At 39.8% G+C, this 232,512-nt stretch overlaps 3 protein-coding genes, 1 long non-coding RNA gene and 1 pseudogene across 11 annotated transcripts; 1 reads left to right on the top strand and 4 right to left on the bottom strand.

Moving 5' to 3' along the window:
• Positions 1–6,068: 6,068 nt before the first annotated feature.
• Positions 6,069–22,383, bottom strand: LOC125137893 (uncharacterized). The gene is made up of 4 exons (XR_007137528.1): positions 22,205–22,383; positions 18,167–18,295; positions 17,802–17,881; positions 6,069–7,030 (listed from the first exon to the last, which is right to left on the bottom strand). It is a non-coding gene; the product is annotated as an uncharacterized LOC125137893 (long non-coding RNA).
• A 160-nt stretch (positions 22,384–22,543) lies between these two features.
• On the bottom strand, positions 22,544–150,167 carry ALPK1 (alpha kinase 1). Of its 5 annotated transcripts, XM_047798597.1 has the most exons (14): positions 149,970–150,167; positions 88,959–89,190; positions 83,538–83,692; positions 54,035–54,233; positions 50,028–50,087; positions 47,108–47,194; positions 46,272–46,348; positions 42,674–42,769; positions 40,740–40,844; positions 37,855–39,979; positions 34,670–34,823; positions 26,699–26,861; positions 24,606–24,792; positions 22,544–23,217 (listed from the first exon to the last, which is right to left on the bottom strand). In XM_047798597.1, the coding sequence occupies exons 2-14, from the start codon at positions 89,077–89,079 to the stop codon at positions 23,018–23,020; spliced, it is 3,729 nt and encodes a 1,242-aa protein (XP_047654553.1). In that variant the 5' UTR covers positions 89,080–89,190; positions 149,970–150,167; the 3' UTR covers positions 22,544–23,017. The 5 variants fall into 5 exon arrangements, 4 of the variants coding, with proteins under 4 accessions (XP_047654553.1, XP_047654554.1, XP_047654555.1 ...); XM_047798598.1 differs by lacking the exons at positions 83,538–83,692; positions 149,970–150,167 and having other exon boundaries at positions 88,959–89,150; XR_007137474.1 differs by lacking the exons at positions 22,544–23,217; positions 24,606–24,792; positions 26,699–26,861 and adding an exon at positions 35,440–35,625 and having other exon boundaries at positions 34,762–34,823.
• A 7,896-nt stretch (positions 150,168–158,063) lies between these two features.
• LOC125138010 (translationally-controlled tumor protein-like) lies at positions 158,064–158,571 on the bottom strand (annotated as a pseudogene).
• A 1,972-nt stretch (positions 158,572–160,543) lies between these two features.
• TIFA (TRAF interacting protein with forkhead associated domain) lies at positions 160,544–168,143 on the top strand. Of its 2 annotated transcripts, none has more exons than XM_047798550.1 (2): positions 160,544–160,914; positions 166,900–168,143. In XM_047798550.1, exon 2 carries the CDS (start codon positions 166,924–166,926, stop codon positions 167,476–167,478), a length of 555 nt encoding a protein of 184 aa, XP_047654506.1. In that variant the 5' UTR covers positions 160,544–160,914; positions 166,900–166,923; the 3' UTR covers positions 167,479–168,143. The 2 variants fall into 2 exon arrangements, with proteins under 2 accessions (XP_047654506.1, XP_047654507.1); XM_047798551.1 differs by lacking the exon at positions 160,544–160,914 and adding an exon at positions 160,926–161,079.
• Positions 168,144–169,372: 1,229 nt separating this feature from the next.
• AP1AR (adaptor related protein complex 1 associated regulatory protein) lies at positions 169,373–203,309 on the bottom strand. 3 transcript variants are annotated; one of them, XM_047798546.1, is made up of 10 exons: positions 202,878–203,309; positions 187,264–187,312; positions 185,651–185,677; positions 182,540–182,565; positions 179,590–179,686; positions 178,041–178,139; positions 175,456–175,514; positions 174,420–174,493; positions 173,412–173,540; positions 169,373–171,219 (listed from the first exon to the last, which is right to left on the bottom strand). In XM_047798546.1, the coding sequence occupies exons 1-10, from the start codon at positions 202,958–202,960 to the stop codon at positions 170,954–170,956; spliced, it is 909 nt and encodes a 302-aa protein (XP_047654502.1). In that variant the 5' UTR covers positions 202,961–203,309; the 3' UTR covers positions 169,373–170,953. The 3 variants fall into 3 exon arrangements, with proteins under 3 accessions (XP_047654502.1, XP_047654504.1, XP_047654505.1); XM_047798548.1 differs by lacking the exon at positions 178,041–178,139 and having other exon boundaries at positions 202,878–203,097; XM_047798549.1 differs by lacking the exon at positions 173,412–173,540 and having other exon boundaries at positions 202,878–203,097.
• Between the last annotated feature and the right edge of the window lie 29,203 nt (positions 203,310–232,512).

Raw genomic sequence — 232,512 nt, forward strand, 5'->3', positions numbered from 1 at the left:
GTACCAATATACATATTAAATATGATTGAGATGTTCCATCAAGGTGCATATTTGGTACTTGCCAGACTGGAGTATGACTCCCTTCTTTAAAACAGGCCTTATTTTGCTTTTACAATAAACAAAGAAGCAACAATTGCCAGATGACAGTAAACCTGGGGACCAGTCAAGGAATAATCTCGCTGCCCCTTGATTCCTTGCTTCTTAATTTTAGATTAATTCTATCAGCTTCAGCTCCATCCTAGGGAAATTTCTTCCTTTTCCATCTAAGCGAATATAGACTTTCCAGTAGGATTTGCCCTTAACTTGGGCATCTGCTTCAAAGTCACCTTAAAGCCACTGTTGGGGCAAACAGGACTTGGCAGTGAGAACCTCCAAACCCAACTTCTTTTCTCATTTGAGTCAGGGTAAATGGAAAGTCAACTCCCTCTTCTTTGGCTACAACATTAAATAAACAGAAAGCTGTGTGTGTGTGTGTGTGTGTTCTTGTGATTTTTTTGTTACTATTTTTTAAGATTCCACATGTAAGTGAGATCATATGGTATCTGTCTTTCTCTGATGTATTTCACTAAATAAACATAATGCCCTCAAGGTCCGTCCACATTGTTGCATATGGCAAGAATTCATTTACTTTATGGCTGAATAATATTCTATTGTGTATATATGTAACATATTTTCTTTATTTCATATTTCATTTATCTGTGGGTGCTTAGGTTGCTTCCCTGTATCAGCTATTGTAAATAATGTTGCAATAATCATGGAAGTATGTATACCTCTTCAAATCAGTGTTTTCATCTCAGAAGTGGAATTGCTGAATCATATAGGTTCTATTTTGAATTTTTAAAGAAATCTCCATACTGTTTTCCATAGCCGCTGCACAGCCTTTCTGAACTCTTGACTCTGGACTTGTAAGCTGTATCTCCTTATCAGAAGATATTTAGACTATTTCAAGTTTTTTTCTAGTTTACCTGGTACTATAATAAATGGTCTTGTAGCTAAACTTTGCACTCACATTTAGTTCCTTACAATGGAAGAGTACACAGGAATAAGAAATCATGCATATTTCTTATTCACATGAAAGCATGTTCCCAATATATTGTTAACTTAAAAATAGCAGATTACCATAATGTACATAAAACAGGCTGATATTCTTTTTTTTTTTTTTTTGCTTTTTAGTGCCACACCTGTGGCATATGGAGGTTTCCAGGCTAGGGGTTGAATCAGAGATATAGCTGCCAGCCTACACCAGAGCCACAGCAACGCAGAATCCGAGTCACGTCTGTGACCTACACCACAGTTCATGGCAATGCCAGATCCTTAACCCACTGAGCGAGACCAGGGATCGAATGCACAACTTCATGGTTCCTAGTTGGATTCGTTTCCTCTGCGCCACAAAGGGAACTCCAAGGCTGATATTCTTCTTGTGCTCACCTTATGCAAGGGCCACTGCTATGTCTTTAACATTGATTATTGTATAAAAACCTCACAATGACCCTTTGAGTGTTAATAATAATAGGCACGATTATTTCTATTTAACAGATGAAGACACAAACTTTAAATATTATTAATAATAATCAGTTTGGTTAGATTATGGATACTTAAGAATTTAAAATTTTTGTTTAATATTACTATTTTTAAACATGAAAACATTACTTTTTTGTTGCTGTAAAGTATGATTAACATAAAATTATTGACCATTTTAACCACTTTTACGTACAACTGATGGCAATAAATACATTCACAATGTTGTGCAGTCACCACTATCCACTTCCAGAAAGTTCATTATCCAAAACAGAAACTCTATACCCACTAAACAACTTCTTATTCCCCAAACTCCCAGTCCCAGGCAACCTCAATTCTCTTTTTTGTCTTTATGAATTTGTCTATATGAGGTACCTTGTGTAGGTGAAATAATATTTTTTCTTTTGTGTCTGATTTACTTAGCATAATATTTTCAATATTTTCAAGGTTCTCAATGAAACTAGAACAAACCCTCATACCATGCACAAAAATAAACTCAAAATGGCTTAAAGACTTAAACATAAGACATGACATCATAAAAACTTCTAGAAGAGAACACAGGCAAAACATCCTCTGACTCACCTGTACAAATGTTTTTTTAGGTCAGTCTCCCAAGAAATAAAAACAAAAATGAACCAATGGGACCTAATCAAACTTATAAGCTTTTTGTACAGCAGAGAAAACAATTAAAAAAACCCGAAAAGACAACCTGCAGAATGAGAGAAAATAGTTGCAAACGATGAAACCCACAAGGGCTTAATATCCAAAATATACAAACAACTCATACAACTCAACAACAACAAAACAAACAGCCTAATCAAAAAATGGATAGAAGACCCACTCCTGGGCTTCTATCTGAAGAAAACCATGACTTGAAAAGATACATGTGCCCCAGTGTTCACTGCAGCATTATATACAACAGCCAAGACATGGAAACAACCTAAATGTCCACTGACAGAGGAGTGGATAAAGAAGATGTAGTATATATATACAATAGAATATTACTCAGCCATAAAAAAGAATGAAATAATGGCATTTGCAGCAACATGGATGGACCTAGAAATTATCACACTAAGTGAGGTCAGACAGTGAGACATAAACATCATATGCTATCACTTACAAGTGGAATCTGAAAAAAAGGATACAATGAACTTATTTGCAGAACAGAAACAGACTCACAGATTTTGAAAAAGGTTTGGTTACCAAAGGAAATAGGCTGTAGGGGGAGGGATGGACTGCAGGTTTGGGATGCAAATGTTCTAAAATTAGGTTGTGATGATGATTGAACAACTGTAAACATAATAAAATTCATTGAATTGGGAAAAAAAGAAGAAAAATGGGCAGATGACCTAAATAGACATTTCTCCAAAGAAGACATATGGATGGCCAGTAGGTGCATGAAAAGATGCTCAACATCACTAATTATTAGAGAAATGCAAATCAAAACTGTAATAAATCCCCTCGCACCAGCCAGGATGGCAATTTTTAGCAAGTCCACAAATAATAAATGCTAGAGAAGGTGTGGAGAAAAGGAAACCCTCCTACACTGTTGGTGGGAATGTACATTGATAAAACCACTATGGAAAACAGTATAGAGCTTCCTCAGAAACCTAAATGTAGAACTACTGTATGCTCCAGCAATCCCACTCCTAGGCATGTATCTGGACAAAACTACAATTCAAAAAGATACATGCACCTGTATGTTCATAACACCACTACTCACAACAGCCAAGACATGGAAGCAACCTAAATGCCCATCAAGCTATGAATGGATAATATAGATGTGGTACATATATACAATGAAATACTACTCAGCCATTAAAATGAACAAAATAATGCCATCTGCAGCAACATGAATGCAACTGGAGATTCTCATCCTAAGTGAAATAAGTCAGAAAGAGAAAGACAAACACCATATGATATCACTTATATGTGCAATCTAAAATATGGCACAAATTAACCTATCTACAAAACAGAAAGACTTACAGACATATTTTCAATAATCATTTCTCTTAATTTAGTTAAAACTTTGTGTTTTAAATTTTTTTTTTGTCTTTTTGCCATTTTCTTGGGCCGCTCTCGTGGCATATGGAGGTTCCCAGGCTAGGGGTTGAATCAGAGCTGTAGCCACCAGCCTATGCCAGAGCCACAGCAATGCTGGATCCGAGCCGCATCTGCAACCTACACCACAGCTCACGGCAAGGCCGGATCGTTAACCCACTGAGCAAGGGCAGGGACCGAACCCGCAACTTCATGGTTCCTAGTGGGGTTCGTTAACCACTGCGTCATGACGGGAACTCCCCAGTGTGTTTTAAATATTTAAAGAAAACCCAGAAAGACACAATTTCTAATTCCTTGAAGGCTGGTGGAGGAGGTATGTTGTATATGAATCACACCAGAAAAATGACTGTTTTCCTCTCTGTATTCAACTCTCTGTCCATTAAAGAAATTGAGCACGTATTAAAAATATCTTCCTATAAAAAAAGAAACAAAATAAAACCACAAGCACAGCTTATTTTTACTCAGGAGTTCTTTCAAGCATTTAAGGAACAACAACAACAACAAAAAAACAATACCAAATCTACACAAATCTACCCAGAAAATAAACGAGACTGAAATACTTCCCAACTTATTCTATTAGACCAGGATTACCCCACTAACAAAATCAAAGACATTACAATGAAAGAAACTTATTAAATAGCTTTTTTAAGGGCGTTTTCTTGTGGCTCAGTGAGTTAAGGATCTGGCATTGGCACTGCAGTGGCTGGAGTCACTGCTGTGCCATGAGTTCAGTCCCTGGCCTGGAAATTTCTCAATGTTGTGGGTGTGGCCAAAAAATAGGTTTTTAATACCTTATTAGATACTTAACTATTTATTTTATTAAATACATAAATAAAACAGATGACAAATATCCCCTGATGGATATTGACATAAAACGGCCTAACAAAATTTTAGTAAATTGAATTCATCAATTTTTTTTTTCTTTTCTAGGGCCACACCAGAGGCATATGGAGGTTCCCAGGCTAGGGGTCTAATCAGAGCTATAGCTGCCAGCCTACGCCAGAGCCATAGCAATGCCAGATCCGAGCATGTCTTCGACCTACACCACAGCTCACGGCAACACTGGATCCTTAACCCACTGAGCAAGGCCAGGGATCGAACCTGCAACCTCATGGTTCCTAGTTGGAGTCGTTAACTACTGAGCCACGACCGGAACTCCCAAATTCAATTATTTATGGAGTTCCTGTTGTCGCTCAGTGGAAATGAATTTGGCTAGTATCCATGAGGATGCAGGTTTGATCCCCGCTCTTGCTCAGTGGGTTGAGGATCCAGCATAGCTGTAGCTCTGATTGAACCCCTAGCCTGTGAACTTTCATATGCCATGGGTGCAGCTCTAAAAAGCAAAAACAAACAAACAAACAAACAAAAAAACCAAAAAAAAACCCTCTAAAAAACCCCAACTTATTTAGAAAATACATTAAGACCAAATAGTGATAACCCCAAGACTGCAAAGTTGGTTCAATATTTGAGTTTTTACCAATAGAATTCATCATAAGACAGAAAAAGAAAATCCATGTTATTATTAATATATGCAGAAAAAGCATTTGACAAAATTTAACATCAACTCACCATAAATATTCCCAGACAACTAGGAATAAAAAGAAGTTATTCTGGCAACCTGATAAAGGACCTCAACAAAAACAGTTATTATAGACTAGGTTTTCCCCCTAAGCCTGGGAACTAAGCAGGGATATTTACTCTTTCCCTTTTGTATTCAGTGTTCTACTGGAATTCCTAGCCAGTGTTGGATGGCAAGAACTATAAATACGAGGTCTAGAGATTGCAAGGGAAGAAGGAGAACTGTCATTATTCACTGACAACATAATCATCTACGTATAAAACAAAGTCTTTGGAATTTTGATAGAGATTGCATTAAATTTGTAGATTGCTTCGGGTAGTACAGACATTTTGACAAAATTCTTCCAATTCATGAACATAGGGTGTCTTTGCATTTATTTGTCTCTCCTCCAATTCTTTCAACAAGTTAAGGTTTTCAGTGTATAGATATTTTACTTCCTTGGTTAAATTTATTCCTAGGTATTTTGCTGTTTTTGATGCTGTTGTGAATGGGACTGCTTTTTTTGGGGGGGGGGGCTTTTTAGGGCCACACGCATGGCATATGGAAGTTCCCAGGCCAGGGGTCAAATCGGAGCTACAGCTGCTGGCCTATGCCACGGCCACAGCAATGCATCTGCAACCTATACCACAGCTCACGGCAATGTGGGATCCCTGACTCACTAGTCAAGGACAGGGGATTGAGCCTGAGTCCTTATGGATACTAATCAGATTTGTTTCCACTGTGCCACAATGGGAACGCCGGGATCGCTTTCTTAATTTCTCTTTCAGAGAGCTTCCATCTCTCTGTTGAAATTCTCAGTTTTGTTCATAACATTCTTTCATTGTTTATCAAATTGTCTACTTGTGCACTCACGGTATTATACACACTGAGTGTCCTTAAAACAATTATTCTGAATTCTTTATCAGGCAATTTAGAGATTTCCATTTCTTTGGTGTCAGTTTTTAGAAAAGTATTGTGTTCCTTTGGTGATATCATGTTTCCTTGATTTTTCATGTTCCTGGCTTGATGTCTAACTACTGTTTTCACTTCGGAAGAAGCAGTCACATCCAGGCTTTACTGACTGGCTTTGGGAGAGAGATTCCTTCACCCAATACCCAGCTAGAGATTCTGATGCTTTTCAGACCTTTTGTATGGGTGTGCCTGCTGCACACTTTTTGTTCCTTTGTAGGGAAATTCCTAAGAGTGTATGCCTCCTCTCAATCCTGCAAGGCCTGGCCAGATGCCGAGAGCCTCCTGTTTTCCCTAAGGAAGTGCTCTGAAATGCTCCAGTTGGTGAGACTTCACCCCATCTCTGAGCAGTAGGCTGGCTGACTGTGCTTGCTTGCTAGTCGTGTGCAAGTCCTCATGCTCACCAACCATAGGAGTTGGCTATGTGAGGATGGGGACAGTTAGGCACTGGGGACATCGGGGGTGCATGCGAGTGGTCTTGGGGAGATCTGCATGGGAGGCATCTGTGGTTTTTCACTGATGGGCTTTCTGACAGCCTGTGAATCAGTTGGTAGGCAGAACAATGGGCAGTTAATAGCATCTCTTTGATGAATTCTCAACCACTCAAGCTTGTAGATCACGTCAGTAATCTGGGTGAGGTGAGGAAGAGGTGAATGTCTTGGGTAGCATTCTGCCTGGCTGGGGAACCCTGGCACTCACTCACATGCTCTCGGTTTTCCCTATGAAAGAAATCATGGCTGTGGGGGTCTTTCCTACCACTGAGCCTTCAGAGAAGAGGGATGTGGGCAAAGTGAAACTGTTCCTCTTACTTTCTTCAATGTGTCTATTCGTGGATTCTTCTGCTCCAACGGCATGGTGGAGTTTCTCTGCTGGACTCCTGGACAAGGGTACTCTTATCCGTGGGTGACTGCAAAAATCAATGTACTGTGGGAGGATGAAAGCAGAGAGCTCTTATTCTGTCATCCTGCTGATGTCAATTCAATTATATGTACTAGTAAAGAACTAGAAATTTAAACAAGAAAATAAGACGATGTACAGTGCAAAGACTATGCATAGCACCAAAATATAAGCTACTTAGGAAACATTTAACGAAATAGGGACAAAATGTCCATGTTGTAAACTAGAAAGCATTCATGAGAAACATTAAAGAAGACTTAAACGGAGAGATGCATGGTACTCATGGATCAGATGATGCCACATTGTTCAAATGTCAATTTCCCCCTACTGTGGTCAGCCTACAGATGCACAAGGGATCCTCTGCTGCATCCACAATTTGGATGTCAAGACTGATGATGCCAGACAGGCATCAAAAGGGTATAAGAGATTATTGCGCACATAATAGGGCTTTCTGGAAGATCAAGCCAGCCTTCCAAAGGAGTATAAAATGGTTTGAAAGAATGGGCTTAGAGTTTTATGGTGTTTAGAGCATGGGGCTGGTGTGAGAGTTCTTTTCCCAAGCTGGAGTTTACATGCTCTTAACTTCCTGCTGGTGCCACAGGAGAGAGCACCTGGGCTTTCTGATCAGCTTGTCCAGATGTGGGGCAGAGAAGTGAGGGTGAGCAGTGGGGCCTCATAGCTGTCAATCATCTAACATCAAGAGTAGAGTCAGCTACTTTGTTAGAGTCCCAATTTGATCAATTTGACCAACAGACTCAATACTGTCCCCAATTAAAATCCCTCTTTATCCTTGATAATAATTTTTTTCTGATGTCACTTTGCTTTAGTTTTACAGTGTACCCTTAATCTCATTAATGCTTATCCCAATAATGCTCTGGAACCACCAATTCATGAGATTTGAAAAAATAGCCTTCTGGATGCACTTTAAAACACTTGGCTTCTGAGCCGAGACCAATAAATTAGGGCTACTTTATCGCTTACTTCGAAAATATTCAGTGCTTTATTTGAAGCACATTATGTAATAATACATATAATGAGGGTTAGCAACATTTATGGATCACCCTAACAATTAGATTACTAATTTTGGCCACATAGTAGAATACTCCTAGCAGTAATGATGTCTTATCACTAGAATCCAAGAGCAGATGGTAATCAATCTCTCCAGAGTTACATGATTGGCAGATATATAAAATGATAAAAATTAGCATTACTATTACCCTGAAAACCATTACTTTTACCAATTTTAATTCATGTACCAAAAATAGTTTAATTTTAAAAATTAAATTAATAAGCACAAAAATCAAAATCTTGGAACACTCAAGCATTTCTACTTTTTCACCCAGACAAAAAAGCAAAAACAAATAACAAACAAACCAAAAAAAACCCCTGTCCACCCAAGAGCTAATCCATTTTCCACACTCATTATCATTCAGATGAGTCCTTTGTAAGACAAAGATGTCGGCATAGCTTTTTTCAGTGTCTGAGAACGCCTTTCTTATTTGGATTGTACAAATAAAGAGGACCCTCTGGATCTAATTAAGAGATTTTTCACCTGCCATCATTCATTCATTCAGCTCACAAACATTTATGGAACACGTGCAACGTGCACGGCACAATGTTAAATACTGTATTACACTAGGAGTTATGCCACAGTGGGTCAATCATAAAACTACCCTCTTAATTAATCTTGTGATTTTTAATGATTTAGTTCTTTCATTCAACAAGGCCTTAGTAACGATCAAGTGCTAGGCTAGGCATTGGGGCTGACAAAATGAACTCACAAGTCTCCACTTTCACGTGCTCATAATCTAATGGGGAAGGCAGATACATAAACAAGTAATTACTGTGCAATTGAGGTCTCACCATTAAGGTTTGTGACAGTGTAATAGAGGCTTGAGTGTGTGTGTGTGCCTGAGTGTGTGTTTGTGTGCACGTGTAACTAGACAGAAGTAGGAGGAAAGTCAGAGAAAGTCTCTCTGAGGAGGAGACACTTGAGCTGGCTCTGGAAGGACAGAGTTTGCAGGGGAGGTAGAGGAGGATACTGGAGGCATGGGGAAGAGCCTGGGGAAACAGTTGTGGGGGGGCGGTCAGGTGAGGCTGGGAGGATGTGGGGCTACCTGGAGATGAGGTTGGACAGAAGTGGGATGAGAGGATCATGTTGAGTATTGTTCAGGCAGAGCCATATGAACTAGCCTTATGAAAGACTATTTTGGCATAAAAAACAGTAATTTGATGTGGTTTAAACCTATCTCAAAGTGACATGATAATGATGAATAAATATTAGCAAATAACTGCATGAATGGAAACTGTTATTGCTGCTGTTTTTGTTATTTGCATTTCTATGTCACACCCTGATTAGAACTGACTTCTCCTAAATATGTGCAAACAATGTGACTGACAAGGGCTTAATTTCTAAAATACACGAACAGCTCACAACTCAACAACAAGAAAAGAAACAACCTAATCAAAAAAATATGCAGAAGACCTAAATAGACATGTCTACAAAGAAGGTATAGACACGGCCAGTAGGCACATGCAAAGATGCTTAACATTGCTAATTATTAGAGAAAGGCAAATCAAAACTACCATGAGGTACCACCTCACACAGGTCAGAATGGATAACATTAAAAGGTCTGCAAATAACAAATGCTGGGGAGGGTGTGGAGAAAAGAGAACCCTCCCACACTGTTGGTGGGAATGCAAATTGGTGCAGTCACTATGGAGAACAGTATGAAGGTTCCTTAAAAAACTAAAAACAGAGCTCTCATATGATACAATCCCACTCCTGGGCATATATCTAGAGAAAACTGTAATTCAAAAAGATATATGCACCCCAATGTTCATTGCAGCCCTAATTATAATAACTAAGACATGGAAGCAACCTAAATGTCCATCGACAGATGAATGGATAAAGAAAATGTGGTGTATATATACAAAGGAATATTACTCAGCCATAAAAAGAATGAAATAATGCCATTTGCAGCAACACCAATGAACCTGAGTTTATCATGCTAAGTAAAGTAAGTCAGAAAGAGAAAGCCAAATACACACGTATCACTTATATGTGGAATCTAAAATATGACACACCAGAGTTCCCACTGTGGTGCAGTGGAAACAAATTCGACTAGGAGCCATGAGGTTGTGGGTTCGATCCCTGGCCTTGCTCAGTGGGTTAAGGATCCAGCGTTGCCGTGAGCTGTGGTGTAGGCTGGCAGCTATAACTCCGATTGGACCCTTAGCCTGGGAACCTCCATATGCCGTGGGTACAGCCCTAAAAAGACAGAAGACAAAAAATTAAAAAAAATAATAATAAAATAAAATAAAGTATGACACAAATGCACTTATTTATAAAACAGAAACAGACTCACAGACATAGAAAACAAATTTATGATTAGCAAAGAGGAAAGGGGTGGGGGAGGGATAAATTAGGAGTTTGAGATTAGCAGATACAAACTACTATATACAAAACAAACAACAAGGGCTTACTGTGTGTGTGCGTATGTGTGTATGTGTGTCTGTGTATGTGTGTGTGTCTGTGTATGTGTGTGTGTGTGTGTATGGAACTACATTCAATATCCTGTAATAAACCATAATGGAAAAGAATATGAAAAAGAATATAGGAGTTCCTGTTGTGGCACAGTGGAAACAAATCTGACTAGGAACCATGAGGTTGCGGGTTTGATCCCTGGCCTCACTCAGTGAGCTAAGGATCTGGAATTGTCATGAGCTGTGGTGTAGGTCACAGTTGCATCTCAGATCCTGCGTTGCTGTGGCTCTGGCGTAGGCCGGCAGCTACAGCTCTGATTTGACCCCTAGCCTGGGAACCTCCATCTGCCCTGGGTGTGGCCCTAAAAAGCAAAAGCAAAAAAACAAAACAAAACAAAAGAACGAGAGAAAAAAAGAATATATACACATATATATACACATATATACACACACACACACACAATACATATATACATATTTATAAATAACCGAATCACTTTGCTGTACACCAGAAACACAACACTGTAAATCAACTATACTTCAATAACAAATTTTAAAAAATGAAATGCCTTTTTTTTTGGTCTTTTTGTCTTTTTGCCATTTCTTGGGCCGCTCCTGCAGCATATGGAGGTTCCCAGGCTAGGGGTCAAATCGGAGCTGTAGCCACCGGCCTATACCACAGCCACAGCAATGTGGGATCCGAGCCAAGTCTGTGACCCACACCACAGCTCACGGCAACGCCGGATCCTTAACCCACTGAGCAAGGCCAGGGATTGAACCTGCAACCTCATGGCTCCTAGTCGGATTCGTTAACCACTGAGCCACGATGGGAACTCTTTGAAATGCATTTTTAAAACTAAGACTATTCCCTGTGTCTGGGAGAGAGTTCAAAGTTACATGTAGTTAAGTGGTCTTGGACACCAAACTCAGTGAGAGTGGGGCTGGGAAAAGGAATTCAGCAGGGCTGCAAAGGGAAAGAATTTGGATAATAATGATAATAAAATCCTATCCTCTATTGAACACTAAAGTGTGCCAGCTACTGGGCTAAGTCCTTCACATGAATTACCTCCAGTCCTCACAAGGACCTCAGAAGGCCACAAGCATGTCTTTTTATGCTCATTTTAGGGGAATTCTAAGGCTCTGAGAGGCTAGGTGTCACTCTTTTAGTAAGTGGTAGAGCCAGAGTGCATTCCTGTGTTCTCACCAGACTCTGCCCTTCAAGGAGGCCTAACGAGAGGGACTGCGGGTAGAACCAGAAGTGACCTGCCCACCTGCTGATGTTTAAAAAGTATTTCTCAGAAGAGGAGAGACCAGAAAATGGGTGGAGTCTCATGAATCAATTCAGTGCCAGAAGTTCTCAATTTTTCACTTTAACGTTTTTGGACGTAGAGCCATCGGAAGGGAGAAAGAGGAGAGGGTGCAGGAGATGAGGAGAGGGGGCTATAAGAAGCAGTGGGGTAACGTTGGAAGAAAAGGGAAGGCTGGATGCTCTTTCCTCTCCAGCCTCCCTGACAAGCAACCATCTGGCCCTGTAATTTAAATTTCTGTGCACTGTGGCAAGGGCAAACACCTTATGCTGAGTGAAGTCCTTCCCCACGACCGTAGCAGGGGGAAAAAACTACGGGGCCATCATACGATGAAAACATTTCCCTTGATTTATTCTCCCAAAAATGTGCAAAGAAAGGACTATGTAATCAAGGAAATAATAACATTAAAAAATTGAAACATGTCATTGAAGGAGTGTTCTCAGCTGGGAAACTCCAGACAACATTTTCATCACTTCGGGATGGTGATCCAGTGGAGATGCTGCAGTTTTCCGTGGCCTTGTAATCTCGAAGCCCCCCAGCACACTCTCACCCACAGTGGGAACAACGCCTCAGGAGCCCATGGGGTCCACGAGCACAGTGTCTCATCTAGTATCCAATGGCCTATTCTAGAAACCATCTTCGGGGTGTGTCTTTTCATTTGTTTCTTCTGTCCCACATGCTGAGGATGAGTGATGGCAAAGGCCATTTCTAGTTAATGTTGAGGACAGTGCATTTATTTTTTTAAATTTATTTTTAATTAATTAATTTATTTATATTGTCTTTTTGCCTTTTCTAGAGCCGCTCCCTCGGCATATGGAGGTTCCCAGGCTGGGGGTCTAATCGGAGCTGTAGCTGCTGGCCTACACACAGCCAGAACAACGCCAGATCCGAGCCGCATCTACAACCTACACCACAGCTCACGGCAACGCCGGATCCTTAACCCACTGAGCAAAGCCAGGTATCGAACCCACAACCTCATGGTTCCTAGTTGGATTCGTTAACCACTGAGCCACAGTGGGAACTTCAGGACAGTGTATTTAAAAGGACCTTTCCAACTGAGAAGGAACCATTAACAGTCTGGGTTTTTAAACAGTTTTCTCAAAAAAAAAGTGGGTGTGTTCCCTGAGAAGGCATCATACTTTTTTTTAAGTGCCATACTTGTGGCATATAGAAGTTCCCAGGCTAGGGGTTGGATGGGAGCTGTAGCTGCTGGCCTGTACCACAGCCACAGCAACTCGGGATCTGAGCCATGTCTTTGACTTATGCCAAAGCCATGCTAGATCCTTAACCCCCTGAGCAAGGCCAGGGATGGAACCTGCGTCCTCATGGATACTAGTTGGATTTGTTACTGCTGAGCCACAACGGGAACTTCTGAAAGGTCATATTTTTGAATTTAGACTTAGATGACAATGGCTCTGAGTCTAAGTTCTTTTCATAAGAAACATCGTGTTGTTAGCATAATATTTGAAAGAGAAAATAAGTCTAGGGTTCTTTTACAGGGCAAAAGGGAAGCCATTTTCAGCAGAATGGAATATATACAATTAGTCTTTCCAATGGAAAACCCTGCAATAAATACACAAGCCACTTGGTAGGGTCTCTTCTCTCTTCTCTCATTTGCATGAGTCAGCTGTGCCGAACTATAAAATGCTTCCTGAAAACAATATTTTCTTGATAACTGTACTGATTTTTAAAATTTACAAAATGTGAACTTCCTCAAATCCCTTTTTCAGTTCACCGTTTTAGCATTTGAGATGCACTCTGCTTGGTACATGTTCTGAGTGAGGTATTTTTGGCTCATCTTCAAAAATTACCAAGGAAGTAAAACAGTTGACATATACCAAGTGACCAAAGCACTTAATTCATGTTGATCTGTCTTTTAATTTTTAAGTTGCTGATGACAAAATCTGACATCCCTTGACATCGAGGGCAATTTCAAGCGCTCTGTCTCCCAGTAATCAGTTACTACGTTAGCCAGTGAACAGCAACAACATGTTATTGGCCTATATACGTACGATGGGTTTAAACAACAGCTTCTTTTTGATTGTTTGCATTTTTCCCTTTTCCACTCTCAGCAAGAGTTGAATGTCATCAAAGCTGATACCTCGCAAGGCAGAGTTCTAGAGATGCCAGATTTAATTTGCCTTCATATGTGATCATGTTGTCTCAAGATGCTTAGGAATAATTTTTGTGTGTTGAGGGTGTGTCCTTGCTCAGCTCAGATAGGACAGAGGCCGTGCTGCTGGGATGGAGGGATGAGAGGAGGCAGGAGGGGAGGAGCTCAGGTTTATTTGCTGTGGGTTGTCAAGCTCATGCACATTTGTGGAGCTCTGGCTAATATCTGGCTCAATTTCGAGTCATCTTCCTTGGTGCGTGTCTGAAAGTCCTAGTACTTTGATATTTTAAACTGCCTTTGTCAGTACAATGTATGGCTTTAAGTCTTTGCACAAGGCATGTTTCAAGGGCCCTGGGCCTTTATCTATACCCACTGAAAGATCTCGCTAGCAGCCCCATGGTGGGGTAAAGAGGCCAGCCACTCAGATGCATGCCTGCGTGCTGGTCTGGGCTGGCTTGGCTCTGTACGAACATGCCCTGAAGGCTGGGGAAGGATACAGCTGGCCAGAGGCTCCTGTCTCTCACATACCATCTTCTCCGATGCAGGTGGCCCAGCGACTGCTGTCCAGCCCAAGGGAACGTGGCACATGATCCAGGTGCTCAGCCCAAAGAGAATGTTCCCTATTGAAAACACGTTGGGAACAGGGCCCTTCAAAGCCAGTCGTTGTGGGTCCTTCTGTTATTTGGAAAAGACCATGTCAAATGTCTAACAAAAGTGTCTAAACAGCCCCTCTTCTTTTTGGTGATTTGTGTAGGAAAAGGTTAGCTCTGGTGTCTGTCCTTAGCAGAGAAAAATTACATATGCCAGTTCTGCCGCTTATTCTTACGGAACATGTAGAACATATAGATTGTTACAGATAAATAATGTTTGAAAGTTTAGTTAAAAGTAACAAATTAGGGCATTCTTTGATCTGAAATCCCATTGACTTTCTAGAAAGATGCTCTGTACTTTCAGAAAGAATTTGGTGTGGCAAAGTATGGGCAAAATGTAAATAACGAAGACATCTCCAACAACGGTGTTGCCTAAAATTTACGAGGACTTAAAAGAGAATTCTTTCTCTTTAACCTATGTCATTCTTAGTGTGAGGGCTAAATGGCAAAACATAAACTTTACTATAAAGTTAAAAATTTAATAAGAAAGACATGATTTTTTTCTTATGTTAACTTTAATATACTTACTTAATCTAAAATTAACAGTTTGATACTTTTGCCTTCTTCCTTTTGAAAATTACTTTAAAAATATAACAGTTACAGAGTCAGTTATTTAAAAAATACTCTTTTCTGTAATACGATAAATATTGGTCTCAGCTTGGTGAATTAAAGGCTGTCATCCCCGCCTTCCATTGTAGACTCAGTTCTGTATGAGATTCATTTAAAATTTTATTACTGTGTAGATCACACAATGGAATAACAGTGTTAATAACTTGATACTGTAGCTGCAGGATTTGCAACCTACTCTTATGAAGCTAACTGCCCTAGGGCCAGTGGCTGCTCATTTATTTCACCATATTTAAATCAATTGCTAAGGCAGTCAGACAATAAATTGTGTGTCCATCTCCGGTAATAAAATTGGCACCTCAAGCAGCAGAGGCTTGTACAAAGAATTAATAGCTCCCCCTTTCGGGATGGATTTTTCTTTGTACCATCATCATTTGCGAGAAAAACGTGTAGATCTAAACTAATAGTCTTTTTCTGTCTTTATGTTAAATTCTCTGTTTTACCACTGTATAGTTGAGCCCAATTTTTTCAGTTTCGGTAAAGCTCCCACTTACTGCTTGAGGGGAATTCTTTTGTCTGAGCAGCAGAACAAGATAACTGACTTAATCTTCCTAGTAACACGTGAGTCGCCATGTATCATTTTAATCTGCAAAACACTAGGGCTGAGTAGTGTCACATGCTGATTTTACTTTTCTATGAGAAAGTGACTCCCTGGTTCAATGATGGATTGCTTGTTCTCTTTAAACAACAGTCAAGATGGTGAATGCCCTGGGGTGATAGACAGAGTGTGCAATGGGAACGGGGGCCAATCCGATGGCCCGGTTCAAGTTCACCTGACAAAGCTGGAGCAGTCTGCAAGCAGCATTCGAGAAAGGATTATTCACACTGGCATTATAGTTTTGAATGCATTTTCTCCTCGTGCAGCTGCAAAGCTCCCTCACACTGAAGGTTTATGCACCATAATAAAGAGATTTATTTTTTTTTCTCTCACTCTCTTGATTCTTACACTTCACACCTAGTTTCTACTGAACTGTTTAGGCAGAGGACATCTGTATATCCAAACTGCACAGAACAAGCATCATCTTCAAAACAATAGCAGTGCTGAAAGACAGTAACAAAAGCCTGACATTTCTGATGTGTGAAGGGACAGAAATTAAGTCTCCTTAAATTGAACTCAATTCTTGAAACTTAGCTTTAAAAAGGTTGTCATTCACACCTCTACACACAAAAGATTAAAATGAAAATCAATCATTTCGTTTAAGTTCAAAAAAATGATAAGGATAATTACTTGAAAATTTCTTAATATCAATTTTCCTATGAGAAATTAAAGAACAGAGGGAGGAAGTCAGAAGAATGTAAACACAATGAAGCAAAATAATTTTCCTTATAAGTATAGTGGTGGGACTGAGGGGAATTATGTGTTTCTTTCCTTCTAACTTTGCATCCTTCTGTCCATCCACTTATCTACCCACACCCCATCTTATTGCAGAATGGTTTTCTGAAGTCTGGCGAGCTCAGACATTCTTTTCTTCTGCAATTAAGACAAATTATTATTGCCTCTTGCCTTATTGTAGCAAGAGATGCTTAGCTAATAAACACTTATTGAGCATATCATACATAGAATTACCACTGAGGTCTCATTCATTTACTCACTTATTTAAGCAAAAATGACCCAAGTGCTAACGGTTACACAGACACCATAACAACAAGTGCGGAGTTGGGGATACAAAGGGTCCCCAGGCTCAGTTTAGGCTAGTGAGATAGTGTCACCTTCAATGGCCTCTGATGACCCCTGCCTGTTGCCATTCATGCCCTTTTGATCTCCTCCCACACGGTACCAGGGTTGGTCTGCGTAACTAATAAAATACAGAAGTGATGGTATTGCTTCTGAAGCTGGGTTATAAAAGATGCTGTGCCTTCTGCCTCTCCTGACCTTGGATTTCTTACTCTGGTTGAAGCCACTGCCATGTGGTCATGTGGACGTGCCCACATAGTCAAGAACTGAGGCCTCTGACCAGCAGGCATGTGAGGAAGCATGGACGCAGACCCTCTAGTCCCAGCCAAGCTTTCAGATGGCTGCGGTCACACTAACACTTTGACAGCAAAGAGTCTCAAGAGAGACTCTGAGTCACCACTACAGCAAAGCCACACCCCCATTTCTTTTTCCTTCTTTCTTTCTTTTTTTTTTTTGTCTTTTTGCCATTTCTTGGGCCGCTCCTGCGGCATATGGAGGTTCCCAGGCTAGGGGTCGAATCGGAGCTGTAGCCACTAGCCTACACCAAGCCACAGCAACGTGGGATCCGAGCCGCGTCTGCGACCTACACCACAGCTCACGGCAACACCGGGTCCTTAACCCACTGAGCAAGGGCAGGGATCGAACCCGCAACCTCATGGTTCCTAGTCGGATTCGTTAACCACTGCGCCACGATGGGAACTCCGCACACCCCCATTTCTGATCTAGCTGCACTCCAATAACTTCAAGATGATATATAAATGCTGTTCTCAGCTTCTAAGTTTTGGAGTAATTTGTCATGTAGCTATACATAAATAACACAACAGATAATTATAATTCACCTGAAGTGTAGCTCATATGACACAAGCGTACATTAGCTTCCAAGCTAACTGTGCAGTGAGAGTTGCACAGGTATTTGGAGATCACAGGAGGGGTGACTTACCTAGGTTGTGGAGGAGGAGGGAATGAGAATACAGCATTATCAGGGAGGATTTTCTGAAGGAGGTGCTGGTCGAGGTGAGTCTTTAAGGAGAAGAAGATATAGGGGATAACTGTCCCTGTAGGCATAAGAAAAGCCTGAAAACATTTCTGGTTCCCTATTCCAGCAAAATGCATGGAGTGTTCTATACAGTTTTCCTCTCTTCCCTCCTAAACACTTGTGTGTGGATACACTCTAAAGTAACCCCCCATAAATTACACCTTTGAAGGATTCCTTTCCCTTAATGTGGGTGCAGTCTGTGAGTGGCTTCTGTCCATCAGAATAGATGCTTATTAAGTTATGCTACACAAAACTCCCTCTTAACCTACCAGAAAAGAGAGAGGTACTTTTCTGCTGGTCTTGAAGAAGCTCAGCTGATGAGAGGAGCTGTAAGAGGGTCTCCTGGTAAGAAGATGCAGATGCCCACCAGTAGCTGAGAGTGGTCCTCTGCCAACAGCCTGCCAAAAAGAAAAGGACCCAGTGCTATAACTGCAAAGACGTGATTCTGCAACCATTTGGTGAGCTTGGCAGCACTTTCTTCCCTTGTCAAACCTCCAGATGAGCACATAGTCCGGCCAACACCTTCATCACAGCCCAGGGAGACACTGAGTGGAGGAGCAGCTAAGCTGTAGCATGACTTCCGACCCATGGAACTGTGACATGATAAGTGTGTGCTGTTTTGAGCTTCTAAGTGGGTGGTGATAAGTTAGGCAGCAATAGAAGACCAATACAGTTTTCCAGTGAAGTTTTCACGCCCTGGCACTCAACTGCATTGCTCCTAACAAGATCCACAGGGAACTCCTCATTGCTAACTTCACAGTGAGTTCACAGTCCTCATCTTATCTTTCAGCAGCCTCGGACACGAGGCCCATGCTCTCCTTAATTCATTTCCTTCACTTGACCGAAGGGAGATCTTCTCCTTCTTCTTTTTTTCTCCTTCTAGAACCCCCACGAGGGATGTTAGATCTTCCCCTTCTTTCCTCCTCATCTCATATTCTTTTATATTTTCTACCCATTTATCTTTCTGCTGTATTTTGATTAAGTCACATTTTCCTTGCAGTTTAAGGATCCTTTCTTAAACTATGCCTAATCAGGTGTTTAACCTTTCTATAAAATTACACATACCAATGGCTGTATTCTACTCTTCTCCATCCCTCCCTCTCTTCTCTCCTCCCTCCCTTTCTTTCTTTCGGCCATGCCTGTGGCATATGGAATTTCCTGGGCCAGGGGTCGAATCCAAGCCACAGCTGCAACCTATGCCACAGCTGTAGCAATGCAATATCCTTACCCCACCACGCCATAGCAGGAACTCTAATTTTTAATTTTTTTGGCTGTACTCGTGACCTGCAGAAGTTCCTGGGCCAGGGATTGAAACTGTGCCACAGCAATAACCCGAGCCACAGCAGTGGCAGTGCTGTGTCCTTAACTAACAGGTCATGAAGGCACTCCTGTATTTTTACTTTTTAAGAAAGTCTGTTTGGCTCTTTTTAAATCCCAGTTTTTTTTTTTTTTGAGGGGGTTGGCATTTATACAAAGCTTAAAGGAATTAAAAAAAACCGAATACCGGATTTTTTATTGTTACTTTTATATAAAATATGAATGTAAAACATTAAATAAAACAACATTAAGGGAAATGATAACCCAGAATTTCTGGGCAGTGATTGCCTCTTGGGTGGAGGAGGAGGCAGAGATGAGGGAAGGACTCTCCTGCAGTATTCAACAGTAGTATTACATTGAATTTCTTCAGCCAGATATATGGGTGTTGGTGTAAATAAAGAGATTTTAAAAATATAGTTTTCTGCAAATTCCTTTCAATAGTTCTATTTCTGCCTTTTAAAATATGGAGATATGGAGTTCCCACTGTGGCTCAGCGGGTTAAGAATCCCCACTAGCATCCGTGAGGGTGTGAGTTTGATCCCTGGCCTAGCTCAATGGGTTGAGGATCTGGCATTGCCACAAGCTGCCGCTTAAGTCACAGATGTGGCTCAAATCTGGCACTGTTGTGGCTGTGGTGTAGCCTGGGAACTTTCAATTGCTGCAGGTGTGGCTGTAAAAAGAAAAATTAAAAAAAAAACCCTGAGATATGCATTGTTCCAAGACCTTTATTCTTTTCAAATTTCTGACTTTGCTAGTCTCATCTCACTTAGCAGGTATCCCAGCTTGTTGACCTCACAAAGAAAAATGTGTTCTGCCATATGCTAATAACTTCTTTCTCTATTAATAACCTTCAACTTCCAATTTCTTCACCCATTCTTGCCTCTTTTATGTTGGTAGAGATATCCTTATTTCTTTGTAATATGTAATCAACGGACTATATGTATTCAACCATGACCTTTTTTTTTCGGATTTCATCTTCTACAACAAGGACTGCCAAACGTTCTGGTAAAGAGCCAGATAAAAAATATTTTTTACTTTGCAGGACACACAGTCTCTGACACAACTGTTCAACTCTGCCACTGCATCACGAAATCGGCCCAGGATAATACGTAACTGAATGAGTGTAGCTGTGCTGCAGTAAAACTTTATTTACAAAACCAGATGGCGGCCTGGTCTGGCCCATGGGCCATAGCTTGCTGATTCCTATTCTACAACATCCAAAAGGTCACTCTGCTAATTAATGGCTTCTTTTTGCTGTCAGCAGTCTCTTTTCACTGTCCTCAGTCTCTCACTCAATACGTGATTCTATTTCTTCTTGATTTTTCTGCAGGGTTTTACATTGTTGAACACTCCTTATATTCATTTCTGATTAAGTTTTCATCTTCATCATCTCTATCTACCCAATTATTTGGATTTTTCTTGGTATTTTTTCCCTTTGTATGGCATTAAATTTAGAAAATTTCCTGTGGAGATTTAAAAACATATGCAAAAGGGGAAAGACTAGTATAATGAATCCCTTTGTATCCATCTCTGTGCTTCAACACTATCAATAAAGAGCCAAGCTTCTTTCACATACTCCTCCATTTTTTTTCTTTTTGGCTTTAGTATTTTTTAAAGGTGTCATATAGTTAACTTTATTTAACATTTAGCATACATTAAAAATCCTTAATTTTCCCCCAAATATTATTATTATTATTATTATTTTTTTTGGTCTTTTTGCCATTTCTTGGGCCGCTCCTGCGGCATATGGAGGTTCCCAGGCTAGGGGTCGAATCGGAGCTGCAGCCACCGACCCATGCCAGAGCCACAGCAATGCAGGATCCGAGCCACGTCTGCAACCTACACCACAGCTCACGGCAACGCCGGATCGTCAACCCACTGAGCAAGGTCAGGGACCGAACCCACAACCTCATGGTTCCTAGTTGGATTCGTTAACCACTGCGCCATGACGGGAACTCCCCAAATATTATTTTATTATTGATTTATTGTCCCACTTTTAGTGATGACTGAGGTGTAGGGAGCATTATCCCGATTCCTCCAATATAAAGTTTCCCCATCAGCTATTCTCCTAGTAGTCTTAGTAGCTATCTATGATTTTTGCCCAAGGCCATTGTTTTATTAAGGGATGCAATATGATGATTTCCTAGTTCTATCATTCCCTCTGTATTTGTTAGGTAGAATTCTTCTCAATGGTCTACAGGAAAAAATACTTGTGTTTCTATTCATGTGTATTACTACCACACTCACAACATTTCTGATACCAAATGTGTCATATTCCCCCCCTCCACCAACCAATTCTCTGACACCAGCTGGATGTCCTATGATTCAATTCCATTCTGACACTATCTACCTGCAATTAAGATCAGATCCCATAGATCAGGGGATCAGTCACACAAGACCAGTCCTACTTCAGATGCCAATTCCAAGTCCCATGTTATCACCTGTGCTTCTGACTGAATGGCTACAAATTAGGGTTCCCATGATCCCCCTTGGGTTGGATAATACTTTTTTTTTTTGGCTTTTTGGGACTGTACCCACAGCATATGGAGGTTCCCAGGCTAGGGGTCGAATCGGAGCTACAGCTGCCAGCCTGCGCCACAGCCACTTGGGATCTGAGCCGAGTCTGTGACCTACACCACAGCTCATGGCAATGCCGGATCCTTAACCCACTGAGCAAGGCAAGGAATCAAACCTGCGTCCTCATGGATGCTAGTCAGATTCGTTAACCACTGAGCCATGACAGGAACTCCTGGATAATATTCTAGAATGGCTCACAGAACTCAGGGAAATACTGACAGTTATCAGTTTGTTATATGAGGTTACGATGAAGGATAGAGATGAGCATCCAGACAGAAGTAACATCCAGACAGGGCAAGGGAAGGGAGGGAAGAGGCACCGATACAGAGCTTCCACGGCCTCTTTTGGGGTGCCACCCTCCCAGGACCTCCATGTACTCAGTATCCCAGAAGCTCTCCAAGCTCCGTACTTACGGAATTTTTATGGAGGCTTCATTATGTAGGCACACTCGGTCATTAACTCAATCTCCAGCCCTTCTTCCTGTCTCTGGGGGAAGCAGCAGATCTGTATGGTCTGTGGTGGCCATCAAAATGCACCATTCTTTCCTCATATCTCTACCAAGTGTGAATGCACCAGAAGAAAATATAGGAGGATTAAAAATAAAGAAATCCAGAGTAAGGAAAAGCCACATGTGACATGTAACTTTGAAGCCATAAAATAAAAACTACTGATGAATTCAACTATATAAAACAAATTCCGCATGGAAAAAGGTTTCATACAGGTCAAAAGACAAAAAACACACACACTGGAACTCATATCACAAAGGTCTGAATTCTTTAATATATGTGAAGAACTCCTAAATCAGTAAGAAAAAATACCAATAGTATCAGTCTTGATGGATAGCGACAAAAAGCTCCAAAATCTAAATGGTTTCACCCAGAAAAGTTTATGTCTTATATGTGCTTTGTGTTCATCATGGGTCAGTTGGGTCTCTTTCTCACGTTTTCCTCACTGTAGGACTTATGCTGATGAGCAGCTGTCTCTTGATGTATTTCTGGTAATTGCACAGAAGGAAAGAGACTCTGGAGGGTGTTACACTGGCAACTGAACATGGGCCTGAAAGTGATACTCATCAATTCCTCTCAACAGATCACTGGCCAGAACCAGTCCCACAGCCCCACCTAAACCCGACGGGACCAGGCTGTGCCGTAATCCATGGGCCTGGAAGGAGAGGAGTGCCTGGCACTGGTGGGCAGCACTAAGTCGTCCTTACCACTCCAGATTGTCTATGGCTTATTTGGCTTCTCAGTTGAAGGTCTTGTCAAAGAAAGACGATGGCATATTTCGTTACATTCCACATGCTGGTTATTAAAAAAGTAAAATATTCCTCTCTTTCCAAAATTGGTAGTGACATCTTTCTGATCAACTGAGTGAATCTGGGGATCTGTGAGGTAGATGAGACCTTTTCCATTACCAGTCACCCAACCTAAAAAAGAAATCAACATGTCTGGGAATTAAATCCTCTGCAAATATAAGCAAAGTGCTTTATATATATACACTTTAAGAACTGGGTCATCCTGTGGTTTATGATTACTGTATTTCTGTTAAGGGATTCAGTGTTGCATATTCCAATTATTGGCTTAAGAAGAAGAACTGGGAGTTCTCGTTGCAGTGCATCAGGTTAAAAACCTGACATAATGTCCATGAAGATGCAGGTTTGATCCCTGACTTCTCTCCGTGGGCTAAGGATCTGGCATTGCCACAAGCTGCACACAGGTTGCAGATGGGGCTCGGATCCAGTGGTGCTATGGCTGTGGCACAGGACAGCAGCTGCAGCTCTGATTCGAGCCCTAGCCTGGGAACTTCCATTTGCTGCAGGTGGGGCTGTAAAAAGAAAAAAAAAATAAAAAGAATAACTGAACATTGAATAGCTAAATTTGCCAAATATGATATACCCAAATCACCAAATTTCAAGGAATTAGAGAGCAATAACATGCATTTAGTATAATTACTAAATAACAATATTTTTCATGATTCAGAAGTTTCTTTAATGTCTTACTCATTCATTTATGTATTCCTCTGTTCATTTAACAAATATTTATTGAGTGTATATACTGTACAAAGCACTATTTTGGGCGCTGAAGATATAGCAGTGAACAGCCTAGCAAAAAAAAAAATCTCTGTACTCATTGATGTAACATTCTTGTGAAGGGGGACAGATTGATAAACAATATGCATAAGTATCATTTATAATATGAAAGATGATAAATGCCATGGAAGGGGGATAGAAAAGATCTTGGAGGATGCTCATAGAATCATTACTAGAAATAATTATAATAAAACTCACTTATCATTTAAATGAAGTATAGAATAATGGATAGTAATTCCGATAACTAAAACACCAAACTGAAACAAAATTAAAAAATTTTTTTTAAATTAAAATGTTAATACAGATTTTAAAGGAAGTCAGATTCAAGTACACACAACTTTCTGTTCCCTAATGATTCAAATTATGAAACTCAATATCACACCTGTAATAAAGGTAAAGGGCTGGTGGAAAGAAAGTGTGGAAAGATTAAAATATGCAATCAAATCCACTTGAGTGAAATTTAAAAAAAGGTTTCTCTAGAATTAAGCCCAATAGAATGTGAGCCAGATCTTCTCACTAATTATTTGACACCTTAGACACTTGTAGAAGCTTTATACATTTTTTTCAGGCATCATTTGCTACCTAACAGCAAAACTGATTAATTCTAAATAGTAGTCTAGGCACTGAACAATCTATTAAATAATGATTGGTAGAGCCAATTACAAAATCTCACATTTACATATAAATAATACTAAAAATAAAAGGTAATTTTGAGTTTCACATACCTTGTAAATCGACCACAACATCTCTATGATTGGAAAACTCATAAGAAAAGTGGCCATAAGCCAAGCCATATTCTGTGGCTTTGTACTCTGTTTTCACCACTTTTGTGTTATTTGATAACTTTACAAATTCTCCCAGTATGTAAGGTTCCACACTGATGCATCCTTTTATTGTCTTGCCCTCTAAAATCTGAAAAACCAGAAACAGGAGACAGTATAACATAATGGTGAAGGCTGTGGGCTTTGAGATCAGTAGATCTTGTGTTGAACCTGGGCTTTGCCATTTAGCTTTGTAAATTCTCTAGATTTCAGTTTCCTTAGTTGTAAAGTGGGTGTAATAATAGCTACCTTACAGGACTATTAAAAGGATTGTGGTTCAGTGGGTTAAGAACATGATATAGTGTCCATGAGGATGTGGGTTCGATCCCCAGCCTTGCTCACTGGGTTGAGGGTCTGGGATGCAGTGTAGGTCGCAGATGCTGCTAAGAACCTGCGTTGCTGTGGATTGTAAAAGATGATGCATGTAAAGTGCTTAACATGCATGTGGCATATAATAGAAGCTAAAATTTTTACTCTTTTTTAGTTAAAGTGTGCACATAAAAATTAGGCCATGAGGGGCACATGTGTAGATTATGCACTGGAACTCTGGGCTGGACTATCAGCTTAAGCATTTCTGTACAACACGATCTACTTTGTAGAATTGTTTCAAAGGTTAGAGTTAATGTTCATTTGTTAAATGCTCGGCATAGTGCTTCACATAAAGAAAGTGCAAAATAGAAGAGAGCTATTACTAAATAAGTAATAAAACATGAGTCTAAAAATATCTCTGGCCAAAGTAAAAAAAAAAAAATCTCTTAAGTGTGAATGAGCTAAATCCAACATCTTTGGGAAAGCAAGGTATTCTTTTTTTTTTTTTTTAAATTTAACTTTACTGATGTATAGTTGACTTGCAATGTTGTATTAGTTTCAGGTCTACAGTAAAGTCAATCAGTCATCCATATAAATATATCCATTCTTTTTTCCCATATAGGTTATTACACTGTCTTGAGGACATTTTCTTGTGCTATGCAGTAAATTCTTGTTGAAACAGCATATTCTTAATCCAAAGAAAAGTCAGTGGGGATGGTTGCCTTTACATATTTAAATAGATAGCCTAGTGAAGACAGATGGGTCTCAATGATCCCAGAAGGCAGAGCTATAATCCAGGCAGAAATTAGAAGACAAATTTGGGGCAACTTTCTTTCTTTCTTTCTTTTTTTCTTTTTCTTTTTGTCTTTCTAGGGCTGCACCCATGGCATATGGAGGTCCCCAGGCTAGGGGTCTAATCGGAGCTATAGCCACCAGCCTACACCACAGCCACAGCAACGTGAGAATCCAAGCCTCGACTGAGACCTACACCACAGCTCACGTCAATGCTGGATCCTTAACCCACTGAGTGAGGCCAGGGATCGAACCTGAAACCTCATGGTTCCTAGTCGGATTTGTTAACCACTGAGCCACGATGGGAACTCCTGGGGCAACTTTCTAACAATTAGAATTATTTGAAGATAAAAAAACAATTAACTTTTTTTTTTTCATACTGAATGTGTTTAAGCTACGGCTTAGTTATCATTTGATTCCAAGGGGTGGGGGTGGGGGTTCAATGGATATAAACCAGGATCTATATATCATGTTGAGAGAATAGCTGATATTGGATATGACCTTTAGGGTCCTTTCCCTCTCTCTAAAAGTACAAAGGCCACACACACAGGGAAAGTATGCTAAAAATGCTAACCTGACCTTGTGGAACCAGATACTGGGATCAATAGATATCTAAGTGTGACCTGGAGGACCCAAATGATGCTTTCAGGGTACAGAGGGTCATATTTACTACATATCTTATAAGCAGAAGAAGCTGATGAAGGAGGCTGGTAACTAAGCTTATTGAATTTTACCTGAAAGATGGTGGAGGTAGATGAATGGGAGGTTGGCATTAGAAAACTAACCTAATATATATTTATGGACCTATTTAATCAAATATATATTTAGGTTAGAAAACTAACCTAATATATATTTATGGACCTATTTAATCAAACCTTTGATTTCTTTAATCTTACCAGTAATATTGTAGATGGTATGTAGAATATCTGTGTATGAATCTTTTGCTCATAAAGTCTCTTGTTAAATTCTGTCACATAGTGCTGTGCTGTCATCTGCCTCTCCACATCGATGAAGTGGTGCCAGAGCCCCTTCTGCTCCTTATATTCTTTCCCAACATACCTAAGAATGGAGAAAAGCCACACAAAGAAATGCAAAGTGACGCTACTATAGAGTAACAGAGAAGAGATCAAGAGTGAGGTGCAAAAATGCTTGAAAGATGTTACCCTTTCTCTGTTGTAGACAGCATTAATTATCTTATCTTGTGACTCAAATAATTTTGTAACAGTCACCTGAACAATGGAACACTATTCATTCTAGCTGACTGAAGGTTAAGTTTATGTGTCATTTTTTTAATTACTCCAATGAATTTATCACATCTGTAGTTGTATAATGATCATAACAATCTGATTTCACAGGATTTCTATCCCACAGTCCAAGCCCATCCCCCCACCCCCCAAACTGTCTCCTCCGGAGACCATAAGTTTTTCAATGTCTGTGAGTCAGCATCTGTTCTCCAAAGAAGTTCATTGCGTCCTTTTTTCAGATTTCATATGTCAGTGAAAACATTTGATGTTGGTGTCTCATTGTCTGGCTGACTTCACTTAGCATGATAGTTTCTAGGTCCATCCATGTTGCAAAAAATGCTGGTATTTCGTTCCTTTTAATGGCTAAGTAATATTCCATTGTGTATATATACCATATCTTCTTGATCTACTCCTCTGTCGATGGACATTTAGGTTGTTTCCATGTCCTGGCTATTGTAAATAGTGCTACAATGAACATCGTAGTACATGCGTCTTTGCAAGTCATGGATTTCTCTGGGTAGATGCCCAGGAGTGGGATTGCTGGATTAAATGGTAGTTCTATGTATAGTTTTCTGAGGCATCTCCATACTGCTTTCCACAGTGGTTGCACCAATTTACAATCCCACCACCAGTGTATGAGGGTTCCCTTTGTTCCACACCATCTCTAGCACTTATTGTTTGTAGACTTTTGGATGATGGCCATTCTGGCTGGTGTAAGGTGGTACCTCATAGTGGTTTTGATTTGCATTTCTCTAAATAATGAGTGATGTTGAACATGTTTTCATGTGTTTTTTGGCCATCTGTATGTCTTCTTTGGAGAACTGTCTGTTTAGATCTTCTGCCCATTTTGTGATGGGGTTGTTTGTTTTTTTGGTATTGAGCAGTTGGAGGTGTTTATAAATTTTGGAGATGAATCCCTTGCAAAGATTTTCTCCCATTCTGTGGGTTGTCTTTTTGTATTGTTTAGGGTTTCCTTTGCTGTGCAGAAACTCTGAAGTTTGATTAGGTCCCATTTGTTTATTTTTGTTTTTGTTGTCAATGCTCTGAGAGGTGGATCTGAGAAGATGTTGCTGTCATTTATGTCAGAGAGTGTTTGGCCTATGTTTTCCTCTAAGAGTTTTATAGTGTCTGGTCTTATATCTAGGTCTTTAATCCATTTGGAGTTTATTTTTGTGTATGGTGTTAGGGAATGTTCTGATTTCATTCTTTTACATGTGGCTGTCCAGTTTTCCCAGCACCACTTATTGCAAAAGCTGTCCTTTCTCCATTGTATATTCTTGCCTCCATTGTCATAGATTAGTTGGCTGTAGGCACGTGGGTTTAATTCTGGGCTTTCTATCCTGTTCCACTGATCTATATTTCTGCTTTTGTGCCCGCACCATATGGTTTTGATGATTGTTGCTTTGTAGTATAGTCTGAAGTCCAGGAGCCTGATTCCTCCAGCTCCGTTTTTCTTTTTTAGGATGTCTTTGGCTCTTCTGGGTCTTTTGCGCTTCCAAACAAATGTTCAAATATTTTGTTCGAGTTCTGTGAAAAATGTCCTGGGTAGTTTGATAGGGATTGCATTGAATCTGTAGATTGCCTTAGGTAGTATAGTCATTTTGATAATATTAACTCTTCCAATACCAAAGCATGGTATATCTTTCCATCTATTTGTGTCATCTTTGATTTCTTTCATCAGTGGTTTATAGTTTTCAGAATACAGGTCTTTTGTTTCTTTAGGTAGGTTTACTCCAAGGTATTTTATTCTTTTGGATGCGATGGTAAATGGGATTGCTTCCCTAATTTCTTTTTCTGCTCTTTCATTGTTAGTTTATAGAAATGCCATCAATTTCTGTGTATTAATTTTGTATCCTGCGACTTTGCCAAATTCATGGATGGGCTCTAACAGTTTTCTGGTAGAGTCTTGAAGATTCTCTAGATATAGTATCATGTCATCTGCAAATAGGAATAGTTTTACTTCTTCCTTTCCAATTTGGATTCCTTTTATTTCTTTTACTTCTCTGATTGCTGTGGCTAGGACTTCCAGAACTATGTTGAACAGTAGTGGCAAGGGCAGACATCCTTGTCTTGTTCCTGATCTCAGTGGGAATTCTTTCAGCTTTTCACCATTGAGAATGATGTTCGCTGTGGGGTTGTCATATATGGCCTTTATCATGTTGAGGTAGGTTCCTGTTATGCCCACTTTCTGAAGGATTTTTAATCAGAAATGGGTGTTGGCTTTTGTCAAAGGCTATTTCCATGTCTATTGAGAGGATCATATGGTTTTTATTCTTCAGTTTGTTAATGTGGTGTATCACACTGATGGATTTGTGTATATTGAAGAACTCTTGCATCCCCGGGATAAATCTCACTTGATCATGATGTACAGTCCTTTTAATGTATTGTTGGATGCGGTTTGCTAGTATTTTGTTGAGGATTTTTGCATTGATGTTCATCAGTGAAATTGGTCTGTAGTTTTCTTTTTTTGTGGAATCTTTGTCTGGTTTTGGTACCAGGGTGATAGTGGCCTCATAGAATGAGTTTGGGAGTATCCCTCCCTCTGCAATTTTTTGAAATAGTTTCAGAAGGAGAGGTGTTAGCTCTTCTCTAAATGTTTGATAGAATTCGCCTGTGAAGCCATCTGGTCCTGGACTTTTGTTTGTTGGAAGTTTTTTAATCATAGTTTGAATTTCAGTTCTTGTGATTGGTCCATTCATCTTTTCTATTTCTTCTTGGTTTAGTCCTGGAAGATTGTATTTTTCTAAGAATTTGTCCATTTCTTCTAGGTTTTCCATTTTATTGGCATATAGTTGCATATAGTAGTCTCTTATGATCCTTTGTATTTCTGTGACGTCTGTTGTTACTTCTCCTTCTTCATTTCTAATTTTATTGATTTGAGTCCTCTCTCTTTTTTGCTTGATAAGTCTGGCTAGGGGGTTATCAATTTTGTTGATCTTTTCAAAGAACCAGCTTTTCATTTCATTGATCTTTTCTATGGTTTTCTTTGTTTCTATTTCACTGATTTCTGCTCTGATCTTTATGATTTCTTTCCTTCTACTAACTTTAGGTCTTGTCTGTTCTTCTCTCTCGAGCTGCTTTAGATGTAAAGTTGGCTTGTTTATTTGAGCTTTTTCTTGTTTCCTGAGGTGGGCTTGTGTTGCTATAAACTTTCCTCTTAAAATGGCTTTTGCTGCATCCCATAGGTTTTGGAGTGTCATATCTTTGTTGTCATTTGCTTCTAGGTATTTTTTAATTTCCTCTTTGATTTCTTCAGTGATCCATTGGTCTTAATCCCATCTCCATGAGTATAACTCTTAAATGTTTCTTGGAGTTAGGTGTCAGTAAATACAGAAAAACAAATGTGAAATATTTGAGAATAAATATTTCAGTGACAGGGAGTTCCCTTCTTGGCTCAGTGGTTAACAAACCTGACGAGGATTCATGAGGATGCGGGTTCAATCCCTGGCCTCACTCAGTGGGCCAAGAATCCCGTGGTGCCGTGAGCTGTGGTGTAGGCCATAGACTCGGCTCGGATCCCGTTTATGTGTCATTTTGATTTGGCCACAGGGTACCCAGATATTTGGTCGAACATTATTCTGGGTGTTTCTGTGGGCATGTGTCTGGATGTGTTCAATATTTAAACCAATGGACTGAGTACAGCAGATCTCCCTCTCTAGTGTGGATGAGTCTCATGCAATTAGTTGAAGGGCCAAATGGAACAAAAGGCTGAACTTCGTTCAAGTAAAGAGAGAATTTTTCTTGCCTGACTGCCTTTGAGCTGGGACATTGGTTTTTTTCCTGCTTTTGGACTTGAGCTGAAACATCATCTCCTCCTGGGTCTTGAAGCCTGCCGGCCTTTGGATGAGAACAACACCATCAGCTCTCTTGGGTCTCTAGCTTGCCAGCTGCAGATGCTGAGACTTGTCAGCCTCCATAATTATGTGAGTTAATTCTTAATAATAAGTCTCTGCCTATATGTACATACATCCTACTGGCTCTGTTTTTCTGGAGAATCCTAACATACTGACTCAGGATGATACTGTTATAAAGGGAAAATGTCCACTTTATGTAGCAGTTTACCAGACTTCTTTGGTAAGTTAAGGGAACCAGCTCGGATACTGGAAAGTGCATGATTCTGGAACTAGATCTTTTACCAACTGCAGCATGACCTTATACAGGTCACTTAATCAATCTGAAGCCTTCCTCTATCCCTTCCTTTTATGATTACTTCATCTCTACTAAAATTTGTTTTCAAATTTTGGCCCCTATTATACGCACAACATTGTGCTGGTTCTGATTGTTTTAAAGAAAGTGAGAGACATGATTTGTACAGTTCAACAGCTTATGTATAGCTAGAGACAGAGGACGCAGACAGTAAATGATTATGTTGAAAGGAGTGAAACAGCAAGTACTACGTTTTACTGTAGTTTATGTTTGCTATAAACTGGGGTGAATTTCTGAGTGATTCACACATCCAGAATGACCACCAAAAATCAAAGGGAATTATTAGAGTCATAGACTTCAACCAGAGTCAATTCTCTCTAGAAGTTACTTTTTTTTTTTTTTTTTCCTTCCTGGCTGCACCTACAGCATGCAGAAATTCCGGGGCCAGGGACTGAACCCATGCCACAGTAGTGACCTGAGCCAGAGCAGTGACAATGCTGGATCCTGAACTTGCGGTGCCACCTGGGAACAACTCTCTCCAGAAATTTCTGAGTCCAAAGTGATAAAGGAATCCAAGCTGGCTGCAGTTTTGGCCGTTCGGTTTCCTGAGAATCAGAAAGGCAATCTGATGGTGGAGGCTGCAGAGCAGCACACATGGCAACAGAAGGCAGCCTGCAGAGGGGGGGTTGTCATAACAGGGGCATTCTGCTAGTGCTTCAGGCATTTATGGTATGGAGACACCTCTGCACCTGCAGAGGCTTTGGACAGGCTTAGAACTGTGGGCAAACTCTGTGGTGCTGGCACTGGAGCATTTCCTGAACATTTGGCCAGAGGCCCTCCAGCCCAACATAGAGAAGCATCAGTCTGGGAACAGAGACCCATTCCTTCCGGTATCTTAGACCATTTTTGAGGGGATCATTCTTCTTTAGTAAAGATTTGTTAGAAGTAAACTCTCTCTTTTTTTTTGCTTTTAAGACTGTTTCTTTGTCCTTGGTGTTCTGAAGTTTGTCACGTACCTGGAAGTAGACTTATGCTGCCTGTCTGCCTTCTTTCTTTGCTTCCTTTTTCTTTCCTTCTAGTTTCTTTTTTCTGCCCCTTTTTATTCTACTTGGGATTCATCGTGATTCTTGTATTTGAAGATGAATGTATTTTGGCAGTTCTGAAAAACTGTCAGAAATTATGTATTGAAACAGTTAATTCTTTTCTATTTGCTCTGTTATCTTTTTCTGATCAGGTGTATGTTAGACCTTTTCACTCCACCTTCCTTGTCTCTTCTTCTCTCTTTTACTGACCATCTAAGATCCTCCGATGATATATCCTGGTGTCTTAATTGCTTAGAACAACGATAACAAAGTGCCACAAACTAGGTGGCTTAAACAAGAGAAACACATTCCCTCACAGTTCTAGAGTCTCTAAGTCTGAGATAAAGGTGTCAGCAGAGCGATGCTCTCTTTGAAGGCACTAGGAAGGGTCTTTTCCAGGCTTCTCTCCTAGCTTCTGATAGTTCCTGCTTTGTGGCAGCATTAACGACAATTTTCACATGCATCTTGTGTCTGTGTCTATCTCCAAATTTCCTCTTTTCATAAAGATACCAGTCATGGTGGATTATGGGCTTACCCTACTCCAATATGATCTCTTCTTAATTAATTCTGCAGTGACTCCATTTCTAAAGATCACGGTCTGAGGTGCTTGGGGTTATAACTTCAACTTGAATTTGGGGTGGGGGACACAATTATACCCATAACCCCTGGCTCCACCACTTTGATGTGTGAAGTGGGGGAGGTTTCTTAACATCTCTTGGTTTCAGTTCCCTCATCTGTAAAACGGGGATAATAATAATATCTACCTCATAGGGTTTTGTAAGGATTAATTAAATTACTACATAAATGACTTAAAATAGGGCTTGTCGCAGAGTAAGAAATTTACGTTTACTATTATTATTATCAACAACCTTTTCAAGAAATGTACTTCGACTATTTAAGAGTTACCCAATTTCTCTCTTTTTCCTCGTCCTTTTTATTACTTATATTTTTTTGGAACAAGAACAAGGTCTACTTTAAATTAAAAATCTTGCCTTGTAGGCCCTTTAAAATACACATATGGGAGTTCCCGTTGTGGTGCAGCAGAAACGAGTCTGACTAGGAACCATGAGGTTGCGGGTTCGATCCCTGGCCTCGCTCAGTGGGTTAAGGATCTGGCATTGCTATGAGCTGTGGTGTAGGTTGCAGACGCAGCTTGGATCTGGCGCTGCTGTGGCTGTGGCACAGGCTGGCAGCTACAGCTCCGATTAGACCCCTAGCCTGGGAACCTCCATATGCCGTGGGTACGGCCCTTAAAAAATAAAATGAAATAAAATAAAATACACATATGGTGTAAAATTAGGCCTTAAACCCAATGAGAACCACCTATGATCACTAATTTTCTGGTGAGTTTTTGCTTAAAGTGGTCATCAGAAATCAAGGCCCAAAAAACTTTCCAGGTTATTTGCCTCAGTGGAGTGAGATTTTTTTTTTTTTTTTTAAATAACCTTTTTTGAGGATGTAGCCATTCCTGAGTCCCTGCTTTATATCGATGGTCTCTAAACTCATTCCCTTCCAGTTTTGTCACTGGTTGCTTCCTCACCCCTCCCTGGCCTAAAACTTTTATGGAAGGTGTCTTAAGGATTCAGTATTCACTCACATCCTGGATATGCTTCATCCCTGGCCTCAGATTTTTCTGCCTTTTTTACAGGCTCGCCCATTTATTCCGAAGTGTGGCTGTCATAGTTTAGCCTATTTTTTTTTTTTCCTCCTTTCTCATTTTAGGGCTGCACCTGCGGCACGTGGAAGTTCCCAGGCTAGTAAATGGAGCTACCGCTGCCAGCCTACGCCACAGCTACAGCAACGTGGGATCTGAGCAGCATCTGCGACCTACACCACAGCTCAAGGCAATGCCAGACCCTTAATCCACTGAGCAAGGCCAGGGATTGAACCTGCATCCTCATGGATGCTAGTGGTTCATTAACCATTGAGTCACGACAGGAACGCCAGTTTAGCCTTTTTTTTGGCCGGCATTTTTAATGAGAATGTTTAAGACTCTCTGGCTTGTCGTATGGCCAAGAAGTCTATTTTTCTTATCTGTATTGATGCTCCCTGGTGGGTTGAAAATCATGTACATAAAACACTCAGTCCAGGAGTTCCCTTGTGGCTCAGTGGGTTGAGGACCCAGTGTTGTTACTGTTGGTGTAGGTTTGTTCCCCAGCCTGGGAAATTCCACATGCTGTGAGTGTGGCCAAGCAAACAAACAAATCCAGTCCAATGGCTGATGTGATGTGGGTAACTGTTATGAATTAACTAATGAGGAGGAAAAAGGAGTTGAATTCTGAAAATACACTTTTTAGCCATTTTTTCCCAGCCCTTTCAAAATCTTATAGTTACTTCACAGAAGGGGAAAATTAGCCCATTTTACATGAGTAAAACAGATACTTTTAAGCAATACCTCCCCAGAGTTTCTTCTTGGTGAAGATGATGAACCCAAAATGCATTTCTTTGTCTGCCTTTCTTCTTCACATTGAGATAATCCCCCAAATACACCACAGTTTCCTGGGCTGTCCACAGTCCAGATTTCTTGGAATATTTTAACAAAAGAGCATCTGGAAAAAGAAGATGAATATTATTTTTCAAAAAGATCTTACAATTTAAGCACAAAATTGAAGTAACACAGTTCCCAATCCAGCTCATTTGAAATCTTCAACTTTTTAATGTATTTTCTCAAATTTTATCCTCTTCTATGACTTTTTACTGAAAGGTTACTCAAGTACAAGAAAAAGACAAATCTTGAGATATCACAGTGAAGAACAGCCTTTGGTTCACAAAATCTCTTCTTTTTGATGGCAAGATATTAAAGCCAGGGCTTCTGTATGAAAGTAATGGAAAATAAAAGGGCTTTTTAAACAGCAAAACCCCAGAGACCATCTTGGAATAAGGAATATGTATGTGCATCTTCTAATTATCTGGGGAACCTCAAACAATAGAGGCTGCGACGTATGTCTGATTACACTGATAGAAATAAATTGAGTAATTTTACCCTAGAGGTTCCTGGCAACTCCAGGGATCCTAGATTACACATGAAAGCAAATTCTATTTTTCTCTTACATATTTTAAGTTGGGAAAGTCCAAGAATTACTGAGAAAATACAGTTACTGTACAAAGACGTGAACTCAAATGAAACAGGAAAAGATAAGAGGAAAAGGTAAGGGTTGCTCCTACCTTAAAGAAAGGAAGACCAGTGCTAGCAAGAAAGCATCTCTTCTTTTTAGGAGGAAGACCAACATGAACCCTCACGGGGGAACATTTTGGGATCCCAGTTAAAATGAAGTGAATGAGGACCACCTGCGTCTAGGTTGTGATAACAAGTGCCTAGGTTGTGAGTCTGTTACGAGTCCTGTTAGGAGACTTGGGAGAGAAAATACTTAAAGTGAGATAAACCCACAGGTCTGGGTTCAGGGGAGGGAGATGACAGGCGTTGGGGGTGATGGTGATCAGGGTTGGGTGACTCCATCAGAGAAGTTGGGGAAGGAAATGGAAAGGGAATTGCTTGCACACACAAGTAGAAAGAGCACTGAACTGATGGCAGAAGCAAGGAGAGAATGCGTAACTTGGTCAGTTTCTTCAACTTTGGGCCTTGCTTCCTCCGATGTGTTTTTTTCGCCCATAAATTGACACACAAAGACAATAAAGAGCTACCTAACTCTCAGAGACGTGATTGTGAAACTGCACAATCTCACGGTAAGGAGGGAAACCCTCATAGTATTAGAAAGTGTGCTTCCTTTGGCAACAACCTGATCTGTCGGTGGCAGGCAAAACATTGAAGTGCTCTGGAGCAGAAGTTCTTAATGCTGGCTTTACCTAAGTCACTGGAGAGCTCTTAAAAATATGAATGCCTGGATCCACACCACAGACCCATCAGACTGGAATCTCTGGGGTGAGGCACTGGAAGTTTTCGAAAGCTAAAATGCCCCTCAAGGGATTCTCATGTGGTACCAGTGGTGAGAACTACTAATTTAGTATACAGCATTTAGCAATCCACAGTTTGTTTCCTCTGAAATGCATTTTTTTTGAAATAGTTTTTTTCTCATTCAAGTAATTCTTCAGTACTGTGGAGGGTATTATAATGTGATCCTCTGGGCTAAGAGAATATATTTTTGATCTTCTTTCCAGCTTCTCCAACCTTTTTTTTTTTTTTTTTTTGCTTTTTAGGGTGGCACCTGGGCATATGGAGGTTCCCAGGCTAGGGGTTGAATTGGAGCTACAGCTGCTGGCCTATATGGCACACTCACAGCAACACAGGATCTGAGCTGCATCTGTGACCTACACCAGAGTTCACAGCATTGCCGGATCTTTAATCCACTGAGCAAGGCCAGGGACTGAACCTGCAACTTCATGGTTCCTAGCAGATTTGTTGTCACTGCGCCACAACAGGAACTCCCATCCAGCTTCTCCGTCACTTCTAAACTGTGTTAGACACGCTGACTTATGAGTGGCCCCAGCCCAGACTCCCTGCTATGGGAAGAGACCTTGGACTGTTCCTTAAGCAGGGACAGCTGCTCATTGCAACAGTGGGCACCTGATCAATCCTTTGGCTAGCAAGAAACCACTTAGGTGGACAGGCATGAAAATCTCTGCCCACTGGAAGGATGTGCAACTGGGTCAAACTCTATCCCCCTAGGATCTGAATGAGAATAATAGAGAAAAGTCAGTGGGTAGGTAATAAGAAGACAGATGCTGCATTTATGTAGCATCTGGAGCTTTTTTTTAAAGATTTCAATTTTTTTTTTGTTTTTTTGCCTTTTCTAGGGCCGCTTCTGAGGCATATGGAGGTTCCCAGGCTAGGGGTCAAATTGGAGCTGTAGCCACCAGCCTATGCCAGAGCCACAGCAACGTGGGATCCGAGCCGCATCTGCGACCCACACCACAGCTCACGGCAATGCCGGATCCTTAACCCACTGAGCAATGCCAGGGATCGAATCTGCAACCTCATGGTTCCTAGTCGGATTCGTTAACCATTGTGCCATGACGGGAACTCCAAGATTTTAATTTTTTAAATGATAGTAGATTTACAATTTCTGTAAATTTCTGCTGTACAGCAAAGTAACCCAGCCATATATATATATATGTATAGATATAGATATACACACACACATTATTTTTGTTACATTATCCTCCATCGTGTTCCATCACAAGTGACCAGATATAGTTCCCTATGCTATAGAGCAGGATCTCATTGCTCATCCACTCCAAATGCAATAGTTTGCATCTACTAACCCCATTCCCAGTCTATCCCACTCCCTCCCCCTCCCCTTTGGCAACCACAAAGTCTGTTCCCGGAGCTGTTTTAAATCCTGACTGATGATTGCTCCTGAGTCCTGTAAGATTCTCCTTTACTGCCTGGTGTGTCTTTAGAGCAAACCTGACCCAACGCATGAGGTGGCTTGAGTGAGCCTCTATTCTCTGCAAACTTTAGAGTCCATCACACAAAGAGTAAAGGAGGCTCCTGATCTACCATTTCTCTATATATTCACAAGCATATCAAGGTGCTAGATCTTTCATGAGCTTTAAGTGATCTGTATAACAAGAGCTGCAGAGGGCCCCAACATACAGAGATGTGTACTGAAATGTACTTACTTTGTGCTCCGTGGAGTTGACTAGACTTAAAAACTCCAGTATTCTCCAGCCTCTGGAACAGCCAATCATGCCTCACCCCTGCCAAGAGTTTTTCAAAGTCATCAGGCTTCAGGGTGCGAGCCTCAAGGATCTCCTGCCTCATCATTCCTGGTAATGAAACAAAAGAACTTCCACTGGAATTCAGAAAGGACCATGGGTTTTCACCCTCAGAAGAACCACTGGAAATTGCAGGTGATTTCGACCACCATGCCAAGGATGAGCTGGAGCTCTGGCTGCAGTTTAGCAGCTTTCCAGGTTCATCTGCTTCCTCTGTGGTAGTGCAGTCCTTGATGAGGACAGGGGTGGAAATATTACAGCTTCCCGAGGAACTGGGGCTCTCGGCCTCCTGGCCACACAGCTGCCCCAAAGCACATGGTCTATGAGAGCCCCATGTGCTAGTGGTGTGAACGTCCCTGATGTCCAGCCGTTGGCTCTCCTCATCTACCGTGGAGGCATCAGGGTCAATGTCCCACTCTTTGACTGAGTGACTGCTTTTTCTTGAGTCAGGATTTTGAACAGGGCAATGAGGGGCAAACGAATTGTGTGTTATCATGAAACGTTTGCCCAAAGAATCATCCATGGCCATGTGGAAGTCTACAGGCATGTCTTCTGTTCTTTCTGCCGTTTCTCCTTCTGGGTCAACCCAGCACAGGCTATCATTAAATGCAGGGCCTGTGTCTTCTTTGATTTCCTCTCTCTTCTCTTCTTCATGCCTATTTTTGGCATCACAGCCAATTTCTGGAAACTTATCAATTATTTCAAAGGTTTCTTCTTCTTGGATCGAAGGATATGTGGCCATATCCTTGGGCCAACCAGAGACAGAAGACCAAGAAGCAGAACCAAATGAGGGTCTGGGATGAGCAGAAGTGTTTCCAGACCCCATAGTCTTGACTTCCTGAATACTTTCTGGAGCTCCTTTTAACCACCCTCCTCCGGAGGCCAACAATGGGCCTGTTGTGTTACGAGGAGAAAAGGTTGTCAAGGGTATGTCTTTGTGTAGTTGGCTTTGAGAACTGTCATCCTTGGACACCTGGAGAGAGAGACCCTGGAGCTCTGAAGACAATGGATGTACAGCTCTGCTTTCCTCATCAATCTCTAGCTCTTCCGATAGGGCAGTAGAACACCGAGTGTCCACAAGATGCTCTTTCTTGCTCGTCTCTCTTTTGGCTGACCTATCATCACCATGATAATTCAATTCTTCCCAGCTTGTAGATGAACTAAACGCCGATAACTTGCTCCAAGAACTGGAGCTCTGGCTGTCACTCAGAGACTTGTTCAAGACAGCTCCCGCTCCATGACTGTGCTCTGGTGACTCGGCCTCAGTCTCTGCATCTTCATCCAAAGAGACTCGAAATGCATCAGAATGGGCCCAGTTTCTCTTTCCTACCCTCCTGAGTTTCTCCAGACCACTCTTAGCCATTTGGGAGGAAGATACTATCATGCCTTTTTTAGAACGTGGTTTGTCTTCAATAATACTCACAGTATCTATATTTTTTGTTTCTGTTTTTAGATCGGTGATACAGACTCCTGTTTTGGTATCTTTCTGTTTATTTTTGTTGTATCCACAAGTGCTTTCAAATATTTCACACACCGAAGTGTGGTGCTGTGAATAGGTTTCAAGAAGTTTTTGGAAATCTATTTGTCCATGCATGATGAGTTTCTCCAACCCACACTTGAAACCCTCTGGAACATAAGACTTATCGTCTAACTTAAAGAAGCTTTGAACTTGTAAATGTTCCTTCACCCGGCTGATAACAGACATGATTTCCTGAGAGACAGCTTCTCTTTCCTGACTTTTGGAGGAAGTACTGAAAGTGTACAGCTTTCCCATCGCTTCACTACAGAGCTGACTGGCTGCAAGGACCGTCTCCTTCTCCCCATAAAGTCTTTGGTGCACTGTGGTGAGACCGAAAGCAGCTTTGAGAAAACTATGGAGTTCCTGTTTTCCAGTAACTGGTTCATCACATTTCTTGGTGAGGAGACCAATTTCAAAGGCTTCTTTGGCTTCACACAGATACAAATTTTTCATTTCTGGAGGACAGTCATTAGAACTACTATAGGACAACAGGCATGTGCCACGAATATTCTGGGGAAAATACCAAACGCAAAATCAGACACTAAATTAGAAGCTAGAGGTGAATCAGAAAAAACATTTCATTCCTGGAGGACATTAGGAATATCATTTTAAAAAATAAGCATGTTCTACGGGCATTCTAAAAAAAAAAAATACACATTGAGTCAAGGACCTGAGGTCTTTTTGATGACTCAAGAGAAGGGACTATGATATATGCAACTGGTTGGCATGAAGGGGTAAGGAATTAGTTTTAGCTACCATCCTACTGTAGCCCTGACACTTTTTGATCAAAGATGATAAGATTTGTTGTTGCTACTGTTAGTTTTTAGCAAACAAGGGATGTGGATCTGATAATTTTGCTACATACAAACACATTGTTTATGTACTAACAGTCAAAACATTAGTGGCTTCCAAACCCCTCTGTACATGTGAATCACACGGGCAGTATTTCATAATGGAAGATTTCTGGGTACGAATCCCAGGGATTTTGTGAATCTAAGGTAGAGCCCAGGAATATACAGTTTGAACGGGTTTTTAGGTAATTCTTTTGTGCTTGGGAACCGTTGTTCTAGAGCAGGTATCATATCCTCCAGCTGCATGAACTTAGCTCCCACCAGGATGTCCCCAATCTGCCTGGCAAAACCTTTCCATACGTGAAGTCTGATCACAATTACCTAAGATACACAAAGTCTATTTTAAGGTTGCATCCTTCCCTCCCACTGGTTAGGTCTATCCCTGGGCAGAGGAGCAGCGAGGGCTGCACTCTGTTTACCATAGCTGTGAGCACGAAGAGTGGCGTGTAAGAAGTGAAGGCAGCAGCCAGCTTGCAGGCTTCTGCGGCTGACAGCAAACGGTGGTCAGACTCCTTCAGCAAGCCCTGTGAGAAAACAGGAGGCCAAGTGTACTGATGACAATTATTTCTCCATTAGCCAAAGACAGGCTTGAAAATTCCTTTGCTTTTCTTCAAGATTCTGAGGGATGCCCTGTGCCTCATCACAACTATTCTGAACAGTGCCAACAAAGAGCAAGTGGGTCAAAAGACCCCAGGGCACTGAAATGTCCTTTCCCCCACACCATCCATTCCCACTCTTTCTGCAGAGAAAGTCTAGCATGTGCAAACATTCACAATACCTGCCTATGCAAAGCTATTCACATGTTTTTTTTGTTTTTTTTTTTTTTTGAGGATTGTGCAGCTCTTTGTTCACAGAACTCTGTACATTTTGCAGTCAGGTTCACCGATGATTTTTGCATTTTTCATGGCAAAGAACCCTTTAATATATGATTTCACAGCAATTAAGAGTCATTCATTCTAGAAATATGCACTGAGTATCTCCAAGGGCCAGCCACTGTTCTAGCCATGAAGAAGAGAGCACATAGTGAACCTACAAAGAACTTGTTTTCTGCTGAGGGGAGAAGATCAGTCAATACACAAAACATGTAAAATGGATAGTATCTGAGATGGTGGTTAAGTGTTCCAGAGAAAAATAAGGTAGGAAGGGGTCAAGGAGGTTCGGGGTGGAAGGACAGTTTGCAATATTAAACAGTCATCAGAGGCAATTTCACTCAACAAGGGACTTAACCCTTTTCCTGTGTTTTGCTTTGTCTGACAGCAAAAGCAGTATTTTGCCAAGATTCAGATGGCCAGCAGCAAGCTGGACGTGCTCTTATGCTGCACTAATTAAGTACAGTTACTACTGTTGCTTTGGTATTTTTAAAAAAGGCAATATTGATACTATTAAAACTCTCAACTTGCAGTACAGTGCAGGAGAGCAGTCAATGTCTGTACAAAGGCGCTGGACTGCTGAGAGACCTGGCTTCTGCTTCCAGTTCTCTTGCTCACTCATTGTGCAAACTGCAGAGGTCACTTAGTTTCTCTGGACCTTAGTTTATTTTTCTTTAAAATGGGAGTGATACATTTTGCTCTATCTACATCATAGGTAGTAGATGTGATATACGTGGATCATATACATCTATATACACACTTTTTGAGTCATAAGGCAATATGTAAATATTCATAATCATTATTATTATAGATAAGGGCCTGGACAGGTGACTGATGCTCTGATTTGAACAGATGGTAATTAAAGTTTTAAAATTGTTACACCTTTACTTGGTCACTGAGAGAGCCCAAGTGTGAAAATTGAATTTTGTGATAATTTGAAGGAAATCATGGGGTTCAAAGCATTTATCAATTTGATTTCATTTATTCATTCATTCCTACATCAGTCACTTTTTTCAGTACCCTCTGTAAGTCTGGTCTGTGGTAGGTGCTGGGATAGTAAAGTTAAACAGGACACTGGAGGAACTGTTCCCAGTTCCTACTTTACTCAAACAGAGGAAACACTGTGCTCTCTGATTCCTGGAGAGAGAATTAATTAAGCATCAAAAATAACACTGGCAGGAGTTCCCATTGTGGCTCATTGGGTTAAGGACCCAGTGTAGTCTCTGTGAGGATGTGGCTTCAATTCCTGGCTTCATTCAGTGGGTTAAGGATCTGGCATTGCTGCAAGCTGTGATGTAGGTCACATATGCAGCTTAAATTCCCTGTTGCCATGTCTGTAGCATAGGCCACAGCTGCAGCTCTGATTCGACCCCCTAGCCCAGGAACTTCCATATGCTGCACACTCGGTCATAAAAAGAAAAAAGGTGTTGACAGTTTTGTAGGTGATACCACGCTGCACCATGATTTTCATAAGTGACAATTACCAAGTTAATTTCAGGATTGTTTTTAAACTTTTCATAATCTTTCTTGCTCATGGAAACAAAGATATCTGCCAATATACCTAGTGATGTGGAAATGCCCTGTAAAAAAAATAAAAAACACAGATTAGGAACTCACAGTTGATTGCTGCTCTAATCTCAAGGCTTAGAGTTAATGATTAGCCCTCCTTATGAATTACTACTACTACTTATTATTATTGTTACTGTTATTATGGCCCCACAGATACATCTCAACTGGATGCCACTGGGCTTGTAAGACCATTGTACTGAGGACATGGGCATAACGTATATTCAGCTATTTCTTAGTTGGGCTTCACTGGACTGTCAACACTAACTTGTCCATAGTGCTAGGCGTGAAGAAGTGGCCCAAGCAAGAGTCCCTACTCCATTTGTGTGGTTAAAAGGATCGTAGGCAGCAGCACTGCTGACACAGCTCACGTAAATGTATAACCCAATGCTTTAGTTAAGGAGGAGAATATTCTCACAGAGTCACAGAGAATGAAAACATCAAGTAAACACTGCTTCTCAATTTCTTGAATCAAGACGTTATGTGAACAGTTAAAGTCTTTTCCCACTCAGCTCAAGGAAGGTGATTTTACATATAGGTAACTTGACCATCTCAATTTTGCTGAGGAATCAGGTAAAGGATAAATACATAATCAAACAGAAATAAATGGATTGGTAGAAATAAATATACAAATAGAGAGTTACAAATATGTATAGAAACACTCAATATATACCAGGGGTCTAGCTGTGAGTGGGAACAAGCAAGACACAGATGGAAGTTACCAAATGATCCTGGTCTTATGCCCATGTAGAATTACAGATGTGAAAATCTTCAGCAAAATACTAGCAAACCGCATCCAACAATACATTAAAAGGGCTGTACATCATGATCAAGTGAGATTTATCCCAGGGATGCAAGAGTTCTTCAATATACACAAATCCATCAGTGTGATACACCACATTAACAAACTGAAGAATAAAAACCATATATATGACCCTCTCAATAGACGCGGAAAAAGCCTTTGACAAAATCCAACACCCATTTCTGATTAAAAATCCTTCAGAAAGTGGGCATAACAGGAACCTACCTCAACATGATAAAGGCCATATATGACAACCCCACAGCGAACATCATTCTCAATGGTGAAAAGCTGAAAGAATTCCCACTGAGATCAGGAACAAGACAAGGATGTCCACTCTCACCACTACTCTTCAACATAGTTCTGGAAGTCCTAGCCACAGCAATCAGAGAAGTAAAAGAAATAAAAGGAATCCAAATTGGAAAGGAAGAAGTAAAACTATTCCTATTTGCAGATGACATGATACTATATCTAGAGAATCTTCAAGACTCTACCAGAAAACTGTTAGAGCCCATCCATGAATTTGGCAAAGTCACAGGATGCAAAATTAATACACAGAAATTGATGGCATTTCTATAAACTAACAATGAAAGAACAGAAAAAGAAATTAGGGAAGCAATCCCACTTACCATCACATCCAAAAGAATAAAATACCTTGGAGTAAACCTACCTAAAGAAACAAAAGACCTGTATTCTGAAAACTATAAGCCACTGATGAAAGAAATCAAAGATGACACAAATAGATGGAAAGATATACCATGCTTTGGTATTGGAAGAGTTAATATTATCAAAATGACTATACTACCTAAGGCAATCTACAGATTCAATGCAATCCCTATCAAACTACCCAGGACATTTTTCACAGAACTCGAACAAAATATTTGAACGTTTGTTTGGAAGCGCAAAAGACCCAGAAGAGCCAAAGACATTCTGAAAAAGAAAAACGGAGCTGGAGGAATCAGGCTCCTGGACTTCAGACTATACTACAAAGCAACAATCATCAAAACCATATGGTACTGGCACAAAGACAGAAATATAAATCAGTGGAACAGGATAGAAAGCCCAGAATTAAACCCACGTGCCTACAGCCAACTAATCTATGACAAAGGAGGCAAGAACATACAATGAAGAAAAGACAACCTGTTCAATAAGTGGTGCTGGGAAAACTGGACAGCCACATGTAAAAGAATGAAATCAGAACATTCCCTAACACCATACACAGAAATAAACTCCAAATGGATTAAAGACCTAGATATAAGACCAGGAATTCCTGTCGTGGCTCAGTGGTTAACAAATCCAACTAGGAACCATGAGGTTGTGGGTTTGATCCCTGGCCTTGCTCAGTGGGTTAAGGATCTGGCATTGCCATGAGCTGTGGTGTAGGTTGCAGACTTGGCTCAGATCCCGCATTCCTATGGCTCTGGCATAGGCTGGTGGCTACAGCTCCCATTCGACCCCTAGCCTGGAAACCTCCATATGCCACGGGAGTGGCCCAAAAAAATGGCAAAAAGACAAAAAAAAAATTCCTAGACATAAGACCAGACACTATAAAACTCTTAGAGGAAAACATAGGCCAAACTCTCTGACATAAACGACAGCAACATCTTCTCAGATCCACCTCTTAGAGTCATGACAGTAAAAACAAAAATAAATAAGTGGGACTTAATTAAACATAAAAGTTTATGCACAGCAAAAGAAACCCTAAACAAAATGAAAAGACAACCCACAGAATGGGAGAAAATCTTTGCAAGTGAATCGGTTGACAAGGGATTAATCTCCAAAATTTATAAACACCTCCAACTGCTCAATACCAAAAAAACAACCCCATCAAAAAATGGGCAGAAGATCTAAACAGACAGTTCTCCAAAGAAGACATACAGATGGCCAAAAAACACAAGAAAAGATGTTCAGCATCACTCATCATTAGAGAAATGCAAATCAAAACCACTATGAGGTACCACCTTACACCAGCCAGAATGGCCATCATCCAAAAGTCTACAAACAATAAGTGCTAGAGAGGGTGTGGAGCAAAGCAAAGGGAACCCTCATACACTGGTGGTGGGATTGTAAATTGGTGCAACCACTGTGGAAAACAGTATGGAGATGCCTCAGAAAACTAAAAATAGAACTACCATTTAATCCAGCAATCCCATGCCTGGGCATCTATCCAGAGAAAACCATGACTTACAAAGACTACGATGTTCATTGCAGCACTATTTTCAATAGCCAAGACATGGAAACAACCTAAATGTCCCTTGACAGAGAAGTGGGTGAAGAAGATGTGGTATATTTACACAATGGAATATTACTAAGCCATTAAAAGGAACGAAATACCAGCATTTTTTGCAACATGGAGGGACCTAGAAATTATCATGCTAAGTGAAGTCAGCCAGACAATGAGATATCAACATCAAATGCTACCACTGACACATGGAATCTGAAAAAAGGACACGATGAACTTCTTTGCAGACTTTGAAAAACGTATGGTTTCCAAAGGAGACAGTTTGGGGGGGGGGGGATGTGCTGGGGGTGTGGGATGGAAATCCTATAAAACTGGATTGTGATGATCATTGTACAACTATAAATGTAATAAATTCATTGAGTAATAAAAAATAAAAATAGGACCAATAAAATTGATAAATGTAAACTAACTATGGCATAAGGAAATAATTTTCCAAAGACAAATATAGGAAACAAGAAAATAAGCACAAGACAACCTTTTTATCTGGCTGAGGAAGTGTCAGATATCCTATGATTGATGCCCATATTAACTCTGCTGCTTCGTACCACATCCCTGAAAAAGAAGGGGAAATGGGACAAGCTGCCAGTATTGTGCTCTTGTGTCAGAAAGTACTTTTAAAAACTAATACAGAAAAAGATTTGTTGGACTTTGTTAAGAAAATTCATGACTAGATTAGATAGACAGCAATCAGTAGACAGCAATCTGCTGGAAAAATATTAATCTGTTTTTGTATAGATACTTTTTCCTTTTCACAGGGGAACAGTAAGAATCATAATATATTACATGTATACATATAAAATATATTAATATATAACAAATAACTCCACTATTTATAAGACAATTTCTATGCTCTGTTAAAAATTTTCAAATACATTAGTTTGCATTTTAAAGTATAATTAGGGCACTATAAACTTTGCTTGTAAAACTCAGGAATACCCTCCAAGGAACAACAAATGGGTAAGGTGTTAGGGTGGGGTTAGAATAAGGTGTCACTATATCACATGGAACCCTGCCGAACTGAGAGCCAGATGCCAGAAATAATACAGAGAACTCTGCCATTACGGTCACAATATACAACCGTAAATTTCTTTAACAAAACTCAATGGAAAAATATTTTGTTTTGTTAATAACAAAATATTTTATTGTGTTCATAACACTCCCGGGATCTTAAATGTCATTCTCGATGAGGAAACCAAGGGTAGTGAGGAACAACTATATCAACTAGAAACAATGAGAAAAGTCTGCAATAAAATCTGGTAGCAAGACTTGGTTAAATGAGCCTTGAGCAGAGCAAGTGCTTGACGACCATACCCAGCTTCTGCAGAATCTGTCCTCTGATCTGGATGCAGACCGACTGTACGAGGACCTTGTCACTTTCATTTCTGTACAGCCAGGTACCTACAATAAAAGGGGGAAAAAGAAAAGCATTTTTGGCCTTTAACTATTAAAAAGATAGTCTGCTGAAAAAAAACTTTTTTTCATAGAAGACTTCATGAACACATAGGATGCAGATCTGGGAGACAATCTCTTCTCTGTATTTAGAATAAGATCCCAACTCCTTGCTTTGGAACTTCACAAGGCTTCACAGGAACTGACTCCTGCCTGGTCTCCACCTCTCCCCCCTACCAGCTGGGCTCTGCCATGCAGCTTCATCTGTGTGCCTTATAACAGCAGCCGTCTCTTGCTTCATGGTATCTGCACTTGCCATTCTCTTTACCTGGGATCCACCTCCCTCTGGCTCCTACTTCAGGGTTCATCCTCAATGGTACTGCCTCCAAGGCTTCCCCAGGTTAATTAACTATTGGAAATGTCTGAAAGTTTCAAGGAGCTTGGGATCCTATATCCAATGATATTATATCCTTATATCCAAGCATATTGAGCTTAAAAGTCTATTGGGAATTGTGTTCAACTTATTGGGAACTTGTTGACTTAAGTACCCAGAAATTCAGATAAGATATCTGAGGTTAAATTATTTATTACCTACCTAGTAGGACTTGCTTCTTTTTATGTATGATCAAATATCAAAAGAAATCCATTTCAAACAAAATTTTGGGGGGTCTTTTTGTCTTTTTAGGGCCACACCTGCAGCCTATGGAAGTTCCCAGGCCGGGGGTCAAATCAGAGCTGCAGCTGCCAGCCTACACTACAGCCACAGAAGCACAGGATCTGAGCCATGTCTGCGACCTACACCACAGCTGATGGCAATGCTGGACCCTTAACCCACTGAGCAAGGTCAGGGATCAAACCCGCATCCTCACGAATGCTAGTCAGGTTCGCCATGAAGGGAATTCCCAAAATCTTTTTATTAAAGATTCTCAGTAGCAAAATAAAATCTATTTTCCAAGCCATTTAAATTTAAAGCCATAAGCGTATTCTTCTGAATTGTCAACTTCCATTCGCTAGACATTTCTCCAAAGAAGATATACAGATGCCCGACAAGCACATGAAAAAATGCTCGACATCACTGATTAGTAGAGAAATGCAAATCAAAACTACCATGAGGTACCACCTCACACCAGTCAGAATGGCCACAAATAACAAATGCTGGAGGGGGTGTGGAGAAAAGGGAACCTTCCTGCACTGTTGGTGGGAACGTAAATTGGTACAACCGCAATGGAGAACAGTACGGAGGTACCTCAGAAAACTATGCATAGAACTGCCATATGAACCAGCAATCCCACTCTTGGGCATCTATCCGGACAAAACTTTCCTTGAAAAAGACACATGCACCTGCATGTTCATTGCAACACTATTCACAATAGCCAAAACATGGAAACAACCTAAATGTCCATCGACAGATGATTGGATTAAGATGTCGTATGGAGTTCCTGTCGTGGCACAGTGGTTAACAAATCCGACTAGGAACCAGGAGGTTGCGGGTTCAATCCCTGGCCTTGCTCGGTGGGTTAAGGATCTAGCGTTGCTGTGAGCTGTGGTGTAGGTTGCAGACGCGGCTCGGATCCTGCGTTGCTATGGCTCTGGCGTAGGCTGGTGGCTACAACTCCGATTTGACCCCTAGCCTGGGAACCTCCATGTGCTGCGGGAGCAGCCCTAGAAAAGGCAAAAAGACCCCCCCCCAAAAAACCCCCCAAAAACCCAAATCCGACTAGGAACCATGAAGTTGCAGGTTTGATCCCTGGACTCACTCAGTGGGTTAAGGATCCGGCGTTGCCATGAGCTGTGGTGTAGGTCGAAGATGTGGCTCGGATCTGGCGTTGCTATGGTGATGGCATAGGATGGCAGCAACAGCTCTGTTTAGACTCCTAGCCTGGGAACCTCCATGTGCCACAGGTGCGGCCCTAAAAGGACAAAAGACAAAAAAAAAATATATATATATGGTATATATACACAATGGAATATTACTCAGCCACAAAAAAAAAACCAAAATAATGCCATTTGCAGCAACATGGACGGAACTAGAGACTCTCATACTAAGTGAAGTAGGTCAGAAAGAGAAAGACAAATACTATATGAATATCACTTATATCTGGAGTCTAATATAGGGCACAAATGAACCTTTCCACAGAAAAGAAAATCATGGACATGGAGAACAGACTTGTAGTTGCCAAGGGGGAGGAGGAGGGAGTGGGATGGATTGGCAATTTGGGGTTAATAGATGCAAACTATTGCCTTTGGAATGGACTTTGCCTTTGGAATGGACAAGCAATGAGATCCTGCTGCACAGCACTGGGAACTATGTCTGGTCACTTATGATGGAGCATGATAATGTGAGAAAAAAGAATATATATACATGTATGTGTAACTGGGTCACCATGCTGTACAGTAGAAAATCAACAGAACACTGTAAACCAGCTACAATGGAAAAAATAAAAATCATTATAAATGAAAAAATAAAATAAAATGGCCAAGTGTGGGAAAAAAATATTTCCATTCACGATTCTTTTCAAAGCTGTGGCTGAGCCCTTTCTGAGGCCCAGGATATTACTTATTTTCAGTTATTATTGATTAGATAACATGCTCTACAATAAAGCAGGGAAATATTAGAAGACTTGGGTGGGTTGCTCTGTTCTTGCTTTTTTCTTTAGAGAAAACGGAAACATACAGCAGTAAGCTGCTTGGCCAAACCACTTCATCAGTGGCAGAGCCAGTCCTAGGTGGTTTTGGGAATGTCTAGTGTGTGGTAACTATTAGGTCATTAAGTTGTTTTAAAACTAGACCTGTGGCAGGGAAGGAGGCTGAAGGTCATTGTGAAGACAGGAAAGCACCTTACCTGTTGCTCCACTGTTGCTTATGAGACTGCTCAGGATATACTCTGCTTTTAAAAGTTTCCCTGAAAAGAAGCAATGAAATGCCACATAATTGTTCTGAAGACATGCTTTAAATACTAGTGCTCTTCATGCTCTAAGGTTAACATGTTATAACAGTGGCCATAACCCCTCTTGAAAACATTCTGTTTTAAAATTTAAAATCGATAACCCCATCATATATAAAAGTAAAAAGGAAGAGGAAGTTTCAGAAATTGGTGAGAAGTTGCAGAGTATCTAAAACTGCAATTTGATTCATATATATATATATGTATATGTGTATATATATATATATATATACACACACATACTCATGCATTCATTCACATGAATGAATAATACATTCATAGAAAGTAAGGCTTGAGAAGTAAAGGAAAACCTCTCTCAAAAGTTGTGTCTCTTTCTGTGAAAACCACGCCTCCAGAAGTGGAGTAGAGTTGCCTGAGAATAGGACCATTTACCGAATTATCAGGAAGAGATTTTTTAGGTTGTGGGTAGGGAGGTTCACTTAATCTTGTTACTACCACCCAGGTGGGGACTAACCTGTGGACAACTGTTTTACTTTTAAGTAGGAAATGCAATCATTTAGCCTTTGATCCTTTTCTTCTAGGAGCTTCTATGCCCTATGTCCTGGCCCCTGGGACTTCTTTGACCCAATCTCTAGCATTCTTTTCCTCACCATCACTCCTACTTTGGTTCAGTGGCCTCCTGACTGTCCCTTGAACCTGTCAGGCTTGTTCCCATGTCAAAGTTGTTGTACTGAAAATTATTTCAGTCTGGAATTTATTTATCCCAGATATATCCAAAGCTTGCTCTCTTCTCCTTCAGATCTTTGCTCAAATGTCACTTCACTGTCTCATAAGGTCTTCCCTGACCACCCTATTTCAAAGCGCACACACAGACATATCCTGACTGTGGTAGACTGCGTTCCCACGGGAGGTCACAACAATGTCTTCCGTCCCATATGCTCTTCTGCAATGTGACCTTGCCATTCCTCCATCAAAAAGTGGAATCTAGAATTCTTCCCTTCTCCTTGTATCTGAACTGGCCCTGTGACCTGTTGTGACCAATGGCAGCGATAGAACTGACACGTGTACCTGTGTAGTCTGGGCATTAAGAGATGCTTCTGGAGTGTGGATGTTTCTCTAGACATAATTTAGTACGTCATCTTTTGCTAGGCCCCAGGAATTTCAGACCTGAATTAGTTTTTCTTAATTACTTGGTGGAGGATTCCCTCTCTTGCAGGTAAATTCAAACTCTTCATAGACATCTGGCATAGAATTGGGGTTATTTCTTTTGGGAGGTTTTTTGTTTGTTTGTTTGTTTTTGCCTCCTCCTCAGAGAGAAGCTTCCTCACCACTTTCTCTGGGTTGGTGGAGCTGTTTAGTCCCATTTCACAGGGGTGCAAACATTTCAGAATTCTAGCTTTATGCAAATATTTCACTCCACATAGGTCAAGGCCCTGTCTCTTGTTCCTACACCAGAAATAAAATGGCAGTTCTGGAGTTCCCATTGTGGATCAGTGGTTAGCGAATCCAACTAGGAACCATGAGGTTGTGGGTTCAATCCCTGGCCTTGCTCAGTGGGTTAAGGATCCGGCGTTGCCGTGAGCTGTGGTGTAGGTTGCAGACATGGCTCGGATTCCGCATTGCTGTGGCTCTGGCGTAGGACGGTGGCTACTGCTCCGATTAGACCCCTAGCCTGGGAACCTCCATATGCCTTGGGAGTGGCCCAAGACATGGCAAAAAGACAAAAAAAAAAAAAAAAAGGCAATTCCTTCTCTTAGGACCATATCTAAGTTTAAAACCCCTTTGGCTACAGTGTCAGGCACAGTAGTCTACTGTTCTGACTTTGAACATCTTTAAACATATTTTGGGCATTTAAAAATTTTTTTAATTCACCTTATTTATGTCATGGGAGAAGATTGTATGCTTGCTCAATCCTCCGTGTTGATGGAACTGGAAGTCTGGATCTTTATCTCTAACTGTGGCTTGAAAGGTTTTGTATCCTGATTTTCGGCAAGAGTGAGCTGGGCAGGCCCAGGGCATCCTTTCCTGTCTCTGAAATCCCAGGATACTGAATTCTTGGACCTTTGGAATGGGTTCTGGGTGGATGCCAGGAAGAGCTGGTCACAAGGGCAAGCCCAGAAGACTGTGCTGTCCCCTCGTATTATCCTTAATCCTTTTCCTTACCCCTCATAATTCATATCTGCCTCTCCTTTCTCCATCCCAGGAGATTCTCAAATGCTGAGGATCCAGACCCTGTTTCACTGTACCTTCTCTTTCTAGGACACCAGCCCTGCTCTAAGTCCCTTTTCTCTCTGAGAAACCCAGTGTCGGTAGAGGCTCAAAAATGTTTGGGGGCAGAAGTTTACAAATAAGCACTTAACTCTGAGGCTGTTTGTTGTCTTGTGACATTTCCGGTAACATCTTTGAGGCAAAGACAACCCCAACTGTTGGGGAATATGATCTATGACTTTCACTTCAGACATGAGATGTGCGGGCAAAGGAGCATGCTGCTCATGATGGTATCAAGGCTCAGTTGTCGTCAGGAGAAAAACTCTACCTTGGTTAGAGGCATGATAGAAACAACCAACCAAAGAAACAAGTGAAAAGATGATTTCACTTATTGCCTGCTTACCATCTGACCTTGATTCCCAAGTCACACTAGTAGCAAATCCGTTTATTGCAAACTTGCCTTGTTAACTCTATTCCAAGTTCTACATAAGAACCAACATTAGCACGCTCTCTGCGCATGCCCAGCCCCCCACAGGATGCTCTGCTCACACATCACTGCCACCTGATGCCGTCAGAAGGAATATTAGTGACTAGGTTTCTTTCATACACTAAACAATATAAACCCCCAACATTATAAAATGTCCCAAATCATGGACATTTGAAGAAAGAATTTTTTCTTAAGTTCAACTCTGTTGATGCAGTTACTCTAGAAAAATATAGAATAAAACGTGGGTACAATTTATGCACAGCTGCAAGAACCTGAGAGTGCATGAACTTGGGCTTTTGAAAAGTTAACCTCCACAAGCCCATTTCTCTCACACCCTTTTATCTCTGTCCCTCTCGGTATTCAGCCACTGTCCCATTCAGTGCAGTTTTAGTACAGTTCCTTTGCAAAGGAAATGAAGTAGTGAAAAGATATTTTAACCTCTTCGAGGCCAGAGTTATTAAAACAATAGCAATAGCTAAACCCAATTTAAAAAACGAGCCAGTCCTGTCTCTGGGAGAAGCAACTTGCCTTCTATTTTCATCCTTTGTTCTTTCTCTCTTGGAAATGAGAACAGTAGGCTACGGGTTTCTAAACCTCATGGTTATCAGTAATTTAAATAATTCAAGAATTCTATGGAAGTGAACTTCGCTGGAACACATAGCAGGCCCCTCTCCCCTCCAACCCCCCTCTACATTACAGGCTAAGTTAGAATGTTGGCCTCATTTTTCATTTCACTCAAAGTGACAGAGGGGGGAAAAAAAGATACTTTAAGGCCTAATCAGGTACTGTACCGGTGTTCCCAGCGATAGAAAAAAACCTCAAATTACTTCAGTGGGTTTGTCAGCTCCATTGTGAGCATAGTCAAGTGGCCCTACAGAAAGGAGACAGGAGAGCTACGAGAAAATAGGAGAATTCTAATCTGCTTTTTAAAGGCTCTTGGTCAGAAGTATAGCAATTCAGATACCCCTGTTTGAAAGCAGCAGGACAGATTTGTTAGACGACAAAAGCTCCAATTAGTATTTTCCACCCCCTTTCACAATTTTCTCTATTGCTTTTGGCTCTGAAACTCTTTATCCCAAGGCCTTTGTGCTGACAAGCGCGGGCTGGGCGGGAGCACCGGGCCGCTGCAAAAGAAGGCCTGCGGGCCCCTGTGCCCACTGTCCCCTGCAGAAGTCAAGGAGCTGGGAGGGAAGGCGAGCCCCAGCCGGGCCGACTCCAGGACGAGGAGGGCCAGCAGGAGAAAGCCTACCTGAGTGCATCGAGACTCGGGCTTGCCGAATAACCACCTGGGGGGCAATTGGCGTCGCCGGCTGCAGCTTGTGCAGCCCTTTGGCGACCCGCAGGAGCTCACTGGAGACATCAAGCCCGTATAGGAACCGGTCGCTCAGGAACACAATGGCAGAGGCGGTGGCGCAGTCCCGGACGAGGATGGAGGCTTTCAGGGATGCCTGGGGGAACATCAGTGGGACACTGAACTGGACAGAAAGAGCGCCCGGCAGAAAAGAAGGCAGTCTTGGGGCCAGGCTAGCCTTCTACACGTCTTTATCAAAACAAGAACAACAAAACCCAGAGCTGGAAGAAACAAGAGGCGACTGGACCAAAAGACAGTAATAACTGCTGTTGTTGTTATTTAATAAAGAAAAGTCTGATTCATTTGCGGAATAAAGTATTTCTTTCATTCCATTTCCCTGTTACATTCTGGCATTGTCACTGCTGTGGCTTGGGTTCCACCCCTGGCCCATGAACTTCAGCATGCTGGGGAGAGGCCAAAAAAAAGTGTCCCTTTGTTTTCCAACTCCTTACCTTATCTTTTTCCCTTCCTCCCATCAATTTCATTCTCATTCTTCCTGATGGTGGTTTCCCAGAGAGCCTTCTAGAACTTCCTCCACCCTTTTATGTATATTTACACATAACTGGTTACCTGGCTTGCCCTTCCTTTTCCCTCTCTTTCTCCTTCCCCTCTTTTTCCTTTTCTTCCTTCCTTTCTCTCTCCCTCCCTTTCTTCCTTCCATAAACAAGATCACACTTAGCCAAGTTGTTCTACATCAGTTCATAATACTCTCTGCCTCATTTATTGCCTACTTTTTTTTTTTTTTTTTTAAGGGCCACACCCATGGCATATAGAGGTTCCCAGGCTAGGGGTCAAATCGGAGCTGTGGCCACTGGTCTACACCACAGCCACAGCAGCCAGATCTGGGCCACGTCTGGGACCTATACTACAGCTCACGGCAATGCCAGATCCTTAACCCACTGAGTGAGGCCAGGGATCAAACCCGAGTCCTCATGGATTCTAGTCGGATTCATTTCCACTGAGCCACGACGGGAACGCCAATTGCATACATTTTAATTAAGAAATATAGAAATTCATATTTGATTTATCTGTTAAATAAAATGATTAGTAACATTCATATTTATGTTAGTTAATAAATGAAATAGTAATATTCATATTTGATTTATGTTAATTAAATAAAATGAATAGTTAATGAATAAAATAAGAAACAGACATTAAAGTATAACATAGAGAGAAGTAGAGATAAATGAGGCAAACTTTTATGGAAAAACATTATCTTTTGGTCTCTTAAGGTATCATATTAAAGACATTCAGGAGTTCCCGTCGTGGCACAGTGGTTAACGAATCCGACTAGGAACCATGAGGTTGAGGGTTTGATCCCAGGCCTTGCTCAGTGGGTTAAGGATCGGGTGTTGCCATGAACTGTGGTGTGGGTATCAGATGCGGCTCAGATCCCTCGTTGCTGTGGCTCTGGTGTAGGCCCGTGGCTACAGCTCTGATTAGACCCCTAGCCTGGGAATCTCCATATGCCACAGGAGCGGCTCAAGAAAAGGCAAAAAGATAAAAAAAAGAAAAACCAAAAATAAGGCATTCAAAGTCAGCAGCTGATAGCATAAATGAGCTTACCACCCAGTAGTATTTTCTCTATTTGCTAAACTAAATCAAGCAGAGTGTTTTCTGGGTGTGCTAACTCACACATGAAGCCTAGAAAGCATTGTAAGCACTGCCCATTTTCCTACCACAATCTTATCACACATACTTTCTTCATCACATTAAATACTAACACTTATTGGGTAAAACTAGGTACCAGACCCTTACAACAATCCTAAGAGGAAGATTCTATTTATTTAAAGGTCTAAACCTACATTCCAATAACATTTTTAAAAATTAAAAGAATTAGGGAGTTCCCGTCGTGGCGCCGCAGAAAAGAATCCCACTAGGAACCATGAGGTTTCTGGTTTGATCCCTGGCCTCACTCAGTGGATTAAGGATCCAGTGTTGCCGTGAACTGTGGTTTAGGTCACAGACAAAGCTGGGATCTGGCATTGCTGTGGCTGTGGCATAGGCCAGCAGCTGTAGCTCTGATTAGACCCCTAGCCTGGAAACCTCCATATGCCTCGGGTGCTGCCCTAAAAAGCATTAAAAAAAAAAAAAACAGAGAGAGAGAGAGAGAGAGAATTATACTACAAAAAAATAAAGGTCAAAAACCAATATTTTAATCATCTAGTTGAGGAATTCCTCTCATTCTGAGTCCTAGAATCCTATTTCTTTTCATGTACACCTTGCCTGCCAAGAACCAGAACAATAATCCTTCGCTTTTCATATTGACACTTTCTTAAGGCTTTAAAACTACCTATCACTGTTTTTTTAGTTTGAGATAATGTGCTCTCGTATTTATCCTTTTGTTCTGAGTTGGTCACTACTGAGACTGTGATACAGATGCCAATTATCAGGGGGAACGTTTCTTTCCATGGGAAGGGAGCTCAATTACTGCAGCACTCCTGGCCTCTCTGCTCCTTCACCCACTCTGCCCCAGGAGAGGTGGATGACTCTGGGAAATTTGGGAAGAAGAAACTGGGCATGCATGGCTTAGCTCCGCTCTTATTTTCTTGGGGAACAAGGTGTCTAAAGGAAACAGGGATTCTTCTCTGGTCTTCTCTTATGTCTTATCTAGAAAGCCACACTATATGGGGTTCTGCTTAGCTCAGTAATTTCTCTGACTACATGGGGGAAGTCAAAAGAATTCTGGGGTTCATCTAGCAGACCCCCATGCTCTAATATCAAGCTAGATATTCCAATGTAGTCTTTGTCAAAATTAAAGGTAATATATAATCTCTTGTCTTCCAAACTCTTTTGCTTCTTGGTTCGCTCAGAATCCAGAGGGGAAGAGAGGTATAATTTCTTGGATCCTCCCAAAACCCCAACATTAATCACTGCCTGACACACCATAATCTTTTTTTTTTTTTTTGGTCTTTTTGTCTTTTTGCCTTTTCTAGGGCCACTTCCTGCAGCATATGGAAGTTCCCAGGCTAGGGGTCCAATCGGAGCTGTAGCCGCCGGCCTACACCATCAGCCACAGCAACGCAGGATCCGAGCCATGTCTGCAACCTACACCACAGCTCATGACAACGTCAGATCCTTAACCCACTGAGCAAGGGCAGGGACCGAACCCGCAACCTCATGGTTCCTAGCCGGATTCATTAACCACTGCGCCACGACGGGAACTTCACCATAATCATTTCTAAGGAAACTGCTCTGCTCGCAGTCTCTGTTTTTGAGGCAGCAATGTATTCTGCTACTTGACCTTGATCCCCTCTCCCCATCTTACTACCACCAGCTCAAGGCTAACCCAAGAGTACCCACCTGATACCTGGCCCACGACTCTGTGGCCTGGTTTGAAAAATGAAATTATTAATCTGAACCATGAAACACAGAGTTTTCTAGTTGTTGCAAGACTGGAAGAAGCAGGGAGTAGACTGTAGCTAAACTACACTTATGGGCAGCACTAGAGGGAAGATCCAGACACATGACTCTGAATCTAAAGCCACCTTTTCACAAGTGCTGTTCTTAGAGTTACAGGTTTCCTTTATTATCCCATATGTATCTTTATAAAAATGTTTGTCTCGTTTTGTGAGTTTGCTTGTGTGAACCTGTTTCATCCCACCAAAAAAGCCTAACTAAAACTGAGATGCTCAAAACTTATTGAGGTTTGTCAAACCATCAATCTGAAAAACACAAGTTTTAAAATGAGAACAAGGAGTACCCGTTGTGGCACAGTGGTTAACGAATCCACTGCAAGGAACCATGAGGTTGTGGGTTCAATCCCTGGTCTTGCTCAGTGGGTTAAGGATCCGGCTTTGCCGTGAGCTGTGGTGTAGGTTGCAGATGCGGCTCGGGGATCCTGTGTTGCTGTGGTTCTGGCGTAGGCTGGTGGCTACAGCTCCGATTAGACCCTTAGCCTGGGAACCTCCATATGCCGCAGGAAGTGGCCCTAGAAAAGGCAAAAAGACAAAAAAAAAAAGAGAGAGAGAGAGAGAACAAGTTAGCCATTTGACATTCATAAAATGTAAATTTAAGAGTGGATGAAGAAACTGATGACTTCATGTGTGCACAGCTCCGTCTGATAAGGACAGTCTCTGGTCAAGAGTCCTTTCTATGGGGGAGTTCCTATCATGGCTCAGTGGCAACGAATCTGACTAGCATCCATGAGGATACAGGTTCGATCCCTAGCCTTGTTCAGTAGATTAAGGATCCGGTGTTGCCATGAGCTCCGGTGTATGTTGTAGAAGCAGCTTGGATCTGGTGTTGCTATTGCTGTGGTATAGGCCAGCAGCTACAGCTCTGATTCAACCCCTAGCCTGGGAACCTCCAAATCTGCAGGTGTGGCCTTAAAAAAAGAGTCCTTTCTATGCTAGGAACACAGAAATATAGTCCTTTGGTTTGCAACCTCAGATGCTATCTGCATAACTTGCAGCTTTTGCCACTGCCAGGCTCCTTTAAACTTTTGCTTTAAAATAGAGGCTCTACTCCTGACACCCTGCCCATGACTATGTACCTGTGGAGGGGACTCAGTAAGACACAGAGAGTCCCCTCTCTTTGAGGGGCACACTTAATGTTTAGTTCTGCTCTCCATTCTCAGAGGTGCCTCAATTCAGTTTTGGGGTAACTGAGTACCTACTTAGGATGCAATGTTTAGACAGATTTATTCTCCAGGGGTGATTCTCTACTCTTTCCTCCTTGATGGTTTCCACCTGTGTGGTACCATCTAGTTTATGAAAAATGTTTACACAAATGATCTCATTTAAATTTATAGTAACTATAAAATCTAAGTAAGACAAGGAAACCTGAGACGTTCCCTTGTAGCTTGGCGGGTTGCAGATCTGGCTTTGTCACTGCCGTGGCTTGGGTTTGATGCCTGGTCCTGGAACTTCCACATGCTGTGGGTGTGGCAAAAAAAAAAAAAAACAAAAGCAAAAAAACAAAAAAACAAAAAACAAAAAACCGCTGAGGCTGAGAGGTTGACTTTCCAAAGTTACTAAGTCAAAAGGGTCAGGGGCAGGTATGAACTCCAATCTCTTTTTTTTCTTCTTTTTTATCGTGGTAAAAAGCTCAGAACATAAATTTCACCATCTTAGCTTTTTTTAAAGTATGGTGTTCAGTAGTGTTAAATATATTCACATTGTTATGAATTAGATCTTCAGAACTTTTTTATCCTGCAAATACAAAACTCTATACCCACCAAACAACAAACCTGTCTTTCTCCCTTCTCCCTAGCCCCTGTTAACTACCATTTTACTTTCTGTTTCTATGAATTGGACTATCCTATATACCTCATGTAAGTGGAATCATACAGTTTTTGTCTTTTTGTGACTGGCTTATATGGCTTAGCATAAAGTTCTTGAGGTTCATCCATGTTGCAGCATGTGACAAAACTTCTCCTTTTTAAAGGGTGATATTCCACTGCATGTACAAATGTTGTTTATCCATTCATCTGTCAATTGACATTTGGATGGCTTCAACGGCTTGGCTATTGTGAACAGTGCTGCTATGAACATGGGTGTGCAAATATCTCTTTGAGGCCCTGCTTTCAATTCGTTTGGATATATAAATGCAGAAGGAGAATTGCTAGATTAAATGGTAGTTACAGTTTTAATTTTTTGAGGAACCTCTATACTATTTTCCATAGAGTTTACACCATTTTATAATACTACCAGCAGCGCACAGAGTTTTAGTTCTCCACATCCTCAGCTAACACTTGAGCAACTCAGGTCTCCTGAGTCTCAGTTTTCCTTCTGCTCTCCTCTGTGTCTGATCAAGGTGATTTTGAGAGGGGCCTAATCTGGGCATAGGAATTTGGCTCTTTGGAGTGAGGACTGAATTCACCACTCACTGAGTTCAAACAGTGGCTTTAACGAAACTGTACCCTTTATCATGATGAGAAAATACTAAGAAAAAAAAAAAAAAACAAACAGGGACAACTAAAAATAAATCCCAATTGCAAAGAGTGTCCTGATTATGTATTTAAAAATATGAGAAATAAAATTTTCTGGGACATGGCCTTTCATTTCAATAATGTGAAATTCTCAAGTGGAAGTTTGTGGCCATGAGAACAAATGCTAATTTGGTGATTACCTGGGGATAACTCCCACTGGGCATCTCTCGCACAGAGCTGAAAGGATGCTCTACAAGTCCAGTGGGTCCCTCCGTGAGCTGGTCTTCCTGAGTGGAGGAGACGGAGCTTCTAGAAGTCTACGGAGGCCAAGGTGGCCAGAGTTCACAAGGTGGAGTAACCAGAAGGAGAGAGCTGCACAAAGCATGAAATCCAGAGCTCTGCAGAGGGTCCCCGTGGAGTCTTCAGCAGAACACTACCGACCAGCTCATGTACAGAAAGACACCACCCAACACTGAGGAAAGAATCACCTGGAGCAGAGGAAGCAATCCCCAGGCTTCAGGCAGCTGTGTTTACACCAGCCAGAGTAGGCAATCAACTGTTGTTCACGGGGTATGGGACAGAGTATTTAGAAAGGTATTGCTTCAGTAGTGAGATGAAATGAACCTCAGAGGGAGAAGGCTCTTGGCCCACTCTGAAAGTTTAGGAGCAAGCCTGGAATACATCAAACTATTTCCTAACTTGGTGTTTCAGAACAAAGTTCAAGGATATTTATAGGCACAAAAATTGCCTGCCATCTTAAAAGGTGAAATTTATGTCTGTCATCCAGTCAAAAATTATGAGGCAGAAAGAAGCCCATACTAAAGAGAAAAAGAAATCAACAGAAATCGAACCCCAAATGACAGTTATTATTTCATAAGTTCAAGAAGGTAGGGTAAAACTCAGGTAGAATCGGGGACACTGGAGATATTAAAAATCATCCAAATCAAACATCTAGAGATTAAAGAAAAACGTCGGTGGAGTTCCCATCGTGGCACAGTGCAAAAGAATCCAACTAGGAACCATGAGGTTTCAGGTTCAATCCCTGGCCTCGCTCAGTGGGTTAAGGATCCGGTGTTGCCGTGAGCTGTGGTGTAGGTTGCAGACTCGGCTCAGATCTGGAGTTGCTGTGGCTGTGGTGTAGGCCAGCAGCTACAGCTCTGATTAGACCCCTAGCCTGGGAACCTCCATATGCTGTGGATGTGGCCCTAAAAGGACAAAAAGACAAAAACAAACATGGAAACAAAACTCTTACATTTGCTTGTCCCAAGTTACTTAATCTCTCCAAGACTCAATTTCCTCATCTGTGAAATATGGATAATACCTTTTTCAGTGCTGTTTTAGAGTTAGAAGAAAAGGTCAAATGCTCAGCACAGAGTTCCCACTGTGGCTCAGTGGTAACGAATCCGACTAGTATCCATGAGGATGCAGGTTTGATCTCAGGCTTCGCTCAGTGGGTTAAGGATCTGGCATTGCCTTGAACTGTGGTGTGGGTTGCAGACACAGATCGGATCTAGCACTGCTGTGGCTCTGGTGTAGGCTGGCAGCTGCAGCTCCGATTCTACCCCTAGCCTAGAACTTCCACAGGCCACATCTGCAGCCCTAAAAAGCAAACTAAAATAAACAAATAAGAAAAAAAAAAAACAACCCAACATAAATGCTCCGCACAGAGCCTGGTACATTGTGGGTGTTTAATAAATGAAGGGCAACACTATGGAAAAAATAGGAAAAAGAACTCAGTTCACGTGCTCCCATTCTCCTGTATGACAAAATCCCAACAACCAAAGAAGGCTCCCAAAATAGATGTCAGTGGAATAGTCAACAGAGTAAAAAGGAAATAACAGATCATGCACATAACATCTGGAAGGCTTATCTCAGAAAATGGCAAAGCATCTCATTGAACTTCTTTCTTCTCTTTGCCAAATCTAAGGAGCGATGTTCCTGGAAACTGAAAGGGTGGAAAAAAAAAAAAAGGGAAAATGAGCAGGCTCTATGGCAGTTGGTGAAGGAAAGCTGGTTCTTGAAAGGCAGCCTTCCCAGCATGCACGTGCGGGTTGCTTTCGGCTGTTGCCAATGGAGGAATCCCTCCCGAGCACCTGTAAACGGATGCTGCAAACACTCCATTCTGCATCACTCATGAGCACGCCGTATATTTGAGCAGAGAACATTGTCTCATCTATTTTTCCCCCTTCTACTCTTAATAGTTTGGAGCACAAAAGCCTGAGAGAGGGTGACCTGCCAGACAAAGGCCCTTTGAGTTCCTTGGAAAAGGAGACTTGGAGGAGGATGGAAGGAATCCAAGTGGCCCTATTATTTCCACTTGCACTAATTAGACATTTTTCTGTCAGCTATTGAGCACTGCTGAGAGGCCAAACTCACTGAATTCATTTCTAAAGTGTTTACAGAAGTTTGCATCTGTTTGTGTCTCTTCAGGAGGAAAATAAGCACTTCAATAGCATTGTGGAACATCTAAACGAAGCATCCTATTCTGGGGGACCTGGCATCCCTGCAGCCGCATAATTTAACTCTCTTCGGGGCCTGAACCTCTTGCATCTCTCTCCAAAACCTGACGACACAAAATGCGGAGAAGTCAACTCAGGAGAATCTGTTCTTTCTTGTCATTGTCTTTTCTCTCCCGCTTTTGAAACGGCGACACGCTGTGCATTACATACAGATTTGGGTGGGTCTCATTCTTGCGGCCCCGCTCTCGTGCTTCTACCAGCACTCTGAGAAATTAATACCCACTTTCATTTGCTGCCAAGGGAGGGGAGAGTAAATTCCTCAGCAGCAAAGCAGAATACATCACCACCCTGGGAATCTTCCCCCAAATGTACGCCGAGGGAGCGCTCTGACTTCAGAAGTAGAGGAATGAAAGGAGGCCCGAGTGTGTGGTAGGGAAGGACACGAAAGAGAAAGTTTCCCTACATGTGCCTGGGTTCGGCACAATTAGATTAACATGAAAGAGAGTCCCCTTCCCTCCCCCACTCCTCCAAAAAAGAAAGAAAAAGAAAACAACACAAAAACCCTAACCCTCGGACGACGTGGCAGCGCCTTTGAAATGCATATTGGTCTACAAGGAATTTGATTCAGGATGCTTTTTGTTTGGGTTTTTAGGCCCGCAACTGACCTGCCATCACAGAGGACTCGAAAATGCAATCTTTCTATATGGTGTCACAGTCACAGAATCTTAGGGATGGAGCTGACATAGGATAACTCGAGATAAAAAATAAACGGGAATTCTGTTCTTTAAATCTTTCCTCAGAGGCTGACTTAAGAGGAAGCTTGTCCAAACAGCCACCAAATTGTGTTTTTCTTGTTGAGAGAGCCTGTTTAAATAAAATTATATGGATGTAGATAAGGGAGTGTGCATGCTGGATTTCTAAAGAGACAGGCTCATAAATGCATGCACGTGAACACACACACACACCCTACAGTTCTTTCACATCTGTTTTCAGGATGGGAAATATGGGGTTCTAATTGAGTTTACAGCACAAAGGGAACTTCATGGCGAGGAGGCTGAGTCAGGTGGTAAAGGAATTAAATTCCACAATGAGATTTCAATACACCGATGATTGAGAAAATGCTAAAGAGCCTTTTCTAAGGGCTTTTGCTGAACAGCAGCAAGGAAAAGTGTGTGCTGTTTTCATGGTTCCGTGCATTAGCACTAGCCCCTCCCAATGCTGAGCAGCAAGTTTGGGTCCCAGCTACGGGTTCAAAGCCGCGATGTGTTCACAGCAATGACAATGGCAGCTGTTCTCAAGGGGGGCTGGGTGAGGGGACTCAGAACCGAAGCCATCTGGCATTGCAATTGGCAGGAGCAGCGTAAAGGGAAATTATTGCTGCATAGCAAATTGGGAGACAGGAAAAAGGCAGGGGAAAGGGAGGGGGGGGAAATGTCCCGAGGTGAGGAATTAGCAGAATAAACAAATGAAAAGTGATTGACGCCTGCATAGTTATGCATCCACAATAAAAGCAGCGTAAGAGTCAACTGATCCAACTGGACTACTCAAGGTCAAGGGGAGACCAGGCGCGGCATGCTCCATGTTTTTCCACCCACTGAAATGGGAGAAGGAGGAGGAGAGAAAAAAACTGAACTTCCTTACAGTTTATGCCCAGGGCCTGTTAACAGTGTATCAACCTTTCCTTGTTTTACCCGTGGAACATGAAGATTCAAGCCCTTTTTGGAAATAGCTATAATCGTCTCCTCGGTCTCCATACCTAAAGATAACATTTCAGATCATCTATCCCTGCTTTCTTTACACTCCCCCTGGCAAATCGACTGTGAATGGAGATGGCTGTCTGTTAAAAGAAAAAGCGAGCAGTATCAGAACAGACACCACTTAACCAAGATGATGGGGAATCTCACGGCCCCCAGGGACGGGGACCTTTGCGCCTTACCTCTCTTCTGGACTCTAGGTTGCTACAGCCACCAAGACTCCAGTTATCCTTCTTGGTGATTTCAACATCCACATTCACGATTCACCCAGCACACTGGTCTTTCTTGTCATGGCCTCTTTAGCTCCAATGATCCTGTTCTGCAGTCAACCTTAGTCACATACACCCGTGATCAGTCATACCCTAGAAACTGCCATTGTGGCAGCATCAGTCAGAAGGCGAACTCAAGCATTTGATTTTCTGATCTTCATCTCCTTTTCTCCCAGCTCCCAGCTCCAGTAATTCTGCAACCCTTCAAGACATCTACACTCTCTGCTGACCCTACTGCTTTTTTGTTATTTGTTTTTGGCTATACTATCAATCCGTCATGTCCTCACCTAACTCTTAAATTCCATGGTGCATCAATGAAACAGCTTTTTTTTTTTTTTTTAATAAGCATTCTCGATTCCTTTGCTGCTATTTCTATCATATTTGTCTGGCAATTCTAACCATGTTTCTTGTTAACAGAAAATGTTGGCCTTCTATTAGAATCACCTGGGGAAGCTTTTAAAAAGCCAGATGCCCAGAAGGCGCCCCAGCCCTGTTAAATCAGAATCTTTGGAAGTGTACCCAGGCATCAGTGACTCTTAACGATGCCCAGGTGAGACCAATGATCTCCAGGTAATTCCAATGATTTCAGAGTCTCCAGCCCCCCAGAGCCAGCCTGACCCCCACCTCTTCCCCCACCCCACACTCCCTCCTCCCTGCTGGAGGTGGAATGAGTTTTCTTTTCTTTTTTTGTCTTTTGTCTTTTCAGGGCCGCACTCATAGCATATGGAGGTTCCCAGACTAGGGGTCTAATTGAAGCTCTTGCTGCTTGCTGGTCTACACCACAGCCACAGCAATGCCAGATCCGAGCTTTATCTGCGACCTACACCACAGCTCAAGGCAACCCACTGAGCAGGGCCAGGGATCGAACCCACAACCCCATGGTTCCTAGGTGGATTTGTTTCCACTGCACCACAACGGGAATTCCTGGAATGAGTTTTCTGATAGAAATGGCATACCTGACTCAGATCTTCCTCTTACCTTTCTTCAAATCTTCCTCTCTGTTCTACTGTAAGGGAAGGGGCCTGCCAGCAACAAGATGACTCCGGAGGAGAGAATTTTCCAAACCGCTTGTCTGAAAACCTAACTGCACTCTCCTGTTTTAGAATAATAAAGGTTCTATTTTTTTTTTTTTTTTTAATGGCTGCACCCACAGCACATAGAAAGTTCCTGACCTGGGGATTGAGTCAGATCTGCAGCTGCTCCCTACGCCACAGCGGGAACTCCAAAGGCTGCTCTTTTGCATCTATCTTTCAGTTGGTTCTGAACACAGGAGGGGAAGATGAATACTATTGTCACTTCATGTTTTCAAAGTATATCTAATTCTCTGCCTAACCTGAGCTTCTACCCAAGCAAGTGAATGTGGCTGGAGAAAACACACAACCATAACACTCTACATTTATGATCCTAACCTGAAGTTGGCCCTCAGCATGGCCTGCCAATCCAGCTACACGTACACCTTTGCTTTCCGCTCAAGCTGTCACTGCCCTTTGAACCTCCTCGCACTCCACTGATGATGACCCGGCTTCTTATTTTACTAAGAAAATAATCAGCAACACAAGATCTTCCTTGCCCTCTTACCCAAATTTGCTAGCCCTCTTGTGCTGTAACCCATGTGTTCTGCCTGCTTCTCTATTGGCATGGATAAGACCAACCCCCACCTCCCCACTTAGATGCTCAATTCTATCCTGCCTTCTTTACCCTAGGACATTTTGCCATAAACACCTTCTTTCACTTCTGCATCATTAATTTCCTCATCTCTACTGGATCGTTCTCAGCAGCATACAAACATATCATAATACCTTCTATCTGAAAGCATCCTCTTTTAACCATGCATCTCTTAGTCCTCTGAGGCTGCCTTAACAAACATGCTATAAACTGGGTGGCTTAGAAGCAACAGAAAGTTCTCTCTAGGGGCTGGGAAGTCCAAGATGAAGGGATCTATAGACTTGACGTCTGGTGAGGGCCTGCTTCCCAGTTCACAGATGGCATCTTTTCTCTGCATCTCTCTGGCACCTCCCTTATAAGGGCAGGAATCCCATTCATGAGGACTCTGTCTTCAAGGCCTAATCACCTTATCTGCAAATGCCCTCTCCAAAGCCAGCACCTGGAAGGTGAGGATTTTAACATGAATTTGGGGGTTAGGGCACAAATTTTCCATCTACAGCATTCTTCCTTCCGCACCTGTCCCATTTCTCGGTCCCTCTTTACAGCCAATCTCAGAAGAGTTGTCCAAACCCACCGTCTTTGCTTCCTCACCTCCCACTCTTTCTTAAATCTATAGCTCTCATCTCCAACCCTCCGCTGAACTCACTCTTTTCAAGACAACCTCCAAATCCAATGACCATTTATTAATCTTCATCTTATTCAAACTCCTAGAAACATGTGGCTATGAAAATCACTTCCTCCTTTTTCATGCCGGGGACTTCCGGCATCTCACAATTTCTGGTTTTCTTGCTACTTCACTGGCTACTTTTCCTCACTCCACTATACTTCCTTTCCAGCCTCTAAATGTCGAAGGCCCTAGGGCTCTGTCCGAACACTGCTTCCCTTCTCTAGCTACACTGAGACTTGAGTGTAGCATCTTGAGTCTCTTTCCTTCACGGCTGCCTGGTGTACGAAATTGCCCAGACAATAAATAGTCCATTGTGGATGTCGGTTAGGTACCTCAAACCTAACGTGTTTAAAAGAAAACTTTTTATTTTCTCTTCTATACTTGCTTCTCCAATACAGTAATGATAACTTGTCCATTCATTTGCTGAGGACAAAACTTTAGAGGGTTTTGTTTTTTTTTAATTATTATTATTATTTTTTTGTCTTTTGTCTTTTTAGGGCTGCACCTGCGGCATATGGAGGTTCCCAGGCTAGGGGTCGAATTGGAGCTACAGCTGCCGGCCTAGGCCACAGCCACAGCAGTGCCGGATCCGAGCTGCATCTGCGACCTACACCACAGCTCACGGCAAGGCTGGATCCTTAACCCACTGAGCAAGGCCAGGGATCAAACCCGCAACCTCATGGTTACTAGTCGGGTTTGTCAACCACTGAGCCACGATGGGAACTCCAAAACTTTAGAGTTTTGACTCTCAGTTTGTGACTCTTATTTTCTCATAATCCACATCTAATCCATCTGCCAATGTTGTTGGCTCTACCTTTAAAATAGGCACAAGATCTGACCACGTTTCATCTCCTCTAGAGCAACCACTAGCTGCACCTATTATTGTAAACTTGCTTGGATACAAGCAACAGCTTCCTACCTAGAATCCCTCCATTTGCCATCCAAGTTCTCACTCTCTTCTCCCCACATTCCTCACACAGTGACCAGAGTGAAACTTTTAAAATGTAAATCAAAGAATAACGTTGATTCTTTACTCAGCGTCAACATGACTTCCCACGACACTTAAAATCAAATTTAAAACTGTTTTCTTGGTCAACAAGGCCCTATATGATAGTGCCTCTAGGTTCACTGACCTAGTTCCTCTCACTCGTATTACTTCTCAGTGTTCTGCAGCCTCCCTGCTCACCCTCCAAGTCAAGCATGTGCCTCTGGGCCTTTGCACTTCTCGTCCCCTCTGGAATGCTCTTCCCTCGGCTATCTGCAAGGCTCCCCCCATCAGATCTGGACCCCAGTTATCCTTTCAAAGTCGCGTCTCTGACCATTACTCTAAAATAACAGTATCTATATTTACTTGCCATCCTTTCCTTGAATCGGCTTTGTTTTCAAAGCACTTACCCTCCAATATTAAATTATATGTATTTTTATATTTAGCTGTATATTTCCTATCTTCCCACCAAAATGTAAGCTTTACATTTACATTGAATGTCAATCCCCGGGCACTTTGTCTTGCTTACTGCTGTAGACTCAGTGTCTTGAAAAGTGGCTCAGTAAGTAATTAGTTCATGGCTCTCTAGTTGTTTCCCTGATTCCTTTGTTTTTTATATGCATGCAGAGCTGCCTTAGTGCTACTTCAGATTTTAGATCATGATTTATTTGCTATATGAGGCATAAGTGAAAATATCGATAGAGCAAAGTTGGGTTTTTTTTCTCTTTTTTTTCAGGGAGTAAAACACCAAATAATTAGAGAAGATCAAAACATGCAAAAGGAATACAGAGAGGTTTTATTTTACAAGCTAGATGGCCTCAAAAATATACTTTTATCTCTGGGTATAAAGTCCTTTTTTTTTTCTTTTTTTTTTCTTCCCTTTTCTTTTTCTGCTACACCTGCAGCATATGGAAGTTCCCAGGCCAGGCCTCAAATCTGAGCTGCAGCTGAGACCTATACCATAGCTGCAGCAGTGCGGTGATCCTTAACCCACTGTGCCTGGCAATGCCACAGAGACAAGCTGGATCATTAACCCACTGTGCCACAATAGGAACTCCTGTAAAGTCCAGATTTTTATGAAAATATTTGTTGGTGATGCCAGTGTCATGATTATGTGCAGTGATAAAGAAACATTAGAGAAGCCTGAGAAATTGAGATTCTTCTTTCTTTTCTAACTATGAAAATGCCTATAAAACCACAGTAAAACTATACTCTCTCAAAGGGCCCTTTCACTAGAAATAACCATAAAATGAAAATCAGAATCACAAGTCCAAATTAGGTGACAGAACACTTTACTGTGGACAGAACTAAGTGATTTGGGGCCCCTGAACTTCATCTCAAAAAACGAGAGAAAACTCATCACTGCAATACGCTCTATTCATAGGGGAAAACTTTGCACCTGCAGCTTTATAGTGTAGAAAATGACTCTTGGCATATGGTTTAGGGGGGATTTATTTAGTCAACAAAATATTTATTGAGTATCTCATAGATGCATCTGAGAGACACTGGAAAAACAATAATGAGAAAGACAGACATGGTGTTAGCTGATCTGTAAATATTTCGAAGATGAAAATTCCTACTTAAGTGGATTGGGTGGGGTGACTTATAGAAAATATAGAACAAATGAATATCAGAATTGGAGATTAAAACTTAATATTTAGACTACAACTTAGGATTCTGAGTTAATGCATTAACTGCAAGCTCCCCAAAATAAGGGCCCCCAGAGGAAGAGTTATCTGATGAAAAGGAGGATGCATTCTTCTCCTAAACTACTGGGATTCTGGGGACATGCCCCTCCTCTCCGAAGAGTACAAGTCAGGTCAAATGTCAAAGTCTTTCTTAACTGAGATGGAATTGGAAGACCTTTGTATCTGATGGTGAGGTGGTACTTTGTTTCCTGGAACCATATACTAGAATAGCGGCAGGTACATAGTGCAAAGAGAATGGTTTAGACCCCACTGTCCCTAGGGCTTTTGACTTGTGCTTAAAGTAATAATTACCACTGAAAGGTTTGAGGGCTTAATTGTGCCTGTTGCAAATTTAACAGCTATGCATGAGTAGAGAAAGAAATAGACTGATTTGTCACTTTAGAATCCTATTATCCAAGAGAATCACATTTACATAAGCAAATCAGAAATAAATGTTTTAACAATAAGGGTTAGCCTTGCTTTAATAAAACCTCATTAATCTCAAACTATTAAACTAGGAAGTGTTAATTTAAGGAATGGTTATTCACTAAATCAGAATCTCTGGGTAGTAGGGCTTGTACATATGTATATATAAATCTATGCGTGTACATATATATGCATATGTGTGTGTGCATATATATATATATATACATATGTATATATACATTTATTTAGGGCCACAGCCATGGCATATGGAGGTTCCCAGGTTAGGGGTGGAATTGGAGCTGTGGCTGCTGGCCTACACCACAGCCACAGCAATGCCAGATCCAAGCTGCGTCTGTGACCTACACCACAGCTCACAGCAACACCAGATCCTTAACCCACTGAGCAAGGCCAGGGGTCAAACCTGCATCCTCATGGATACTAGTCAGATTCGTTTCCGCTGAGCCACACGGGAACTCCAGGAATACATACTTTTAAGGAGTCTTACTTTTCCCCAGTCTTCCTCTCCCACTCCAACTAATGTACATGCGTGTACACACACACACACACACACACACACACACACACACACACACATACCAGGTAATCCTGATTCAGTCCCCCCTGAGCAGTTTTTGGATTCTCAAACATAAATCATTAAAGTCATGAGCAAGACTAAATTACGTGCATGTTAAGTATACAGGGCAAAGATTTGGCCTTATACAAAGAGTGAGTAGAAGCTGCCGTAGTCTTCTATTCAAAGTAATAAAATGGGAGAGTTACTGAGAAAGAATGGTAGGAGTCTGATCCCCAAGCCCTTTTACCTTTCTACCTGGCAACGACTCCAGAGGCCCAGAGATTTCGATTTCATATACAATGACAGTGAAAATAATTTATGCCTACTATGATAGGAGGATTTCAATGCCAATGAAAGAAACTTATTTTGCTTTCCCTCTTTACATGGTGAAGAAATATAAAAAGTCCTAGAATTAAGTTAGTAATACTTTCAAAATGTGGTAGATTATACCTATGTATGGAAAAGAAGCCAATCTGTTTGAGACTATTATCAGGAGGAAGTGAGTCCAATTAGTTACTAGAGGGAGATACTGTGAGAAAGTGCAAAAAAAATGGGGCTCGAATTGCACTGAGGCGCTGCTTGATTAGGGGTAAGTTACTTAACTTTTAAATTTTAACTTCCTTATATTTAAAAATCAGTACCTGAGATACCAAAATATAAAGAAAAATTTAAAAGTTTCCACCAAAGTTTACCAACGAGAAAGAAATCAAGCTTTACTAACATTGAAAAAACTGGGCAGACCCCAGCCCCTTACTTTGCCTCTGTCAGATGGTGACTCATCACAGATGGTACACGAGGAATTCCTCATCTTGGAGGGGCTGATGATGAGGACGTGCCCATTGGACTGTTTTCAGCTTACTGTACCGCAGTTTATTTACACCAGGTTAAGTAGATTTATAGGTTATATTATCACAAATCATAGATACTTTAGAATAATTCATAACGAGAGGGAGAAAGACTACAAAGCTATCAAGGCGAAGTCCTTTAAAGAACAGTCAAATGTTAAAAAGAGTCTGGACATTTTTCTTTTATAAACAGACAAGTGCTAGTTTTGTGCTTTGGCAGTATCATAGCCAATAAGTTTTATCCAAGGTATGATTACTGCTAATTGAAACAGACAAGTGCTCCATATTTGCCAACCTTTTCTTTGGTGACAAGTAGCTGACAATAGTATGTTATATCCAAAAAGTATTCTGAAAATATTTTTCAGACGATGAGACTGGAAGTGTTTTCATCATTGAGATTTTCATACTAAAGCATCATGTATGAAAAAAACCCTTACACAAATGGGAAACTCAATCTGTTGAAAAATCTTCCACATGAAGAGTTTGAATGGGTTGTGACATCCTTTGCTAAGACAAAATGTCTTCTCATACAGATGGCCAAAAGGCACATGAAAAAGATGTTCAACATTGTTAATTATAGGAGAAATGCAAATAAAAACTACAATGAAGTATCATCTCACTGGTCAGAATGGATATCATTAAAAAATCTACAAATAATGAATGCTGGAGAGGGTGTAGAGAAAAAGGAACCCTGAGAATGTAAACTGGTACAGCCAATTTACATGAAGAATAGTACGGAGGTTCCTTAAAAAAACTAAAAATACAAGTTGCGTATGATCCTGCAATCCCACTCCTGGGCATCTATCTGGAGAAAACCATAATTCAAAAAGATAAACACACCCCCAACGTTCATTGCAGTGCTATTTACAATAGTCAAGACATTGAAACAACCTAAATGTCCATCAACAGACAAATGGATAAAGAAGATACAGTATATACATAAGAATACTACTCAGCCATAAAAAAGAATGAAATAATGCCATTTGCAGCAATATAGACAGTCCTAGAGATTATCATATTAAGTGAAGTAAGCCAGAGAAAGAAAAATATCATAGGGTATCACTTACATGTGGAATCTAAAAAGAAATGAAACAAATGAACTTATTTACAAAACAGAAATAGACCCACAGACATAGAAAACAACTTATGGTTACCAAAGGGGCAAGGGATAAATTAGGAGTTTAGGATTAACATATATACGATATTATGCATAACCAATATTTTATAATAATCTATACCCAATATTTTATAATAATCTATAAGGGAAAAGAATCTGAAAAAAAAGATACATCTGTATGCATTACTGAATCACTTTGAAACTCTGAAACTAATACAATACTGTAAATCAACTATACTTCAATAAAAATAAAATACAATAAATGTAACATCTGATTACCCTGCAGAAACACATAACTGACAGTAAGGAAAGTGGAAATTTGCTAGCTGAATTTCAAAAAATGATTTTTCATAATCAGTGGCTGGACTGAAATAGAAGTAGCATGAGTTAATCTCAGTCTACCTCTTTCATTTGGATCTACATTTCTTTGAGACAAAATTTTTTCAACTATTACAGTCATTTGAACTAAGTGCTGAAATAAACTGTGCTAGCCATATCTTCAAAGCACAGTGCTAAGCCAAGATTTTAAAACATAAACATATTCAACTACAATTTTAACAAAACAAGTTAAATGCAATAATGCAATTTTAAAAATTATTTTAAAAGATGCATTTAACCTTTGTTCTTAAATTTCTACCCTACAGAAATATATACATACAACATAGTAATGCATAACATACTTACAGATAAATAAATAAATACATGCATATCTGGGTACCTGCTCAAAAGTTTTTACTGATAAGCAATAAAAAATTAAAGACAACTGATTCAGAATTCATTATCAGTGGGATAACGAAAATCCTTCTTTTTTCTTTACAAACAGGTGATGAAAGAAAGAACCAATCCAAATATCTATGAATTTGTTGAACTTAAAAATGTTTGGTTTCTGCCCTCTGAGGCAAATTGTTTTAATAATCAGGACAGGTGTTTCTACATCATGGAAGGATGGTGGCAAGTAGAGAAGGTGGCACACAGGGGCAGCCTGGGGTCACATCCCAGTTTACCCACACCCCGTCGTGTGGATTGGGAACATTGCTCAAGCTCTCTGAGCCAATCACCTTTTCTGAAAAATGGGCACAATCAGTTCTTTTTTGCAGGCTTGTCGTCAAGATATATGTTAAGAGCATATTATAAGGAAGCATATGAAATTGTCAGTATTTAGTGTTCACTGACAACAGCACTGTGGTTCAGCTAATATAAAGTGTCAGATTTGTGTGTGTGTATATAGATATATAGATATATATATAGAGAGATTATTTAAGCTCCTTATTTACTTAACATGTAAAACATGGGAGTGATGCTCTTCTTACTTGATAAGACTTATTGAATAAGCGCATCCCCAGGATTGATCTTTTCTGCAGGTCATCTCTTTCTTCTTCCTGCCCAACACTTCAATCTGTTCATTTTCTGCATTTCAATTTGGAGCTGGGCTGCCCAGCCCACTTGCCTAAGTTTGAACAACTCTTCTGAGACTTGGCTTAGCTTTTGGGCCTCATTATGGTAAGACACGAAATCCATGCCACAGGGTTAGTCTTCATCAAAGGGATAACTCGCATGCCTGATTCTGTGGCAACCGAAGTTTCATTGGTAGAATTTTAAGGACAGGTCACCATTTTAATTTATCTTCCATTGAAACTTGAAAGTACTGTATTAAAAGGGGCAGTGTTTTGGCACAGTTTTAGAGCAGGGTTTAAATCCTTGGTGATTTTAATCATACTCTATCTTTAAGTCTGAATACACATAGGCCCTGGAGCTAATATTTATCCTCTGAAGGCTCCATTCTCTTGGTGTCTAATTTTTACTTATTAGATGCAGTTTGGTTTTGATGGATCTGAACCTTTTGTCTGGCTTCTTTTCAAAAGACATATAATGTTCAGCTAAGGAAACAAGTTTTAAATGTTGATAATTGGAAACTGCAAAATTTCTGTCTGCCTTAATTCTGCTCTGAGTTATAAACTCAAATCATATTAACAGCGCAGAGGGCAGGTTACAGGACAGCAAAAAAGACAGGAATGCACCAGAGAAAGGCTGCCCCGGTCCTACAACAGCCCTGTGTGAAGAATGGGGTTGTACAGACTCAGGGAGGACACCCCAGGCTCAGGCTAGGAAACCTAGGTGCTGCTGCTCCCACTGATGGGCTGTGCAACTTACAGCAAGTCACTTCTCATTCTCTCTGGCTCCCCCTCTATCAAATGATGGGCTTGAAATAGACAATCTCCAAATTTCCCTCCAGGTGTGGTTTTCTATCACTTGATACAGAAATAAATGAATAACTTGTATTCATGAATATCAATTATATAGATGTACATGTATGTATGTATATTCCATAGGTGTGTGTATGTGTGCGCACACGTGTGCGTTAAAATGATCTCCAAAATCTTAACAGGAGAATAATGATACTTAGCTAAGAGGAAGGTATCAAATGGAAAAAAAAAAAAGATTCAGCAACAAGACCACTGTGTTTTGAATCCTCACTTCATCAGTGAAAGATGCATGGTTAAAATCATTTGATTAATGACATTAGCTCCTCCATTAGCATATGAGCAGTTCAGTATTTGTCCTCGCTCTTAGAGAAGTGATGCTGCGTAACCTTACTATCCTCACTTAGGTTTTTGAACATTTGACCTATTTAGATTTAAGGGCAACTGAACAACAGATGCTCCTCTCTTTTTCTCAACCCTCTTCCTTTTTAAAAAATAAGGCTAAGAGATGTTTATTACAGAATCAAAGAACTATAAAGAATAAAAGCGACTTGTAATCCTACTACTTTAATAAAAATGCTCAAATTTATTTGGATATTTAAGAGGAAAATTAGTAGGGCTTGATAACCAATAAGATATGAGGGTTGAGGCGGAAGACAGAATTGAAGATGATTCCCAGGTCTCCATTTGGGTAACTGGGTGATTCATGATACCATTTAATGACACTATGATCACTGGAAGAGGACAAAGTGTGACTGGGGGAGGGGCAAGGAACTGGGAGATGATGAGTTCAGATTTGGACCCAATGGACTTGAGATGTTCTGGGACCCCCAAAGGGAGGTGTTTAGTGGGCTATGGTATCACAGCTCAAAAGTGAATAAAGTAGGAAGAGTGTTATGTTTTCTCCAATCTACTTTCTCTAGTTATGTGTACGGACAAACTAATACATTAGATACTAGAACCTGTAAGCAAGCAACCCTCAGAGAGCGACCTTTAGTGGTCCTGCTCAGCCACCAGTCAGCACTGCAGTGGGTCCTTCCCCCAAGCGACAGTGAGTGAGTGACTGCTGGCCCCTCCACTCCCCTTCCTCTTATAAAAGGAGCTGAACTTGGACTGAGGAAGATAGCTTTTTGAGACACTAGCCTGCCATCTTCTCCGTCTGCTAGCTTTCCCATTAAAGTCCTTGCCCCAACAACTCTTCTCTGAATCGACTGGCCTGTTGTGCAGTGAGAAGAGCAAACTTGGGTTTGGTATCAATTTGTTCTTTGGAACAAATTCTGTTCTTGACTGGACTTGGTTTAATTTGCCTTCCTCTCTGTAAGGGAATAGGACCACAAGAATCATTTGAGAGCTTTCTTGCTTATTCCACATGAGCATAATCCAGCTTTCACTTGGTGTTAGTTTCCTGTGGCTGACATAACGAAGTACCACAAATGGGGTGGCTGGAAACATAGAAAGATATTGTTTCAAAGTTCTGGAGGCTAGAAATCTGAAATCAAAGTGTCAGTAGGTCGTGCTCTCTTTAAGGTTCCATGCCATTCTCTTAGCTTCCAGTGTTGCCAGAAATTGCTGCTGTTCCTTGGCCCACAGCTGCGTGATTTCAGCCTCTATCACATGGCCTTCTCCTTGTGTCTTCACATGACCCTCTGCCTATAAGGACATCAGTCAGATTGGATTAAGGGTTCACCCTGCTTCAGTACGACCTCATCTTAACTAATGTCTGCAATGGTCCTATTTTCAAATAAAGTCACATTCTGAGGCACTGAGGGTTAGGACGTCAATGTATTTTGATGGGGGAACAAATCAATCCATAACACTTGGTAAAACTATGATAACCCCCAAATTGCAGTGCCTTTAATGACAGAGTTTTTGGTGGTTGTTCATATTTCACACTGGGTGCAGTTCAGCTGCAATTCTGAGGCTCTGCTCCATGTATGTTGCCCTTTCCAGGATCCAGGCTGGAATCTTATTCACGAGGCAAAAGAAAACTTCCAATTGCTGAACTATGCAATGGTTTATAAAGCTTCTGCTTGGGACTGACATGTGCCACTTCTAATCACCTTTCACTTGGTTGTGTGGCCAAGTCTGTAGGAATTAGAAAAGTTCCTATGTATTGAGTACCTGCCACATATGAGGTGGTCAAGAAGTGGAAGGAACCATTCGAATAAGCAGGCCTTTGACAAAGGGTTGTCCCAGCTCTTCATTTTGGTAGTTTTTCTGGAACATGAAGTAGGCCTTCTATTCCTCTTGCATTTCTCTCAGTGCTCCGTAACAAATGCCTGGCACAAGATAACACTCAATAGTTTTGCTGAATGAATGAATAAATACAGTTTGTACTCACTTTGCTTTTGCATCCTGATGAAAAAGATTTCAATTGTTAAAGCCCCAAAGGGCATACAGATGAAAACCTCATTTGAGAAAATCAGTTGCTGAACAAATGAAAATCCCCAAAGCATCTTTTTTTTTTTTTTTTTAAACAGCCAAACCTGTGGCATATGGAAGTTCCTGGGCCAGGGCTTGAATCACAGCTGCAGCTGAGGCCTACACCACAGTTCACGGCAACACCAGATCCTTGACCCACTGAGCAAGGCCAGGGATTGAACCCGCACCCTCATGAATACTAGTCGGATTCGTTTCCACTGTGCCACAATGGGAACTCCCCTCCCATCTTTCTTTGACCTGACATTTCATTTCCTGATAAATTCATGTTAGTTATCTTTTGCTAAAAGCTCTTTCCACCTCTCTGTCCCCAGGTTACTCGCATTAGACATTTAAAAATATTATTTGCCTGCGCTCTTGTAATAAGCAATTCTTATACTTATTAATTTTTTTGTTTAAATTCTTGACCCTTTAATATTTTAAGTAGTTCAAAAATAAAAATAACAGCAATTTAAAGGTACCTGGATTATCTAAAAGAGATATATTAGAAAAAATATTCTAAAAGCTAAATTTATCAAACTCCATTCATAAACATTTTAAAACATATTAGCATAAGAAAACAACAAATTATCCTTTCGCTATCTCTTGAAATCACTGCAAGTTAGCACAGGTACTCACCCAAAAGTATGCTGAATAAAGGTTATCAGCAGATTACTTTTTTTTTTTTTACTTTTTAGGGCTGCATTCTCAGCATATGGAAATTCCCAGGCTAGGGGTTGAATCGGAGCAGGCCAGGGATTGAACCTGCATCCTCACGGGTACTAGTTGGGTTCATAATCCACTGAGCCACAACAGAACTCCTAGATTACCTATTATCATGGCTGAAAAGTTAAAAAGGAAATGGGAAAAAAAATCTTCATTCTGAGTCTGCTTCATATCCTTGTACTATAGTTAGCCAACCTATAAAGATTACAGTATTATCTCTTTACAGAGGTACCACACAAATTCAGGTTTCTTGCCCCCTCATAAACAGGGTTGGGAGAGGCCAGTTCCTCCCAGCATCAGGACCCCTAAATCTGCAGGGAATGCTCAAAACCACTGTCTATGAAACAATTCTTGGCCTTGCAACCCTGTCTGCTACTGACATGCAAATTCAAACATGCCCTTTATCTCCCTTTCAAAAGTTCCCATTTTTTTTTTAATTTTTTTTATTTTCCCACTGTACAGCAAGGGGGTCAGGTTATCCTTACATGTGTACATTACAATTACATTTTTCCCCCACCCTTTCTTCTGTTGCAACATGAGTATCTAGACAAAGTTCTCAATGCTATTCAGCAGGATCTCCTTGTAAATCTATTCTAAGTTGTGTCTGATAAGCCCAAGCTCCCGATCCCTCCCACTCCCTCCCCCTCCCATCAGGCATTTTTTTTTCTCTTCCCTCCCTTCCCTCCCTCCTTTCTTTCTCTCCTTCCCTCCCTTCCTTCCTTCCTCCCTCCTTCCTTCTCAGCGGCACTCATGGAATATGGAAATTCCCGGGCCAGAGATCAAATTTGAGCTGCATCTGCGACCTACACCAGATCCTTAACCTACTGCTCCAGGCCTGGGGATTGAACTGGTAGTGCCACAGAGACAAGCCAGATCATTAACCCCCTGCACCACAGTGGGAAGTCCTCATATTTTCTTTTCATCATGTAGAAATCACACTTTTCAGGAGAGTGAAAGTTACTGAAGAAATCACAAAAGTTGGCAATCACACTGAGGCCAATGCCTTCGTGTCCACACCTCACAAGCAAGGACAATTTTACTGTTAGAACTCTACTGTGTCTGCCCCAAACCAAGCTAAACAGAAAGCTAACGCTAAACGCTTTCAATACTTTTTGAAAAATCCATCAAAGGTTTTGCTGAATGATATTTATAAGGGCCTTACTGTTCTCTTTCAAAACTGAAATGCCCTTCTCCCACACTTGAAAAAAATTGCTTGTGCTTTTCATCTTTCCCTCTCAGAGTGTAAACATTGTTTTGAGTGAAAAGAGCTCAAGGAGCGCTTACTTTCCCTTGAAATTTTATTTTTAAATAAGAGAGGGGGAAAATCCTTTTTCTGACTAATACTAATAATATGGGTCAAAGTGTCAGGCGATATACAATTAAATGGAAAACAAAAAAGTTCCCCCTCTTTTTCCCACAGTACAATGGCACTGGAATATAAATTACCGATGAAGATGAAATAATACTTCAAAGCTTGTAGGGCAGGGCAGGGCAGTGTTTACAAAGTATTTTCTACGGCACGCCGAGACTTTAAAGATGATGGTAACCCATGGACTTGAGGGTGTTGCTGAATAGTCTAAAACTAGCATGAGGCAGGATTTTAGGTCCCTATAGCCTGTGACCCCATGATACGCTTTGTTTCACAAGGGCAGCTGCAGTTATCAACAGATGTTTCAGCAATAAATAATTGGTATCATCTCGGAAAAGACTCATCTACCTGGGGAGAGGGCATAATACCAAAAACACTGCCCAGCTATTACAGCCACATTAATCTCCCATCTCTCCTGGTTTCTTGGGGAGCATACTGCAGGTGTTTTTTCTGGGAGAGAGCGGACAAACTCTCTCAAGTCAGCAAGCTTTGTGTGGAGTGTAAAGGAGGTTGGCCCCTGCCATAAATTTCTGTCTGTGGCCACACACCAAAAGAGAAAAGATTGGGGGGCGGGGGCAGGAGGGAAAGGAGGAGACGGAGAAAACGGGGGAGGCTGCGGAGAACAGAAAGCAAAGCACAAAACACGTATGATGTTTAGATTCAGCCTAAGAGAGTAACATTAGAAAGGACCCTTCATTTTACCAACTCAGGCACTCAGCACAATTCTGTGCTTGCATTTGCTCTGTTACGTGTGAAATTAACCTAAAGATAGTGTTTATACTGCAAGTATAATGCTAGTTTTTACAATGGAGGGGAACCTTTTTCATGGGAAGGATTCATTTTAAGGTGAAAAAAATCACGGAAATTTAAATTAGGAATAAGAAGAGATAACTGAAATGATAAACTCAACAGCCTTTAACTATTTTTATGTAAGGAGGGAATTTCACAGTTAATTGATTATTAAAACATGGCTATCCGGCTTCAGTAAAGTATGATACTGAAACCAATGGATAATGAAACAGAAACAACTCATGGAATTTCCTGACAAGCTCAGATATTAAAAGTAGCACGAGTTCACAGGAAGCTGTAGTTCTCTGTACTTATATAACACAGTGGTTTGCAATTGTGCACTTGGGGTCTGACACAATGGAAAAGTATCCCAAGAGTCTTTAGGAGGTGTGGTTGGTTAATTTATAGCTTGCTGGGAAAGCTAAAGAAAATGATGCTCAGAGTTCAAAAAGCTCCCAGGTTAAACACATTACAGGCTAAAGTAGCCTAATGCACTGATTCTTAGAGCTGCCTCTGAGTGATTTTGTGAGCTGGGCACAAACTTCTTAAATTCTCTATGCCTGTGCTTCCCCTCAACTGAGACATCTGTGACATACGAGGGAAAAATAGAAGGAATAATGAATAGGCTCCTGAAACAGTCTAAAAATTATGATCAGTTTGTCTCTCAACTCATCTTAACCCCCAAATGCAGCAAGGCCTGAAGTTTCTGTTGTTTTGTTCTTTGTCTTTTTAGGGCTGTACCAGCAGCAGCATATGGAGGTTCGCAGGCCACCGGCTGAATGAGAGCTACAGCTACCGGCCTAGGCCACAGCCACAGCAATGCAAGATCTGAGATGCAACTGCGACCTACACCACAGCTCACAGCAACGCCGGATCCTTAACCCACTGAGCGAGGCCAGGGATGGAACTCGAGTCCTCATGGATGCCAGTCGGGTTCATTCACCACTGAGCCACGATGGGAACTCCTTTTGCTGCTGTTGTTTTGTTTTTTAAGACCTGAAGTTTTTAAAACACCATTTTAAGTTTTTCAGCCTATGTCGCTATCAGCTTTGAATGCAGTGCGGGGGATCTAGTAAGTGAGGGATGAACTGAAAGGAGTGAAACCCTGGTTATAGTGACCGTGCTGCACCTCAGTTTCTCAGCCTATGGTGGAAATTCAGAGGAGCTTCTAAGCCCCAAAGGTCAAAGCAGGGGTCACTCTCTCTGTGAGGCCATCCTGCTCTCACCTTCCTTGGAAGCCATATAAAGCTCTTAGAAGCCACCAGCTGAATCACGCAGAGCTTTCCAAGCCCTTCTCCACATACATCCCTGTTCAGGCTCTCCACCTTTCCCCTTCAATCGCCACCCTAGGTTTTTTGCAACAGTGGTTCTCAAAATCTAACATGCATCAGAATCATCTGGAGGGCTTGTTTAATGCTAATTCCTAGGCTCTCACTCCCAGAGTTTTTGATTTCGGTAAAACTAATGTGGGGCCCAAAAACCCGAGTCAGTTTCCAGGTGATGCTAGTGCTATTGCTGGGAGGTCTAATGTTAAGCACCACTACTTTAGAGTTGAACTGGCCAATTAAATGGTAGCCCTAGCCACCTGTGACTATTTACATAGAAATGTATTTTATTTATTATTATTTTGGCCACACCTGCAGCATGTGGCAGTTTCCAGGCCAGGGATGGAACCCATGCCACAGTTCTGCACCATAGCTGCAGCAAAATGATTTTTTTTTTTTTTGGTCTTTTCTAGGGCCACACCCATGGCATATGGAGGTTCCCAGGCTAGGGGTTGAATGGGAGCTACAGCTGCTGGCCACAGCCACAGCAACGCGGGATCTGAGCCTTGTCTGCAACCTACATCACAGCTCACGACAATGTCGGATCCTTATCCCACTGAGCAAGACCAGGGATCGAACCTGCAACCTCATGGTTCCTAGTAGGACTCATTAACCACTGAGCCACAACAGGAACTCCAAAACTGGATCCTTAAGCTGAGGTGCCACAAGGAAACTTCCAGAAGTTCATTTTAACAATTCAGTGAAACTGAAATTCAGTTCTTCGGTCAATCTAGACACATTTTTAGGTACTTAAGAGCCATGTACATAGCCAGGGCCTAATGTCTTGGGCAACAGAGATAGAGAACATTTCCATCACTGCAGAAAGTTCTGCTGGACAGCCTACGGGTTGCATTAAACAAGTCTCAGGCTTCCACTTTCTCAAGTTCATCCCTTGGGGCTTCTAGAGGGAGAAGTGGAGCAGGATGGAGGAAGGGGCTGTGAGTCTTAGCTCCACCACTCACTGGTCTGTTCCCCTGGGCAAGTTAATCTCCCTGCACCTTAATTTTGTCATCTGCAAAATGGGGATTATGATGGCAATCGTCACTGAGGGCTATTTTGAAAATCAAATGAGACGATGCATGTGTGAGCATTTTGTAAACCCTTTAGTTTTTGTTCCATTCCACTTCTCCACTAATAACAAGCATGCTTATTTTAAACATGCTCTACACTGAATGTCTTCTAAGTCATCCCTTTCCTCCTGCCTATAGTCCCCAGTCTGCTTAACCTCAGTCTGTTTTTTTTTTTTTTTTTTGGAAGGTGGGAAAGATGTGGGAGGGATTACTATTTCTATTACGTCTCCAACGATGCTGTTATGTGTCTATAGATTTTTGTTTTGCTAGGTAAAGACAATGTCCCTGTAATTATTTGGAATGACCCCAAAGCATATTTCCATGTAAACCAATAAAATAAAATTTTTAGGATACTATCATTGGTTGTAATTCCTGGTCTCCAGACAAATGTATGTATTTTATGTGAGACAAATACAAGCTAATAGACTTTCTTCTTTGATAATTATCTAAGAGAATATGGGGCAGGGGAAGGGGGGCAACTACAAAAAGGAAAATGGCACATCCTAATAGCATCCCCAGTATCTCAAGCTGAAATCTGAGCTCAAATTTGAGTTCATGTGTTCTTCTTGAGGCGCTCTCCTATTTGGGGTGGAGGTATCTGTTTGCCTCATTTCCAATAACTGAGCTGAAGAATGGACATGTCAATGACTTTGGCCCCAAACCTACTTGAATAGCCTGAAGCATGAGGAGATAAGGGAGTGAATTTATCCTGGGTGGGGCTCAGGAAAGAGACCTGCCAGACCAACAGCTTATGACAGCAAGTCGCATGGATGGAATAGAGGTGAATTTATTTCTTTAAGCTACCCAACTTTTAGGAAAGTAGTATTTCAAAATAAAAATGCTATGAGGCATGGTAGAATCAAAACTACATGCTTCTGGTCCCACCAAGGATATGCAAATATTTTGGCAGGACAGGGTCTCATTGGGCCCACTAGCTACCCTTCACTTTTACTTGATGTGGCTTTCCAACAGAAGATCTTACAGGCAAGTGAAGCTTTTCTAAAAGCTTCCCCCCCTCGCCCCCCCCCCCCGCCTCCCGCAATAGTCAGTCTGGCAGAGCTGACCATAACGGTAGGGGCTGTCTTATGCTTCTAAGAAATTTAATCTATTGGCCCACTTAGAGGCTAAATGCCTCACTTGGGGCTGGGGTGTCAGAGGAACAGGTGGTGTGGTTCTTCCTACCAGTAACTGCTGCAACCCGGCGCCAATCACATCCTGCAGGTTTGTTTTGTCCTCTGGGCCCACGGCTTGTTTGTACTGCCACTTTTCAGGCACGAAGGGCCACTTCATTTCCTTTGCCTCCTGGATCAGGGTTCTTAACTCGCTGGGGAGTGAAGCTGAAAAGGTCAGAGTTCAGGTAAGGAAATTGCAGTCAAAGAAAAGGCTGTTGAGTTACCAGTGTTATGATGAAGCACCTTAGTGGCAAACTTCTTTTCTTCCCCCCTCTTGCTGGCTGGCCTAAGCTGGTGGTTCTGACTCAAAGAATAATAGCAAAAAGCTATCTGTCAGGGGTGGCCCTGGTGTACTTTGCCCTACAGGTAAACTGGGGTAGTCAGGCATTAAGAAAGGTTTTTAGCAGGAAGTGAAGCACTTCAGTGACTATCTCTGCATGAAGAATCAGAGAAAGGAATGAAGGAAATATTATTTTCTCTGTAAAGTGAGAAAGGGACTGAGATGGAATGGCCTTTGGGGCTTGTGGCAGCTGGGTAATGCAAAGAATCAGTTTGTACGACATCTTTCTTACTTCTCTGAGACCTCACCTCAACTCAGACTTTCACTGTGGACGACATTTGAATATAGACAATGAATACAAAAAATACCAATTTAATACGAAATGGCTTTGTTTCCCATTGGGGATATATTTAATCTCTTAATAGACATCAAACCTAATTAATTACAGGAGTCAACAATCTCCTGTACAAATTTGGGAAACCCAGAAAGCTCTGGAAACCAGAAGGTAGTTTTGTTTTGTTTAAGTTCAGTACCCAAACCAGACTTGACTTGACCAGAGGCTACTTATAATCCTACTTAGTGAGATTAGTTATTTTGCTCTGAAAATTTTAATGTTTGACTGTAGATTCTAGCCCAGCTTCTACTGGAGGGTTGATGTAACACAGTATATGCACTATACTACCCTTTCCAACTTTTGAAAAAAAATTCTCAATTGTGAAGCACAATTCTCAATTTTGAAAAAGATTCTCAGTTTTGGGAGTTCCTGTCGTGGCGCAGTGGTTAACGAATCCGACTAGGAACCATGAGGTTGCGGGTTCGGTCCCTGACCTTGCTCAGTGGGTTAAGGATCCAGCGTTGCTGTGAGCTATGGTGTAGGTTGCAGACGCGGCTCGGATCCCGCATGGCTGTGGCTCTGGCGTAGGCTGGCGGCTACAGCTCCGATTCGACCCCTGGCCTGGGAACCTCCATATGCCGCAGGAAGCGGCCCTAGAAAAGGAAAAAAGACTGGGAAAAAAAAAAAAAAAGCTTCTCAATTCTGAAGCACACGTGACCCCCCCCCCCCCAGGGCTCTGAATAAGGGATAATGGACTTGTATATGTGACTGCCAGCTCTAAATCTCTATGCGCTTGTCTTGCAGACATCTCAGACTCAACATATCTAAAACTAAACTCCTCACCTTTCCCTCCCTCTCTATTCTCTCTTTTGAGGAATGCTACTACCATTCACTGAGGTGCCCATGTCTGAAACCCAGAAGTTAGTATTTCTGTCCTCTGTTCCTCCCTGAATCTAACTGGTTATGAAATTCTGTGGATCCTAAGATAGATTTGCTCTTTTTTACTATCAGTAATTCTTGCCTGAATCACTTCATCTGTTTCATCTTTCCTACTGTCCATCCCCGCTTTGCTAAAAACAAGATGGACCAGGCCACTGCCCTGGAGAAAATTCTTGAATGCTTATGCACATCCTGTCCTCACTGTTTGCATTGCTCTCCCTCAATTATTTCATGACTAAGCTCAGGCCCACTGACCTCAATCAGCATTCAGTGCAAACATTGCCTACTTCTCATCAGCCCACCATGATCTCCTAGTGGAATAGAGCTGCCCTTCATAAGTGCTCCCAAACCCACCTTGCTCTCTAGCCACATCTGTCCTCTCTCTGGACAGTGGATCGTGAGCTCCCTGAAGACAGGCATCATGTCCTATCACTTCTATAAATTACACCATGATGGTTAAAAGAAAGATTACTCTTATGTTTAAATGAGACACGCTAAATAGGACAAAAGAGATACAACACAGAAAGGGGGGTGGGGGAGAAGAGGAAGAGAAAGAAGAACCCCTAACTCTGCCTTGGTTCATGATGTCCTTGCCACTGGCTGGGCAAATGTAAGGAAGTCTCTCGATGGGGAAGAACTGCTTGCTTTTAAGGGGATAACGCACTGGACCATGACAAGGGATGATTGATCTGGACCGGCTACTAAGGATGACTTACAAATATCACACTAAAACCACTGTTCCTCACCTCCTTCCCCATCCAGTAATCCAGAACTACTGAGCACCCACTGCGCAATGGAACTCCCCCAGGGAAAGCAAAACCACGAAGCTGGGGAACTATGTGGTCACAATCTCCTCCTACCACCACTGATATCAATTCAACCTCTGAAAATGTTTTTCAATATACATGTAGAGAAAATTTCTTTCTTTTTTTGGGGGGGGGTCTTTTTAGGGCCACACCTGTGGCATTTGGAAGTTCCTAGCTAGAGGTGGAATCAGAACTGCCAGCCCACACCACAGCCACTACAGGATCCAAGCCCCGTTTGTGACCTACACCACAGCTCATGGCAGTGCCAGATCTTTAACCCACTGAGCGAGGCCAGGGATTGAACCTGCATCCTCATGGATGCTAGTCGGGTTCATCACCAGTGGAGCCATGACGGGAATTCTGAGAAAATCTCTTAAACGATAGTTCTAAATAGTCATGAATAGGATGACTATACAGTTCTGTTTGCTTAGGACAGTCCTACGTAATCACAGAGTACTTCTTAGCAGCACCTGCTCACTGTCAGAAGTATTTCGGGTTGGGAGTTCCCATTGTGGTGCAGCGGAAATGAATCCCACTAGTATCCATGAGGATGCAGGCTCAATCCCTGACCTCACCCAGTGGGTTGGGGATCCAGCATTGTCGCAAGCTCTGGTGTTGCTGTGGCTCTGGCATAGGCTGGCGGCTACAGTTCCAAATTGACCCCTGGCCTGGGAATTTCCACAGGCCATGGGTGTGGCCCTTAAAGAAAAAGGGAAGTATTTCAATTTGACTGATAAATTATTTGGACACTCTGTCCATGAGCATTGAGCTCAGGCATCAAAGGAGCAGTTAAATGACAAGAGAAATGTCATTTTTGGATTCACAGAATTGCACTCTATTTTGGTACTAAATAGCTTTAAATATTTTCAACATTTCTTCATGAGGATAATCTTTTTTTTTTTTTTTTCTTTTTTGGCCATATCCATTGCATATGGACGTTCCTGGGCCAGGGATCAAATCTAAGCCACAGCTGCCACAACATGGATCCTTAACCCACTGAGCCAGGCTCAAACCCGTGCCTCAGCAGCAACCTGGGCCTCTATAGAGATGATGCTGGATCCTTAACTCACTGTGCCATAGCAGGAACTCTGAGCAAATCTATTTTTCACAAGTCATTTTTGCCTCCTCTTACCAGCCTTTCCCCACAGATCATGCCAAAACATGGACAGTCCAGCGGGACTACTGAAATAAAAGATGCCTCTGAAATATGTTTTTAAAATATATAAAATATATCTCATTTGGATTTCAGTTCTTTCTCTATCTCAGTGTGGTTGCTGGGGCTAGTCACTCATGCTGACTAGGACAATTTCGAAGGGAAAAGGATGCTGTTGAGAGGAAGAGGGAAAAGAATAAAACCCACAGTGTTCATGTTCGAGTCCGCCGGCTGGCCCTGTCGCCTGAAGTGACCCTGTACTAATGCCTTTCTCTGGGAGCACATGCGGGTGACGACATCAGTGGTGGTGGGGCAGCCTGACCCACGAGCTAAAGCTGCTCAGAAACCACCTGCCTAGGGACGGGCTCTGTGTTCAGACTGCAGCCAACCGTGTGGATGGTGCTCGGTGGACCCCGCAGCAGCAGTGGCCATCAGCAAATGCTGAGTTTGGCACAACTCGGCACACGGTCCATCCCCCCCACCCCCCCGCATTGGTTTATCAGATTCAACCCACCCCAGCGGTCAGCCCCTGACGGAGCAGTAGCCTGCCTCTCTGATCACTTACTTCCCCAAGCAGCTTCCCTGAAGGGCCATGGCTAATTGAGTGATTTTGCAGTCATGATGTGCCTTTTCTGGAATTAAAGTGATTTTTTCTTTTTCTCCTATTCTGAGGTACTTGGGAAGAAAAAGAAAAAGAAAATGTTTCCCAATTGGGGGCTCAGCATCTTCACTAGGAAGGTTAAAGGAATGTGGGCTGAAGAAACAAAGGACACGATGTAGTAAAAGGACAAGAGAAAAAAACTGAGGAGAAAGAACAGAACAGAACACACTGTCTCTGCGGAGAACTAGCACCAACCCTGCAGCAAGCCAAACCAGACACTGATGTATCTGGCGAGCTAAGGAAAGAGAACACAAACTAAGGTTGTGAAACAACTGGACACGAGGCATTTGATCTTGAAAAGAGCACGGATGACAGGTTACAAAAAAATCAGACTTCTAAAGGCACCTCAAACTCCCCTGTAAAAATGCATGTGCCTATACAGGAAAATATGGGGAAGAGATGCTTCTAGAACCTTTCCCCATTACATAATCAACAACAACAAGAGATGGGGAATTATGGGAATCTTATTTCTGTAAGGAAGAGCATATCACTAAAAAAAAGAAAACTATTAAAAGCAAAAAGGGACACAATTGACAGAAATGAAGGAAAATTTATGTGAATGCTAAAGAGAAATCCAAGGTAAGTAGGCTGCCTCTCCAAAACAGGATAAAGAAAAAATTAGAGTTGCTTTAACATTGTGATTGAAACGTCCCAAATAAAGACTCATCTAAAACTATGAATGGCATAAACTATGAATGAGCAGAAAAGCCAAATATGTAAATCCTGACAGATACAGTACATACTTAGTGTGAGTGGATTTATTTTACAAATGACATGTAAATAAAACAAGAGAAATGTATTGATGATCAAAAAAGGGAGATGGAACTTAAGAGATGACATATTTGTGGAAACTGTAGAAGTCTATGGAAACTGATGAGGCACAAAAGCCTAGTTTGAAAAAAAGTATGTGCCACCATTCAGAAGTTGCTTCAATTTTTTAATAAGTGAAATTTACGTGCATCAGCCCACTTGGACCCTTTGTTCTTCTTGAACTAAACTGTTTCTTGTAGCCTCATGTTTACTGAAGCTTAAAATTAGAACTGACAGCAATTCACTGCAACAAAGTGGGCTTCCTCCCCTGCCCGTCCACCCGCAGCCCATGTCCCATTCATGCCCTAGAAATCCACTCATCTCTCGGTGGTCATCTGCCAAGAGAAGAAAAATAGGGCAGAGATGAGAACGTGTCATTCAGGCAGGGGAAAGGAGAGCAAACCTGCTGCTCCCTCCTCCCCCCCAGCGCCTCCCATCAGGACCTCACCTCTGCACCGCTGGTCCTCCCTCTTGTCCTCCTCCGACACATCTGACGCCTCCAACAAGAGCTGGTCCAGCACTTGCTTGCACTCCTGCAGTAGCGCAGCTACAGCTTTTTGATTATTCATGATGATCACCCTCCCTCAATGATGAGTCGAGTGTCCCTGGGCCTACAGTGATCAATTACCCAGGAGAAGACATCGATCCTCGATCAAAGAGCCCCTTCAAGGCTGAGGTACCTGGTGAACAAAAGAGGGGGAAAGATGATTAACTGAAGCATCATCAATTATCTGTAAGACTCAAGCAGGGAGGGATAATAGAGCAAACACATGAAAATACATGACAGCCCCTGAGGACTTTATTAGGGGTGTGTGTGAAATTACTGCAGGGCCTGGTCTAGATGGGCAGCACCTCGAAGGCATCAGAGAACAGAAGGGAGAGGGTCCTGGTGCAGCCCCCAGTTACCCACCGTGAAGTCAGTGGAATCACACGGAGCCAAATGAAATGAATATAGCCTGTGATTTATGGATCTTCTGCACATGTACCATCGGTGCCTCTGGATCCCAATGGCACCACACTTTCTGCCTCTCTGGAAGTCTACAGGAAGCATCTGGCTAACAGCTCTAATATTCAGACGTCAGCACAGGGTAATATGAAGTTTACCACTCTCATAACCCACTGCTGATTTCCCCTGTGCAGTATTCTTTATGGTATTTAGGATCATATAATTTAGACCAAAATAAGCAATGACAGATGCCAAATTTAAAGCTCTTCACTGCCAGGCACATTGCCAAATAAAACCGGGAAATTAAATCTCAGAACACCCAATTTCCTAGACCCATCATATGGACGGATGGATCTACTTATATCCCATTTAACACACAGAGAGTTGAGAGATTTCTTATGTAAATATATCATAATGAGTTACTGCAGTCTAAGTAATTTCAAGAACAAAACAACTAGATGACAGTACAAAAAATCTGATAAATAAATACTAAAAAAAAATCACTTAATTAGCACCATTTTAAAATTTGAGAACAGCTGATTTACAATGCTGTGTTAGTTTCTGGTGTGCAGCAAAGTTCTTTTCCATTATGATTTCTTACAGGATACTGAATATAGTTCCCTGGGCTATACAGTAGGAACTATATATATGTTTATTTTATGTATAGTGCCCTAACAAATCTTTTTGTTTGTTCCCCTTTCATTAGTGAGTATACACTGTATACAAAACCAAGGAAGTTATTTTCTTTCTGGGTTTGCCAGAACAGACAGTAGAGCCGCTGTCTGCTGTCTGGCTTAGACACTCTTATATGGGATCAAAGAAAGAGAATGTGGAAAGGAAAAAAGTGCAACAGATATGTGGATGATGCCACTCCCTCTGTTGCCTAGCAAATCATGCAACACAATAATTTATTGCTTTAGTAATCATTAAGAATATTAAAATGTGAATTATTGTGTTGGTGTTCGGGAAAATGTACTCCACTACCCCATGGCTTCACTTTAAGAAGATGGTTTCAAAGTTGAAACAGCAAGAAAATATTTTTCTATCTTCTTTCTATTCTATGACTTTATAGGAACAAAAAAATGAGGGATGAGCTGTGTAATCTAAATTTTGTAATTTTCATTCTATCCTAACTAATATACTCTCCATGTTTTAGGTTTTAAAATATATACACACACACACCACAGACAGAATTGCCAAGGCAAAGTTTTAGGATGTGACAGACTTGTTTCACTGAAACAGTCATGTATTTGTTAATGAAGAACACGAGTTCTTCACACAACATTCTTGTTACTTGACAGAGCATCACATAAGTGAATCAAGAAATAAGTGAGGTCATGAAATTAGTTACTGGAAGTATTGAAACATAAATTTTTTTTTTGTCTTTTGTCTTTTTTTTGTGGGTGTCTTTTGCACCCACAGCATATGGAGGTTCCCAGGCTAGGGGTTGAATTGGAGCTGTAGCTGCCGGCCTACACCGCACCCACAGCAACTCAGGACCCGAGCCAGGTCTGCGACCCACGTCACAGCTCATGGCAACGATGGATCCTTAACCCACTGAGCAAGGCCAGGGATTGAATCTGCATCCTCATGGATACCAGTCAGGTTCGTTAACCACTGAGCCATGACGGGAACTCCCATAAATATAAATTTAATCTCTTCTGTTTAAAATGTTTCAGAAAATATTCCTGCATAGACTGGGTTGTTGGACTAAATGGTTTTCAATGTTCCCTTTAGCTCAAGTGTTTATAAGCCAATGTTTCATGGTATTAGCTGGCCATTAGCGCTCTTTTTATGAAAAGAACTAAACAGTAAAGCTGGTTAAAGAGTTAATTAGTAGGCTAGAGGGAACAAGAGGCTGTAGTAATGATATCCCCCATTCCCACCATTCTCTGAAAAAGGGAGATGGTGGTTATAAAAGGAGGTTAGTATGGAGTCTGAGAAATGCAGTTGGTGGATGAGAAGGTTAAGAACAAACTTTCCTTGGAATGAGTTATGGGTGAGTAGGGCACTTGACTTTCTTCAAGTCTTAAATTAAATCAAGAAGGGGGTTCTCTTTCCCAGGATCCTTTTTTAGGATTTTAGGAGTGCAATAAGAAAATATCAAGAGCTCATGCACAAGAAAATAAAACTGCACTATAATATAACTTCAATAGCATATCACCCCTTTGTCTAAAGGCTTCTAGGAATGTTTTACTGGCACTATATCATCCTCTTAGGATAGACAGTCTTCCACTAGATTAGCCAACTCAGATGAATTTAATTGCTTTGTTTCTATTAATATTTTAAGCAGAGAGGGTATGTATTAAAAAAAATAGGAGAACTAGTATACATGATGTTGTTCAATGACTAATTCCACCCCATTCTCTACCATTAACTATTTGTGAGACCTCTGAGAGTCACTTTTGAGATTCATTTTTCTCATCTGTATTTTGAGGTGATTGGTTGGGAACAACTGTTAAAAATCTTTCTAGGTCTTAAATTACAAACTTAGCAGGCGTCTAGACAGACCAGATTGTCTATTGCTAAAGAATATCTGATATTTATTTACTGAAAAGTTCCCAGCCCTTTTCAGAACCCTTAAGTATAATATTTTTATGTATACTTTTCTCTGTGGTTTAGAAGTATTGCCTTGAGTCTTAGAAGAGGATTATTAAATAGTCTTCTTTGCTTTTGTTTCCTCACTTGAAACCCTAATTCCTGATACACAGGATCATAAATCTCTTCCTTTTGTCTAAGTGCTACGAAAGAGAGATAAGATACATGGTTTTGTGATGGCAAACAACAGGACTTGACCCAATCATCGGGGTAAAGCTGGTTTAGGTCAGGGGGGGCTTCCTCGAGGATGTGATGCCTGAATTCAGCTCTGAAAGAGGATCTTAATGAAGTTAGAGGGTAGGGAACAGCCCTAACATAGAAGGAACTATGGAGGGAATGAAAGAAGGCCAGGTTGGCTGAACTAGACATAAAAGGAGAAAGTTGATACGAAGTGATGCTAAGAGAGGTAAGCAGGGACTGGGCAGGTAGGCCCTTGTGCACCAGGTAAGGAATTTTTGTTTACTCTAAGAATCACAGAAAATTACTGGTAGCAGTAGGAACACAACTGGATTTGCATTTGGAAAAGGTCATTCTGTTTTGACCATTGTCTATTAAGGTCAGGGAGGAAGAGGGTGACTGTAGGTAGATCAGTTAGGTACTTACTGCAATAATCCAGGTCAGAGATATATCAGGACTTTGGACCAGAGTGATGGTATCAGACATATAGAAAATTGGACAGATCCAAGACCTGTTTAGGGAGTAGATCCAGTACTGGTGTTGGATGGATATGAATGGTCTTAAGGATGAGTCCCAAATTTCTGCCTCACTGACTGGACAATATTACCATACTTTGAAACAGGGAGCATGGATGAGAAAAGACATAAATACATCTTCTATTTCTAATAATAAAGATAGTAAGGAAGATAAACCATACTGTCCAATATAAGCAATCAGATTTTAACCAAGAAAGAATCTCTAAAAAGGAATAAGAGATTTCCAAGATAATATTTATTACGTGTTACTTCCCAAAATGTACTGAAGATTTTCTTTATACTTTTTGAAAGTTATAGCATTTCCCCTTTCTTCTGTGGAATTCAGGAGAGACAATAGGAAGAAAATACTGTAACATGAGAAATACTTTGGAATCCAACCATCTGTCTAGGCTTGTATGGTTCATTGTTAGGCATAACAGAGGTTGGAGCCCAGGAACTTTTCCTTCAGGCAACAGTCCTGCTGGAAATTTTGGTCAACTTCATTTATAAAAGAATCGTTTTCAATTTAAACACATATTAATTTTGCCCCCCTGAACTCTGGTACTATGTGAGCTATACATTATTTCTGAATTGGAAAATGGATGGTTTCTAATATTTTTTTGTTATCTGTGGATTATTTTTTGTATTTTAATGTCACCCATATATTTTTCCTTCAAAATCAAACAGAAAGAGGCCATAAAAAGCAATCAAATATGCAAACAGATAATTCTAGAATAACACCAGATACCCAACAAAGTTAGAATCATACACCCTAAGTCACACACGCACACACATAACCAAAAGGTCATGTATTCATATATTCTGTGTTTGATTTTGGCATATAGGTAGATACTTTAGTTCTTTTGATGACTAATAATTTAGCTGAGTGGTTGAGTTATATTATAGAATAATTGGCAAGTCAGCCATCATTAAAAGATGCAAATCAGTGGATTAGTCAAAGCCCCACTTCTTTTGCAATTGTGTTTGAGTCTTTTCTGCTGCTCAATCAGTATCTTTCTTAGAGGATAAATTAAGGAAAATAAAAGAACTTCAAAGGTATTCCATGGTTTACTGGTTGCCACCTCCGTAATAATCCACCAGCAAGCTGGTGAGAATCCTTAGGTCTGAACATATGGGAAAGCATAAAGAAATAAAAAGGGATGATCTCTACAGTCAGGGAGTTTATAATATAATTAGAGGAATAAGACATAAATACATAAAAAATGAACTATACAAAGCATATCACACATGATTATATTCCCAATATGTAACGTAAATTATCTTTGTTGGAATTCAACTGATGGGTGGTTAAATTTATAAGTAAGCTAACAGAGCTCATTTAATTTATATGCACATGAATTATTATACTACAAATACTTTTTCATCTCCAAATTATTTATCGTATTGTTTTTAGGAGAAAATGTACTTTGGTTTCCAGCATAGAACAACAAGAATAAGTTTCTCCAATCAAGCACCAATAATGATAATCCAGCCTTTCCCACTCTTTCACTCTCTTCTGAGCAACCCCACACATCAACACTGACCATATTACCTCTCGTACTGATTAGCGGTGAAAATGCCTAAATAAAAGGAGAGAAAGAAATCTGATTGGATCACAACTGTGGGAGTTGGTTAGATATGTTTGTTTGCATTCTATTGTATTATTATTATTATTTTGCTTTTTTTTTTTTTTTTTTTTTTTTAGGGCCGCATCTGTGGCATATGAAAGTTCCCAGGCTAGGGGTTGAATTGGAGTTGCAGCTGCCAGCCTATACCACAACCACAGCAATGTGTGATCCGAGCTGTGTCTGAGACCTACACCACAGCTCACAACAATGCTGGATCCTTAACCCACTGAGTAAAGCCAGGGATCCAACTCACATCCTCATGGACACCAGACAGCTATTTAACCCTAGGAGCCACAACAGGAACTCCTGATATGTTAGCATTTTATTTTTCTATTTTTTTATTTTTTTTGGTCTTTTGTCTTTTTTGTTGTTGTTGTTGTTGTTATTGTTGCTATTTCTTGGGCCGCTCCCGCGGCATATGGAGGTTCCCAGGCTAGGGGTTGAATTGGAGCTGTAGCCACCGGCCTACGCCAGAGCCACAGCAACTCGGGATCCGAGCCATATCTGCGACCTACACCACAGCTCACGGCAACGCCAGATTGTTAGCCCACTGAGCAAGGGCAGGGACCGAACCCGCAACCTCATGGTTCCTAGTCGGATTCGTTAACCACTGCGCCACGACGGGAACTCCTTGATATGTTAGCATTTTAAAACTGCATAAAAAAGGAGAAGGCAACTTCTACGCCACTAAAAATCTAAAGAGTAGACTTTTATTTATGCTCTGACCAACATTCCTGCTGAAAACTAAAAATGCTAGAAAACCAAGTTAAAAAAATGGCAAGAAAGGAAGGACTACTCAGAAGACAAAAATCAAGTAAAAGCTGTAACCCAGAAAGTTATCATAGAAGCTAGTCTTTGCTTTGAGTGCATTTGCCAAACACTGAGCTGAAACTGGTTTTCACTGTCCTGGACCATGAAGGATAGGAAATAAAACCAAAAACCTACCCAAGTGGAAAGTATAAGAGAAAACTGCCCCCTGCATAAAACTGACATCCTAAGATGTTGCACCTTTAGGGTAAGGGTGAGCTAAATATACATTCTCATCTTCATCCCCTACTTCCCAGGAAAATTGTCTGTTGCAAAACATGCTCCTTCACGGAAAAGAACAAAAATTTTTCCTTTGAGAATTTGAAGCCACAGATCCACAAAACCTCTAGCTGATACTTATTTTTAAATAAGTTATATAAAAATGATCCTAGATTGGTGGTTTTCTCAGAGAAGGCAACTTCTGGAATGAAATATAATCTTCTCTAGAGGAATCTGATTTCAATCCAAGTTTCAAAGAATTCTCACCTATAAAATGCCAAGGAATACAAGCTCCTGGTCAAAGTTCACAAAATGCATAAAATAAAAAACAAACAATGACTGAAAGCAGAAACAACAGACAGTAAAATTAGACCCACAAAGACTTCAGAAAATAGAATTATCAGATAAGGACTACAAAATAAACGTTTAAAGAACTGAAAGAGTATGCTGAGTGTATGAGTAAAGAAGAAACTATAAAAAGGTACAAGCAGATTCAAAAAGCATCAAATAAAATTTCTAGAAACAATAATTAAAATTTTTAAACTCAATGAACTGGATATATTTGATAAAATAGTAGCTATGGCTGAAGATAGACTGTTTAACTGAATGATTCGCCAGAACATATCACCTAGATTACAACAGGAAAAGATAAAGGGATAGAAAATACAAGGTTAAGAAACACTTAGGATTGATGGAAAATCTGTAACATGTCTATTCAGAGTCCTAGATGGGAAGAAGCAGAAGAAGCAGAAGACATTTGGAGAGATAATGACTAACAACTTTTAGACCAGGAGAAAGAAAATAATCAAAATTTCCACAATTCTCAAGCAGACTAAATAAACAAAAATTCACACCTAGAAATATCACAGCAAAACTAGGTAACACAAAAGACATAGAGAAGATCTTTAAAATGGCCAGAGAGAAAAGACAGATATCTTCAAAGAAATCAAAATGAATTTATAGATACCTATCTAAAATCAACAATGAAAACTAGAAGACAGTGAAAGGATAGATTTAATATGCCAGGAAGCATATTAAAATATTTAAAAATAAACATCAACAGTTCCTTACCAAACATACCAATAGAGTATGTAGTTTAGATAGAAACAATGTGATCACATATGAAGGGCCTGAGATTCAATAATAAGCATAAAAGTGCTAAGTTATTGGCTAAGTACAAAGAAACATTGATTAAGTTTCTGTCATGGCTCAATGGTTAATGAACCTGACTAGTACCCAGGAGGACGAGGGTTCGATCGCTGGCCTCACTCAGTGGGTTAAGGATCCAGCGTTCCTGTGAGCTGCAGTGTATAGGCTGCAGAAGTGGCTCAGATCTGATGTTGCTGTGGCTGTGGTGTAGGCCAGCAGCTACAGCTCTGATTATACCCCTAGCCTGGGAAATTCCATATGCCTTGGGTGTGGCCCTCAAAAGACAAAAAAAAAAAAAGAAAGAAAGAAACACTGATTGTATAAAGCTACAACAACATCTTGTGGGTGAAAAAAATAGAAAAATACACATATAAACACAAATAGAATATATGTTAGGAAGAAAGTTTGTTCAGGAAGAGTGGAGACATTAACTTTAGACTCCGATTAAAACTACTAAGATAAACCCCCAAAGTTAAAATAAAACACAGGGAGTTCCCATTGTGGTTCAACGGTAACAAACTGACTAGTATCCTTGAGGATGTGAGTTTGATCCTGCATTGCTGCAGCTGTGGCATAGGCCAGCAGCTATAGCTCCAATTTGACTCCTAGCCTAGGTACTTTCATATGCCCCAAGTGCAGTCCTAAAAAGACAAATAAAATAAAACAAAACAAAACATATAACTTTGAAACTAGTAGAAGGAAAAAACGGAAAGAAAATCTAAAAGATGGTAAGAAATAAAGAAAATTAAGAAATATACTTCTAAATGACTCACAGGTCAAATAAGTCATTATTATGGAAATTAGAAATTATTATAATAGAATGATAAATACTACATAACAAACTGTGTGGAATTCAGTCAGAATGGGATGTAACCATGTCAATGCCTCCAATAAATATAAATGAACTAAACATTGCAGTAAAATGATAAACACATTTAGACTAGATTAAAAAATAGCTACATGGATTTAGTTAAAGCATAAGAATATAGAAATGTTAAAAGTAATAAGATGGGAAAAGATATACTAGAAAAATACTAACTAAAAGAAAGTTGATATACCTATAGTAATATCAGATAAAATAGACTTTAAGGCAAAAAGCATTAGTAGAGATAAAAAGGTCACTTCACAATGATACATAGTACAGTTCACAAGAAAGATATAACACTTCTAACCTTATACATATCCAGTACCAAAAGTTCAATATACATGAAATAAAAATTGAAAGAACATAAAGAAAAATATGCAAATACATAACCGATAGTGGGAAAATATAGCACACTTCTCTTAGAAACTAATATATTAAGCAGATGAAAGTCAGTGATGGTGTAACTAATTTGATTAACACAATTAACAACTGGTCTAATAGATATTTATGAAACAATATACCCAACAACAATAACAGAATACACATTATTTTGAAGCATATCTGGAACATTTACAAGAATTTAACACCTACTGCGTCGTAAAAGAAATCTCAACACATTTCAAAGGATTAATGTCATGCAGATGACCAAAATGCAATTAAGTTGGTAATCAATAACAAAAAGATGATGGAGTTCCCGTCGTGGCGCAGTGGTTAATGAATCCGACTAGGAACCATGAGGTTGCGGGTTCAGTCCCTGCCCTTGCTCAGTGGGTTAACGATCCAGCGTTGCCGTGAGCTGCGGTGTAGGTTGCAGACGCGGCTCGGATCCTGCGTTGCTGTGGCTCTGGTGTAGGCCAGGGGCTACAGTTCCAATTCGACCCCTAGCCTGGGAACCTTCATATGCCGCGGGATCGGCCCAAGAAATAGCAAAAAGACAAAAAAAAAAAAGCACAAAAAAAGATGATTAGATAAAACCTTTATATAGAAGAAAACTAAGAAATATGCTTCTAAATAACTCACATATGTCTAGATAAAAACCTTTATACAGATGAAAATTAGAAACATGCTTCTAAATAACTCGCAGTTTAAAGAAGCCACCATTATGAAAATTAGAAAATATTATAATGGAATGATAAACTCTTCAATCAAAATATGTGGCATTCAGTCAAAGTTGAATGTAGATGGAAATTATAGCCTAAATACTTATAATAGAAAAAAAAGAACTATGGAAAATTAAAGAGTTAAGCTTACATAACAAAAAAAAAAAAGGAAATGGATAGAAAAGATAATCTAAAAGAAAGTAGAAGAAAAAATATCAGAACAGAAATTAATGAAATAAAAAAAAATACCCATAGGAAATTCAACAAAATAGAATTATTTCAAAAGACTACTACTGGCAAACTTAATTGGACCAATAAATCTAATCTTATGCAAAGTATACTTTAAGTCAGCAAAAAATGGTTAGAAAAGGTAAATTAATAAAAATATACTATTTACAGAAGTTCCTTCTTGGCACAGCAGGTTAAGGATCTGGCATTGCCGCTGTAGCTGTGGCACAGGCTTGCAAGTGTGGTGTGGGTCCCTGGCCTAGGAACTTCCACAGGCTGTGTGTGTGGCCCCAAAAAATAAATAAATAGAAATACACCATTTACAATGACATAAAAATATGTAAGTTATAATAGAAATAATACATATGTGATGTATATAAAGTACCTAAGAATAATTCTAACAGTAAATATGCCAAGACTTTTAGAGAGAAATTATAAAACTTACTTCACTAAAAGACATTAATGAAAATCTAAACACATGAGGATATCCCATATTACTGATGTAGAAAACTCAATATTATCGACATCGATTTCAGCAAATTAATCTAAATATCTAAATGCCAATCAAAACAACTCTGTGTGTGTTTGTGTGCAACTTCACAAGATGGTTCTAAAATTTATGTGGGAGAACAAAGTTCAAGAATAATCAAGATACTCAATGAAAAATAACAAGGGAGGAGAGGGTGTGTCATACAGATGTCAATAACTAATATAAAATTATATTAAATGATACAAAAATTACTGGCAGTAGGACAAATTGATCTTCCAAATAAAATCGGAAGTCTGACAAAAGAACCACATGCATATGAAAACTTGATTTATCAAAGAGCTCAATACATCACACTGAGCTAACTGGTTTCTTAAATCAAGTCAGATTAAAGACCTAAATGGGAAAGACAAAACCAAGCAACCTCTAAAAGAAAATACCTAAAAGAGAAAATATCTTTATAACTGCTGCTTAGGAAAGAATTTCTTAAACACTTGCCAAAAAAAACAAATAATAAAGGAAAAGATAAGATACATTAATTTATTGGAAAGACGAACATCTGACTAGTAAAAAGACATCACATTGTAATGTATACATGTAAGGATAACCTGACCCCCTTGCTGTACAGTGGGAAAATAAAAAAAAAAATTGCTCAATAAATATTAACCGATAGGTGGATTAAAAAGAAAAAAAAAAAAGACATCACAAAGAAAGTGAAAAGACAAGGCACAAACTGGGAGAAAGTAATTATATTACAGGTAACTGACAAAGGATTTCCACCCAGAATACGTAAAGACTTCCCATAAATCAATGAGAAATGGACCAACCACATAGTATCAAAAGAATGAGCAAAAAAGCAACAGATACTTCACACAAGGAAACATGAATGGCCAATGAACTTATGAAAAAGCATGCAACTTCATTAGTAAGTAGGAAATATAAATTCCAAACTACAATGAAAAAACATTCACAACTCCTTGACTGGAAAAAAATGTAAGCTGAACATGAGTTGTTAGTTATTCCTATCCACCACTGTTTGATGTTATCCAGTAAAATCAAAGATGTACACACATTGTGACCCAATATTCCCTCTTAGTGTCCACTCGTTTAGGGAAGCTCTTGGACCTGTGTCTAGGAAACAGGTATAAGAATGTTCACAGTGACACAGTTTATAATAGCAGACAAACAAAGGAAACATATGTCCATCAACATAAGAATGAATTACAAAACTGAGGTATATTTATACACTGGAATGTAATAAGCAAATGAATGAATTACAGTTACAACATGCATGGGGCTTAGAAATATAAACAGGAAATCGCAGATGAATACACACAGAAAATGTATAAACACAGCGAAATAATGTATTAATATAGATACAAATATATAAGGAAAAATTACCAAAAAAAGCCAGCCAAAGAAGAAAAGTGATTTTTAGTAAACTAGAAATTCAGAACAGTGGATTTACTGAGGGGAGAGTGAAGGTGGGAAGTAAGTGTACAAACCCAGGCGATTTCAAAGTAACTGGTTCTTTTACTTAAATTGGTTGTTTCATCCATAGGTATTCATTGTGTTCTGTGTATATTGCACCTATTTTATAATTTTTGATACCTATTTGACCTTTAATGAAAAAGTTAAAAATAATAAAATGGAAATCCAAATCTAGGAAAATTGCATAGGCAATAAATCAGTTCCTGCCCTTAGGGTGGGAGCCAGTGTTTCCACTGAAAGACTGTAAAGACACAGCATTTCAGAGCAAGGAGGGGCACCTGCACGAGAATTTCTCAAGGGTAGGATTTGGAATAGCTAAAGACAGAAGAGAAGAAAAGAAATGTAGTGGGGGAATGAAATGAGCAGAAACTTCAGGGGAGGGATCCTCATCTTGGGTTGGGATGCCGCGAGTAAGCACAGGCTATTGAAATAACTGATGAGGCAGGCAGGTTGAACCACTAGTTTAACAAACACTGCGGTGCCAAGAAATTCAATTCATCTGTCATTCCATCTATAAAGAAAATGAGGGGTGTGCTGTGATTTTTTTTTTTTAAGAAGTAAGATAGATTTTAGAAAATTCTGTAAGTGGAAAATGAAGGTCTTTGCTATATGGCTCTTTTATAGCAAGATTTCTAGCCTGAGAGCCATACTTTCTTAAAATGGGAGACTAGAGGCCAAGGCTGCCTCTTCCTTCTTTCTCTCTTGCTCTTGTGCCCCACCTTCTCCAAGTTCCCTACAGCTGAATGAGTTTATCAAACTTGACTGTTCAGGAAAGTACAATAAGAGTGTTCCGGGTCACAAACTGGTTACCTGCCAGCCTCAGGAAGAAAGAAGAGGAAAAAGAAAAGGCCATTGTTGCAAGGTCTGCGGCTCATACTCTTGGGCTACAGTTACCCACTCCATCAGCCACAGTGACACCAGACTAACTATTAGCCTAGCCCCCACGGCTAGAAGAGCGACATTCCAGGTCAAGGTAAGTCAGGCCTGCCATCTGGTCCTGCTCAGGGCCCCTGTGCTTATGACTTCCAAATGGTCCTGCTAGGATAGTTTTCTTTGTATTTCTGCTCCCCAAATAAGAGAAGACCACTCCCCTATACTGATTCTGTGTCTTCCCAAATCCAGAGCTGCCACGATACTGGGAGCTATTCACAGAGTAGGAAGAATCATTTTATAAATTTTCAAGGGCCTTCAATCTGAGGTATATCCTCTAGGAAGCAGAAGATATTGTCTGCTCAAACTCTTGGTAAAGAATTTGATCCATGAGAGGGGTGAAGAGGCAGAAGGAAGTCAAGTAACTTGCCCAAAGGCCCAAGCAAAGATCAGCATAAGAATCTAGAAGGCTGACAGGTACATGAACAGATGCTCAATACAGTTAATTATTATAGAAATGCAAATCAAAACCACAATAAGGAATCACCTCACACCAGCCAGAATGGCTCCCTTAAAAAAGTCTATAAATTGGAATTCCTGCTGTGGTGCAGTGGGTTAATGATCCAGCTTGTTTCTGTGGCATTGCCAGTTCGATCCCTAGCCCAGAGCAGTGGGTTAAGGATCTGGTATTACCATAGCTGTGGCATAGGTTGCAGATGCAGTTCAGATTCGATCCCTGGCCCAGGGACTTACATATGCCATGGGTGTGGCTGAAAAAAGAAAAAAGTCTGTAAATAATAAATGTTGGAAAGGGTGTGGAGAAAAAGAATACCTCGTACACTGTTGGTGGGAATGTAAACTGGTACAACCACTATGGAAAACAGTATGGAGTTTCCTTAAAAAACTAAAAATAGGCGTTCCCATCTTGGCTCAGTGGGTTAAGAACCCACATAGTATCCATAAGGATGTGGGTTCGATCCCTGGCCTCACTCAGTGGGTTAATGATCAGCACTGCCACAAGCTGCAGCATAGGTTGCAGCTGTGGCTTGGATCTTGATGTGGCATAGGCTGGCAGCTGCAGCTCTGATTCAGCTCCTAGCCCGGGAACTTCCATATGCCACAGATGCAGCCCTAGAAAGAAAAAAAACCCAAAAATAAAGTTATCATATGATCCTATAGTCCCACTCCTGGGCATATATCTGGAAAAAACTCTAATTTGAAAAGATACATATACCTCAATGTTCACAGCAACACTATTCACAATAGCCAAGACATGGAAAAAACCCTAAATGTCCATCAACAGATGTATGGATAAAGACGTGGCATATATACACAATGCAATATTACTCAGCCATAAAAAGAGTGAAATAATGCCATTTGCAACAACACGGATGAACCTAGAGATTATCATACTAAGAGAAGTAGACCAAAGACAAATATCACACGATATTGCTTATAGGGGGAATCTAAAAAAAAATGATAAATGAACTTATTTACAAAACAAACAGCCCCGCAGACATAGAAAACAAATTTATGGTTAACAAAGGGGAAGGGGGGATAAATGAGATTAGGAGCTTGGGATTAACACATACACACAATTATATATAAAATAGGTAGACAACAATGACCTACCACATAGCACGGGAAACTATATTCGATGTCTTATCATAACCTATAATGGAAAAGACTGAAAAGTCATTTTGCTATAAACCTGAAACTAACACACATTGTAAATTAACTATCCTTTGATTAAAAAAATTTCAGGAGTTTTGGATTGTCTTCGAAACATACTTTGCCTCCCTTTAAAGAGATATTAGCGTTCTGGAGAAAAAAGAAGCAAATGTAATTTGCTAGAAGGGAAACAGTTCTCTTTTGAAAGAGAAATTTCCTTGAAAGAAGAAATGGAGTGTCTGCTGAGGTGAATGAGGCAACTGAAACGATCTGTTTACTCCTACAGCATCCGAATGGCAAAGTCTCCAGTGAAGGAACAGGTGCAAAGTCCAAGTGATGGTGTGGTATGCATGTGGAAATGGCATGAGGCAGGCTATGATATACCACTGCAAGGGCTGCGAAGCTTATATACTTTTAATGAGGCCAGCAAATACAGGGGTTAAGGTTAATCGTGCAACAAAGTATTTTCAAATCTGTGTAATTCTCATAGCCAAGAGAATTATTTTGCAAAGAACCATGTGGATTCTGAAGTTAGAGATAGCTCACAAAGGAGCAGTCTGTATTGAAGAAAAGAGATGAGGGGGCTCTGAAATTGTTGGAGCAGAAACATGAAGGTAATGAAATGAACTGCAGTTGCACTGCGTTAAGTCATCAAGAGGCAGCCAAGTGAAGCACTTGCACTTTGCAGTCAGGGTTCTTGGGTTTAAATTTCAGCTCTGCTACTTGCTAGCTAAGCAGCCTTAGGCAAATCATGTCTCAGTTTCCTCATCTCTGAAAACAGGGTAATAGCAGGCCAAACAATTGGGTTAACACATTGTAAAACACAAAGAACATCGCCTAGCACGTAACAAGTGCTTTGTTGGTTATCAGTCATCATTGTCCATAAAATTTCCAAGAAATAAAGTTTCATTTTTTGAAAAGGTCACCCAATTTCTCCTTACTTTACCTTTTCTTAGATTTGGTTTCCTTTTTGGCTTCATCAGCATTTATGGTTTTGAAATAGAAAATTGCTGTGACTATGCAAAGTCTTTAGGGTCTCGATATTTTTCCCAGTATAAAGCCACGTAACAATGGGATTATCCCCAAAATAATTTTCTTTCTTTTTTTTTTTTTGTCTTTTTGCTATTTCTTGGGCCGCTCCCGCGGCATATGGAGGTTCCCAGGCTAGGGGTTGAATCGGAGCTGTAGCCACCGGCCTACGCCAGAGCCACAGCAACGAGGGATCCGAGCCGCGTCTGCAACCTACACCGCAGCTCACGGCAACGCCGGATCGTTAACCCACTGAGCAAGGGCAGGGACCGAACCCGCAACCTCATGGTTCCTAGTCGGATTCGTTAACCACTGCGCCACGACGGGAACTCCCCCAAAATAATTTTCAAATCCATGTTCAATTACAAATAGAAATTCTGTTAGAGAACTGAAATGTTAAAGACCAGACATCTTTAGGAAGAAAGATACAAGTTTCATTTGCTTTAAAAAAAAAAAAAACCCCAAAACCCTAAACCCAGCCCACTTGGTTTAATCAGCTGTTTGCCTCCATCCCTGAACTGCTCCTCATTTTGGGGTGTCCAAAAAGTGAGTTCTGAAGTGGCTAAGGGAAAGAGTGTCCTTCAGATTACAGATCAGACAGAAACACTCCTAGCCCCTCATCTTCTTCTTCATTCTGACATATGCAAAGCTCTTTATTTTACACTTGAAACGTCAAAGGCGCCTGGGGGTGGGCCTCTGGACTGGAGATTGGTGGACCACACTCCTGGGCAGATATAAAAAAAGTCTACCATGCAGCTGCATGATTCACACAGCTTGTGCACATCACCAGCAACCAATGGGGCTTGGCAGAGAGCTTCCTACTGGCCTGGAAACAAGTATGGACTTGCATTTCCTCCAGTGGCAAGAGACTGGGATGGAAAACCACTCGGATATTCACACACTTTGAGGGCCCAAAGGCAAAAGCATTGCTCAGTGGAGCAAACATCCACAGGCCAAATACTTCCACACAGTGACAATCAAGCAGAGCCCAGAAGCAAGGGGGTCTGTAGGGCAAGGAGTTTACAGCAGGATTTTACTACTCTTGTGCGATGGTATAGGAAAAAGAAGTGTCTAAAAAGGAAAGACAGCATGTTTAATTTTTTTGTTTATTTGCCTCTTGTGGCAGGCATGCCACGGCATATGCAAAAGTTACACAGAGTCCTCAGCGTGGCTCATCTTAGCCAAAAAGGCGCAAGAAGAAAACCAGGCCTGCTCTGCTCTCTCTGCAGCTGCAGAGAACCCCTAGGCCCTCCCTTTATCAGACTGACTTGGAAAATGAGCACAGTCTTAGAATTTCAGGATTCTATGCTTTCTATAAGAGTTCTGCTACCAAGTAAAATGCAGCTCAGTCACAAAACAAATGTGCTCAGTGCGTCAATCACCTGATTTGGGGGGACAACTTGATTGTTTTTGAGCCACTCCACTCACTTTCTTTGGTAGCTCCTCAAGCGGAAGAACTCTCATTTTCTCTTTTCTCTCATAAAGAGGACAGAGATCTGAGAGTGTTCATTCTATTCTTTGCTTTTGGCTAATGAAGGAATATTTGCAAGTACAGAATTAATATTGATACAGAAAATTCTTTTAAAAATGAGTAAATCAAAGAAGGCAAGTGAAACGAAACACATCAGCTTTTTACATAATCTATTGCTGGCAAAAAAATTTTGTTTCCTACTGTTTCCTTAATGCTTGGTTTTAATAGCTAATTTAGAGGTTTAAAACATAAAATAATACACACTGACTGTACTTGCAAACTCCTTAATGGTAGTTAAACATTTATTGAGTATCCATTCTCTAATATACTTCAAATTTTTGCAGGTTACCAAGAAATAGAATAAACATTTCCAACCCTCAAAGACAACCTCATTGGGGAAGTAAAATGAATACATATAATTCAACTTATAAAAAATCCCAAAGCAATGTTCTGACCCACAGGATGTATTTACTTTAATTTAGACAAGTTGGAGAATTCTTTCTATCTTTCCCACTATTATGGAAGAAAAGGCATTTCATATTAAATCTTGACATAAGGAAAGAGAAGAATTGGGCTGATTATTTTACAAGATTACAAAGAGGTAGGTAACAAGTAACATGTGCCGGTCTGAAGATAAAGTCAGAAGTTCAGTGATTTGCCCAAGGTCTAGTGGCAACTCACTGGGATTATGTGCAGGAGTTAGACACAAACTTTTAAACATCCAATCCACTTTGCTCTTACATGAGACTACTCTGTGTCCTGGCTTTTGCGGGGAAGAAAACAATAAACATACTGAAAAAAGGGTGTATTATTTTGGTAGATTGTTGATTCTATGACCAATACATATAAGGCATTCTGTTTAAAGAAAGAGGCTTGATCCTTATATCGTAAAGCACTGACCTAACAACCGCTGTGTTTTTTCTTGGGAAAAAGTATTCTAATTTGGCCTTATTCAGAGAGTTATATAACTCCAAGGGGACCAATGAAGAGAAAGGAAAGAACTGATGAGGTCTAAGTGGTGACTGCATTTATAGATTAATCCTGACAGGGAGCAAATGCGTCTCCTCCCAGGAGGCCCCAATATAGCCAACTGAGAAGTGGGGCCATTATTTACAAGCACAGTGGATTTTCTGATTACAATAAACATTTTAATTACTTTAAGTGAAACTTAAAAATTAAGCACTTTTATTATCTTTTTTTTTTTTTGGTCATATTGGCTACACAGGCAATCCTCTCTTATTCTTTACACTGCTTCACATAGCAATTCATCTGCTCTGAAAACAAAATGGGAAAATGGTAATATATTTGTTTAAAAAAGCACTCATGTACCAAAACCTGCAAGATCCCACACTGGGAAAGAATGGGCCAAATGAGTGGTAAGCAGCATAGCCCCAGAGCAGTTTTATTTCCATTCATGTTCCGCAGTGAGTGGCCTTTCTCACATAATTTCGTTTGAAGTTAATAAATTTGGAAAATACTTACCCAAATGAATTAACGAAGGTGGGGTAGGAGTAGAATAATGATTCAATTTTTATTTTTCAATAAGATGATAAATGCTAGGAAGATACTACCACATACTGGAGAACACACCAACTACACATCCACAATGAAAGTCATTATGAAAGAGTATTCATGAAACCATGGTATCATAGAAACAAAACAACTAATTTGGAACATGAGAGCCAAATAATCAAATTCCTTTGGGGGGAGGTGTTTTCTGACTGGTAATATTGTCACAGTAAGTGATATTACAGAATTGGAATTAATTTTTAAGGTGAGACAATAGTACTGTGGTTGTGTTAAAAAAGAAGTTCATATCTTTTAAGGAAACACTCTGAAATATTTACAGATGAAGCTGTATGAAGTCTGAGATGGAGGGCACAGTATTTAAATTAGGCAAGGTGGGCTACAGGTTATTAAATGTTGAGGCAGAATCGAAGCACATCGGATTTCATATACTGTCCCCGCCACTTTGGTACACATTTGAAATTTTTCATAGTGAAATTTTTAAAACATTCTGTTTTGTGGAGTATAAGCAGGAAGGAATGATTCTGATGAACTCTGAGAAGCAGCAAAAGATCTTTCTGAAATTATCTTAATTCCTCCTAGACCCTGCTTTAGGAGCCAACAAAATTGGGCTTTAACCTCCTTAATGTGAAGTAAGGCTCTGTAAAGTGAGGCTAAAGTTTCATCCAATTCTATAATTAAGCCCAGACTGGGACTATGTACACTCGGAGTGTCTGCCTAATGAGTTACCAACAACACATTTGTTTTTTTGTTTTTTTTTTTATCAAGGCTCCATTCCACCTACACACCCATCATATAATATTTCTAGGATACTCTGTTGCATTTCCCTCTTAGTTTGTGCTTGGAAATCACACCTAAATTTTAATAGTATCTTAAGCAAAATATAAACAAAAAGTTAAATGTGGTGCAAAAATAATCATACCAAGTATTTCAAAGCCGTCAGCAGGGGTAAATGAGCTCTGTCTACAAAAACACAAGAAGCACGCCCCTTATTAACACTGTCTTGGGAAATCAGAGGCTACGAGACTATGAATGAGTAGAGAGGACATGCCTGCTTTTACCAAAACTAGGTGACACGCTTCTATTCAAAAATCAAAAAGTTACATAACTTAAAATAAAAACTTGCCGTTTTTTTTAAATATGAAAAATTAGTCTGATGATTCGACTGTTTAGAGTATTTGAACTAGTATTTTTTGTCCACAGTTTGCAGTCACAGATACCAGCAAAAGGCAGGGTGGAGAGGGAATTTTTCAATGGTTGAATCCTTTCTATACTTTAGGTACTGTGCACCTCAGACACAGATCCTTATGATGTAGGCTTTATTATTCCCACTTTAGAGATGAGAAAGGTGAGGGTCATGGAGGTTAAGTAATTTGCCCAAGGTCACATACTGAAGAAGGGGTATATTCAAACGTTCCAGAAGATTTTGACCCCAGGAGCATTTTAAAAACTATTTGCCTTCCAGCTTACTGACATAGTCCTGAATATTTCTAAATGTTTTCAGTACACAGAAAGATAGAATTAGTCTTTCTCAGGACTCTTATTAGACTTCCAATAAAATAATTCTATAAATCGATATGTCTATCACATGTGTATTCTTCATTTTACTAATGAATCAATCTCTACCCAGCCTGGTCCAAAGAAAGTTAATCTAATTCCACAATTTCCTCTAAACATCCTAGAGACAGCTGAAAAGCCAGAGGCTCATTCAACTGGTCACTCCTACTATTTTCACACTGGAAAGACAATTGCTTACAACTGAATTTGCTCTAGACTTCAACCAGCAGTAATTCAGGCCAGAACACGCTCTCCTGTCACACTCTATCTTCTCCAAGTCCAGGGAGTTTTGTCTCATAAAGATAATTAAAGACAGGGCAGTGTCATTTTCTAGGATTTCTCGCTTTCTCTTTTACCTATTATAAAAGAAGAAACTTTAAAGATTAGATTTTGCTTTTGCTTTTTCTAAAGCTGGGTATACCAACTGGCATGGGCTGTATTAAAATCAGGGAAACCTCAATCAAAAAGCCCCTCTAGGAAGGCAGGCTTTCTTGTTAATATGCACCAACATGAAAGGCTTTCTTTTCATCCTATACAACTACAGTGTGTGTAAATTGCAGGGGGCTCATTGGCATAAATCTCGGCTGCGACCTCTGAGGTAAACTGGATTTACATTACTTTCTGACAAGAATTAAATGAAGGCCTTGTGGATATATGAACAGCCTTCTAGGCTGCAACAGATGGGCATGAATGTGCTCCCTAGGAAAACTATCAGTGACATCTGTGTCCTCCAAATTCTGGTGGTCTCAGCCAATTAACAGGGGGGAAGAAAAGGTGGGGGTTGGGAGGCCACTGCACAGCCCCCAGCCAAAACCCAGGCAGAAGTGTTTGTGTTTGGAGATGGGATCAGGCTGGCCCGAAGCAGCGAGGTTAGCACTTTATTGTTATCATTCAAATGGAGAATGTGGCTTACAAGCTATTTGTATACCACAGTGAGGATAATATGATTTTTCTCATTTGACCGGAGGAGATGGCCCTCTCCTGCAGCCGATATCATATTTCAGTGCAATCTCTTTGAGATGGGTGTTTACTTTTGTCTCTTCTGAGGCAAGCTGATGGTCTTGCTGTCTGCCAGTTTATGCGGTGCGTTCACGTGTCACAAAGCAGGTGAACTCTAAGACAAAACAGAGATCTTTCCCCAAAACACTCTTCCTCAAGACCTATTTTTTTTTCTTCCTCCAAAGGAGCATTTATTGATTTCACAAGGAAGTCAAAATCAAGGTTTTCTGGTTAAAACAACGTCAAGAGAAATTACATGAGAGAACTTTAATGACGTGATTGAGGATTCCTTGAAAAGATAGCAAAATGAACCATGAAGGCTACTGTCTGGATTTATCAGCTTTTGGCATGCCAATCCCCCTGTGTTTAACATGCGGGTTAAAGAAAAAATGGGTGAACCCAGGCAGAGGATGTTTCCTCTTGCATACTCTCATCTCATTTCTTTGGATTGCATGGAGCCAATGACCAGGACTAAAGGGATGGCAGGGGAGATGAAAACGTAACTTATTCAAACTAGAAGGAATTAGGACACAATTATTTCGATATTCCAGGTCCTGTGTACTCTAGGCCCAAGCATTAAGAGCTCTGGACCCAAACTACCCACATCTGGCTCCATCACTTCCTGGATATGACCCAATGCGCAAGTTACTTTTGTGCCTCCGTTTCCTCATTTGTAAAATCAAGCTAATAATCATATCTGCCTCTTAATGAGGATAAAATAACCCAACACAAGGAAAATGCTTCTGATGTTGTTTGAGGGCTATTTTTATCCTCACTTTTCGGAGAATACTGAGGACCCATGGTAGAGTCCTGAACCTCTAAACTAGTTTTTCAGGAGTTCCCGTCGTGGCGCAGTGGTTAACGAATCCGACTAGGAACCATGAGGTTGCGGGTTCGGTCCCTGCCCTTGCTCAGTGGGTTAACGATCCGGCGTTGCCGTGAGCTGTGGTGTAGGTTGCAGACGCGGCTCGGATCCTGCGTTGCTGTGGCTCTGGCGTAGGCTGGCGGCCACAGCTCCGATTAGACCCCTAGCCTGGGAACCTCCATATTCCGCAGGAGCGGCCCAAGAAATAGCAAAAAGACAAAAAAAAAAAAAAAAAACTAGTTTTTCAAAATGAAAGGCATTATGTTCTACTTGTTTTTAGAAATTCCGAAAACTGACTTACCAAAAGAAACAATTTATATTGCTTTTAGAACTTAAGGTCATGCTTTAAAATTACACATTGCCTTTAGCGTATAAGATTTTGAAATTATGATTTTCTAAAATGAACTTACTAATTATCAATAGCATACAGATATTGCTAAATTATAAAATAGTTTGTCAAGAGGCTAATAAAATAATGTATTTCCCCCCCCCCCACAAATTTAAGCCATTTGTTTTAATTCTCTTTTCCTAGTTGTCGCAATGGAGGTGAGTAGTTTGTGCTGCCATAAATTGAGGTTATTGTAAGTGAAGTTTTAGAAGACAATAATGGTTGTGATAGTTTGGATTTAAATTATTTACCCCTTTATCATAGTGTTGCTCAATAATAATTCCAGGGAGTTCCCGTTGTGGTTCAGTGCTAACGAGTCCTACTAGTATCCAAGAGGACACAGGGTTTGATCCCTGGCCTCGCTCGGTGGGTTAAGGATCTGGCATTGCCATGAGCTGTGGTGAAGACTGCAGATATGGCTCAGATCTGGCGTTGCTGTGGCTGTGGCACAGGTCGGCAGCTGTAGCTCCAATGCAACCCCAAGCCTGGGAACTTCCCTATGCCACAGGTGCAGCCCTAAAAAAGACAAAAAAAAAAATTCCATATCATAATTATTAAGAACAGCAACAAAAAAAGGAGGGCACAAAGGGTAAGTGGACCTTCCAAACCACAATGTAGCTGCTCATAGTGCTGTGTTTCTATAGTAAATTTTCACTTGTGAATTCTTAGCCTCTTATTTTCTGCTCTGGATGACTTTCTAATTGATCCAGTTATGAGAATCTGAGCAAGTGAAGCCTCTCAGCATAATGTAGGGTTACTTTTAGCGGAAGCCAAATTATTGGTCCACAAAGAAGTTACTTGCTCTTTCTCCATTACTCATTTGCTGGCTTTCAAAACCCATGGACTCGATGGTGAGGATGAAGACAATTGTGGACACAATTTTTATACAAATTGAGAAGTTTCAAAAATCTTTATTAGGCTGCAATGCCAAAGATAAGTTTATTCTGTTGGTATAATATCTTCATGTTTATCTATAGACAGCAGAGGGGCCTTTGTCTGCAGAGAGATTCAGACGAGAATTGACACTAAACAAAAGCACCTGTTGTTTCGTTCTTATAATGGCCTCAGAAGTGACCAGTTGGCTACATTTTCCCTGCACTCCTCCTTAGGCTTTCCCCAACACTACCATCTCACACATCATTACTGGACGTAAAAGGAGAATAATTGAGGAGAAGATCAATAAATTTAAAAGCTCTTTAAGGAAAGACATAATGAATTTGGTACAGCACATATTTTTAGATCAAAGATGCCTTTGAAGTGACAAAACCCTAATCCATAAACTACTGAAGCACTTCCTTTCTCTCCCAAACTGCTTGTTGTCAAATAAAATGGAAGTTAAGGAAATTATCTTTATCTGAAAATGGCCAAAAGAAGCCATCACCTAATGACAGTCTTGTCACAAATGACAATTGGGGAAATTGTCAGGAAGGCAAGGCCTAACAAGCAGAGGAGTGGGCTTGCTGTTTGCACTAATCTGGCCATGCAGCCCCCCCACACAATCCCAGTCAGCTTGCTGTGTGAAACAGCTAAGGCTTTGTCAGTGGTGGCAAGGACTGGAAAGAGTGCTCTTTCATGAATATGTATTACCATCCCTCCATGTCTACAGAGACAAACCCTTCAAAACTGAGATATAAAACACACACACGCACCTCCCACCAACAAAAACCAAGAAAACCTAAGCTACTTGGTTGAGTGTAGTGAAATGCTAGTAACTAATGAAAGATCACGCCTTGGAAATCGAGCCACAGGCACTCAGTTCTATGTGTTTGCAGGATCTTTGTTTCCCAGCAATTGAGATGAAATCTTTTGGGGGCTTTCAATCTTTGGGAACCATGTGTATGGATTCCAAGATGCTACGCAGAGTTACATGGTTTGCAAATCATACGTCTTAAAATAAATTCACATTCCCAATGACAAATGTGTTCTGAAATTCTAAACATGTGAAAATAACTTTCATATTAATTGAGTACATGTGCTGTTTTAAGAAACCGATCAAATCTCACATTTACTTCCTATTAAGTAGTAGAAACACTACATGGCCAATTGTGATAAAGATACATTTCTCCAATATTAAGCAGAAAGATATTGTGCAGCAAAAAGTAAAAACGGCAAATGAGAAATTTAAAGTAAAATGGGGAAAGACCCACTCTGCAAGTCCTCTATGTTAAAATGTTTTTTAAAATTTAGATTATATGTATATCGTATATCTTTTTCTACAAGGGAATTATTTTGCATTCATCTCTGGACATAGATCTAGTAGTATGTTTTTGAGTGACTGAACACTGGTTTTTCTACTGACGTCAATTTAAATATGAATAAATATGAATATATATTTAAATTCACTTTTCATAGCAGCAGATGCATAAGGCAGAAAAGTATAAGGTTGTTTCTCTTTTACTTTTTCTTCTGATATGATAAAGTTTGGTTTCCCACTGTGCAAGAAACAAAGCTCAGTTTTGAAGGTTTTCAATATTACGCAATGTTTGCCATAGACATTTACATTTCATTAGCATATTCTACTCTACATGAAATCCAGTATTGAATGCTCCCAGCACACTAAAGCTAATCCTCTTTAAAGAGCTACAGGCTATATTACATGTGGCCACAGCAGCAGCCGTGCCATCGCTGCATCACTTTGAAGACGATGAACAGAGTTCTCTTGTGCGTCTGTCTGTACCCAGCCTCATAAACCACTGCTTTCTGTGCTGTGCAATCCCTCTGTTTTCATCAAGAAGAATTACAAGGAGGCCAAAATCCACGTTACCACTCTGAAAGCTGGACTGTACTTGAAGAGGAGAGAGTATGCTGATTTCACTTTTCCCTAAGTGTCTATCCACAATCTTTTCAAGTAAGATTAAAATGAACTATATCCAAGTATTTTTGGTCCTTTGATTAGGATCAAGTGCTAACCACCACATCTTCTATCTAGGGAATCTGATCCTGGAAAACCAGAGGAAAGAGACTCAGTGATGCCACAGGTTTTTGTGGGGTTTTTTTTACCCTTATTTTTAGAGGATAACATTAAAAATTTGCAGTAAATTGTAGTAGCCCACTTTCCTACAAAGATGAATTAGCTGGCATTATCTATGCAGCAGATAGAAAATCCAATATCCAATTTGAACAAATATAACAAATTAAAAATTGTACAATATTGCAGAAAATGTAATTTTTTTAGCTAAAAACTAAGTGAATATATACTTCTATTGGTGATATTCCCTTACTAATGCTTAGATTATGTTATAAATAAAATTGACCTTATTTATTATTTATTATAATTCATTTGTTTAAAAAGTGGTTTATAAATTATAATTTTGAAAATAATTATTTGGTAAAAATTGCCATTGAAGATGCCCATTATACTGCTTAATGTTATTTTACTTCATATCCCACATGGTAAATTCTCCTATGATTAAAACAGGAGACACTTCGATTTTCATGCAAAATCAAATGTCTTTTTATTAATTATGAGTATCTAAACCTCATCAGATTGTCCCTTTTCACCTTTACTCCCAGGAAACTCCAGTTTTGTGATCAGTTTCATGTTGTCCTTCACTTAGATAATCTTGTATAAACCATCTAACTCAGATCTTTTGCTACTTGGTTCCACACTCTTTACCACTTGCTTAGTAGTTCTATACATAGTATGTGTCTCTTTATAGGTAATAGCAAATATTTTTGAACATGTGTGCAAGTTAAGATACATTTCACAACAGTATTCCTTATTTAATTTGGCCATTTTCTTCATAAGCATTTGCCAGAAAGGCTTTATGGAACAAGAGAAAGAACTCAGCATTTGGAGTGAAACAGCCCTGAATTAGCTGTATATCTTCAAAGTGGCAGGAATTATTTGCTTGCTCTTCTGGGGTGACTGAACTGCGAGGTAGTTGACCAATTATTCCTCTTTCTGTGGGCAACTTTGGCACTAAAGAAAACTTTGCTATGAGTTTTCATGCTGTACCCCTCTTTAATCCTAGCAATACCTAAATTCAGACTGAAGTTTCATTTATAATTAGTATATTTCTTTGCTTATTCTTATATTCCAGAATATGACACGATTATATTGCAGTCTAGACATTTGCAAATACCTTTCCTAGGTGGGTGCCTCCTTCTGTGTCTGTACTACTTTATTTATTTTTATTTTTATTTATTTATTTTTTGTCTTTTTGCTATTTCTTTGGGCTGCTCCCGAGGCATATGGAGGTTCCTAGGCTAGGGGTCGAATCGGAGCTGTAGCCACCGGCCTACACCAGAGCCACAGCAATGCGGGATCTGAGCCACGTCTGCAACCTACACCACAGCTCACAGCAACGCCGGATCGTTAACCCACTGAGCAAGGCCAGGGACCGAACCCGCAACCTCATGGTTCCTAGTCGGATTCGTTAACCACTGCGCCACGACGGGAACTCCTGTACCACTTTAAAGTTCAAGGCATCTCTTCCCTGTGATTTTCCTATTCTCTCTTACATCTCTTCCTGAGTGTCACCATCTTCCAACACTTCTAATTTAGACAAGGGAGGAAAAGAAGTGGAAAACTGGGTATATTTAAAATTGTTTGATATTTCTTCAAAAACTACCTTCTTAGAAAAAAACACTAAGTATGAAAGCACTTAAAAATAAACAAAATGACAGGCATTCCCATCTTGGCTCAGTGGTTAACAAACCTGATTAGTATCCATGAAGATGCTGGTTCGATCCCTGGCCTTGCTCAGTGGGTTAAGGATCCAGCATTGCCATGAGGTTTGCTGTGGCTGTGGCATAGGCCAAGCAGCTGTAGCTCCTATTCAACCCCTAGCCTGGGAACCTCCATAAATCCATGGGTGCAGCCCTAAAAAGACAAAAGATAAAACAATAAAATAAATTTTAAAATGACATAAAATAGTTTATTAAAATGATTTAAAGAATGTAATAAACCCTTCCCTATTATTAAAATGTCTGTATTTAAATGTTATTGCTGAACATTTATAAAAATTGATAATATAGTAGGCTCAAAAAGAAACTTCATAAATCCCCAAAAGGAAAATTATATTTGACCACAATTCATAAAAGGTCTAAATTATTAACAAAAATTTAAATTTATAATTGGCTTACTTGGAAACTTCACAAGTCATCTCACTCTCATTTTCTGACACATTTTCAAACTCAAGGGATGCAACCAAAATTTACTCAAAATAAAGTCAATAGCTTGATAATCTTTTTTTTTTTTTTGTCTTTTGTTGTTGTTGCTGTTGTTGCTATTTCTTGGGCCGCTCCCACGGCATATGGAGGTTCCCAGGCTAGGGGTTGAATCGGAGCTGTAGCCACCGGCCTACGCCAGAGCCACAGCAACGTGGGATCCGAGCCGCGTCTGCAACCTACACCACAGCTCAGCTCAGGGCAACGCCGGATCGTTAACCCACTGAGCAAGGGCTGGGACCGAACCCGCAACCTCATGGTTCCTAGTCGGATTCATTAACCACTGCGCCACGACGGGAACTCCTTGATAATCTTTTATAATAAAAATGAAGAAACAAACTGTGTTTTCATCTTAAAGTAAAGGAATAACAAACGAAGCCTTAGGGAAGCAGGAGGAATGAACAAATATAAAATGTTTTAAAATAATTACACATAAGAGTAAGTGAATCAAAATAGTGGTAATTTGAAAAGCCAGTAAGTTGGCTTTCAGGAAAATCTAATGAAAAAAAGAAGAGAGAATCTTTTCAGATTGAGAAAAGCAGAACAAACTTTAGAAGTATATGAGACTATTATGTACAAATCCACTTAAAATACGTGAACATGTGCATACAGTATATATTTTCTAGGACAATTTTGATATGCTATTAAAAGAGAAAAAGATCCAAGATCTAATTAGGACTAATAATAAGTGAAAAAATCCTCTTACTTCCAAGAAAGGTGTCAGGTTCAGATGATATCAATTTCCACCAAATCTTTCAGATTTTATAAATGATTTCCAGCATATTTACATTATTACAGAGGACAGAAAAGTATAAAACACATTTCCAGTTCATTTCATGAGGCTGATTTAACACTTATCAACATCGGACCAATGCAATGAAAAAAAAAAAGATAACTATAGTAGACAAAGCTGTTGCCCATCTATATCTCCAAAATATAAACTGCCAAATGTAAATTTAATACGAAGTGCATTTGAGCCCTAAGAGGAAAGAAAGCTTTGCTGAGGTGAATAGAAGAACAACAACCAAGTAATATTTGAGGATTCAAAGCCTAGTATTTTAAAGGTGTCATTTTCTCCAAAATCATCTATACTTTTAATAATTTAAAAATCTTTAACAGGATAAATTTAGCAGTAAATATTTAACTGTTTTCACAGTTAACCAATTCTTTGGGGCACAGGGGGGGAATCCCTCTGATTTGTAGCATTTGCTGATCTCTATGGTGTAAATATTTTGACCATGGCTGATTTTATGCTCTCAATATGAGATCACTGAAAACAGAGTTGGGAAGAAATATGCAGTAGCTCACCTTTATGTAGTGTGTCCATCATGTAAGTGCAACAGACACAAGTGACCTCGAAAGCATAAATAACAGTAAAACGACAGGAAAATAACTAGGAAATACCTTTTGTCTTTAAGAAATTTATTAATTTTAAGTTTATAAGTTTAATTTGTAATGATGGTATGTTTAACAAATGGCTGATCAAATTTGTTAAAATTTAATAATTGGCTCTCTTGAGACAGTAGCATAAGACCTCCAGTAGGCCACTGAGAGGGATTATGAAAAGTTCTAATAGAAGAGGGCCTAAAAATATTGAGCTTTAGGAAGACTAATATGATGGCAGTGAATTAGTTTTTGCTTCTTTTCAAGTTTTATAAATCCATTCCAAAATTTTTTTACGACCCCAGTCATATCTTAGCTGTCAGCATTTTATTGGTGATGAAGCTGGTGTATATAAACACAAGTGATTGTTTTTTCTTCATAAAATTACTTCACTATAGTCAAGAAAGGCAGAAAATGACAAAATGTGTCAAGATACAGGAAAACGTATCCTTATAATATAAAGAAACGATAATTTCTTTAAAAATTAAACAAATTTAACATAAAAACCCGTAATTCAACTTACCCAAGAGAAATTAAAGGTATTTACCTAAGATAAATGAAAACACATCCACCTTAAGACTTGCCCACGAATATTCATAGCAGCATTACTCATAATAGCCAAAAAGTAGAAACAACCCCAATGTCCAATAGCTGATGAAAAGATAAACAAAATCTAGTATAACCATATGACAGAATATTATTCAGCAGTAAAAAGGAACTTGCTACAATATAGATGAACCTCAAAAATATACTACATGAAAGAAGTCAGACACAAAAGACCACATATTTTGTGATTCCACTTATAAGAAATTTTAAGAGAAGGCAAATCAAGAGATATAGAAAGCAAATTGATGGGGTAGAACAAGGGCTGGGGTGGGAACAAGGATTAAATGTATATGAGCATGAGGGATCTTATTTGGGTGATTAAAATGTTCTAAGACTGGATTTTAGTGATATTTGCATAACTTGTTAAATTTACTAAGAAAAATTTAAATGTACTGTTACAATGAGTAAATTGCATGGTATATACATTACGTCTCAATAAAAATGTTAAAAATTGCATTTAGCTAGGTTTCATTCATTAATTTTGGGTCAAGTCTAAAAAAGAGGCAAACGAGACTCAAGGAAATTAAGTAACTTGCTGGCTGTTAAAGCTTTTTGTTTCACACATTAGAATCCACACCTTAAATTGTAATTTTTGTCTGTCCTCCCCTGATTGAATGCCAGAAGACGTCTATCTGAACCTCATTCTACTCTATTAGTGAATCTATTGTCCATTATGCAGGGCACTTCCTTATCTATCCTCACTGTATGCTGGTTACACTGATCTATATATGTATTAAAATTATAAAATAAAGACCAAACTAAGGGTCAACTGTACTGTATGTTAAAAAATAAAACAAAAGAAAATAAAGTCAATTTAAGCTGTTTTCCAAAAGAAGTAGGAAAGGAAGGAAGGAAAAAGAAAAGAAAGGAAAGAGGAAGGGAACGGAAGGAAAAATAATGTTTTACCTTTTGAAACTGCAGGGCTTAACAGTATAGAGGTTCCTCTGAAAACTACAGAACTACTATATGACCCAACAATCCCACTCTTGGGCGTATATCTGGACAAAACTATAATTCAAAAAGATACGTGCACCCCTATGTTCATAGTATCACTATTCACAATAAGACACAGAAACAACCTAAATGTCCATTCACAGATAAATGAATTAAGAAGTTGTGGTATTTATATACAATGGAATACTACTCAGCCATAAAAAAGAAGGAAATGATGCCATTTGCAGTGACATGGATGCAACTAGAGATTCTCATCCTAAGTGAAGTCAGAAAGAGAAAGAGAAATACCGTATGATATCACTTATATGTGGAATCTAAAATATGGCACAAATGAACCTACCTACAAAACAGAAACAGACTCACAGACATGAAGAACAAACTTGTGGCTGCCCAGGGGGGTGGACAGTGGGTGAGGGATGGACTAGGAGTTTGGGGTTAGTGGATGCAAGCCATTACATTTAGAATGGATAAGCAATAATACCCTACTGTACAGCACAGGGAACTGTATCTAATCTCTTAGGATAGAACATGCTGGAATATGAGAAAAGGAAAAAAATATATTTCTGTACAGCAGAAATTGACACTTCATCATAAATCAACTAAAATTTTTTTAAAAAGAAATAAAAAAGAGACAGCAGAGCTGAGGAAAGACAGTCTGACCAAGTTACATCTGGAAGAGTGGGCTTACAAACCAAAAAAAAAAAAAAAAATTTGTATGATTTTTTTCTAATTTAATTCAGCAGAAACCAGGGGCATATGTGTGAAAATAAATTCTATCATGCTACACTAAGGATGAAGGAAGAAACATAGCTTTCTTGGGTCAAAATGTTAACATGGGTACATGTATCAGAGATTCCAGATTCACTGTGCTATTCCAAAAGGTGGGATTGGTTAGCACAACTTAGAAAGTAGAAAATACATGAGACACATATATAACTGAGGATAAGAGATAAATTCCATGAGAGTTCAGAGATCTACTAATTCACTGATGTTTCTGGAAGCCTAGGGATCTGGGATATACTGAGATATCCCTTCCAAACTAAAAGACAATTTATTGCACACTGTATCCAGTTGCACAAAGAGGCACACACATTTGGTGGGATGTTAGTATAAAAGAGGAAAAATAATATTACCTTGCTGTTGCTTCTTCCTACTTACTGAATAAACCATAAGGCTTTACTTAGGGAAGGCCCAAAGCAAAAAATATTCTTCAGCCAGTTCGGTTTTGTTTATTTGCTTTTTGCCACACTTAAGGCATATAGAAGTTACTGTGCCAGGGACGGAATCCAAGCTACAGCAGTGACAATGTGCCAGATCCTTAACTGTCAGGCTATCAGGGAATTTCCAGCCAGTTCAAAGAATAGCAACTCTTGCCCCTTGATCTTGTGATCCAGGAAATCTAATGTACACAACATTCTGGGGCAGATCATTGAGTCAATGGAATTTCCAGATAAGACAATAGTAGCACAGCCCCTGGAACTGAGAGCAGTACCTCCTTGACAAACAACACTTTCCTTGAGAAATATCTCCTGGTTTTTGCTGCTAGGTTCTGATAGAGACTGGCCATGGGAAATGAACTGATCATGAGTCCTGAGCTGTGCCTCCAAATTACATGCTTTTGGTGGACCTGCTGTTAAATTTGGATGTGCAAAGCAGCTCTCCATCATCAAGCTGAAGTGACATGTACAAGATCACATGCAACCAAGTTCAAGAGACACTGGAAACTTTCACCAGTAAGTGGCTCCAACTCTAATGGCACTGAATCCTGCCGCAATGCCACCTCTCCTTGGACCCACAGCTATAGGGGGTTTCCCCATGGACAGGGAAGAAATGGTTCAAGGCTAATTTACTAATGATTCTACATAACATACTGGCACCACCCATAAATAAATTGATGCAGCATTAGAGTTCTCCACACTGTGGGCCATGAAGGACAAGTAGGACGATAAATCTTCACAATAACCAGAACTTTGAGAAGTGCATCTAATCGCACATTTTGCTGAGAAAGGAAGATCACCACAGTGAAGATTTATACCTGGATCCTAAGGGTTTGTGTTGATGATGAGCAAGCTGGCAGGAACAAGACTGGATAACGAGGAGATTTAGGGTGGAGGTACTTGTATGGGCCTCTCAAAATAGGCTCATGGTGTGAGAGTACTGTGCCCCATGGGAATGCTCAGCAAAGGGCTCTCACTACAGAGGAGACTCAGTAATCAGAGGCTTGGGAAGATCAGTACTACAAATGTCAGCTGTCCTCCTTCTCCAGAATCACTGCTATTCCTCAGGAGGTTCAAAAACAAAGTGGCCATGGTGACAGAGATGGAGGTTATCCTTGGGCTCAACCATAAAACTCCTTAACAATACAGATCTGGCTACTACCAAAACTGAATATTTAAAATGCCAGCAGCAGAGACCCCTGCCAAGCCGTCCATGCAGCTCCAAGTGTGGGGAGCTGTTTACTGATCATACTGAACCTCTTTCACGGTGGGCTTGGTAGCACTTTTTCTCACTAGCATGGATAGATCTTCCACATACAGATTTCACTTCCCTGCTATGTTTTTATTAGCAATACCTTCTGTGGACTTACTGAAAGCTTATTTCACCCACAACAATCCATATTACATTGCTTCTGGCCAAGGACCTTACTGGATTCCCACGGGATTCATCGGTTTTACCATAACCCAGGAGCAGCTGGCCTTGTAGAGCAGTGCAACAGTCTGTTGAAGACTCAGTTGCAGAGCCAGCCGGAGGACATCTTATGAAGTGCGGGTACTGGTCTAGAGAAAATGGTCTATGCTCCAAGTCAATAACCAACATACAGTGTGTTTCAGTCCAGGACAGATCACCAGTGTCCAGAGATCATTGGGAAGAAGCTGCGGTAGAACCTCTGTCCACCCTCCTCCCCCACCCTCGCCTCCTTACTGAAACTACATTAAGGAAGTTATACACCCAGCCTCATAATCAGGTGCAAAAACAGGGGTGGGGTCAACATGTATATTTTCTTGCTTGGGTGGGAGCGTATATGTTCATAATTACTCTATTTTTCCCCCTCTCCTTTTCACATAGAGTATTGTGGTGGTGGTTACCTTTATAGATTAGTCCACAAATAACACGTGCGTAGCTTTTACAAAACTCATCAAACATCCTCTTCTTTCTCTTATTTAAGTGTCTACATAATAAATTATTTCTAGGATTAAGTTCTAAGAATGAGTTTGCACTTCCAGATGAATTTAAACACTTTCCTTTACTGGCTGATGAGAACTATACAGTCGAGCATGTTTCTCTTTTAAACTGGCTGTCTGAAAGCTCAGAGCTTCCTATAAGCTCCACTGCAATAATTCACTCATTTCAGGTTTCCAGACGTCGTGTCCTTCCTTTTTTCTAAATAGTTTCTGATCAGTGCTTTCACTTTAATTTTTCCTGCACTGGTATACACCCATTTTAATGCTGCATGTCACTTCAATTTTTTTCTTTATGTGTTTTTTTGGGTTTTTTTTTTTGCCATTTCTTGGGCTGCTCCAGCGGCATATGGAAGTTTCCAAGCTAGGGGTTGAATTGGAGCTGTAGCCGCCGGCCTACGCCAGAGCCACAGGGACGCGGGATCAGAGCTGCATCTGCAACCTACACCACAGCTCATGGTAATGCGGGATCCTCAACCCACTGAGCAAGGCCAGGGATTGAACCCACAACCTCATGGTTCCTAGTCAGATTCATTAACCACTGAGCCATGATGGGAACTCCCAATTCTTTTTTATGTTGTATATTTTTAATTTTTTTTGTCTTTTGTCTTTTAAGGGCCGCACCTGTGGCATATGGAGGTTCCCAGGCTAGGGGTGGAATTGGAGCTGTAGCTGCCAGCCTACACCACAGCCACAGAAACACAGGATCCAAGCTGTGTCTGCGACCCATACCACAGCTCATAGCACTGAGTGAGGCCAGGGATTGAACCCTCATCCTCATGGATGCTAGCTGGGTTCATTAACCACTGAGCCACAACAGGAACTCCCATCAATTCTTTTTTATATGTACTTAAGTAAAAACATAAGTAGATAAACCCTGTCTGCAGTTACCTCAGTAAAAGCTTGGCCACACAACAGCCTGTTCATCCAACTAGCATTTTCTGAGTGCTTACCATGTGCAGATGTGACAGTCCTATGCTTTCCACCACTGTGCATTGCCCTCATATGTCCTCGACTATCCCTATTATTTCATGTCAGATGCCCACTGTCAATTCCATGGGCAACACTTGGGTGATGAGTGGCTCCTTTTGTTTGGGCTGTCCTTCAGAGTCTATTTCTTTCTTTCTTCCTTTCTGCTTTTTAGGGTTGCAAATGCAGCATATGGATGTTCTCAGGCTAGGTGTTGAATCAGAGCTACAGCTGCAGCCTACGCCACAGCCACAGCAATGCCAGATCTGAGCTGCATCTGTGACCTACATCACAGTTCACGGCAGCACTGGATGCTTAACCTACTGAGTGAGGCCAGGGATTGAACTGCATCCTCATGGATACCAGTCAGGTTCATTAACCGCTGAGCCATGAAGGGAACAATCTGTTTGATTGTTCCTCACTCCCACTCTCTAAGGGTCTTTTACCAGTGGGTGCCTTTAGCTCCAATTCCACTCTTAGATAAGATCTTACGAGCCTGAATTTTCTTTCTCTTTTTTTTAAAGGACCACACTTGGAGGCACATGGAAGTTCCCAGGCTAGGGGCTGAACAGGAGCTGCTGCAGCTGCCGGCCTATGCCACAGCCACAGCAATGCCAGATCTGACCTGTGTTCTGTGATCTACACTGTAGCTCTGAGCAACACTGGATCCTTAACCCACTGAGCAGAACCAGGGATCAAACCTATGGCCTCAGAGTTACTAGCTAGGTTCGTTACTGCTGAGCCACAATGGGAACGCCTTATAAATCTGAATTTTCAGATAACTTCTCTATTTACCATGGCTTATATTAACTGCAACCTTTTAGAGCTTTCAGAAGCTACCTGAAAACCAGAATGGCCTCATCCTGAGACGGACTTTCTTCCTTTTGACATAAATGAAGATGTAAAATGACATCAAATTGGGACACAAACACTACAGTCTCTGGAGAGATGTGTTCTCCACTGGAAAGTGTGAACTGGGACATTAGCGTATAAGTCAATCTCTTGAGGGTTTGCTTAGTAAAAATAAATGGATTAGGCTGCATGCACTCTGCTGCTCTTTTCTCTTTTTCTATTCTTTAGAAATAATATTTGCCTAACATAGGTAAAATCCTCATGGGAAGGTGGTCTATTTCCCCCTCTAAATTGACCTTTCCTCCTCCTTGCCTCCTTGTTCCTCCCCCAGCACATATATTTATTCTTTAATTCATCTGAAATTTTCATAAGTACCTACTATGTGCCAGACACAAACTATTTAAGGATAAAGAGATGAATATGGTACGGTTTCTGGACTCCATATGAACATAGTTGTGCAGACAATAACGCAGCCTCATGATAAACGACAGGGCAGAGGCACACTACAGAAGTCTACAGCTGTCCTTTCACCTGACCCACAAGCTGAGAGGCGCTTTGGGGACAGTGACCCTGCTTTATAATGCAGAAAAATGTCATCCATCTGTCATGTTGGGTGAGTTGCTGAGCTTTTCACAACTGAACGAACCAACAAAACAGCTCAGGCCACGGCAGGAGCAGACAGTTTTGGAAAGTCACACTAATTTTCCCACAAACTAACATGTCACATATAGTTGTGATCTGGGAGAGTAAAACAGGTACCCTAAAGCAGAATTTTGAGGGGAATATAAACCCCAGGTTTCTCCAGCAGGAAGGGCCCATGGATTGTACAAAGCTACAGAGCTCCATGAGGAGTCCTGAAAGCCCAGCGTGGTACTCTAGAAATCTCCTTCGGCCAGTGAAATGATGTCAATAAAGGATGGTAATTGGTCCCTAAAGGACTGCCTTGGGGAGGGTACAAAACAAATGCCCGACAGTGGCAATAAACGGAGCAAGGGAGGATATCATTATTTATACAGATCAAAAGATATGGATACTTTGGACATGTACAGTGGGTTCAGATAATTAAATAGTGTTACATATGGATATTCTGAGAGGGTAGCATTTCTGTCCACCCTATTCATGCTCCCTCCTTGATACTCCTTTTCCTTGTATCAGTGACAAGCAACTGCATGAATATTCAACCAAAATATTTCTATCAGAAGCAAATGCAGTCTTGTCCTTCAACAGCACATATGACTGAGGGTGGACTCACCTTGACAGACAGACTGATGGTCCCCTTGGAAGAAGGAACCCAATGTGCCAGCAAAGGATGCTCTGGGCTCAGTTTCAGCTTACAGCCTTCACTAGTGTATCCACTTTACTTAGTCCTCCCTTCAGCAAAACAAAAACTACTGCTTTCTTTTCCAGTAGGCACTGCTTAAGATTCACCCTATCCAAGTTCGCCATCTACAGGTCATACAGTTTACAATTGCTTTTAGGATCTTGAGAAGATTGTATGTGAGGATTCTCATGTGCCTTCTGGGAGTGGGGGTAGTTTATACTGCTGTTGATTGACACCAAAACTGATGGCTACTTACTGCATAACTAGTGTGTTATCAGGTATTTCCTAGACCCTTACAACTGTCTACCACTCAAGGATTTATGTGAAAAAGCAACAATGGGAGTTCCTGTTGTGGCTCAGCAGTTATGAATCTGACTAGTAGTATCCACGAGGATGCGGGCTTGATCCCTGGCCTCGCTCAGTGGGTTAAGGAATTGGCATTGCCATGAGCTGTGGTGTAGGTCACAGATGCGGCTTGGATCCGGTGTTGCTGTGGCTGCGGCATAGACCAGCAGCTGCAGTTCCCATTTGACCCCTAGCCTGGGAACTCCCATAGGTTGCAAGTGCGGTCCTAAAATGCAAAAAAAAAAAAAAAGGTAACTATGAAATACATGTTCCAGTGTCATATTTCTCACCTTTAAAAAGAGAAATCTCCCTTGTGGGTAACATAAAAAGAGCACACTTTTCCTTAATGCTTATATCACAGAGCATAACAATCCTAATCATCCACGCCATCACTGACCACTTAGCTTGGTACTGCTGCCCTAGGAACTTACATTATCAAATTTAATACTTATGCATGTTTATGAAGTATTTCCATTCTCATTCTGTAGGTGAGAAATCTGAGGCTCTAAGAGGTTAGGCAGCTTAGCCAAAGACAAAGAGTTACTTAATAAGTTGGAGAATTGGTTTTGGATATCTGCCTCACTTCAAACCTGTGCCCTTGAAATACCCACCATATTGCCTCTAAGTATTTCCTTTTTCTATGGTTCAAGCCTACAATGATCGCCTATGAATTTTTCTTTTTCTTTTTTTTTTGTCTTTTTGCTTTTTCTAGGGCCACTCCCGCGGCATATGGAGGTTCCCAGGCTAGGGGTCGAATTGGAGCTGCAGCTGCCAGCCTGCACCAGAGCCACAGCAACACAGGATCCAAGCCACATCTGTAACCTACACCACAGCTCATGGCAACGCCGGATCCTTAACCCACTGATCAAGGCCAGGGATCGAACCTGCAACCTCGTGGTTCCTAGTCTGATTCGTTAACCACTGCACCATGACGGGAACTCCGCCTATGGATTTTTCAACTACTCCTCCATCTCTGAGGTTTACATGTGTCCTCCCAGGCAGGGAGCAGGAAAGAATAACTGTTTCCCTCAGCGTGTGGCAAAATAGCGAACAATACAACCAGAAACTGCAAAGCCTCCTGCATCACCACGTTAGTTCAGGAGCATTCTAGAAGCCTGGGGTGAAGCTCTGACCTCACTCTTCTTTCTCCTTCTAGGGTTGGTAAGCGTGTCCTGATCATGTCTGACCGTCCCCACTGACTTTATTTTTTTTTAATTTTTTTGTTTTTGTTTCAGGCCATGTCTGTGGCATGTGGAAGTTCCCAGGCCAGGTATCAAACCTATGCCACAGCAGTAACCTGAGCCACAGCAGCAACAACGCCAGATCCTTAACTTGCTGAGCCACCAGGGAACTCTCTCAGACCTCAAATAAAGTTGAAGTTCAGTCAACTTTCAATTGAACAATCAACTTTTCAATCAACAATGCCTAAGGCCTGACTCTCTCTCCAAAAGGATTCTCAACTTGGAGTTTCTGCCATATCTTTCTTCAGAAGTTGCCTTTTAAGAAGATCAACAAGCTTTATTTTGTAAGGTATTTTCTTTATTTTCAGTTGAATTTGGGTTTCTACTCTTTTCTGTCTCCAAAAGGTGAGGTTCACTTAGGCAAAGTGGAGGCATATCCACTCCTGGGATTCAGTTATTTCTGGACAGATCACTGAAATTTCTGGTTTGCATGAGGAACCACAGTTTCTTGGGAATGAGAAGACCTAAAGACTGAATGATGAGATTCTTAGGTTTAATTTAGCTGCAAGGAACAGAATACACCCAAACTAGCTATAATATTGAGGGGAAATTATTGGACATAGGGATATTTTATGGACATAAAGACAGAAAAATACAGATAGTCGGAGTTCCCGTCATTGCTCAGCAGTAATGAACCTGACTAGCATCCAAGAGGATGCATGTTGGATCCCTCACTCGGTGGGTTAAGGTTCTGGCGTTGCTGTGAGCTGTGGTGTAGGTCACAGATGTGGCTCAGATCCCGAGCTGCTGTGACTGTGGTGTACACTGGCAGCTGTAGCTCTGGTTCGACCCCTAGCCTGGCAACTTGCATATGCCATGGGTGTGGCCCTAAAAAGGCCAAAAGAAAAAAAAAATGCAGGTAGTCTTCATGAGGAATTAGAATCCGGAAATGGAAAGCTGTTGGGGGCAGACACAATCTCTCTCTCTTTTGCTCTCTCTGTCCCTTTCTCATGCTCCTACAGTCTTTTTTTTTTTTTTTTTTTTTTTCATTCCACCAAGACTTACTGAAAGCCCACTATGTCAGGCACCATTCTAGGTGGTAAGGGCACAGTGGTGAACAGAACGGACAAGGCCTGCTTTATTCCTCTCTGTAGTCCATCCTTTTTTTCCTTTTCTTTTTTGGCTGCACTCATGGCCTATGGAATTTCCCAGGCCAGGGATTGAATCCCAGCTGCAGCTGTGACCCAAGCTGCTCCAGAGACAATGAGAGATCTTTAACCCACTGTGCCACAGTGGGAACTCCTGTAGTCCATCCTTATCTGATGCAATTTCCCTGGCTTTGCAAGGCCTCCCGATTCAAGCCCTCAACAGAAACTGACTCAGTCTCAGCATCCTCAGGGCAAAGGCAAAATCTTAGTGCAACATGGCTTGTTACCTCTAGCATCAGCTGTCCACCCCTGGTCCAAACGGGGCAGAGCAACAACGACTTTGGTAGGGAGGGAGGGGGGTTGCATGGGACAATCTCAGCCGTCGGGGAAGAACAGAGCAAAGTGTGTGAAAGTGGGGGTGTTGCTAAGGAGGATATGCCTGGTGAAGGCAGTGATGACCATCTCTGCTGCAGAGATTTTCAAAGGCAAAAGGATGATGAAAATTTCTATCAACTTGAGGAAAGAAAAGGAAAGACTGAAAACTTGCCGTGAGGTATGGAAGGGTTCCCAGACATAGGGCCTGGGTGGTGACACAAGTTTGAGTTTGAGTGGAAGGCTCTGCGTGAAGAATGGGCTACTCAAAAGCTCTCTAACCCCACCTTAGGGGGAACCTGGGGACTTTCCTTGAGAGGGAAGAGGAAAGAGGAGGGGAATTACTGATCTTAAAAACAAGGCCTCCCTTGAAAAGTCTGAAAAACTGGTGGTTGCTTCGAAGTTCAAATTATCTAAGGTTGCCTGAAACATGTGTGAAGCCTGGAGGCAGGCAATCTCCAATTTTGAGAGCAGCAGATGGAGAAGAGGGACACTGCCACAGTAGCTTCTGAAGATTAGAAAGCAAACAAAATGGGGAGTGGGGAGGCTAAAAGTGGAAATATGCAAGAAGAAAAAAAAAAATTCTGTGACTGTAGCTGGAGTGTTTTAGTCACTGCAGACAATATGGCCTCAGGAAAGAAGTTAAAACCATCGGTGTAAACACAACTTCCCTCATACATCTGGTTGCCAGCTTGCATGTCTCAAGGACCTCACTTCTATATGCTGACAAGTATTTCCAGTTAATTCCTTTGCTTCAAGAGAATCTTGAGAGGACAATATAGTTCACTTGCTCAGCTACAAATTTCTGAGGAAGTATTTAAAGTCTGTTCAAACTTATTGGACTCCTCTACTTGGACCTGTAGTCAACTTACCGTTTTGAGAAAGTAAAAAATCATGTCTGGCGGATGTTCCCAAATGAGTAAAGTCTCTATACTAGTCCTTTAAATCTACTACTGAAATTCAGTGTATGGAAAAATGCTGCAGATGTAAAGAACTATAGTTGCTGCAATACTAACAGCAAGCTATAGATACTGCCTTAGTTTGTTGGGACTTAATCAATGGGTATTTTGTATATAAGCCATAGACTCACTTCCTATGAGGTAAGGTGTTTAGAAATTTTAATTATACAACCAGGTAGTTCTCAAAGCCTTAATCTCATTAGCCTCTGATTTTGTTCCTTCTAATCAGGTCTGAAATCTAGAGATGTTTTCTCAAAGGAGGTTCATTCGAAATAGGGCACTCTATTTGCTTTTCTTTTAGTTCCTTGGTGGTTCCCCTACTTCTCATTAATTTGATTCAACAAAATTTTATTAAGCCCTTCTGATGTGCCAGGATAACCACAATCTTTATTATCACAGAATGATCTGGGGAGAGGCAATCCACCATAGACTGTGGATACGTCAGCAAGTTCTGGCTGGGTATGTTAAGAACGCCAGACCAATTTCTCCTTGCCTGGGCTACTTCTCAGGATTGTTTTTGTAGCAGCCTTGAGGGATGAGGTAATGTCTCCCTCTGAACCAAAAAGTAGGCTTGCTACAAAATCAGTGGATTTCCCAAGCTCAATGTTCCTTGGCTGCTACACAAACCCACCTCCATGCACCTGATACTCAGTAATCACTGCTTTGGGACTAGGAGGACATGAGCAACTGATGTCAACATGATGCTTATGCTGCTTGCTGTGCTCTGACCGGTAAAGTCCTTTGTCTTTGACCCAAGAGTCTCATTTCTTCTGCTAGCATCCATGGAACAGTGGCAGGCTAACTTAGTAACTGTAGGGAGAATAAAATAAAATCCAAGACCCTGAAACATAATCTTAATTTCCAAGAATTTTATCATCCCTAAGTAAGCCTCTTGCAGGGTGAAATGCCCTAAAAATCTATCTTAACCTGACATAGGACAAAGGCCAAAATGTCAACTTTATTCAATATAAATTTGTTTTTATATTTCCTACATTCTCCCAAATTTGTAGCCTGCATATTACAAATTCCACGATCTTTAAAAACAATAATTCTTAAAATTTAAGATGTGTGGTACTTTTCTTCAAACAGTATAAATGAACCAAAATTTCTGGGGTTTCTGCTATGTGCCAGGGTCTGCGTGGGATATAAGGATGAATAAGACACAATCCCAGTTCTTTTAGGGGTCAGGGTTTAAGAGACACAGCAGACACAAATGTGGATCTCAAATACAAAACTGAGTATGATCAGATAGAGTCGAATTCTAAGCAAAGAATGGGGAAGAGGAAATTTACTTAAGTTATTGCTTATTATTATTATTTGGATGGCCAAACATGAGCTAAATACTGACAGATGGGGAATCCAAGGGGGAAACATGGGGATGGGGAAAGGTACAGGAAACAAGGGAAATGCTGTGAAGAGATGCAGTATAGACAGACGGCCTGAGATGCAGAACGGCAAGAGCAAAGGTGCAGAAGGATCTTGCAGATCATGACTGGAACCAGCAGGCAGTTCAGGGCGCGCTACACCTCTGAGAGATGACAGCTCCAGACCAGTTCTGTTTGCAGTGCCCATGAAACCTGGTATAGAAATGGAGCTCTCTACAAGAGGTGGGAAATATGAGTTAAACTCAGGAGAGAGATTAGAACAGGAGATGAATTTGGGAGTCATTCACATGCAATAACTGAAGCCACTACACAAGATTAAAGGAGGCAAAGGTAGGATATGAGGAAGACGTGGACATCTAGAGAATGCCTCTATCCAGGACCAAAGAGTGAAAGAGTGGCCTGCAAAGGGAGCAGATAGAAATGTAAGAACCAGGAGAGCGTGGAGACATGATACTGTGCAACAAGTTCAATAGGAAGCCTCGGGGTAACAACCAGGAAGAGGCCACTAGACTGGGTGATTGGGAAATTCTCATTGATCTTGCAAATGGATGTTTCAGATGAGGATGGACCAGAAGAAGCTGATGGATGAGTGTTAAACAAGGGAGTGAAAGGGTTAATATAGACTACTAGTTTGAGAAGCAATGCTGTTAAGGGAAGGAAAAAGATGGGCTAGCGTCTCAAGGGAAATGAATATTTCATAAGAATCATTAGATTTGAACATGTGTGTAGGCTAAGGAGATGTTAGAAAACAAAAAAAATTAAAATGAGATCAAAAAGGACTGTGAATAATGAGAAAAATCACAAAATAGGTAAAAAGATGTTGGTTTAAGACAACAGCAGTGGGAGTTCTCTGATGGTCTAGTGTTTAGGATTTGGGGTTGGAGCTTCATGCTGCGGCTGGGGTTCGATCCCCGGTCTGGGAACTGAGATCCCACATTAAGGTGCTGCCCACTGCAGCCAAAAAAAAAAAAAAAAAAAAAAAAGAAAACAGAAGAAGCAGGCCTGGATACAAAGTAGAATAGTGTTTTTTTCTGAGGCAGAACAGAAGTAGAAACCAGGGGCTAATGATTTAGAGACAATCTGAGAGTTCACCATTGATAACTGGTAACCTAAAAATATGTGGAAATCTGGCAGGAGTGAGTTCAGCTTGAAAAGAGAGACCCTGAATGGAGAGAAGTGCTGTGGAGAATTGGAAAGACAATCAATTAAGGATGGCTAAAAGAATCAGTGAGCATCTTTGAGAGCCCAGCTATGGCTCCTGGTAGTGAATCTCATTAGATCAGCTGGGGGATTGTCTTAGCTCTGGCCTAGAGAGCTGAGCCAACAGAGGTATGGGAAGCGCATACAATGGGGCTCCAAGAAACAAAACAGAAGCCTACAGTGCTTGTAAAAATATAAGATAACCTTTTTGGCCAAGGGGTCTAGACTCAGAGGTAAACTGGAAATTGGGGATGTGGACGATGCCAACGAAGATGAATGAAAAAGAGGAGAGAGAGGATTATGCCTACACACACATTTTTCAGGTTTGAGAGGGATTTGAGATTTAGAGTGGATCCAGCGAGGACCGATTCTCAGAGGCAGCTCAGGCCAGCCTGATGACCTGTGGAGCTAAATCTAAAGTTCATGTAGCCAGACAGGCACGGGGCATTTTACAGCACTTCAAATGGGCAACGTGTTCTATTGCTGCATGTCATCTACCCAAATACTTTCTTGTAACGCTATTTTCACAAACCTGTAAATTTTACCTTAGCCGTTGTATTTACTGTTAAAAGACATAAATAATATAAATGGGTATTAAGAACTTCAGACGAGTTGTTCTTGGATCCTTTTTAAAATGTCATTTAACTTCCAATTTGGGGGTTGAGCCCAAACTTATCTATCTAGGGCTCTGTGGTAGACTGCTTTCCTTTTTTTCTTTCGCTGTAACTAATGAATTAATTGTGAGGTTTTGTGTAAAGTCCATCTTCCCCACTGTAATATACACTCCAGTGGGGCAGGGAATGTGTCTGTTTTGCTTTGTTGTATAGCTTGGAATATTTAGCACCTGGAATAATTCCTAGCACATAAGAGATACACAAAGATATCTGTTGTTAAATATTTTTAAAAGGAGATACTGGCTAAATCTGGGCAACTTCTCTTAGCTGATGAGTCCTATGCATTACTTACTGCATATTTGATAAGTTGGAAATATTTATTTTTATTTCAGGGATATCTGTAATGTTCCCAGAAGATGCTTTTTATTGTCTCTATAAACTATTACATTCTCTACCTACCTACACTGTTGAAAAGAAACAACATGCTTTTAATTCAGCCTCCAATCTTCTTTCAAACTGGGTGTAAAATTCTCAGAACATTTCTTAGTACTGACCCACACTAATCCTAACAGTCATTTCCACAAATGTATTGCCTTACTGCATTGTAAGATCATCACCAGATTTTCTGAAAATTCTGTGACAATGTTTATGCCATAGTCTCTGGCTCAGAAAATGAGTCAGTTAATTAGGATGTCAGCCAGGACAAACGTTTTCATCATTCACATCATGGTCTTAATTGTCTTTGCAACTTAAGAGCCAGTAAATTTGTTCTTATAACACCTCACTGCCTCCCTCTTCTGGTGGCACGTAACACTACAGGCATATGAGACCACTTTTCAACTAGATGTATATTTTTACGTGTTAATGAAAACAAATGTGGCATTTCACAGAAAGAAAAAGACCTAAATAAATTACAAGCATTAGTAATGATGTAAGAAAAAGGAAAACTTTTTTTCTTGGGTGCACCCCGGCATGTGGAAGTTCCCAGGCCAGGGATTGAACCTGTACCACAGTAACAACCCTGAGCCACTCCAGCAACAACACGGGATTCTTAACATGCTGCACCACAAGGGAACTCTTGGAAAACTTTTTTTAAACATTAAAATAGTGATACATATTATTTAACCTTACCAATAGTCTTCTTTTAATTCCATTTCAGAAAAAAAAGTCATTAAACTTTCAGAATTTTATTACAGAAAAAACATTAATCCATTGTCTCAAAATCTATGATGTTTTAATATAATGACAATAAAAATTACACTTGTACTATGGAGAAAGAGTATGATAACCAAATTAACAGTGTAAAAGCATCGTAGGGCATGTTTACACCATCTGAGAGGAAAAAAAAAATTAAAACCTTAGAGTATTTTAGAATGACTAAATATATGAAAGAAACACGGATAACTCAAAAGAGCATTATCTACTTATGAAATGCTCCATAGGTCCTTCATGTGCCAAAAAAAAAAAAATTGCAGGTGTTCCGAATCTACACATGACCTGAAACCTTTGTTCATGCCGATCTGTTCACTCCCACCTTATCACTACGCATCCTACAGTCTACACAGCCTGCCAACTTCTCCTCATAAATATGGTCTCTGCTCTCGCAATCTCTCCTGCTGCTGCCTATACTGGGGCCTCTCCAGTTCAGACCGTTAGCCTTTATTGTAGTTTTCCTGCCACCTGTTTCTTTCCCTATCTGAGCACACTGCTCTTCATGCACTGCCAGATAACTTCTTAAAAACAGAACCAACTGTAGCCCTTATCTACTTAAAAACATCTGTTGGCTTGCTGTTGCCTATCAGATGAAGTCCAAGCCTCTGATCTTGGCATGGAGGGTCCAACCTGCCATGCTCAGCACCATCTATAATACAGCATAGTTTCTGCCACTGGGCACCTGTGCTTAGTACCTTGGAATAGCATCCCAGAGTACTCTGTTTTAGACCACGCAGCAGAGCGTGGCACAAGGCTTTGTCATGTATCAGTTCCTAACTGTCTCCCAAGAGACTGTGACTCCTGAGAGTAGCCAGTGTCTCACTGGTTCTCGTTCGAATCTCCAGCACACAGCTGGAGCTAGCTGTGTGACTAACACAGGGGAGAAGCTCAGTGCAGGTTTGTGAATAAAGTGAATGAATGAATGGATCAATGTTGCTCTCCCATCTTTACCTAATAAAATCCTCAGGTTTCAAGTCTTACATTACGATGACTCTTCTCTAAAGCCCTTCTTGACTTTTATCTAGCAGAATTAATTGCTATCACAGTTCATCGTACAGTCAGCTGTATATACTCCTGTCTCCTGTGCCAGGTCATAATCGCTGAAAGGCAACTTGGGAGAGTGAAAAGGCCATGAGCTGTGGAGGCAGACAATGCTGAGCTTGTATCCTAGCCCTACTGTTCACTCTCTGTGTCACCTTTGACAGGGAGCTCAGCCTTTATGAAATGAATGTTACTTTCCTCAACTCTAAATGGGACTAACGCCACTTCCTCATAGGCTTAAAGCAAAGACTAAAAGTGAAAGCTCATGGCACACATTAGACTTCCATGACATTTTAGTACTTATTCCCTTTCCCTGAGAGTTAAGACCACATCTAATTTATATTTAGGTTTCTAGGGCTTCGAAAACTACAGAGACACGATAGTGTTTGCTGAGTAAATAAATGGATTTCTGAGTTGTATCTTGTCAGAAGTAATATATGTTTTAACAGTCCTTTTAAACTAATACAATTGGTTGTCATTCCTCCTAATCATGTACTATCTTACTATAAATATTGCATTTGAATGCCCTGACATATTGTGAATCAAATTCTTTTCTCATTTTTTTGTCTACAGTATCTAAAGTATACAGAGGCTACATAATTTGAGGCATAACTATTTTCTAATCTTTCAGTTATACTTCCATTTGTATGTTTACACTTATGTTGTCATTGTAAAGTATGTTTATGAAGAATTTGAATAAAAAGAACTAATGCTTATTTTTTAATAGGATAACTATATTATAATGTTAAGAAAAAGGAGAATATAAAATTGTGTGATAGCGATTATATTTTAAAAAGTCATTGAGGACCAATGTTTTTTTTCCCCCAGAAATAGCAAAAATTCACCTTGAAATTCATATAAAATCTCAAGGGATCCTAAATAATCAAAACAATGTTTAAAAAGAAAAACAAAATTGGATGTCTCCCACTTTCTGATTTCAAAACTTACTACAAAGCTGCAGTAGTGAAAACACTGTGGTACTGGTATAATTACAGACATAAAGACCAATGGAATAGAACAGAAAGCCCAGAAATAAATCCTCGTATATATAGTCAAATGATTTTTGAGGAGGGTGTCAAGACCATTCAACTGGGAAAAGAGTCCTTTCAATAAAAGGTTTTGGGAAAACAGAATATCCTGTGCAAAGAATAAAGTTGGACCCTTTATACCATAAACAAAAATTAACTCAAAAACATAAGAGCTAGAAAACTCTCAGAAGAAAACACAGGGGGAAATCTTCATGACTTTGGATTTTGCAATGATTTCTTGGATATGACATAAAAAGCATAGGCAGCAAAAGAACAAACAGATAAATTGGACTACATCGAAATTAAAAAATTCTGTGAATCAAAGGACATAATGAACTGAGTGAAAAGGAAATTCATGGAACGGGGAAAATATGTGCAAATCATTATGGCTGACAAAGAGTTAACAGCCAGAATATACAAAGAATTCCTACCACCCAACAATCAAACCACAAAAAAAAAAACCCAATTAAAGAAGTAGTCAAAGGACTTGAACATTTCTCTAAAGAAGATATGCAAATGGCCAAAAACCATATGAAAATATGCTCAACATCACTAATCAGTAAGAGAATGAAAATTAAAAATCACAATGAGATACCACCTCAGAGCCATTTGAATGGCTGCTATGTGTAGAAAGTAACATGTCTTTTCTGTCAAAGGAAATCTTGGTTACTCCATTTTGCTCCTGCTCCCCCTCCGGCTCAATCAACTCTGCCACACCCATACCTCTTTTCCCAGTAACAATTTGTTTCAGATTAGCCAATCGGGAAGATTGTGCACCCTGACCTGACCAATGGGAAGGGGACAGGTAAATCACCTGCCCTGGGGATAAATAGGGGAGGGTCCTTGTTCCATGTGCACACTTCTTGGGAGTGCCCGCACCTTTCTGCAGAAGTAAAGAGCCTTGTCGAGATTTCTCCTTGTCCACGTGTCTCACCTTCTGACACTGACAACCCAAGCCAGAGTTATTGTAATTTCCAACATATGGGGGAAAAAAAAAAAAAAGGAACAGAAAAAGTATTGGCCAGGAAGTAAAGAAATTGGAACCCTAGCATGCTGTTGGTGGGAATATAAAATGATACAACTGCTACCGAAGCAGTATGGTGGTTCCTCAAAAAATTAAATAGGATAATCATATGATCCACTTCCCAATACAAATAACTGAATAATTATTTATAATAATTGAAAGCAGATCCTTGAAGAGATATCTGTATACCATAGTATAACAGCACTATTTATAATAGCCAAAAAAGGTGAAAGCAACTGACTTGTCCATCAACAAATAAATGGATAAACAAAATGTGGTATATACATACAATGGAATATTATTCAGCCTTAAAAAGGAAATTCTGACAATTGCTACAACATAGACAAACTTTGAGGACATTATACTAAGTGAAATAAGCCAGTCATAAGAGGTCAACTATTGCATGATTCTACTCACGTGAGGTACCTAGAGTCGTCAAATTCATAAGAGACAGAGAGGAGAAGGACAGTTGCCAGGGGGTGGGTGGAGGGGAGAATGATTGTTCAATGGTACAAAGTTTCAGTAGTGCAAGATGAAAAGAATTCTGTGAATGTATAGAAGTGATGGTAGCACAACAGTGTGAATGTAAATTAATACCACTAAACTATACCCAAAAATAGTTACAAAAGTAAATTTTACCACAATTTAAGAAAATAATTAAAAAATAATCAGGGAGTTCCCTGGTGGCACAGCAGGTGAAGGATCTGGTATTGTCACTGCAATGGCTTCGGTTGCTGCTGTGGCTCAAGTTTGATCCCTAGCCCTAGAACTTCCACATGCCACAGATGTAGCCAAAAACATTTTTTTTTAATTAAAAAAAAATCAGAAGGAAATCACCAAAATATTAAGTCTTTGCCTCTAAATAATACATTTTGATTATTTTCCTCTCTTCATATTTTCTATATATAGAAAATATTCTGGAGTTCCTGTTGTGGCTCAGAGGTTAACGAATCCGACTAGGAACCATGAGGTTGTGGGTTCGATCCCTGGCCTTGCCTAGTTGGTTGAGGATCCAGCTTTGCCGTGAGCTGTGCTGTAGGTTGCAGACGCAGCTCGGATCCTGCATTGCCGTGGTCTGGCGTAGGCCGGTGGCTACAGCTCCAATTAGACCCCTAGCCTGGGAACCTCCATATGCCGCAGGAGTGGCCCTAGAAAAGGCAAAAAGACGACAACAACAACAAAATTCTATATTACTATTTTCTATCTAATCATATATATAGACTAGAAATATATCTATATATATATGACTATATATAGCTACATCATTGGGAAAAAATCATTTAATTCAAAAGTTTATATGAAAACTTACTCAAAATTTGTGTTTATTAAGAGTTCAATCCATTTCTGATTTAGAACTTTGTAGTTAAGGGGGAAAAAAAAAGTTAAACCCAGAGGCCCTTATGATAACCAAAAATAGATTAAGAAATAATCTCTACTCTTTATTTCCTGCATTATGTCATAGGCATTGCTACATGCTTGCTATTTGAAACATCTGGGTAAAAGAAAAGAGGAAATTCATGTGTCCCCAGCAATAGTGGAGAAGTTATAAATCAGTCATCACTGTTTCTCACTTTAGACACACAAGGAAGACCAATATCATTATCAAGGAAGACCAGATCCTGTCCAAAGTGCTTGGCAGGGAACAAGTCTCTTTTTGCTCTCCCCGCCCCCCCATCCCCTTAAACAGAGAAGGGGGTTTCAAATCTCTCCTTACACTTTTGAAATAGAACAACCATAAGGGAGAGAAATCTTATTATTGGAGGCCTCAACTATGTGTGGGGGGTACTATCTGATAATTTTGTTATGCAGGAAATAACCTTTGCTGAAAAATCCTTCTGGGTCACATCTTGTCTTGCGAAGTTATGAAACTTTGATTCACTGACTTAAAAAAATCAATTTATTACTTTTGGGGCTTGCCAGAGAGGGAATCATCCTGGTTATTTATGGAAAAATTTGGCTAAAAGAGTTTGTAATTACAACCACTACTTGTTCATACGTTAAAAATGACAATACATTACATTTCACAATGCTTTACATTTTTCAACCACCTTGAAAAACCTCTCGAGGGGCAGCTTAGGCTCCTATCGCCCTTGAACCACCAGTTCTGGATCAGCAGCCTCCTCTCCTTTATTGCCACTCTGGACCTTGCTTTTTCCTCCCTTGTTTAATCTGCATACCCCTCAGCTTTGAATCTCCTGTCATTGCCCACTGCCCCTCAATGTGGCTTTCAACTGCCAACCTCTAGCATTTAATTCCTGGATCATTGCTACTCTCTCTAAACCACTCCTATTCTTGGAGATTTCAATTATATAGTGATCAGGGACTCTTGGTTCCTTCAAATCTTTTCTTCAAACATCTTGTCCTTTAACCAACCTTAGGCATTCATCCTGAAGTCACACAGCCTAGATTTTGCTATTACCAAAAAATAGCAACTCCTCTGTACTTTCAAATTCATATATCCCATTCTCCCTCCACTATCATCCATCTTGTCCCTTTTGAGTCTCCCAAATACAATAATCCTAAAATTCCACCAGGTCAATTCTAATCCACTGACCACTGATTCATCTTTCCACCAACCTTCACTCCCCTTGAGGTACTCTTTTGTCTCCTTATCCAGCTTAATTCCCATGATCAATATGATAATCACCGTCCACATACATCTTTGATTCCCTTGTTTTTAATACTTGTATGTTAAAATCACAACTTTAGTTAAATTCAACTTTTACACAGCCAAGTGATGCTGGGGGGAAAAAATCATAACTTTTGACTCAGAACTTCAATCATTCATGCTACCAGGCAATCACACTGGTTCCATTCACTTCTGATCTCTTAGATTCCTATTTCACACTTCCTACTCTACCCTCATTCTCAGCAATCAAAAGAGGAGTTCCACAGACTCCCACCACCCCTCTACCAATCTAACAGCAGCTGCACCCCATACTCTACTTTCCCAACTGCTGTCAGAGATGAATCAACCACTCTCTTATCTAAAACCAATCACTCCATCCACACTATAATTCCACTCCTCTCTCTACTCAAGCACAACAATGCATATTTTCTCTCTTCTTTCTCTACCTCTTACATCATCAAGTTTTTGCTCTCCATTGGTTCATTCCTATCAGTTTACAAACATGCCATTATGTCTTCCATCTCAGAAGTCTCTTGACCTCACTTCCATCAATAGCTACTGAACTTTGCGGCAAAATTCCTGAAAGAATTGTTCCTACTTGAGCTTTCAACCTGCCCTGGTCAAAGTCGCTGATAAACTCCACATACCTAAACCCAATGGTCAGTTCTCATTCTTCATCTTAGGTGGCCCACCAAAAGCATGTGACATGGACCCTTCTTCATCTATGGCCCTCCCGGACACCACAAGCTCTTCCGGTTTTCCTCCTTCCTCAATGATCACTCCTTCTCAGCCTTTTTGGTTGGTTCTTCCTCCTCTCCTGGACCCCATCATGCAGAAATGTGCAAAGACTCAGTCTCTGGTTCCCCCCCCCCACCCCCGCCCATCTAAATCCACTCCTTAGTGATTTCATTCAGTTCATGGTTTTAAATACCATGTGTTGGTTCACAATCATCTAATTTTTATCTTTAGTCCCAATCTCTCTTTCGAACTTTTTAGAAGCATATTTTTCAACTGTTTATTTGATATATGCACTTGGATATCCAATAAGCATCACACTTTCCACATGTCCACAGTGAACTCCTGATCTGCCTCAGTTAATGATTCCACCTTTCCAGGAGAGTGAAATGAAAGGCAAGCTCTTAGACTTGTGCATTCAGAAAAGGCTGAGTGGGAGCACATGGGGTGACTTGAAAGGATACATCTTGGGGGGAAAATTTGGCCAGGGGAACTCTTTGGTTCCCTCATGTCCATCCGGTCTTTCCCTTAGTGTGTGTTCAAGTGTAATTAAAAAGTTTTTTTCTCTGATAACCATGAATCAGGGGAATTACCGTGTCGAGATGCTTTGGGACTTCTGAAACCTATCTGTTGCATAATAAGTAATGTTTTTCTTTTCTTTCATTCTGACTTCCTTTCTCCATACAGGGTGGCTACCGGTTTGCAAGTAAGAGAGGTATTGCCAGCCTAGGTGATGCTTCTCAGTAACCTTGATCAAGAAGTAGTTAAATCCTAAAAGTCTTAAAGATTGTGCCATAGTAATCTCTGATATATATTTTAAGAACTTAGATTTTGAAGTCTACGCAAAATCCTTGGAGAAAAAGGAACACTCCTACACTCTTGGTGGGAATGTAAGCTGGTATAGTCACTATAGAGAACAGTATGGAGTTAAAAAACTAAAAATAGAGTTACTATATGATCCAGTAATCTCACCCCTAGGATATATCCAGAAAAGATGAAAATTCTAATTCAAAAAAGTTTGTGTACCCCAATGTTACCATATGATCCAGGGATCTCCTTCTGGGCATATATCTGGAGAAAATTCTAATGAAGAGATACATGCACCCCAATGTTCACAGAAGCACTATTTATAACAGTCAAGACATGGAAGCAACCTAAACAGATGAATCTATAAAGACATGGTACATGCGCGCGCGCACACACACACACACACACACACACACACACACACACACACACCCTGAGGAATACTACTCGGCCATAAAAAAGAATGAAACAATGCAACATGGCTGGACCTAAAGATTATCATACTAAGTGAAGTAAGCCAGACAGAGATATTGCTTATTCATAGAATCTAAAAAAAAAAAAAAGGATACAAATTAACTTACTTAAAAAATAAAAAGACCCGCAAACACAGAAAATAAACTTATAGTTATCAAAGCAGAAGGGAGAGGAGGTGGGATAAATTTGGAGTTTGGGATTAACATATACACACTATTGCATATAAAATAGATGATGAACAAGGACCTACTGTATAGCACAAGGAATAACCTATAAGGGAAAATAATCTGAAAAGGAATTACATATATATAACTAAATCACTTTGCTATACATCTGAAATTGACACATTGTAAGTCAACTATACCTCAATTAAGAAAATCTAAATTTTATTATTATTTTTAATAGTTATTTCCCCAATACAATTTTTTTTCTACTGTACAGCATGGTGACCCAGTTACACATACATGTACACATTCTATTTTCTCACATTATCATGCTCCATCATAAGTGACTAGACATAGTTGCCAGTGCTACACAGCAGGATCTCATTGCTAATCCAATCCAAAGGCAATAGTTTGTATCTATTAACCTCAAGCTCCCCAACCACCCCACTCCCTCCTCGTCCCCCTTGGCAACCACAAATCTATTCTGCAAGTCCATGATAAGAAAATCTAGATTTTTGATGTTTTATTATTATGAGAGAAAAACTGTTATTATAGAAATTTTGGAGAAAAAATATAATAAAAAAGAAAATAAGAATTACCCATGGTCCCACTAAGAAATAAGCACTATAAATAATTTGATATTATTGTTTCTATGTATAGTTACAATATTTATAATGAAGTTTTTAAAAGTGTTTGTTTTCAAAATTTAAGTATTCTCTGACTATAGCTGAGAAGTCTTATTTATGCCTTTCAATTGCAATGCCTCCACATATTCAGAAGTGATTTAACAAAACATTGTGACACTGTATGTATTTTGGTGGCACTTCCTTCCATGCATGTCCTACAGTTAACTTGGGGATGGTTTGAGCATGTGTTAGCCTCTGTTTTTTCTTTCAGCCTATTTGAGAACTAGACATCTCATCACTCTGCCTGGCCTCCACAACCCATCTATCACAAATGCCTAATCCCAACAGACAACCCTCATTAGTGAGTGTTAACCTTTCTCAAACTTCTTCCTAAGAAAAGATCTCGAATATCATGTATAAGGCAGGCATGGTGCACTTAAGAGCAGGATGCAGGAGCCTAGGGTGAAGTCAGGACCTCCTCTGGATGTTTATCTGTTCAAGTCAGGAAGGCCCTTTGAAGGACAGACACAGCTGCCAGTACTGGGGAAAGTCTGATCTGGCAGCTTTGTTATCTCACTGAAAGGAGATGTGAAGAGGTGATTGGCACAGTTCCAGTAAGTGGTTGGAATTAGAGGTGGAGGAAGTACATTGCATGAGGTAGAGTAATGGTCATGCTAATAGTTTAGCACAACAAAAAGGTGGAAATAATAATTACCAACATCTAGTAAGCAAATACGACAAATAACAGTACCTGACTCACAAAACTATAGTGAGTGTTAAATAAGATAATGTATCTAAGCCTTGGAGCAAAAAGACTGACATACAGTAGTTCCCCCGCACCCCCCCCCATCCACAGGGGATATGTTCTAAGACACCCCAGTGGATGCCTGAAACCATGGATAGTTCTGATGAAATAAATTTTATATTTTAAGGCAGGACAAGAAAATTTAACCATAAAATCTTGTGTCCACTTGGGCCTCCTCTCTTCCCTTTTAGTGTGCAATGTTCATCTGCGTTACACATTAACAGACCTCTTCAAAGGTGGGAACACCTGCTCCACCGCAAAGATCCATTTTCCCACCCTTTTCTTCCAATGCTAACAACGTTTTCTACTTAACTTGATTGTTAATTAAATTTTCACTGACAGTACCGCACCCTCCACATACATACCCTACACACATATCTATGGTAAAGTTTTCATTTATAAATGAAGCACAGGAAGAGACGAACAACAATCACTGTTAATAAAACAATTATAAAAATATACTGTAATAAAAGTTATGTGAATGTGGCCACCCTCTCTCCAAATAGCTTATTGTGCAAATCTGATGACTTTCTATTTTTCAACCAAGCACAAATCAGGCACTGTGGCCACAACATGTGCTGTTTGTGGTGCGACAGCAAAACTAGCACGGATTTCCTTTTCTTTCTTCAAAAGTTCGGGAACAAAAGTTGCTTTCTTACCTGAGATCTTAGCAGACTCAGCTTACAATTTTTTCTTTCCTTAAGTGGAGAACTTTCTCTTCTTCATTAGGAGGAAGTACTTTACGGTTCCTCTTTGGCATATCCGACTGCCAGTATCACTACTCTGGCTTTTTGGGGCCATTTTTAAGGAAAATAAGGGTGACTTGCACGCAGGCCCCGCAAGAGGGGAACAGTCCACCTGATAACCAAGGGGGCTACTGGGTGACTAATGGGCGCTGCCGTGGAGGAGGAGACGAGTCACAAGCAGCCACACATCGCGAGATTTCCTCAGGCCACTCTGAAGGGCGGCCCATTTAAAGTCATTGTTTGTGTCTGGAATTTTCATTTAATATTTGGGATGGAGAGTAACTAACACCACAGAAAGCAGAATCATAGATAAGGGGGAACTTCTCTATGGAATATGCACAATAAATATACATTAATGAATATTTATATTAACTATTTTTGTTTAGCTTTGGTGAAGAGATTGAACGTCATTTACAGTGGGGAGGAGAGTCCTGCTTCCTTGGCTTCTTAGATCTTTAGAAACCACCTGCTCTTGAATTCCCGGAACTCTGTGATCTAGTCGCTTCATGTTGGATCCCAACCACACAGTAGTAAGTCTCTGGCTCCCAGGCACCAGCTCTTTGCATTCATCACACAATAGGAGACCTGGGTTCTCATTCTGGCTCTGTCACAAGTCAGTTGGGTGAATATAGGCAAGTCACCTCTCCCTGCCAGATCTCAATTTCCACACCTCTCAAATCAGGGGGCTTTGCTAAGGTCTCTAAACTCCTTTCCAACTCTAAAATTCTGTAATGCCTTTTCCACCTGCTCAAAATTCAGCAGCAAGTAACTGAAGATCAGTGTCAGCCTGATCTGCTGGCATAGGCTTCACATGGTCTCCACAAGATTTAATAACAGCTGGCATTTGTTATCCTCATGATACCAGTACTGTTATAAGGGACTTAATGTATTAACTCATTTCACTCTCATAAAAACTGTAAGGGATAATTAACATAATTAGTTTCATGTTGGGGATGAGAAAATTGAGGCCTATCACTATCAGGTAACTTAGTCATGGTTTCAGAATAAAGAAGGGACAAAGCTGATTCTGACAGGGGGAGTCAATCCATCATATCAAAAGCATCCTTCTACAATAAGGTACCACCTCTTATCTGTCAGAATGGCCATTATTAATAAGTCTACAAATAGCAGATGCTGGAGAGGGTGTGGAGAAAAGGAAACCCTCCTACACTGTTGGTGGGAATGTAAATTGGTACAACCACTATGGAAAACAGTATAGAGCTTCCTCAGAAACCTAAATATAGAACTACAATATGATCCAGCAATTCCACTCCTGGGCATAGAACTGGACAAAACTTTGTGGCTCAGTGGTAACAAACCCGGCTAGTATCTATGAGGATGCGGGTTCGATCCCAGACCTCGCTCAGTGGGTTAAGGATCCAGCATTGCCATGAGCTGTGGTATAGGTCACAGACTCCACTTGGATCTGCTATTGCTGTGGCTGTGGCTGTGGCTGGCAGCTGCTGCTCTGATTTGACCCCTAGCCTGGGAACTTCCATATGCTATGGGTTTGGACCTAAAAACACACACATACAAAAAAGATACATGCACCCCTAGGTTCATAGCAGCACTATTCACAATAGCCAAGACAGGGAAACAGCCTAAATGTCCACTGACAGAAGAATGGTTAAGAAGATGTGGTACATACATACAATGGAATACTACTCAGCCACAAAAAGAATGAAATAATGCCATCTGCAGCAACATGGATGCAACTAGAGATTCTCATCCTAAGTGATGTACATCAGAAAAAGAAAGAGAAATACCCTATGATATCACTTATATGTGGAATCCAAAATATGGCAGGAGTTCCTGCTATGATGCAACATGTTAAGAATATGACTTCAAGAGTTCCCGTTGTGGCTCAGTGGTTAACGAATCTGACTAGGAACCATGAGGTTGCGGGTTCAATCCCTGGCCTTGCTCAGTGGGTTAAGGATCCGGCGTTGCCGTGAGGTGTGGTGTAGGTTGCAGAGGCAGCTCGGATCTGGTGTTGCTGTGGCTTTGGCGTAGGCCAGTGGCTACAGCTCCGTTTCGACCCCTAGCCTGGGAACCTCCATATGCCATGGGAGTGGCCCTAGAAAAGGCAAAAAGACAAAAAACAAAATAAAAAAGAATCTGACTTCAGCAGCTGTGCAGATGCAGGTTCAATCCCTGGTCTGGGAACTTCCATATGCTGTAGGTGTGGCCATAAAGAATTAATTATGGTGCAAATGAACCTATCTACAAAACAGAAACACTCACAGACATAGAGAATGGACTTGTGGTTGCCAAGCAGGTGGTGGGAGGGAGTGGAATGGACTGGGAGTTTGGGGTTAGTAGATGCAAACTACTACATTTAGAATGGATAAACAACAAAATCCTACTGTACAGCATGGGAAACTATAATATATATATGACAGAATCACTTTGCTGTACAGCAGAAATTGGCACAACATTGTAAATCAACTACAATTTTTAAAAAAGCATCCTCTATCATAGGATCTCACTCACATATGGTAAGTGTAGCCTAGAACAGATGTTATTTTGGAAAGACAGTAAAATCTTTAAAAAAAATAATTTTAAAGCAGCTTGTCCATAGCGTGGCAGGTTTGGACAGGCTGCATTAAAATGTGAGCCTGCTGATACAGAATATATCGTACTGCTTTGGGGATCTTTAAATATATATGTGGGGGGGGGGAGGAGAAAATTGCTTTCTTGCCTTGCCAGGCAAAGGAAGACACTGAATTAATGCCTTCAAGAACTATGTGTCATCTAAATATATTTAAATGGAGAAAAAATTCAGGATATGTGTTTTACTAAGCGATATCAAGTCAGAGGAGGCATTTGGCAGGTTCCAAAACCTCTCAAATGTCACCACCCTTTACTATCTCTAGTTGTTTAGACATCACTGTGTATGTGTGGGGAAAAAAAGATGTAATTCTTCAAGTGTTGAGTTGATGGATTTCTTTTTTATTTACTCCTTGGGAAAAATTATATCCAAGTATTTGTGAGCTAAGAAGCTTTGAGTGGTGGTAGGTCTCATTTAAGGAAGAGAAATAGCACAGAAGAGAGCCAGGAAACTTTATTTAGCAAATCCACACTGGGCACTTATATGTGTCATGTGCTGGGCTAGGTACTAGGAATTTAGACGTAAAAGATACAACCTCAGTCCTTAAAAGAGTTCATTATGGGCAGAGAGAAAAAAGAAGTAATTATAGCTTGTTGCAGTAAGTTCGGGTGTAAAGAAATGCTCTAGGTTCTAAGAAATGTCTAATCCAACAGGACAAAGTGGCTACATGCTTAGAGATGTCAGTCAGATTCACCGGAGGAAGTGATGCTTGAGCTTGATCTTTCAAAAAGCAGTTCGCAAAAGAAGGAAACGGTCTTCTGGGCAGGGGAAGTAGGAATGGTGAAAGAACACAGCACATTTGTTTCAGAAAGAATAAGTGTTACTGCAGCTTAGATTTATCTGGAATATTGAAAAAGTATACAGAGGGCAGATCATGAAGGCTCTTCAAATACATGCTAAGGAAATGAGAAGCCTCTGACCAATAGGATCTGATACAAACTATTCGAACACCATCCAGCAGGCAGACGAGAGGCCAAGGAGATGAAGAGAGAGGGTAAGGTACAAGATGTTGGGGGGGCCTGAAGCAAGAATAGACAGATACGGGTAGTTTCCAAAGAATATTTACGGAATGGAATCCATGTGACTTCAAAATTGATTAGATATTGTTGGTAAAGAAATAGGAGGTCTAGGGTAGCTCCCAAGTGCTTAGCTCGAGCAACTTAGAATTAGTGCCAGATGTCAATATTAAAAAATACCGAAGGAGATGGTCAGTGTGAGCCCAGTGTTGAAAATGTTGGCATGAGATGCCTGTGGGATGCAGAATAGAGATGTTTGGTTGCAGATGGTATTTGGATACAAGAATTGCCAACTTAGGGAGAGGAGCCAAAGCACCCTCATTATTCTGGCGTGAACTGGTATAAGTGGAGCAACAGGCATTCACCCAAGGTGAACACACAACACGAGCGAGAGAAAGGAGGCAGAACACAGAACTCAGTGCATGAAGTGGGCGGAGAGAGTGTAAAAGGGAAGTGCAGCCAGAGATGCCAGAGAAAAGTCAGAAAGGCGTGCTGATATGGAAATCAAAGGAGAGACTTTGGAGAAAAAGAGTCAACTGTGCCGAAAAGAAAGATGAAGTTTATAAAGTGGCTTCTGTATTTAGAGAAGCTAACCAGAGGTCATTTTACCGAGTGGAAATATATTCAAAGAGTGTGTCCCAAAAAGTTCCTGAGGAGAGCTAGAAAGACAAGGTGCTCTGCTTCATTTGCATAAAGAGGCTGGAGACTGCAGGGCCCAGAATTAGAGGTGTAAGGGTGTCTCTGACCACTTCTCAGCTGCCTGGCAAGCTGTGCCCTTAGAAGCCTCAACCCATTTCCCAGTGTCTGCCTACCAGTCTTTCTTGCCCACTGGGGAAGAGCAGGAGTGTGGGGTGGCAGAGACCTTCAGCTCAAAGGGCTTCTGATATTTCTTATTAAATAACCTACAGCTTTTGGAAGTGTACATCAGACATCAGAAACATGATGACAGTCTAAATATTTTTTAATAGAAAAGAAAGACAATTATAAACAGACAAGTCTTGGTTGGTAATTTTGTATATTTTTTGGTGCTTATTATGCACCCATAGAAAATATAGTAACTAGGTGTCCTGGGGTTAAGACTTCAATGAGTGCTTCCTGCACAAGCCAATGACACAATACAATCTGAGGTGCAATAGGAATCTATACAAAGAGAGAAGTGAATCATTTTGGTCAGTGAATATAAAGAGTTGACTTGCTATTTGTTTAGGTCTAGTGTATCTTCCAAGTGGTAAATCAACCAACGCCCACCCCTACCCAAAATAATGCACATGTTATAGTCACGTAATCTGCTGACACACCAGCCAGACCCAAGGGCACACAGCGTCTGTGATGCAATTATTATAAGCTCTTTTTATTTGAATTTCAGATCAGGGAGGAAAGAGGAGAAACAAAAAGAATATGAGGACTATGCTGAAACATCATGTATAGACTTGTACAGCAACAGTGATTACATGCAAGGAATTCAAAACATTCCTAACAATGAAGTATCAGCCAACCAAAAGCAGGTGTTGTTTCTCCTAGGAGTTCTAGCTACACTAAAAGACAAGGCAGGAGACAAGCAAGTTTTACAAGCAGAGGTGCCATTATGTTGTGACACAAAGTCTCCCGATTTCTGATCCTGCCTCTCTTTGCATCCTCATCCACCTGCAAATGTCAAAGGTTTTAATCTGCAGCTTTCAAAGTCATTATTTTTTTAAAAAAAGGCTAAAATTCGTTAATGAAAGGACTCTTTTGAACAGAAACATGAAGGAATTTAATTTTTCTAGCTATTTTCTCTCTACATCATGCTTCTCCATATCCAGAATTCCCTTCAGTTCTTCCCAAATGAAAAGAGTCATTTTCAAGCCTTATCTGTTTTCTGGCAAAATTATTGAGGCCATCATAAAAGTGATATTTCTGTTAGCAATACCTAGGTACTCTAGACAAACGTCCCAGGATTAATTTGCAAAATAAGTAATACCAACTCTTTAATCAAACATCTGGAGCCAATGATAAAACCAGATGCCTACTAGCAGTTCTAGTAAGGCCCATGACTTCAGGACTTATTATTATTAAAACCTTTTAAAAACCGGGTTTCTTTTCTCTTCTTCCTAATAACATAACTTCCCTGCTCAAAAGGGTCTTTCCTCTCCCCCTCCCTTTCTGGGGAGTTTTTAGAAATGCAAATGTCCTCAGAGTTTCAGTGTTATTTAAAACATAGACAAGACCAGGAGGTGGAAACAAGGTCACAGTTTAAGAAAACACTTCCTTAAAATTTATGCCGTCTTTTGTACCCACACCTATTGCGTTTTGTCATTAAAAGACCGATACTCACCTTTATCTCGTAGAAGAGGAAAAGCACTTTAAAACCAGCCAATGTAACTCGGGGAAAAAAAAGTTAATTATAGCACAACCTTCCTGAAACATACTGTTTCTCATAAACAGCCTCCGTTTCAGGAAGTAGGAATTTGAAAGAAAATATAGCCTGTCTCAGAACAGGGTTGTGTAATTTAACCCCGGGACTTTCGGCAGCTCTGCGCGTAAGACACGCCCCTTTAGGAATGGCTTTGGCGAAAGGCATTCTGGGATTTGTATTACTACAGAAAAGTTTCCTCTTCTAAAGAAAGTGCAAGAAAACTCCTTATTTGGATTGAGGTAGAATGGAGAGACCGTCCCCTGAGAGCCAAGGAAAGAGAACAACGAACATGACATTGTTTTTGATCTGTTATCAAAAGACAAACTCATGTTACAGCTCCTTTCAATGCTCCATCTATTTTAGAATTAGTTTGCAGAACTGAGTTTGTTGTCACCAGGATACCTTTATTATTACCACGTTGTTTTTTTTGTTTTTTTGTTTTTTGTCTTTTTGTTGTTGTTGTTATTGTTGTTGTTGTTGTTGCTATTTCTTGGGCCGCTCCCGCAGCATATGGAGGTTCCCAGGCTAGGGGTTGAATCGGAGCTGTAGCCGCTGGCCTACGCCAGAGCCACAGCAATGCGGGATCCGAGCCGCGTCTGCAACCTACACCACAGCTCACGGCAACGCCGGATCGTTAACCCACTGAGCAAGGCCAGGGACCGAACCTGCAACCTCATGGTTCCTAGTCGAATTCGTTAACCACGTTGTTTTTTTAAATCGAAAAATGAAGTTAGACTTTAGCTCATAGAAAATTTCACTGGGCTGATTGGTTTGACAGCGAGGACCGTCGAATCATGTTGCATAGTGGACATTGTCCTTCAATCTAAATCTGTGACTCTAAATTTTGACACAAAAAATCGAACGTACATGAGAAGATGTTTAAATGGTTAACAACATTTTATTGGAAAAGTTTTTGAAGTCAACAATATTTTAATTTTCTCAGTCCTTTCTGAGTCTGCTGGGTTAAAGATGAGAGATTCATTAGCAGTAATTTGATAAATCTCGGTAAACCCGTTTTGATATATTCCCCCAACTAAGAAAGTGAATGATTAATAGCTGGGTAACAAATCTGGGGCAAGTTGGATGGTTTCCAACTCTGCTTCCCAACAAGAGAAAAAGGAAATACTTAAGTATTCAGCTATTTTTAAAGTACTAAATACTCAGTATTTAGATCACTTAAAATTTTTGATGATAGGAGTTCTCTTGTGGCACAGCAGGTTAAATATCTGGTGTTGTCACTGTGGCGACTCAAGGCTCTGCTCTGGCGCGGGTTTGATCTCTGGCCCAGGAACCCCAAACCTTCTCTTCTTGAATATTACAGTATTTACATTTCATTTGTTAGTGCTTCTTCATTTTTTTGGGGGGGGTCACCCCCAAGGAAGTTCCCAGGTTACGGGTTGAATTGGAGCTACAGCTGCCAGCCCACGCCACAGCCACAGCCACGCCAGATCCAAGCCAAGTCTGTGATCTACACCACAGCACAGCAACAGCCGGATCCTTAACCCACTGAGTGAGGCCAGAGATCAACCCTCCTCCTCATGGATACCAGTTGGATTTGTTTCTACTGCGCCACAACAGGAACTCTTCCATTAATTTTTAAAATCTAATGAATTACGAGCATTCCAACAAACAACGATTTTGATACCATGCCTGAGGGATTAGAAAATATACATTATTTAATTTATAACAATAATTTCGTTTTCTCATAAAATAAAAAAGAAAAGTCTCTCCTCGGAAGAAATACCATACCTGGAATAAGTTCTCCTTTTGTCCTCCATCTTTTTTTCTATGTTTGCCATCATTATGCTGACAACGAACGCTGAGAAGAAAGTTCCAGGATGACATTCCGGCCATTATCCTCATAGAAATTTCACTATTCCCTGCTGTTCGTGGCTTTCAAGTTTATTATGTAATTTGTCATATAATAAAACGATTAAATTGGTTTTGAGATCATCTTGCTCCAACACCGAAGACCTTTGCAAGGCGTGTAACCCCTTCCAAAATAGGATCCACCTGGATATCTCAGTTAATCTAGGTTTAGATGGAAGGATTCTCTTTCTGCTCTACATATTTCTCTTAGTAGGATTTAAAAATATTTCGTCTGTTCCACCACTGCTCCACTGACTTTATTCTTCTTAAAGCTATCCTTGACTACTTGCCACGCCAATGGACACTTTGCGATCTTCATCCTTCTTCACGTCTCTACATCATTTAGTACTGCTGACCCCTCCCACTTCATTGAACTGTGACCCAACCACTCCATCACTCTCACCTACCCGGCTTTTAGGAAGAACTGGCTTTCTGAGGGTGTACCTGTGCAGTGGCTCTAGTTATGGTATCATTTTTAGACATTTAAAATGCATCTTCATTTATAAATATTTTACATTTAGTCCATAAAACAGATAATTTAATGGATGCTATTTTAAGCTACTAAATTTGCGGTCACTCTTACGGGGTTTTTATTTTCTTTTTTTCTAAAAATTACATTGATAGGCAGTACTATATGACTAAGTTTAGAATAAACAAGGCAAAGATTAAGTTACATGGTTTGGAGGATATGTGACACATAGAAATAGTGCACACCCCAAAATTGGCCCTTCTTTTCCTGCTTCCATAGCTTCTGGCTCTCATAAATAGTTACTGGGTGTTCCAGGGTCATGATCCACTGGGGACTCTCCTAATCCCCTGGGCTCCTCTAACCAAAAAACCATCTTAGTGGTCCACCGTTGCATAAAAATGACCTGGCCAGGATAGATTTTCTAAGTAGTTAAGAGTTTAGAGGACAAGGAATAAAGGTTCTATAATATACAAAACAAAAAAAACCCCACACCCATTTATTCTTTCAAATTTTCCTCAGTCAGAAATCTGGGCCCATTATGGCTAAGATCAACGTAGTCCTTGTCTGAGGCGTCGGGGGCTCCTTCAAGGCCCACTCAGGTTGTTGGCAGAATTCCAGATATAGGACCAGGGTTCCCATTTTCTTGGTAGCTGTTGGCCAGGGACCACCCTCGTCTCCCAGATGCCAACCACAGTTTCTTGCCATGTGGGTTCCGCAGGCAGTGCCTGACATGGCTGTTTGCTCCAGGCCAGCAGGAGCGTGTGTCTTGGAAGGGCTCAGCCTCTTTAAGGATCCACTTGTTTTGGTCCAGCGCAACCTGATCATCTCCCTTTAATTTTTTTTATCTTTTTTTTTTTTTTTTTTTTTTTTTGCTATTTCTTGGGCCGCTCCCTCGGCATATGGAGGTTCCCAGGTTAGGGGTCCAATCGGAGCTGTAGCCACCGGCCTACGCCAGAGGCACAGCAACGCGGGATCTGAGCCGCGTCTGCAACCTACACCACAGCTCACGGCAACTGAGCAAGGGCAGGGACCGAACCTGCAACCTCATGGTTCCTAGTCGGATTCGTTAACCACTGCGCCACGACGGGAACTCCCATCTCCCTTTAGATTCAAAGATAACTGGGTAGGAACCTGATCACAGCTTTTTTTTTTACAAATTGAGGAGATATTACACATTGAGGACAGCTGGGGGTGGAATCTTGGCGGCCATCTTAGCCTTCCGTCTGCTGCAGCAACACAGCCCGCAACTGCCCCCAGAGGGGCAGGAGCGATGGCCCAAGACAGCGGACCTCTCCTCCATCCCCCAGGTACCTCTGGGGGCTCCAGTTTTCTCTCTCACTTAACGGCTTGAATTTTTTTGCCCTTCTCCATCATGTGAAAAATACTGAGGCATCAAAGCATTAAGTGAGACCTTTCTCTCAGGGGACTCATTTCACTTGGCACATCTTAAAAAAGCTGTTTAGGTAATCACAGTGCATGCAAAATGAGACAAAAATCCAGACAGTTTGAAAGAGTACACAATGAAAAATCTCTCCCACCTCCATCTTCTGCCCCGTCTCCCAAATTCTTTTTCTGAGATTAACCAACATTACAGGGTTTTTTTGTTTGTTTGTTTATTTTTGGCCTTGCCTGAGGCATTTGGAAATTCCCAGGCCAACAGGGCCAGGCAACGAACCTGGGCCATAGCAGTGACAACCGTCAGATCCTTAACTGCTAGGCCACCAGGGAACACCTCCAGCTGCACTTCTTGAACCTCTTTATACATCGTTCATGCATTTACAGATGTTGTTTTCCCCACAAGTATAGCATTCTCATTGTGCACTTTGTTTTTTTGCTTTGGTGGTACATCCAGCAGATCTTTCCGCATAGATCTAAACTGTTTTAACTTCAGTCACTTGATCCTAAGAATAGGGAGAAAGAGAAGTGCAGACTAGCTTTTTTTCATTTCCATCCCAACACTTTGGGCTTCCTCCTGTCCCCCATTTAGGGGATAATGGGCAAAAAGCCAAGTGACTGATCTCAGTTGATTCCAAATGTTTTCACAGGTTGCCACAGAGCTTCAGGCCTGAGCCGGGGCCCTTGGAATCAGACCATCTGAACTGGACCGGGGAGCATTGAGATGTGTCTATAACCAAGGTGTGAAGAGTAGGTTGAGCAGAGAGCACGTTTTTTATAACCCAGTTGCCGCCAGGCAACACAAGCAACTTTTCAGGGTTTTCTATAGTGTGCCATTGTATCACTCTAAATCAGCTTCCTCTGTTTCTGATTTGAAGTGCAATACAATAGGCTTCAGGCACATCAGCTTAATTATGGGCTAGTGAAAGTAACTAAAAACTATTTTTAAGATTCTTTCCTTGGGGCAAATATTTTTATAGTTCCAAACAACAAGGTTACTGAAGTAGAAATTATGTTGCAACTCATATCATGGAGGTTGGGGGGTGGCGACAGTAGGGGGAACAGCATCTGAAGGGGACACCATCAACTGAATATGAAAGTTGAGACCAAATTTTACTCTATTGGTAAACGAGAACAAAATGTGGAAATTTTAAATTGTTCAAAGCTAGCTAGAAATATATTTGATTGTAGAGATTTTATTCTATTTTCTTTTTTTGTACTTTTTTTTTTTTTTTTTGCTTTTTAGGGCCACACCCACAGCATATGGAGGTTCCCAGGCTAGGGATGGATGGACACCACAGCCACAGCAATGCCAGATCCAAGCCTCACCTGCAACCTACACCACAGCTCACAGCAGCACCAGATCCCCTGCATCCTCCTGTATACTAGGCGGATTCCTTTCCACTGAGCCACAACGGGAACTCCCATTTTATTCTATTTTCAAATTTGATTCATCACTGATAATTCAAACATTACATCTTCTTTTTTGCATCAACAATATACACGCCTTATGTTTTCTTCTGTTTTGCTTTGATAAAGAGTTCTGGCCTGACTTTCGGGGTCCCTTTATAATCTCCTTAAGTAGGGGTACTTAAGCGCTCCAGAAAGCATTTCGCTTCCTCCATACATTCCCCAGCAACACTCACGGCATTTGGCTGTATCAAGTGAAACTAACCAAGCTTTAAAGCCATCCAAAACCTTCCTTCGTTAAATTCACAGGAAAGGAGTTTAACCACACTCTAATTTAAACGATGTTGACATCCTATTAGCAGTTCTGAGTGCAAGAGAAAATTCTCAAAACTTCAAAGGATGAGTTTTGTCAAAATGACACAACCACACCAAAGCAACAAAAATTGTTTTTTTTTTTTTCTCTCCAAAAAAGAAACCTGCAAAGAAGAGGGACTCAAAAGTGTTTACCAGCAAGTTTGTTCTCATCAGCACACGTGTGCTGGTAGCACACGTTGAAATCCTCACATTTCTTCAGACTGATGTTACTTTGGCTGAAGTATTTTTACATGGGCTTTTAGTAAGTCAATTGTTTTCAGCGAAATCATAGACGGAGATGGGGATGTATTATACAAACCTCTTCCTGCTGCAGTTCCCCCTGTGGCTGAGCAGTAACAAACCTGATTTTTATCCACAAGGATGTGGGTTTGATCCCTGGCCTCTGTCAGTGGGTTAAGGATCCAACATTGCCGTGAGCTGCAGGTCACAGACTCCGCTCAGATCTGGTGTGGCTGTGGCTGTTGGAGGCCGGGAGCAGCAGCTCAGCTCGACCCCTGGCCTGGGAACTTGCATATGCCTACTCCACAGCCACAGCAACGTGGGAGCCAACCTGCGTCTGTGACCTAGACCACAGCTCACAGCAACACCTGATCCTTAATCCACTGGGTGGGGCCGGGGATTGAACCCAAATCCTCATGGCTCCTAGTCGGGTTCATTACCACTGAACCACAAAAGGAACTCCCTACTTTTAATTTTTTAAGGCAACTCCATACTGTTTTCCATAGCAGCTGTATCTCTTTACATTTCCTCCAAAAGGGCATGCAGGTTCCCTTTTCTCCATGGCCTTTCCAATACTTGTTATTTGTTGTCTTTTTGAGAATAGCCTTTCTGACAGGTGTAGGGTGGTATCCTGTAATTTTGATTTGCAGTTCCCTGATGATTAGTGATGTTGAGCATCTTTTCATGTGTGTTTGGCCCTCTGTATGTCTTCTTTGGAAAAATGTCTTTTGGGGTCCTCCGCCCACTTTTTTTTTTCTTTGTTTGTTTTTTGCCTTTTCTAGGGCCACTCCTGTGGCATATGGAGGTTCCCAGGCTAGCGGTCTAATTGGAGCTGTAGCCGCTGACCTACACCATGGCCACAGCAACATGGGATCCGAGCTGCATCTTCAGCCTACGCCACAGCTCACGGCAACGCCAGATCCTTACCCCACTGAGCAAGGCCAGGGATTGAACACGCAACCTCATGGTGCCTAGTGGGATTCGTTAACCACTGAGCCACGACAGGAACTCCTCTAGCCACTTTTTTAAGTTGGATTTTTTAATGTTAGTGTATTCTAGTGAATTCTTTGTGTATATTGGATATAAACTCCTCATCAGATCATTTGCAAATATCTTCTCTCATTCAGTCTGTTTCTCTTTTGTTTTGTGATGGTTTCCTGCACTGTAAAAGCTATTTAGTTTGATATATTTCCCATTTGATTACTTTTGCTATTGTTGGCCTTGCTTGAGGAGACCGGCCCCTTCAGTATAATGCTAAGACCAGTGTCAAAGCGTGTAGTGCTTATGTTTTCTTCCAGGAGTTTTATGGTTTCAGGTCTTACATTTAAGTCCTTAATCCATTCTGAGTTTATTTATTTACTTATTTTTTGTCTTTTTTGGCCATTTCTTGGGCCGATCCCCACGGCATATGGAGGTTCCCAGGCTAGCGGTCTAATCGGAGCCATAGCCACCGGCCTACACCACAGCCACAGCAACGAGGGATCTGAGCCGCGTCTGCAACCTACACCACAGCTCACGCCAATGCTGGATCGTCAACCTACTGAGCAGGGGCAGGGACTGAACCTGCAACCTCATGGTTCCTAGTCGGATTCGTTAACCACTGCGCCACAATGGGAACTTCCGTTCTGAGTTTATTTTTGATAAAATAAAATTTATCACTTTATTTTAAAGTGATCTAGTTTCATTCTTTTGCCTATAGTGGTCTAGTTTTCCATCAAAATTTATTAAGGAAACTGTCTTTCTCCATCACATATTTTTTTTAGTTTAAATGCATTTTTAGGAGTTCCCGTCGTGGTGCAGTGGTTAACGAATCCGACTAGGAACCATGAGGTTGCGGGTTCGGTCCCTGCCCTTGCTCAGTGGGTTAAAGATCCGGCATTGCCGTGAGCTGTGGTGTAGGTTGCAGACACGGCTCGGATCCCGTGTTGCTGTGGCTCTGGTGTAGGCCAATGGCTACAGCTCTGATTGGACCCCTAGCCTGGGAACCTCCATATGCCGCGAGGGAGCAGCCCAAAGAAATAGCAAAAAGACAAAAAAACCCAAAAAAAATGCATTTTATTTTAGACCACTTACATGACATTTTTTTTCCCTCTCAAAACCAATGCCCCTGCTCAAAACAAACAAACAAAAAAACCGAAAAACAAAATCAATGTCAAAATAACCAACTCAAGATTCCATCAGTCCCATTTGTCTATGTCCTGGTGTTGTGTGGATGAAACACAGCAGCCAGCCAGTTATGACGATAGGTGATAGATCCAAAGTAACAGCCAAATTTGCTAACAGTTTTCCATTTCTAAGCCATCCTTAAAATCATATATGGGATCACTCTGTTCTCATGGTAGTCCCACCGAGCAGCCATGCCATCTGGATGCATGTTTTCACCAATAACGAACTGATCATTTTGTGAAATTAGCAAAGATGTGCTTGATTTGTTCTGCGGCTCTGGTCATAAAAGGTTTTACTCTTTCTGGCCTCTGTTCTTTATGTTTTCCTTTGATTGACTTCATGTAATCTTTGATGTATTTCTCGTAGGCTTCTTTTGTGAAGCTGGTTTCCTGCAAGTGATGGTTCTTGACAATATCAACACCCGTGATTACTGTGCTTTCCGGTACCTTCACCCTTGGGGCCTTCAGTGGAGGCATTTCTACTAATGATGGAGTCATGAGTGTTACCCTCTGTCCTACCGACCGTCATCCCCTCCACCTCCAACACAGCCCAACTGTGATCTCCTGGATTTTGTAGATGTCAGAGAGCATCTCATCATGGCTTATGAGGTTCTGGTAGATGACCAAGATGGCAGCTGGAGGGAGATGACAGCAGTGCTAGGTTAGCAGGAACTTGGAGCAAGCTCCATGCAGCCTAAGCAGTGCTGGGGGAGGGGAAGGAGGAAGCCCATTGTATATTCTTGCTTCCTTTGTCTAGATTAATTGACCATAAGTGCCATGGGTTGATTTCTGCACTCTCTGCTATGCCATTGATCTATGTGTGGGTTTGTTTGTGTGTGCTAGTACCATACTGTTTTGATTACCATAGACTTTTAGTATAGTTTGAAATCAGGAGAATTAGCCACTACCAACTGTCTCCTCAAACCTTTAAGAACAGAAACTTTTCAAGTGTGCACTCTTGTCTGTTGCTCAACTCCCATTAGCCATTTTCAGTTTTAAGGCCCATTATTTTTCACCAGTTCTCAGGGGGAGAAAATCATTACTGAGATTTGATTCTGATCTGGAATTGAAGGTTTATTCAAAGTCTCATTGTGGGACATTTAGTCAATCAGGTAAGACATCTTCAAGGAAACAGTAAAATGGAATAATGTTCAGCATCATGAATTTTAGCTGTTGTTGCATTTTCTGTATTAATGTTATTAATAACACCTACTTAGTCGTTTGCAGTTTATAAAGCAGTTTCACATCTCATTTAATTTTAAAGGTCAGATAGCAGAAACTCAAATTCTGATATTATTTTATAGTAAGAATTTATTGCTGTACTCAACTTGCATGTCTTTTTTTTTTTTAAAGGGCCACACCTGCAGCATATGGAAGTTCCCAGGCTAGAGGTCCAGTCCAAGCTGCCGCTGCCCTTCCTAAGCCACAGCCATAGCAATGCCGGATACTTAACCCACTGAGCGAGGCCAGAGATGGAACCTGTCTCCTCACGGATCCTAGGCATGTTCGTTAATCGGGGACCACGAAGGGAACTCCTCAAATTGCACATCTTATCTTCCACCTGCTCTAATGTTGTTCCCCTGAAAAAAGATACCGTGGCTATCACTCAGAGAAGAAATAACAAGTGTTGATGATTAAGGACCAAAATTACAGCCTTAGAAGAATCTGCCTGAGATAGGGGCACATTTCCTTCCTCATGCTTATGGTTCTTGACTATATCTAACTCTGAGAGTTCAATACTTAACCCTTCCTCACAACTCTTTATCAGGTGGTAAAGCAGTAAGCGTCACTGTCATTTTATTGCCAGTGAAACAGACCCATAAACAAGCACTCTCTTGAACTCAAGGAGGGAACCCAGACAAATGATTGGCTTCCATCAGACATTTACCAGAATTGGTAGGTGGTTTCCCAAGCCTTGAATTAAGTAGGCCAGTGTGACCTCATAATGGCAAGCTTTGTTCTCCCACCGCTGCTTCAATCCTTTTTCTCCTCCCACCGTTTCCCGTGACACAAAGTACCAGTCCTTACTTTTGGAACCCGAGACTCTGGATGTTGAGTGAGGAGTCCCTTAAAATGAATGGAGAGAGAGGAAGGGCCTGGACTGGTCGCCCGGATGTACGGTGAGGACACCAGGGGCAGCAGGAGGCCAATGACCTTTGGCGCAAGTTGAGATCCTGTTCCTCCCCCGAAACTTAACCACTCTCTGGGCTTCCGTTTACTCCTTTATGAGGGAGACCTACTCTCCCGACTGTGAGGATTAGATAAGAATAATGTGTGCCACGCACATGGCTTGCTTGGTAACTTCAACTCCTCACTTCTCCTCACCCTGGTCCCAGGCTAACCTTTGCAGTGTGTGATGTGGGGAAGTCGCCCTGAATGTCAAAGTCATTCCCTTCCCTTTGCAAAATCCAGCTCGCAAGTCGCACCCTTTTTGGAGGGGCCCTTGTTTTGGGGGGTGGGGGTGGGGGCGCGTGGGGCCCCGGTGGGTTTACCGCGCATCCCACCCGGTCTGGAGGCTGGGCTTCTAGTCTGAAAGGGCGGCCGCGGACGTGACCATCTGGCGGGAAAGGGGCGGGGGCCGGGCGGAGTCTGAAAACGGCACTTTCGGTCTTCATAAGGGCTCGGAGGAGGGGGTGCGCTCGGCCGGCCAGTGGAAGGAGTTGCCGCGCGCGCGAGAGGATCTGGACTCTGCAGTCTCCCGGGCGCCCGCTGGGTTGCGTCTGCGCCCCTCTTTCCCCGCTCGGCCCTGTCCCCCCGCTTGGGCTCACACCTGCTTCCCCCACCTCCACCTCAGAAGCCACGGCTCAGCCCGCCGGCACCTTGCGGTCCGTAGTGCAGTGCGGACACGAGGCGGTGAGACGTGTCCATCCCGGATCCGAGGGCCTCCGCCAGATCAAGTCCCTTAACCTCGTGCCGAGCCCGGGAAAGCGAAGAGGAAATTTACGGACTCTGGGATCCCAAGGTACCTGCCAGGTGGAGGTCTGAGGGGTGAAGTGGGTCCTGTGTCTTTTCTGTTTATCACGAGAGAGGGAACCATTGTCCAGGAGTCTTCCGGGCCGTTGTGTAGAAAGTCATCTCCTGCTCTTCTTGCAGGCTCAGCTACCGGCAGACGCTCCAGCAATTTACTGTGAGTTCCCAGCTTCCCAAAATAGATGTTTATAAATGGAGCGGGGGAACTATTGGAGATGGGGTGTGTTTTCCTTGTACTTTTCTGTGCTTTGCAAAGGTTTTGTTTTGTTTTGTTTTCCTAATCAGTAAAAAGAATTCCACTTAAGAAGCGTAGGTCATAGAGGGGTTGCGTGTAGACCTGCCTTCCTTGCTTCAGCCGGCTAGTTTAGGAAGATAACGCCATCCCTTGCTTTCTGAGACTTTCTCCAGCTTTCAGATTTAACGGGGGAATTTCCCAAATCCTCTAGAGCCAGAATCCGCACTGAGCCTCGCAGCGGAAGCCCGCGCAGCCACGGGGAATCGGTCTTTTGACTAGTTATCGGCCAATCAGGCAGAGTGGGAGAAAGGAGACATCTTCCCTGAAAAAAAAACCCTGAGCTTTCCTAAGGGTTTCCTCCTGCGCCTTGTAGTTTTCATGACTCCTTTAGCGAGACCTGTAACTTCAGTAAGTATGAATTCTGGTGAATAGTTGCGTTCACGCATCTCTTTAAAGCCACGCTGCGGATGATGATCTGGTGACCCGGGTAGGGGTGGGTTTGTCCGGATCGCTGTCTTTTGCTTTGCTTCCAAGTTTCTCTTCCTTTCCTATTCTGTTCCCTTCCAGTGCCAGCAGAAGTTATTGTCGTTCATTTGTTAACACAAATATTACAGTAAGTCAGACATCATCTCAGTGTTTTACAACTTTTTGATGTCAGAGATCATGGTTTTCCATTTTGGGGATAATCTCCAACTCCATTTAGTTTCATAAAAATCAGAGTTTGATTTTGTAAAGAAAATATTTGTTAGATGTCCGAAGAGCTATTAGATGGCCTGAAATTGCAAAGGTACAGAGCATGCAGTGAAAAGTCTCTTGTCCACCCCCAACCCATTTCCCTCTCCAGAAGTAACCCTTATACATAAGCACATTGTTCTTGTTTCTTTGATAACTTCGGCCAAACATTTGAAAAAGCTGCTTTTGAGCACCTACACACTAGTGACTTTTATTTTTTGCCTTTTGCCTTTTTAGGGCCGCACCTGCGGCATATGGAGGTTCCCAGGCTAGGGGTCCAATCCCAGCTACAGCTGCCGCCTACTCCAGAGCCACAGCAACGCCAGATCAGAGCTGTGTCTGCGAACTACAACCACAGCTCAGGGCAACGCCACTGAGCAAGGCCAGGGATTGAACCCACAACCTCATGGTTCCTAGTTGGATTCGTTTCCGCTGAGCCAGGATGGGAACTCTGTGTTTGTTTGTTTTTTGTTGTCACTAGTAACTTTTAAAATAAAGATCCACCAATTTTATTATTTTAGTTTTTTTTTTTGATTGTTTTTAGTTTCTGACTTTTCTGTTTTCCTACCGTCTGCTTGGAAAATGTCAGAGATTTAGGCCACTTTGTAGAGGGAACTTGGCAGCTCTGGAGATTAGTGAATAGGTTAGTTTCTAAGTTCCTTGAAGTCAGAGACCATAATTTACTCGACTTCAGGGCTAACAACCTACCAGAACTATTAGTGACATACAGCATCCACACACCCAGGTTTGAGAATAACTGGTAACTTGTGGGAACCTGGTGCTTCATAGATTCTTGCTCTTATAGAGGAGGCAGAAACAGTGTACTTTCGTCCCCAATACTAGATGCTAGCTTGGTGTCTTGCTGGTTCTAGTACACACACCTCTGTGGCCCTCTTCTCTACAGGTTAGCTGCTATAGTTTGTGAAGTAACTGGTAATAGGAAGTAATGTTTGTAGTGGGCAAGAGAGAGGGTGCATTTCTGTTCTGTTTGAATCCTGCCTTGGACACTGGCTCTGTGAGCGGGACTACTTAGCTAAACCCTCTGAGACTCATCTCCCTCATCTGTGAAGTGGTGATTCTTAGGATTGTTTTGAAAATTAGATAAGACAGTATGTATAAAAGTCTACCACGGTTCCTGGCACATGAAAGCATACAGTAAGTAATAGCCTTTCTTACTGTCAGGCTTGCTAATTGTTTCATACTGGAGGTGAGTGCACTTGATGGCTCAGTGTTAGGTAACTTACAAGAAGGGTTTGATTCCTTGCTCATATTACAAGTCTTTTATGGCTCTGTCTTTGGCCCTTCCCTCCGGGACTCATGCTGAGCTGCTCCTTTTGGGGACTGCTGATGTGGGACAGAAAGAAGAAAGGCACATATACTTACACAGTGGTTTTTAAGACTTATGCTTGGAAATAAGCTTCCATGTAACTTCCATTCACATTTCATTGATACGGTTGTTAGTGGAGTGGGAAAAACCCATTAAAGGGGCAGAGCCAATAGACGTTGGCCTGGTAATGAGGGGCAGCAGTACTGGACAGTAATATAGTCTACCTCCATGTTTGTTGGAGGGTCACAATTGTGAACCCAGAGATTCATCAAATACTGAGAATTGATTCAGCCCAAGACACTCATAGCCACTGGTTTATAAATCAGAATGCCAATTTTTTCCTTTGCGGTGGATAATACATCTCCCTGGGTACTAGGCAAAATTTTCTTGAGGGTGGATTTGCTAAAAAAGACTGAATTCTAAGCTACCAGAACAAAAGTAGTGTTAGCAAAAAGACAACATCCAGAATACACCATGTTTTAAAACTCAGCTCTCCTTTTGGAAATGTCGTCTGAAGTCCAGGAATGAATTAGAGTGATAGCAGTGTATCCTAGACAAGGCAGAGATCATGACAGATTCTTGCTCTTTCCTTTTAGGCTCTGTATGTGTTAACAGCTATTTCCTTATCAACCACTAATTGCATCATCTGATGATTTGTTATACTTATTTTCTTTTAAACTGTCCGCTTCTTGAATAATGACTTATTATCATAATTAAAGTATCTGCAAATCACAGTATAGGATAGATTAACCAATTTTACCCATTGTATGTTAATTCTTGCTGCCTTTTGGGTTATTATTATTATTTCTTTTTGCCACCCCTGCACCCTCCCAGGCCAGGGATCAGATCCCAGCCACAGCCTAGAACTAAGCTGCAGCTGTGGCAACACCAGATCCTTAACCCACTGTGCCAGGACAGGGATTGAACCCTCATGCTAGTGCTTTCAAGATACTTCTGATCCTGTTGCATCACAGCAGGGGCTCCTGTCTTTGGTTTTAATTTTTACCACATTTGCCCCAAGATTTTGACTGTTCCTCTCTCTTTTCCTGCTTATACCTGGACATTTTTTGTCTGCCTGGGTAAGGCAATCTGATATAATAATGTCCAAAAAGAATCTGTTGCGGAAGTAATTTTTTTCTTTTTATGGCCACACTTGTAGCACATGGAAGTTCCTGGGCTAGGGGTTGAATCAGAGCTGCAGCTGCCAGCCTCCACCACAGCCACACCATATCTGAGCTGCAGGAACGCTGGGTCCTTAACCCACTGAGTGAGGCCAGGGATCAAACGCACATACTCATAGACACCATGTTGGATTCTTAACCCACTGAGCCACAATGGGAACTCCAAACAGAATGCCTTATTTTATTTTTATTGGCCATGCCCACGACATGTGGGAAGTTCCCCAGGCCAGGGATTGAACCCGTACTGCAACAGTGACAACAATGGATCCTTAACCACTAGGCCAGAAGAGAACTATGAAAGTAAATTTAAAATTAAAGATATATTTCCAAGTCAGTAAAAAAAAATTTTTGCTGAGTTATGTCATTTGTTGAGTAACTGAATAAATTGAGTTGATTTTTAGCAGCACAACTTTTCAAAACAGAAGAAAAGATTGTATTTTAAAAGTAAATAGCAAGCATAGAAAGAAAAGGAAAACACTTTTTTCCCCCTTTCTAACCAGTATAATTTTGATACTAATATCTAATATAGGTGGCAAATAAAAAACAATAAAACTACCAATCTTCACTTAAGGCTATTGCTCCTCAAACTCCACTATAAATACTATACAGTATTTAAGGAATGCAGGGAGCACTCAGCAACATCTAAATATTGGTATAATTTACCATCACACTAGATTAAAGGCATTATATACAGCTGCTCAAGATTGAGGTGTATTTATATATAGATATGGAAAAAAATCATCCATTTGTATTAATTGAAAAATGCAAGGTCTAGAACAAAGACAGTATGTTCTTTATTTGTGTAAGGAATTTTTTTTCTCTGTGTGTAGAAATGCCTATCTTTGAGCACATGGTTAAGCTTCTGTAAAGAAGACTTCAGTGAGGATAAAAGCAACTTTTCCAGTGGCTGACTTGAGAAGAGTCAAAAAAGGATTAGGGTGGAGGGAAGATAAGTTAAAAAAGATCCTTTCTTAACGTTTGAATTTTAAAATAATGTGCATATAATTACTTTAAAATAAATTCATTTTGAAGTTCCTGTAGTGGTGCAGCGGAAATGGATTTGACTGGTATCCATGAGGATGCAGGTTCGATCCCTGGCCTTGCTCAGTGGATGGGGGATCCGTCATTGCCCTGAGCTATGGTGTAGGTCACAGATGTGGCTGGGATCCCACATTGCTGTGGCTGCGGTGTAGGCTAGTGGCTACAGCTCTGATTTGATCTCTAGCCTGGGAATTTCCATATGTCATGGGTGTGGCCCTAAAAAAAGAAAAATTTCATTTTAAGGTGGGAGTTTTGTGTCAAATTAACTTCTCATATATTTTAGTAACTGTTTTTTTCTGTCCTGTTTTACCATTTAAAGATCCTCCACTGATTATTAAAGGCACATAGAGTGAGGTGGAGGTGGAGGGCACCATGGGGTCATGCATGCTTAGAGGGTTGTGGTTCATAGCAGTTGGATTGTGCCGTTTGTGGTTAATGATGGTTTGTTTGTCCAGTCATTAGGAACCAATGACAAAAATAAATAATTCTGGAACAAGTACAGGCTATGATATTTAGAACTACCTTGTGGAGATTTTTTAAAAAATAAAAAGTATGGGAGTTCCCGTGGTGGCACAGTGGTTGACAAATCCGACTAGGAATCATGAGGTTGCGTGTTCGATCCCTGGCCTTGCTCAGTGGGTTAAGGATCTGGCGTTGCCGTGAGCTGTGGTGTAGGTCACAGACATGGCTCTGATCCTGCGTTGCTGGTCCATGGCTACAGCTGCGATTAGACCCCTAGCCTGGGAACCTCCATATGCCGTGGGAACGGCCCAAGAATAGGCAAAAAGACAAAAAAAAAAGTATGTAATGTATAAATTTTAAAATTATAGAATAAACTTTTAAAGCATTTACTATTTTAACCCTTTTACCTGCTAGAAATCTAAGTCAGGATATAAAGGATAAATGTTGCAATTATTTGCTTATAATTTTTAAATGTCTTTAATCAGACATTCTGTAATTCATAATACATCAAATTATAATTAAGTTAATAAACTGTAGGGTTTCTTTATGTGTATATCCTCTAAGAATATTCAAGCCAAAAGGATTTTTTATTGCTAATTCTTTTTATTATTTATTTATTTATGTATTTTTGAATTCTCTTTTTAAAGTATAGCTGTCATTTTTTTTGCCCGGGCCGGAGTCACTCTATTTAAATGAGAAAGGAATGGAAGTTTCTCTATGCTCCCCTCAAATCACTTTATCAGTAATCATTCCTTGTTATTGTCCAGATTATATCAAATTAGAAATGAAAAATAGAAAGGAAAAAGCCACACACCAGTTTCTTATGGGGGCTTGGCATAAGATTTCGTGAATCTCCTAGTTCACTGAAAGGATTCTAGTTGTTGTTTTCTGAGGTCTAAGTGTTAATCACCTATGAGTATTTTCATGAAAATATTAGACTCAAAGATCTCAGTGCCTGACATATGGAACTGAACTAATGTGCTGATTTGATTGTTGCAGGCAGGTCCGATTCTGGTGCACATCATGTCCAGTTTTGAAGATGCTGACACAGAAGAGACATTAACTTGTCTCCAGATGACTGTTTACCATCCAGGCCACCAGCAAAATGGAATATTCCAATCAAGAAGGTTTTTTAGCCGAGAGAAACTCCCTTCCAGCGAAGTGGTAAAATTTGGCCGAAATTCCATCTGTCAGTATACCTTTCAGGACAAACATGCTTCTCGAGTTCAGTTTTCTCTGCACCTATTTAAAAAGTTTGATAGCTCAGTTCTCTCTTTTGAGATTAAAAATATGAGTAAGAAGACCAGTCTGATTGTGGACAACCAGGAACTGGGCTACCTAAATAAAATGGACCTGCCCCCTAAGTGCATGGTTAGGTTTGGTGACTATCAGTTCCTGATAGAGAAGGAAGATGGAGAGTCATTAGAATTCTTTGAGATTCAGTTTATTTTATCTACAAGATCGCTCTTGCAAGAAAACAACTGGCTACCACAGAAGCCCATACCTGAGTGTGGCAACTATTTATCCTGTTCCACCCAAGGCAATTCTCCTATAGAAATGGGTGAAAATGAATGGTGACCACAGAGGGCTAAGAGAATCATGAAGGACCAACTCTGTAGACACTCTACAGACAATCCACTTATTAAAAGAGTTTCTGAGTGCGGTATATTACTGTCATTTGCTGTGTTGCCAACTTTGAGATCTGGTGTTACGTGAAGTCTGTAAATTGTGTTAATCATTGATTTAGTCACCTGCTGCGTTGCTGGATATATGAAGAAATTATTATAATTGTGTATCTGTGAGCATTAATGTATGAAAAACAACCTTCATGATGAAGGAATAGTGTTCTCAAAATAAGGTTATTTTCTTTTTATGCCCAATTTTGGTCCCATGTTTTACACTGCTTCATTTTGATTTATAAGTTACCATCTCTTGGTTTGGTCATATTATTTCACAGCAGCCATTTGTTTCTAGGTCAAGGTTACAAGCAAGTTATTACAGGTGAGGTAACTTGTTGTTACTTGTCATACCAGAGTATTGGAACAAAAAGCATAATGTGTTTTGGTGTCTGTGTGTCATTGTGGTTTTATAGTAAGACTTCTTTGTGCAATAATACCTTAATTTTTGTTTTTTTTCTCTATAGAATTAGTGTTTATTCCCAAGAATAGTTTTCCTTTTCTATATTCAGCATCTAAAACCAATACTTTAAACATTGTTAATAAACTATGATGTTAAATTTAAAATTTTCATATTTCTTACCAGTTTTTTATTGTACTACATATTTTTAAATTCCATGAATTCAAATTTGAATAGATCCATGTACACAATAGAGTCAAAGTTTAATTCTCTAACCATTTTCTCTGAAACTCTTTCAGAGGCTATGGCTGGATTCAGAAACATCCACTGATGCCCTTGAGACACATTCTTCATTTGTTCTTCACTCCACATGGTGGCATAAGTTGTACATGTTATTGATCAGCCAAAGAAAACCTTATCTCTCAATTCCAGTGCAAGGGGAGGCTCAGCTTGGGTCAGGTGCCCACCCTTCCACCAGTCAGCTCTCCCCAACGAATGTTAAAGGATGGCTGCTGAACTCGGTGACCCTGCGGATAGGATAAAGCATTTTCTCAAAAGAATGGCCACAGTGGAGTGGGGCTGAGGGCAAACAAAACATTGGTGTTTGATACAAAGCACCACGGCTGAGTTGTGAACCTTTCAATTCACCTCTTTCGGACTCATCTGTCCCATGAAATTGACTTGGGGTGGAGGTGGGACTCTTTAAGTAGATGCATGTATTAATTGGTGCTAGTGTTAGTCATAGTTTTTCTCTCTCTCGCTCTCTCACTTTTTTTTTTTTTTTTTTTTTGCGCCACACTTGTGGCCAGAGGAAGTTCCTGGGCCAGGGATTAATCCCTGCTGCACAGCAGCGACCGGAGCCATTGCAGTGACAACACTGGATCCTTAACCTGCTCTGCCACAAGATAACTCCCTAGTCAGTCTCTTCTTGAACCTGCAACCTGGTGACAAGGGGGTGCTTTCCAATGGTGAAATCTCATATGCCATATGACCATATCCTAGGAGATTGTGTCCCTACTATCTACTGCACTGACTTAGCTAAAGAAGCATTACTTTTAGGCACTAACATGAGGGTAGTATTTGTTTTAATATGCTTTGAAGAAAAATTGGCTATAATCTTACTACCAGGAGATAACAATTATTAATTTTTTTGTGTTATGTATTTGGTAGCTGCTTCCATGTTATCTCATGGCTCTTTTTACTTTTTCAGTTCTGACACTTATTTCCTTATAATGACTGTTATCCAAGCAACCATTTTCAAGTGTAGTTTCAACCTGCTTTACTAATTCCATTCTTTTTGTCTTCACAGCAGATTTTAAAAAATAATCATTTTATAAGTCAGGAGTCAAAATTATTGCATGTTTGTGGAGTAAAACTAGTAACAAATAACTTATTGTTTTTAAATGTAAAAATGTGTTTATTCACAATCTTTGAGAACCATTCCTTCAAAAAGTTCTTTATGAACAAAATGCCAAGAAAAATTACAATAGTAGCTTATGCCAAACCAAAAATATACATCTGATGTATATAAACTTTAAAAAGCATAACACAGGCAATGTGAATATAGATTCTTTAAAATATTTCCAATGACATAGCTACAGCTTAAATTAAGATAGACATAAATAACAGCGTTACTTAATATATTTACATATTTAAAGTGTCATTTATTTCTATGAGATAAAAAAGGAGACAAAACTACAGATGTCATTGCCTAGCAATTCAAATATTGAAAGGGCCACATGATTTTTTTTTAAGTACAGCAAAAACTTTAACTTACTATTTATATCTGGACCTTCCTATATTTTTGAGAACATGCACTAGAAAAAGAAAAACACTAAGGAAAAATGGAAAAAGTTTGCTCGCTAAAATCATATTCAATTCTCAGCAAAATCAAGACAAGCAATTAGGGAGTGTCTTATATCCTTGGCCTTTTAGGTTGATACATAAACTTTAGAGGAAAGATAATTGTGTATCATAAAATGCAGTTACATATATTGAGTTACTTAATTATATCCCATTAAAGTACCTCATTTTACAAGGCAAAGGAAAGCTTAATAAAATCAATGGATCCTTTCATACCAGAATGGATTTTATTTTTACTTACTTTAAAATACCCGTATTACATATTTTAGGTTTTCCTTTCTTAATAAATCGTGCACAGAGCATATGTTCTGTGTGAAATCTTTCCAAGGCCATTCATTGTTAATATATAATTTTTAAAAATGACACCTAGAAATTTAACATATCAGATAACTTAAAGTCCATATTCATTTATAATGGCATGTAAAAGGATGTGAAAAACCTAAGTATATATATTTTCTTAAATATTAAACTTCGGGTTACCAACTTTAAGAGTCCAAACTTTGAAAGCTTATTTTAACATAACATACCCTTTTTCAGAGTCAACATTATTATACCAGGATATGCAGTAAGTGTAGAAAGAAACTGGTATTGCAGCCTTCCTTAGGATCATCTACTCAAATTAATTGTGCTTACTATTAGATAATAAAATTTAAATAAGTCATAGGAATAAATAATGCTGGAAAAGGGAACACTGTGCTAAATTTGAATCTGGCAGTCCTTCATGCTCCCTTCACATCTGCTGAGAAGTAACACAAAATGCCTTGGTATTTTCAGAGTTAGCTACTGAAAGAGGGCTAAGAAAGCATTCAAAGTGAGATAAAACTATTTTAAAAAGTGAAAATCTACAAATAGTAAATAGTGCTATAAAGAAAAGAGTGTAATAACATGACAGAAACATTGTTTTTGAAAAGCAGAAGGCAGATGATGAAATTGCACTTAATTCTGAAGCAATTCAGATACAGCCTATCATTTCTATTCCTTTCTAAGAAGCATTTACAACACGGTTTCTTACCTCCCCCCTTTCAAAAAGGCTCAGCACAACTATTTATACATTCTAGTTGGTTTTTAACATTTGGTGATAACTAACTGATAAACAAGTTCGTACAATTTTACCCTATCGTTTTTGTTGATCTGTGTCATATTGCTTTAGGCCAGAATCAGACAGTTCTAACACAGGATTTACAAATCCCGAATACTCGGAATTGCCATTATCATCCATTTCGGCACTAACAAAGTCATTTTCCCACTCCAGCCCATTGGAATCATCAGAGGCTGACGTAGGATTACTTCCAGTCTTCTTGCTGCTGTACTTCAGTGCTGCCCGGAGAATGTCTTCCTCTGTTTTGGACCGTTCTCTCATGGGTAGCATTCTATTCATTCCTATTATTTGGGCAGAATCATTAGAAATCTCAGTGAAGATTAAAAAACTATGTTAAAAAGACTTGACTTGTGAATTAACTTTGAGCCAGTCCTATGTATGCCTTTTTAAGGGAAATGTAAGGACCTAATCTGAGAGTGAATATTACTCACCAAAGGACAGTTTTGATGCAACACTGATCATCTAATAAGGTGAAATTTCTAAAGAGCCATAAATAAAGCAGAATGGATGGCGGACTTCAACTGCTAGTAGTCTTCTATGGCCAAATCAGAGTGTCTGCCAAAGTCCTTTCTACCTAGATGACAACTTCATTTCCCAGAGATAATACCTCTAATGACAACAATACAATATATGTATTTCCAGCACTTACTAGGTTCTAGTTAACACTGTTTGCACTTGACAGATATTAACTGATATGATGCTCAACAGCTCTATGAAACTATAGGACTAAAGATATAGTACTATCACTATCCCCCATCCTGCAGTTGAGGAAACAAGGGCAGAAAGAGGAAGAGATCTGCCCAAGGTCACACAGCTCTAGCTAACATAACAGAGACAGAGATGTTTCTAGGGAAAACTGTTCTAGAGCTAATAAAAGAAGTTAGTAAAGTGAAAGTGTCAAAAACCTTGGAAGAAAGACTTCATTTTGGCAGGAGGGAGGACAGAAAAGAAATGTGAATTTCCAAGTGCAAAATCAACACTAGTAACAATTAAAATCTAGGAAAAGAGATTATAAGAGAATATCCCTACACACACTGAATAATTTTGTTTTCTGAGCTTAAAGAATCAGATCCTACAACAATAATGGAAAGTTAAATCTATCACTGTTGTCTATTACTCCCCCAAAACTGCAGACTCAATCTAGCAAAGCAAGTCATCCTTATACATGCAATAAAAATATGAGCTGGATACTGATACAGTTTTATGGATCTGTATTTAATTGAATAAAACACTGTAAAGGAAGCTGGATTGTACATTACATGGTTTCTAATGGGCTCTGTCCTCTACTGAGTCTAGTTTAAAAATTCTGTTATAATGACCTGAATAATAACCTAGAAAGTCATGTTAGGTACAAATCTGATTAGCGTACAGCAAGGATGACAGAATCAGAAATTAAAAGACCTAAAAGGCTTTAGATCAAATTGAACCAGATGCTAAAATAAAAATAAATTTTAAAATCTGCTGATTGGGCTCCAAACACAATAACAAAACTATAGAATTGGGGAACAGTGTTTAGCCAAGAAGAACTTAAGTATTAATAATGCAACTTTGGTCAAGTTATTCAAGTCCTCTGTGTATTAGTTTCTTTGTTGATAAAACAAATGGCTTAACTAGAGGATATGTAAGGCCTATTCCATCACAAAATTCTATGAAATATTTAATGCTTACTATTTTTCTTGAAGTCCTATATTCTATAATCAGTTCTTCCCTTTTAGATTACCTAGTTCTTAAAACGAAAATAAAGACTTGGGCCTTATTCAATGAAAAAGCCTTAAAAAAAATCCATATTTAAGCCAAAATTTGAGTACATGCCATGGGTGCCACACTGTTCTACTGGGTATTTTTATATAAATTTTACCTAATCCCCATAATATTTAAAATCTCACTTGTTTCAAATATTTATTGACTGCCTATTACATGCCAAGAAGCATTTTTAGATCCCCAGTATATAACAGTGACTCTTTAAAGTAAGTTTATAGTTCCCTTTTTATGATGAACAAACTGCAGCTTAGAGAGATTAAGAAACCTATCTAAAGTACTATAGCTAGAAAAACATACCAGCTAAAATCAAACTCATGTCGTAATGGCTTTTGTACTACCAAAAAAATTAACAAATCACTTATTTATTATGAACCTTTATATATGAACCAAAAGTTAATTAAATTTTGAAGTTAGGTTGCCCACAAGGGGGCAGTAATTCTTCTTGAGTAAAATGGGTTGGATTACAAAAATCTCAAAATGATAAATAACATTTTTTTCTAAATCTCAAGAAACATTAAGAATTAAGCAACTTTCTAAACAATTTATCAACAAATATAAATCACTAATACAATAAGAGTCTAAGAAATTTTTTACACTGATTTTTCAAGGTCTTGCATTCATGTCAGTTCAAATAAGGTAAAATATAAGGTAGATTTCTATAAATTAACATAAATTAAAAAAATTTTGGGGTAAAACTGTGAATATAAAATACCTTCTTCATCTTCCCATTCTAGATCTAAAGATGTACTGTCATCATTTCCACTAGTTGATTTAGTTTTGGTCATTAAATCACAACTGCTTTCTGTATTTGGTGTCAAAACTGTGGCATCTGATGAGAGTCCTAGAATGCACATCAAATACAATTAAATGTGGTCATCTATACTCCTTAACTACAACCATTTATTTTGAAATAATTATCTCCTTTCAAATAGTCCTACTCCTTTTACCATCATAAGAAACAATTTTGATATCATATCAGCATGTTTCTGTTACAAACAGTATAAAGGGCTTTTTCTCCTTTCTTGGTACTTTTTTTCTCAAATTTAAATTAATTATGAACTCTTCAAATATGATGAACTCTAAGTAATATTTTAACAGTTAATTACAAAAGGAGGCAAAAACAAATAAAAATGATAAATGAAAAGCAGTCTATATTTTCAAAAGGAACCACTATTATGTTCACATTCCTGGGGAGCACAGGAGTTCTGACTTTTGAAACTTGGGGAAACAATTTTAATTTTATAAATCAATTTGTAATAAGTAAGATAAGTACACTTTCCTGTACTTACCCCACTCTTCTGGGAGGAGAAGAGGTAAGATCAGAGTAGAAATGGAAAAAGGAATGCTTGACTCCCTATACAGAACTACAGAAACAGCCTGAGATTTTTCTTTGCTCTCTTTTTAAAAGAAGGAAAGTGAGGAGTTCCCTGGTGGCTCAGCAGGTTAAGGATCTGGTGTTGCCACTGCTGCCACTCAGGTCACCGTGTGGCGTGGGTTTGATCCCCACCCTGGAAACCTCTGCTGCCGTGGGCATGGCCAAAAATAAAAAATAAAAAAAGGAAAGAGAAAATTGTACAATTAAGGACAAGTTAACTGACCTATCTGGGCAACACAAACTGAAGAGTGAAGTTCTAGAAAACCAGAGCGAGGATCTCTAATTATCTGTTTAATGTGGCATAAAGTAACCTTAAAATATATGCAGATATTTTAAGAGACTTACTACTACTTCGGAAAACTTCATATTGTGACTTTATATTTCTCAAACAAGATTCAAAGTCATCTTCTGGTCCTGAACTGTAATAAAAGTGAATTTTAAAAAATATATTCATAACAGACACAACATAATGCATGCTTAAGTTCATAGTGGCACTTTGAAGGTCTATCCCACACCAATTCATAATTACTGTAAAATTAAAATAACCTAATCAAACAGGTCTTAATCTTCTCAATGCCAGCAATAAACTGAAAATTAAGATTTTGGTTAATGTGGAAGTCAAAATTCAAAGCTTAGCCCAAAGTCTAACTTTATAATTTCTAATAATGAAGTATGAACACGGTTCTTTGAATGAGTAGAAAACACTCTTGGAAATATGACACTGAAATGTGTCTTTTAAAAAATGATCACACATAAACTCTATTTTAAGAAAAGAAAGGGACTAAGGAAAACTTAAAACAACCAAGGCATATACAATTTATCCAAAGGCATGTGCTGTGCTATTTCATATTCTATGTTAAAGATGTGACCACTCTTAAGAATGCAATAAAGTCAATTTAAATAAATGGTCAGTTTCCAACATAAAGAAAGCAAATGTTCTTAGTGTTCTTACAAGACAGTGTCTTCAAGAAGCAACAATTTTTGGAGTTCCTGTTGTGGCTCAGTGGAAATGAACCTGACTAGTATCCATGAAGATGTGGATTTGATCCCTGGCCTTGCTCAGTGGGTTACGGTTCTGGCATTGCTGCGAGCTGTTGGTGCAGGGGTGTAGGTCGTTGCGGACCCTGCTTGGATCTGGCATTGCTGTGGCTGTGGCACAGGCCAGCAGCTGCAACTCCGATTCAGCCCCTAGACTGGGAGCTTCCATATGCCACAGGGGTAACCACAAAAAGCTAAATTAAAAATAAATAAATAAAAGAAGCAATAATTTTTTACAGAATACACACACATGAACATGTATACAAACTTTTGGAGGTGAACTGTGTTCTCTTCGGAAATGACACTTCTACCACAAAGGGAAGAAGTATGTTTCACTATTTACCTTTGATATTCTCCATTGTTTGAAGGATGGTATCGCTGCACAACTCTCTGTCTTTCTTGCTTTGGAAACATAATGCAATACAAAATCACTCTGTTGTAAAATTATACTTTTAAAAACCATTCATACAATACCAAAAAGTCTTTTTTTTCCTAGTATTTTTTTTGGGGAAAAAAACCCACAAAAAGTTATTCTATTGATGTCTTTTTCTTTAAACTCACCACTGTTCACATTTATATCCTGTTATTTATGGGTAGAAATTTTCTCATTTTTTTCAGTATATAATCCTTAAGTGGTCAAAATATTCAGTGTTATTAAAAATAGCTTTTAAAATATATATTGGTGTTATTTCCTTATTACACCTAAGAACTTCTAATAACTGGACAGATGCAGGTCAAGGAAGGAATGGTTAAAACTGTATATGCAGTTCTTTTTTGGTTGAAATAAATAGTAATAAAACAGAAGATCTAAAAGACCTGGCTGAGTTGACTTAGAAATAATTAAAACAAAGGATTCAGAAGAACCTATTAGAGTTGTGGCTCTGACAGTTATTAGCTGTGTCCCCCTCAGATCCTTTACTTTCTATTTCTTCCTGTGTAAATTACAGATGGCTGTAATACTGCCCTAGCAAACACATAGGCCTACTGTGAAAATCAAATGAATTTGCATGTATCTGTGCATCTTTGTGTGTTAGTATATGTTGTATAGACTACTCTCTGTCCCTGTATCAGTATTTAGTCAGGAATGAAAAAACTCAAATAGAGTACGCATATGGAATGTTTTTAGTCTTTAAAAGGCAAGCACTAGAGAATTTACTATAGTGAAAAGAGTTGTCTAAATTATAACCAGAAAAATTTTATTTTTCAGTAGGTGAGTTAACTTTTATATTTCCCCACTCCTTAGACCTTACTAAAAACTACTTTTTTACTGAAAGATTTAATTCACATCTTTCTTATATATGGCAATAGTTTTTTTTTGTTTGTTTTGAACATAATACAACTGTAGGTTTAGTAGGAGAAAAAATTTAGTAGGAAAAAATCAATTTCGTAAGGCTGATCATCTCATAGATAAAATGAAAGTTAGATTGCATGTAGACGACAGATTTGAGTATTTCACAGATATGAGTAGACTGATACACATTACCTTTCTGAGCCTTGCCAAATGAATTCACATATGATTTCCATTTATAATTTTGAAATATGGTAAGATAAATACTGAAATAAAATTGCTAGTGTCTAAAAAATTAATTAAAAAGATACTTCGTATAATCTAATCTGCTGAAACACCAAAAAAAAAAAGCAAGAGATATACAGTACAAGTCATACAGAAATCACATAGAAACATGACACATGATTTTTCACTTTCTCTAAGTTACGATAATTATTATGTGACATAATCCATGTACTATTCCAGTTAACACTGCAGTAGAGTTCGCACAGGCAAAAGATGGAAGAATATACTAATTAGAAAACTGGCTAAGCAGGGCTTGAACCCTGGCTTCGCGATTTACTACCTGCAGGATCCTAAGCAAGTTACTTAGCATCTCTGTCCTTTTGGTTTCATTATCTATAAAACAGGAATTAAAAACACCACCTTTCTCCTAGGATTGTTGTGAGGATTAAACGTTTTAAGGTAAAACATGTAAATTAACCAGAATGGTTCCTGATACTTAGCCAGGGCTGCATAAATGTCTGTTATTAATAGCAGTCTGGCATTATAATGCCATATTCAAATACAGGATGGTAAGATATGATAAATCTATTGTTTTCTGACAATATGCCAAAGATTTCTCAAGACCCAAACTTTCAATCTCCCAAAGATACAAGTATAAGGATGAGAAATACACAAACATTCCTATGGGCAAAATTACCCAGCTGACCCAATTCTAGGAAGCACAAGAAAGCCTAGCAGGTCAAGAAATTGTTAAAAAGAAAAAAATAAACTCACAAAAATAATTAAAAGTTACTGTGGAAATTACATTTACAGGCTAGTTATGCAGTGTTCCATCAAAGAGTATATTTATTTTTCCAAAAGAATACTGAATTTTGGAAAAGTAAATTTCATCTTTGGGATAAATAAAAATTAGCTTCTGCTATTTTATTTTATTTTGTCTTTTTCTAGGGCCACACTTGCGGCACATGGAGATTCCCAGGCTAGGGGTCTCATCAGAGCTGTAGCTGCCGGCCTATACCAGAGACATAGCAATGCTGGATCCAAGCCACGTCTGCGACCTACACCACAGCTCTCAGCAACGCCAGATCCTTAACCCACTGAGCAAGGCCAGGGATCGAACCCACAACCTCATGGTTCCTAGTCTGATTCGTTAAAGACTGTGCCACGATGGGAACTCCACTTCTGCTGTTTTAAAGCTAAACAGCATTCAGTGTCCAGCATATAACTTGATGTTCTTTCTAGCCATTAAAAACCAACTAATTTGCCTTTAAAATTCCTGAAAGTATAAGAATAAATACATTTGTGGTTAAACAAGAAGCCCTTGACTCTAGGGGAAAAAAAGTCCCAACTAAAATTTGTCAGAGAAAATCAGGAGAAAAGCAGCCCTAATATATGTTGGGGTCTTTTCCCCTCACCTCCAAGAGCTTTCGCTGCTTTGCTGCCCTGGCTGCTTCACGCTGTGCAGCGTATAAAGCTTCTTCTTCTAGTCTTAACTTCTCTTCTTGTAAGGCTAACTGTACATGAACAAAACAATAAGGATTAACAAAAATCAGAACCTGTCTAACTGCTCTAAAAATAAAATGTTTCTATTTATAAAATAAAAAATAAATTATTAAAAAAATTGAGTTCTACAAAGCATAACAGAATTGAAATTTTTGTGATTTTGTTTCAATTTCTTTTTTTATAAAATAATTCAAATGGCATCAGATATATTACAGAATTCTTTAGAAGTTGAATTACAAAGTAGAGCATCTAGTTTGCATAGATACAAAACCGTTTCTTTCTTTAGAAAATGCAGTGACCTTTATTCTCAACAATCGTTCCAATGCTATCACCCCGAATAGTTTAATGGTTTGAGCCCTTGTAAGTCCAAGGTCTTCAAAACTAAGGTCAACCATATCACTGTCTACCAAAGTGAAGTAAGCTTTCATAAAGTTCATGTTGCATTGACATACATGTCCTGAATTTTATCAGTAACAAGTTATTAAAAAATTACTTCCAAATATAAATTCCTGCCATTCATAACAGCACACAAATTCCTTTAGTATTGCATATCAAATCAAATTTAAAAGCCAAATTTCAATACAAATTTTTTTAGCCTAATGTTAGCATCTATTGTGTAGCTTAAATTAATGCTGTTGAAAATCACTACTTGGTACTAAATGGATTATTATTATTATTATTGTCTTTTTAGGGCCATACCAGCAGCATATGAAGGTTCCCAGGCTAGGGGTCAAAACGGAGCTGTAGCTGACAGCCTACGCCATAGCCACAGCAATGAAGGATCTGAGCCACGTTTTCAACCCACACCATAGCTCATGGCAACACCAGATCCCTAACCCACTGATCAAGGCCAGAGACTGAACCGGCATCCTCATGGATACTAGTTGGGTTCTGGGTTCATTATCTACTGAGCCACGATGGGAACTCCTAAACAGATTATTTTTAAATGTACAATGTTCTAAGACCAATTCCATGTAGTTTAGTGAATAGCAAAACTAGAATTAACAGGCCTTTTTTGTAAACACATTGAAGTTGAATAAGTATAACATTTATGATCATTAGAAGTATTTAGTTCACTTACTAAGAATAAAAAAAAATCTAAGATGAACAAAAAGATTTTTTTAATCCACTTGTGAAACAGAATAATTTTTTTTTATAAAATTAGTTTTTAAACACAAAGGTGCATGCATCTTGCCAGAGTCCTGATTTGTAAAATCAGAAATCTTTACAAGAATATATTCTCTTCACTTATTGGCAGCATATGATTTCTAATCAATTAAACCAAACCAAAACAAATTATTACAGGCTGGAATAATTTAACTTTTAAATCATTTTTGTCTCTATACATCCTAAATATAGGTCCAATGATTGTTCATATGCAATATACTATTTAATGACAGCTTTCTCCTATAAACAGAGACTTTATGATAACACTTACTCAAGCAACTTAAGACTATTTACCTCCTTTTGGATTTTCATATCAAGATCTTTCTGTTTTTCAACAATAGAATCATAATGCTTCTCTCTTAGGTCAACAATTTCTTCTTCAGTAAGAGGCCTAGAGAGAAAAATCAGGGAGACAAAGAAAGAAAAGGTGAAAAAATGTGCTGATGAGTCCATGTTTAAATAAAACACTAATAAAACCAATCAAATTCTGAAATCTTATTGTCAAAAATGTATTAAAGCAATCTGATGCGATGAGTTCAATTATTAGAGTAAAAAAATCATACATTCTAATATTTGTTATAATTTGGTATATAAATTGAATAAGATGGTACACCATCAGAGTACTGTTTTTAGCACTACAATTAACACACACACTTAAGAAACATGTACTTCATTTACCTTTACTTTGGCTCTGCTTCAGCCATTGGACCACATATCCCAAAATGCGCATTATAAAATAACAACTTCGGTACACTACTTACTCTCTGATCTCAACCCTCATCATGCTGGAACTCTCAACTCTCATACCCACCACCTTCCTATTTATCAGGCTCAATCCCTCTGGCCACCCCAGACCCTTGATCTTTCCCTCTTCTCCCAGATTTCCTACCCTGATCATTTTCTGGTCTCACTTCACTTACAAGGAACGTGGACTCCATGGCAAATTTGAAGTTCTTCCTTAACCACATACTCCTCTTCCTGTACACCTATCATCATGCCTTATTCACTCAGATTACTCATTCTCTGACCTTGACTGTTAGCCCCTCTGTTGAGAGCTGCTAGAGAGAATCCAACTCTATTTGGCCCTTAGCCCCTTGCAATAACCCTTTACTTATACATGGCCAACTCCGCCTCACATCCTATGCTAACTCCTTGAAAACCTTCACATACCTACTCCTTGAGTTCCTCATTCAAACTTTTTTCTCTTAAAAGTCACTTTCACCCCACTCTGACACATGAGGAGCCTATCTCCAACCATCAAATCCCTCAACTTTCTGCCAAGTATATCCTTCCTACTCTTCCCTCCTTCCTCTAAAGAGGTAGCATTGCTTAACTTGTTCAGGGTCACCTGTTACACTTATTATCCGTGATTCATTCATCACTGATGCCATCCTATGCCATCCCCACTCCAGAGAATTATGTGCGAGGTAATATTGCTCCAGCAATTAGCACCCCCTCTTTCATCTTTATTCTTTTCGTCTGTTTTCACCTCTCTTCTTTGTGAGGAAAGGAAGAAAGGAAAGAAAGAAGGAAAAACTTTCATATGACCTACATCTATCTCTAACTGCTCCCTTCCCATGTCAGCTAAAATTTCTGAAATTAAAAGTTTTTGATAGCACATCTAGCACTTCCTATGTGTTTAGTTTCTCTTTTGTATGCTTTACATACATTGACTAATTTTAGTTCTCACAACAACCCTACAAGGTAGACAGAGACTGTATATATGAGAGAAATAAGATGAAGAAAGATTATGTCCAAGTCACAGTATGTAGCAAAGTTAGAATTTGAACCCAAGGAGTTTAGCTCCTTGTTCATAACTACTGTGTTCTTACCTTGTATATTCTTCCAATTTTCTCATCAACTTATGGCAGTCTGCCTCTACTTTCATTAATCTAGTAACTCTAACAAAAGTAATCAATGATTTATATGTTGCCAAATATAATAGGCAGTTTTAACGCCTTATTACTTTAGTTTCCTGTGGCAATGCTGACCATTCCCTCCATTCCATCTGTCTGTCAATCTGTCTCTACTTCCTCCCTTGGCTTTCCATGCTCTCCTGGTTCTTCTTCTTTTTTTTATATAATGATTTTTATTTTTTTCCATTATAGCTGGTTTACAGTGTTATGTCAATTTTCCACTGTACAGCATGGTGACCCAGTTACACATACATGTATACATTCTTTTTTCTCACATTATCATGCTCTACCATAAGCGACCAGACATAGTTCCCAGTGCTATACAGCAGGATCTCATTGCTAATTCACTCCAAAGGCAATAGTCTGCATCTATCAACTCCAAGCACCCCATCCATCCCACTCCCTCCTCCTCCTCCCCCTCGGCAACCACAAGTCTATTCTCCAAGTCCATGATTTTCTTTTCTGTGCAAAGGTTCATTTGTGCCGTATATTAGATTCCAGATATAAGCGATATCATATGGTATTTGTCTTTCTTTTTCTGACTTACTTAACAACCCAAATGTCCATCAACAGATGATTGGATTAAGAAGATGTGGTATATACATGCAATGGAATACTACTCAGCCATAAAAAGAACAAAATAATGCCATTTGTAGCAACATGGATGGAACTAGAGACTCTCACACTGAGTGAAGTAAGTCTCCTAGTTCTTCTTTTTGCCCACAGCTCTTTGGCTGTCTTCTGAATCTTCTTCAATTGTCTGCTTATTCAATCTTCAGACCACTGCTCTCTCTCCATGCTCCAACTACTCTGCTTCTTCCTCTTCCCCAACCTCAGGTCTTGATAATTATGGTTTTAACCAGCCAAGTATAAGGTAATACCTCCTACTATTGTTCCTCTAGTCCTAACTTCTGCCTAGGGCTTTTTTTGGTGTGTGTTTTAAGTTTTTTTGGGTATAACTTACACAAAGTAAAAAATATGATTAGTAAACAAGTTTTAGAATGTTATAAGGAAAGAAAAGAGGGATAAAGTTAAAAAAATTCAAAGAAATGTGTTTACCAATATTAATATAGTTTTTAAAAATGAAAATATACATAACAGGTTCAATAGGAAAGCACTTAGGCACTTAAGTACATCAAATTCTCTAATGTTCAAAACAATCTTGATATATGTTATTATTTACCTCAACTTTACAGAAAGAGTAAATCAAGGCTCTGCAATATAAACTGTTTAATGCCTCAAAGCAAACAAATGACAGAGCCTAGATTCTTAGAGAGTTTCTTACAGTTCACATAAAAGTCTTTTTATTAAAAACAGAAATACCTTACCTATGGCTGCTTCCTGGGCTTTCTCCCTGTACGAAAATTAATTAAACAAATTTCACTAGCTGAATTCTATTTAAGGCAAGCCAATAAAATTTTTATTTAATAAAAAAAGTTCTGCTTATCTATTTTATCATGGTAACAAATTCCATTATTAAAAAGCATTTTAAACAAAAAGCTTTAATATTTTACTATTTCTCAAAGGCAAAATCGAGTTTAATATCTACCTTAATTACATACCAACTGCTGGACATTTCCTAATTTTTTATAACAAATGTTTACTCTATACCAAAGGAACTTTTGGGGTCAAGATGGTACTAAACAACATATTCTCTATGTTCTCATCATTTACAACTGATCTTCATTATTCGCAGATTCCTTATTAGCAAATTCACCTATGAGCTAAAATTTATTTGCGACATCAGAACCAATGCATGGAGCAGCAAAAGAAAATCTGAGTTGTCTGATATGCGCGTTCTCAGCACTTATATTGGGCACGCTTCACGGCCTATGCGGTATCACTTTTTTGCATTTTTGTGCTTTTTCAATGATGATTTTGCTGTTTCAAATGACCCACATGTGCAGTGCTGAAGTGCAATCTACTGGTCCTAATCACCAGAAGCTATCACATGCCTTATAGAGAAAACATGTGTGTTAGATAAGCTTCATCCAGGCATGAATTATTAGTGCCATTTGTACTGAGTTCAAAGTTAATGAATCAATAATATACATTAAAATAAGGTGTTAATCGAGTTCCTGCTGTGGTACAGCAGGTTAAGGATCGAGCACTGTCTCTGCAGCAGTGTGGGTTCGATCCCTGGCCTGCGCAGTGGGTTAGGATCTGGCATTGCTGCAGCTGTGGTGTAGGTCGCAGCTGTGGCTCAGATTTGGTCCCTGCCAGAGTCGAGGCCAAAAACAAAAATAAAGTGTCAAGGAGAAACAAAAAACAAGGTTATATATTGATCAGTTAATGAAAATGTGACCAGAAGCTTGTAGCAACCTAATTATGTATTTCCCTTAGGAGAAACGTTCTGCTATTCACTAATTCAGCATTCACGGCAACTCTATAGAATGTAACTACCACAAGTAATGAGAATCAGTTGTTTTTTCTTCCTCTTTCAGAGGGTTATGAAATTACCTACAGTTTTTTCCTCCAAAAAAACTACTTTCAAGAATGATTTGGATTTATGCATTTCTTACACATTTGAGTTATTCATATCTCACAATTAAAATACATTACTAAGTAACAGCAGAAATAAAATTCCAAATGGTCCAAATTAACTTACGAAAAAGTACTACAAAGCAGGATATAACATTCAACTAAAGCAAACACTAACTATGACATGAGAAGGAAAAGACAGCAAACAAACAAATAAAAACCTCAAATCAAATGCACCTTAGGAAAACTCATGGAACCACAAATTCTTTTAAAAAGCAGTATGATGAAGGGGTGAACTATACTGAAGGTTGTAAGAACTCTAACACTTAGTATTTGTCAGAGACTTTAAAAACATGTTAATGTTTATTTAAAAAACACAAAAAAATAAAGTTTAAAAAGGGAAAGAGGAGATCCCGTCGTGGCGCAGTGGTTAACAAATCCGACTAGGAACCATGAGGTTGTGGGTTCGGTCCCTGCCCTTGCTCAGTGGGTTAATGATCCGGCGTTGCCGTGAGCTGTGGTGTAGATTGCAGACGCGGCTTGGATCCCGCGTTGCTGTGGCTCTGGCGTAGGCCGGTGGCTACAGCTCCAATTCAACCCCTAGCCTGGGCACCTCCATATGCCGCGGGAGCGGCCCAAGAAATAGCAACAACAATAACAACAACAAAAAGACAAAAAAAAAGGGAAAGAAACTAGATGGTATGAAACATTAAAATATTTGGGAGAAATTTTACTGGGGAAACAAAAGGCTAAGGTAGTTTCTCAAATATATTCTACTAGATGATAATAAACATGTATTACTATTTTTAAAATGAATTTATACCCAAATTTATTCGGAAATGCTAAATTGGACAAGTTTAAATAACTTTCTTTAACAGTTCTCTGAACCTTTAATATGGTAATTTATACTCTGAGACTGGTATTCTGTACATACACTGGGAAATGTGGGGTTAAAGAATAATTTAAATATGGTTTGATACATTTCTCTCTTTCCTTAAAAAGTCAAAAATAATGAAAAAAAAAAAAGCTTGCAACGCTCTTCTAATCGAATTCACTTTGGAAATGTGGAAAGTAGGCCTAAGGCACGTTAATTTGCATGAACTCAAATAATTAGTTTAGTGAAGCTGGAAATTAACACAAACTCTTCTAACTAAACCAGTGCATAAGAAATACACACAGAGTTCTTGTGGCTCAGAGGATTAAGGACCCAACATTGTCTCTACAAAGATGTGGGTTCGATCCCTGGCCTAGCTCAGTGGGTTAAGGATCTGTCATCGTTGCATGCTGTGGCACAGGCCGCAGCTGCAGCTCTGATTCGATCCCTGGCCCAGAAATTTCCTTATGCCACAGGTGCAGCTGTAAAAAGAAAAAATATATACACCATATTTCACTAATTCTAAAATGTACTCTTTATTTTTTTCCCATTTTAACATTTCATTTCTGTACTTGGGATGCATCTTAAAACTGATTTTTAGATGAGGTGAAATGCAAAAATCAATAAAAAGAATAACTAATAAAAAAAAAGATAATGGCTAAAGTGAGAAAGTGACTGTAAAACAAATGTGTAATTCCACCTTAAGAAATCTATGAAAACTGTGGTTAAAGAATGGGTCTGCTCTGGATCATTGAGGAATTTTACCTGCCTAATGGCAAGAGGTTAGAAATATCTTTTTTTAAAGTTCCTCAAGTTCTACAGAATACTTTAAAAACCTATTTCTCATTTACATATATATAACATAACTAACATGAAATTATATGTAGTTTACATATTATAATAGAGAATTCTGCAATTTGCTAATATAAACTAATAAAAGAAGGAAATAAGGGACTAAAGAGTAAAAAAAAAGTAAAAATTCTAAAATAGAATACAATAAAAACTTTTAAAAAATAATTGTCAGAACTAATGAGATGACTAGTGAGAACAAATATGGATTTTTTACTGCTGTGAAAATACTTACTTCATCGCTTTCTACTAGATTCTCAAACTGAAACAAGAAGAAAGTAAGAATTAGGATAAATATTTCTTAAGGTACATATCTCACAATAAATTATAAGTCACTTTTTCATTTCAAAAATAATATGCCTTTATATTTTTAAGATAAAATATGTCCTGTGTCTTTTCATAGACCAGTTCATTCGATATATTCAGCAGTCCTACAAGACAACATAGACAAGAATATACCATTTATTACTTTCTATGAAAAAGAAAAAAGGAGAATTATAGCAATTTTCTACACAAATCAGAAACTTATAAACCAAAACTTCCACCTGAATTGACTATTTCATGGGTATTTTAAGCCCACACTGCCAGAATTTTCTACTTTACTTGAGTTCAGAACTATTTACTATCATAATGGTCCTTCAAGAAAGAGACTTAAAAGATGCTTAAGAAGTTCTCCTATTTTATATTTATTCATCTATTCATTCATATAACTATTTACTGAAAGTCTACTAGATGGTAGTCACTACTTCCAAATACCACATCTTTTTAGAGATAGGAATGTAAAAAATTTGATCATAATGATCATAACGTGATGAATGCTGCCACGTCAAATGACCAAATGAAAGTCATTATTTACTATGAAATTATACTATTAGAATATTTATACTTTAAGTGGAAATAATTTAACAAACAACATTTGAAAGAAAGGAAAAAGTGTTTCACTGTTAATGTCATTTTATTGTTTAAAGATGAAGAAAACAATGAATTCCAAAGGTTTAGAAAATAAAGGAATTTAATGTGATGACTTAAATGTATTTAAAATTGTTATCTTGAACTTATATATTGCACTGGTTTGTAATTTGTTAAAAAAAAAAAAAACTAATTCCTGGTATACATGCTTCTTCATATAGAAGACAGTTTTGACTGGCTGTCGGCTCCGCCACTTTAAGTTGTGTAATATATTTCTTCACCTGTCTAGGCCTCCGATTCTTACCCATAAAGTGGGGTGACTGCCACCTGTTCAACAGAATTGTAGTAAGAATGTGCAATGACATTCATAAACTGTATGGCAAAATAGTAGGCACATACTAGGACTGAGTAAATGGTAGATTCTATTACTTTAGAGTTTTATATACAAAAAAGCAATGCAGTGACTCATATGGTGGACTTACTTAAAATCACCTTGCTGCTTTGACTCTGCCACACCTCCACTAGGGCAGGACAATGATCTGTCTCTAGAATCACTACCTAGTAGGCTACTCTAACTGATTCAACAGTACCCTTTTCCTCAGTTGTGGAGGGCAGAAAAAGACAAAACACCACTTCTTCTTTTTTTTTTTTTTAAACTAGACTACAGATTGTATTCAAATGTCACCCGCCACTTCTTCAGTAGAAGCAGAAATTCTTGGAGAACAGGACCTTAATCTTTCACAAACTTGTTCTCCCTATTCACGCTCCCCCACCACTCCAATTCTTTCCCTCTTCACTAGCATCGATAATGTTAAAATATAAACAGTCGATGCTAAATTCAGGTTCAGATCTTTTCCCCTTAACTAAAAAAAAAAAAAAAAAGTCCCTCCTGCCCTTCTGAAGGTACTTTTATCCAATCAGATTTATGATTCTACTTACCTCTATAGTTAAGTGCTCACCTCTTGAGCATGTTCTAAAATACTTGGACCTGGGAAGAAAAACAGAAAAGCAACTTTAAAATTACAATCACATTACTCCTAAAAGTGAGTTAATATAGTGGCATAAAAACATTTCCTCAAGAGAAATTTTAAATTTCTAATACATAGTATCTTATGTTTACAAAAAGGAACCACCAAACTTACCTAATGATATAAAATAGCTCAGATTTTTAAAACTTGGTTATGGATTTAAAAATATTTGGTTAACCAATGTTTTTCTATTGGTCCTAATATTTACTAAGCCTGTAATAATAAATTAATTTACCATATTTACTACATAGAGCAGAATACAATTAAATTTAAAGTTTTATCTCTTTTACTGTATCAAAAAAATACTGGTGTGTAAATGTATAAGAGTGTGTTCCCAATTTTGTGAAACACTGGAAAAACAACAAAAATCTACAAAGGTATATGCAATATTCTAAGAGTGGTTATTTCTAGGTGGTGGGATCAAATGTTTATACAAAGCTTAGGCATTTTTATTCTTACCTCATGCATGCACAAATAAAAGAAAAAGAAAAGTAACATATTTCACATATATACACCAACCGAATAATCCATTACATTAATTTTTTTTAACCAGGGCCAAATACTGACTTTGTTTTTTAAATTTTACTGGAGGAGTTCCCATCGTGGCTCAGTGGTTAACGAACTCGAATGGTAACCATGAGGTTGCACGTTCGATCCCTGGCCTCACTCAGTGGGTTAAAGATCTGGCATTGCCGTGAGCTGTGGTGTAGGTCGCAGACGTGGCTTGGATCCCACGTTTCTGTGGCTCTGGCGTAGGCCAGTGGCTACAGCTCCGATTCGACCCCTAGCCTGGGAACCTCCATATGCCACGGGTGCAGGTGCGGCCCTCAAGAGACAAAAGACAAAAAAAAAGAAAAAAAATTTTTACTGGAGGAGTTCCTGCTGTGACACAATGGGTTAAGGATACGGCTTTGTCTCTGCGGTGGTATAGGTTTGATCCCTGGCACAGCACACTGAGTTAAGGAGGATCAAATGTTGCTGCAGCTGTGGAATAGCCTGAAGCTGCAGCCTGGATTTGATCCCTGGCCTGGGAACTTCCATATGACATGGCTAAGGTTAAAAAAATTTTTTAATTAAAAATAAAAATTTTATTGGAGTATAGTTGACTGACAATGTTGTGTCAGTTTCAGGTGTATAGCAAAGTGGATCAGTTATACATATGAATATATCCATTCCTTTTTGAATTATTTTCCCATATAGGTTATTAAACAATACTGAGTAGATTTCCCCATGTTATACTGTTGGTCCTTGCTATTTATCTCTTTATATTTAGTAGTGTGTACATGTTAATCTCAACTTCCTAATTTATGCCTCCCCTGCAACATTTCTCCTTTGGGAACCATAAGTTTGGTTTTAAATTTTTGAGTCTGTTTTGTGAACAAGTTCTTTTGTATAATTTTTTAAATTAAATTCCACATATTAGTGATCTCATATGATATTTGTCTTTCTATGTCTGACCTACTTCACTTTGTATAATTTCTAGGTCCATCCATGTTGCTGCAAATGACATTATTTTGTTCTTTTTTTGTGGCTAATATTCCATTGTATATATGTACCACATCTTCTTTATCCATTCTTATGCTCATGGACATTTAGGTTGCTTCCATGTCTTGGCTACTGTACATAGTGCTTTAATGAACACTGGTGTATCTATTTTTTTGAATTATGATTTTCTCTAGATATTTGCCCCGAAGTAGGATCCCTGGATCATATGATAATTCTATAGTTTTTCAAGTAATCTCCACACTGTTCTCCATAGTAGTTGCACCAATTGACACTGCCACCAACAGTGTAGGAGGGTTCCCTTTTCTCCATACTCTCTCTAGTATTTCAAATGTCGATTTTAATTTTAATTTCACCTCACAATGTATAAATATATCAAATCATCATGATGTACACTTTAAATGCCAAAAATACCTCAGTAAAGTTGAAATTAAAAAATTCTAGCCATTCTCATCTGCTCCTATTAGTGAAACTTACATGTAGTCAAATAGGCCTCTTCTTTGTCATATCTGACTATACTTCTATCAACTACATATCCTCTAACTATTATGGTGTGGTTGATACAGGACAGAGGCACTCAAATGCCTTTACTACCGAAGGTGCCAGGACATTTTAAGATTTTCACTTACAGTGTGGATACTCTTACTGCTGCCTAAATTGATGGTAGAGAATTCCCATCCTACTATGGATATCCAAAATCACACTGTGGGTTCCTAATGTGTCAGCATTTTTTAATATAAAGCATTCCTTTGAGAGATGGGGAGAATCCCAGGGTTAGGACAGGTCAGAATGTTTTGTATTATGTGTGTGTGTGTGTGCAGAGGAGGTAGACAGTTTTAAAAGATAATGGTATATTATCAAGATTAAACTTTATTATTATAAAGAATAAAAAAAGTAATTTTTGCTGGTACAATCTTTATTTGCTAACAGAGGCAAAGTAGTTTTATTGCCCATTAAGAGATCATTGATTAAAAAACCAGAACATCTGGTATTATCATCCCATACATCTAATAATTCATGGGAACATAGCCAGTATAAATAAAATACCCTGATTTTCTAGGCATCTAGTGCTCCCATTCTTCCACCTTTTCCATTTCTCAAATAAAAACAGGAATGTTGAGCTTTCCAGTAGCACTGTGTTCTGGCATTAGGATTCATGCTTAAAATGCTAAAAACTGGGAGTTCCTGTCGTGGTGCAGTGGTTAACGAATCCGACTAGGAACCATGAGGTTGCAGGTTCGGTCCCTGCCCTTGCTCAGTGGGTTAACAATCCGGCGTTGCCGTGAGCTGTGATGTAGGTTGCAGATGTGGTTTGGATCCGAGTTGCTGTGGCTCTGGCGTAGGCCGGTGGCTACAGCTCCGATTCGATCCCTAGCCTGGGAATCTCCATATGCCACGGGAGTGGCCCAAGAAATAGCAAAAAAAAGACCAAAAAAAAAAAAATGCTAAAAACTCTTTCTCAGCAACCATCACGCTCTTCCCTAAATGAAGAATTTGTCTCTGACTAATCTATTTCCTCTTCCAGGCTTACTGAGTAACATAACTGAACAGTAAAATAAAGTTCAGTAATACTAAGTACCTCAGTGTAAGCAGTGTGACTTCATTACTGAGGCAAAGCCTAAACCTAAAACTGTACAAATTAAGGGAAGTAATTGCACTATTTACATTAGATGGCAGAGACCTCTCCTCTGTTCCAAATATACATAGATATATAGCCAATTTCAGTAGAAGCCCAAGGTGTTGGCTGTTATAAATGACTCTCTTTTCTGTCTGCCTACCCCAACCCCGTCCACATCCAACCACAGTGAGGATGATCATGACTCTGACGCCCTGATTATCTGATCAACCTAGACCAGAGTCATCCTCAGATCTCATGTGATTGGTTCAGGGTTAAATGGAAACTGAGCAGAGAGAGACAATACCCTCCTGAGAGCTCTAGGAAGCACTAGGGGTTGTGCTTCTGACAGTCTGCAAAAAGGAAGGAAATCAACTAAAAGACTGTTCTGACAGCACTAAAGTCACCCCCAAGGTCCAGGGGCATCCCTGTCTTGCCCATAGTTTGCTTAGTACTTGAGAAACCAAGTATCCTTATAAGAAATTCCCCTTTTTGTCTAAGATAGTTTCATCTGGGTTTCTACCCCTACAACCAAATTCCTGACTAATAAATAAACATAAATCTAAGGGATAGAACGGCAAAAGAGCAAATTAAGAAATAGCCAAAAAAAAAATTTTTTTTTTTTTTTTAATGGAAGGAAAGCAGAAAAGCAAAGTAAGTTTGGGGGAAAAATTGAGCTTTCCTCTATCCTCTATACTTCTTATGTTCTGGTAATTTGATATAAAAGCTTGATTATATTGAATGCAATTTTTTAAGGCAAGAACCCTTCATATGTGTACTACTGAATCAGATTATGAGGAACTTTGTTTTTGTTTGCCCAATTTTTATTGACACTAAGAATGACTTGCAAGTTCAGGTATTACCAGCCTAGTCCATCCATTACAAAGCTTTACAGCAACCTTTTACTGAATGGTTTTAGCATCCACTGATAAAATCATTTTCAGCTCCATTATATCATTAAAGGGTACAAAAAAATCATGATCTTTCATTTCTATAATTTCTTAGGAGTTTATTAACTATATAAAATTCACTGGAAGACCCTGAAACAGACAATCTGACATAAGCTTTAGGACACCTAATTAGGGGAGTTCCCTGGTTGTCTAGTGGTTAGGATGCAGCACTTTTAGTGCTGCAGCCCAGGTTCAACCCCTGGTTTGGGAACTGAGATTCCATATCAAGCCGTGGCATGCTGTGGCCATATACTGGAGTTCCCTGGTGGCAAAGTGGTTAAGGACTTGGTACTGTCACTGCTTTGGCTTGGGTTTGATGCCTGGCCCAGGAACTTCTGCATTCTGTGGAAGTGTCCCCAACCCCCAAAGAGGCCTAAATAGGAAGTTATCATAATAGTACATCAAAGAAATGATACTGGTTTGGATCACCAAACTGAGGTACTGAGAAGCTGTTTTAAAGAAAAGGCTGGCAGAATTCCCTAATATATTAACTATAAGAGTATACGTAAAAAGGAAGAATCAAGGATGCTCCTAAGTTTATGGCCCAAACAACTAGAATGGAGTTGCCATTTACTGAGATAAAGAATTCTGGGAAAGGAGTGGGTTTGTGGTTTTAGATGTCTTGAGCTTGATAACCATACATGGTTAAGAGTCTAGATGAGAGAGTCTTTTATTCAAATGTCAAGCCTAGAACATTAACATCAGTCCCCAAACCCCTTTAGAATACCTTCTCTAATTAACCCTGGAGCTACATCTCAATCTCAGATCAGTAAGAACATGATTCTTCTCTTTCTTGCTTTAAACCTAGGAAATTAAATCTTGTTTCCTTTTCCTATCCTAAGGAAGATTCGCTGTAGACAAAGATGCAACATCAGCAATCTCTCCCGCTTCCTTACATATGTTTCATGTTATCACCAATATATACACATGCCTATCATTTTTAACGATTTTACTTCTAATCACTATGGGAAAACAGAAGTGTAGCCTATTCTTGGGAGAGAGTGGAAGAGTGTAGTCTCTCTCAATAAGGTGGAAATATAGGAAACAGAAATTAAAACTACAAAAGCAAGCAGTTCCCGTCATGGCGCAGTGGAAACGAATCCGACTAGGAGCCATGAGGTTGCGGGTTCAATCCCTGGCCTTGCTCAGTGGGTTAAGGATCTGGCGTTGCTGTGACCTGTGGTGTAGGTTGCAGACGCGGCTGGGATCCTGTGTTGCTATGGCTCTGGTGTAGGCAGGCAGCAACAGTTCCGATTACACCCCCAGCCTGGGAACCTCCGTATGCCTAGGGTGCAGCCTTAAAAAGGACAAAAAGACAAAACAAACAAATAAAAACTACAAAAGCAATACAGAATAAATGAGTTACCTCAACAAGCTGGGTCACCTTTGGAAAGAGAATGGCTCCTGGGTTTTAAAACTTAAAGGAAAGAGAGTACGATGACATCTAAAAGAAGATATTAAGTAGAGTAAATGGAAGACCAGAACAAAGAGAAACAGGTATTAGCAGGGTTCATTCAAAGCCTATCTGTAGGAGGGTCCCTGATTCAAGAAACTGAACCGTTTCTGGCCTCAGCAGTAGGCAGTGCTCCAAGGTAATGAGTTATTTGAATGACATAGCTCTCCTTGAATCTATACTCAATAAGTACCTTATGCCATTATTCTTTGCTTATAATGAAAGAATGTCTTTATCCAAAGATACAAGTACTACACAGTTCCTAGACAATCATATTTCTCATTTTTAATTACTAAGTTTGCCTTTGGTTTTCTATATCTGACCCAGTAAGGGTGAGAGCAATGTGGCTGTTCAAACAAATTACCATGTACTAATGAGACAACAAAACTAGCTATGGAAAACTAAAATGGTTAAAGTCACATCATGTGTGCATTTAACATTCATGAATTCATATGCTCTGGACAGAAGGGCGAGGCGAAATCTCTAAATGAAGTACTCTAAGTTTCTGTATAACCATTCTACCATCACTGAACATGTGAACATGGACCCAAATATGCTTAGGATGTTAAAGACGTTGAAAAGATGGAGTTCCCTTTGTGGCTCAGAGGAAATGAATCTGATTAGCATCCATGAGGACACAGGTTCGATCTCTGGCCTTGCTCACTGGGTTAAGGATCTGGCATTGCTGTGAGCTATGGTGTAGGCTGCAGATGCAGCTCAGATCCGGAGTTGCTGTGGCTGTGGTAGGGCAGTGGCCACAGCTCCCATTTGATACCTAGCTTGGGAACCCTCCGTATGCTGTGGGTGTGGCCTTAAAAAGACCAAAAAAAAAAAAAGAGAGAGAGAGATTAAAAAAAATAGATTATCATACTCTGTATGATGGTGTCATGTAAAGGAATTTGGAAGAGTTTGAAAGTAATGATTCTTGCATATACTTTATCCATGTTATTAAGACATATCAAGACAACCTTTAAGGATAAAATCAGTATCATCAAGAATACACTGATAAGCAATGAGATCCTGTGGTATAGCACTGGGAACTATATCTAGTCACTAGATATAGTTGGTGCATGATAATGTGAGACAAAAGAATGTATGTATGTACGTGTGACTGGGTCACCTTGTTGTACAGTAGAAAACTGATGGAACACTGTAAACCAGCTATGATGGAAAAAAATAAAAATCATTAAAAAAAAGAACAGATTGAAAATACAGTTTTTTATGTTATTTTGCAAAGCAGGCAAATACTCTTTTCTATCAAAATAACCTAAGTAAAAGATAACTAAAAAATTCTCACAAATCCTACATTGGTATTGTTTCTTTTCTTCACATTCTCCTGTATAATATCTGTTAAAGTCTCCTTATATCTTCTATTTCACATTATAAATAAATAATGAAGAACTATGGAAAATTGTTCCATAGTCTATTAAAAATTAAATGCTTCCCAAGACTCTTTTTTTTCTTTTTTCCTGACAAAAGATTGGAAAGGTTATAAATAGAAGTCTGGCAAAAACTATTACATTGAAGATGATGGGCACATCATTTTTCAATTAGTATCAAATATTTCAATGAAGGTTTAACTATTCAACTCTCAAGGGATGCTCCATCAATAGATTTTCCAGGCAGGGACAGCATCAACACAGGTGGTAATGATAAAGTAATAATGTTTACTGTTAAATAAGCCTCTCCCTAACAAAGGCAATTTAGGAAGAATGGATGTTTAAAAAATTTATTGTGTTCCTTGGAAGAGAAGAGACATATCTTCCTGCTAAACATGATGAAGACAGAAAATATAGGTTAAAAAAAAGTCATTGTCCTTCAAGAGGTGCCTGATTCAGAAAGAACTAATAACTAGAAAGGAACTTTGAGGTCTTTTAGTTCCTTTTTCACTCATCCTCTGCAATCTGTGAGTAGTATCTGAAGTTGTTGCCTATCTTCTTTTCGAAACTGTTGCCACTGTCTATGATTTTAACCTTCTCATTTTTCTTACTTTCCTGGATAACTGAATGATGGGACATAGCTATGCACTTATATTTAAAATACAAAACTGAGTAAAAATTGACTCACATACCCAGGAGGTTTACAGTCCAATGGGACAGACATACAGGTAAATTAACAGCTACCATGCTCTGAAAGGGATATGTTCAGATGAGGAGTACTGACAATCAGCTGAAGAATGAATTAGCCAGGCCCAAGTGCAAAGGAAATGTTTCAGGGAACAGCAGCTACCAAAGGCAAAGGAGAATGAAAAGATCAGGACTGTATATATTAATTCTGTCAAGTGTTTATCAAATATCTACTACATACTAGGCACATAACTTGGAGCTGGGTATTCAATGATAAGCAACCTATTTAGGCATGAACTTTTTTCTTTATAATGAGACAGACATTAACCAAATAATCAATCACACTATTTCAGGTATAATTATAACCTAAGTGCTAAGAAGAAATGGAAGACGGTTCCATCATGGTGTGAGAACTTATCCCCTGATGGTAGGAAACAGATTGGGAAGACTTCTGTGAGAAATAATCCTTCAGCTGGCATCTAAAAGATGAGTGAATGGGCATTATCTAGTACAAAGGGAAGAAACTTATTCAAGGAGGAGTGTGACACAAATGAGGCCAGAAAAAAAAAAAAAAAAAACGCAAGACATAGATAACGCAAGGTCTTGAACTTGAAATCTACATTAAAGATTTCAGACTTTATCCTAGAAGTACGGTAAACTACTCAAGAATTTTAATCAGCATTTGCATCATGGATTTGCACTTATGATCACTTTTAACTCCAGACTGCAGGATAAACTGAAAAAGATCAGGAATAGATGTGGGTAGACAAGCTGGTAGTCTAGCCACTCAGTCAACAGGTATTTATTGAGTCCCTATCAAATGCAAGCACTATTTGTGTACTGGATATACAGAAATAAGCAAATCAAAGTCCTTGATTCCATGAAATTTATACTCTATTAAGGTTGAACAGAACAACAGACAAATGAATACTCAGAATCTACAAGACCATGCAGTGGTAAGTGCTATGAAGGAAAACAGTGTCAGAAAATGACAAATGAGGAAAAGTGCTATTTAACACAGGGTATTGGATATCTAGGTAAGAAATAATGCCACTAAGGTGGCCGTAGTGAGATAAGTGGGTGGAATGAAAAGTTATTTAGGGGGTTAAAAAAAAATCTGATTTTGGGGATGGAATAGATGCAGGATGATGAGAAAGTGTCAGAGACACTCCTAGGTTTGAGACTCTATGTATGCTCTTCCTTAAGAAAAGTATTGTAGGAGAAGGGTCAAGTTTTGAAGGACTTCAACATTTAATAACTGTGGTGAAGAAAATGAACATTCATAAGAAATAAGGATGAAGCGATTCATTTAAGATTCATGGAGGAGATGAAAAAACAGTGAATATGGAATTACAGACGTTAATGGAGAACTCAACAGCATTGAATGGTGCTAAAGGATCAAGTACAGTAAGCATTAATAATACTTACTGGATTGTGATGGTTATTGGACATTATGATAGTAGGGGGGCAGGAAGGGGACTAGTGGCAGGGAGTGAATGTTAGCTCGTCTTGAAGACTGAGTGAAAAGTGAGGGAATGGAGATATCAAGACCGGACAATTTAAAGTGTTAAAGAGAAATGATAGGAGATAGGGTAATAAATAGCTGGAAGGAGATGTGGGAGCCTAAGCAAGGTTTACTGCTTCTTTCTTTCTGGTTTTTAGTTTAGAGAGGCACCAGATCTAAGGTACTGGAAAGAGGGTAGAGCTACAAATACAGAAGATCAAAGGGTCTGTACTAAGGAAGGGAGGATTTAGAGGTTGGAGAGAAGTAGGGGACATACAAAGTGAATCTCAGGTTATGTTTGATACCCAAAGGGAAATAACTCCGCAGACAATTAAGATATTCAGGGCTCAGACTGAGATGACTAAGCTTATTAGTAAGAAAGTCATAGGTAAAGCCATGTGTTTTCATGCCCTCACCCAGGGAAAGCACATTAAGAAAGGAAAATATATTAAGGAAGAGCACAGTGAGATTCAGGACAGAGCCCTGGGGAGTCTTCAAGGTATAACAAAGAACTTCAAGAAATTCATATCCATTTAAGTCTATTACTGTTTTCCTTCCTACCTTTTAAAATTTCAAGAAAAACAAAGGTAACACATGCAGAAAACCAAACTGAATCTCTTAATATGAATATTGGTTACTATATTTCAGCAATATACGTTTTGATAAAATATTTTAAAACTCTCACTGGTGCTCTATATGGTCTCTTAAAGAAATAAGTCGACATAAAATTGGTAGGAAATATGTTTAACTATGTGAGTTAGTGATGGTTTTGCCAAGTTAGGGAATTATCTTGAGACCAAAAAAAAAAAAAAAAAAAGAAGAGATAATACTGTTTCTTAATTCTGAAAGATAATACTAGATCTTATAAGTTCATAAATAATATCCTCTGGCTATTCATTTGACAAACCTGAGATACTTGGAGTTCCCATGTGGTGCAGCAGGTTAAGGATCTGGCACTGCCTCTGTGGTGGTTTAAGTTCGATCCTTGCTCGACATAGTGAATTAAGGATCCAGCATTGCTGCAGATTCCATCCCTGGCTCAGAAACTTCTATTTGCTGTGAGTATGGCCATAAAACACACAAACATGAGATACTAGTAACAAAGAAAGATAAAGTATAGTCCATGACCTTGAGGGGCTCTCAACCTATACCTTGGCATAAGCCAGGAGACAGCACTCTATAGTCCCTGGGCTAAATCTAGCCTAATGCCTGTTTCTGTAAATCAATTTTTACTGAAACACAGTCACATTCATTTATTTACATTTTGTCTGTGTCTGCTTCTGTGCTAAAACAGCAACAGTGAGCAGCTAAGACAGAGACCTTATGGCTTGCAAAGCCTAAAATATGTATTATTTGGTCCTTTTCAGAAAGTTCACAATCCCTGATACACAGCAGATTTAAGCCTATAGAAATTATTATTTCCTCAGGGAAATAATAGTATCTCAGGGGGTTAGAGCAGGTTTCACAGGGAAGGTGATATTTAAGGATAAGAAAAAGCTCACCAAGAAGAGGAAAAGAAGGAGTTCCCATTGTGGCTCAGCAGTAACGAACCCTACTAGCATCCATGAGGATTTGGGTTCAATCCCTGGCCCCACTCATTGGGCAAAGGATCCGGGGTTTGCTGCAGCTGGGGCCCTAAAGAAACAAAAGAACAAACAAACAAAAAAGAACAGGAAAAGAAAAAAATACTACATATAAAAGTACAGGATGAGAGAACACTGTATTTTAGGAAACCAGAAACAAGTATAGCCCATCGGGCACATTAAGATATTGGGGTGTGGCAAGCAAAAGAAGGGCAGAGAATGCTTTCACTGATTCCCCCTTGCCTATGCTGCCAAGCTCATGTGTATAAGGAGCAAAGCCTCCCACTTTCATGTTAAACTCTACGGAAAATATAATTAGAAAATGTAATCAGGCTGGTAAAATAGATTAAGGCTAAATTATCTTGTCAGGAGTTTGAACTTAATACTACTCTGAACTGGAAGGTTATCATTTATTGCAAAAGGTAAAATACCAAGGTCCATGAATGAGTTAAGTTTTTGGAAACTAGAATAGATTCAATGTTTTCCTTTTGTTGTTATTCTGATTTGTATTCTGACATGATTTTTGTGAATGAGAGAAGGAATGAGATGGTATTTTTCACCCAAATGCAGAACTGCCTATAATCCTGAGTATTCAAATGGACATGGTGTTGCCGCACATTTGAATGCCATGCAACTCATCTTCTGTCAGAAGGGAAAAAAAAAAAGGCAGAGCAACTTAGCTGGAGGAAGGAAACAGTCTGCAGATGGAAATCGTTAAGCAATGGAATAGCATAATTTAGCATGGGTTTTACTTTTTAAAATTTTTAAAAAGTAAAAAGTTCCCTGGCTCTTGGAAGTTCCCAGGCTAGGGATCGAATTGAAACTGCAGCTACCAGCCTCACCAGATCCGAGTCTTGTGGATACTAGCCTGATTTTTAACCCTCTGAGCCACAACAAGAACTCCAGTAAGGGTTTTAGAAAGCTTAACTCCACTGACAGGAAGGGAAGATGGCCTGAAGTGCAGGGAGAGCAGTCTAGAAGTCAGGGTGACCAGGTGATTTTAAAGACAAAGTTTAAGGCAGAAGCACAGAGGAAGGAAACAGGTTTCATACGTAATAAGGAAAGACTGAACAGCTGATTAGAGTGGCAGAGGACTATCAAGGTTGTAGCACAGAGACTGTGAATGTAGCTGTGAAGGGAGACCCTAATCCCTGATTAGGGAATACATGAAGCAGAGAAAGAAGAAATCCAGGGGAAAAGAAAATGCATTATTTCAGAAATTTGTTGGGACACAAATATTAGATACTTTAGATAAGTTGATTTGAGAAGCATTGATACATCCACGTGTATCTCTTCAGTAGGCAACTGAAAACATAGTGCTGAACCCTGGAAGAGAGGTCTGCTCAGAAGATGAGATTTGGAAGTGGTGGTGGCTGAACCCACAGGAATGGATGAAATTAAGGGAACTGAACAGAGGAAAGATAGAGGAAATTTTAATGGACAGGTAAGAGTAAGACTAGCTAGGACAGAAGCAGGAAAATAAAAGTAATATTGTAAAGATCAAATGCATAATTTCAGGAAAAGGAAAATAGCTCATTACATAGAACAAGGAGCCAAGTTGTTGAGATCTGCATAAGATCTTCCAGTGACAAAGTACAAGATAATGCGCTGGGAGATAAGCAACTAAATGTTTATAATGTTTATATGTTTAGTAAAATGTTTATAATGGTCAATATAAAACCCTGAGATATGGTTTAGGGTAAAGGCTCTCAATTCAGAGGGACGTGGGCTGCAATCCCAGCTCTGCCATCCTGGGCAAGTTAAACCTTCCAGCTTCAACTTTCAATCTATAATGTATATAACAGTACTCACCTTTCTCACAGGATGTGGTGGGGATAAATGAGATAATGTAAAATACTTAAGAACAGTGTTTGGAACACAGGAAATAATCAAATGTTGGCAGCTATTATTAAAATCAATGTTATCAGGAAAGAAAACAGCAAATCATTGGAAACTGTTGTTTGAAGGCAATTTTGCTGCTGGAGCTAAAACAGCCAACAAATGCTTAATACCAAGAAGGATATAAAACATGACCATACCTTTACATAAAACTATAGTGCATCTTAACTGGAGCCACTGTGTGGAATTTTACGGTAAGGTAAAAATGTGAATTAAAATACAACACAACAAAACATAATTGAATCTTCAGTTAGAGAAAGAAAAAACTAAGACCACAGTGTCTATAACACGATGGCTAGTACCACTTAAGAAAAAAGAACTGACCAGCAGATGGAGCCCTCTAGAATGTGTGGGTAGGCAAAACTCCCTATAGCGAAAAAAGATGACTCATTAGGATATGATAATGTTATTCCTTAAGATATTTAACTTCTTTTGCTTTTTTTTTTCCTCCCTACACACGTGGCATGTGGAAGTTCCTGGGCCAAGGACTGAACCCTGGCCACAGCAGTGACAATGCCTGATTCTGTTCTGCTGACCCATTAGGCCACCAGGAAACTCTTAATTACCTTTGCTTTAATCACCAAAAAACTTTATCAGTAGCAAGGTTTCTCACATACCTTAATGCTGACACTGATATTTTGCCTAGTTGACAGACACTCTAGAATATAAAATACTAGAACTCTCTAGTATTTTATAAATTAAAAAAAATGGTAATTCTGGTTTTAAAATTGGATAGTGAAAAGTGCATGATGTGGCTCTGAAATACTCTGGAAAATCTACAAGGCTAAGAAACCAGGCCCTGGATTATAAACTACCCTTGTGATGCCCAGTTTAAAGCAGCCTAAGCAGGACCAGGATTCTTGCACACATGGCCACTACATTGACAAATACAAATCAAATCAAGTTTTTGTGATTGCTCCCAAACATTTTTGCCCTTAGATGAACTAGTAGTTAACTATCTAAATCTATATCCAAAAGAAAATCAGAACTACCAGGTGATTAAAAACAAAAAAAGCAATTACTAAAACCAGAGGAAAAGCTTAATCTTATTCTGTAAATAACAATTAACTAATTCACCTGTCTCTGTTTATTAGATGCTCCTAAAATAATGTCAAAATGAATATAAAACAATAGGTTAATTAGAAATTCAAGGAAGGGGACAGCTTAAATCTACATTTATGGATTAAAAGAGGATGGATATCACTATTATACTGTTTTAGATGGCTATGTCCACAACCCACAGACTCTCATTGCCTCAACAGGACTTGTTTGTTCAAGTTTTGCCCACAACCAGAAGAGTATAGATCCAACTATTATGATTTTATGGTATACCTACAGACAATTAACACTCACAATGATTCAGTAATTTCCCCCTGACCCCACCCTATGCTGTGAGTTCATGGGCTCAGGGAGTAAGACCTGTAATTTTAATGCTATGCTCTAAGGAAAGCATTTTCAGTTTAAAAAATCACCATGAAAGAACAAAACAAAAATCCCCGACATTACACAGTGTAGTCCAAAGTGAAATATAAGTAACTTTTGCTTTTCTAATTTGAGTATAAGACTCTATTTTTACAGTTATCCTACAACCCAACTATAAACAAACAAACAAAAATGTTACAGAGCCAAAGATTGTGTGGCATCTAGTCCTTAGGCAAGCCTATTAAAGCAGCTTGAGTATATGAGAGCATCCACACACACAAATTACAAGAAACTTAGATGACTCTGGATGACAACATAAAACAGCTGCTATGATCCCCTTTGGGAAACCAAGACATTAAACTAGGCACAAAGTCTTTAAGTCCTTACTTTTCCATTCCAGGAACACTTAAGAGTGCACACAACCTCAGCTAATCTGTATCAGAGGTGACACAACGCCTGACGGACGAATGAGTGACTCATATAAGATCTACATCACCAAAGATCCAAATGACAAATTATCTGGCTTCAGTATGTGTATGCTGAACACCTTATTACCTAAAGATGTTGGTTAGATGGGATAGGTCCTGAAAATTTAGCAATCTGTTCCAGAAAGTGCCAAATTAATGTCTTACTCCTTAAAGTGGCTTGAGATTTTCAATTCTTAGTTTGAATTCCTGGGAGATACTTAAAAACAACAAAGCCAATTTCAAAGGAATTTATGCTTTTCAATAATTCATGAAATAAAACACACAAAAATGGAATAATTACGAAATTCTATTATTCTATGGAGTCTGTGAGTAGAAAAATCTATGCATATCTCAGATTTAATCAAGAGATCTCAGGTTCAGAAGGGCTGTGATTTCCCTTGTGCTACAGAGAACAATCAAGGTAACACATTCCTCTCGAAATTCCAAAAAATTAATATGAAAAAGCTACACTCTGCCCCTCTTGTTATCAGCACCAAGAATCCAAACGCCCGCTGGAAACCCAGCAATTCATGTCTTTGTACTTATCAAAGAACTGCTCAAGGTCTGGAACCTTATGTTATTCCAGCATCCAAAAGACTTCTAAAAAAAAAAAAAAAAATCTGAGACATCAACTTTTTGGAAGCAGATTCTCCACCTGCTCTGTCAGAGTCAGAATCAAAAACGGAAGCTACCACCACCTCTGGCACTAAACCCAAGCCCAACGTAGAGTGTCCTCGGGTTGCTGTGGATCCTGTTCTACTGTCCATTCGTGGGAAGGTGCCCCTTGCTTCCTAGAGACGATGCCTCCCATGACTCTTTTATCGCGTGACAGTGCGCGCCCGGAGGTGGCAGGAGCGACACTCCGCCCTCACCTCTAGCTGCTTCCCTGGGAGGACCCTACAGGTCAGGGCCTCCACTACGACCACCCTCTTCACGCCAGTACAGCGGTGAAGGGAGCGGGCTCCCAGCCTCTTCAAGCCAGTGGGGGAGTGAAAGGGGTTCCCCGGCAGGGGTTGAATAGGAGGAGCCAGCGGGCGCCGGGCCCCTCCCCCAGTGGGCTTACCCTCCGCCGCCTCCTACACGCTGCAGCCGCCCGGCTTCCCTGCGGAGGAGCCCGAAGCACTGCGTCCAGCAGCAGTTCCCCATTGCATGCCGCCCAGGCGCCGCCGCTCCTCCTCCTCCTCCCGCTCAAAGCCCAAACCCAGGTCCGGCAGCCGCATCCGCGCAGCACGAGCCGAATAGGTGTTCGGGGACCGAGGGCGGGCCGGCCGGAGCGCGGCGGCTTGAGGGGCTGGGGCGACGGAAGGGACAGGCGCCCGGAACAAAAGCAGCGGTTACTCGAGCGGCCGTCGAGTCGTCGCCGTGCGAGGGAGGAGGGCCGGGCAGCGGGCTGTAGACTCGCTCGCCATCCGCATGGCCCCTCGCTCGCCTCAGGCCCCAAACCCAGCTCGAATGACCGCCTCCTGCCGCCGAAGAAGGCCAGTCCCCGCGAGCCTCGCGCCCAGGCCCCTCCCTCCGGTGCGCCCAGGCCCGCGCCTCGCCACCGACGCCGCCACACCTCCGGCCTCTCCCGGGCCCCAATAGGCTGCTCCTTTGGCCGCCCCGCCTCCTCGGGCGACTAGCGGTTACGTCACTTCCGCCAGCTGCTGGGTACGCAGTTCAATTTGTGGGTGTGGGTATCTGTTGGACCTTGACCTAACCAGGAAATCTTTACTTTTCGCGCCTTCCCTACTGTGGGTCCCGAGCCTTTCCGGGCGTCTCAAGTTCTAGGCTCAGTTTTTGAACTTTGTGCCAAAACCTTGTTAGCAGCTTCCCTAGAGCCCCAGCCTGGGAGTCATCAGGTGTGAAGAAGGGGTCACTTGTCTGTGAGGTGTGTGCTTAGGTTTTGTTTATATTACACCATACGTAGCTAACAGAGTCAGGGAATTGATTGTGGTTGTTTGGAAGCACCAAGAATTTTTTTTCTCTCCGGCTTCCAGTTTGCGTTTCAATCTCCATACTGTCAACATTGCAGGGAAATTTACTAACCGTGCCCTACTGGCCTTATTTGTTTTGTCTAAAATCAAATCTGGAGTCCAGAGGAAATAAGCTAGAGGACCGTGGTTTTTCAGGGACACCAGACTTGTCCAAGAGTGTTTCTCGAACTGTGGTAGATGGGAAGAGACAAGCTACTCCGATGCGACTTGGTTTTCTTTAAAACTGAGTTTTTGTCTGGTTGGCTTTAAAATCGGTTATAAGGCGTAGCTTAGCAAACACCTGGTCTAAGTAGATAGGAAGCTTTAATTACTAACTAATCAGTCACATCAATTTTTAGCCTGTTTTAATTTAATTGAAAATTTTATTAATGATAAAATGTTCTTTGACATACTCATTTTCTTGCTTCCTGAATTCTAGACCCACCTGGGTTTCAGTCTTAGCCCTAATTTTGACCTTGTTTGGATCTCAGTAATTTTTTTGATCAAGTGCCCAGGGATATATTTGGCCCAGTAGTCTGCCATTGGATATTGGTAGAATGACTGAATAACTTATGAATAATGGCTATTTCTTTCCCCATTGCAGCCCCTGAAATCAAGCAGATATATTTGTGAAATAGTCTTGAAAATTCAACCCCCAATGTTTATTATTTTATTTTATTTTGTCTTTTTGCCTTTTCTAGGGCCGCTCCTGCGGCATAAGGAGGTTCCTAGGTTAGGGGTCAAATCAGAGCTACAGCTGCCAGCCTATGCCACAGCCACAGCAATGCCAGATCTGATTTGCATCTGTGACCTACACCACAGCTCACAGCAACGCAGGATCCTTAACCCACGGATTGAGCCAGGGATCAAACCCACAACCTCATGGTTCCTAGTCGGATTCATTAACCACTGAGCCATGATGGGAACTCCAACCCGGAATGTTTAAAAGAAACTGGTATATCCATTACATAGAATACTACTCAGCAACAAAAAGGAACATATTGTCAATATGCACACCTTAAACTAACCTGCAGGAAATTATATTGGCTCAATACAGTATTGCTTTTCCAACCCTAATTTTGGGCATGGGTAGGAAATCAATAAAGACAATAGACAAGTGTATTCTGATAAAATTTATGTGTTTATCTTGTCATAACTAAGGAATTCATTTATATGGCACTTGTTCAGGCAGAATATTCAGTTTACCAGTAAGAGACACAAATAGGTTATTTACAGTGATGGCTACTTAATGTCAGCCTTCTAGAGAGACCTGCTGGTTGTAGGTCTCTAGGGAGACCTTCCAAATAGTGGGACCTTTCTCCAACTGTCCCATCCCTTTCAAAGTTCCTTTCTCTCTTGTAATTTGTCCTGAAGTTAAAGCAAGAGTTCTTTAAATAGGTTCCCTGGTGTCAGTCAGGATGCATCCTGTACCTTGAACTGTCTTCCAGATTATATGGTTCCAAATGCGAATCTCTTTTTGCTTAGAACTCCTTCTCTATTGACTATTAATTACTTTGTGTTGTTTTGAGATCATTTGCTACAGTGATGTTGTTCTGGTGGTTAGATGTTATGGACATAAACTCATCCTTTTAATTCATAGTTTGGATTACCTATGTTTACACATGACAGTAAATATGACCACTACAGCATGGAGATATGAGATGATAAAATTTACCTTGTTGTCAGTATAAATGATTAAGCATTCATCAAATGCTTAGTAAGTGCTTAGTGTAGCGTAATCACACCATAATTCCTATTATGAACTATATATATTATGCTGTAATTATCTGTAATGCCATAAATGTAATATAAATATTAGCAGTTATTATTATCCAGAGACCAAAGGTGATTTTCACCAAGTTTTTCTTTCCTTTGTAGCTACATCCTTGGCATCTCATGCAAAAAGTTAGCTTTTTCAAAATTCTACCTCTTAGACATGCACTCAGGCATACCCCCTATTACCACTTGAAATCAAGCTCTAAGAAAGTTTACCCTCTTTAGGAACAAGTTCTCCAACTCTCACGCCTTGTCTCATGATCTGCCTCTTTCTAGGAGGACTGAGAATAAAACTGTCCACTGACTTATGGGGAGACTTCATTCCCTACCAACTAGGAGTGTTTTTGTTGGGTACCCACAGTTTCATCATAGCACAATAACCCAGGATCATTATGCTTTCTAAAGTCTTGTTATTCATTCTTAACTATGTGAAAAGTAAAGATATTAAGTGAGTTCTATTGTGGCTCAGTGGGTTAAGGACCCAATGTTGTCTCTGTGAGTATGTGTTTTCAATTAATACCCTCACTCAGTGGGTTAGGGACCCAGTGTTGTCTCTGTGAGTATGTGTATTCAATTACTGCCCTCGCTCAGTGGGTTAAGGATCTGGTGTTGCTGCGAGCTGCTGCATAGGTCACAGATGCATCTTGGATTTGGTGTTGCTGTGGCATAAGCCTTAGCTGCAGTTCCAGTTCAACCCCTGGCTGGAACTTTCATATGCTGTGGATGTGACCTTTAAAAAAAAAAGATATTAAAATTAAGCACTAATGGAGAGAATTCTGCTTTTAGTTAAGATGTAGAGGGATATAAAAGAGGAGTGGTAAATAAGAAGAATCCCAACAAAATTAAAATCAGATTTTTCCATGAGGTAAGCAAGGAGTGAAGAATGAAAGAAAGCCCTGAAGAATTTCTTTTCAAAGATAAATGAGGCATTCGCAAATGAACAGAAAGCCTCAGCAGTTTCCCACTTGGAAGCAGGCACCTGGTCTAAATATGAACAGATGGAGAATTGGCTTGTCAAAGATAGAGAGGAGAAAAAGCCAACCAAGATTTAGACAGCACTTTGGGTTTGTGGGCTGCATAGGAATTGTGAAGAAGCCTATAGTAGATTGAGTTTTCCAAAAATGTTCTCAGCAGTATCTTCCATCCTACAGAATCTTTCCTACAGTGTGACAATGATGTTTCTTCCATGAAGTGGTAGTGTTCATGGTCCCTGCCTTGAATCTGGTCAAGTTTGTGACAATGGTGAAAATAATGATCTGTGAATTATGAGGCTAATATTAAAAGATGTCATACCTTCTAGCTGGCCCTCTTGGAATATATGACTTTGCAACCCCAATTATAATGTAGAGAGCCCACAGCTGTAAAGAAGTCTACAGTGATGTGAGGAAAGGTCATTTGGAGGTGTTCTGGATCATCTCAAAATGAGTTCTCAGCCAGCAGTCGGGATCAACTAGCAGGCATGCAATTGGATCCATCGCTAGAAGATTCCTGCTCACTGGAGGCCGGTTACCTCCAGCCTGATTCACAGTACCCCTGAACATAATAAAAAGAATTTATTTTAAATTGTATTGTTTTATTTCCGTTCAGATGTCTTCATTTCAAATGTTTATACTGCTAAAATTGGAGTAATATGTGATAGAGCAATAGATAGCCAGAATAAGCTCCAGATTTTAAAATAAATTATCTACCTTGACATTTCTCCTCTCCCCACACACTGCTTACACACAACTTTTGCCAAGAAAGCAGGGATCGGAGTAAAGGTTGGAAAATAGCTATAAAATACATACTCCTGTACATCTTCACAATGTTTGGATTCTGGGCCTTATCAGAGTTGAATCTAAAAATCAGACAAAATTATCTGAAAATACCCAACCTCCTCCCAGCTCAAATTTTGAAAAAATAAAAGACAGACTTAATGTGTTGGGAGTTAGGTTAATTAGGGTGACCTAAAGCTAAAAATAAAGGGTGGCTTGACTCTACTCAACATAACTTTTGGAATAATCTGAATAATCATCCTCCTAATTGAGGAAAGGGATTGCACCCTCTAGGAATAATCAAATTATATATATATATATATTTTCATTTTTTTACATAATATCTATAATTTTTAATGACATGAAAACAAGTAGAGAAATGGGACCATAATCAATAAAAATATAGTCAATAAAAGTAGACCTAGAGATGACCCACATATTTGACTCTGTAGACAGGAACTTTAACACAACTATTAAACATATATGAAAGCATACACAAGAAAACATGGATATAATTGGTGAAGATATGTAGTATTTAAGGAAAGAAAAACATCAAAAGGAAAAATTTTAGTTATTGTATCTAAAAAATTTAGTATCTAAGAAAATTTTAGATATTGTATTGAAACATACAATATCAAAAAAAATTTTTTAAGTATCAGTTGGTCTTAATAGCAGATCTGATAGTGCAGAAGAAAGGATTAATGAACTTCAAAAGAGTTAACTGTAAATTAATGTGAAGCAAAAAAAAAGACTAGGAAGAAAAGTCAGATTGTCAAGCTATGAGATGATATCAAGTGGTCACCTTATTACTTCTTGAGTTATAAAAGAGGGGCCAAGAGAGAATTGGGTAGGAAAAAGTATTTGAAGAAGATATAATAGCAAAAAATTATTTATGTCTAATGAAAAAAGTCAAACCACATATCCAGAAAAACTTAAAACCTACACAGTAAAAATATAAAGAATCCACACTTAAGCTTATCATATTTAAATTGCTGAAAATCAAAGATGAAAAGAAAATCTCAAAAAAAAAAAAAGCATACTATGGGGGAAGACTCATTATAGAAGAACAACAGTAAGGACTTCATCTGAGTTTTTTTTTTTTTTTTTTTTTGTCTTTTTGCTATTTCTTGGGCCACTCCCGTGGCATATGGAGGTTCCCAGGCTAGGGGTCCAATCGGAGCTGTAGCCACCGGCCTACACCAGAGCCACAGCAATGCAGGATCCGAGCCACGTCTGCAACCTACACCACAGCTCACGGCAACGCCGGATCCCTTAACCACTAAGCAAGGGCAGGGACCGAACCCGAAACCTCATGGTTCCTAGTCGGATTCGTTAACCACTGCGCCACGATGGGAACTCCTTCATCTGACTTCTTATCAGAACAAATGCAAACCACAACTGAATATCTTTAAAAGACTAAAAAAGAGAAGCTGTCAACTTAGAATTCTGTATTTAGGGGACATGTCCTTCAAAAACGAAGGCAAAATAAAGACTTTTTTTTTTTTTTTTGGCTTTTTTGGCTTTTAGGACCACATCCATGGCTTATGGAGTTTCCCAGGAGAGGGGTTGAATCGGAGCTGTAGCCGCGGGCCTGTGCCACAGCCGTAGCAATGCGAGATCTGAGCCATGTCTGTGACCTACACCACAGCTCAGGGCAATGCGAAATCCTTAACACACTGAGCGAGGCCAGGGGTTGAACCTGCGTCCCCATGGATGCTAGTCAGGCTCGTTAACCGCTGAGCCATGATGGGAACTCTGACATTTTCTGATAAACAATCTGAGAGAATTTTTAATGCGACAGATTTTTACTACAAACATTTCTGAAGGAAGCTCATCAGGCTTCCTGAAAATGATACCAGATGGACATTCAGATTTCTAAGAGAGAATAAGGAGTGCTAGAAATGTGGATAAATATAAGCCACCCTTTTTTTCCTTTAAATTTTTAAAAGGAAAATTAACTGTATAAAGCAAAAAGAACAACAATGTATTGTGGAAGTCGTAGCATGTACAAGGAACAATAAAACAGTAGCATAAAGGAATGGAGAGGTTAAGTGGAAATAGGCAATCGTGGTATCCTTCTTATAGCAGAGAAGTGGTTTAATAAAATTTCAATTGCTGTGGTAAATTAAGGATGCATATAATAATTCCTAAAGCAAGATTTCTTAATCTCAGCATTTTTGACATATTGGACCAGGTAATCCTTTGTTATGGGGGTCTATCCTATGCATTACTGAATGTTTAGTGGCAGCATTGGCCTCTAGGCACCAGATGCCTTGTATCCATGTTCCTCAGTGTGACAACCAAGAATTTGTTCAGATATTGCCAATGTCCCCTGGGAAACAATATTGCCCCCAGTTAAGAACAATTGCCCTAAGGTGATCACTAGAAGACACATGATAAAGGAAATATACACCTACCCGCCCCCTGTCCCTGCAATGTTATAGCTATAAAGCCAATGGAAGAGGTAAAAGGGAATATTAAAAGCAAGGAAATGGAGAGTTCTCTTGTGGTGCAGCAGGTTAAGGATCTGGCGTCATAGCAGCAATGAAAGCATCGGCTTGGGTTGCTGCTGCAGTGTGAGTTCAATCCCTGGCCCAGGAATTTCCACTTGCCACTTGTGCAGCCAAAAAAAAATAGAAAGAAAGAAAGAAAGAAAAGAAGTCAAGGAAATAAATGACCTCAATCCAAAAGAGTGCTATAAACAAGAAAAAAAGGAAGAATTGATGGGACAAGTGAAAGACAAATTACAAGGTGGTAGCACCAACCATATTAATGATTACCTTAAACAGGCTAAACACATCAATTAAAAGGAAATATTTTTTTTCTAGACTAGATTTTAAAAAGATCCCATTATATGTTGTTCATAAGAGATTCTCTTTTAATATGAAAACACAGATTAAAGGCATGAATGAAATAAGATACAACAACTTTAAAACTGCTAACTTAATTTTAGAGCCGGTATGATTATATTAATATGAGACAAATTGGATATCAGTACAAGGAACATTATTGGTGGTAAAGTGGGATATTTCATTACGTCAAATTAATCAAGAAGACATAACAATCCTAACTTGTGCATGTACTAAAAAATTGCGTCTAATTCAGCTACCATGTTAGACCACATAAAGAAGAGCTAAAGTGCTCTGGCCCACAGCTCCAGCTGAGCTCCCAACTGGCAGTCAGGACAAACTGCCAGCTACGTGAGGTCATTTAAACCTTCTAGTTGTCCAGCATCTTAGCTGATGTCATATGAAGCAGAAGAATCACTCTGTCACCATACAGAATTGTGAGATAATAAGTTGTTTTAGCCACTACATTTTGGGGATGTTTTTTTATGCAACAGTAGATTAAAGATATAATACCTAAATCTGAAAAATCAAGAGCTAACAATAAAATTACGGTATTTAGTGATATGAAAGTTGTAACTAAAGGAATTAGTAAAAAAAAAAATTACAGTGGTTACTACTTTTTTACTTTAAAGTATTACCTTGGTAAAAATAAAAGTTTTTTAAAAATAGAACTTACGAACTAATAAAATATTCTGAGGAAGTTGCCCAGGATTTAGCACATAAATATGGCTATATGAAAGAGAGAATAACAGAGCAGGATATGGAATGGAAAAGTATAGGAGGAGTTCCAGAAGGAGAAGCAGGAAAGAATAGGGTTTGGAAATACTCAAAGAGATAATGTCTGAGGTACCATCAATACTTGATCAGATGTGAATCCTCGGATTCAGAAAATACAAATTCCTGAAGAAAATAAAGTAAAAGAATCCATATCTAGACACATTATATGAACACTGAAAAATATCCAAGCTATGAAGCTCTTAAAATGAACCCCAAGGAAGGGGTTCCCGTTGTGACTCAGTGGGTTATGAACCCAACTAATATCCATGAGGATGCAGGTTCGATCCCTGGACTTGATCAGTGGGTTAAGGATCTGGCATTGTTGTGAGCTGCAGCGTAGGTTGCAGACGTGGCCTTGATCCTGTATGGCTGTGGTGTAAGCCAGAAAAAGAACTGCAAGGAAGAAACATATTATATTTAAGGGAAAGATGACCTTCAAAGGATTTCTTAAGGCAAAACTATAAAAAACAGAAGACCATGGAGTAATATACTCAAAGCACTGAGAGAAAATAAACAAATACCCAGCTAAAACATTATTCAGCAGTGAAAGCAGAATAAAGGAATCTGTTATGTCTGCTGGGTAAAAAGTCATACAAACTATGGGGTTTACTGTTGTCCAGTTTAATCAAATCCCAGGTTGGGGAGACAGATTTCAGCCCCGCTTCCTGTCTTGCTGGTCGACCTCATAGTAAAGATCTTTCTTTTCTCAAAGGTCAGTGCAATAGTATTGGCTTCTGTAGTTTGCTTGGTAACAGTATTAAGAGAACTTTATATATTAAGACTATAAGTCACCTAGTTACTCTCAATTTAATGTAGAAACTGTTTATTGAAACAGTTTGGTACAGTTTCCTAGATCAAGTCATGGCTAAAAGAGGAGCATGATTCAGTAAGAGACACCTATATACAATAAAAGACTGTAACGGCAGTTTGTAAAATTCAGTAAATGATCTGGAAATGACTAGAATGATTTGAGGAATGATACACATTAAAGTTTATACCACTGGCAAGCAGTTTTACATCATTTTATAGTATAGTTTATTTAGAGGACAAAAGTGGGATACATTTTTAATCTTTGAATCTGTAGACTGATTTCTAAATTAACTTAGACTATCATATCAGTTGTAAAATTTTTTAATAGCACCTTGGAAATTCTCCAGAAAAAGGGATAGGGGAGCCAGCAGTGCCAGAGTCCACCTTCAGAGATTTGATGTAACCAATCTGCTCTCAGTGCCTAGCATGGGTATTTTTAGGAGGCTTCCCAGGTAACGCTAATATATTGCCAAGGTTGAGAACTACTGCTCAGCAGCTGAGGTTGACAAACTACAGCCTACAGCCGCCTGTTTTTGTACATGGTGTTTTACTGGAACCTGGCCATCTTCATTTTTTATTTGTAGTGTATGTCTATTTCTGTGCCACAACATAGAATTGTTGCTACAAAGACCATCTGGCCCACAAAACCTGAAATATTTTCTATCTCACCCTTTACAGAAAAAGTTTGCCAATCCTTTCTCTAAAGCACTGAAAATGAATGAACCAGTAATACAATAATTTGTTTTTTATCTCCAATGAACTGTTTTTTTTTCTTTTTACAGCTTCCCTGTGGCATATGGAGCCTTTACAGGCTAGAGGCTGAAGCAGAGCTGCAGCTGCCGGCTTACACCGCAGCCACAGGGGCTCCAGATCAGAGTTACATCTGCAACCTATGCTGCAGCTTGTGACAGTACTGGATCCTTAACCAAGTGAGGCCAGGAACGTGAATCCTAGTGGAGACTATGTTGGGTCCTTAACCCACTGAGCCACAATGGGAACACCTCCAATAAAACTTTTAATTTAAAAAAAGCAAGCTGGCAAATGATATGTACAGTGTAATACAATTTATATGAAATTCTACAATACTACTACTGTAAGGCTCTAATTGATGTAGTAAATGTTTTTTAAAAACCATATAGAGATGTTAAGCACAGCATTCAGGATAGTAGCTACACGTAGGAAAGAAGAAAGGGAAATAAGATTGGGAAAAAGGAGGGAAGAGCTAAACCAACCAAACAAGACAAGGCCAAATGGCAAGATTATCTAGAGCTGGAAGATAGCTGCATATAGGTTTATGTTGTTCTCTTTACTTTTCTAAGTCCTTGAAAAAATAGGATGGCTGCTTAGAAGGGGGATTGATTTAGTGTACAAATTCAATGTTAATATTCTTTCTAATGTAATTGCCTTTGCCAGTCACTTATTGAATGGAGAGAAAGCCTGCCCTCCTAGCTGCCTCTCATGCTGCCATTGTAGCATTTTCTTCTAATGGCTTGATTCTATTGATTATGGATACGGTGGTAACACCATCAACCCTCACCGTTCACACCAACCCCCCCATGAGAAGAAATACAGAATTCTAAAGTAGTTTCAATAACTTATTTCATTTTTGTTTCTTAATGAGGAGGTTAGATTTACAAATGAGAAAGTGGAAGTTAAAAGAATTATGGATCGTCGTCCGAGTTCACAAAACCAACATGTGGCAAATCCATGATTTCCGCCCCGATAGATTTTAAAACCATTTTTTCCCTTATGGTTCTAGGAGTCTAACATCAAGTTGGACGTGAGAAACTAAAGAGCACGTCTAAAACAGTACTTTCCCTGATCTTTAGGAGGTAGGTTGGTTGGTTTGTCTTTCAACTGGGTTTTTAGGCTTTGGATTTGTTATTTTCAATTCAGAGTACCTACTGAGTTCTCAGATGGCATTGGGGCTTTAGGCCAAGACTAGATTTCCAGATAAAATATCTGTCACATATCCTACATATCCTACACATTCATGCTGATAAATGAGTGTTTATTCCTCAGTGGACTTCTTTCCAATCTGTGAGCCCATGGTGGTTTAGATCTATGCTGCTAGGGCTAGCTTCAAATCAAATGGCTCAGTGACTGCGGGGAACATCTGTCTATGCTTGCCAGTATTTTCCCGGGCCTTAGAAATCCTCACTTGGCTGGAGAGATTATAGCTGTATGTAGTACAGAATATTTTATATACTATTCCTAATGATATAACAGACATGGTACTATTCTAAAACAGATCATGACATGAATATATACATCCATTCTAGAGCTGCAAAACAATATTAATATTCTAAGTGGAGTAAAAGATGAGATATATTGAGTTAATCTTTTTTAGTTATGTTATATTTGAAATTTACACCATGTAAAAATATGAAAGTCAGGACCCATTCAGATTTTTGTCAGTAGGAAGGAAACTTTTCACATGAAGATTTTGAATTATGACTGACCCTCTTTGGGAGGCTAGACTTTTCCATACTTTTGTCTTTAGAGCATGGGAACCATGTTGATCATCTATGAGCCAGCAGAACAAAAAATTCAGCAGTTTTTCCCAAAGTCAAGTTGTTTGGTTTACCTCTGTTCTCATTTTTCAGCTCTTCTAATTGGTATAAATACTATTTTGTGACTGGATTAAAAGAGTTTTGAACTATTTAGACTAGAGATTAGCAGCCAATTATCTCATTTCACAGCAAGAAAACCACAATTCACAAAAGTTAAAAAGCAGAGTTGCAATTGAATCCCAAAGTGCAAATTGAGAGCGTTAACCCTGACCTCCCTGAGTAGTTCAGTTGCTAATCCTTGTTGAAAGTTATTTTGAAATGTTGGATTTATCTAATTATTTTGAAATCCACTGCTAATTCCTCAATCCAAGCATTTACTAGGTATCTAGATGTCTTTAGGCTTTTAAATAGGACTTTGTGCTTTCAGTTTCTTTTTACTCCAGTTCATCTTGTTTTTGTTTCTGAATTTATTTACTCTCCACTAGTGTCCTAAGTAGTCTTTGACATTTTATTTATTTATTTTTTTGTGTTTTTTTTTGCTATTTCTTTGGGCCGCTCCCGCGGCATATGGAGGTTCCCAGCTAGGGGTCGAATCGGAGCTGTAGCCACCGGCCTACGCCAGAGCCACAGCAACACAGGATCCGAGCCGTGTCTGCAACCTACACCACAGCTCACGGCGACACCGGATCGTTAACCCACTGAGCAAGGGCAGGGACCGAACCCGCAACCTCATGGTTCCTAGTCGGATTCGTTAACCGCTGCACCACGACGGGAACTCCGTCTTTGACATTTTTAAAAGATCATGAATTTTTTTTCTTTTTACAACTGCACCTGTAGCATATGGAAGTTCCCCGTCTAGGGTTCAAATCAGAGCTGCAGCTGCAGGCCTGCACCACAGCCCCAGCAACACCAGATCCAAGCCACCTCTGTAACTGACACTACAGCTTGTGGCAATGTGGGATCCTTAACCCACTGAGTGAGGCCAGGGATCAAACCCGCATTGTCACAGAGACAATGTTGGGTCTTTTACCCACTGAGCCACAGCGGGAACTCCTGAAAGATCATGAAATAGTTTATTTTTATAAAATAATATCTTAGATCAGGAAACATACTTTGAGAGGAGGAGTTATGCTCAAGGAGTTTACTGGGACATGCTCGTGAGTTCAATGCCTATAAAGGGAGGGAAGAAAGCAAAATTGGGCAGAGGGAGTGGTTGAGCAGCTCCGGAGGCCAGGCCTTTATATTCCTATATCTGCTGCTTCAGAGGAAGAGGAAAACCTTGGATGAGGTGCCTCTCTTTCGCTAAGGGCAGCTCCTAGAGGGGGACTCAACTAACTGGGCACGGTCAGCTGCCAGTTTCCCCAGGGGCTAGGGGAATGAGTACTTTAGGTCTGGATGGAAACCCGAGTGGTGTACCACAGCATCCACTATGAATATATCTGATGTATGAATACGACGTAAGAAATAAAACAGACACTCATTGGGTTGGAAATGATAATCCCCACCCTCCACACCACAGCCCCCCACCCCTGCCACCAAGATGTTCATGTCCTTATCCCTGGAGCATGTGAATATTTTACCTTATTTGGCAAAAGAGACTTCGCAGGTGTGATTAAGGTATAGATCTTGAGATGGGGAGATTATCCTGGATTATCTGTGTGGCCCCACTATAATCACAAGGGTCCTTATAAGCAGGAGGTAGAAAGAGAAGGAGATGTGATGACCGAAGCAGAGATTGGAGCCATATGGCCAGAAATCAAGGAAAGCAGCAGCCTCTAAACACTGGAAGAGCCCAAACGTATATTCTCTTCTAGGTCCTCCAGGAAGTTCTCAGTCCTGCCAACATTTTGCTTTATGCCCCCAAGACTCATTTCAGACTTCTGAACTTCAAAACTCTAAGGTAATACATTTTTATTGTTTTAAGCTACCAAGTTTGCAATCATTTGTTACAGTAGCAATAGGAACCCATACATCTATGTGCTCTCACCCAAGATTAAGCAACAGAACATTAACCATATCTTTGAGAACCTCTGTTGGCCCCTCTCCAATCACATCCCTCTCCATTCCTACCAAAGGTAACTACTATTCTGAAGATTAATCTTATCATTTCTTCACTTTTCATTGTAGTTTTCCTCTCTCCACACGCACACACATATCTAGTGGTACATTGTTAAGTTTATGTTTTTATAGTATTCTGAAATTGTTGTGTCACTCAATATTGTGTCTGAGAGTCATCAATGTAATGTGAGGACCTGTAATCCATTTATTTTACTGCTGTTGTATTCTCGTTTTATGAGTATGTTGCAACTGAGTTATCCTCCTATTGGACATTATTCTACATTCTCATACTTGATTCAGTCTGGTAAAATTACTGCAGATTGTCCTCTGAATGGATAAAGGCAAAGTCTAAGGAAAAGTACATCAGAGTGATCAGTACAGTATCGCAATCTTTCCCTCTTTATTTACCTCCCCTTCCTTCCTAGCAAATGAATATCCTTCTCATTTTCATGACCTAATTTCAATGATAAATTCCTAGATGATGGGAATGGTGATGCTAAACTTGTTTTATACTGTACAATACTTTGTATGATGGATAGCTTGTGCTGAATGGATTTCATAATAGCAGTAAATGTTAGGTGCCAACAGCATGTATTATGGGTCAGGACTGTTTGGTTGCAAACAATAGAAACTTAACTCATACAAGCTTAAGTAGAAAATGTATCATTTGGTTTGCATATGTGGAAATTTCAGTGGTAGGAGCTAGAGCTTTAAGGCACAGCTCAATACAAGAGTTAAAAAGATGTCCTTGGGACTCTATTTCTCTCCATCACTCAGATTGCCCATCTTTGTATGACCTCATTCTCAGAAAGAGTATATCATCATGGAAAGATGTCTACTGTTGGATCTAAATTTACTTCATTTAACGAGTCATTTTTCCAGAAAAAAGAACATCACACTTCCTCCCAGTGACCAGATACGAAATCTCTTAATGATCTGGAGATGTTTTGATTGGCTTTGTTTGAGTCATGGCAATCCTACTTGATTTACATAGATTGAAAATATTAATATGGAAAGGATGAACTTCCATATTATTCCAAAGGAAAGGGTGCTGAGCAGAAAAGAAATGTCCTCTACCACCTATGTCAGAAAGCCTTTCCAGGTTTAATGTATTTAGCACTGTGTTTAATGTAAAGATTCCGGGATCTTAATCTAAACAAAAATAATCATTGTAAGCACAAATAAGGATTGTTCATGAAAATTCAACTAGAATTTAGGTTTATAGCCTATTATCTGGTTACATTTTCTCTGTGGGATCCAGCTTGTTTCTAAAGTAAAAGGAAAGACCTATGAGGCATATGACATTATATTGAATTTTGAAACCCCAAAAGTTTTCAGCTCGAATGCCGATTTTCACAGTGTTCATACTGCAAAAATCCCCATAAGACCCATTTTACTTTCAATTCGGTGCTTCTCTAATTTGGAATATGTGTTTGTGTGTGTGTATCACATTATATGAATAGACAAAATGATTGAGTGGAGAGAGCATGGAGTCTGAGTAATAAGAGTTGAATTCCCACAGCACTTTTAAAATAATGCTTTGATACTTAACTATGTTGTGATTATTCCCCACATAGTAATCTAGCCTTTCACTTATTTAGTTATCGGTAGAATATGAACACATTAACCTCAAAAAAAGGATTGTGTTTTAGTTCTTTTTATATGCCAAGCCTAGAACAACATCTGACATATAGAACTCACTGGATAAACATCTATTGAATTCTTATCATTAACATAATATTTATCAAAAATAGCAATATTAATCACAATACTAATAAATACTACTTTTATTATTTTTGAGGGACTCTTTTATATTTATTGAGTGACTAATATGTTCTGTGTTCTGCCAGAGGTTATTTTATTGTTTATTAAGTAAATTAATTAACTTTATTGCTTGGATGCATTTCTCCATTTGTGAAAAAGAATGTGGCTGCAAATTATCTCTTCCAAGTTAAATGATGTAGGAATTTATTTTCCCATTGACTTCTATTTTAAGATTGGAGATGAGTTCTTATGGAAGGTATTTAGACACGTATATAATAAAATTTCACTTGGCACACAATGAAAAATACATATTCACTAGGGCATATATTCTGTATTCTTCTACCACTTTCTCTGTGGGAGAAAGCTGTCAGCTCTCCTGCATATAGAGCCTAATTTAAAAAATTCTGACTGGAGTGGGCAGGACGTTAGCAGTCTCCTTTAGGCTTCCCCGTACCACAGCTCTGGAGTTTTTATCTCTGCCATCACCTTGAGAGCTCCTCAGTGGATCTGAAGGAGAAGATAGATGGGTCCCAGGTTAAGCAATTGTAATCTGCTCCCCGTGAACACATACTTCAAGATAAAGATTATGGCAGGAGCAAGGAGGATTTGCATCCTGCTTGGATAAAAGATAGAGACCAAATATTTCTCATTCTTGAGGTCAAAGAGACCTCTGGAACTGCACACTTGCAGAAAGATGCCTCATGGGTCAGAGAAAGGAGGGGCATCGGGCCATAGTACATTTCTAGGGTTCCCTAGAAACCCTGACAGTAGACTCCATCCTGGCTAAAACATGCTCACACATATAGACGAGGGTCCCGAGTCAGGCCAATTGTGGGCTCGAGGCCAGACGAAGCAAGATGATTGGCCAGCAGAAGCCTGGAAGGATCCCCCACAGGAGTGATTTCAAGGACCTCCAAAGCAAGTGTTGCTTTTCCTCTTCTGTTGCTCTTTCTGTCTCTTTCTCTATCCCCTTCCACCCCCGACCCCATCCTGCCTGTGTCTCTATTTCCTCTGCACCCATCTTCTCTCTCCTATCTCTCAATAAACCTTGCCTGTGCTTTCTTCACACCTATCTTCTCTCTCCTCTCTTTAAATAAACACTTACTTGCCTCACTACCCTCAGTCTCTTTACCACATTCTTTCTCCAAAAGGACAAAGTTCTGGGGACCTACATCGAGTGGTTAGGGTTCAGCAATCTAACCCGACAGCCACCTGAGAACACATCCACACTGGCCTTATTTGACTCCCTCATATTCACCAAGCCTACAGGATATTTTCATATATTGTTTCATCTGCTTGTAGTTCTTTCTCTTCCCTCTTCATTTATTAATTTCATAGTTAAGGGTGTGGACTCTTGAACCAGATTACTTTGGTTTGTAACCCCAGTTCTACTACCTACTGGCTGTGTGACCTCAGGCAGGATACCTAACTATTCTGTGCCCCAGTTTCCTCATTTGTAAACTAGGGGGTCTTTTTAGTTCTGCGTGCCCAATTCTAAGTAGAGGCAGGGGTTATCCCCACAACTCTGTCGACTTAAAAAAAAATTGCACAACCTGAAAGATGAGAGTTAAGTTGTATTGGGAGAAAATTAGGACTCAAACCTGAGAAACAGCATCTCAGGTAGCCCTGAGAAAACTGCTCCAAGAAGGTGATGGAGGGAGCTATGATATGTAGGAGTTTTTGCAACAAAGGGAAGGTAGTAGGAAAAAAAATGTTTACAGTAAACCAGGTATCTCATGGAATTCAGCACATTTCTATGGGCAGACATAAAGGTCTAGGCTTACTGGAATCACTCCTTTGATAGGCACCTCAGTTACAGGGCCAGTCTTTGTTTCTTTCCTGAGTTTCCTCAGGGCTCACTAGCTCACCCTTGGGAGTGGCTGCACTCACAGATGACTGTGTCATCCTTTGTTTTGCCCGCTAAACTACAGCCCAGGAGGCAGTGTTTCAGACAGCTCTGAAATACCCCCCAAATAGGAAAGGAGAAATATCAAGATATGAGTGATAAAGGGGAAGGGGAAGATGGATACAGCCATGCATGCGTTTTACAGAAGTTTCCTCCTGGTCTTGTGAAGGTGACTACTAGTCAAGAGGAGCAGACATCACCATGAAGGATTGTTTTTTTTTTTTTGTCTTTTTTAGGGCTGCACCTATAGCATATGGAAGTCCCCAGGATAGGGGTCTAATTGGAGCTATTGCTGCTGGCCTACGCCAGAGCCACAGCAACGACAGATCCGAGCTGTGTCTTCGACCTACACCACAGGTCATGGCAATGCCAGATCCTTAACTCACTGAGTGAGGCCAGGGATCGAACCCGAATCCTCATGGTTCCTAGTTGGATTTGTTTCCGCTGTGCCACGATGGGAAATCCACAATGAAGAATTTTAGTGTTTTTCTAGGTATGAGGACATGTAATAAGTGGGCTTATAAAATCTCCTAAAGTAGCTAACCAACTTAAGACCTGTTCTTCCAGTTTTCCTGGAGCACAGACTGCTTCACTCCTGGTCTCTACCCTGAGCTCTGCTCAAGCGGTGCTGCAGGTCAGCAGCTGCAGAGGCACATGGTTTAATTCATGTAGAGGCTGATGGCAAGAGCCAAACTCCAGGTCACAGGCTATACAGATGTTTCCTTTATTCTTTTACTTTATATTGTACATATACATTTAAATTTTTTTCTTTCAAATATTTGCCAGTTTTACAGAAGGATAATTGACCTACATATTCTGTACATATTTAAAGTACAATTTTATGTTGTTTTTTTTTTTTTTTTGCTTTTTAGGGCCGCACTTGTGGCATATGGAGTTTCCCAGGCAAGGGGTCGAATCACAGCTACAGCTGCCAGCCTACGCCAAGTCATAGCAACACAGGATCCCAGCTGCATCTACAACCTACACCACAACTCATGGCAATGCCAGATCCTTAACCCACTGAGTGAGGCTAGGGATTGAACCAGCAACCTCATGGTTACTAGTTGGATTCATTTCTGCTGTGCCACAGTGTGAATTCTGAATTTTATGTTTTGACATATGTATATATAGCTATAAAATATCACCACAATCATGCCTATCAAAATTTTAAGTAGACCTACTTCACATAGATCTGAAAGCCTCCAGAGGTTTTAGGTTTTTTTTTTTTTGTCTTTTTGCCTCTTCTAGGGCCGCTCCTGCGGCATATGGAGGTTCCCAGGCTAGGGGTCGAATAGGAGCTGTAGCCACCAGCCTATGCCAGAGCCACAGCAACGCAGGATCCGAGCCATATCTGCGACCTACACCACAGCTCACCCCAATACCTGATCCTTAACCCACTGAGCAAGGCCAGGGATTGAACCTGCAACCTCATGGTTCCTAGTAGGATTCGTTAACCACTGAGCCACGAAGGGAACTCCTTAGGTTTTTTTCTTGATAGAGCACTTCTAGAAATGTTTTCAAAGGTGGTCTTCTTTTTTTAAGGCCTAACTTGTGGCATATGGAAGTTCCCAGGATAGGGGATGAATCAGAGTTGCAGCTGTCAGCCTACACTATAGCCACAGCAATGTACCAGATCCAGGCTGCTTTTGTGACCTATCCCAAAGCTTATGGCAATGCTAGATTCTTAATTCACATAGTGGGGCCAGGGTTAGAACCTGCAACCTTATGGATACTAGTTGGGTTCATTACTGCTGAGCCACAAAGGGAACTTCTCAAAGGTGGTCTTTATGTGATGAATGTTCTGATGCCTTATATGCATAAAAGAACCATTATTTCGGCCACACAGGTCATAGTTTTGTTTTATGTCAAATCCTAGATTTGAAGTTATGTTCTTTCAATGCTTGGAAAAAAGTGTTTCTTGTGACTTTTATGTGATTATTTGACTCATGTCTTTTCCCGTAACTATCCTGTAAATGCTATGAAGGCATAGGTCACATCGTTTCTGCTCATCATTGTATCCCGTTGCATATCCAGCACAGTGCTCCTTCATATTTGTCAAATGAATGAACAAAGGCTTAGGGTGAAGCAAGACTAGAAAGATATTTGGGATGTTTCGTATGGCATTGAAAGCTAATTGAAGAGTTTATATTCAATTTGGCAAGCAATAGAGTTACACAGAGTTTTAAAATAGTATTCTGAAGGGACGTATTTAGAGCAACACTTTTCGAAAGCTTATTCTGACAGCAATATATTAGATACATTGGAGTACAGGATAGTAGAGCCATGGAAACCAATTATAGTGCTAGAACAACCATGTAGGCTAAATAATGAAGGCTGAACTCAGATGCTGGATGTTGGAATTGCAAACTGAAGACGTATTTGGGACAGGGCAGGACTTGACAAGGGTAATAAATGATTTTTAAACTTTAGGTCTGGATGACTGGGAGACAGTGTTTTATGAACAGAGAAAAAAAATTCATGAGTTCCCTTCGTGGTTCAGCAGAAATAAATCTGACTAGCATCCATGAGGACACAGGTTCGATCCTTGACCTCGCTCAGGATGCGGTGTTGCTGCGAGCTGTGGTTTAGGTTGCAAACACGAATTGGATCTGGTGTGGCTGTGGCTGTGGTGTAGGCCAGTGGCTGCAGCTCCGATTTAACCCCTAGCCTGGGAACCTCCATAGGGTGTGGGTGAGGCCCTAAGGGGGGAAAAAAAAGAAGAAAGAAATTTCAGACCAGCAGGTAGTTTAGATGGGGCACATATTCTGAGTTAGGTTTTAAATGGTTTTGGTTTGAGGTGCTGATGGTGATGTTCAGATTGAGATGAACAGGAAAAAAGTTGAAAATGTGGCTCTGGAGCTCAGGACAAAAGTTAAGCTAGAGATGAGATAAAGTCTTAAACAGGGCTGGCCATCTGTGACCCATGGATATCCAGCCTGCTACCCACTTTTGTATGGCTCACAAGCCAAGATTGTATTTTACATTTTTAAATGCTGAAAAAAAGCAAAAGAAGAGTAATATTTTGTGATACATGAAGATTATATGAAATTCAGATCTTTGTGTTCACAGTTTTACTGGAATAGAATCATGTGCCCTTTCATATCTCTGTGGTTGCGTTTGTGCTACAGAAGCAGAGTCAAATAGTTCTATGAGACTCTATGGCCTTCAAAGCTTAAAATATTTACTGACTGGCCTTTTCCTGGAAAAAAAAATTGCCATTGTATACATACATTGCTGAGTTGTCAACTGTTGTCACTCTTTTGTAAAGCAATTTGACGAGAAGAACAAAAATCATAATAGCTGTATTAAAATAACAGAATTATGGATTTTTTCCTCTCCTTTTATAAATTCTTTCAAGTATTTCAGTAGGACATTGAATTTTATAAAAAACTTATTCAATTATTTCAGGCAAAAGAAAGAAGAACAAAGTTCCAGGCCTGTAATAAAAATGAGACCATTTCATTAGGTCATGCCAAACAGAATTTTACACAACAGACGCTAACTGTAAGATGTGGCGGGGAAAATGGGAAACCTGATACTGCTTGTTCAACCATAGGGAGGGATGGTGTGATAAATGGGTCAGTCACCTCTGATTAAAGGCCCAGGTCTTAGCTTTGAAGCATAGGAATTCAATTTCTCAGTTATCTCAGAGTTGGTTTTTGAGTGCATTTCTTCCCAGCATGAAATACCACTTGGTGCAGCAAAAAGCAAAAGTGGCTGGGTGGGCCTGTGAAGAGTTGTCATCAAAACTAGAAGAGCTTCTTACTATTATATAAAGACAAAGTGAAGTCTGACCAGATGCTTGAATTGGATAAAGTGGGTAAATATTGACCAATCCTTGTTCTTTGACTCTCTTATTATTTTAGATCTGATAACAATCATTACTCTTCAGTTACAGAGCACGACTCCGTTGTAGACAACAATAAAAAAATACCCAAAGCTTTCTTGGTATTTATTCTCTTTGATAAAATCAAGAAGGCTTTAATTTGTGGGAACATGCTAACATTGTGAAAGTTAACTCAGAGAATGATGTTTATTAATCTCTTCCTCCAAATTCTTGGGAGTTCATCCTTTTGAGGAATTACCTCTAAATATTTTCAGCTTATAGTGGGTACTTAATGTATTTTGTGATCATTCTTCAGCTGTTTTGTCAAAAGGTAAGAGTTTTTCCCCTCTTAGCATGGGCCAAGACACAGCTAAGAAATGTCACATCATTAAAAAATACAGCTTTATAAGGTTTGAGGTATATAGAATTTTATCAATATGTGGTGTGACTTGAAATATGTTATAATATTTTCCGTGGTAATTATTAGCACATATTTTCTGACATGATAAAAAATGGCAGCGGAATGACGTGTTTCTATGTCAGACATATCTAGTTTAAGGGACAAGAGTGGACAATCTGAAGACGTCCAGAAGGCTATTCGAAATGTGGCCACAGACCTGTGGACAAAGGTCAGGCCTGGAGATACTAGAATTGAGAGTCAGGGCAGAGCAGCACGTGAGGTCAACAGGAGAATGGAGGAGATGCCGTGTGATGTGAAGGTAACATGTACAAAAGCATCTGCCACAGTGCACCTTATAGGTCAATGCTTTAGAGTGGGCTGGCAATCAAGGAGCACTGGGGTTATGCAAAGAAAAAGAGGCTAGAGAGAGTGGTTTAAGCAATATCAGAATCAGAGATCCTGTTGTGGCTCAGTGGGTTAAGAACCCGGCACAGAGTCTGTGAGGATGAGGGTTCAATCCCTGGCCTTGCTCATTGGGTAAAGCCAGTAGATTAAGGATCCAGTGTTGCCACAAGCTGTGGCATAGGTCGCAGACATAGCTGGGATCTGGTGTTGCTGTGGCTGTGGTGGAGGCTGGCAGCTGCGGCTCCAATTCAACCCCTAGCCTGGGAACTTCCATATGACACAGGTGAGGCCCTCAAAAAAGAAGGAAAGGAAGGAAGGAAGGAAGAAAAGAAATAGGAGAATCTTTTTATCAAAGGCCAGAGTATTTCATAAAATTTCTTCATCATTGGGGTCCTTTCTCCCAGGATTGAAATCTATACAAGTATCTGTAATAGCTGGTAAATGAAAAGACTCAAAATTCATTTGACAAGAAAATTAACTTCTCTACTGTTACTGAAGTTAAAAACATTGGCAAACAAGAAGACTGCTAAATGCCAAGGTCATGGGATGGAAATGCAATAATCATACTTATGGGTTAATTATTAGGGCAAACTCCTTAATACTCTTTCTAACATTCTTCTATTTTCAGGGGTGAAATCCTTTAATATAATTATGTATTAATTCTTTAATATAATAATATTAATCCTGTAATATAATGATATCTATAATATATATAATATATAAACAGAGTTTATCAAAGACTATCCTATGTAAGAATACATATTAATTATACAGCAATTTCTAGACTATGGGGCCTAATCTCTAAAGTGTTCAATCTTTAGGCAATTATTGAAAAACTTTACTTTGGGAGTTCCCTCATGGTGCAGCAGACACTAGTCTGACTAGGAACCATGAGGTTGTGGGTTCGATCCCTGGCCTCACTCAGTGGGTTGAGGATCCGGTGTTGCAGTGAGCTGTGGTGTAGGCTTCAGACATGGCTCAGATCTGCCATTGCTGTGGCCATGGTGCAGGCCGTCAGCTGTAGATCCAATTCGACCCCTGGCCTGGGAACCTGCATATGCCGCAGGAGCAGCCCTAAAAAGTAAAAGAAAAAGAAAAACTTTACTTTGGAAATTTTCGAACATATATAGGACTAGAAGAAAAAAGAATATTAATCTCTATCTGCTATCACTCACACTGAACAATTATCAACATTTTGCCAGTCTTGTTTCATCTATCTTTTTCACATCTCCTCACACCAAAGTGTCACTCTTACTCTAACAATGAGAAAAAGCCACGTCATTTACAAAATCATAGCTCTTATCAAGCCCATCAGAGAGCTGGGTTGCAAGGAAAGCATATAAATTCTAAAGGATGACAAGTCCCTTTAAGGAGAAATGACATATACAGTCTGTTTCATCTTTTGTAGAACACAGAAGGAAGATGCTGCTGTCATAAAAACAGGAAAAAGAAAATAGCTAAAGTTGTAAAAAATCGTTAAAGTCTGAGTCTGGGCCACTGTGACAGTTCAGGGTTTGGGGGAATTTTGGAGTCATCCATTGGCTAGGTCTTTCCCATTGGTTTCCACATGGTGTTCATAATACCGACTCGGCACAGGCCAGGAGATCTGAGAGCATACGTTCGGTGAAAATCTGTCCGCTTTCTCGACTTTTCTCACATGCAAAGGAAAAGCTGTAAACCTCTGGGAGAAGTGCAGGAAATCATTCTATTCCTGGGTCCCTGGCAAAGGTACAATGCTATGAGGAAGGGTTAGAAGCACTGAGTAGCAAGAGCAGTATGATGCTGGAGGAAGGGCAAAACACTGGGAAAGCTGCACCTAAGGCCCCAGGCATGCATGGCCTGCCTAAAGCTGGGGATGAACAGGAGAAGTAAGAACCTCTCCATCCCTCCATAAATTCCCCATTAAGTTACAAATGATGACAGCCTATTCCTGGGGAGAAAGGGAAAAAAATTAAGGTGGTAGATTTAAATTCAATCATAAACATATGCACATTAAATATAAGTGCTTCAAACTCCCTGTTTGGACAGCAGACATTGTTAGACTGAATTGAATTTATAGTTAAAGACCTTCCCACAGAGAAAACACTGCTCAGATGCGTTCACCGGTAAATTCTATCAAACATTTAAGGAAGAAATATACCAATTTTACTCAAACACTTTTGGAAAATAAGAGAAAAGAACACTTCCCAACTCATTTTATGAAACTAGAATTACTCTGATTCCAAGATCAAAGACATTTCAAAAAAAGACAATTTAAGACTAACACATGACATAAACATAGATGCATATATCTTCAGCAAAATATTAACTAAGTTCAAAAATATTAAAAGGATTTTACATCATAATCAAATCGGATTATCCCAGGAAGATAAGTTTGTTTCATGTTCAATAATTTATCAGTGTAATTCTGTATATTAATAGACTAAAATGGAAAAACCATATGATCCTCTCAACAGGTGCAGAAAAAAGTTTTTGACAAAATTTAACATCCGGGCATGATAAAATTTTCAGCAAACTAGGAAAAGAAGGTAACATTCTCAACTTGATAAAGGGACTCACTAAAGTACCCATAGCTATCTATCATCATAAGGATAAAAAAAGTGAATACTTTCTTGCTAAGATCAAGAAACCAGGCAAGGATGTCAGCTCTCACCATTTCTATTAAACTGGAAGTACTAGACAGGGACATAGAAAGAAAGGAAGGAAAAAAGAAACAGATGTGTGCAGATTGGAAATAGGTATTCCTTTTCTTTATTCAAGAATGGCATGATCACGAAGGTAGAAAATCCCAATGAACCTACAAAAAATATAATAATGCCAATAAAGGAATTTAGCAAAATTTCAGGATACGAGGTCAATATACAAACATCAACCATATGTCTATATGTACTAACGACAAGCAAGTGGAAATTGAAATGAAAATACTATGCTAGTTACCAAAGTGAATAAACCATCAGATACTTAGGGATAAATCTAAATATTTTTTTTTCTTCTTTTACCTTCTATTCTCAATCCATTCTCTCTTCTCCATAGACCCTAGAATTAATGTGTGTAATATATGCCTTTTCAGTACACCTTCCTGATGCTTTTAATAAGTATATTCTTTAAAAAATACACAATGGTCCTTGTGTATAGTGAACATTTTTATACAGTGAGTAGAGTGCTCTGTCCCATCCACTCAATCCTGGCATTTCATGTTCTGGCCGAGAGTACACCAGTGAGTTTTGACAATTCAAAATTTACAAAACCAACAAAACAAAACAAGAAGCAACCTCAAGAAGCTCAAGAAGTAACTAAGCGTTGCTATATTGGAAGAAATATACCTATATTTGTTGTTTCTATTATGCCCTTGGAAGGTGTTTGTCCTATATTTTTCTTAGAATTAAACTGTTTTGAAAAATTGCTATTTTAATACAGTCTTAAGAAGTGACTGAGGTACAATTTTGGCTTTTTTTTTTTTTTTTTTTCCTTTTTAAAGTCAGAGCCTGGGTTCAGTTCTCAGGATTACCTACGTGAGGATAGTGCAGAACTACTCAGGGACACTCCCCTTATATAAATTTATCAGGAGCTGCCATCTGCAGGCAAAAAAATAAAATAGCAAATTTACTGAGCTTTTTTTTTTTTTTTTCCTGTTTGAATGAGATTGAATTCATTATAAGTATTTTTTCTTTATTTAAAATAATCCGGCTTCCCTCATTCTCTTGCCAGTTTACTAGTCTTACCTGCTTTTCCTTTGTTAGTTTTTTCTATTCCTATTGTTTTTACTTGTTCTTTTGACGACATCATCTCGTCACCTCCCTTATTCAACCGTCTTCTATTGTACCAAAAGATGTGACAAGATTTCTAAACAATAATGACTGGATTTGGATTTAGGAATTCACTTTTATTTAGTATGTACATAATCCTAGGGCTTGTCATAAGTAAAACATTATTTATTTCAGATTTTAGCCTCCAAAGATTAGGAATGTGCCTATGTAACTGATTTTTTCTCATGAATTATTTTCCAGTCTTAGATTTAACTTTAAGAAATATCTGTTTAGAGTGAATTCCACATAAAAGTCATGGATTTCTTTTATCATTTCTCTTAAGCGCTGTTTTTCTGAGATTGAAATTTTTGTGTGTGTGCCTTTCAAGGCTGTTCTGCTTTGGGTCTACCATTAGGTCAGAGTTAAGTGGAATTCAGTACAAGGCTCTATTTACTAGATTAAATATTCTAGTGTCAGTTGCTATTATTTGTTCTTGAAAGGGACTACCTTAATTTCTAATAAGGATAAAAACATTTGTTTCGGACATGAAAAGTTGTGCTTTTAAATATTTAAGAGTCAGCAGTGTGAATTAGTCATTTTATGCTATGGTAGATAAAAAAATCAAACCCCATATTTTAGTGGCTTAACACAATAAATGTTTACTTTCCACTCACAATGTAGTTCAATAATGATTGGGATATCTTTCTGAAGATCCATCAGCTGAAACCTGTGCCATTCAAAGAGAACTAGAAAAGGCAGCTTAGCTCAACTGTCTTGGCATGAATGTGACATTCACCACTTCTACTTCAAATTTATTGGTTAGAAACTTGATATGTGGCTCCAAACTAACTGTAGGGAAGCCTATGATATATATAGAAGTACATGCATATTTAATGAGAATTAATAGACTGTCACCTTGCTTTTATTGTTAATCCTATCACAGAGCTTCCAAAATTAGTCAAGTGAAATTAGGAGACAAATTAATACATACATGAGGTTTATTTTTAGGGCTGATCAATTGATTTCAAAGAAATTTGTGGAGATTTAAAAATATGTCCACAACTTCTTTGCCATTTTCTCTTCTAAATGTAGAGCCTAATTTCCCTCTCTCTGAGTGGGCTGAACTTAGAAACCCCCTCCTAATGAATAAAATATGGTGGAAATGGTGATGTGTGACTTCTAAGACTAGAGCATAAAAGCCGTCATGGTTTCCTCTATGCTCTCTCTTTTGGGTCACTTTGCTTTGGGTAAAGCCAGTTGACAGGTTTTGAGAATACATCAGACAGGGCCATTTACAATGAGGAACTGAGGCCTCCTGCCAACAGCCTATGTAGGTGAACTCTTGTAGAAATGGATTCTGCAGTCATGATCAAGCCTTCAGATTGATGCAGCTCCAGCAAACTCGGGAGAGCTCCTGAGCTAGCCTCCCCCCCCCCCCCACCAGCTAAGCTACTCTAATTTCAGAGCCACGAAAAAGTGGGATGATAAATGTTTATCTTCTGAGTCACTATGATGTGGGGTAATTTGTTATGCAGTAGTAGATAACTCATTCAGTATCACAAGATAAAGTCGACTTTCCTGGCACAAAACATTTCCTAATGATTGATAAATAAAAACATTTTAATGAACACTAACATTTTAAAATAAAACTGTGAGTACTTCAGGTGTGTAGTTGAGGAAGAGGGAAATGAGGGGTGGAGAACTGTTATTCAGCAATTTTATTGCCCTCTTACAATATTATATTAACAAATAACTAAGGAGAAAAACCAAGAGAATTTAGATGTTAGAATTTAGATGAACTATGTCAATAATACATAGAAGTTTAATAACTGGTGTATACTCTCAACATTAAAAAAAGGATTATAACTTAAAATTAGTTGTCACAATGTTTAGTTTATAGTGATTAAGATACAGATTGCATAATCCATGTGTAAAATATGCAAGAAGATGTATTGATGGATACTAGAAGTCAGGCTATGGTCATATACATTTATGCTGCTGAACACTTGCTGTAATGAGTCTAATTGATATTTGAGACTATGTTGTTATCATTTTCACTGTTCTTGGTGATAAGAACTCTAAAAATAACCAGAATACACATACACAAATGTTTTAAATTCCTCTTTATGGTATTTATTGACAAAAATTAGAAAAAATGGATGGTTTAAGATCACGAGTCCCTTTTCTGATCCAATATGGTTTCCTTTTCTTTCTGTTTGTTCCACTTCTATCGATCCTATTCTTTGCCCATTATTTTACAGAATTATCAGTCTCTTTATGTATGCTCCAATTTCACTTCAAGTACTGAGTTTTTAGTAAATGGTATTCCTAAGACAGTATACTTCTATAGTATGCCCTGTAAAATGCCTTTAAGTAATTAAGGAAAACTTTTACCTTTCATGGTTCTCTTAAACTGAGGGCTCTAATTTAGGACTATAAAGGGATTGGAGAAGGCATTTTATTTACTATTTTTATTTATTTATTTGGCTGTGCCTGTGGCACATGGAAATTCCAGGGCCAGGGAATGAACCTATGCCACAGCAGTGACAACGCCAGATCTTTAACCCACGGAACCTCCAGGAAACTCTGAAGGCATTTCAAATTCTGTTCCTTTTGGCAGAAAAAGTAATTTCTTTTTTTTTTTTTTTGTTTTTTCTAGGGCCGCTCCTGCGGCATATGGAGATTCCCAGGCTAGGGGTCAAATCAGAGCTGCAGCTGCCGGCCTACACCAGAGTCACAGCAACGCGGGATCCGAGCTGAGTCTGTGACCTACACCACAGCTCACGGCAACGCCGGATCCTTAACCCACCGAGCAAGGCCAGGGATCGAACCCGCAACCTCATGGTTCCTAGTCGGATTCGTTAACCACTGCGCCATGATGGGAACTCCAGAAAAAGTAATTTTCTTGATTGATCCGTAGCTAATAATGGATTTCTCCATTGGGCAGAAGTGTGGGCATTATTATCCTATCAAATACCATGAACACTTCTAGGGGCATAAGGTTTAACTATTTTACCCTCAATATCATGTATCCTACAAATATACAGAGACACTAGGAATATTCCTGGGTTTTGGTTTGAATTGGTAATAAGTTTGGCTTTCTAGAATTTGTTGCTGAAATTGTGAAGTCTTTCTGAAATAGAGTTAAACCATTTCTGAAATAAGCATTTTCTACTACTTTTTCTTTCTCCCATTCTTTCTCTCTGTTTTTATTTCCCTCTTCCTTCCTCCCTCCCTTCCTTCTTTTCTTCTTCCTTCTGCCATTGACTACTTCATTCTTCCTTTCATAAGAGAAGAAATTTTACACACAATGTCTCCACGGTACCGTTTCCCTTACCTGTAGTTTAGTTCTGTAATATCTGACCATCTGTGATGGTGTCAGAGAAAATGTAATTTCTTGAGTAAATTACTAGATATTTGTTCTCTGGACTTAAAAAAAACCCCACATTATTTAAATACTTATTGCAGTTTTGAAAACTTCACATTGGCAGTCTGTCTTATTAACAAAACATTCCCTTAGAATGCGCAAAGACAATCATACTTATTGTATCTTTAATCTTTATCATGCATGTTAAGAAATTAAAAAAAAATTTAAATGAACCTCCAAAGCGTACCATTGAATTGCAGACTTTTTTCTTCGGTGATTTTTACCTCAGTTGTAGTATGAGGGCATGGAACAGGCATGTGACCAGAAACCTTGAGACTTCAGTGGTTATCCCAGGTCCAGAACAGAGAAGCTGGGTTCACTTGGGCAAATTACTCATCTGAGCCATACTTTTCCCACTTCTAAAATGACACAGCTGGACTTAGTCTTCAATGTCCCTCTCAACTTGTTAGGTCACGATTTTAGTTTGAAAAAGATTGATAGAATGAGAACGATCCCTGGGGGAGAGATAGCATGACTAATGCCAAAGTGAAGCAAATTTAAAGGAGGATGGGAGATAAGCACTGAAGACAAATTCCAGTTCATCATACTTCTTTGCCTACCTTTGTTGACTCAGTCGCATGTAGCTCAATAATACTGCCTATTGGGTTTCTATTTGTGACTGTGAAGTGGAAGGATTTGTTCTTAATCTCCTCCCTGGCAGGCTTAGTTCAGGACTGGTTGGTAGGGAATCAAGACTGAGTCCTACTGAGCTTTAAGGAGCTAGCAGATGTC

Source organism: Phacochoerus africanus, chromosome 10 (assembly GCF_016906955.1).
Source record: "Phacochoerus africanus isolate WHEZ1 chromosome 10, ROS_Pafr_v1, whole genome shotgun sequence".
Lineage (NCBI taxonomy): Eukaryota > Metazoa > Chordata > Mammalia > Artiodactyla > Suidae > Phacochoerus > Phacochoerus africanus.

Bases quoted from the DNA above. Each gene is read 5' to 3' on its own strand.
- ALPK1 (XM_047798597.1), bottom strand. From the start codon at position 89,079: ATGAATAATCAAAAAGCTGTAGCTGCGCTACTGCAGGAGTGCAAGCAA. The intron at 40,845-42,673 runs GTAATTGTCACT...GTTTTCTCACAG, and splicing joins ACAATCCTGAAATTAACTTG to GGCTTGCTGAAGGAGTCTGA. The intron at 23,218-24,605 runs GTATGTGAAACT...TTTCTTTTTTAG, and splicing joins TGTTGTGGTCGATTTACAAG to GTTGGGTGACTGGTAATGGA.
- TIFA (XM_047798550.1), top strand. From the start codon at position 166,924: ATGTCCAGTTTTGAAGATGCTGACACAGAAGAGACATTAACTTGTCTC.
- AP1AR (XM_047798546.1), bottom strand. From the start codon at position 202,960: ATGGGGAACTGCTGCTGGACGCAGTGCTTCGGGCTCCTCCGCAGGGAA. The intron at 175,515-178,040 runs GTGAGGGGAAAA...ATGTTTCCAAAG, and splicing joins AGCAGCGAAAGCTCTTGGAG to CAAGAAAGACAGAGAGTTGT. The intron at 171,220-173,411 runs GTATTTTATATT...CCCAAATAATAG, and splicing joins AGAATGGGAAGATGAAGAAG to GAATGAATAGAATGCTACCC.